The sequence below is a fragment of the Oncorhynchus mykiss genome, chromosome Y, assembly GCF_013265735.2.
Source record: "Oncorhynchus mykiss isolate Arlee chromosome Y, USDA_OmykA_1.1, whole genome shotgun sequence".
Classification (NCBI taxonomy): domain Eukaryota; kingdom Metazoa; phylum Chordata; class Actinopteri; order Salmoniformes; family Salmonidae; genus Oncorhynchus; species Oncorhynchus mykiss.
This window is the reverse complement of record NC_048593.1, coordinates 26497518-26761561: the sequence shown is the minus strand read 5'-3', so window position 1 is coordinate 26761561 and position 264044 is coordinate 26497518. Positions and strand designations below refer to the sequence as shown.

The following is a 264044-nucleotide window of genomic DNA, read 5'->3' as shown; positions in this document are numbered from 1 at the left end:
AAAAGCCAGACTACGGTTTGCAACTGCACATGGAGACAAAGATCGTACTTTTTGGAGAAATGTCCTCTGGTCTGCTGAAACAAAAAAATAACTGTTTGGCTCAATGACTATCATTATGTTTGGAGGTAAAAGGGGGATGCTTGCAAGCCGAAGAACACCATCCCAACCGTGAAGCACGGGGGTGGCAGCATCATGTTGTGGGGGTTCTTTGCTACAGGAGGGACTGGTGCACTTCACAAAATAGATGGCATTATGGGAGGGAAAATTACATGGATATATTGAAGCAATATCACAAGACATCAGTCAGGAACTTAAAGCTTGGTCGCAAATGGGTCTTCCAAATGGACAATGACCCCAAGCATACTTCTAAAGTTGTGGCAAAATGGCTTAAGGACAACAAAGTCAAGGTATTGGAGTGGCCATCACAAAGCCCTGACCTCAAGCCTATAGAAAATGTGTTGGCAGAACTGAAAGAGTGTGTGCGATCAAGGAGGCCTACAAACCTGACTCAGTTACACCAGCTTTGTCAGGAGGAATGGGCCAAAATTCACCCAACTTATAGTGGGAAGCTTGTGGAAGCCTACCCGAAACATTTAACCTAAGTTAAACCATTTAAAGGCAATGCTACCAAGTACTAACTGAGTATGTATGTAAACTTCTGACCCACTGGGAATGTGATAAAAGACATAAAGCTGAAATAAATCATTCTCTCTACTATTATTCTGACAGTTCACATTCTTAAAATAAAGTGGTGATCCTAACTGACCTAAGACAGGGAATGTTAACTAGGATTAAATGTCAGGAATTGTGAAAAACTGAGTTGAAATGTATTTGGCTTAGGTGTATGTAAACTTCTGACTTCAACTGTATACAGAATTGTTTTAAGATGGTCATACCATGGATCATTTAGCTATTTGATTTAGAAATGTAGGACCTCTGTAGGTAATTTTCAATTTTCAGGATGTCTCCTGTTCTGACAAACAGTGCTGGAACTCTGCCACTTTTAAATACAGATGCAGACATAGGCGGATGTTGTGGATTGAGACGGAGCCATGCAAAGAAACAGATATCTCCAGCTGATGAATTTTGATGAGGATTTTTAAGGCCCACAACATCAAAGATCCACCACAATATTTTACAGTTGGTATGAGGTTATTTTCTGTATTTGCATCCTTTTTTGACACCAATCCCACTGCTGGTGTGTGTACCCAAATATATATATTTTAATGTCTTCCAACAAATGTAAATGCCTGGCGTTTGCTAAACAGTACTGGTAATTGGATTGGAACCGGTGCGATGGTCAGATGACATGAAAATAGGGCTCTTTGGCCACGCACACCAGTGGTGGGTTTAGTGTCGTTACTCTAAAATATGATGGTGGATCTTTGATGTTTTGGGTTTATTTTGCTTCCTCTGAACCTGGGGCCCTTGATAAGGTCAATGGCATCATGCACTGACACAAATCACTGATGATTGGCTGAAATAAATGAATAATAATAAGATTGTGGGAGCTGTTTTGTAAGACTTCAGTGTAGCTTTTGACATTGTCGATAATAGTCTGCTACTGTTATGGCTTTACATCCTCTGCCATATTTTGGATTGGGAGTTACCTATCTAACAGAACACAGAGGGTCTTCTTTAATGGATGCCTCTCTAATGTAAACCAGGTCAAGTTTCACATACCTCAAGGTCTTGGCCCCTTGTTTTTTCTATTTTTTACTCACAACGCGGACTGTGAAGAGACATACACACACATAACAAACACACACTCTATACACACATTATAATGTTGTATTTTTGTAATATTGTACATTTTATACTGTACATTTGTAGTAATGGAGAAATGTACATATGTATATTGCATTATGTCTAGTTGATGGACTGTTTTGTTTACGATGTAGGCTATTTTTTTTACTATGATATGTTTGTAACATTCTTGTTTGGATCCCAGGAATAGTAGCTTCTGCCTTGTCAGCAGCTAATGGCAATTCTCATAAATACTCAACTTTACCAAGTACCAGGACATTTTAACCCAAAACCTGGTTGCCTCTGCTAGGAGGCTGAAACTTGGCCGCAAGACATTAACCCCAAGCACACATCAAAATCCACAAAGAAATTGTTAATGGACCTGTATGCTCTCGTTAGCTGATCCTCGTTTCATATTCGTTGCCAAACCCACTGGCTCCAGGTCACCTATAAGTCTTTGCTAGGTGAAGCCCCGCCTTATCTCAACTCACTGGTCACCATAGCAACACCCACCGTAGCACTCGCTCCAGCAGATGTATTTCACTGGTCATCCCCAAAGTTAACACCTCCTTTGGCCGCCTTTCCTTCCAGTTCTCTGCTGCCAATGACTAACGAATTGCAAAAATCACTGAAGCTGGAGACTTATATCTCCCTCACTAACTTCAAGCATCAGCTGTCAGAGCAGCTTACCGATCACTGTACCTGTACACAGCCCATCACACCGAACTACCTCATCCACATATTGTATTTTTTTTCTTCTCTTTTGCACCTCAGTATCTCTACTTGCACATCATCATCTGCACATCTATCACTCCAGAGTTAATGCTAAATTGTAATTGTTTCGCCTCTATGGCCTATTTACTGCCTTACCTCCCTAATCGTACTACATTTGCACACACTGTACATAGATTTTTCTATTGTGTTATTGACTGTACGTTTGTTTATCCCATGTGTAACTCTGTTGTTGTTTTTGTCGCACTGCTTTGCTTAATCTTGGACTGGTCGCAGTTGTAAATGAGAACTTGTTCTCAACTGGCCTACCTGGTTAAATAAAGGTTAAATATAATTTTTTATTTGACCACAACTTCAAGGGGGTGCTGGAGAACTAAAGACAAGGGTGCCAGTAATTTTGACTCCTATCCTCTTGACTACAAAAAAATATTACTTGTTAATAATGTAGGGGGCAGGATTTTGATGTTTGGATGAAAAATGTACCCAAATGAAACGGCCTATTTCTCAGGCCCAGAATCTAGAATATGCATATATTTATTTATATATTTTCTATGATAGAAAACACTCTAAAGTTTCCAAAACTGTCAAAATATTGTCTGTGCGTATAACAGAACTGATATTGCAGGCGAAAACCTGAGGAAAATCCAACCAGGAAGTGCTGTTTTTCCTGAAAGCTCTCTGTTCCATTGCCTGCCTTCGCTCCATTTAAAGGGATATAAACCAGATTACTTTTCCTATGGCTTCCCCATGGTGTGAACAGTCTTTAGACATAGTTTCAGGCTTTTATTTTGAAAAATGAGCGAGAAAGATCACATCTTGTCATTGTATGGCTGGGTGCCAGGAGCGTTTTGCATGCGCAACAGCTTGGAGCAGACATATTCTTTCTCTCTCCTATTGAAGAAGCTACAGTCCCGGTTGAAATATGATCAATTATATATTGTAAAAACAACCTGAGGATTGATTATAGTTTTTTTTTTTAACATGTTTCTACAAACTTTACGGATACTATTTGGAATTTTCGTCTGCGATGTCGTGACCGCTCGAGCCTGTAGATTTCTGAACATAACGCGCCAACCAAATGGAGGTATTTTGGATATAAAAACAATCTTTATGGAACAAAAGGAACATTTATTGTGTAACTGGGAGTCTCGTGAGTGCAAACATCCAAAGATCCTCAAAGGTAAGTGATTCCTTTTATTGCTTTTCTGACTTTCGTGACCAATCTACTTGGCTGCTAGCTGTTTGTAATGTTTTGTCTACTGAGAGAGATGTCCTTACATAAACGCTTGGATGCTTTCGCCGAAAAGCTTTTTTGAAATATGACACGCCAGGTGGATTACCAACAAGCTTAGCTGTGTTTTGCTATATTGCACTTGTGATTTCATGAAAATTTAATATTTGTAGTAATTTAATTTGAATTTGGCGCTCTGCAATTCAGCAGATGTTGACGAAAATGATCCCGCTAACGGGATGGGTGCATCAAGAGGCTTTAAACAAAATATTATTCTTTAAGCAATTATATTAGTATAAAATAATAATGAATAAAAAATGAGCAGACAACAGAGATCAGTATGTGTTATTTATTTAATATAGTCTTCTTTGCTCCTCTTTATCAAGGTTGCCAATCATTTTGACTACGTCATACATTATTATCTCAATTTCTCTACCGTTTATGTTGTGTCATAACTCTTTAGTTTTTTTTCATCATAACAACAAAATGATGGTATCTTAATGTTTGTGTAAAAAGACACGGATAATCCTCTTTCACAGCCAAAGTATAAAGAATCAAGCAACTTTAATGACACGTTCTCTCAATGTGTGCCTTATATGAAAGCACAATTATTCTTTATACTTCATGTGTGTTGTGTTAAATATGAGGGATTTGTTTTGTGCGATAGCTTACATAAGATATTCTACATTTGAATGAATTTGTTTTTCAATTTCAGATGTGCTGTACTCTGCAGATTAAATCTATTTGTTAGCAGCTTCCTGTATTTCCTGTGTGCCTGTCCTGTGCCGGGGGATGTGTGGTGTGTGTGTGTGTGTTTGATGGATTAATATTGTATATGGAGTATGATTCATATGATATCTGCACATAGCCTTTGTCTTTCAGTAGGTTGTGTGGGTGAGTGAATGAGTGTGAGTGTGTGTGTGTGCAGGGGAGAAGGGGGTGGATTTTGTCAGGGCCCACATTGGCTAAAATATTTTCACTGGCGACTAGAAAACGTGATCCGGCTTGCAGAGGCACTGCAGCGGAGACTGCAGAGAGAAAGGCAGGGAGGGAGGGAGAGAGAGAGAGAGAGAGAGAGAGAGAGAGAGAGAGAGAGAGAGAGAGAGAGAGAGAGAGAGAGAGAGAGAGAGAGAGAGAGCAAGAGCAAGAGGGGGAGGAGAAAGCATCAAGACATTTTCAGGTTGAGAGAGAGAGAGAGAGAGACATATAAGTTACATACGGTGAGAGAGACGTAAACAGAGTATCCGTGAGCCCGTGTGTGTGAGTGTATGCACAGAGGCACATTGACAGAAGCTGAGAAGGAGAACGGGAGCACAGACGGCACTGAGGGAAAGACAACAACAGAGGAGAATAAAAGAAGAAAGGAAGGAAGAAAGACAGCAGTAAATACCTGAAGACCCGAGGCTCCTATTGAGACCAAATAGGAAGATAGAAAGAGAGAAACAGAGAAGAGAGGAGGAGAGGAAGATACTCAGAGAGACATCACAGGAGCTCAAGTAATTACACAACCTCTTTGGCAGACTGACAGACCGAGAGAAAGGAGGAGGGATGAAGAGAGAGCCGTTAGCAACCGCTGGGCCACACCACAGAGGAAAGGGAGAGAGGGAGGGAGTGTGAAGGACGAAGGGAACAGAGGAGGAGAAGAAGAGGGCTCCACCGCCAGCCTCTGTCCTCCATCATTGTTGCTGAAGGAAGGAGTGATGCACCCACCCTCTGACAGCTCAGGCTCCATCTTACCTTCCCTTCTTTCATCTTTACCTTCCTCCCTCCACCTCTATCATCTATCCTCTCAGGGTCTCAGACAGGAATGAGCACCTTGTCTCCTTTGCTCCTCTCCTCCTCCTCCTCCTCTTCTTCTTCTTCCTCCTCCTCCCTTATGGCAAAACATCATCTGTTCTGCTTTCAGATGCATGGGCCATTACATGCACAGTGAAGCTCTACCCTGTAACAAGACTACTGTCATTTCACAACACAGGACAGACAGTATGTCCAGGACAGTAATCTCCAAAATCAGCAACACACAGCAAGAAGCAGGCTTGGCAAGGTGGTTGGAGAACTGGGAGGACCATATGACAGGACTGACCAGCAACACAGGTAAAAGGATTGATCTAGGATCCATCAATGTGTGAGTGTACACTGAGGGAGGTCTGTGCATGATGTTTGTGTCTGTGCACGTGCGTTTTTTATTGCGGTTTGTGCATTTCAGGTTGGTTGAGAGAGTCGTTGCATCACAAGGACACATGCACGGGCTTAGACATACAAATACACACCCGCTATGCACACGCACACAACTGGTGGGGGGTCAGATTCAGTCTACTATATTCCATTGTGTGTTGACTGCAGGGGAAAGGGTATCTTTGGGGTATCTCAGATCTCTCTGGAGAGGGATGGGAGAGAGAGGGGAGTAAGGGGACCTGTCTGGAACTTCCTGTTGTGTAGCAGTCAGCAGCACTGAGGGATCTCCATATTGACCATGCACTGGGCTGGCGCTGCTGACTGCAGTCAGAGTGCAGAGCTGCGTACTGCTGCCATGCTGCGATTGCATAACTGCTGCTGGTGCACCACTCCCACACGCTGCTGCCGCGCCAAACCTGCTCCTTCCTTACTTACTAACTGAGCCACCAAACCAAGCTCCCCAGATACACAATGTAGCCTCCATCACTCAGCTCATACTCATCTCTGTTACTTGTCTCCCTCTCCATCCTTATCACAGCAACAGTGTCGGTCTGCATGCCGCAAAACTCTATTTGCCCAATCAATATGGCCACTGGAATATTGATTGACCATATGTTGCTCTACACGTCCCTCATAAATCCTTCATGCGGCTGTGTGTCAGGAGGGCATAGCCGCAGGAAGTAGGAGTGCTGCACCTGATAAATCAATATTTATACAGTGCCAGTCAAAGGTTTGGACACACCTACTCATTCAAGGGCTTTTCTTAATTTTTTACGATTTTCTTCATTGTAAAAAAAATAGTAAAGACATCAAAACAATGAAACAACACATGGAATCATGTAATAACCAAAAAAGTGTTAAACAAATCAAAATATATTTTATATTTGAGTTTCTTCAAAGTAGCCACCCATTGCCTTGATGACAACTTTGCACACTCTTGGCATTCTCTCAACCAGCTTTACCTGGAATGATTTTCCAACAGTCTTGAAGGAGTTCCCACATATGCTGAGCATTTGTTATCTGCTTTTCCTTCACTCTGCGGTCCAACTCATCCCAAATCATCTCAATTGGGATAAGGTCGGGTGATTGTGGAGGCCAGGTCATCTGATGCAGCACACTATCACTCCTTCTTGGTCAAATAGCCCTTACACAGCCTGGAGGTGTGTTTTGGGTCATTGTCCTGTTGAAAACCAATTGATAGTCCCACTCAGCGCTATTTCAGATGGGATGGCTCATCGCTGCAGAATGCTGTGGTAGCGATGCTGGTTAATTGTACCTTGGATTCTAAATAAATCACGGACAGTGTCACCAGCAAAGCACCCCCACACCATCATACCTACTCCTCCATGTGTCACGGTGGGAACCACACATGCGGAGATCATCCGTTCACCTACTCTGCATCTCACAAAGACACAGCGGTTGGAACCAAAAATCTCAAATTTGGACTCATCAGACCAAAGGACAGATTTCCACAGGTCTGATGTCCATTGCTCGTGTTTCTTGGTCCAAGCAAGTCTCTACTTCTTATTGGTGTCGCAGTTTCCTCTGAAAAGTTGATGTTGTAAAGCATTTTTTTTGGCCTGCAATTTCTGAGGCTGGCAATTCAAATTAACTTATCCTCTGCAGCAGAGGTAACTCTGGGTCTTCCTTTCCTGTGGTGAATGACAGTTCCATCATAGCGCTTGATGGGTTTTGTGACTGCACTTGAAGAAACTTTCAAAGCTCCAGACTGACTGACCTTCATGTCTTAAAGTAATGATGGAATGTTGTTTCTCTTTGCTTATTTGAGCTGTTCTTGCAATAATATGGACTTGGTCTTTCACCAAATAGGAGTATCTTCTGTATACCACCCCTACCTTGTCACAACACAACTGATTGGCTCAAACACATTAAGATGGAAATAAATTCAAAAAATTAACAAGGCACACCTGTTAATTGAAATGCATTCCAGGTGACTACCTTGAAGCTGGTTGAGAGAATGCCAAGTGTGCAAAGCTGTCATCAAGGCAAAGGGTGGCTACTTTGAAGAATCTAAAATATATTTAGATTTTTCGGTTACGACATGATTCCATATGTGTTATTTCATAGTTTTGATGTCTTCACTATTATTCTACAATGTAGAAAATAGTAAAAATAAAGAAAAACCCTTGAAAGAACAAGCGTCCATCTTTTGAGTAGTATTATATATAATAATCTATATGTAATAATAGTAATGACCACCGCCCCTCCGTCGACAGCTCAAAACATCTTCCCGCGGCCATGCAGGAGGATCTATTATTGTTCTGCTGGAGTTGACACTGTCGAGCTCTGACAGACAGAGACAGAGACAGAGACAGAGACAGAGACAGAGACAGAGAGAGAGAGAGAGAGAGAGAGAGAGAGAGAGAGAGAGAGAGAGAGGTAGGGAGAGAGTTAGAGAGAGCAAATAGTTATCATCAACATGATATAGGCTTATACTAATCAACAACGGCATATGCAGTAAAGCAGTGCTTTATGGAATTCACAGTCAATTTAAATGCAACATTTTATTCAGATGTGCATCAGTCAACAGGGATAAATCTGGGGATTTGTCCACAGCGAGCTCTAAGGTCATCATACCATTTACATAATCATAATACATCATAACCCCCACAGGGTAGAGCAGAGATATGCTGATGCCTTTATCAGCAAGACAGACCTGTGGACACTAAACAGAACATAGCCAGCATTATCTGTGTAGTAGTGCTGTGTGTGTTATAGGGGAACAGGCACCGTTCAACAAGTTATTTGGCCCAGTCCAGTTCAGGTCACCTGGGTGAGGCGTGTGTTATGGAGATGCAGAGGTACAGTAGAGGATAGAGGCAGGGACAGCCAGCTGATAGTGTCTGACTCATTCTGAACATGGTACCCTTCTCCTGCTCTCTTCACCACACAAGTGGAATACATCAAGGAGGTCGTGTGAGGGAGACAGCTGGACTGGGCAGTGCGTGTGTGTGTGTGGAGGCAAATGGAGGGAGGAGGAACGGGGGAGTGGAAGATGGTAGTAATGTTCAGGCTGTTTTGTTGTTGTTGTGTTAACGTGCACATTAGATGTGAATAACACAGTGTATTTATAGTCCTGCATCTTTAATGCGTCCATGAAATATGAGACTAGAAGTAGTCTGGCTTATTAGCGTTTAATAGCATTTTTGCACGCATGTTTGTCAATTCAATGTGTGTATCCTGGAATATCATGGGTGGTGTTTGTGTACAGAATGAAGGTGAAAATGTTATTGGTGTTCTGTGTGTGTGTGGGTATGTGTACTTATGTAGGAATGTATGTGTTGTGCGTGTTGGTTGAAAGAGATGCGTGTTGTTTGCTGAGATGACCTGTCAGATCTCTCCTCTAGCTTGAGCTCTGCTATCTCCTTCCCTCCCTTGTTTGTTTTTGCTGACAGGAACAAATATGCAGCACATGATTTCATTAGTTTAATTCTTGGGTGGGCGGACTGACTAGCTGACTGTACTGGGCTGGGCTGGCCCGGCCTGAGACAGCCAGCCAGACAGAGGGCCTTGGTATCTTAACAACATAGGCCTGACTGACTGATGTAGGGCTGGTACAGTTATAACCCTCCTCTATGCGTGTTAATACTGAGTCTGGTTCTGAGATGAGCCTCTTACATAATTCTATCCCAAGGTACTAACGTCGCACCTCAGCACGAGGCCTCCTTCCTCATCAGCTTCCATTTATATATCACTGTCGCCAAATGAGATGTTAATTTTAGATTATTAATTTTCAAGGCTGTGATGCTGTGAGGATCCTTGGCCTGAATGTTTCTGGTCCATTACCTCAATCATAAGACAGCTCCCTCTGACTGACCTGTTATGAATAATATCAAAGTGACTTACAGTCATGCATACATTTTACATATGGACTCCCGAGTGGCGCAGGGGTCTAAAGCACTGCATCTCAGTGCTAGAGGCGTCACTACAGACCCTGGTTTGATTCCAGGACGTATCACAACCGGCCGTGATTGGGAGCCCATAGGGCGGCACACAATTGGCAAAAAAAAAATATATACATATGGATGGTCTTAGGAGTTGAACCCACTACCATGGTGTTTCAATTACCAGGCTCTACCACCTGAGCTACAAAGGACCATATGATTATACATACATACATCAGGTGTGTTGTTTGTGTCTGCAACCATGAGAGCAGGCTGGTGTGTGGGGGTATGGCTGGATGAATGGACACTGAAGGGAATTATTGAATAATATTCTACCTCAATTATAAAACATATGCCCTGAACACAAATTTACTTGAATTAGCTACATATCATAAAGTGATAATACGTGGTCGGGAAATGTGTTGTATGGCACATATTGGCCTTGCCCTGGCAGATGCTAGTGTGAAATGGAGTGAGAGCATGCATGGCTGTGTACAGTGTGTGGGTTTGTGAACGAATGTGTGTGAGAGAGAAAGGGCGAGAAAGCTGTTATTTAAGAAGAAGCATTGCGGCACTGCAGTGCCGGTGGAACGCATTGAGAGAAATTGTGAGTGACACTGGCTAACGGCCCTCTCTGTCACTGAATGGGGTCAGATACAAGAGCACAATCAGAGACAACATAATGTTTTCATCAGCGAGATACAGGAGAATTTACACATGCCTGCTCAGCTTAGATGCTCTATTGGAACACAGTGGGGTAGTGTAGCTGATGTTTTAAGTGTCTGTATGGGAATGTGAATATAGGGAGAGAGAAAAGAGAGAGTGTGTTTGAGTGTTGGGGTTTGAGGGTTAATTCGCTAGGGTATTTCCGCCTGTAAAGGTATAGCTCTTTCACTCTGTGTGAACCTTCAGAGGAGGTTGGGGGCAGGAAACCACAGTGAAAGATAAAGACGCCATAAATAGAAACCTGGACCAATGTTGCACTCCCTTTTATTCTCTCTCACTCTCTCTCTCCTTCTCGCTCTTTCGCAGCATGTAGGTCAACTCCCTCACTCTCCTTCCATCTTCATGCATCACGTCTACTGAGAGCCTTGTGTGGAAGAGAAAATATGTGTAATTTTCCTCCATTGTTGTGTTAACTTGGAAACAGACATAGTACTACAAACAATCGTACATTTACGCCACCTACATAATGCACATTACCACTCGAAATGAAACCTACCCACACACTGATGATTGCCAATTGTTTTGCTCATTTGCCTCTGACCAAACATGAATCTTTTTCATGTGTCATATAGTAGGATGATAATAAGGGTAGACAGGATGCTAGAGGCATGAGGAGACCAGAAACACAGACTCATAATTCTTTCAGAAAACTAGCGTTCTATAACCCCAGTATACTTTGACAAATAGAGCGCCTTCTCCACAGTTAAGGATTTCAAAGGAGGGTGTTCTATTCTTAATATTTCTTAAAATAGAGAGAGTATCCACATCTGTCCACATCCATCATACAGTGTTGCAATAACGTACGTTAACAATTATACATAGTCATAAGGTTTTGTCCTATTTTTTAAATGTATAATAGAATTAATTTTGCTGGACCCGAGGAAGAGTAGCTGCTACCTTGGCAGCAGCTAATGGGGATCACAAATAGCATATTAATGTGTGATTTACTTTGATGGATGGTGTTTAATCAAACTCTCCTCTCCTTCCTCAGGTAACTGAGCCAAAGAGGATAACAGTCACACCATCTGACAGTCTGAGGTCACTGCTGTCACTCTGAACCTCTGAGGGACAGACACACAGACCGTGACGAAGAAAGGACCTCCCTGGAGACCTTCATCTGTCGACTAGTGGGAGCACCCCTTCACTCCCTCCTTAGAGAAATTCAGGAGGGGTGTGTTTAAGGGCAGGGGAGTCATTCCAAGAGCCTTCCATTGTCTCTGATACACCTCCCAAAAAATAACTCCGCCTTATGAGACCCCAACCAAGGGGGCCAAAGGTCACAAAACCATATTCAACCAAAAGCACAGGCAGAGAGAGGAAGAGTGGAGGTTCTAGTCTGAGTGTATACAGGTCGTTCACACACACATTCACACACTAGGCTGTTCCACAGCCTCAGCTAGAAACAGGAACAAAGTACTGGTTTCAGCAGCAACCACCTAGAAACAAGCTAGCCCCAAGCCCTGTTTGTGTCAGTTTCCCCTGACAAGCCACAGGATGCTGTAAGACAGTAGACTGAACTACTACTGAACAGCCCCTGCTGCTTGAGCTCTCCATTTTGAGAGAGTATAATTCTTCACAACCCTGTAGTGTTATGTGAGCATCTATATATATGTACATATAAGATTATTTATTGAGTGTTATCACTGAAAACATATCATTTGTGCTGATGTGTTGAGACCTGTCTGTTGTTCAGCTGCTATTGTGGTTGAATATTCAGTAAATATCTTTATTGTATATCTAAGACTGCACAGAGTAGTTTTAAGCTGACTAACTACCAGGCACGGACTGTTATCCCTGTCTATCAGTAGTGTTATTAAAGGACAGTATTTCTGTCTAATAGGGACGTCTTCTTCACTGCTCCAGGTTTGAGGGCTCTGGCTTTAGTCCTCAGTCCTTCTGTCCCACATAAAGACTCAGGGTAACAGCACAACAGACGTGGGAAAAATGGACAGAATCATACGCCCCCACGTCCCCTCTAATGGCTGACTTTGACACACCCAGGTCACTTCAGAGCGCCGACCTACTCCCAGCCCAAGCCAGGGGCATCGCCCGCTAAACCAGCCATAGCATCCTCTCTTAAAAAAAGACAGACACCCAAATACGCTTAATGTCCATGTCCTGCCTCAGGCGACAGCCTGTGACCATCCCCATGGATACCGTCAAGATCATCCAGTCAGAGAAGTTCCCCCGAGAATGCCCGGTGCCTGTCACCCAACCTCGCTTTGCCCCTCCCCCACGGGTGGCATGGGACGGAGGGGGAGAGGGAGAGATCATAGTCAATCAGGCATGCAGTGACCTAGCCCTGGACATGACCTGCAGGGATCTTGCAATGGAGGTGACCTGCACTGACCTGGCCCCCACCAGACCCATGGTCTCATCTCCCCCAGCCCCCATGGGCCGCAAGGAGAGCTACCTGGCCCAGCGCAAAGCCAGCTCCGCAGAGATCTGCTACCACCAGTTCCACTACAAGATGGAGGATGTCATAGTCAACCAGTACGTGCTGCGTTCTTCTTCAACGTCCTCCTCCACCTCCTCTTCCTCCTCGGGTCCCGTGATGCCCTGTGAACCCCTAGACTGCCCCACCTGCGGCCACACCTACAACTTTACTGGCAAGCGTCCTCGCATCCTCTCCTGCCTACACTCGGTGTGTGAGGAGTGCCTGCAGATCCTCTACGAGTCCTGCCCCAAGTACAAGTTCATCTCGTGCCCCACATGCAGGCGTGAGACGGTGCTGTTCACAGACTATGGGCTGGCTGCCCTGGCCATTAACACCAGCATCCTGAGCCGGCTGCCCTCTGACCCCAACGGCCCGGTGCAGTGGGGAGGGGAGGCCGACCGGAGTTGCTACCAGACGGTGCGCCAGTACTGCCAGTCAGCCTGCACCTGCCAGATCGCCAACCCCCTGTCCTCCTGTGGCATCATGTAGAGACCTAGGCAGGGGCCAAACTGGCATGACTTAACCCTGCCTCTTCTCTTCCACCTACCCTCCTCCTCTCTATCTCGCCTACATACAACCCCACACAGATGTATCTCTAGATTTAATATTACAGATGGATGCTGTCTGGGTCAAATGGATCGTGAAGGACACCGCTTGCAGACGAAAGCAGGGAAATGGCAAATAAATGTATTTTATGTATGAACTGTGAATCTTATTCCCCCTCTCTTGTTCGGATGTGTTTGTGTTGACATCTCTTTACATGGGAATGCTATAGGGGAGGCCTATCCCCTCAACCTAGGTAAATAAAAAAAATAAAAAAATAATAATAATAAAAAAAACACATTGCTGTTTGGTCTGAACTGGCTATGGATGTTCAGTCATTTATAGACAGGATGATAAAAAGTCAATGGTTGATGATTTAATATGTTTCTACATTTCTTTAAAGTCACACCATCTCTCTGCCTTGTGGTGCAGGGAGTAAAATCCCTATGGCTCAGTTCATCTGACTAACTCCTTTACATGGGATTAACAATGTACTGTTTACTGTCAACAATAAGCGGTACATTGTTGATCATCTGTATTTCTATTTGTATTTATTATGGATCCCCATTAGCTGCTGCCAAGACAGCAGATACTTTTCCTGTGTTCCAGCAAAATGAAGGCAGTTATACAGTTTTAAAAACATTACAATACATTCATAACAGAATTCACAACACACTAAGTGTGTGCCCTCAAGCCCATACTCCACTACCACATCTCTACAACACAAAATCCATGTGTTTGTGTGTCTAGTGCGTATGTATGCATGTGTCTGTGTCTATGTTTGTGTTGCTTCACAGTCCCTGCTGTTCCATAAGGTGTATTTTTATCTGTTTTTAAAATCTGATTCTACTGCTGCATCAGTTACCTGATGTGGAATAGAGTTCCATGTAGTCGTGGCTCTATGTAGTAATGTGCACCTCCCATAGTCTGTTCTGGACTTTGGGACTGTGAAGAAACCTCTGGTGGCATGTCTTGTGGGGTATGCATGGGTGTCTGAGCTGTGTGCTAGTTGTTTAAACATGTCAAGTAGTGATATAGTCAATCTCTCCTCTACTATGATATTGTTATGCATATTATTGTTTGCTCTCTGTGTACATCCAAGGGCCAGCCGTGCAGCCCTGTTCTGAGCCAATTGCAATTTTCCTAAGCCCCTCTGAGGCACCTGACCACAGGTGCGACACAACTAGAGCCTGTAGGACCTGCCTTGTTGATAGTGCTGTTAAGAAGGTAGAGCAGCGCTTTATTATGGACAGACTTCTCCCCATTTTAGCTACTGTTGAATCAATATGTTTGGACCATGACAGTTTACAATCCAGGGTTACTTCAAGCAGTTTAGTTACCTCAACTTGCTCAATTTCCACATTATTTATTACAATATTTAGTTGAGATTTAGGGTTTAGTGAACGATTTGTCCCAAATACAACGCTTTCAGTTTTTGAAAGATTTAGGACTAACTTATTTCTTGCCACACCTTCTGAAACTAACTGCAGCCAGTGACATGTCTTTAGTAAAGATTGAAAAAAGTAAGGGTCCTAGACAGCTGCCCTGGGGAAAGGGAAAGAGGGATACCTAGTCAGTTGTACAACTGAATTACTTCAACAAAAAACTCCTGATTCTACCTGGATTATGTTGGAGAGGCTTCCATTAAATAACACCCGCTGTGTTCTGTTAGACAGGTAACTATTTATCCACAATATAGCAGGGGGCGTAAAGCCATGACACATGCATTTTTCCAGCAGCAGAATATGATCGAAAATGTCAAAAGCCGCACTGAAGTCTAACAAAACAGCTCCAACAGTCTTTTTATCATCAATTTCTCAGCCAATCATCAGTCATTTGTGAACTGTAAGTGCCGTTGCATGTTGAATGCTCTTCCCTATAAGCGTGCTGAACATCTGTTGTCACTTTGTTTACTGTAAAAAAAGCATTTTATCTGGTCAAACACCATTTTTAACAAAACTTTACTAAGGGTTAGTAACAGGCTGATTGGGGGCTTTACTATTCTTAGGTAGCGGAATGACTTTCACTTCCCTCCAGGGCACACACGTTCTAGTAAGGTTAAATTGAAGACATGGCAAATAGGAGTGTCAATATCGTCCACTATTATCCTCAGTAATTTTCCATCAAAGTTGTCAGACCCCAGTGGCTTGTCATTGTTGATAGACAATATTTATTTCAACTCTTCCACACACTTTACGGATTTCAAAACTACAATTATTGTCTTTCATCATTTGGTCAGATATACTTGGATGTGTAGTGTCAACGTTTGTTGCTGTTATGTCATGCCTAAGTTTGCTAATCTTGCCAATGAAAAAAATCTAAGTAGTTTGCAATATCAGTCGGTTTTGTAATGAATGAGCCATCTGATTCAATGAATGATGGAGCCGAGTTTGCCTTTTTCACCACAACTTCATTGAAGGTGAACCAAAGCTTTTTACTATCATTCTTTGTCCTTTATCTTTGTTTCATAGTGTAGTTTCATCTCTTTATTCAGTTTAGTCAAATTATTTCTCAATTTTCAGTACGTTCGCCAATCGGTTGTGCAGCCAGACTTACTTACCGATCCATTGCCTTCATCCCTCTCAAACATACACATTTTCAACTCCTCATCAATCCATCAGCCTTGGGAACTTTGGTTTTCCTAGATATGACTACTATATCACTATATCAGATGGATCTGGATACTGCTTTCAAGCACATTTCTGCAGCATTAGTAAAGATGTGATCAATACATGTTGATGATTTCATTCCTGTGCTGTTTGTAACTACACCGGTAGGTTGACTGATAACCTGAACCAGGTTGCAGGCACTGGTTACAGTTTGAAGCTTTTTCTTGAGTGGGCAGCTTGATTAAAGCCAGACCATTTTTAATTCACCCAGAACATGTATGTCTATCTTGATATCACATACATTATCAGGCATTCCACACGTTATTCAGAAACTGACTGTTCACTCTTGGTCGTCTATAGCAGCTTCCCACAACAATGGGCTTTAGGTGAGGCAGATGAACCTGTAGCCATATTACTTCAACAGTATTTAACATGAGATCCTCTCTAATCTTAACAGGAATGGGGTTCTGAATATTAACAGAAACACCTCCACCACTGGCAGTTGTCTTTTCTGTAAATGTTATAACCTTGTATTGCTACCACTGTATCATCAAAGGTACTGTCTAAGTGACTTTTAGAGATAGTCAGAATATGATTGTCATCTGTTACTAGCAAGTCATTAACTTCACAAACCTTATTTCTTAAGCTATATACAGTACCAGTCAAACGTTTGGACACAGTCACTCATTCAATGGTTTTACTTTATTTTTACTATTTTCTACATTGTAGAATATTAATGAAGACATCAAAACTATTAAATAACACATATGGAATCATGTAGTAACCACAAAAGTGTAAACAAATCCAAAAATATTTTAGATTCTTCAAAGAAGCCACCCATTGCCTAGACAGCTTTGCACACTCTTGACAATCTCTTAACCAGCTTCCCCTGGCATGCTTTTCCAACAGTCTTGAAGGGTTCTCTCATATGCTGAGCACTTATACTGCTTTTCCTTCACTCTGCGGTCCAACTCATCCCAAACCATCTCAATTGGGTTGAGGTCGGGTGATTGTGGAGGCCAGGTCATCTGATGCAGCACGTCATCTTCTTGGTCAAATAGCCCTTACACAGCCTGGAGGTGTGTTGGGTCATTGTCCTGTTGAAAAACAAGTGATAGTCCCACTAAGTGCATACCAGATGGAGTGGCGTATCGCTGCAGAATGCTGTGGTAGCGATGCTGTTTAATTGTGCCTTGAATTCTAAATAAATCACTGACAGTGTCATCAGCAAAGCACCCCCACACTATCACATCTCCTCTATGCTTCACGGTGGGAACCACACATGGAGAGGTCATCCGTTCACCTACTCTGCATCTCACAAAGACACGCGGTTGGAACCCAAAATCTCACATTTGGACTCATCAGACCAAAATACAGTTTTTCACCAGTCTAATGTCCATTGTTCATGTATCTGGGCCAAGCAAGTCTCTTCTTATTATTGGTGTCCTTTAGTTGTGGTTTCTTTGCAGAAATTCAACCATGAAGACCTGATTCACACAGTCTCTTCTGAACAGTTGATGTTGAGAGGTGTTTGTTACTTGAACTCTGAAGCATTTATTTGGGCTGCAAATTCTGAGACTGGTAACTCTAATTAACTTATCCTCTGCAGGAGAGGTAACTCTGGGTCTTCCTTTTCTGTGGCTGTCCTCTTGAGAGCCAGTTTCATCATAGCGCTAAATGATTTTTGCGACTGCACTTGAAGAAACTTTCAAAGTTCCAGACTGACCTTCATGTCTTAAAGTAATGATGGACTATACTATTTCTTTGCTTATTTGAGCTGTTCTTGTCATAATATGGGCTTGGTCTTTTACCAAACAGGGCTATCTTCTGTATACCACCTCCACCTTGTCACAACACAACTGATTGGCTCAAATGCATGAAGGAAAGAAATTCCACAAATGAACTTTTAACAAGGCACACCTGTTAATTGAAATCAAATCAAATCAAATCAAATGTTTTATATAGCCCTTCGTACATCAGCTGATATCTCAAAGTGCTGTACAGAAACCCAGCCTAAAACCCCAAACAGCAAGCAATGCAGGTGTAGAAGCACGGTGGCTAGGAAAAACTCCCTAGAAAGGCCAAAATCTAGGAAGAAACCTAGAGAGGAACCAGGCTATTTGGGGTGGCCAGTCCTCTTCTGGCTGTGCCGGGTGGAGATTATAACAAAACATGGTCAAGATGTTAAAATGTTCATAAATGACCAGCATGGTCGAATAATAATAAGGCAGAACAGTTGAAACTGGAGCAGCAGCACAGTCAGGTGGACTGGGGACAGCAAGGAGTCATCATGTCAGGTATTCCTGGGGCATGGTCCTAGGGCTCAGGTCCTCCGAGAGAGAGAAAGAGAGAAGGAGAGAATTAGAGAACGCACACCTACATTCACACAGGACACCGAATAGGACAGGAGAAGTACTCCAGATATAACAAACTGACCCTAGCCCCCCGACACATAAACTACTACTGCAGCATAAATACTGGAGGCTGAGACAGGAGGGGTCAATACATTCCAGGTGACCTCATGAAGCTGGTTGAGAGAATGCCAAGACTGTACTACATGATTTCATGTGTCATTTCATAGTTTTGAAAAAATTTAAAATAAAGAAAAACCCTTTAATGAGGAGGTGTGTCCAAACTATTGATTGGTACTGTATGTTCACATGAGGTGTTTTGAGCACTTTTCTGGGATGCTTGACTGTTTTCATTGCTCTACTGGGAAGCTTAGTAGAAGTAAATATTCTCATGTTAGTTATGTTAGATCAGGGTGAGCTGGACACAATGGACTTCCTACTAGGGCACACCACCTCGGTGCTAACAGCATAAATCTGGTTCATCAACATGATTGCTGCATACAATAGCTGTAGGATCAGCCGAGGCATTCAGGGCAGTTAGAGAGACACAAATTAGGTTACTTACATTGTGTCTTCCAACGCCCCTGGTATAATACATTTGCTAAAGCATTATGATAACTCAGCAACACATTGGTGTGGATTAACTGAGCTGGGTTTGGGTCATTGATAAGTCATTGTCTCAACGCAGCCTTATAGTGCTGTGAACCCAAAGGAACCCAAATTATTTGGGTGGATCCCATCCTCCTTATAAAATGTGTTTTGTTTCCAAAAGGTAACGAAATTGTCAACCAAATTTGTAGGAGTAATTGTTATGAACTGGTTATACATTTTCCCACACAGTTGTTTGGAGTGCAGATGACCTGACCTGTCTCAGTTACTGTAAATAAATTGGTCCTTTTCTTGTGGAAGAAAACCAGCTTTTCCTGGAAGACTGATAAAGTGCACAACAATTGGGGTAGTTATGGAGTGGAAATCCAATAAGAGGAGCACAAATTCAATCATGGCTTCAATCAAGATTCTGTAAGGATGAAGAAATCTCTGTTATGGTTACATTCATAAATGGCTCATGAATCTAAAAAAAAAAAATGGGTCTAGATATTGGTTGTTGCAGGGGCATAGGCATGGGTGGGCCTGGGTGGAAACAGGCCCACCCACTGGGGAGCCAGGCCCTGCTAGGCTCACCCAATCAGATTGAGCAAAAACAAATACATTATTATTACAAAAATACTCCTCAGCAGGTCACTTTTAGATGACTTTCCCCTTGAAAAATAGGTGCAGGTTTAGTTGGCACAGTCACAAAATCAGATTTAAACCCAACCCCACTGCTAACTCTGATGCCTAACCTAACACATATTAAAAGCAAATGTTTTATTTTATACATTTCGACAAAATAGCACATTTGACTTTGATGCTGGCCCATCCAGCGGAAATCACTCAGTTCTGCCTAAATGACAAGACTCATCCCATTATATGTCAACCTGCAAATGAAGAGGCATTATAATAATACAAGAATGTACATTAACAATTGAACATCTATTGCAGGATAAATCATAGCTGGCCATAAATGGATGTTGCATTTTACTTTATGGGTTGGTTATGTGGGCTTTTTCTAATCAATTGCTTTCTACTACATTTCATAAAGTAAAGTTTCATAAAGCTATAATTTAATTGTTTTTGTTGTACAGAGTCTGCCAAATTTCCAGTCATTCCAATTAATTGTACACCCCTTGATCTTCAAAAATAGGAATTGAAAATATGGAAATATATACTGAACAAAAACATGAACGTAACATGGAGATTTATGAACCATAAGCTGAAATAAAAGATCCCAGAAATGTTCCATACACAGAAAAATGTTCATTTTCTAAAATGTTGTACACAAATTTCTTTACATCCCTGTTGGTGAGTATTTATCCTTTGCCAAGATAATAAATCCATTTGACAGGTCAAGAAGCTGATATCATGATCATTAGATAGGTGCACCTTGTGCTGGGGACAATAAAATGCCACAAAAAAATGTGCAGTTTTGTCACCAAACAAAATGCCACAGATGTCAAGTTTTGAAGAAGCGTGCAATTGGCATGCTGACAGCAGGAATGTCCACCAGAGCTGTTGCCAGAGAATTGAATGTTCATTTCTCTACCATCCCTCCAACATCATTTTAGAGAATTTGGCAGTACATCCAACTGGCCTCACAACCGCAGACCACGTGTAACCACACCAGCCCAGGACCTACATATCTGGCTTTTTCACTTGCAGGATCATCTGAGACCAGCCACCCAGACAGGTGATAAAACTGAGGACAGAATTTCTGTCTGTAATAAAGTCCTTTTGTAGGGAAAAACTCATGATTGGCTGGGCCTGGCTCCGAAGTAGGTGGGCTTATGCCCTCCCAGGCCCACCTATGACTGCACCCCTGCCCAGTCATGTGAAATCCATACATTAGGATCTCATTAATTTATTTCAATTGACTGATTACCTTATATTAACTGTAACTCAGTAAAATAGTTGAAATTGTTGCATGTTGTGTTTATATTTTTGTTAAAATTGTTTTACCTGAGCTTACACCAAGCACTAATTAACCTACTCTGTTGTTTATGATTTTGTTGTCATGGAGGACTGATTGGGCTCATTACTTCGAGTTGAAAAATAAATGCTGCTCTCAGAATGGCGTGCTTTGAGTTATTTGCATATAGTGCTGTACTTATATACACACACATACATATATACATATACATACATATACATACATACATACATACATACATACACATATACACATACACACACATATATATACACATATATATACATATGTGTATATGTATGTGTATATATATATATACACATATACAGTGCCTTGCGAAAGTATTCGGCCCCCTTGAACTTTGCGACCTTTTGCCACATTTCAGGCTTCAAACATAAAGATATAAAACTGTATTTTTTTGTGAAGAATCAACAACAAGTGGAACACAATCATGAAGTGGAACGACATTTATTGGATATTTCAAACTTTTTTAACAAATCAAAAACTGAAAAATTGGGCGTGCAAAATTATTCAGCCCCCTTAAGTTAATACTTTGTAGCGCCACCTTTTGCTGCGATTACAGCTGTAAGTCGCTTGGGGTATGTCTCTATCAGTTTTGCACATCGAGAGACTGACATTTTTTCCCATTCCTCCTTGCAAAACAGCTCGAGCTCAGTGAGGTTGGATGGAGAGCATTTGTGAACAGCAGTTTTCAGTTCTTTCCACAGATTCTTGATTGGATTCAGGTCTGGACTTTGACTTGGCCATTCTAACACCTGGATATGTTTATTTTTGAACCATTCCATTGTAGATTTTGCTTTATGTTTTGGATCATTGTCTTGTTGGAAGAGAAATCTCCGTCCCAGTCTCAGGTCTTTTGCAGACTCCATCAGGTTTTCTTCCAGAATGGTCTTGTATTTGGCTCCATCCATCTTCCCATCAATTTTAACCATCTTCCCTGTCCCTGCTGAAGAAAAGCAGGCCCAAACCATGATGCTGCCACCACCATGTTTGACAGTGGGGATGGTGTGTTCAGCTGTGTTGCTTTTACGCCAAACATAACGTTTTGCATCGTTGCCAAAAAGTTCCATTTTGGTTTCATCTGACCAGAGCACCTTCTTCCACATGTTTGTTGTGTCTCCCAGGTGGCTTGTGGCAAACTTTAAACAACACTTTTTATGGATATCTTTAAGAAATGGCTTTCTTCTTGCCACTCTTCCGTAAAGGCCATATTTGTGCAATATACGACTGATTGTTGTCCTATTGACAGAGTCTCCCACCTCAGCTGTAGATCTCTGCAGTTCATCCAGAGTGATCATTGGCCTCTTGGCTGCATCTCTGATCAGTCTTCTCCTTGTATGAGCTGAAAGTTTAGAGGGACGGCCAGGTCTTGGTAGATTTGCAGTGGTCTGATACTCCTTACATTTCAATATTATCACTTGCACAGTGCTCCTTGGGATGTTTAAAGCTTGGGAAATCTTTTTGTATCCAAATCCGGCTTTAAACTTCTTCACAACAGTATCTCGGACCTGCCTGGTGTGTTCCTTGTTCTTCATGATGCTCTCTGCGCTTTTAACGAACCTCTGAGACTATCACAGTGCAGGTGCATTTATACGGAGACTTGATTACACACAGGTGGATTGTAATTATCATCATTTGTCATTTAGGTCAACATTGGATCATTCAGAGATCCTCACTGAACTTCTGGAGAGAGTTTGCTGCACTGAAAGTAAAGGGGCTGAATAATTTTGCGCGCCCAATTTTTCAGTTTTTGATTTGTTAAAAAAGTTTGAAATATCCAATAAATGTCGTTCCACTTTATGATTGTGTCCCACTTGTTGTTGATTCTTCACAAAAAAATACAGTTTTATATCTTTATGTTTGAAGCCTAAATTGTGGCAAAAGGTCGCAAAGTTCAAGGGGGCCGAATACTTTCTCAAGGCACTGTATATATACACACACACATATACACACACATATATATATTTTCCTGAAAAGACTGTATAAACCAAAAGTGAAAAATAAATATCCTGTTGCAGACGTGGGGATACAGACAGACATGGGCAAGTGATGAAATATATATACATTGCACTGGCTTTACCTATTTTAAAACATGATATGATCATATCCTATAGCTAATGTACTTGGACATCAACAAAACATAAAAACACATTGGTTATTGGCTGTATAAACTTGCAATATAAAAATATATATGCTACCTGAGTATAAATAACTATACATGTAGCAGCAGACAAACACCAATATCCATATATTGAGATGACTAAATAGATTGGCGTCCTGTGAATCCACAGCTTTGTGGAAAAAGTGTTACAGTATGTGTCCTCATTCTCCAAGTCTTAACAGAGGAATGTTACTTAGAACCAATGACTGTAATGTTGGAATATTCTGCTCTTCTCATTCTGGCACAGTTTTCCTTCTCTTGAAAAGCTGTCTCAACCGACGCCCGCTCACCTTCTCCACGGATGAATTAATCGGTTTGCTTTATGTGGAAGAAAAATCATCCACCAGAACTATTAAAGATTGCACGGATGGAATATGTAGCTCTTAAAACATAATTCCTCAATGCACAGTGAGTCATTGTAAACAGAGGCCATATGGGATGGGTCCAAGTGAATTTTCATGAACAGATGCCTAGGCTAAGTATGTGCACTTCCCAGCTCCTCTGAGCACACTGTGCATTATTTATGCAACAGTGAATCATTCCCATTTGGCTGCCACGTTAGAGCAGCCATGGATATTTTTTCATAAGAGCATCACATAGCATGACACCACACACACTTTCGTCCATGTGTCGCTGTCGTCTCACCTGGTTTTCTCTGTGGTCTCCTCCCTCCTCAGAGAGCCAATCTTCAGCTTCCAGGTCTTAATCCTACTTCCCTGCTCTTTCTTTCCTACCTCTTCTTTCTGCTGGAGAGACACATAGATAGTTGTCAATAGAGACATATATCCAGACTCATGCAAAAAAACATTTACAGATAGGCACAAGCATACTTTCACACAGACATACACTACACACACAAATACGAAAATACAGCGTAAATATTTGTGTCTATTTGAGTGTGTGTACAATTTGAGCTAGTGTGTGTGCAAGTGTGTCCATGCATACCTGCATGCTTGTGTGCGTGCACGCATGCATACGCGCGTGTGTGTACATGCAAGAGTTTAGTTTACATAATTTTACCTGCTTTTTGTCATCCTTGGGCTGTTCAAGCAGGTCCTCTATACTCAGGTACCGCCGTCCAGACTCTTCCTTCACCTTCCCTAAAACACACACAATTCACAACCCTCAGTTTCAACCCAAATAACCAGTGATGACTCCGTATTTCCCAGTGTACACTGTGGGAAGTAAAATTGGAGGATCACTCACTCAGATATCCCATCATGAGTCTTGTGTCCGATGCTGACCTCCGTCGAAAATGCTGATGCACGTTACTATTATTTTTAAATGATTGGCAGGGTAAGTCCTCAACATAATCTTTAGCATTAAGTCGTCTTTCATTGGCAGAGCGGCCACCATCCTCAGCAGCCTTGCAGTCACACTGACTGTGTTGTGAATTCTATACGGATAGAAACAGCAGGTCAAATGGTGATGAATTATTTCCTGTTATGCTGACTGTGTTAATTCTCACAGCAAATCAACTCAAATACTGACTTATTAGAAGCTTTATCCACATGATTCTCTATTTAGACGTGGCCCAGAGATCAAATGTCAACATATCCCCTTACCCTGCTCTCCTGCTGCTCCCGGAGAGCCTCCATCTCCACCTGTAACCTCTGGTTATGCATCTGTAGCCTAGCAATCTCCTCCAGCATCCGGCACACATGCTCCAGGTACCCCAGCCCTGGGGTGAGCCCCTCATACGCTCTCTCACACACATCATTCTCCCAGATCTGTAAAGAAAGGTAACAGTGCACATGGGAAAGTACAGTAAATTAACTCTGGCGTATTACTTCACAAAACATGTATTGTTCTGAATGGAATAGAAATCTAACGTTATGACTTCTGGGGCAGCATACTTTATATTTTCATTGCTGATTAGTGACTAAATAAAGTGCAGTCACTAGGAGCATGAAATACTGTATATTTCTTCCTCAAAGAGAGCTGAGCTAATGAGGTGGCCTTTAACTGGCTTTTGCCTGCCTGATGAACACACAGCACCCTGTCTGAGTCCTACAGAGAGCAAAGACCTCCAAGTACATTGACTAATATCCCCATTTGAGACATAATGTTCCTGTATTACCTCATTCATTTCACCAACCAGTGTCAACACTCTACATGACCTTTGGATAATAACATTACAAAAGAGGAATCCTTGGGGCGGAAGACTAACAATTTGTATAAGGATTCAAAATTATCTTGGCCAAAATCTTTAAATAAAGGATTTATTGAAATAAAGGACCCAATGGGACTGCCCTCACTTCGCCATCTGACACAGAACTGTGACGGACAACACAGCAGACTGCTCAACACAACACCCTCATAATCCATCTGCCTAGGCAGCACTGCACCAGGTTGGCTCCATTCCACTCATGCTAGTGGCTGACTGCTCACCTGGACAGACTGGTTCACAGTATGACACACTACAATATGAACAATAACAACCCACAGGCATCAAAGGGATTCAGACAATGTAATTAAGTGTTTGTCTTCCTGTCTAGCTTTGTGTCTGTTTGTGTGTGTGTTGCAACTGTTAACTGTGATAAAGGGTAAAGGCTAATTTACACCTTCCTGACTTTCCTTCAGTCCACTGTAAAAACAGACATGGAACATGACAATTTATGGACGAAACACTGCTTGAAAATGACAATGGACTTCCGTCCGGCATAGTGCGTAATATTTTTTGCCGTACTAACATGTCGGAACAATCCGATTTGAATGTTTGTTCAATACATTTGGGAATAATATTTCAAATGACTACTGAAGATGTCCCATGTACAAAACATGAAGATGACAAAATTGCCAAACAATCAGCTGGTTGAGATTTGGGGGAAAAACTTGGCACTATAGATCACTCTGTCTCAAACTAGATTGCTTTGAAGGAAAACAGTCAGAGAATCATAAGATTGAAGTAAACAACTCCTTTCAATATACACCCACCTCTGTCTCTGTCTGAGGAGGCAGAGTGTTGTGCTGTGGGGAGAGGCCTCCTCTGTGCTGCAGCAGCTCTGTTGAGGCCTGTTCATCCACAACTGACAGACTGACTGTCCTCCTCAGACCAGCACTCCCTGACCTGTGACCTGCCCTCTGGTTAGGGGTCACTGAGTGCGTTGAGGGTAGTGAAGCCATGTGACACTGCCGTCGTGACACGGCGTCTCTGCCTCCATGCCTCAGGACCTGCCGCCTGCCACTTGTGTCTGTCCTCCGCAGTGCCTGCTCCACTTTTCGGTGCATGACCACAGCAAGCTCCCTGTGCCCCTGAGCCCTGGTCCTGAGGCAGAGCGACAGGGAGGAAGAGGAGCAGAAGGATGGTGGAGAGAGGACAGGAGAGCATGGAGGAGAGGTAGAGGGGAGTCCATCCTCATCCCTGATTGAAGTTGAGACAGCATCAATAGCGGTATTACACATGGACACAGACTGAGAGGAGGAAGGGAGAAAAGCCTCAGAGCTGGTTATCTCCACCCCAGAATCCTCTGTACCCACGTCAGATTTAGACATGGAAGTAGTTCCTGAAAGGGTGAGGGAATCTCCAGAATCACCCCCTTCCCACTGGCCCTCCAAAGCTACCCCTTCCTGGGGGTCTGAGATGATGTTGGGGGGTCCACCCTCAGTCACCCAGATCTCCAGAAGATTGCTAAAGCTCATGTACAAATTCATCACAAAATCCCAAAACTTGTCCTCTTCCTTTTTACTCTTCTTCTCCCCAAAATGGTAGCAGCACGAGGAGGACAAAGAAAAGTATCTGGCTTAGAGAAGCCCACACAGTCTGAAGTGAGTTTGTGAGATAGAATTTAAAACATCCCTGAAGTTCCGCCTATATCCTCATGACATGCCTCGTCATCTATCATCCATCCTGTCACAGCGGTGATGCTGCATGCAGTCTGAGTCTGGGAACTATGACTCCCTCTCACCTGAGACCACAACTCCTCCCACCAAACACCATCAAACCCAGGTATGACAGAAACAAGTCATGACAAAGCCAAAGTGATAGCAACACCATGTGTCAGTTAGCTGCTGATGAAACATCCATGTTTTTCCTGAAAAATGATGATACTTATGACATTTACAATAATACCTTACACAAGAGGTTTGGCATGTACTGTTGGTGAGTGGGTAGGTGTGACGTACTGTACACTGTAAAAAATAAAAAATCTAAAAACTTTTCAGTGTTACCTGAACTTTGCTCCAACATGAGAAAACGTAGACAAATTCAAAATTCAACTTCAAATAATGTTTTTGTCTCAAATGTTCATTCAACTAGAAATTATTATTTGGGCAACTTACCTAAGAAAAGGCTGTGGAACTAGTTAAACACACAGTGCTTTAAACATTGAGTTTGTACATAGATTACAACTCCAGAGGCTGTGACCTATCTGAGCTTAAGCATGGTTTAAGCATAGCCTCTTTACTTATTTTAAATTAGGATTTTCACTATTTGTTTTGTGTCAGTGTACAGGCAGAATCAGTACCCGTAAACCATGATGTGAAATGGAATTTTCACTTTGGAATATGATGTTAAAAAAGAGGAGTACAAATGAGAAGTTTGACCTTTTAGCTATTACTATTTTATTCTACACAAGGAAATATCCCAGCCAATGCTGCAATACTGCTGTAATTCACCAGGTGTCGCTATAGACCAGTATACTTTCATGCCACAAACTTGATAACCTTTCAGATATCTAATTTTATTTCAAAATGAATTACTAATTCATAATTTCATGTATTTATCCATTTTCCCATAGGCAAATTTAAGATCTGATAATAAAGTGGGTGTAACATGTGAGAAAAACAAAACCAGGAGGGTTTGTGTAAAAAAACAACAACAACTGGCTATAGTATCGAATAAGAGAAAAATAATACAATAAGCCTATTGAATATGTGAAATAACATTTAGAAAGGATAGACTGGGTTGTTTATTCAAATGACACGTGACACCTGTTTGACCATAAGGTGCATGGGAATGTGTGAGGGCGGTGCGTATTTGCCACTGCGGAATGAAGCAACAAGCTGTAGCCTACAGTACAGTACACAACAACAACAAGCTTTAAAATGTTGAGGGCAAAAGGCGAGCAGATAACCTTCACAATGGCAACAATGAAATGACGGAATAATGGATCCTTGACCTGGTCTAGACGTTGTCGACATATCTCTGCGCGCAGTCCACATCCTGACAACCATCCGCAAACACTACAAAGTGCGTTACTGTCAGCCCCCCGGCCCCAGATCTCGAGTCCGGTTCTGAGGTACAGTATGGTCAACATGGAGGAATTCCCCCCAAAATTCAGTAAGGTGCTGGTGACACCTGATCCGCACTACATACCGGGGTAGGTAATTCACACTGCTGCTTTGCTTTTGTATTTTAGCAAATCAATTAAATACTCTAATTAGATGTGTGCAATATTAAGCTTTATTTCTATTACATACATGGTGTGCTATGTATAGGGAAATTACTGCATTCTAGCCTTTTCAATTATGCATTAATGAGTAGGCTATTCGTGCGTAATTCCATAGATTTTATGCTTGCGCGCAAGTTTTTACTTGATTATTTCGCCCTTTCTCTCATTACACATAACATACATTCGGCCTACTATAGGCCTAAGGAATTAACATACACATTTTCACAAACCTACACGAAATTTCCTTGAGGAAGAAAGAGCAAGTCAGTGCTCTAGGCCATCACCCATGGCAACGGTACCCAGGAAGGTTCAACTCAGAGGCTGAACTTGCTGACATGAAGGAACACAACACAGCTCAAACTAACTACCTGAGATCCATAGTCACCTTTCATTTCAATAAAGCCTGACTTTGATATGGACATGGTAATAGGTTTCAATTATTTATACTACTGTCAACATGACAGAGAATAAATCCAGAAAGCCTTGTTTAAAATCTAGTCAGAATCCTCACCACCTCTGTCCACAGGTATGCAGGGTACTGCCCCCAGCTGAAGTACCACCTGGGGAAGACCTACGGCCAGCTGACCGCCAAGTTGCTGTCCTCTCCAGAGGTGTCACGCTCGCGTCGCCTGGTCCTCCACACGGGCCGCTTCCCCTCCACAGAGACAGACACGGGCCCACGGGACGAGATCTGGAGGAGCCACCATGGAGAACGCAGGAATCTGGAGAGGATGATACCGGGCTACACTGGTAAACACACTGTTGCTCAGCTTTCATATCTTAAGCAGAACTCCTCTTCTGTAAAGGATGTTTTGCATTGTGTTGAATCTGGTGTCTTTTACAGGCTTTGTTCCCAAAAGCCAGAACTACTTCTCCCGTACGTATGCCGAGACGTGTCGCGAGGCCCTGTCTGAGTTTGACCGGGACCAGCAGAGGGTTCGCCTGGCATCAGCAATACCGCTTGTCAGCAACACCATCTCAAAGTTTAAAGTAACAAGCTCTAATCTTTCGCTCACTTATGCATGCATGCTCGCCCCACCCACACACACACAGGGTCATCCCTGTTTAATAATCCATGCTGAGATCCTGTGTCAGTGTCATGTATAACTTGTCTAAACGAGGCCAGGTGCACAACCTGGAGAGCACTCCAATCATAGACCACCCACAGATTCAGATCAGTCATGGGCTAGATTCAATCAGATTGACAATCATATAACGTTGTTTTGGTGGTGTCGGAGGTGGAACTGCGTTAGAGCTGTCAAATCCACAAGGGGCTCATTGCATTACTGTATCGCAGACACTGCCATTGGATGCAACGAAACCACACCAACTATAATCCAACATATCCCATGCACCCGCATTAGAAGTTGATTGAATGATAAAAAATGTCACAATACCATGGGAGAAAATCTCCTTTTATAATCAAAGGTCTATAGTCTGGGATAGGGCCTTGGGTAGGAGCCAGAAGCTCGAATAACTTCTCTGTCTCAACCATAGTGTCTGTCATTCTATCCCCTCCAGCCTCGGAGACTGAGCACCCCTCTGACGGCCATCTCTAAAGAGCCAGCCCCCTACAAGACCATGGACCCCTGGAAGCCCAAAGGCTCTCCGTACTTCATGGCAGACAGCAGTCCACACAAGTACTTCATCTCAGGTAGGTACAGTATGCCAGAGGTACCATTTGAAATACCTCATGTGATAGTGTTTGCTTTAGTGTGCAGCACAATCAACTGTATAGGAGTCCCGTTGTATTGACTAGATCTTCCATTTGGGCATGTATTCAGGTTTCACAGGGTACGTGCCCAAATCTCGCTTCTTGATTGGGACGGGCTACCCCATCACCACCAACAAGGCTCTGGTTCAGTTTGGGAAGGAGATGAGGAGGGACCCTACCTCCCTGCAACTCCCTGGGGAGGAATCAGGAGCCCTGCCCCCCATCCCCACTGTCTACCCCTCCCACCGGGGACTTCTGCCCTCCTACACCGGCCATGTTCCAGGTGGGCCTTAACTTCTTCAAAACACTAGAGTACCAAGCCTCACACGCATCTCTGAAATCTCCATATCTACCATCTTGATTATTATAATTGATCATATTATATTATCACATCAAGATCAAGTTTTAATCAAGTCACCTTCAATCTGCCCACAGGATACAAGTTCAGGTACGGCCAGACCTTTGAGAAGCTTACCCACAATGCCCTGGGCCTGAGCGGCACTCAGAGGAAGATTGAGGCCAGAGCCCAGTAATGGAGGAACAATTCACCAGACAATCACAAGGACCAGGGTTGAGAACTGAGTGAAGGAATCCTCGGACTTTGAAATAACAGCGTCTGTGAAACAGCAAAACTTTGGTCTGTGGACTATGTACATCCCAGGGTGATAAATAATAATGGCCCAATTTTTTTTGTATGAGCAGAACAACAAGTGAATGTGAAGTACAAGTCACAAGATAACTTATTGATTTATCTTTATTTGCAAAGGTTGATTGTCACAAGGAACTTCCACTCAGAGGGTGCATTCTTCTAAGGTTGTAGGGTTAAGTACAGTTAGGTTGGGGAGGAAAGATGAGAGGGGTTTGATAAACTCACCTTCACATTATTGCAGAGGTTATAATAACCAAGTCATTCCTGTCACGCAATTTCAAACTTGATTTTACTCCTTAGCTTAGAACTACTGGCCTATCAAAACAGTGTACACCTGAAACACACCATGATAGCTTAATATTGTGAAAACAACACACTCGATTTGGAGACTAACGGTTCCACAATTCTAGAATTTGATTACCTAAATATTTACAAAACTACTTCTCTCTCATAAAAAACAATATATTAGGATATTGATGTAGGTAGAAGAACCACACAAAGTAGTAGGATTAAATTAGCACCTAATGACTCCTTGAACGTACATATATCATTTTTTATACACATGCACAGAAATCTTACCTTGCTAGTCTGGATTACCTCACAAACATGTATTGACTTTGTCTAGTTGAATATGAAGGCAACCTCATTTTGGAAGATAAGCCACTGTACAAGGCTGCTGAGTGGCATAATATTTGGCACTAGTTAACATGGCTAGTAAAGATTGCCTTTCTGCATTTTTTTTTTGTTGACATTCCATTCGCACATAGAATAGACAGGGCATAGGGTTGGAAGGTAGAGGACAGATGGATACTATTAGGATAATAGGATGCTACTGTATGGTATGCATGCAGCTCCATTAAATACTAATTGGTTTCTTATGGAGAGTCTGGAATGGTCCACAAGGCTTTCAGATCCTAAGGCAAGACTGTAGCATAGGTGGAGCCTCTCACTGACCACAGTTTGATTGACAGGTGCACAGGGAGAATCTATTGCATGAATCCCAATTCATGACAGATGAACAGAAGCACTTGTAAATATAACTAAACATCGTAGAGTTGTTATTGCCTTAAAATGACATTTGGGTAAATGTATCACCCATGCTCAGACAACAACAAATGGTCTACTGTGCTTTTCTGACCAGTGTGCGTGTGTTCTAGCTGAGGTGTCTGTGTGCAACACTTTGCACTATAAGACTGACTCAGGATCATGCAGTTGACATTTTTGGTAGTGTATCTTTTCTTCTCCTGGGGCACTAGGTCTATGTTTGGTGTTTCCGGTCAGGCTGTTTCCCTGACCATACTGTATGGGCCAATAGGCCCAGCTGAGAACTGTCCAACTGCAGCCACTGTGAAGGTCTCCTGTAAGACAAGAGACATACAGTTATTAAGGAGCAACTGTAATAACAACATAGGAACAGGTTAGCCATAGTTCAGTCATAAATGTTGACCTTTTCTTGGTCTGTGTCCCATTGGGGTTTTGGGGTGCCCTCTGTGTCCTGGCAGGGTGGTCCCTTCCTGATCCAAAGAGCTTGGCCCAGCGTAGCCCACCCTGGGAAGGGTTATCATCCTGGAAGTCTGCCGTCATCCTGGGGGTCTCTGGACCCCTTCCCTCCCTCCTGCCCTCCTGTGAAGTCACCTCTTCTCTCCTCCCCTCCATCCTCTGCTGAGGCTCAGGGTGGATGACATGCTTGTAAATCTGTCCACATTCCCCCCTCTCTGCGTGGGAAGGTTGTCTCTGCCAACACCCTGGAATAGCGGCTGACCACAGGCTCCTACTAGACTCACCTACAGGCCTCACCCTCTTCTCCTGACCCATGGCCTTTGAAACCTGCGAGGACCCCTGAAGATGCTGTACCAGCTGGTGTGGTTCACCTGTTGGCCTGCTGTTTTCCCTGGGTCCATCCATAGAGCTATACGCCCCCTGTCTGTCTTCTCTGTCTCCTTTCAACAGTGGAGATTGTTCCTCAGAGCAGAGCTGTCTGTTGTGTAGCAGGCGGGGCTCCAGCAGCAGGTTGAGATCAAAGGGTAACATGGAGAGAGGCTGCAGCAGGAGGAGGAGCTCCTGGAACAGAGGCTGACACTGCCCCTGCGACATGGCGAGGAAACCCCATGGATGGTAGTGATCTTTCACCACCTCTGGGGAGAGGAGAGTTTGAAAGCGTATGAGAGAGGTAAGTTTCAAGAACATCATTTTTTCTAATAACAATTTGGAGAAAAGGAAAAAATAACCTGTCCTTTAATCTAAACACCTTTTTGGTTGTAGAGGTGATTCAGCCAGAATTCCAAGGTCCTCAGGCTAAAAGAGAGAATATAAGTCCTTCATTTTACAATCATAACATTTCAAAAATCAATACACAACATTAGTACACAATGTGATATTCTACAAAAAAAAGACCGTCGGAGACTTGACAGGGACTCACTTGAGCAGGCCCATGATGAAGGCTCGTAGTTTCATACAGTGGCTGGTCAGCAGGGAGCACTGCCTCACCTTGGACAGCAAGCTGTGGAGCACCCGGGTGGTAGGGCCTGAGACAGGAATAGAGACCATCAAACTACAACCCCCATGTGCAACTCTAGCCATACCACCATCAGCATCAAACCTACCATAACCCCCCACATAATCATTATCATCATCACCACCATGCAATTCTGACCTGTGTGAGTGGAGGCCTCCACCACGTTCCAGGCATGGTTGCGTCGCTGACCGATGATCAGGTCCAGTTTGTGGTCCCTGAGACCATCCTGCAGAATGTTCTGGATGGTGGGACACAGATGCTCCAGAACAAGACCACCAATGGTGGTACCTAGCCACATCTGGAGAGAGTGGTACATTATCATATCATGATCAATATTTACACCGTAATTCTAAAATAATAACATATCTTCGTGGGGGTTGATTCATCCTATCAGGACTACTGTCAGCTTTTGTGATTTGTCCGGTTATTCTAGTTCCTTTCAGATTGCTTTTAGCTCAGATGCACTGCACCTTTTCCCCAGGATCTCGACTGGTCCCAAAATGAGCCATGATCAAATCCACTGCCAAGCTCACAGATTTCAGCAGACCTGGAGAAACATGAAAAGGGAAGAAGCCCATCAAGAGTTGTCTCATTTCCTATTCTGCACCATGCAGTTATCAACATACCTGAGGGGACTGACATAAAAGACTATCACATTTTGATTCATTAACCAGAAACATCACACTGAATAAAAAGGTGTGTGGCTATATGGAGAACCACCAGGAACTATATCAATGTGTTCAGGTTTTATTTGTCACACGCACAAGTACAGTTTAATGCTTAACTTACAAGCCCTACCCAACAGTAGGGCTTGCAATTCAATATATTAAGAAAGTACAACTAATTAAAAAAAACTGAAATACAAGAGGAAGCTATACAGCAGTGTTTCCCAACCCTGGTCCTCCAGTACCCCAACCCTGGTCCTCCAGTACCCCCAACCCTGGTCCTCCAGTACCCCCAACCCTGGTCCTCCAGTACCCCCAACCCTGGTCCTCCAGTACCCCCAACCCTGGTCCTCCAGTACCCCCAACCCTGGTCCTCCAGTACCCCAACCCTGGTCCTCCAGTACCCCCAACCCTGGTCCTCCAGTACCCCCAACCCTGGTCCTCCAGTACCCCCAACCCTGGTCCTCCAGTACCCCCAACCCTGGTCCTCCAGTACCCCCAACCCTGGTCCTCCAGTACCCCCAACCCTGGTCCTCCAGTACCCCCAACCCTGGTCCTCCAGTACCCCCAACCCTGGTCCTCCAGTACCCCCAACCCTGGTCCTCCAGTACCCCAACCCTGGTCCTCCAGTACCCCCAACCCTGGTCCTCCAGTACCCCCAACAGCACACATTTTCATTGTAGCCCTGATCAAACACACCTCATTCAACTCATTGAGGGCTTGATGATTAGTTGACAAGTTGAATCAGGTGTGCTTGTCCAGGGTTACAATACAATGTGTAATGTTGGGGGTACTGGAGGACCAGAGTTGGGAAACACTGGTATACATGGTACAATTACAATGTGCAGGGATACTGGACATGATTCATGATTGTGAGGCAGTAAGGGTGGGTCTGGAGAGGACACCAGCAGGTCTGGATGATGGGTGTGACTACGTGATTCATGATTGTGAGGCAGTAAGGGTGGGTCTGGAGAGGACACCAGCAGGTCTGGATGATGGGTGTGACTACAGGATTCAGGAGGAAGGGAGAGTAAGAGATAGAATGCTCTATTGCTATTCTCACCCATTCTCTCCTTTCCTCTCCCTTCCTCTCTCATTTTCTCTCCCTTCCTCCATCTTGTCTGGCTCTCTCTAAAATGTCAGGGTACAAATCTTCATGCATATTAAATCTGCCTACAGTGCTCTCCCCTGCCAAGCGGACAGTGCATCACCGTGCAAGCTTTGCTTTCACAAGACAATGTGCATACAAGCATGTGATTAACATTTACATTGTTTGGTTATAAAAATGTGTGTTTATTGTGGCACAAAAAAATTAAACATAATTCTGTGAATCATATATCCAGGGTATCAACAACACTGCACCCACTGTAACACACTCACTGGAGCTTGCACACTCTCACACACTAGATGTCTCAGCCAATCCTGTGCAGGGAAAGATAAAAATAGGTCATGTTTGAAAGAAACCCCCTTCAGGGTATTGAAGGCACTGCTACAGCAAGCTCTGCAGAGTAACAGACAATGTAGGATTCCAGTTTCCCATAATGACTGTTCAGAAGAGTCTAACTACTCTTCATCTTCAGATTACTGACACTGGTCTGCCTACCACACATCCTCTTCATACGTTGACATCACATCCCACAATCCACATGAGATACTCTCAGCTCAAAACACCCTCAACCCCATACATGCTCACCTACATATAGACTACCTCACCAATCTACAGTATATATGAGATCTTCCATGCTCTATCCCCTATACACAGATCAGGCCCCTTCCTCCCCCTCACCTCTCCTCTGCAGATGGCTGATGGACAGAGACTCGTAGGAGGCTTCAGGTGACAGGCAGAACTCCACAGGTGGCCAACTGTCACTCAGGCTGAAGGAGTCGCAGTGCTGTTGTTGATGCTGCTTCACACTGGGCCCTGCTAACACCAGGGGCTGCAGGAGGGTGCTCTGAGAGGACATATGGGCCACTGAGGAGAGAGCAGCTGTCAGACTATAGTGAGAAGCTGCAGACCCAGCCTTAGGTATTGAGGTTAGTGGGGTTCTCTTCTGGGGCGGTAAGGGTGTGTCTGGAGAGAAGGACACCAGCAGGTCTGGATGAGGGGTGTGACTGGCAGAGGAGGACATGGTTGCTACATGGGAGTCAATGGGGAAGTCAGGGCTGTGGGTCAGGAGGACTGGTCTGGGGCTCTGCTGCTCTGGAAACCGGCGAATGAGATCTTGGCAGATCTGAGCCATACCTTGGCTACGTTTGGTTGAATCTTTACATTGAGACTGGTTTGGGCTACTGTGGGCCTGACCTGGGCTGGGATAGCTTTGGTCTAGGTCTGCAAAGAGCTGGTCCTGGCATGAATGAACCTGGGTTAGTTCGGTATTAGATTGTATTGTGCTTATGTGAGCTTGTTTTGGACTGGTAAAAGTACAGCCATGGCTACTGTAGGGACTGGAGTGTGTCCAGTTGCATTTGGAGTGGAAGTGTTCTGGACTGGGGGTGCAGGTGGAGCAGGTATCAGAGCTAGAGGGTCCCTCCAGGAGGATGGCTCCATAGCTGCCCAGCGGTGAAGGACGCAGGTGGGTCAGGAGTCTGTTGCCTTTGCACTTGAACCCTGGCTGGGAGCTGGGCTTGGTGTTCTTGTGGCTGATGTACTGGTCCAGCAGGGAGCCCAGGGGCTGGCTCTGAGGTTTACCTGCTGGGGGAAGCAGGTCAAAGGGCTGGATGGGCAGGGAGCTGGGCCTCTGAGCCTTACTGTACCGCACCACAGGAGTTGCCCATGAACACGCCCCTACGAGTAGGAGGGGAAAGAGGGAAGACAGGGGATTGAATGTTTGCAAAATAGGAAAAAACAAGGGTTAGCTTCAGCTTAATCACAATTACTCATGTAAAAATACAGACGGGCTTGTTTTCATACCCTCCTCCTCCGCCTCATGGTCTGGTGACACAGAAGGGTGGTTGGACACAGTGCTACTGCCTTGGTTGGGACTCAGGAGTAGGGGGGAGTGGCTGCTATTCTGGCCCAGGGAAACTGCCTCCTGGATGGGACACAGGTCCTGAGAGGTGTGGGAGTGGCTTGAGCTCTGACAGCTGTCTGTATGTCTCTTACAGTGTGCAATCTCAGCGAAGGAGGTGACATGTTGGGAGTCCCAGCTCATACAGCGAGGACGGTGCAATGGGGCAGCTCTCCCCCCTTCTTTGTCTGATCCTTCTTCCTCCTGGCCATGGAGAAACGGAGAAAACTTTGTTTAGGAAAGTCAACCGTTATGAAAGTAATTCTGCTCATCATACATCTTACAAATTAGTTAAAACACGAAGGACATTTTTAAACATACTGTACGTTATTGTGGTAAGCCTACCTGTTTGTTCCCCCGGCCCTGATCTCCCCGGGCCTTATTGAAGAGGACGTAGTGGCCCTCTGAAGTGACACTGGTGGTGCTGGACAAGGCCGGGCTAGGCGAGGCTGACTGGGATGAGAGGTCACAAGTCACCAGCTTGTAGTACTTCTGGGTGGTCCCTGTGGGCAGCAGCCTGGCCTGGCTCTGGAAACAGGAAGTGAGGTCAGAGACCTCCAGAGAGGACAGGAGGCTCTGGGCATCGGGAAGGTAGATGTTACAGTTGGAGTCCAGCGCCTGCGGTGACCAGCAGGGGGCAGAAGTCCCCCTGTCATGAGGAGAGGAGGTTGTTCGGCTCCCCTGACTGGGTCCAGCAGCCTGAGGCCCCTGGGACTCCTGGGAGAATGGGTGCAGGTTTAGGAAGACAGAGCCCTCTACTGGCTGGGAGGACTGCACTGCAGGGCAGCTGAGGTCATTTGGGGTGGCAGGGTTGTTACTCTTGTTGTAGATGGCGCTGAAGTTGACGAGAACCCCATCAGAGCTGTTGCAGGAGGAGTCTGTGACATACTCTAAATGACCCTCAGAGAAAGACTCAGGGAAACATTTTGGTTGGCCATAGCTGAAGCAGTAGCCCTCATTACCACATGTGAACATATTATCTTCAATATCCACTACTCTATTCTGCTCCCCACAGTCCAACAACACAGTACTACCCTTGTTGTCATTGTTCTGCTGACTGGCTGATTGGCTAGAAGGTTTGGAGAACCGCCTCCCAGCATTACTCAGGGCCCAGTTAGAGTTCCCATGCAGCTGCAGCACAAAAAAAGGGTCCTCGTGGTATCTGTGCAAGTTATCTCCATCACTATCCTCATCCTCTTCTTCCACCCCTTCATTCGGGAGGAAGGAGTTGTGTGACCGTAAAGAACCTTTAACTATAGGGTGTTCTTTATGTCTTTGGGAGATGGTCATCTGTGACGCGTCCTCTGGTGAGGATCCAGAGTCACACCTCCCACTGCTATCGCTGCCCCCCTCCCCATCCCCCTCCTCCTCGCTCCGGTCCTCCTTGAGGCTCCAGTAGCTGGAGGAGATGTGTCTGAGGCTGCTGTGGAAGGGCTCTCTGTGGAGGTTGTCCTGCTCGGGGAGGGAGGCGGCACGGGTCAGACCTACGGAGCTGGAGCACAGCCGACCAGGCTGCTTGGCAGAGCTGGCAGAGCCACTGCACAGAGCTGCCTGCACAGGAAGCTGCCAGGGGGGAAGCTGCACCAGGGGGAAGTGACACGCAATCAGGGTATCCCTTGATAGGCTAGCCGTCCTGTTCATTCTCTCAGCTCATGAGGTGATGTTATTACTGCAAGAGTCTCCATTCTCTGAAGAAAACACCTGAAACAGGAGGTGAGCATTAAATGGGCTATGATACTATGAAGCCTCGTGATAATTCTGGAGCCTATAGTCAGTCAAACTACTACATCCTCTGCCTCTGGGCTAGAGCTCCATGATTCACTCAGTCAGCCGTGGAGGAGAAAGCACACAGCAGACTATCACATACTGTTCACACGAGCCCAACTCTCATCCCCTAAACCCTCAGCTAGCGCTTCCTCCCTGTAAAGACAGAAGGCTGAGGCTCAGAACTATGACAAGAGTGTCATGGATTACAGTGAGCAGGCTCACAGAGTCATTTTAAGAGATTTGAAGAGGGTGGGCTCTACTCTACTCCTGGCTCTTTTGGAGAATTTAAAACCCCTGTCATTTTCTGAATTATGTTAAATCATCCAAATAGTCTCATCTTGAGCTTTGAAGCTTATTTTCGTATTGAGGTCAAGTCACTATAAAAACTTTTAAGCGATTTTAAATGCAAAATGTTTGTTTGCTACATTTTTTGGGGTACAGAGTGTTGTTTATGAGAGGTGTTATCCTACGCAGCCTACCGTTCACACCCCATCTGGGTGTAATCTGTAAATCCCAGCAACATCTGGTACCAGGGACCAGGGAAAGGCTGAAAAAAACATCCTCTTTATCCTCAAAAGGTTTTCGAACAAAAACATGTCAACAAATACCTCCACCATCAAAATCTATCCATAACCGAACTAATATCCATTACAGACACATTCATAAAAACCTCATATTTTAACTAGGCCTAAGTGTCTCTGTGTTTCAGTTCATCTGTTTACTATGGAAATACACATCACTTGTCAACAAGCTGTTCCTGATTTGGCATAGAAGAATAGTTGGAAGTTCCTCTCTAATCTCATACAGTAGGCATGGTATCCATGGGAACTGGAATTCATGCACTGACATTTCCTTGGAGCCTCTCATCTTTAAATAAGATCATTAAGTTTAATACCAGGAGAGAATTTCATGTGGAAAGTGGGCCATGCAGGCTGACAGGGTGTTGTTGCAGATGACTAACCACGGCACTGCATATTTGATATGCCCCCCCCCCCGCGTCCCAGTCAGCACCCTGCCTGCCTGGCTGGCTACTAATCTGTGGTAGAGTGGAACACAGATCAAGACAACAAAATTGATGTTGTTTGTTTCTGTACTGTTTGTTTTCATGTAATGAACAGTTAAAGGGGTGTACAAAAGACATCCTTATGTTGCTCAGATTAGTTTATCCTATATTCTGTGGAAATGATTGTTGTAAGCACGGGTAATACAGAATTGGAAAGGTCATTTTAAACAAACTACATTCAGTCATTTCAGCAGAAGATTTATCCCAACACAGTACATCAGACAGAGCTTGGTCTCCTTGGTCACCGCCTCCTCTGCTTAAAGGTTAAGGGTTAACAAACAGTGGAAGGAAAACTGTGGATGTGTGTGTCCAGTGCACTAGACTGAATAGTGAGTTAGTTACAATGTCTCAGAATGCCTTTGAGGTTGTCATTCTAGGTCGCACAGCACACCTGAAAGACATCACATGAGTTACAATGTGACATAGGGTCTGCATGAAAGATGGGGAGGGCGTGTGAAATGGGGCGAGTGTAAACAGCGCATCATGAGAGTAGGCTACCAAAACACACACATGACCAACATTTGACAGTAGCACTACGATGTCCTGAAGACGTTTACATTAAACAAAATTCTAAACATACACACAATTCATCTGAGCATCATGGAATAGGCTATGCAAGCATCTCTTAACCTACATTTCTTTCTAACAGGGTAAAAACTTGCACTGTAATCCTCTCCCAATTTTACAATTTAAAGTTACAATGGATGCATAATATTAATATTATATAATTGAGAAGAGTAGGGCTAACGATATATTTTTCCTTCAAAATCTTCAACATGATGTAGTTGAATGATTAATAAGACATGCGCCACTCGAATACTGATGTATTAAATTACGTAAAACAAACAACATTAAACATACATACGGTCGGTGTTGCGGGTAGTTTGAAGGCTTCGATCGGTTATTATATTGCAAATTGTGACTGCCAATAGTCCCAACTGCTGCAGGTCGGTTCCTTCTTTCCAACTGTCCGTGCGTCGCGCTTCCAGTGCCGGTGAAACAGAGGCCAGACCAGGTCAGCGGTATATTTGCGTCACAACGTCTCTAGCCAATGCGCAGAGCGCATGACATGTCACTCAAGCCGTTTCCAACAATAGCGAATAGAAATGTAGGCCATGTACTCATAAAAAATGACCAACGATTACAAAAAACTAAAACAACAAAAGGAATACAAAAATATCAAACATTTATTATGGCAGTACAATGCTCAAAAAGTAGGGTACATAATTCAAATCACAGAGAGTCTATGATTAGTGTTTCAATGATTGAGAGAAGAAAATATAACATCTTTATGTAGGTCCAACAAATATTACACAAATATGTCTACTAAGGTATACTAACATAAATCAGGCAAAGTCATAACATAATGCACTCAAATAATAATATATCATAACTCAATGCAACACCCTGAGTACAGACACTACAATGTATGTGGAACAATATGTAAAGAAGGTTTGCATAAAAGTTTCAAATTAAGTTATTTAAGGCCCTTTTAGTCTCACTAAATTGTATAATAACACAGTAATAACTCAATAATAACTACAATTCATTAAAGCTATAATAAAACAGGGGATGACCATCCTCCTCAGTGAATTTCATTTTAATTTTTTTGGGTGAAACATCAAAAAAGTGATCATTTTTTTAGATAAAACTATACTAAATATACTAAATTAAAATGCACTGTTTTGCAATGAGGGTCTACAGTAGCCTCAACAACACACTCTGGGGTAGCACCATGTTGTAACCGGAGGACAGCTATTTTCCATCCTCGTCTGTTTACAATGACTTCAATACAAAACCTAGGAGGCTCATGGTTCTCACCCCCTACCAAAGACCTGCACAGTAATTATGATGGCTTACGGAGGACGTCCTCCAACCAATCAGAGCTCTTGCAACATGAACTGACATGTTGCCCATCCAATCAATGGATCAGAGAATGAATCTAGTAGTGAAAACATAAGCTAGCCCTGTAGTGCATAAAATGTGGTGAGTAGTTGACTCAAAGAGAAAGACAATAGTTGAACAGTTAAAAAAAATAAAAAATCTAAAAAAAATAAGGGGAAGTAGCAGAGAGAGCTGCATTTTGTTCACTTTCTTAGCTAGATAATGCAGCTATTTAATTTAGCCTGGCTCAAACAGAGAGGAATGTTACTTATGTTAGCTAGCTGGCTAAGGCTATCCAACACTGAAACTCTTCCAAGTCTAGGTAAGCTTTCGTTTTTTTTATATTGTCACCGGGGCCCACCGGTGTAACTGCTAAACTGCTTGCTGTACACTGTACTGAGTGAGTGTAGCGGGTTTACTAACACGTTATTTCTAGTAGCTATGTTGACTATGATGTAAGCTAATATGGTGACAACGATGTAGGCTATGTGAAGCGGTTTAGTGGTTATGGTATGAAGCTTTGGCTTGGAAAGTTTGTTTTGACTGGTCACTGACAACTTGTGTTGTGCACTGAAGTCCACAAGCGAAGGGAAAAGGTGAGAGGAGGAGAGCGCATAGAAGCGAGAAAGATTTATACAACGAGCAAAGTGATGATGCTGTTTGTATGTGGCTGCTATGAAAGTGATCTGTGTGTGCGGGTGATCAGGGGTGTATTAATTCTGCTAATTCTGTTGAAAAACGTATCTTAAAACAGAAGCAAACGGAACGGGAATAAACCTACCTGAATTTGTCCAATAGAAATTCTCGTTTGCAACGGTTTGAACTAATGATTACACCCTAGATCAGCTAGATGCAGGCACTGTCTGTCACCTTGATTACTCCCATTTGTATTTTGACATGTGCACCTAGGCTAGGTTGTAGCAGCCTCATGATGGGTATAGGGAAAATTAGAGTATGATGTAGCAGCCTAAACCTATAGATGTTACATTGAGCTGGGTTAATGGAATATGAATGACAGTCATCCAATATTATGCTGTAATAGAAATAAGGCCCCCAAAAAAATTATTCTCCCTAATCATAAACGGCACCAACCGCCACTGACCATTGTACCATAATGATCATTTTGGACTTATGCCGAGCATGATTTTGTTGCTGTACCACCAATACTTTTTTCTTTACAGTTACAAGTACAGTACTTCCACATACATACATCTTGAAACTAAGCCTGGCTGAATTTAGGCTTGGGGTTGTCCTTGTACTTTTCATCCAGAAGAATATTACACATCCTCGCATCAGTGGAAGTGTTTCACAGAAACATGGCTGATTGACATTTGATATTTCTTTTAGGAATAGATTGAGGATTTTCAGACTGAATGGCCAGAACACTATGTGCTCTGTTAGGTCATCACTCCTAGGGACTCAGTGGTGGCTCCCCCCCCTCATTGATGGTGCGGTAGAACTGATGCTGGGTCTGGGCCAATGGCGAGTCTGTCTGGGAGAAAAGGGCTGGCCGGCTCTTCGGGGTCCACCGCAGGAATCTGCCTGAGGTCACCAGGTCACCGTAGCCCTGGGCGTGGGAGAAGGCGTAGCCTGACCGGCGGGTACTGGCGCGGCGGGCTTGGACACGGCGAGGTGCAGGGGGTAACACCTTGTCCTGTCTCACCTTGTACCTCACCTAGAGGGAGGAGGAGGAATGAGAGAGAGTGAGGGAGAAGTAATAATTTGTGAATCTTCAATGCCAATTACAAAGGAGTTAACCCTCGAAATCTGACCTTGTCGTTGACAGTGGGCCACAGCAGGATGCGGAGGAAGCGATATGCCACCACGGGAAGCACACAGAGGATGGAGGTGAGTAGCATAGTCAGCCACACATTGGGCTGGTTCAGGGAGTTCCTGGCTGTGCCTGTTACATAGAGTATAGCATCACAACATGTATTCAGATGATGATTGCTGTGAGACACTCACCTACATAGTCACAGATACTGTAACAAACAGTTACAGATAGTGTCACTGACCAAATGTTCAGATAGAAAGACATGAATGATGAAGGGAGAGGAGGTGGATGGATGGGTGCTGAGTGGTACTACTCACCAATGAAGGGGAAGGAGGAGGTGAAGATGAGAAACATGCCATTGCTGTACATGGTGAATATGACAGCAAAGTACACACAGAGACTGCCCCACAGGAAGAACTGGTTCACTGATGTCCAATAGTGGGTGTCCAGACCCAGCTTTAACAAAGACACATGCAGCTACCTCAGACTCTGTTACTGTGTGTGTGTGTTTAGAGAGATGCCTTCTACATTAGTCCAGAGTGTTTATGTATGTACAGTTGAAGTCGGAAGTTTACATACACCTTAGCCAGATACACTTAAAATCAGTTTTTCACATTCCTGACATTTAATCCTAGTAAGAATTAGGTCAGTTAGGATCACCACTTTATTTTAAGAAAGTAAAATGTCAGAATAATAGAAGTGAGAATTATTTATTTCAGCTTTTACAACTTTCATCACATTCCCAGTGGGTCAAAATTTTACATACACTCAATTAGTATTTGGTAGCATTGCTTTTAAATAGTTTAACTTGGGTCAAATGTTTCTGACTTCAAAGAAAACAGATGTCAACACAAAAAATTAGGAAAGTAAAATTGATTTCTGGACATCACTCATTCTTAAAATATTTCCACAAACCTCCCACAATAAGTTGGATGAATTTTGGCCAACTTTGGAAGTATGCTTGGGGACATTGTCCATTTGGAAGACCCATTTGCGACCAAGCTTTAACTTTTTGACTGATGTCTTGAGATGCTGCTTCAATATATCCACATAATTTTCTTTCCCATTGGTGCCATTTATTTTGTGAAGTGCACCAGTCCCTCCTGCAGCAAAGCACCCCCACAACATGATGCTGCCACTCCCGTGCTTCACGGTTGGGATGGTGTACTTCGGCTTGCAAGCCTCCCACTTTTTCCTTCAAACATAATGATGGTCATTATGGCCAAGCAGTTGGATTTTTGTTTCATCAGACCAGAGGTCAATTCTTCAAAAAGTATGATCTTTGTCCCCATGTGCAGTTGCAAACCATAGTCTGGCTTTTCTTTGGCGGTTTTGGAGCAGTGGCTTCTTTTTTGCTGAGTGGCCTTTCAGGTTGTGTCGATATAGGACTCGTTTTACTGTCGATATAGATACTTTTGTACCCGTTTCCTCCAGCATCTTCACAAGGTCCTTTGCTGTTGTTCTGGGATAGATTTGCATTTCTCGCACCAAAGTTTGTTCATCTCTAGGAGACAGAACGCGTCTCCTTCCAGAGCGGTATGACGACTGCGTGGTCCCATGGTGTTTATACTTGCGTACTATTGTTTGTACAGATGAACATGGTACCTTCAGGCATTTGGAAATTGCTCCCAAGGATGAACCAGACTTGTGGAGGTCTACATTTTTCTTTATGAGGTCTTGGCTGATTTCTTTTGATTTTCCCATGATCTCATGCAAAGAGGCACTGAGTTTGATGGTAGGCCTTGAAATACATACACAGGTACACCTCCAATTGCTCAAATGATGTCAATTAGCCATCAGAAGCTTCTAAAGCCATCATTTTCTGGAATTTTCCAAGCTGTTTAAAGGCACAGTCAACTTAGTGTATGTAAACGTCTGACCCACTGGAATTGTGATACAGTGAATTATAAGTGAAATAATCTGTCTGTAAACAATTGTTGGAAAAATTACTTGTGTCATGCACAAAGTAGATGTCCTAACTGACTTGCCAAAACTATAGTTTGTTAACAAGAAATGTGTGGAGTGGTTGAAAAACAAGGTTTAATGACTCCAACCTAAGTGTATGTAAACTCCCGACTTCAACTGTAGGTTTGAAAATATGGTTTAAGCCTCAGTTGAAACATTCATATACCACCACACATGCCCCAATTTGATAACTAAAGTACACATGTTATTTCCCTTCTTCTCCCTTCTCCTTACCTGTATACTGACGGCGATGAGCAGGCAGGTCTGGGCCAGCAGGGCGAAGGACTGATAGTCCACAATGTCTTTGCCGTCGTCTCGGACCGTGTCGTACATGGCTGCCCAGGGAATGAAGAAGAGGACCAGGGAGCTGTAGCCACTGTGTAACACTGTGTAGACAAAGGCCCTCTTACTGAAGTACTGGTTGAGCTGGCCTGGGGCGTAGAGCTTGGGGTACTGGAAACTCCACCGATCATTTACATCCTAAACACACATATATACACTGAACAGTGGTGTAAAGTACTTAAGCAAAAATACTTTAAAGTACTATTTAAGTAGTTTGGTGTATCTGTACTTTACTATTTATATTTTTGCCAACTTTTACTTCACTACATTCCTGAAGAAAATAATATAATATTACTCCATACACTTTCCTTGATACCCAAAAGTACTTTTTACATTTTGACAGGAAAATTGTCAAATTCACACACATATCAAGAGAACATCCCAGGTCATCCCTACTGCCTCTGATCTGGCTGACTCACTAAACACAAATGTTTAGTTTGTAAATTATGTCTGGAATGTGCTCCTGGCTATCCATCAATAAAAAAAAAAAAAATTTGTGCCATCTGATTTGTTTAATATTAGGAATTTTAAATGGTTTATTCTTTCACTTTTGATACTTAAGTACATTTGAGCAATTCCATTTATTTTTGATACTTAAGTACTGTATTTTTAAAACCAAATACTTTTAGACTTTTACTGAAGTAGAAATTTACTAGAGTAGAATTTTACTAGGTGACTTTCAATTGAGTAATTTTCTATTAAGGTATCTTTACTTTTACTCAAGTATGACAATTTAGTAATTTTTCCACCACGGACACTGAATATACCAAACATTAGGAACATCTTCCTAATATTGAGTTGCACTCCCCTCCCTTTGCCCTCAGAACAGACTCAATTCGTCAGGGTATGGATTATACAAGGGTCGAAAGCGTTCCACAGGGATGCTGGCCCATGTTGACTCCAATGCTTCCCACAGTTGTGTGAAGTTGGCTGGACCATTCTTGATACACACAGGAAACTGTTCAGCATGAACAACCCAGTAGTGTTGCAGTTCTTGACACAAAATGCCAGGTTCACCTGAGAGATGCATCTTCTTTAACCAGTCTCCTCCCCTTCATCTACACTGATTGAAGTGGATTTAACAAGTGACATCAATAAGGGATCATAGCTTTCACCTGGATTCACCTGGTCAGTCTATGTCATGGAAAGAGAGTTCTTAATGTTTTGTATACTCAGTGTATGTGATTACATACATACATACATACATACATACATACTACTTACTTGCATCGGCATACATAATTGGCTGATGTACATTACTGACATACTAACATAAGAGACCTGATTACCTGGTCAAAGAGACTCAACGCCAGCACAGGTAGAGCTGTGTAAACCAGGTTATACAGGGTGATGAACCACTCGTCATACACAGTCTGTTAGGGGGAACAACAACTAATACACATTAGATACATGACTGTTGCTTAGTCCATTAGAGCCCAGTATGCTTCCTGGTCAGGAACTACTTCTGCCACTAGTTATAAAGGGAATTAACATGTCATACTCGAAACAAACTAAAGCATGACTTTTCTGCTCGTCTCTGTGCATGCACCTCTGTCTGTGTCTCACCTGTGCTGAGAAACCGCAGAAGAAGCCGTACCAGAAGTGGACGAAGGTGAAGGTGAAATTCTTGTAGAAGAAGTAACGCAGGAATTTGCACATCCTCAGGTAGGACCAGCGGCCGTGCACCAGCAGGAGGCGCTGCAGGTAGCGGAACTGAGCGAAGGAGAAGTCACTGGAGAGCACCGCCTGCATTCCCTCCTGACCTGATATACCTACTCCTATATGAGCAGCTAGAGGGGGGAGAGAGGAAGGGAGGGCAAGAGAGAGGGAGAGGTGGTGGGAGAGAGAGGGAGAGGGGTGGTGGGAGAGAGATGGATGTGTGTGTGTATGAGTTGATTAGAGGAATCATAACAGCAGTCAAACATTTAGCATCAAGAATCAGGATCCTTCAACACCTTCACAGTGATCAAGCAGCTCATAATCGGACCCTTGATCAAGCAGCCCTACCCTTGATCATGCTGACGTCGTTGGCGCCGTCGCCGATGGCCAGAGTGATAGCCTGCTTGTACTTCTTCACCAGCTCCACCACCTGGGCTTTCTGCAGTGGAGTCACCCTGCAGCAGATCACCGTCTGACACATACACGCTGTCCGCAGCAGCTCCATCTCCATGTCCTTCTCCAGGGCAAAGGCCTGGGTGGAGAGGGAGGGAAGGGGAGATGGAGGGAGGGAGGGAGGAGAGGAGGAGGTAGGGGTGAGGGGAGGGAGAGGGAGGGAGGAGAGGGGGACGTAGGGGTGAGTGGAGAGAGAGGGAGGGAGGAGAGGGGGAGGTAGGGGTGAGGGGAGAGGGAGTAGTGGAAAGAGAGATAAATGAATGAAACAGAGATTGGAACAGAGATTCTGAAAAGTGATTACAACATATGTCAAATCAGAATATAAGTTTTATGTTTCCAGTAACTTGTCCTGTGACCCACCAGAGTCCTTGTCCTTACCAGACTGTGTCCGTTAATCACCATAGCGTACTCTCCATCCACTGGTTCATCTGCCACCGTCTCTGTCTTTAAAAGACAAAACAGGCCACTTCTACTCTTCGTGACTGTAGGCTCCTCTGGTCCATCAGGTCTCATCTTCCTCCTTGCGGTCCTGGTCAGGGAGAGAGAGATCCGTTTACATGTCCCCTTACTGTGGTGCGTCAAGCTACGAAAGTGATTGACAATAGTCTGTCTGTGGACTCACTGGAGCTCCTTTCTGACTTCCTCTGCTGTGTTTGCCGACACGATGAACACTTCGGTCATCTCCTCTCGCAACATGTTGCAGGAGTAGCCAATGTTCTCTGCCGTTTCTGTTCCGACAGAGAGAAAAGAGAATCAAGGTGTGCCAGAGAAAACTATTGATAGTATATTCTAAGGAAGATAACCCACCTTGCTTGTCTCCAGTGAGCACCCAGATCTTGATGTCGGCTTTGGAGAGCTGCTCAATGGTCTGAGGCACTCCATCCTGTAGCTTATCCTCTACTGCAGTGGATCCTAACAGCTACACACACATACCGGTACAAACATGAAAGATTCAGTTGATATTGTGCTAGTGGATTGTCTTGTAGGACATTGTAATGATACTTTTGTCTGTAGTACCCACCAGCAGGCCTTTCTCGATCTCCTCATACAGCGCATCCAACTTCTCCTCCCTCTCGTCCATGGCAGTGCTGGCCTCATGGTGGCGCAGTTTCCACTCCTCCATATACTTTGGGTCTATGTCCTTGTAGGCCAGAGCCAGCGTACGCAGACCATCCCCAGCATACTCCTGTCAATGGAACAGTTACTTTAGAGTTAGGATCTAACACACGGGTACAGAGTTGGACATACAGGATGTAGTTCATCTTGTGTAAGATTTTACATATATTCGCACGCTCCACAAAAAATACAGAATTCTAAACACGGACACACAGAAGCTGGTTACTCACGTTGAGGTGTTCGGTGGTGACCTCCTTTAGTTTGCTGCAAGAAGGGTTCAGTCTCTCAAAGATGATGGTGTCTGCTCCCTTACAGTAAAGAGTCAGCTTGCCCTCCGGACTGCGGACTAGGGGCCACACAACACATAATCAGGTTTTGTTAACTTAAATCTCAATGTCAATCGGTTACAATAAAGCCATCAATGTTTGAACAAACTTCACATATCATTCAGATCATTCCAAATAGCTACAGTTCCAGAACATATTCCCCTATAATTCTAAAGGCGTAACGGTTAGTGTTTGTTGGACTCACCGATGACCGACATCCTCTTGCGGACGTTGTTGAAGTCCAGTACAGCCAGCAGCTCGTAGGTGACCAGCTCTCCCATCTCCACTACAGTGATGCTCTCTGGCGTACGAGAGCGGAACACAAAGCCAAAGTTCCTGGCTGCTGTGACCAGAGCTCCCTCGTCTGGTGACTGGGCCTGGTAGTACAATTCACCTAGAAGATCACAATAATTGGAAGATATTTACTAGTCGCCTTGTCTAGTTTATGGAGTAGGTAGAAGTTGTCCTCCCAACCACTGTGCAACTTCTACCTCAAGCCGCAGTCCAGAGTCACCCACATCAATGCAATAACATATGAATCCAGCAGGAGTTGCTTTCTCACCCTCCTTCTTCTCCTCGGGCATGACGGTGTGGCACAACGCAAGCAGGCGGAAGAAGGCCTGCACCTCGGGGTTGCCCTCCCTCACCACCTCCACTAGGCTGTGGTCATGGAAACAGAACTTTGGGTCGGCCAGGTTGTTCCAAGAGAAGTCCACCTTCTCGGTTTTCTACCAGAGAGTGAGTGAGGGTTAGGAATGTTAGTGCCACGGAATGTAAGGATTTATTGCAAAAGAAAGGGCCTTAGAGATTTTCTTTCATACATTTAAATCCATAAACCCAACACACCCTTTTCCTCCTCTCACCTCATTAATCTCCACTCTTTGTCCAGAAAAGTCCAACAACTCCCCTGGAGAACAGAAACACATTTAGTCAGTTATATGGTACAGTGAATGATTGCCACCTATGTGTATTAATGTATGCCTTACCGTGTGTGTAAACACATGATACGTGCTTATAGTGCTAGACTTGACCTTTTTCTTCATCTACCGCTATTACCATCCATCCCTGCACATTGATATGGCAATGGTACTCATGGTATATAGGTTCATTCTTGTGTGTTTTATTTCTCATGTGTTTATATGTACAGTACCAGTCAAAAGTTTGGACATACCTGCTCATTGAAGGGTTTTTCTTTATTTCATTTTTTTTTTTACATTGTAGAATAATAGTGACGACATCAAAACTATGAATATATATGAATAAATGTAAAAAAATATATACAGTATTTTTAACTTTTCACGGTAAGGTCTACACCGGTTTTATTCGGCACATGTTACAAATACAGTTTGATTTGATTTGATATAAGTGTGTGTATTTCAGCGCCAGGCCTCACCATAGGACTTCCCGTTGATGGAACACTTGTTGAAGGTCATGATGTTCTGTGTGAGTGTTCCAGTCTTGTCAGAGAAGATGTATTTGATCTGGCCCAGCTCCTCGTTGAGCGTGGTGGTCCTGGCCTCGGCAGGCGTGTCACTTTTGGGATAGTACATCTTCCTGTCCCAGTCTATGTAGAAACTGTTCCCCAGGCGAATGATCTCCACACTGCACCCAAAACACAGGAGAAAGAGAAAGAGAGAGAGGGAGAGAGAAATGCAATTGTAGTGAAACGCAACATGGATCTCCCTCCTGCCCCCCCTCCCACTGCCACTACCCTATGTACCACCAGTACAGTTAGACATGAGCAGGTCTGATGAGCTACCAGAGTGGTCACGGTCACCAGGAGAGGGCGTCAGTCAACCACCCACCTCAACAACATGGTACCAGGAAGAACGGCCTCCACCATCTGACGCAGCTGCAGAATGGGAGAAACTGCTTGAAGCACTGCTAATAGAGTAAACGGCACCGCCTTAAGGGGAAGACCATATATGTACTGTCTTGCTGCGGTTAGAGGATGCCTATGAGGCACAGTAGTGCAGAAACCACAAGTGGGACTTGAGCGGTGATCAAAAGGTATATAAAGAGACATTTGCCATTACTTTGGCGTCTGACTTCTTGAATTCTGAATTCATTTAGACAACCATTTGACTTCGGGTAATTGCCACCTGACTCAAATTACTTAAAGATTCTAACTTACTGGATACCAGGGTAAGAGTCCGTTTACCTATCGACCAGTTGACCCTGTGTGCAGCATACGTTTGGACCGAGTGTACCGTTGTGACAAAGTCTTAATTGACCGAGGAACACTGTAGCACCGGCCGGGTTGCTTGCCCCAGACACTGCGGTAGATCAACGGCAGAATTACCACCTGCTGAGAACGGTTGGAAAATTGGTCGAATCGACTCTGTCTCCGACTGACCCAGTGACACGTGTACTGTTGTAACACAGTGCCTTGCCCTGGAATCGGGGTTTCAGGTTATTTGACAATACTATCCAACCTGAGGGCAGGTTAGAGAACTCAGTCTAACTTGAATCTCGAAATTTAGTTGAACCAACGATTCCTCATAGGAGAGATCGATACATAAACTAAATTCTCAGCACTCTGACCAATTGAAACACCGCTCCTGATCTCGTGGGTCTCCCTGTCATCTTTTAAAGGTAATTAAGTTGAAGTATTATATTTGATTAGAGATAAGTGTTATCATTGCACCAGGCATTTAGAGCATTAAGGCATTTGCATGTTTTTGATTAACGCTGTGTGTGACCAAGGAACAATTTGTGTATTTTGAAGTATGTTTGATTGTAAAAGACAAAAAACAGAGTGTTTCAAAAATAAACGGTAGTCTTGCTTTGTCGCGAGTACACGCCCTCCCAAGACAGTTAACGGCAAGGGAGATAACAACTTTGACACTCCCCTCTACCGGGACACTGGAAACGGAGACCAATACTCTGTGATTGAGCGAGTTACCATGAAAAGACAAAGAGGAAGGTGTGTCCAGTAGTGATTCATTAATTGTCTTATCGATCTATCTAAGTTGTATTTTCCAAGCGTTACATAGCCGACGGGCAGAGTAGTGAGACTAAGTTGACTAAAGGTCTTCACACTTTAAACTAGATACATCACAGAAGGGAAATACTCAACCACAGGGAAATCATATAGAGACTGGTACGACTAGTGCTTAATAACAACTCAAGGATCAATTAGTGGTGAAACAAAGAGTCTAGAGGATAAACGTGGGGTTCACACCTCCCAGCTAGAGCTAGACCGTTGAGCGTGACAAGGCAAAAGACCTCTCTACGCGGACAACGTATCGATATAGAAAGAGAGGCAGGGCTACGCAAGCGGTCCTGGTTATACCGAGATAACCTGAAGTATCTATAGTGCCCTGTCCAATCCAGGGAACGGGACGCTAACCACCTCTAGCACCCCGCTGCCGGCCAAGGGGCGGGGCTGAAGGTTTCGTATCGCGACACAATCAATTCACATTGATGATTCATGGTGATGTAGTCCTGTCAAAGGCACAGTAGAAGTAACACATTTGGACACAGAGATGCAATTGCAGTGAATGACTGGATAATATGTGAAGTGCACTGACCTGACATAGAGGGATATAGGCACCACAGTGTTGAGGATGATGACGTAGGACCAGAAGGTGAGGAAGGCTGAAAAGGGAGCGTTAACCCCCTCTTGCTTGGGTAGGAATGCAGCAAATTTAGAGCCCTCCTGGTACTCCCAGATTCCATTCCCAACAGCCAGGATTAAACACATAACCGCCAGGAAACCAAAGATCTGGAAGACCAAACACGACAGTTAAGAAGTGTGTGTGTGTGTGATGACTGTGTGTGTATGTATAGTCATACTCACACTCAGCACCAGAACATTCATGAGGCGATCAATGCTGGTCCGTTTCAATGTAGTCTTTCCACAGTTCTGCATCAGCTTGGTGTCTGGACCTAGAAGAGGAAATAGATTGATCATCAGTTGTGGATATATTTTTTTAAGTCTTAGGTAATTTCTCTGACATTATGTGGACCGGTGAGACTCACCTCCAAAGACGACCAGGCCGAAGCACCACTGGGTGTTCCTCAGAGTACAGCCTCTCAGCAGGACCTTCTCGTTGTCCAGGGAGTACATCTCTTCCTTCAGAGTCAGGGTGCCAGTGAACTTATCTAGGCGGTTGTTGGGTGGCTCACAGCGCACCTCGCCTACACAGGGACAGAGAGGTTCAGGGACTGTACAACAGTTAAGAATATTCTGATTCATAAGATCTAGACTTTTAAGCCATGATAATCTAAACGTTTTTCCAGTTTTACCGTTGAAATTGGCCAGTTTCTCTATGCAATCCTCCAGTTCCCCTGTTACAGTCAGGGCCTGCTTCACCTTCAAGTTAGTTTCTCTAAAGGAGGAGGAGGGCAGGATGAGAAACACAGAGAAAGAGGAAGAGCTCATACAATTAAGAAAGGCAGTGAAATATCTTTGGTGTCAAAGGTAAACACAAACACATGCATGAACGCAACAGAGACACACCCATCTAGTTCAGCTGTTTCTATGTAGACGAGGTTGAGAGGCTCACTGCTGGACAGCAACAGGAGATCGGCCTGGAGAAAGAGAGTGATAAAGACAAGAGAGAGAGCTATAGAATGTTAATGTGAAACCCCATAAATTATTACTTACTTGAAATATAAATTAGTCCGATTTTCTATTCTGTAGAATGACTGGTGACCTACACTGGCTGATTGTATTTCTGTGGTACATCTGCCCTTTGACCCTCAGCAGACACCTCCAACCTTACCGTGACAAACTGATTATTCTCCAGCTTGATGATGTCCCCAACTTGAACATCCATCCACTTTTCACTCCTTAGTCTGAAAAGAGCAAGATTGTAATGATACTGCGCTAAAGCAAGCCTAGAGTGACATCTGGTGTTTGAGAATGCTAACACTGACTAACAAATCACCACCTGATGCATACACAACAAATATACAGACCTCTTGAGAGCTAATCTGTGACATTCAAGCACTTTCCAAGCACTGAGAAACAAGCTAAGACAAAGGGAAGAGAGACTCACTCTCCATCGATGAGGACCTCCACCTTCCGGTTGTTCACCTGTCTGTCACATCTGTGTCTGTTCTACACAGGCGAAGGAGAGGGAATATTAGGATCTGGAGACCAGAAAAAAACAGGTCTATGTAGAAACCATGTTCTTTATCTGGTCTTAATACTGTAATTAGTAGACGTTGAGCTCACTATGTCGTCGCTGCCATCCTTAGCCATGGTCATGGAGAGCACCAGGACCAGGGGGACCACGGTGGTGAACCAGGACAGGGATGATATCTCTGGGATGAGCTGAGAGTAGCCAGGAGAGACAAAACATCACCAGCAGGGACTTAACTTTCTGCTTTCAATTAGTACTGCTACTACCTACAATATAGTATAAGCCTACAGCCAGCTCCAGGCCATGAGGGAGCTTATGTGGATACTATGAAGAAATATACATTTGCACTCAGATTCTACATTTTGGTATATTTACAGCTTCAAATCTTCTTGGGTATGAAGCTACAAGCTTGGTACACCAGTATTTGGGGGGTTTCTCCCATTATTCTCTGTGGATCCTCTCAAGCTCTGTCAGGTTTGGTGGGGAGTGTCGTTGCACAGCTATTTTCAGGTCGCTCCAGAGATGTTTGATCGGTTCAATCCGGGCTCTGGCTGGGCCACTCAAGAATATTCAGAGACTTGTCCCGAAGCCACTCCTGCGTTGTCTTGTCTGTGTGCTTAGTGTCGTTGTCCTGTTGGAAGGTAAACCCCAGTCTGAGATCTTGAGTGCTCTGGAGCAGCTTTTCATCAAGGATCTATCTGTACTTTACTCCATTCATCTTCCCTTGATCCCGACTAGTCTCCAAGTCCCTGCTGCTGAAAAACATCCCTGCAGCATGATGCTGCCACCCCCATGCTTCAGCATAGGGACGGTGCCAGGTTTCTTCCAGACATGACACTTGGCATTCAGGCCAAAGAGTTCAATCTTGGTTTCGTCAGACCAGATAATCATGTTCCTTTAGGTGCCTTTTGGCAAACTCCAAGCAGGCTGTCATGTGCCTTTTACTGAGGAGTGATTTCCGTCTGGCTACTGAGGAGTGGTTTCCGTCTCTACTATAAACGCCTGATTGGTGGAATGCTGCAGAGATGGTTGTCCTTCTGGAAGGTTCTCCAATCTCCACCTAGGAAGTCTGGGGTTCTGTCTGAGTGACCATATGGTCCTTGGTAACCTCCCTGACCAAGGCCCTTCTCCCCTGATTGCTCAGTTTGGCTGGGAGGCCAGCTCTAGGAAGAGACTTAGTGGTTCCAAAGTTGTTCCATTTAAGAATGATGGAGGCCACTGTGTTCTTGGGGACCTTCAATTCTGCAGGCATTTTTTGTGCCTCGACACAATCCTGTCTCACTCTACGGACAATTCCTTCGACCTCATGGCTTGGTTTTTGCTCTGACATGCACTGTCAAATGTGGGACCTTATATAGACAGGTGTGCCTTTCCAAATCATGTCCAATCAATTGAATTTACCACAGGTGGACTTCAATCAAGTCGTAGAAACATCTCAAGGATGATCAATGGAAACAGGATGCACCTGAGCTCAATTTCGAGTCTCATAGCAAAAGGTCTGAATACTTACGGTATCTGTTTAAACATTTTAATACATTTGCAAATATTTCAAATCTGTTTTCGCTGTCATTATGGGGTAGTGTGTGTAGATTGATGAGGACATTTATTTATTTATTTAATACATTTTAGAATAAGGCTGTAACGTAACAAAATGTGGAAAAAGTCAAGGGGTCTGAGTACTTTCCGAATACACTATATCTACAGGCATCAGCCCTGTGCAGCATTGACAGAATAAGGCTTAGAGTGGCTGCATTAAAGGCTGTGTAAAGGTTACCTGGAGACAGAGGAGGAAGAGGAAGTAGGCATTGGCCAGCCTTTGGAACTGCTCAAACAGATTGAGCGGGAGAAAGGTGAAGATATTGTATTTGGAGGTTTTAATGGCATTGTCCTGCATGGGAAGCAAGAGGGGAATGTGTTACTGTGACAAATACACATGAAAACATAACATGCAGACACACAATGTAAACAATGGCTTGGAATGAGTAATCGACAGCAGTACTTACAGCATACTCGTAAGACAAGTTGAATTCTCTGTCATTTGCTCGCAGGTGTCTTTCTTCCTCTGTAGGGGGAAACACAACATCAATTATATATCACAGGTGTGGCAATAAACTGCTCAACTCTTCCACAAGTAAATGTTGGCTTTAGCCCCTTAAGGGCTGGGACACAGATAGCCAGATCACAGGCGTGGCAGTAAAATAATAAACTCTGGGGATGCTCTCCACATCAGAGCTGGGGCTAGACTACAGCAGGTCAGCTAACTCACCTTTTACTTCCTTCCTCCCACACTCCAGACCCAATTGTGACAGTAGCGACCCCATGTTCAGCTCATCACTCCCATATCACACCTGGGAGAAGAAACAGATGGCTGATGTGGAATAATAGCTTGAATCATAATGGAATCACAAAGTGAAACTCATTATATAAAATGATGAGAAGCAAGGTTTGGAAACTTCCTGACCATGATGATTTCTCCATACTTGTGGTACAGCTACAGTATATTGTAACCGTGTTATGACAGAGCGAAGGGAGCGGAACGGTCTCATTTACAGCAGGTCTATACACTCTAACCAGTGTGTGGAACAGCAAGTGTGGAACAGCTATAATCATTTTATGACAAGTTCATGGTGAGCCTTGCAGGGTTGTACTAACTTAGGCCTATGTGTAGTATCCTTGGCAACGACCACTTCACATCAGTTTTACACTATTGGTGAGAGTGAGAATTCTTTAATCACTGGACCCGCCTCCACACATATCCGCATGCACACACAGACACACAAGCCTGTTCCCTACGCAAATGAGCTTCCTGATATCTAAATGAACACCAAGAATCATTAACTTTCAAGTGAACATTTTGTGAAAATGGCATTGATGTGATCTAATGAGCTTTATACAGAAATGATCGAATTGACTTTATAGGGATAATCTGTTGAGTTATGGACGTTGCACTGGTTTTTATGAACAGGTTTCACAGACACAGGTTAAATTAGTCATGGAGTAGGCCTGATAAAAATAAAAAATAAATGAAATTTGAATTTCATAAATATAATTTATGTTTGGGTTTTATTCTTCTAGATTACTGTGGCTGGAGCTTTTTAAATGAAGATCAACCATAATCTGGGAATATTTTAGGCCATGTCCATGAAGATAAACTATGAATCCTCTTTATTACAGTGTAAATTGTTCCATGAGGAGGCTTTGAATTTTGTTTGAAATATAAAAAATACAGATCTGATCAAGGCAAGTCTGGGGTGGCAGGTAGCCTAGTGGTTAGAGTGTAGGGCCAGTAACCAAAAGGTGGATCGAATCCCCAACCGGATAAGGTAAAAATCTGTCGTTCTGCCCCTGAACATGGCACTGTTCCTCGGTAGGGTGTCATTGTAAATAAGAATTTGTTCTTAACTGACTTACTTAGTTAAATAAAGATATATATATATATATATATATATATATATATATATAAAAAATATATATTTTTAAATGTATTTTAAGTCCAGTATAAAGAGGAGTCAAATGTATAGTTTCTGATATTAAGGATGAAGCTCTTGTAAAAGCTCATGTACATTAACCTGCTATGTCGTACATTTCCCCTCTATGATCACTAGTAGAGTAAATGCCATGTTGAGATGTAGTAGAGCCACTCCTTATCAACCATTTGTACCAGAGCAAAATAGACTTGATAATCCATACTCAGTCACTACACTTGAGATCGCTAATAACCCTGAACATTAGACCTGGTATTCCCCACATTATGTTTGCCTGCCTGAAGTCACAAAGTTCTCTTATCAGTCTCCTTATCAGTCTTCTAGCTCCTCTGTGATGGCCGCCACCAGCTCAAAAACCTCATACACAGCTCACACACACACCTTATACATTCAAGTAAATAGAAAGCCTTAGAAGTACAGAAACTATTATATGTAAACTTGTCAGAGGAAGATACTATAAAGAAGATATTAATAATATATATATAATATTTATAGTATCTTCCTCTGACAAGTTTTTCACCATGAAATTGTACAGTTCAATGACCATCTGTTTTGGCAGAAACTCACAAATAAACAGCCGAAATTCACTCCAAACCACAGGTCAAAAAATAATCTCACCCTCTCACGCCCACCACAACACCAAAAGCCAAAACTTCTTCCCATTTCCATGCTTTCCCACACCCATATTTCTTTCATTTTTGTTTTAGTTTAAACTTTCACATTGGGAATATTGTCTCCCTGCATTGTACCAGAACACACACACTTTGATACAAAGTACCCACTGGGCACACACACTGGTTGAATCAACGTTGTTTCCACGTAGGGCTGTGGTGGTCACGAAATTTCATCAGCCAGTGATTGCCAAGCAAATAACTGTCGGTCTCACGGTAATTGACCGTTAATTAACATAAACACATTTAACATTTCCTGGCTTCCACACATAGCCTACAAGCAGACATTTGGAACATCTACATTTTAAAAAGTCTAATAAATCCATGTAATACAGCCTACACCTTTACAATAAATCCCTTATTGTAAAGACAGGTCTATGATATGCAGAACATGAGTCTATTTCAGAAGAACAGAATAGCATAATGAGTTGTCCTTATGTTAGGTCCTGATCTGGCTATGCCAAGTGGCTGTGGGCTACACTAGTTCTTTTAGCAGACAAGATTTGCATAGACTTCAGTGGCATTATTTTATAGTATGAAAAATATAATTGAACAAAGCTAAATAAAATAGAAAGAATATTTTCTCCAAACGATTGGTGTGCGCACATGCAGCTATTCTGTGTTGAGCGGTTAACAAAGAAATATGAATATCTATATTTTTTATTTAGAGTTATTAATGTAACTTTAGTTGTTCTACAAACCTTGGGCTATATGTTTTGATTTTTAATACATTGTAAGGCTGCATGATGAGACTAATGATAATTTGAAAAAAAGTTGCTGGAAAGTTGCTTGAAAGGCATGAGCTCGGCTGTACACACTACATCAGTCTCTCATTCACAATTTGACAAGCACTTGATGATCAATTCCTAGAATTTCACGGCTGCATCCCCTTTGTGTGGCCGTATACACCCTAAAAAAACCCATGCCTTTTTTTGGGCCAGTGGCCGCTGTGCCCTTCTCCCTAGGTGCTGTGCACTCCATCACATGATCAGGTTTTTCTTACTGGCTACAAGTGAAGACAGTCACATCGGGGATGCAACTGCGTGGTTCCTTATCCAATTCCAAGCTGCATATTGAAGATATTGGAAGAACTGTCCACATTTACTTTTCATCAGCCAACAAGGTGAGTAGGCCTTATGAACAGCAAAATCACTAGCCTCTGTCAATCTATTCCAAACCTTGCCTGGGACAGTTGTGGGATGCGATAGATCCAAAATGAATACAACCACTACCATTAAAATAAACCGGTTTACACAATGTGGCTGACACAGCAGATCAGAACGTTTAGCTTAAAATGTTAAACTATTAGGCTATTTCTTTACATTATAAGCGCAAAAATGTGCACATGGTAGTAAGCTATAGGCGCAAATGTTCCATTAGCGTAAAATACCATTATCAAATTAAGCAATTATGCATGTAATGCTTCAATTTAAGAAGTTATTTGGCCACTTCAGTTGTGATACAAACTTAACAAAACATATAGGCCTATGGTTAGGCTACATGAGGTGTTTATTTTAATTTAACCTTCATTTAACTAAGCAAGTCAGTTAAGAACAAATTCTTATTTTCAATGACAGCCTAGGAACAGTGCGTTAACTGTCTTGTTCAGGGGCAGAACGACAGATTTTTACCTTGTCAGCCCAGCGATTCGATCTCGCAACCTTTTGGTTACTAGTCCAACTCTCTAACCACTAGGCTACCTGCTGCCCCAGTGTGCGACTGATTAGAAAAAGTTGCAAAAAAGGCATTGTTTCTTGGGCTGGGCATGATTCACAAATGATAATATATCATTCACAAGTGATAGGCTAATATTGTCACCCATCAGACTTAATCTTGTCTTTACATATACTAAATAACATATGTGTGAAATTTGTTTTGATTTAGAATGGACCATTATCATGCACCTGTATCGAAACAGGGACAGCTGGAAAAAATACATGTCATCTATGTACTTAAAAAGCGAATGAAGGACTCTTTTCCTGTGGTTCATTCATTTGCTATACTCCTGTTTAAATATAAGCAATGTGCGTAGCATTAGGAAAGTTGAAAAATAAATATAGTAGGCCTAGCCTATAGAAAGCTGATTCTCTTCTTTTTAGTAGAGGCCATCACTCTGTTTTCTCGCGCAATTGCATAGCCGATTGAAATGTTGCACAACATGAGCTCATGCGCTCTCATGAACTGTTTGATTAGATTTTCTAATACATTTGCATTGATGTCAGAGTGATTAGAAGGGCAATAGAGTGCCGAGTACCAGGCAGTTAGCAAGTTTGGTAGGCTACTAATGACCATCAGCAGCATCAGAGCTTGGAGCAGCCTAATTACTGTGACTAAACGGTCACGTGGAATTTTAATGTTTTCATGACCTGTGACCGCCGGTGTGGTGGTAATACGGTCACTGCAACAGGTCATTTAAATTAAATTATGTTAAACCAACGTTGATCAGACATTGAATTGACTGACATCTGTGCCCAGTGGTTTTATGTTCAAATTCATTAGGATACTGTATGTCAGTTTGATTAACTGATCAGCTTTTCCTTATTAGCCAAATACTGCATCTCTGAAGTCTCTGAACTTGTCGACAGACCCGTTCTAGACAGACCCCAGGCACATGTTCACTTAATTGTTAGCAGCAGTATCATTGGAGAAAAGCAAATAATGTCCAGTCACTTACCTGTGAGAAGAATGATATCGGAGTCCCTCAGGAAAGTCAAGGTCCTTCAACAGAACACAGACAGGTACAACAAAGACGGGCAGGAAGTAGGCCTAAGGATGTCTCCAATGACACCCGCTTCTCTCACTCAACACACCCTCCCTTTCAGTTGAACTAGAGTAAATCCAGGAGACGGAACTGCGCTTCAGTCTGGGCAAACACACTTACACCAAGACGCAGACCCAGAGGGGCTCCTGAGACTCCTAGGTAGAAGGCAGGAGTGGAGCAGAGCAGGTGGAGTCCCAGAGGTGGGGTGTGAGGAGGTGGGGGAGGCAAAGTCATGGGCAGCTACAGGAAACAGAACGGGATCCCCCTAAGGGTAATGGCACAGAGCTAGAGTAAACACTCCAGCCAGCGATCTTTGGACCTGGATGTTGAGACACAAGCAGAGGCAGGTGCTGAGCAGCAGTAAAACTGAGGTGAGGGACAGACACTGGCCAATCAGAACAAACAATGGGGCAATGACCTGGAAGATCAGAGGATACCAGGCATGTCACACACACACACACCCTGAGGTGGGGACGCATGCGCAGACACACTATTTTCCACTTCCTATTTATGAATTCATATCAAAACAGTCATACTGCACGTTACAATATATTCTATATTTTGATTAAAGTCTATGAGTGTTACCTTTTAGAACGCGGCATTGCTCGTATGTGGACTAGAAGTGTTAATACCATCGTATGTGGACTAGAAGTGTTAATAGTGGGGGGAGGATGTTGAACAGAATCTCAGAGCTTCAGAGCCACAGGTGAAATCCAAAACCTGGACACGAGTACAAAAGGGTCCTCTGTAGTCCCCAGGACTTCATTATGAGCCAATGGGCAAATGGATGCACAGCCACAGAAGCACGGTCACACACACGAATACACACACGCACATGATACCAAGGAATGTTGAAGAGACACTGTCATTATTACTGAGTGCATGTCTTACATTGTGGTGATAGACATCTTCATGACCCTTATTCAAGGGCACAGTGGTCTTTTCAGGGCACAGTGGTCTTTTCAGGGCACGTGTTTATTATAAAACAAGGCTCTACCAAGCTCAACACTGGCAGCTTGGAGAGAAATGGCAAGGTACCCTCCAGACATTTACGAAATACCAAATGGAAAAGGATATTTGTGAACATCTAACATTCTTTAGTTTTATGCAATGGTTTGTATTTTACCACTTACAAATAACATCGCTGCAACATGAAATAATGCGGATTATCAAACAAAATATTAATGGCAAAAAACAGCAGGAAAAAAACACGTCATGTAAAAATTCATGAATAACTATCACATCTGGAGATGAGAATCATGTTTTTTGTAAAGGAAAACACACTAAATTTGCCAGACACATCAACAGATATTTCTTAAATACTTTATACAAAATTCATAAATTGGAATGTACACATTGTAAATGATCAATACCAAATGTTATCCAGTAGCAATAATACAAATACAACTTCACAATAGTACTTTGACTGATATACTATACGTGCTAACTATTGTAGTGATTTAATAGTAGTGCAGAAGTTCAAAGTTCACAAGTTTAAAAAAACAATGTATTAAAAACAGAATGAAATTATAAAAAGTGAACACTTGGGGACAGCTTGGCACAAGGAACATGTAATGTTAAGAGTGGCAGTGCCTTCCTTAAAGGTAGACATTTTTCCCTAAATCAACAGCCCAAAAGATGTAGGACTTCACGTTGGTACAGTAGATACTGTATATAATGCCCAGATATAACTTCTGCAGTGTGTGATTTTGCAGTGGTTTCCTATTCAACAAACAGACTATAATTGTATGGACAATGGCAGTGTTACTTGACAAATACAAATATATTTTCAGTATGAGTGTGATTTTTTTCTCCCCTCATTTCTATGAGGAAGTTGACTGGCATGCATCACACCTTAAGCGAATTGATACAGTACTGAACAGCTCCACCATCATTCCATGTTTCCAAAAAAGGTTTACACACATTTTCAATGTCAACTTTAAAAAAAGACTAAAATAATAACTACAACTCAACAAATATTAAACAAATATAAATCCTTCAAAATGATTAAATACAGTTGATTTCGGGCAAATTGACCAATCCTCTATTGTTGTTCAACAAAAGAAATACACAGAAAATAAGGGGTAAAACAGGTATTAAATAGACAGCTTCTATTATCATCACAGTAGCAAGGCCACTCAGAGATACAAGGAAACATAGCTGGAAAATAATTGTTTTTCCTCAACGGAGACAAAAAAAACTGTTTAAACTCCTCTGGTCCCAAAATATCCTCTAGGTCCAGGTAGTATCTGTAGGGTACTGCAGCACAAAGCCATTCAAAACAACCACTGCAAACAATACTCAAATGCTATCTAGTAGCCCTCTTTGTTTGCAATAGTAGACCCGTCATTCGTCATCTGGAATAAATACATTTAAAAAAACGATAAATAAAATGTGTGTCATAGAGGGTTGGCAAGATTAGCCAAATGTTTGTAAAGCATGTTTTAAATGTCTTCGCCAGGGTTATTTCCTAGTGAATACAAAGTATAAGACAGGGCCCTCCATACACCACTGCACTTTGATGTACTGTAATAAGCGATTAAAAATGCTCACATCTCGATCTATCCTTAATGGAAGTTTCTCTCTCTATTGAAGGCAGCCCTTGGGTTGACAATGTTGATGTCAATTTATCTCCACCCAGCACAGCCAGAAGAGGACTGGCCACCCCTCATAGCTTGGTTCCTCTAGGTTTCTTCCTAGGTTCTGGCCTTTCTAGGGAGTTTTTCCAAGCCACCGTGCTCCTACACCTGCATTGCTTGCTGTTTGGGGTTTTAGGCCGGGTTTCTGTACAGCACTTTGTGACATCAGCTTATGTAAGAAGGGCTTTATAAATCAATTTGATTGAATTTAGACTCAAAAGCATTTTAGAAAATACTAATTCAAAGTGCATTGTCAACACTGTACACTTACGGGATTAATGGGCCAGGAATGAGAGCCCAATTCCTGGCAGGGCACACATAACTTACAACCCCTTTACATTGAGTGCTGTTGGCATTACAGTACCTCAAGGCAGAAAACAGGTGGATGACTCAAATGTAAAATCACTTCAGAAACACCACAAGGCACCACTTTCAATACAAAAAAAACCCCACTTTCCTTTTCTACAGCAGAAACCAATGTATTTGTACACTATATTTAGGAGCAGGGTACTTGACATGTGGTAGAAGTCAAAAGGATAGAAACCAGGTGAATCTACCTTGACCGATGCACCAACATTAACAAGACATCCCGTGTTTGGACCCTTAAAGTAGCATCGATGAGACTTTAACACGGATCCTGAAGAACACTAAAGTGAGATTGAGGAAGATAAATAAACAGTTTTGTACTATAGGTTACAGTTTAAACTTCACACATTCACAGCTTCCAAAGTGTAAGGCATCAATCGTACGGCCACAGTTGGGGGGGTATTGCACATGACAAACATTTGTGGGATGAGGGGGAGACCCTGTACTGAAGTAAATACAGGCTGGCAGGGAGGTGACTGGCACATAATGCCCATGGCATGTCCATAGTGCAAGACTGGCAGACCCACAGGAAGTACAGTATCGTGTGAGTGTGTGTAATAACCACTTAGTGAGAGAGAAACTATGTGTGTGAATGATATAGTGAGTGAGAGATTCATAAGGTGAGTGTGATAAATAGTGACCGTATGTTGGTGAACCAGTGTCCATCAAACAGCCAGTAGCAGCCAGGAAACATTATTAGTCCAAAGTCGAGCGGCTTTCCTTCTGTGACAAAGGTTCTCCCATCCCTCTCCACTTGTCTTTACTAGAGGCCCTTCACACTCCTCCCCTCCTTTAGGGAGACCTCATCTGCCCTCCTCCGCAGAACGTATCTCAGACTTGAGTTTGACAAACTCCTTGGCCACCTCGTCGTTTGAACGCTGGGAGAGGATGCGCATGGCGGTGAGGCCTGTCTCATCCATGGTGACACTCTGGCCCAGAGGGCACCAGCACGCCACGCTGCCTTTCTCTGCCACGTCCCTCAGCTGCATCACAGCCATGCCCACCACCCGGTCAGCACGACCAAAGCAGTAGTCCTTCACACACATCTGAAGTTCGTAGCACTCAAAGCCATCCTCGTTGCCCAGGACACTGAGGAGACATTGAGGGGAGGGAGAGTTTTCTTTTTTACGATGAGCATTGGCTATTTCAAGGGGCTACTATTGGTTATTGTAGGTAACAGGCTGTACTATTGCTTGGCTCTGCACTCACAAGTGGAAGGTCTCGTTGAACTTGGGCGCCCAGCTGTTGTTCTTGGACTTGGTTTGGAACTTGCGCTTCTTGTCACTGAGGTGGGGTCCGATCATGGTGATCTCCACGAAGGGCCGGAACATCCCAGACGTCTGCCACTTCAGATCATTGGCTCCCACCACTGATACACAATGAGGAAGGAGATTGTTAGTTTGTTGGGACCGGGAGAGACAGAGATAATGGTTCATTATAGTCATGTTCCCTTAAACCTTTAGAAATCCCTATAAGAACCTTTGACAGTGACTTTGTGCTCCCCAGTCCCAGGATGGGTGAATAGATCAATCTGTATGGATATCTCTCCAACTGGCTTCTCCACTCCTGAGCCTAGCATACACACAGATAGAAACACAAGACATGATCTTCCAGTGGTGGTCAGTGGTTATAGATACCAGGAGTAGTATCCGTTAGGGAGGAGGAGGAGGAGAGGGCATGGGTAGTGTCATACAACCAGGAGGAGGAGCAGTCAGGGTTGATGTTTAGGGCAAACTCACCCACAGGGGCAGGGGCAGATGGGAAGGGGTTTATGTACAGTCACAGAGTAAAGGAGGGAGGGGTTGTTGGCACATGCTATCCATTGTTGGCACAACCTACCCCTGGAGGGTTGTATTTTTTCATTGGGAGTTAACCTAATACCCTTCCCATTGTGCACTGGTGAGGAGGCAGCAGAGGAGATAACAAGAGAGAAGACAAACAGCAAAGAAAACACGTCAAATGGCAGCAGAGTCATGTTAGACTTCAACTCACAGAACAGTCACACAGCCAGATAAAGTTAGTTAATAGGTAAGTAATAGAGACACACAATATTTAGCTGATAGATCAACTTCAAGCCCTTTACTGGAATACAACAGTACTCAAGACCCCTGGTGACCCCTGGTGGCAAGGCAGGGGAGAAACAAAAGTTATTTCAGGACTGTGTTGTGTACAGTTTTTATTTAGAAACAATGGAACGCAGACTGATGCTATTGTGTGTGCGCGCGTCTTACCTTGTGCGTGTTGTGTTGTGACAAAGGTCTTGATGAGTGCGTCTGTGGTCTGTGTGTAGAGGGACAGAGCGTGGCGTAGTGAGGTCAACTCCGAACTCTTCTCCAGGAAAGCCTTCTTCAGACCGTTTCCTCCAGCATGGAAGTATTGCTGCAGAAGAAAGGGAAAAGATGGGAAAAGAGAGGGAGACTGAAGGATTGTTTTCCTCCTACGCAATGAATGAGGACGGTAATTAAATGCTCAGCAACCAAGTCATCTTCAGCAACTACTGTAAGTAGTAACTTTATCACAGGTGTCACTATGAACTTAAACATAACACAAACCTTGATCGTGTCCAGTGCTATATCGATGACAGCACACTGTTTAGGTGTCAGGCTTTTGGCCTCTCCTGCCATGTGATCCTTGAGCTTGGAGAGCTGTCCCAGTTCCTTGGCTGCAGACAGGATCTGAGCCCCCTGACCCACACAAAAAAATAGATATATTTTTTATGTATTTGTAGAATTTTTCTTTTAGGATACATGTGAAATAGGTAGAAAAGGCCAAATAAAAAATACAATAATAATAATAATAATAATAATAATAATATATATTTAATGCAATTGAAATGCATTCCAACATATATCAAGGAATGTATTTCAAATGTCTATCACAATGAGTGCAGAAAACATTATAAACAACTGCTCTTTCCATGACAGACTGACCAGGTGAACCCTGGTGAAGAAACACTTGAAATAAGAGATGTGTTTCATGTAGGCTTACCCTGGTGTGACGCTTTGAGAACCATGTAAATCTCTAGGACAGTGGTTCCCAAACTTTTTATAGTCCCGTACCCCTTCAAACATTCAACCTCCAGCTGCGTACCTCCTCTGGCGCCAGGGTCATCGCACTCTCAAATGTTGTTTTAAGCCATCATTGTAAGCCACCAATCATTGTACCCCCCCACCCACACACACACACACTATACAATACATTTATTAAACATAAGAATGAGTGTGAGTTTTGTCACAACCCAGCTCATGGGAAGTGACAAATAGCTCTTATAGGATCAGGGCACAAATCATAATATTATAATAATAAATCATTTTGCTCTTTATTTAACCATCTTACATATAAAACCTTATTAGGTCATCGAAAATTGTGAATAACTCACCACAGGTTACTGAGAAGGGTGTGCTTGAAAGGATGCACATATAGTTGGAAGTTTACATACACTGAGGTTGGAGTCATTAAAACTCATTTTTCAACCACTCCACACATATCTTGTTAACAAACTATAGTTTTGGCAAGGTGGTTAGGACATCTACTTTGTGCATGACAGGTCATTTTTCCAACAATTGTTTATAGACAGATTATTTCATTTATAATTCACTGTATCACAATTCCAGTGGGTCAGAAGTTTACATACACTAAGTTGACTGTGCCTTTAAACAGCTTGGAAAATTCCAGAAAATGATGTCATGGCTTTATAAGCTTTTGATGGGCTAATTGACATAATTTGAGTCAATTGGAGGTGTACCTGTGGATTTATTTCAAGGCCTACATTCAAAATCAGCCAAGACCTCAGGTTAAAGAATTGGAGACCTCCACAAGTCTGGTTCATCCTTGGGAGAAATTTCCAAACATCTGAAGGTACCACGTTCATCTGTACAAACAATAGTACACAAGTATAAACACCATTGGACCACACAGCAGTCATACCACTCAGGAAGGAGACGCGTTCTGTCTCCTAGAGATGAACGTACTTTGGTGTGAAAAGTGCAAATAAATCACAGAACAGCAGCAAATGACCTGGTGAAGATGATGGAAGAAACAGGTAAAAAAGTATCTATATCCACAGTAAAATTAGTCCTATATCAACATATCCTGAAAGGCCGCTCAGCATGGAAGAAGCCACTGCTCCAAAACTGCCATAAAAAAAGTCAGACTACAGTTTGCAACTGCACATGGGGACAAAAAGATTGTTCATTTTGGAGAAATGTCCTCTGGTCTGATGAAACAAAAATAGAACTGTTTGGCCATATTGACCATCTGTTACGGTGCGTGAATGAGGACCCAAAAGCGAATCAACTTAAACAGAGCTTCTTTAATTACCACACACAGGTAGGCTCAGATGGACCGGCAGATTCCGACAGGACAGGACAAGGTTACAGCAAACATGACGACAGTCTGGTTTAGGCATGAATGACACAAACAAACAAACAAGAATCCGACAAGGACAGGAGCAGAAACAGAGACAGATATAGGGACCTAATCAGAGGGAAAAAGGGAACAGGTGGGGAACGGGGTGAATGGGTAATTAGGAGGAGACAAGGCACAGCTGGGGAAAAGAGGGGGAGAAAAGGTAACATAACAACGACCAGCAGAGGGAGACAGGGTGAAGGGAAAGGACAGAGACAAGACAACATGACAGTACCCCCCCACTCACCGAGCGCCTCCTGGCGCACTCGAGGAGGAAGCCTGGCGGCAACGGAGGAAATCATCGATCAGCGCACGGTCCAGCACGTCCCGAGAGGGAACCCAACTCCTCTCCTCAGGACCGTACCCCTCCCAATCTACTAGGTACTGATGACCACGGCCCCGAGGACGCATGTCCAAAATCCTACGGACCCTGTAGATGGGTGCGCCCTCGACAAGGATGGGGGGGGGGGGGGGGAAGACGAGCGGGGGCGCGAAGAACGGGCTTGACACAGGAGACATGGAAGACCGGGTGGACGCGACGAAGATATCGCGGCAGAAGAAGTCGCACTGCGACAGGGTTAATGATTTGAGAGATACGGAATGGACCAATGAACCGCGGGGTCAACTTGCGAGAAGCCGTCTTAAGGGGAAGGTTCTGAGTGGAGAGCCAAACTCTCTGACCGCGACAATATCTAGGGCTCTTCGTTCTACGCTTATTAGCAGCTCTCACAGTCTGCGCCCTATAACGGCAAAGTGCAGACCTGACCCTCTTCCAGGTGCGCTCGCAACGTTGGACAAAAGCCTGAGCGGAGGGGACGCTGGACTCGGCGAACTGAGATGAGAACAACGGAGGCTGGTACCCGAGGCTACTCTGAAAAGGAGATAGCCCGGTCGCAGACGAAGGAAGCGAGTTGTGGGCGTATTCTGCCCAGGGGAGCTGTTCTGACCAAGACGCAGGGTTGCGAAAAGAAAGACTGCGTAAGATGCGACCAATAGTCTGATTGGCCCGTTCTGCTTGACCGTTAGACTGGGGGTGAAAGCCGGAAGAGAGACTGACGGAAGCCCCAATCAAACGGCAAAACTCCCTCCAAAATTGAGACGTGAATTGCGGACCTCTGTCCGAAACGACGTCTGACGGAAGGCCATGAATTCTGAAAACATTCTCGATGATGATTTGTGCCGTCTCTTTAGCAGAAGGAAGCTTAGCAAGGGGAATGAAATGAGCCGCCTTAGAGAACCTATCGACAACCGTAAGAATAACAGTCTTCCCCGCTGACGAAGGCAGTCCGGTGACAAAATCTAAGGCGATGTGAGACCACGGTCGAGAGGGAATAGGAAGCGGCCTGAGACGGCCGGCAGGAGGAGAGTTACCGGACTTAGTCTGCGCGCAGACCGAACAAGCAGCCACGAAACGACGCGTGTCATGCTCCCGGGTGGGCCACCAGAAACGCTGGCGAATGGAAGCAAGCGTACCCCGAACGCCAGGGTGACCGGCTAACTTGGCAGAGTGAGCCCACTGAAGAACGGCCAGACGAGTAGGAACGGGAACGAAAAGAAGGTTCCTAGGACAAGCGCGCGGCGACGGAGTTTGAGTGAGTGCTTGCTTTACCTGCCTCTCAATTCCCCAGACAGTCAACCCGACAACACGCCCCTCAGGGAGAATCCCCTCGGGGTCAGTGGAGGCTACTGAAGAACTGAAGAGACGAGACAAAGCATCAGGCTTGGTGTTCTTAGAGCCCGGACGATAAGAAATCACGAACTCGAAACGAGCGAAAAACAGCGCCCAACGCGCCTGACGCGCATTAAGTCGTTTGGCAGAACGGATGTACTCAAGGTTCCTATGGTCAGTCCAAACGACAAAAGGAACGGTCGCCCCCTCCAACCACTGTCGCCATTCGCCTAGGGCTAACCGGATGGCGAGCAGTTCGCGGTTACCCACATCATAGTTACGTTCCGACGGCGACAGGCGATGAGAAAAATACGCGCATGGGTGGACCTTGTCGTCAGAGAGGGAGCGCTGAGAAAGGATGGCTCCCACTCCCACCTCTGACGCGTCAACCTCGACAACGAACTGTCTAGAGACGTCAGGTGTAACAAGGATAGGAGCGGATGTAAAACGATTCTTGAGGAGATCAAAAGCTCCCTGGGCGGAAACGGACCACTTAAAGCACGTCTTGACAGAAGTAAGGGCTGTGAGAGGAGCTGCCACCTGACCGAAATTACGGATGAAACGACGATAGAAGTTCGCGAAGCCGAGAAAGCGCTGCAGCTCGACGCGTGACTTAGGGACGGGCCAATCAATGACAGCTTGGACCTTAGCGGGATCCATCTTAATGCCTTCAGCGGAAATAACAGAACCGAGAAATGTGACGGAGGAGGCATGAAAAGTGCACTTCTCAGCCTTCACGAAAAGACAATTCTCTAAAAGGCGCTGGAGGACACGTCGAACGTGCTGAACATGAATCTGGAGTGACGGTGAAAAAATCAGGATATCGTCAAGGTAAACGAAAACAAAGATGTTCAGCATGTCTCTCAGGACATCATTGACTAATGCCTGAAAGACAGCTGGAGCGTTAGCGAGGCCGAAAGGAAGAACCCGGTATTCAAAGTGCCCTAACGGAGTGTTAAACGCCGTCTTCCACTCGTCCCCCTCCCTGATGCGCACGAGATGGTAAGCGTTACGAAGGTCCAACTTAGTGAAAAACCTGGCTCCCTGCAGGATCTCGAAGGCTGAAGACATAAGAGGAAGCGGATAACGATTCTTCACTGTTATGTCATTCAGCCCTCGATAATCTATGCAGGGGCGCAGAGACCCGTCCTTCTTCTTGACAAAAAAAAACCCCGCTCCGGCGGGAGAGGAGGAGGGGACTATGGTACCGGCGTCAAGAGCTACAGACAAATAATCTTCGAGAGCCTTACGTTCGGGAGCCGACAGAGAGTATAGTCTACCCCGGGGGGGGGTGGTTCCCGGAAGGAGATCAATACTACAATCATACGACCGGTGTGGAGGAAGAGAGGTGGCCCTGGACCGACTGAACACCGTGCGCAGATCGTGATATTCCTCCGGCACCCCTGTCAAATCACCAGGCTCCTCCTGTGAAGAAGAGACAGAGGAAACAGGAGGGATAGCAGACATTAAACATTTCACATGACAAGAGACGTTCCAGGAGAGGATAGAATTACTAGACCAATTAATGGAAGGATTATGACAAACTAGCCAGGGATGGCCCAAAACAACAGGTGTAAAAGGTGAACGAAAAATTAAAAAAGAAATGGTTTCACTATGATTACCAGAAACAGTGAGGGTTAAAGGTAGCGTCTCACGCTGAATCCTGGGGAGAGGACTACCATCCAGGGCGAACAAGGCCGTGGGCTCCTTTAACTGTCTGAGAGGAATGTCATGTTCCCGAGCCCAGGTCTCGTCCATAAAACAGCCCTCCGCCCCAGAGTCTATTAAGGCACTGCAGGAAGCTGACGAACCGGTCCAGCGTAGATGGACCGACAAGGTAGTGCAGGATCTTGAAGGAGAGACAGGAGTAGTAGCGCTCACCAGTAGCCCTCCGCTTACTGACGAGCTCTGGCCTTTTACTGGACATGAAGTGGCAAAATGACCAGCGGAACCGCAATAGAGACAGAGGCGGTTGGTGATTCTCCGTTCCCTCTCCTTAGTCGAGATGCGGATACCTCCCAGCTGCATGGGCTCAGCACCCGAGCCGGCAGAGGAAGATGGTAGTGATGCGGAGAGGGAGGCGACGGAGAGCGCGAGCTCCTTTCCACGAGCTCGGTGACGAAGATCAACCCGTCGCTCAATGCGAATAGCGAGTTCAATCAAGGAATCCACGCTGGAAGGAACCTCCCGGGAGAGAATCTCATCCTTTACCTCTGCGCGGAGACCCTCCAGAAGACGAGCGAGCAAGGCCGGCTCGTTCCAGCCACTGGAGACAGCAAGAGTGCGAAACTCAATAGAGTAGTCTGTTATGGATCGATTGCCTTGGCATAGGGAAGACAGGGCCCTGGAAGCCTCCTCCCCAAAAACAGATCGATCAAAAACCCGTATCATCTCCTCCTTAAAGTCTTGATACTGGTTAATACACTCAGCCCTTGCCTCCCAGATTGCCGTGCCCCACTCACGAGCCCGTCCAATAAGGAGAGATATGACGTAGGCGACACGAGCAGTGCTCCTGGAGTAAGTGTTGGGCTGGAGAGAAAACACAATATCACACTGGGTGAGGAACGAGCGGCATTCAGTGGGCTCCCCAGAGTAACACGGCGGGTTATTGATTCTGGGCTCCGGAGATTCGAAAGCCCTGGAAGTGGCCGGTGGATCGAGGCGGAGATGGTGAACCTGTTCTGTGAGGTTGGAGACTTGGGTGGCCAGGGTCTCAACGGCATGTCGAGCAGCAGACAATTCCTGCTTGTGTCTGCCTAGCATCGCTCCCTGGATCTCGACGGCTGAGTGGAGAGGATCCGAAGTCGCTGGGTCCATTCTTGGTCGGATTCTTCTGTTACGGTGCGTGAATGAGGACCCAAAAGCGAATCAACTTAAACAGAGCTTCTTTAATTACCACACACAGGTAGGCTCAGATGGACCGGCAGATTCCGACAGGACAGGACAAGGTTACAGCAAACATGACGACAGTCTGGTTTAGGCATGAATGACACAAACAAACAAACAAGAATCCGACAAGGACAGGAGCAGAAACAGAGACAGATATAGGGACCTAATCAGAGGGAAAAAGGGAACAGGTGGGGAACGGGGTGAATGGGTAATTAGGAGGAGACAAGGCACAGCTGGGGAAAAGAGGGGGAGAAAAGGTAACATAACAACGACCAGCAGAGGGAGACAGGGTGAAGGGAAAGGACAGAGACAAGACAACATGACACCATCGTTATTTTTGGAGGAAAAAGAGCCGAAGAACACCATCCCAACCGTGAAGCACGTGGGTGGCAGCATCATGTTGTGGGGGTGCTTTTCTGCAGGAGGGACTGGTGCACTTCACAAAATAGATGGCATCATCATGAAAGAAAATGTGGATATATTGAAGCAAAATCTCAAGACATCAGTCAGGAAGTTAAAGCTTGGTCACAAATGGGTCTTCCAAATGGACAATGGCCCCAAGCATACCTCCAAAGTTGTGGCAAAATGGATTAAGGACATCAAACTCAAGGAATTGGAGTGGCCATCACTAAGTCCTGACCTCAAACCTATTGAAATTTTGTGGGCAGAACTGAAAAAGCGTGTGCGAGCAAGGTCTACAAACCTGACTCAGTTACACCTGCTCTGTCAGGAGGAATGGGCCAAAATTCACCCAACTTATTGTTGGAAGCTTGTGAAAGGCTACCCGAAACGTTTGACCCAAGTTAAACAATTTAAAGGCAATGCTACCAAATACTAATTGAGTTTACGTAAACTTCTGACCCATTGGGAATGTGATGAAAGAAAGAAATGCTGAAATAAATAATTCTCTACTATTATTCTGACATTTCACCTTCTTAAAATAAAGTGGTGATCCTAACTGACCTAAGACAGGGAATTTTTACTAGGATTAAATGTCAGGAATTGTGAAAACTGAGTTTAAATGTATTTGGCTAAGGTGTATGTAAACTTCAACTGTAACTCTGCCATCTTGGGTTGTATTGGAGTGAGTCTCAGTCTTAAATTATTTTCCACACACATTCTGAGCCTGTATTTAGTGCCGAGAATCAACTCTCACATAGGTACGTGGTTGCAAAGGGCATCAGGGTCTTAAAAGTTAGATTTGCCAAGGCTGAGAGCAGCCAATCCAGAAATCTGGCAGTGGCTTCTGATTTAAATTCAATTTTAACAAAAGCGCTTGCGGCAATTTCGATGAGGCTCTCTTGTTCAGGCTCTCTTGTATCGGTAAGTGGCAGGGCATGAAAGGGACAACGAATCCATTTGTTTGTGTCATCCATTTCAGGAAAGTACATGTGTAATTGCTCACCCAACTCACTCAGGTGCTTTGCTATATCACATTTGACATTGTCCGTAAGCTTTAGCTCATTTGCAAACAAAAAAATCATACAATGATGGAAAGATCTGTTTGTTGTCCTTGTTAATGCAGCAAGAGAAGAGCTCCAACTGCTTAGTCATAGCCTCAATTTTGACCCGCACATTGAATATAGTTGCAGAGTCCCTGTAATCCTAGATTCAGACCATTCAGACGAGAAAAAACTTCACATGTCAATACTTTGCTCCCTGATAACCAGCACATTTCTGTATTTTGTAAAAGCGTTACATGGTGGCTGCCCATATCATTGCATAGTGCAGATTATACACGAGAGTTCAGGGGCCTTCCTTAAACAAAGTTAATAGTTTTCACTGTAGTGTCCAAAACATCTTTCAAGCTGTCAGGCATTCCCTTGGCAGCAAGAGCCTCTCGGTGGATGCTGCAGTGTACCCAAGTGGCGTCGGGAGCAACTGCTTGCACGCGTGTTACCACTGCACTATGTCTCCGTCATGGCTTTTGCGCCATCAGTACAGACACCAACACATATTGACCACCAAAGTCCATTTGATGTCACAAAGCTTTCCGGTACTTAATATATGCATATTATTATTAGTATTGGATAGTAAACACTCTGAAGTTTCTAAAACTGTTTGAATGATGTCTGTGAGTATAACACAACTCATATGGCAGGCAACAACCTGAGAAAAAATCCAAACAGGAAGTGGGAAATCTGAGGTTTGTAGTTTTTAAACTCAGCCCCTATTAAAGTTACAGTGGGATATTGGTTGTTGCACTTCCTAAGTCTTCCACTAGATGTCAACCGTCTTTAGAAACTTGTTTGATGCTTCTACTATGAAGGGGGACTGAATGAGAGGGGAATGAATCAGAGGTCTGCCAGCAGTCACAAGCTCAGTCACGCGCATTCACGAGAGGTAGCTCTCTTTCCATTGCTTTTCTACAGGAATTCTCAATTTGGAACATTATTGAACATTTATGATAGTAAAAAAAACAGTAATATAACTTTTTGGAATTTTCGTCCGACCATTCCGCTGGAAGTTGCACGCGCGTTTCAATTTGTTTACCAAACGCCCTAACAAAAGGAGGTATATGGACATAAATTATGAACTTTATCGAACAAATCAAACATTTATTGTGGAACTGGGATTCCTGGGAGTGCATTCTGATGAAGATCATCAAAGGTAAGTTAATATTTATAATGCTATTTCTGACTAATATTGACTGCGCAACATGGCGGATATTTCTTTTGGCTGGTTTGGGCTCTGAGCTCCGTACTCAGATTATTGCATGGTATGCTTTTTCCGTAAAGTTTTTTGGAAATCTGATACAGAGGTAAAAGAGAAGATTATCTAAAGTTCCATGCATAACACTTGAATTTTCAAGTGATGTGGCTCTCTGCAAAATCACTGCATGTTTTGGAATCAAAACATTACTGAACGTAACGTGCCAATGTAAAATTTGACTTTTGGATATAAATATGCACTTTATCGAACAAAACATACATGTATTGTGTAACATGAAGTCCTATGAGTGTCATCTGATGAAGAGCATCAAAGGTTATTGATTACATTTTTCTATTTGTGCTTTTTGTGATTCCTCTCTTTGGCTGAAAAAATGGCTGGGTTTTTCTGTGACTTGGTGGTGACCTAACATAATTGTTTGTGGAGCTTTCGCTGTTAAGCATTTTTAAAATCAGACACTGTGGCTGGATTAATGAGAATTGTATCTTTAAAATGGTGCCTAATACTTTACTACCGATTTGATTTATGAGATTTCTAGCGGAACCCCGTTCCCAGACAGGTTAATTGACCCCCCCATAAACATAACAGACATTTACCAGGAGCTGTGCCAGGCCCGCCACGTCTGTTGACTCATCCAGCTGTAACACACATAATTCACTGGCTTGTACGCGAAGCAGTAATTGTTTCAAAACATCTTCTGCCACGTCACTGATGCGTTGTGAAACAGTGTTGTTTGATGAAGGCATTGTCTGTAGTTATTTTGGCCTTTTCCCCCAGCATTGTCCCAGCCATATCCACGGCAGCAGGAAGAATTAAGTCCTCCACAATAGTATGGGGCTTGCCTGTCCTAGCCACTCGGTAGCTCACCATATAATACACTTCTAGACCCTTCTTATTAATGGTATCTCTTGCTTTTATACATGTCTTACTACTTGAAAGTTGTCTTAATTCTCGCTCAAAAAACTACCCTGGCTTCTTTTTCAAAATGCCCACTGGCTCCAGGTCATCTACAAGTCCATGCTAGGTAAAGCTCCGCCTTATCTCAGTTCACTGGTCACGATGGCAACACCCACCCGTAGCACGCGCTCCAGCAGGTGTATCTCACTGATCATCCCTAAAGCCAACACCTCATTTGGCCGCCTTTCATTCCAGTTCTCTGCTGCCGGTGACTGGAATGAATTCGCTGAAGTTGGAGACTTTTATCTCCCTCACCAACTTTAAACATCTGCTATCTGAGCAGCTAACCGATCGCTGCAGCTGTACATAGTCTATCGGTAAATAGCCCACCCAATTTGACCTACCTCATCCCCATACTGTTTATATTTATTTACTTTTCTGCTCTTTTGCACACCAATACATCTGTACATGACCATCTGATCATTTATCACTCCAGTGTTAATCTGCAAAATTGTAATTATTCACCTACCTCCTCATGCCTTTTGCACACAATGTATATAGACTCTTTTTTTTCTACTGTGTTATTGACTTGTTAATTGTTTACTCCATGTGTAACTCTGTGTTGTTGTCTGTTCACACTGCTATGCTTTATCTTGGCCAGGTCGCAGTTGCAAATGAGAACTTGTTCTCAACTAGCCTACCTGGTTAAACAAAAGTGGAAAAAAAATAAATGGCATGTTTTGTTTCTAAATGTCTCCACAGGAGTGAAGGTTTAATTGAGTTGTAGTTTTGCACATATAACACACTTGCTGAGGAAAGGCACTACTCCCAATACAAGTGAACCCCAACTCAATGCAGTTCTCATCATATTTGCACCTCTTTGATGGTCCAACGTCCCGGTCTGTTGTTCGGTGCTTTCCCGGGTAAAAGGGGCAGTAGCTCTTCGGCTGCATCAGATACACAACTGTCAGTGTCCATGCTAGCTGGGCTAACAACACATGTAGAATTACTGATGCTAGCATTGGATGTGCTCGTGGAAGCAGAAAAACTTGTGTTGTCGACAGAATTGAACCATTATTGAGCAAACGGAATGAGCAGCAGCTACATTTGGCTACACAAGGACCGTTAGTGGAATTCCCGCAATAGAGTAACGGTTAATGTGATTGGATGTTAATTATTTGACTAGGCTACCTGTATTTGACATTGTGTTGTTATTTCGCTGAACACTAGATGGTTTAATTTTATTTTTGGCAGTGAAACGAAGCTACTCAGGCGAGAAAAGAACCTCACCCAAACATATAGCCCAGTTGGAAAATAGAAATGGACTATTTAAACATGTCCTAGAGCAGATATTTTCGAACACAAGGTAACTTTTATCAACATATTCGCCTGTATTTAGCCCCCCAAAAATGAAATGCTAATGATCTGCTAACGTGGCTATCATAAATAACTACAAATGCCATGATGATCTGGACGAGACTGACAAATTGAGGCAAAGGTAAGAATCTCTGGATTAATTATCGAATGTTAGCTAAATGTAGTAATTCTGTGAACTTTCTGGTGCAAGTTTAAAATGGACAATACCTTTTAGCAAAGGTGTCAGCTAGAGATGACGTGTAGAAGCTTGCAGGGATTTGTAGTTTTGCATGATGTCTACTTTGATGCTAATTAAATCAAATCAAAGTTTATTTGTCACGTGCGCAGAATACCTTACAGTGAAATGCTTACTTACAGGCTCTAACCAACAGTGCAATTTAAAAAAAAAGGTATTAGGTGAACAATAGGTAAGTAAAGAAATAAAATCAACAGTAAAACGACAGTGAAAAAAATAACAGTAGCGAGGCAATATACAGTAGCGAGGCTATAAAAGTAGCGAGGCAATATACAGTTGCAAGGCTATATACAGGCACCAGTTAGTCAGGCTGATTGAGGTAGTATGTACATGTCGATAATGTTAAAGTGACTATGCATATACGATTAAAAGAGAGTAGCAGTAGCATAAAAGAGGGGTTGGCGGGTGGTGGGACACAAGACAGACAGCCTGGTTAGCCAATGTGCACTGGTTGGTCGGGTTCATTGAGGTAGTATGTACATGAATGTATAGTTAAAGTGACTATACATATATGATAAACAGAGTAGCAGCAGCGTAAAAGAGGGGTTAGGGGGGGTACACAATGCAAATAGTCCGGGTAGCCATTTGATTACATGTTCAGGAGTCTTATGGCTTGGGGGTATAAATGAATTAAGAATTTTTGAATCTGAGAGTGAATAGAGACAAATATATTGATAAAAGTCACCTTGTCCGAAAGAGACTTACATGGTTTTCAAAATGTCATGCCAGGGTAAGTCTACTTGAAACACAGCCCTTATTTTAAGTGTTTCATCAATACCAATGGGAAAAACTAACGGTGGGAAAACTATTGGAACCAAAACATTGTAGAATATAATGCCTCTCATTGGAGGACCTAGACCTACACTTTGACACATTGTGGAGCATTGTACGATGTATAGTTTTTTTTTGTTGATTAAAACGAAATCCCTTAATATAGTAAAAAAAAATAGATGGGATTTTATTTTATGAAGTTGAACATGTGCTCTTTATGACAGAACGAACAATTAAAATGATATCACTGCCAGTTTTGGCTTTGTGGCCAAAAAAAGTATCTCCATTAACCAATACGTAAAGAGTAATATTAGGAGATGAATTTGGAAGCACTTTGGCCACCCTGAAGACTAGATGTCATACCCAAGCATTTCTGGAATATTGTCAGGCATTACATTCATTTGAGCAAATACGCAAATGTATGTACAGTACCAGTCAGAAGTTTGGACACACCTACCCTTTCCAGGGTTTTTCTTAATTTTACTATTTTACATTGTAGAGTAATAGTGAAGACATCAAAACTATGAAATAACACATATGGAATCATATTTTACATTTGAGATTCTTCAAATTAGCCACCTTTTGCCTTGATGACAGCTTTGCACACTCTTGGCATTCTCTCCACCAGCATCATGAGGTAGTCACCTGGAATACATTTCAATTAACAGGTGTGCCTTGTTAAAAGTTAATTTGTGGAATTTCTTTCCTTCTTAATGTATTTGAGCCAATCAATCAGTTGTGTTTTGACAAGGTAGGGGTGGTATACAGAAGATAGCCCTATTTGGTAAAAGACCCAAGTACATATTATTGTAAGAACAGCTCAAATAAGCAGAGAAACGACAGTCCATCATTACTTTAAAACATGAAGGTCAATCAATCCACAAAATGTCAAGAACTTTGAAAGTTTATTCAAGTGCAGTCGCAAAAACCATCAAGTGCTATGATGAAACTGGCTCTCATGAGGACTGCCACAGGAAAGGAAGACCCAGAGTTAACTCTGCGGCAGAGGATCTCATTAGAGTTCATTAGAGTTACTAGCCTCAGATATTGCAGCCCAAATAAATGCATCAGAGTTCAAGTAACAGACATCTCAACATCAACTGTTCGGAGGAGATTGCTTGAATCAGGTCTTCATGATCGATTTGTTGAAAAGAAACCACTACTAAAGGACACCAATAATAAGAAGAGACTTGCTTGGGCCAAGAAACACAAGCAATGGACATGAGACCAGTGGAAATCCAAATGAGTCCAAATTTGAGATATTTGGTTCCAACTGCTGTGTCTTTGTGAGACGCAGAGTAGGTGAACGGATGATCTCCGCACGTGTGATTCCCACCGTGAAGCATGAAGGAGGAGGTGTGGGGGTGCTCTTCTGGTGACATGGTCTGTGATTTATTTAGAATTCCAGGCACACTTAACCAGCATGGCTACCACAACGATATGCCATCCCTTCTGGTTTGTGTTTAGTGGGACTATCATTTGTTTTTTAACGAGAATGACCCAACACACCTCCAGGCTGTGTAAGGGCTATTTGACCAAGAAGGAGAGTGATGGAGTGCTGCATCAGATGACCTGGCCTCCACAATCACCCGACCTCAACCCAACTGAGATGGTTTGGGATGAATTGGACCGCAGATTGAAGGAAAAGAAGCCAACAAGTGCTCAGCATATGTGGAAACTGCTTCAAGACTGTTGGAAAAGCATTCCAGGTGAAGCTGGTTGAGAGAATGCCAAGAGTGTGCAAAGCTGTCATAATTTTGAAGTATTCACTATTAGAAAATAGTAAAAAATAAAGAAAAACCCTTGAATGAGTAGGTGTGTCCAAACGTCTGACTGATACTGCACATGCATCTCTGGAGTACATTTTAAGGCATTACATGCATTTTAGCAAAGGTGCAAATGTATCTACATGTATTTGACATAAATATTTAACCTCCACGTAAAATGTGTTTTTTTTTCCAAATGGGGAGGAAAAGAACATGTATAACATTAGGAGAGTGTTTGGAGTAGAGAGCCATGAGAAAAAGGCCACATTTTAAAAGGTGAATGTTGAGGGTGTTAGGTCTTACAAAGGTGCCATTTCCTTGCGGAAGGACAATGGTCTTCTCCAGGCTGCTCATCACAATCCTCCATAGCTCCTTCAGAACCCGCTTCAGAACCGTCTTCTCACACGCCGAGGCAAACAGCGTCAACCTGCATACATACACACACTCAATGTATGTTGTGCCATGCAACATACTGACAATAACACCTTTGACTTCATAGAGAAGGCCCTAAAATGTACGCCACCAAAACAGTGACCATAGCAAAGCAGGAGAGAATCAAGGGATCCACTCACTTTGAATCCAAGAAGTCCATGAGTGGCCGCAGCATGTTGTCGGAGTCGGCCTCCACCACGTTGTGGCTGTTGGCGTTGACTGGGCCCTTAATCTGATAGAGCAGAGAGGCCATCTGTCTCATACAGTCATCAATATGGACCTGGAAACTATAGGAGAGAAAGGAGCCACAGAGGTTATGGGTCAGAGCAAAAAATGTACTACAGAGTCTGTGTGCAAGAGACTACAGTACAAACATTAGGAATGAGTGAGTTGTAGAGTATGGGGAGAGTGTACATGTTTGAATCTTGGGACTGCGTTGTGTGTGTGTGGGTGTGTGTACCTGTTTCCAAATGTGGTACTCAGCTCATCCAGCACATTGTTCAGCTTGACCTGAAGCTCGTTCAGGAGGTCACTAGCGTCTGTGTCCAGCTGCAGATGGACAGACAGGCAGAAAGAGAAAGGCATAAAGATAGACGTTAAGGCAGACAGACGCAGAGAAGACAGTCTGATAAGTATGAGTACGGCACGTTTTACTTTACCATGTAACATGTTATATCAGCATGATTCTCACAAACCAGAGAACACACATACTGTAAAGTGTGCATATTGCAAGCCAAAGTAGAGCACATGATAATCCATCATCAATGGAGGAAAAGTTATTTTCGCCAGTAAGTTAACAAGCACGGCAAGAAAAGGCATCAAACATTTTCATAGAAAGTGAAAATAGGACATGTTTGACTGAAGTAGTGAGATTCCCTATAATTGCAATGCACAACATGTCACTGCTACTTCTTTTCTATTTAATTACAGTCACTCTGTTTTATTAGACACACACTCCTGCAGAATAATCCACCTTTTTGCATGTAATAAATCACCACCTTCAAAGAAATATGATTCAAGAAAATGAAGTTTTATTATGACAGCAGATTCATGATATTGACTCAGAAGTATACACTATTAGAGGAGCCACCAGGTGTCACGTGTCCCAGATCTACAACCACAGCATTGGTCTGACAGAAACCATCTCACAGAGGCCTAAAGCAACCCCAGCCAGACAGATGACAACATGTGGCCCATTAAGCTAATACTCCAATAAGCCAGCTGATACATGGACTGCCAGGGACTAGACTACATGTCTAGGGTGTAGACCAGGGTACAGTATAGGACAGCTGTGGGGGAGACTACTTAATGAGTTCTGCACCAGTGGATACAAGGAAGGCTTACAGGGGCTATAGGTAGAGACAGAGTATGTTTTTCATGAGCATCCTGTGCGTGTGTATACTGCTGAGTAAGTGACTGTTAGTGACTGTGATGCACGAGTGTGTTAGTGTGGATCGCCACTCACTGAGGATGTCACATCCTCACTACACTCACCTTTACCTCCTCTTTCTTTTCAGGCTATCCGAGAGCGGTAGGGAAGAAAAGATGTACATGTACTGCCATCTCTTATGAAGAGATAGCATTGAGTAAAAACAACCCACACTGCTAGCAATATATGGCAAATACCTGAAGACCAAGTAAATCTTTTGACCAATGAACCAGTGTCATTTTTTTGTGAGCAGCATAGCTACCCCTCAACTACACAACGCAGGGAGAAAGACACACACTAACCCACCTTTTCCTTTTCTATGGTTTCACGATGGGGATTCCTAAAGGCTCTATAGAGGGTGAACCATACAATTAGGAATTAGAGTAATTTAATAGGATCTCTGTGGGGTTAACTATATTCCACGGACTCCATGTGCAGTCTTCTAATGATAACATAAACCAACCAGAGTCTTTCTATCCACATAATCAGTTACGACCTGCTGGTCATGTGGAAGGTGAGTTACATACTCTATCTACAACACCACTTTGGTAACTATCAAACTGCCCCCAATCAAAAGGGAATGCACAACCACCTTATCTTCCTCATTATCCTCCTGCTTGTCAATATTTAGCAGTGAAGGAAATATCTATTTACACTCAAGTTATCAAACTTTTGTGCTACAATTCAATCATGGGTGTGTAAACCAAAAACTAAGGGATTACTAAACCAAACTACTTTACTCAACATCCAATAACTCAGTTACAACTCAGTAAGAATGGGACAATAATTCAGAATGAAGCCGGTCCTCTTCATACCTAACATACCGTACCAGTCAAAAATTTTTGACACACCTACTCATTCAAGTGCTTTTCTTTACTTTCAATATTTTCTACATTGTAGAATAATAGTGAAGACATCAAAACTATGAAATAACACATTTAGAATCATGTAGTTACCAAAAAAAGTGTTAAACAAATCAAAATATATTTTATATTTGAGATTCTTCAAAGTAGCCACCCTTTGCCTTGATGACAGCTTTGCACATTCTTGGCATTCTCTCATCCAGCTTCATGAGGTAGTCACCTGGAATGCATTTCAATTAACAGGTGTGCCTTGCTAAAAGTTACATTTGTGGAATTTCTTTCCTTCCTAATGCGTTTGAGCGAGTCAGTTGCGATGTGACAAGGTAGGGATGGTATACAGAAGATAGCCCTAATTGGTAAAAGACCACGTCCATATTATGGCAAGAACAGCTCAAATAAGCAAAGAAAAACGACAGGCCATCATTACTTTCAGTCAATGTGGGAAATCTCAAAAACCATCAAGCGCTATGATGAGGACCGCCACAGGAAAGGAAGACCCAGAGTTAACTCTGCTGCAGAGGATAAGTTCATTAGAGTTACCAGCCTTAGATATTGCAGCCCAAATAAATGCATCACAGAGTTCAAATAACAGACACATATCAACATCAACTGTTCAGAGGAGACTGCGTGAATCAGGCCTTCATGGTCGATTTGCTGCAAAGCAACCACTACTAAAGGACACCAATAAGAAGAAGAGACTTGCTTGGGCCAAAAAACACAAGCAATGGACATTAGACAGGTGGAAATCTGTCCTTTGGTCTGATGAGTCCAAATTTGAGATTTTTGCTTCCAACCGCTGTGTCTTTGTGAGACGCAGAGTAGGTAAACTGATGATCTCCGTATGTGTGGTTCCCATCGTGAAGCATGGAGGAGGAGGGGTGATGGTGTGCTTTGCTGGTGACACTGTCTGTGATTGATTTAGAATTCAAGGCACACCTAACCAGCATGGCTACCACACCATTCTGTGGGACTATAATTTGTTTTTCAACAGGAGAATGATCCAGCACACCTCCAGGCTGTGTAAGGACTATTTGACCAAGAAGGAGAGTGATGAGTGCTGCATCAGATGACCTGTTCTCCACAATCACCCAATCTCAACCCAATTGACATGGTTTGGGATGAGTTGGACCGCAGAGTGAAGGAAAAGGAGCCAACAAGTGCTCAGCATATGTGGGAACTGCTTCAAGACTGTTGTAAAAGCATTACAGGTGAAGCTGGTTGAGAGAATGCCATAGTTTATTTAATAGTTTTAATGTCTTCACTATTATTCTACAATGTAGAAAATCATAAAAATAAAGAAAAACCCTTGAATGAGTAGGTGTGTCCAAACTTTTGACTGGCACTGTACATATAACTACATTGTGCTCTTAAAGTAGGGATGCTAAACATAGGGAAGGTCAGACCATACATAGCTTTTTGCCCTCTAGGAAGTTGATGTAGGGAAATAATATAAATCACCAAGGGCATATGTTAATGTAACAGTCTAGTCTACACAATAAGAAGTGGCTTATACAGTACAGTATGCTATTTATCTAATGCTCTATTCTTCATGACAGGATGACAACGAGCAACGATACTCTAAATCAGCGATTCTCAACTGCTGAGTCACAGTTGAGAAAAGTTTGTTGACATGAACTTACATTTTTAAATTAACTTGATCTCTAAAATGAAATCTTCAATCTTAACAATATTTTCAATATAGAGCTATTTAGCGGATTTGGTTGATTTTCTGGTCTCAAATCAGTGAGCTTAACATTCTTCATCAAGAATATGGGAAAAATTGACTTATTGACAATGAAAAAGGTGGGACTGCTGTTCCCTTGTCATATTACTGCTACATTTACTATCAAATTTGCGTTGCAAATATTGGGTTGCGACAGACAACCTGGTTCAATTTAGGTCCTGAGGCAAAATCAGTTGAGAACCGCTGCTCTAAATCATGTGGACCATCTCCATACCATTGCTTCCTTGTTTGCTAACTGGTACAGATACCAGATACAAATACCATGTTCATGACCTTGTCTATGAAGAGCAGTTTCAACATCATTGAACCATATGTTCACAACTTCACACATAACAAATAATTGAGATTCTTTATTTCTCTAGGTGTGATGCCAGAGTAGCACATCATTCACTCCTTTAAATCCAAACCTGCTAACACCAAAGTCTGCTCAACTAGCTGCATGAGCCCAGACACACACTGAGCCTGTAGACTTCTCCAGCAGGTTCCTGGTGGTCCGTTGCACAGTGAGGAAGAACACTGTTCACCCCCACCCGCCACCCCAGCTCCATCTTACCCATCTGTGGAAGAAGCCATTTGTTATTATCTCTTCCTATACATAGTGTCGCTGCTTACCCGTTTGGCACCCATGGACTCAAACATCTTCTCCAGCTGGATCCGCAACTGCTGCACATTATTCATCAGTACGCACGTCTACACAGGGGGGGAGAGAGGTACAGAGACCCGTTTAAAACTCTGCAAAAACCCCCCATATGTTGTGTAAGGCAGGATATAAAGACTTACAATCTTCTCTTTGTCAGAGTAGGAAGGGAAGCTCTTGGTCAGAATGGCACTGTACTGCAGAAGAACTTTGGCAATAGTCTGTGGGGAGGAAAACAAGTAATTAAACTGTCCAACTAAATATGGGTGTCATGTCCTTGGAAATATATTTCATCAAACCACTAAATGACCGTCATCCTTTTCTGTGAATGCGAAGTGGTCTTTTTACACATGCTAGAGGCTAGTGTGGTTATTCTGTAAAGTTAAAGTAAGGATATGTATGTGAGGTTACTGCCAAAAGGCCTCTGAAAGTATGAATGTATTCCCTGGATGTATTCTTTGTGATGCAGAACCACAGTCTCTCTATAAGCTGTGCCAGGCCAGGCTAGCCCCAGGGATCTAGCCCCAGGGAGAAGGAGAGAGGGTATATTAAAGGATGTTGTCCCATTAGTCATTTTGATTTAATGAGAACATATCATATCCAATTCCTTTTAGACAAATGCGAAAGTCCCTCAGTCCCTCAAAAGTCCCTCCGGCTACTTTTATTGAAATGTGATTTACTGGGGCTCATATCTGTAATAAGCGTACACTACTCTCAAATAAGAAAAGCAATGGTAAGGATTTCTCTGAAGGGCAGAGTTGGCTGTTTTCAGGCCTAGATAATGCTCTGGGCGGTCATGAATAACTTTAATAAGATTTGGGGATGTTTCAAAGGTTTGAGCCAGTGTTGTCGTACTTGAGACCGGTCTCAGTCCCAAGACCACATATTGAGTGTCTGGGTGTGGAACACATTTTTATTCAGTCTTGACTTGGCCTCGGACAGTGAGTACTCATAATTTCTTCCTGAGACCAGCAGAGTAAAAAACTCCATATATCAGCTTCCATTCAGCCAGGCAAAAATATATACACTAATTTCATGAAACATACAGTGCATTTTGAAAGTATTCAGACCCCATGACTTTTTCCACATTATGTTACAGCCTCATTCTAAAATTGATTAATTATTTTTCAATCTACACACAACACCCCATAATGACAAAGCAAAAGCAAGTTTAGACATTTTTGCAAGTTTATAAAACATGTAAAAACAGAAATACCTTATTTCCGTAAGTATTCAGACCCTTTACTCAGTACTTTGTTGAAGCACCAACACTCCCTACCGAGTTCCAAACTGCCTCTGGAAACAATGTCAGCACAAGAACTGTTTCGGTAGCTTCATGAAATGGGATTCCATGGCCAAGCAGCCGCACACAAGCCTAAGATCACCATGCGCAATGCCAAGCGTCAGGTGGAGTGGAGTAAAGCTTGCCACCGTTGGACTCTGGAGCAGTGGAAACACATTCTCTGGAGTGATGAATCACGTTTCACCATCTGACAGTCCAACGGACGAAACTTGGTTTGGTGGATGCCAGGAAAACACTACCTGACCCAATGTATAGTGCCGACTGTAAAGTTTGGTGGAGGAAGAACAATGGTCTGAGGCTGTTTTTCGTGGTTCGTCCTCAGTTCCAGTGAAGAGAAAACTTAATGCTACAGCATACAATGGGAAGGCAGCATAGCCTAGTGGTTAGAGCGTTGGCCTAGTAACCGAAAGGTTGCAAGATCAAATCCCTTAGCTGACAAGGTACAAATCTGTCGTTCTGCCCCTGAACAAGGCAGGTAAACCCACTGTTCCTAGGCCATCATTGAAAATAAGAATTTGTTCTTAACCGACTTGCCTAGTAAAATAAAGGTAAAATAAAAAATAAAATAAAAATGACATTCTAGACGATTCTGTGCTTCCAGCTTTGTGGCAACAGTTTGGGGAAGGCCCTTTCCTGCTTCAGCATGACAATATACCCTGTGCATAAAGCGAGGTCCATACAGAAATACTTTTTTGAGATCGGTGTGGAAGCCCTGACCTCAACCCCATCTAACACCTTTGGGATAAATTGGAACGCTGACTGAGAGCCAGGCCTAATCGCCAAACATCAGTGCCCGACCTCACTAATGGAAAATTACTGCTCCCTATTGCACAGTGACCCGTTGGCCTTCAAAAAGTCCCAATGGCTGACTTAGCTAGCTAGATTTATCTCCCCAGAGACCACCAAAGACAAATCCTGATTATAACTTTTTTCCTCTTTAGTTTTAACCCTTTCCTTTCTAACAAACACTGAAGAGCTTAAATTAGAACATCATTGAAAAGATTAATATAATAATAATTATTGTTGTAATTTTATAAATCCTTAGCATTTCACTGAAAGCGTAGAAGGCCACACTATATTTGGGTTAGTAATCATTTGTAGAGTGGCTCTATCTTCCTTCAGCATGCATTTATTCTGAATGTCTAAAGAATCTACATGTTATTCTGAAACATGAACACAGAAATACTGGACATTTTGTCATGGTGCCAATTTGACAGAATTGCAGTCATGGTCTTTAAATGGATTCAAATTTCTCGCCCCCCCCCCGGTCTTGGTCTTGACTCTGACTCGATTTGCTCCGGTCTTGGTCTTAAATCGCTCTCGCTTTAGGTGGTCTCGAACACAACACTAGTTTGAGCAAATGCCAAACTCTGCCTCCCATTGTTTGAAAAACATTTCAAGCCAAAACTACAAATAAAGCATGACCCAGGACGAGGCTCCCTAACATGAATCTCACAGAGGGTGGAGATATGAGAGAGCAATCTATCCCTCCAGGCATTGATCTACAGTACACACAGTTCTGACAGGTAGGTAGGTACGATGCGGAGGATAAGGTTACCTTGGCGAATCGTCGGCTGTAGTGAGCCATGACCTTGGGGTCAGGACAGTCCAGTTTCTTGATGATCTCAAAGCTCTGGTTGAGCTGGGTGAAGACGTCCACCACCGAGCAGGAGAAAAGAGCATGCTCAGATGTCTGCTGGAACTGGGAGGAGAAGGGGATGAAGACAAAGGTAACTATATAGTTTATAGTGAATAACTGACAAAGATGTAAGGGACAATCAACGAGGGGCTATGCATATTATCGAAAATAATGAACAATGTGGAAGGTGCGTTCCATGACACCTTCCACAGTGGAAGGAGTGGAACTGACCTTCCTTGCACGGAGTTGCATTATTTTCCAGAGAACGCATAGAGCCCCGAGTTGATTATCCATTTTATAATTCAACACATTTGCCACTAGAAATGTGTTCATTTGTTGGTAGAAACGAGTTCAACATCCACTGAAGTAGTTAAAGTTTACTAGATAGCTACAGTAGTTGCATTGGTAACTAAACAGTTAAAATAGTTTAGCTAACCAAACCATCAGTCCTAGCTTGCTATTATGAAAATCGAAATCAACTATGCCAATAAATGTTTTTAATTCCACTTTTGCTTTCAAAAGCAGCACAAACAGAGCATGTAAGACTGAACTAAGAGCCATTGAATTCTACCATGCGAATATACCATGCACTATAGGGAATTATAAACTGGGTGGTTTCGAGCACTGAATGCTGATTGTCTGAAAGCCGTGGTATATCAGACTATATACCATGGGTATGACAAAACATTTATTTTTACTGTTCTATTTACATTGGTAACTAGTTTATAATAGCAATAAGGCACCTCAGGGTTTGTAGTATATGGCTAAGGGCTGTTTCCAGGCACTTCGTGTTGCGTTGTGCCTGAGAACAGCCCTGGGTCGTGGTATATAGGCAATATACCACATCCCCTTGTGCCTTATTGCTTAAATAACTACTACCAGTTACTCACTCCATCTTTCTTGTCTCTCTCCAGAGCTCCATGCATGAACTCCATGGAAACGTACTCATTCTCATCCAGCCACTGCAGCACAAACTGTAAGAACCACCTGAAAGAATGAAGTAAGGGGTAAAAAAGGGTGAACCTATTTTTAGACATTTCTGTTAAGTTTAGAAAACTCATGGTTAACTCACGATGGGTAGTCGGGGACAACGCTATTGAAGTTTGGCAGGTCTTTCACATACTCGTTGTACAGCCACTTGACCTTGAAGTGCAGGTTCATGTAGTCAGCACTCTTACACAGCCGGTGTTTCTCATGCTCTGTGGCGACAAACACACCAGTGGGAGTTTGTGTCTCTAAGTGTGTGTTTGTGTGTGTGCGCATGTCTGAGTGTGTACAGTCGTGGCCAAAAGTTTTGAGAATAACACATTCATTTCCACAAAGTTTGCTGCTTCAGTGTCGTTAGATTGTTCTTCTGGCGCTGACAGAGATGGCCGCGTTGCGTTCCTAGGAAACTGTTTTTTTACATGTTATTTCTTACATTGGTACCACAGGTAATCTTAGGTTTCGCCCACCACCCAGGACAATGGATCAGATCCCAACCTGCAAACCAAAACAACGAAGCCGTAAAAGGGGCAGACGAAGCAGTCTTCTGGTCAGGCTCCAGAGACAGGCACATTGCGCACCACTCCCGAGCATACTACTCGCCAATGTACAGTCTCTTGACAACAAGGTTGATGAAATCCGAGCAAGGGTAGCATTCTAGAGACACGCTATCGGAGTCGGTACAGCAAGGTGGTTTCTTCACGCATCGAGCCGACAGAAACATGCATCTTTCTGGTAAGAAGAGGGGCGGGCGGGGGGGGGGGGGGGGGGGGGGGGTATGCCATATGATTAACGAGACTTGGTGTGATCACAACATACAAGTCCTCAAGTCCTTCTGTTCACCTGACTTAGAATTCCTCACAATCAAATGTTGATCACATTATCTAGCAAGAGAATTCTCTTCGATTATAATCACAGCTGCTATATTCCCCCGCAAGCAGACACATCGACGGCCCTGAACAAACTTTATTTGACTCTATGTAAACTGGAAACCACATATCTCGAGGCTGCATTCATTGTAGCTGGGGATTTTAACAAGGCTAATCTGAAAACAAGACTCCCTAAATTCTATCAGCATATCGATTGTGCTACCAGGGCTGGTAAAACCCTGGATCATTGTTATTCTAACTTCCGCGACACACATAAGGACCTCCCCCGCCCTGACCACGCCTCCATTTTGTTGCTTCCTGCCTATAGACAGAGACTAAAACAGGAAGCTCCCATGATCAGGTCTGTTCAACACTGGTCAGACCAATCTGATTCCACGCTGCAAGATTGCTTCGATCATGTGGATTGGGATATGTTCCGCATTGCGTCAAACAACAACATTGACGAATACGCTGATTCGGTGAGCGAGTTCATTAGCAAGTGCATCGGCGATTTCGTACCCACAGCAACTATTAAAACATTCCTAAACCAGAAACCGTGGAATGATGGCAGCATTCGCGCGAAACTGAAAGTGCGAACCACTGCTTTTAACCAGGGCAAGGTGACCGGAAACATGATCGAATACAAACAGTGTAGCTATTAACCTCAGCAAGGCAATCAAACAAGCTAAGCGTCAGTGTAGAGACAAAGTAGTCGCAATTCAACGGCTCAGACACAAGAGGTATGTGGCAGGTTCTACAGTCAATCACGGATTACAAAAAGAAAACCAGCCCCGTCCCGGACCAGGATGTCTTGGACACAGACTAAATCAAATCAAATTTATTTATATAGCCCTTCGTACATCAGCTGATATCTCAAAGTGCTGTACAGAAACCCAGCCTAAAACCCCAAACAGCAAGCAATGCAGGTGTAGAAGCACGGTTGCTAGGAAAAACTCCCTAGAAAGGCCAAAACCTAGGAAGAAACCTAGAGAGGAACCAGGCTATGTGGGGTGGCCAGTCCTCTTCTGGCTGTGCCGGGTGGAGATTATAACAGAACATGGCCAAGATGTTCAAATGTTCATAAATGACCAGCATGGTCGAATAATAATAAGGCAGAACAGTTGAAACTGGAGCAGCAGCACGGTCAGGTGGACTGGGGACAGCAAGGAGTCATCATGTCAGGTAGTCCTGGGGCATGGTCCTAGGGCTCAGGTCAGTTGAAACTGGAGCAGCAGCACGGCCAGGTGGACAGCAAGGAGTCATCATGTCAGGTAGTCCTGGGGCATGGTCCTAGGGCTCAGGTCCTCCGAGAGAGAGAGAGAGAAGGAGAGAATTAGAGAATGCACACTTAGATTCACACAGGACACGGAATAGGACAGGAGAAGTACTCCAGATATAACAAACTGACCCTAGCCCCCCCGACACAAACTACTGCAGCATAAATACTGGAGGCTGAGACAGGAGGGGTCAGGAGACACTGTGGCCCCATCCGAGGACACCCCCGGACAGGGCCAAACAGGAAGGAAACAAAGAGATCTTCTGTTGAATCTGACAATTAATCTTAATGGTTGTACAGTCGTCTCAAATAAAACTGTGAAGGACCTCGGCGTTACTCTGGACCCTGATCTCTCTTTTGAAGAACATATCAAGACCATTTCAAGGACAGCTTTTTTCCATCTACGTAACATTGCAAAAATCAGAAACTTTCTGTACAAAAATGATGCAGAAAAATGAATCCATGCTTTTGTCACTTCTAGGTTAGACTACTGCAATGCTCTACTTTCCGGCTACCCGGATAAAGCACTAAATAAACTTCAGTTAGTGCTAAATACGGCTGCTAGAATCCTGACTAGAACCAAAAAAATTGATCATATTACTCCAGTGCTAGCCTCTCTACACTGGCTTCCTGTCAAAGCAAGGGCTGATTTCAAGGTTTTACTGCTAACCTACAAAGCATTACATGGGCTTGCTCCTACCTATCTCTCTGATTTGGTCCTGCCGTACATACCTACACGTACGCTACGGTCACAAGACGCAGGCCTCCTAATTGTCCCTAGAATTTCTAAGCAAACAGCTGGAGGCAGGGCTTTCTCCTATAGAGCTCCATTTTTATGGAACGGTCAGCCTACCCATGTCAGAGACGCAAACTCGGTCTCAACCTTTAAGTCTTTACTGAAGACTCATCTCTTCAGTGGGTCATATGATTGAGTGTAGTCTGGCCCAGGAGTGGGAAGGTGAACGGAAAGGCTCTGGAGCAACGAACAGCCCTTGCTGTCTCTGCCTGGCCGGTTCCCCTCTTTCCACTGGGATTCTCTGCCTCTAACCCTATTACAGGGGCTGAGTCACTGGCTTACTGGGTCTCTCTCATGCCGCCCCTGGAGGGGGTGCGTCACCTGAGTGGGTTGATTCACTGATGTGGTCATCCTGTCTGGGTTGGTCATCCTGTCTGGGTTTTATTTGTCCACCCACCTCTTGAGGATTGACCACAAGTTCTCAATGGGATTAAGGTCTGGGGAGTTTCCTGGCCATGGACCCAAAATATAGATGTTTTGTTCCCCAAGCCACTTCGTTATCACTTTTGCCTTATGGCAAGGTGCTCCATCATGCTGGAAAATGCATTGTTCGTCAGCAAACTGTTCCTGGATGGATGGGAGAAGTTGCTCTCAGAGGATGTGTTGGTACCATTCTTTATTCATGACTGTGTTCTTAGGCAAAATTGTGAGTGAGCCCACTCCCTTGGTTGAGAAGCAACCCCACACATGAATGGCCTCAGGATTCTTTACTGTTGGCATGACACAGGACTGATGGTAGCGCTCACTTTGTCTTCTCCAGACAAGCTTTTTTCCAGATGCCCCAAACAATCGGAAAGGGGATTCATCAGAGAAAATGACTTGACCCCAGTCCTCAGCAGTCCAATCCCTGTACCTTCTGCAGAATATCAGTCTGTCCCTGATGTTTTTCCTGGAGAGAAGAGGCTTCTTTGCTGCCCTTCGTGACACCAGGCCATCCTCCAAAAGTATTCACCTCACTGTGCGTGCAGATGCACTCACACCTGCCTGCTGCCATTCCTGAGCAAGCTCTGTACTGGTGGTGCCCCGATCCCGCAGCTGAATCAACATTAGGAGACGGTCCTGGCGCTTGCTGGACTTTCTTGGGTGCTCTGAAGCCTTCTTCACAACAATTGAACCGCTCTCCTTGAAGTTCTTGATGATCCGATAAATGGTTGATTTAGGTGCAATCTCACTGGCAGCAATATCCTTGCCTGTGAAGACCTTTTTGTGCAAAGCAATGAGGACGGCACGTGTTTCCTTGCAGGTAACCATGCTTGTCAGAGGAAGAACAATGACTCCAAGCACCACCCTCCTTAAGAAGCTTCCAGGCTGTTATTTGAAATCAATCAGCATGACAGAATGATCTCCAGCCTTGTCCTCGTCAACACTCACACCTGTGTTAACGAGAGAATCACTGACATGACGTCAGCTGGTCCTTTTGTGGCAGGGCTGAAATGCAGTGGAAATGTTTTTGGGGGATTCAGTTCATTTGCATGGCAAATATGGACTTTGCAATTAATTGCAATTCAACTGATCACTCTTCATAACATTCTGGAGTATATGTAAATTGCCATCATACAACCTGAGGCAGAAGAATTTGTGAAAATTAATATTTGTGTCATTCTCAAAACTTTTGGCCACGACTGTACAAGTATGCATAAATATGCACCCATGTACAGTGCCATCAGAAAGTATTCACACTCCTTGAGTTTTTCAAAATGTTGTGTTATACCCTCAAATTTAAATGGATGAAATTGAGATTTAGTTTCACTGGCCTACACACAATATCCCATAATGTCAATGTGGAATTATGCTAATTACACATTTTTACAAATGAATAAAAAATGAAAGGCTGACATGTCTTGAGTCAAAAGTACTCAACCCCTTTGTTATGGCAAGCATAAATAAGTTCAGGAGAAAAATGTGCTTAACAAATCACATAAAAAGTTGCATGGACTCACTGTGTGCAATAATAGTGTTTAACATGATTTTTGAATGACTACCCGAGTATGGAGAGAGGAAGGAGGGCGTGAGGAATAAAGAGAGCTGTATCCCAGGGGATGCACCCCACACATACAATTATCTGTATGAAATTCACTGCTCAACTGAGGAACCAAACACAGATTCAACCACAAAGACCAGGGAAGCTTTCCAATGCCTTGCAAATGGCACCTATTGGTAGATGGGTAAAAAAAGCAGACACTGAATATCCCTTTGAGCATGGTGATGTTATTAATTACACTTTAGATGGTGTATCAATACACCCAGTCACTACAAAGATACAGGTATCCTTCCTAACTAAGCTGCTGGAGAGGAAGAAAATCACTCAGGGATTTCACCATGAGGCCATTGGTGACTTTAAAACAGTAACAGAGTTTAATGGCTGTGATAGGAGAAAATTGAGGATGGATCAACAACATTGTAGTTACTCCACAACACTAACCTAAACGACAGAGTGAAAAGGATGCATCCTGTTTGCAATCAGGCACTAAAGTAAAACTGCAAAACAATTGGCAAAGACATTTACTTTATGTATACAAATACAAAGTGTTATGTTTGGAGCAAATCCAATACTACACATTACAGAGTACAACTTCATACTTTCAAGCATGGTGGTGGCTGCATCATGTAATGGGTATGCTTGTTATCTGCAAGGACTAGGTAGTTTTCTTTTATAAGAAGAAACAGAATAGAGCTAAGCACATTCAAAATCCTAGAGTAAAACCTCTTCTTTGCAACAGACACTGGGAGACAAATTCTAATTTCAGCGGGACAATAACCTAAAACACAAGGTCTAATATACACAGGAGCTGCTTACCAAGACGACCATTAATGTTCCTGAGTGGTCTAGTTACAGTTTTCACTTAACATAAATTTACTTGAAAATCGATGGGAAGACCTGAAAATGGCTGTCTAGCAATGATCAACAACCAACTTGACAGAGCTTGAAGAATTTTTAAAAGAATAATGTGCAGATATTGTACAGTCCAGGTGAGCAAAGTTCTTAGAGACTTACCCAGAAAGACACAGCTGTAATCGCTGAGAGATCTGTCATTGGGAGAGTGTGTGTCACGTTCTGACCTTTATTTCCGTTGTTTTGTATTTATTTAGTATGGTCAGGGCGTGAGTTGGGTGGGCAGTCTATGTTTGTTTTTCTATGTTTTGGGGCATTTCTATGTTTTCGGCCTAGTATGGTTCTCAATCAGAGGCAGGTGTCATTAGTTGTCTCTGATTGAGAATCATACTTAGGTAGCCTGGGTTGCACTGTTTGTTTGTGGGTGATTGTCTATGTTAGTGGCTTGTGTCAGCACAGGTCTCATTTTGTAGCTTCACGGTTGTATTTGGTTTATTGTTTTCGTTACTCTTTTGCATAGTGTTCAGTCGTTCTTTATTAAAGATTCACCATGGACACTTACCACGCTGCGTATTGGTCCTCAGATCCATCTCGCCTCTCCTCTTCAGATGAAGAGGAGGACGGCCGTGACAGAATCACCCACCAACCAAGGACCAAGCGGCGTGGTAGAAAACAGCGACGACAGCAGCAGCAGCAGCAACAACAACAGCGGCCGGTATCACAGGACTCCTGGACATGGGAGGAGATACTGAACGGAGAGGGACCCTGGGCACAGGCTGGGGAATATCGCCGCCCCAAAGCAGAGCTGGAGGCAGCGAAAGCTGAGCGGCGGCGATATGAGGAGGCAGCACGGCAGTGCGACAGGTACGAGAGACAGCCCCAAACATTTTTTTGGGGGGGCACACGAGGGGTGGAGCTAAGCCAGGTAGCAGACCTGCGCTCACCCCTCGTGCTTATTATAAGCAGCGCGATACTGGGCAGGCACCGTGTTATGCGGTTAAGCGCACGGTGTCGCCAGTACGTGTCCATAGCCCGGTGCGCTATAGGACAGCCCCCCGAGAGTGTCATGCGAGTGCGGGCATCGAGCCAGGGCGTATGGTGCCTGCTCAGCGGGTCTGGTCGCCGGTACGCAGTTTTGGTCCAGGGTATCCTGCGCCGGCTCTGCGTGCTGTGTCTCCGGGGCGCTGGGAGGGTGCAGTGCGTCCTCTGCCTGCGCTCCGCTCGTGCCGGGCGAATGTGGGAATGGAGCCGAAGGGAGAGGTGCGTGTAGTAAGCACTAGATCTCCCGTGCTTACCCACAGCCCGGTTCAACCTGTGCCTGCACTCTGGACGGTCCGGGCTAGAGTGGTTATCCAGCCTGGGGAGGTGGTGCCAAGGTTGCGCACCAGAGCTCCAGTGCTCCCCCACAGCCCGGTCCTTCAGGTGCCTCCTCCTAACCCCAAGCCTCCTGAAGGGCTCCCCAGCCTGGTGGTACCTGTGGCAGCCCCACGCACCAGGCTGTCTCTCTGTCTCCTCCCTGCAGGTGGTCCTGTCTGTCCGGCGCCGCTGCCGGAGTCTCCCGCCTGTCCGGCGCCTCTGCCGGAGCCTCCCGCCTGTCCGGCGCCGCTGCCGGAGCCTCCCGCCTGTCCGGCGCCTCTGCCGGAGCCTCCCGCCTGTCCGGCGCCTCTGCCGGAGCCTCCCGCCTGTCCGGCGCCTCTGCCGGAGCCTCCCGCCTGTCCGGCGCCTCTGCCGGAGCCTCCCGCCTGTCCGGCGCCTCTGCCGGAGCCTCCCGCCTGTCCGGCGCCTCTGCCGGAGCCTCCCGCCTGTCCGGCGCCTCTGCCGGAGCCTCCCGCCTGTCCGGCGCCTCTGCCGGAGCCTCCCGCCTGTCCGGCGCCGCTGCCGGAGCCCCTCTGCCCAGAGCAGCTGTGTCTCTGTCCCGAGCAGCTGTCTCTCTGTCCCGAGCAGCTGTCTCTCTGTCCCGAGCAGCTGTCTCTCTGTCCCGAGCAGCTGTCTCTCTGTCCCGAGCAGCTGTCTCTCTGTCCCGAGCAGCTGTCTCTCTGTCCCGAGCAGCTGTCTCTCTGTCCCGAGCAGCTGTCTCTCTGTCCCGAGCAGCTGTCCCTCTGTCCCGAGCTGCCCCTCTGTCCAGTGGGGTCATTGAGAGGGGTGGTCATGCTGAGAAAGCCACGGAGGCGGACAATAAGGCGGACTAAGACAATGATGAGGTGGGGTCCGCGTCCCGCGCCAGAGCCGCCACCGCGGACAGACGCCCACCCAGACCCTCCCCTATAGGTCAAGGTTTTGCGGCCGGAGTCCGCACCTTTGGGGGGGGGTACTGTCACGTTCTGACCTTTATTTCCGTTGTTTTGTATTTATTTAGTATGGTCAGGGCGTGAGTTGGGTGGGCAGTCTATGTTTGTTTTTCTATGTTTTGGGGCATTTCTATGTTTTCGGCCTAGTATGGTTCTCAATCAGAGGCAGGTGTCATTAGTTGTCTCTGATTGAGAATCATACTTAGGTAGCCTGGGTTGCACTGTTTGTTTGTGGGTGATTGTCTATGTTAGTGGCTTGTGTCAGCACAGGTCTCATTTTGTAGCTTCACGGTTGTATTTGGTTTATTGTTTTCGTTACTCTTTTGCATAGTGTTCAGTCGTTCTTTATTAAAGATTCACCATGGACACTTACCACGCTGCGTATTGGTCCTCAGATCCATCTCGCCTCTCCTCTTCAGATGAAGAGGAGGACGGCCGTGACAGTGTGAACATTTTCATGTGGACAGGGGGAAGTGGAGATACTACTTAGAGATATACAGAGAGGAGTTATAGAGAGGTCCTGGAAGACATAAGCAGCTTTCACACCCAGCACATAGCGCTCTCTCGCTCTGCACCGCATGGGGCTCTACTGTATCACACATCCCCAGAACTCCTCCATCCTCCCCTGGGATACCCTCTTTATTCCTCATGCCCTCTTTCCTCTCTCCATACTCGGCTTCAGTGTAGCTTGCTCCCTATTCTTCTCCAAGCATGACAAATTATTCTCTAACCTCAGCAATGAAATGAGAGAACAGGCGGAATATGTAAAACATAGTCAGGAACTCTGACCACAGTGAAAGAAGTGGAGGAGATTCAGCAACACAGGACAATTTAATTAATTAAAAATGTGTCTTTATCACTAAAAGTAGAACCTATGTAGGTTTTTAAAATTTGTTTTATTGAATTGTCCTCCAAGTGTGGCTGAATTTTATCTCTTCAGTTTGCTCCTCAATTCATGCACCTTGGTTGGAAAGCGAGGTAGTGGCAGTGATCCCTCCTTTTACCACAGTGAAAGAAACAAACAATGGCCTTCCCTAGATAATTAACTCGCCATCTCCATTGGAAATGGCAGTTTTCCCTGGAAACACAGATCTAACTGTCGGGGATTGTGGGGTTCTGGGAGGAGAACAGGACTAGGGGAGTAATGGGGGGGTTGAAGCTCTTACCAGCATAAAACATCTGCCTAAAGACAGTGGAATTCAGATGTGAATATAATACAGAGAAATGAGCAAGGACGAAGGAAGGAAATGAAAGAGAAGAAGAAGTAGAAAGAAATATAGCAAGATAGAAGTGAAAAGATGGAGATGAGCCATACAGAACTGATGAATACAAATGGCTTGCCAGACTATGAATAAAGCCAATAGAATTAACGATCATGGGAAATAGTGTTTTTTCTGTAATAGGGAATTATTTATCAATGGGTCAGAGACATGGGAGGAATTTGTCTATACGGTGAGCCTGAAATAGGATACTCAATATTTGGCCATTGGCCCAGTTGTACTGCAAGGACTTCTAATTGGTCACCACAGGCTGGGTTATAAAACTAGATCCTGTCTCTTTGTTCTGGGGAGAAAATCACAGGAAAGAACCACAGCAGAGAGTCTCAGGAGAGCTTCACTGAGGACAGGGGAGAATGATCATCTACTTCAAAGCATAATTTGTCCTATTTGAATAAACCTATTTTCCGCACCTGATTTGCTTTGGAGTCGGTGTGGTAAAAGTCAAATTATATTCAACACTAAAATACATGATTACTAATGGCTAAGAGAAAACTGTCACCTACTGTAGCATAGCATAATAAGAGGGTCTACTCTATCGTCTCACTTGTCAGTCTTACCCTGAAGCCACTGGTAATGATCAACATTATCCATTACTGAAAGACAGACAAAGGAGAAAAGACAGACAAGGCTGAGACAGAGAAAGAGTCACAGACAGCGAGTGGAGCCGGCATAGACTGGGGAGATGTATTTTCCTTTTACTGTTGCTTAGGGTCTACAGTACAATCCACAGGTATCCTCTTGGGCTCATTCTTTCACCATATAGCTACAAAATGTGCAAACACACCCAGAAAAAGGGCCCAAGTAGGGCCAACAAAGTCTAGGATATAGTAGCAGTGGTTTAGGACCTTGACCCCAAAATGACCCAGATAGGGGACATGTCTGCATGGCTCCTGAGAGGGAATCTGTGGAGACTCACCCTCCATGGCATACTTCATGTCCTGGGAGAACAGCATCCACATTACCTCAGCACACACCTTCCCCACATTCAGCTCCTGAGGGAACCTGGAGGAGAAATGGCACAGAGCAGCATTAGATACTGGAAATAGAACATTAAAACAGAAATCATTAGTACATTAGTTAGGTAATAGTAATTTAATACTAACTGGCTGAGGACGGGTGTGTAGGAGTTCCTGTCCTCCTCTACGATGGAGACGATGAGGGTGATCAGTTTGGGCCAGAAGTCCAGGTTCTTGATGCTGGGGCCCTGCTCCTCCAGGGGAAGATCCTCTTTGTGCTGGACAAGAACACAACCACACAGTCAAACTAACACAGCTTGTTCTGAGCCAGAACACAACCATAACCACACTCCAAGTCAGACAAAACACTGCATGAAACACAACACTGCTGGATTAAAGTAATATCCCTTGTCATATGAATAACCTGCATTTAGTCCGTTTGTGTAAAAAAAAATTAAGGGGCCTAGACAGCTGCCCTGGGGAATTCCTGATTCTCCCTGGATTATGTTGGAGAGATTTCCATTTTATTTATTTTATTTTTATTTCATCTTTATTTAACCAGGAAGGCAAGTTGAGAACAAGTTCTCATTTACAATTGCGAACTGGCATTAAAGAACACCCTCTGTTCTGTTAGACAGGTAACTCTTTATCCACAATATAGCAGGGGGTGTAAAGCCATAACACATATGTTTTTCCATCAGCAGACTATGATCGATAATGTCAAAAGCCACTGAAGTCCAACAAAACAGCATCTTTTATCATACATTTCTCTCAGCCAATCATAAGCAATTTGTGTAAGTGCTGTGCTTGTTGAATGTCTTTCAATTCCTCAACAATCCACAGGGATTTAACAGTGTTTACAGTCACTTTCTTAATGGGTGCATGCTTATTAGTAACTGGAATAAGCAATTTTGTAAATGTGTCAAGTGCAGCATCTGGCTGCTCCTCATTACACACCACAGACCAACAAATATCACAATATAGGAATCACTACAAAACTTATTGTATGACCCCTTATACACTATTTTCGGCCCAGGATTTGACATTTTTGTTTTCCTAGATATGGCTACTATTGTGATCACTACATCCGATGGATTTGGATACTGCTTTAAACAATTCCTGTGCCGTTTGTAACTACCCTGGTAGGTTGACTGATAACCTGTACCAGATTACAGACACTGAAGCTTTTTCTTGAGTGGGCAGCTTGAAAGCCAGTCAATACTTACATCTCGCAGAAAAAATACCTGTCTGTTGATATCACATACATTATCAAGCATTTCACACGTTATTGAGATACTGACTGTTAGCACTTGGTGGTCTATAGCAGCTTCCCACCAGAATGGGCTTTAGGTGAGGCAGATGAACCTGTAACCATATTACTTCAGCATTATTTAACAAGAGATCCTCTCTAAGCTTTACATGAATGTGGTTCTCACCCAGAAAATATACTTCTGTCGATATCACATACATGGCACTGCAGTAGAAAGTGAGTAGAACCTGAGTGGGTCTGAGTGACTCACTGTGTCCAGCAGCTGGTACTGGCGGCTGTACAGCTCCTGGCAGTTGTTGAAGATGTAGTCGTAGGTGGAGTTGAGACAGGCCTTGACACAGTCCCTCACCACCTGACTGGCTCTGGGGGGACTCTGCAGTTCCTGGACCTGGACGCCAGAGGGAAATGGTGAGCATTTTCATTGAGAGGAGAGAGAGAGACAGAGACACAGAGAGAGACACAGAGAGAGACATAGACAGAGAGAGACAGAGAGACAGAGAGACAGAGAGACAGAGAGACAGAGAGAGACAGAGAGAGGGCTTGCATAGCACTATCAACAGTCATTATTTTAGGTGGGGAGTTACTGTCATAACACACTGATTACAGATATCTGTACTAAGGAAGATAACAGAGCTATCTGTTCTACCAGAGATAGGAGTACATCTGGATTGTTTTATACTGAGAACCGAACCCTGAGTCTGTGTGTTTCATTTCCTTCTGAACCCTGGTGTAAGACTACCTTCATCCTGAAGAAGGTGATGCTAGTCAGGAGGTCTACAGTGGACTTGAGGTCTTGGAGACGGTCCTTACTGCTCGCAGGAAAGTTGTTCTGGATGAGAAGAAAAGGGGACCATTAGGAACACAGAGATAAAAGGGGGAAGATGTAGTTCAACCAACAAGTGCATTTTGAGGTTCAGGTGAAATATGTGTAACTCACCCTGTATGTGGAGAGGTCAATGCGTAAGGAGTTGTGGAGTTGATCCAAGAGCTTGACAAAGCGCTCTTTCTGTTGGAGAGAAAGAAAAATAGAAGTAAAAACAGAGCCTGTAATCTGGACCTATAGAGGATAGAGACATTTGTACATGATAGAGAGATGGGGAAACAAAAACATACATTCAGAAAAAGGCATCCTGTGTTATAAAACAGGGTAGAAGCCAAGATGGTGTAATTGTGGAGAGGGATGTCAGTCAGGCAATACTCACTCCAAAGTTGGAGGCGGAAAAGCGGTCAGAGGCGGAGACGTTGGTGGAAGCGGTAGTGTGGGCGTAGAAGGCATTGATGTTGGCGAGCAGGGTGCTCATCACAGCGGGAACACCAGGACACATGTACTTAGAGGAGAGGCAGGCAAAGTTTCTAAACACACCAGCAGAGGGCACTACTGTCAGGGAGGGCTCAGAGACAGCAGCTCAATGGGACATGATGCTGTTTGTTGATGGATTCTATTCATTCATGTATTTATTATGTCTCTTGTACACAAATCATAATGACTGATGTAATGTTCAGGTCAAAATGTTAATGGAATCAATTTGTTTATGTAATTTGAACCAATTTACACAAGATGGACATGTTCTTTCATTGTGGGACAAAATAATCTACAGTATAGAATATTATGGGACGTTATGCATGTTATAACAACATAACAATCTATGTTTAGCTACCTAGCACCCTCACTGGGATCAGGCTTACACCGAATGAATCCTCCCTATGCGGGACGGCTGTTTCATTTCTCCCATCAAGCCCCTGCCCCATTCTAGCTGAGGGATGGCCACCTGAGTGTGCTTTATGTGAATGATGGACCCAGTTAACAGGCATCTGTATGGAGAATGGCACCTCATGGAGACAGATCCATTCTAAGACCATTTATAATTGACTTTCCTTAATTTGGAGGCAGCCAGAGAATGACAACAGCACCAAATGGTTATTTCATAGTAGAGAGAGGGGGGAGAAGGGGAGACAGACAGAGAGCAAGATGGAGAGTGTGCGAGAGAGACAGTGCACGAGAGAGTGGTCTGCTCCCTCTGACTCACGTCATGGCCTGGTAGATGGACTCGATCCCGTAGCGCATGGCGAACTCATCCACTATCTCCTGTGACACCTCGTCAAAGTACACCTTCCAGGCATCGTCTCCTTTAGCATCGGGGATCCTTACTATCCCCTGGCCCAGAATGTCTGTTGAGTGGTGGAACAGGTTCTAGAAGGCAGACAGACATAATGTCAGTGTGATAGAGACCCACAAGTAGCTGTGCTTTTAGGGCTGGTTTAGGACTAGTTTTAATGTGATGTCTGCAGTAATCATACTGTATGAACAGATGTACTGAGTGTTGTACCTCGTGTAGACAGGTGTATTGGACGTGGTAGGGAGCTACTTTCTCCTCTCCCTTGATCTCCACGCTGATCTGGAGACGGATGGCCCCAGACACGGCTGACTTGTCTGTCCTCTTCTCTGTAACAATAGGCACACACGTCAGTGACTCAATTACTTCAATCTAGATCTGCTAAGACAGACCAGACCAGACAGACAGAGAGTATTTAGTCAGCCACCAATTGTGCAAGTTCTCCCACTTAAAAAGATGAGGCCTGTAATTTTCATCATAGGTACACTTCAACTATGACAGACAAAATTAGAAGAAAAAAAATCCAGAAAATCACATTGTAGTATTTTTTATTAATTAATTTGCAAATTATGGTGGAAAATAAGTATTTGGTCAATAACAAAAGTTTCTCAATAGTTTGTTATATACCCTTTGTTGGCAATGACAGAGGTCAAATGTTTTCTGTAAGTTTTCACACACTGTTGCTGGTATTTTGTCCCATTCCTCCATGCAGATCTCCTCTAGAGCAGTGATGTTTTGGGGCTGTTGCTGGGCAACACAGACTTTCAACTCCCTCCAAAGATTTTCTATGGGGTTGAGATCTGGAGACTGGCTAGGCCACTCCAGGACCTTGAAATGCTTCTTACGAAGCCACTCCTTCGTTGCCCGGGCGGTGTGTTTGGGATCATTGTCATGCTGAAAGACCCAGCCACGTTTCATCTTCAATGCCCTTGCTGATGGAAGGAGGTTTTCACTCAAAATCTCACGATACATGGCCCCATTCATTCTTTCCTTTACACGGATCAGTCGTCCTGGTCCCTTTGCAGAAAAACAGCCCCAAAGCATGATGTTTCCACCCCCATGCTTCACAGTAGGTATGGTGTTCTTTGGATGCAACTCAGCATTCTTTGTCCTCCAAACACGACGAGTTGAGTTTTTACCAAAAAGTTATATTTTGGTTTCATCTGACCATATGACATTCTCCCAATCTTCTTCTGGATCATCCAAATGCTCTCTAGCAAACTTCAGACGGGCCTGGACATGCACTGGCTTAAGCAGTGGGACAAGGATTTGAGTCCCTGGCGGCTTTGTTACTTTGGTCCCAGCTCTCTGCAGGTCATTCACTAGGTCCCCCTGTGTGGTTCTGGGATTTTTGCTCACCGTTCTTGTGATCAGTTTGAGATCTTGCGTGGAGCCCCAGATCGAGGGAGATTATCAGTGGTCTTGTATGTCTTCCATTTCCTAATAATTGCTCCCACAGTTGATTTCTTCAAACCAAGCTGCTTACCTATTGCAGATTGTCTTCCCAGCCTGGTGCAGGTCTACAATTTTGTTTCTGGTGTCCTTTGACAGCGCTTTGGTCTTGGCCATAGTGGAGTTTGGAGTGTGACTGTTTGAGGTTGTGGACAGGTGTCTTTTATACTGATAACAAGTTCAAACAGGTGCCCTTAATACAGGTAATGAGTGCAGGACAGAGGAGCCTCTTAAAGAAGAAGTTACAGGTCTGTGAGAGCCAGAAATCTTGCTTGTTTGTAGGTGACCAAATACTTATTTTCCACCATAATTTGCAAATAAATTCATAAAAAATCCTACAATGTGATTTTCTGGATTTTTTTTCTCAGTCATAGTTGAAGTGTACCTATGATGCAAATTACAGGCCTCTCTCATCTTTTTAAGTGGGAGAACTTGCACAATTGGTTGACTAAATACTTTTTTGCCCCACTGTACACACACACACACACACACATTCAATGGTTTTTCTTTATTTGTACTATTTTCTACATTGTATATTAATAGTGAAGACATCAAAACTATGAAATAATACATATGGAATCATGTGGAATCTACTGCTTCCGGCGCCGACAGAGATGGCCGCCTCGCTTCGCGTTCCTAGGAAACTATGCAGTTTTTTGTTTTTTTTACGTGTTATTTCTTACATTAGTACCCCAGGTCATCTTAGGTTTCATTACATACAGTTGAGAAGAACTACTGAATATAAGAGCAGCGTCAACTCACCATCAGTACGACCAAGAATATGACTTTCGTGAAGCGGATCCTGTGTTCTGCCTTTCACCCAGGACAATGGAATGGATCCCAGCCGGCGACCCAAAAAAACGACTTCGTAAAAGAGGGAAACGTAGCGGTCTTCTGGTCAGACTCCGGAGACGGGCACATCGTGCACCACTCCCCAGTATACTTCTCGCCAATGTCCAGTCTCTTGACAACAAGGTTGATGAAATCCGAGCAAGGGTAGCATTCCAGAGGGACATCAGAGACTGTAACGTTCTTTGCTTCACGGAAACATGGCTCACTGGAGAGACGCTATCGGAGTCAGTGCAGCCAGCTGGTTTCTCAACGCATCGCGCCGACAGAAACAAACATCTTTCTGGTAAGAAGAGGGGCGGGGGCGTATGCCTTATGGCTAACGAGACGTGGTGTGGTCACAAAAGCATACAGGAACTCAAGTCCTTCTGTTCACCTGATTTAGAATTCCTCACAATCAAATGTTGACCGCATTATCTACCAAGGGAATTCTCTGCGATTATAATCACAGCCGTATATATTCCCCCCCAAGCAGACACATCGATGGCTCTGAACAAACTTTATTTGACTCTTTGCAAACTGGAATCCATACATCCTGAGGCTGCATTCATTGTAGCTGGGGATTTTAACAAGGCTAATCTGAAAACAAGACTCCCTAAATTGTATCAGCATATCGATTGCGCAACCATCGCTGGCAAAACCTTGGATCACTGCTATTCTAACTTCCGCGACGCATATAAGGCCCTGCCCCGCCCTCCTTTCAGAAAAGCTGAACACGACTCCTTTTTGTTGATCCCTGCCTACAGACAGAAACTAAAACAAGAAGCTCCCACGCTGAGGTCTGTTCAACGCTGGTCCGACCAATCTGATTCCACACTCCAAGACTGCTTCCATCACGTGGACTTGGATATGTTTCGTATTGCGTCAGACAACAACATTGACGAATACGCTGATTCGGTGTGCGAGTTCATTAGAACATGCGTTGAAGATGTCGTTCCCATAGCAACGATTAAAACATTCCCAAACCAGAAACCGTGGATTGATGGCAGCATTCGCGTGAAACTGAAAGCGTGAACCACTGCTTTTAATCAGGGCAAGGTGACCGGAAACATGACCGAATACAAACAGTGCAGCTATTCCCTCCGCAAGGCAATCAAACAAGCTAAGCGTCAGTATAGAGACAAAGTAGAATCTCAATTCAACGGCTCAGACACAAGAGGTATGTGGCAGGGTCTACAGTCAATCACGGATTACAAAAAGAAAACCTGCCCTGTCACGGACCAGGATGTCTTGCTCCCAGGCAGACTAAATAACTTTTTTGCCCGCTTTGAGGACAATACAGTGCCACTGACACGGCAAGCAACCAAAACATGCGGCCTCTCCTTCACTGCAGCCGAGGTGAGTAAAACATTTAAACGTGTTAACCCTCGCAAGGCTGCAGGCCCAGACAGCATCCCCAGCCGCGCCCTCAGAGCATGCGCAGACCAGCTGGCTGGTGCTTACGGACAAATTCAATCAATCCCTATCCCAGTCTGCTGTTCCCACATGCTTCAAGAGGGCCACCATTGTTCCTGTTCCCAAGAAAGCTAAGGTAACTGAGCTAAACGACTTCCGTCATCATGAAGTGCTTTGAGAGACTAGTCAAGGACCATATCACCTCCACCCTACCTGACACCCTAGACCCACTCCAATTTGCTTACCGCCCAAATTAGGTCCACAGACGATGCAATCTCAAGCACAATGCTGCACACTGCCCTAACCCATCTGGACAAGAGGAATACCTATGTGAGAATGCTGTTCATCGACTACAGCTCGGCATTTAACTTCTTCGAGATAGGGGGCGCTCTTTTAATTTTTGGATAAAAAACGTTCCCGTTTTAAACAAGATATTTTGTCACGAAAAGATGCTAGACTATGCATGTAATTGACAGCTTTGGAAAGAAAAAATTCTGACGTTTCCAAAACTGCAAAGATATTATCTGTGAGTGCCCCAGAACTAATGCTACAGGCGAAACCAAGATTAAGTTTCATACAGGAAATGCCCCAGATTCTGAAGGCGCTGTGTTCCAATGTCTCCTTATATGGCTGTGAATGCGCCAGGAATGAGCCTGCCCTTTCTGTAGTTTCTCCAAGGTGTCTGCAGCATTGTGATGTATTTGTAGGCCTATCATTGGAAGATTGACCATAAGAGACTACATTTACCAGGTGTTCGCCCGGTGTCCTGGGTCGAAATTATTGCGTAATCTCTAGGTCCATGCGCGTTCCATTTCTTCAGAAGAGAAAGTCAACTGCCACGAAGGATTTATCATCGATAGATATGTGAAAAACACCTTGAGGATTGATTCTAAACATCGTTTGCCATGTTTCTGTCGATATTATGGAGTTAATTTGGAAAAAAGTTTGCGTTTTAATGACTTAATTTATTTATTTTTTTTCTTACCCAAACGTGATGAAGAAAACAGAGCGATTTGTCAACACAAATAATATTTTTGTAAAAACTGAACATTTGCTATCTAACAGAGTCTCCTCCTTGAAAACATCTGAAGTTCTTCAAAGGTAAATGATTTTATTTGAATGCTTTTCTGGTTTTTGTGAAAATGTTGCATGCTGAATGCCAGGGATAATCCTATGCTAGGCTATCAATACTGTTACACAAATGCTTGTTTAGCTATGGTTCAAAAGCATATTTTGAAAATCTGAGACGACAGTGTTGTTAACAAAAGGCTAAGCTTGAGAGCAAATAGATTTATTTCATTTCATTTGCGATTTTCATGAATAGTTAACGTTGCGTTATGCTAATGAGCTTGCGGATAGATTTACACAATCCTGGATGCAGGTTTTTTTCGTAGCTAAACGTGACGCAGAAAACGGAGCGATTTGTCCTAAACAAATAATCTTTCAGGAAAAACTGAACATTTGCTATCTAACTGAGTCTCCTCATTGAAAACATCTGAAGTTCTTCAAAGGTAAAGTATTTTATTTGAATGCTTTTCTGTTTTTTGTGAAAATGTTGCCTGCTGAATGCTAACGCTAAATGCTACGCTAGCTATCAATACTGTTACACAAATGCTTGTTTTGCTATGGTTGAGAAGCATATTTTGAAAATCTGAGATGACAGTGTTGTTAACAAAAGGCTAAGCTTGAGAGCTAGCATATTGATTTAATTTCATTTGCGATTTTCATGAATAGTTAACGTTGCGTTATGGTAATGGGCTTGAGGCTGTAGTCACGATCCCGGATCCGGGATGGCTCGACGCAAGAAGTTAATTATCACCATAGTACCCTCCAAGCTCGTCATCAAGCACGAGACCCTGGGTCTCGACCCCGCCCTGTGCAACTGGGTACTGGACTTCCTGACGGGACGCCCCCAGGTGGTGAGGGTAGGCAACAACATCTCCACCCCGCTGATCCTCAACACTGGGGCCCCACAAGGGTGCGTTCTGAGCCCTCTCCTGTACTCCCTGTTCACCCACGACTGCGTGGCCACGCACGCCTCCAACTCAATCATCAAGTTTGCGGACGACACAACAGTGGTAGGCTTGATTACCAACAACGACGAGACGGCCTACAGGGAGGAGGTGAGGGCCCTCGGAGTGTGGTGTCAGGAAAATAACCTCACACTCAACGTCAACAAAACTAAGGAGATGATTGTAGACTTCAGGAAACAGCAGACGGAACACCCCTCTATCCACATCGATGGGACAGTAGTGGAGAGGGTAGCAAGTTAAGTTCCTCAGCATACACATCAGACAAACTGAATTGGTCCGCCCACACAGACAGCATCGTGAAGAAGGCTCAGCAGCGCCTCTTCAACCTCAGGAGGCTGAAGAAATTCGGCTTGTCACCAAAAGCACTCAAACTTCTACAGATGCACAATCGAGAGCATCCTGTCGGGCTGTATCACCGCCTGGTACGGCAACTGCTCCGCCCACAACCGTAAGGCTCTCCAGAGGGTAGTGAGGTCTGCCTCCTAATATAATGTTTACATACCCTACATTATTCATCTCATATGTATACGTATATACTGTACTCTATATCATCTACTGCATCTTTATGTAATACATGTATCACTAGCCACTTTAACTATGCCACTTTGTTTACATGCTCATCTCATATGTATATACTGTACTCGATACCATCTACTGTATCTTGCCTATGCCGCTCTGTACCATCACTCATTCATATATCTTTATGTACATATTCTTTATCCCCTTACACTTGTGTGTATAAGACAGTAGTTTTGGAATTGTTAGTTAGATTACTTGTTGGTTATTACTGCATTGTCGGATCTAGAAGCACAAGCATTTCGCTACACTCGCATTAACATCTGTTAACCATGTGTATGTGACAAATAAAACATTTAATTTGATTTGATGTTGTAAAAAAAATATATATATTAGATACTTCAAAGTAGCCACCCTTTGCCTTGATGACAGCTTGGCATTCTCTCAACCAGCTTCATGAGGAATGCTTTTCCAACCGTCTTGAAGGAGTTCCCTCATATGCTAAGCACTTGTTGGCTGCTTTTCCTTCTCTCTGCCATTCGACTCATCCCAAACCATCTCAATTTGACTCTGTGAAGCATTTATTTGGGCTGCAGTTTCTGAGGCTGGTAACTCTGATTAACTTATCCTCTGCAGCAGAGTTAACTCTGGGTCTTCCTTTCCTGTGGCGGTCCTCATGAGAGCCAGTTTCATCACAGCACTTGAGGGTTTTTGTGACTACACTTGAAGAAACTTTCAGCATTCTTGAAGTTTTCTGGATTGGTTGACCTTCAAGTCTCAAATTAATGATGGGCTGTAATTTCCCTTTGCTAATTTGTGCTGTTCTTGCCATAATATGGATTTTAACGAATAGGGCTATCTTCTGTACACCACCCCTACAGCACCTTGCCACAAAACAACTGATTGGCTCTAACGCATTAGGAAGGAAAGAAATTCCACACATTTAACTTAACAAAGCACACCTGTTAATTGAAATGCATTCCCGGTGACTACCCTCATGATGCTGGGTGAAAGAATGCCAAGAGTGTACAAAGCTGTCATCAAGGCAAAGGGTGGCTACTTTGAAGAATCTCAAATATAAAATATATTTTGACTTTTTTGTTACTACATGATTCCATATGTGTTATGTCATTGTTTTGATGTCTTCACTATTATTCTACAATGTAGAAAATAGTACAATAAATAAAAATACTGGAATGAGGTGGTGTTATTTATATATATAAATAAAGGGATGTGGACACCCCTTTCAGTCACACCGGTTGCTGATAGGTATAGAAAAATCGGGCACACAGCCATGCAATCTCCAAAGACAAACACCGGCAGTAAAATGGCCTTACTGAAGAGCTCAGTGACTTTCAACTTGGCACTGTCATAGGATGCCACCTTTCCAACAAGTCAGTTTGTCAAATTTCTGCCCTGCTAAAGCCTTCCCAGAAGAGGCTGTTATAGCAGCAAAGGGGGGGACCAACTCCATATTAATGCCCAAATAAATGCTTCACAGCCGGTCTTATTCTGGAAGTGCCGTGTTCGGCAGCTCAACCCGGCTATTTCCCTTGACAGCCACATTATTAGGCTAATTTGTACGTGTCGTCGGAGCGGTCGACTTCCTGGAGTGTGCTACATAATAATCAAGGAGGATCTCTCCCCTGAGAGGATGGAGGGGAGAGAGAGGGGGACAGTGGGGTATTTCAATCTCTTCTTTTACTGTGTGGTATCGAACACATTCAATGAGAAACCTTAGCTAAAATGTATGTTTCAGATAATCTAGGGAAATGTACATACATTTTCCCTTTTCATAGGGCTAACATACTTCACAACCACTCCACAACCACTAACATTCAAGACCTTTGAAGGCTCGTTTCAGTATCATGGTGGAGTCCTTTTTAAAAAGTCAAGTAGGCAAATGAGGCCTGCAGCTTCAGAACGGCACAGTTAATCACACACACACCAACACCATGAGTTACTGGTGTGGTGAATCTCATCTGCAGAGATACGAAGTCCATGACAGACTGTGATGCATCCCTGAAAGGTTGACTATCATTATGAGGAGAAAGAAAAGAAACGCACCAAGGGCAATGAAACAATTAACTTTTGGAAAGTGTTTGGAGCTAGACCTTGGAGTTTTCTCTATTAAAGAGCTTTTTAAACATGCCACCCTCCTCCTGAGTCACTAACCATCCCATTCCGAAAGGGATAGAAAAGCAAGAAAAAACAGATGAAGAAAGTAGCCATGTGGACAAAGGAAGAAAGAGAGGGCATATTCTACAGAGATGCAGAGGAAGCACAAGTGAGGGTAAGCCCAGGGGAAAGTAAAGACCATTGTGGGGACAGACAATATTTTCATCCAGTGCAAGTAGGAGCCTTTGGGCCAGTCCTCGCCTGGGTAATTTGTCGAGAAAAATGCTGCTGGCCAAGGGAGAAGTGGGTAATGAGGTACAAGCACAACACAGACTGGACTAGAGAAGAGGGCTGGGATTTAGAACAGAGCTGGTGACATGAGAGGCAGATTGTGTCCCACCACCCGCCCCTCTATTTACGCTTCAGCTACTCTCTGTTCATCATATATGCATAGTCACTTTAACGATACCTACATGTACATACTACCTCCATAAACCTGACTAACAGGTGTCTGTATATAGCCATGCTACTCTTTTTTAAAATGTCTTTTTACTATTGTTTTATTTCTTTACTTACCCACACACACACACCTTTGTTTTTCCCGCACCATTGGTTAGAGCCTGTAAGTAAGCATTTCACTGTAAGGTGAAACACCTGTTGTATTCGGCACACGTGACAAATAAACTTTGATTTGATTTGAGATGCGCTATGATGCTAGCTAACCCACTTTGTTACTGTAAGATGTCCTAGACTTTCTACCCATCATTAACTAGCCCTCTGACAGATAGTCCATTAAGACAAAACACTGTGCAGGAACTAACAATCTGTTAGTTTAAAGGGTTGATTTCAGCCCTCCTATAGAGAAAACTAATGATAGAGTATGACTAAAAAAACAAACATTTGAGGGGGGTTGGCAGATGCAAGGAGGAAGCTAACAGAATATGCATTCGGCGAAACTTCGAAGAGTGGATTTATGAGAACTGAAGAACTGACGAGTCCAGCATGAAAAAAAGCACCAAAAAAGAAAACATAACCTGCCTCCTTTTGATAATCTCAAACGTTTGACTCTCACACCAGGCCCATCAGATGAGTAGAAGGGAATATTCCTTCAAAGTGACTGCTGAATCAAAGCACTTACACGTGGATCCCAACAAAGACCCACACACACAACAAAAATTGCCTCTCGGACACAATGAGGAGGCATGTGAGAACTGAGGAGAGGCTGTGAAAGGGAGAGGGATGCTATGTCAAGTTATATAGAGGAGAGACCGGAACTGCCCTGGCTATAAAGAACAGAGACTTCCCTGTTCCACAGCCTCAGTTGGCCTGCTACTGGAATATTTGAATGGCTTTCGCAACCACTGTGATTATCATTTGACCCTGCTGGACATCTATGAACTATCTGGCCTTAATGGCTATGTACTTTTATAATCTCTACTCGGAACAGCCAGAAGAGGACTGGCCACCCCTCAGAGCCTGGTTCCTCTCTAGGTTTCTTCCTAGGTTCCTGCCTTTCTAGGGAGTTCTCCTTGCTACAGTGCTTCTACATCTGCAATGCTTGCGGTTTTATGCTGGTTTTCTGTATAGATTGATTGATTGGCTTCAGAGATTAAGCAATAAGGACTGAGGAGGTGTGGTATATGGCCAATATACCACAACTAAGGGCTGTTCTTATGTATGATGCAAAACGGAGTGCCTGGATATAATGGCCATATACAACAACACCAGAGGTGCCTTATTGCTTATATAAAATGGTTACCAACATAATTAAAGTAGCAAAAATAAATATTTCGTCATACCCGTGGTATATGGTCTGATATACCACGGCAGTCAGCCAATCAGCATTCAGGGCTTGAAAAGAATGGATGTTTCCTTTGAATCAACAGTTCTAAATAAAAACATGTCCATTGTGTCCAGACTACTGTGTCTCAGGGCTGTGATGTGGTGTAGTGATGTGGTGTAGTGACTCATCTTTACCTTTACTTAACATAATAATCACGGGTCTCCAACACAGGCAGGAACCTTCCTCTCACATACAGCACACAATATATTGTAGCAGAGAGAGGACTTGTGACGTACCCAGGTTGTACCAGACGTCCATCTCTCCGCTGAGTGTGCGGACCTCGATGATGCTCTGACCCAGGAAGTCATCTGACTCTCTCTTCAGACGCTGTTTCACCCGGGACTTGATGTCATCGTCCTCGTCCCACACACGCACCTTGATACGGTCTGACGAGTTATGACACTCGCTGGGGGGAAAAAAATGGTAAGATAGTGTAAATATGAAGATTTGATACCATGAAAAGATATGCATGGTAATTACATTGCTTTTATGTACACATTGCAGTTCCTTCTTCCATAATTCAACTGAACTTGGTTTGGCCTAATGCCATTTAAGGCAAACGAGGATAGAGTTAATTACCCATGTGTGCCACTACCCTGAATAAATGAGTGTCTGACAATGTCAGAAGGCTCCAGACAGCGTGTGACAATTAGGACGTGGGTTCTTAAGACCACACACGCATTTGGGTGAGGAAACCTAGACAGCCTGAGGCTTACTCATGCCATGGCCTGCTTACACAGAAACCCACTTTACTACGCACAGGGACCCACTTTACAACGCACAGGGACCCACTTTACAACGCACAGGGACCCACTTTACAACGCACAGGGACCCACTTTACAACGCACAGGGACCCACTTTACTACGCACAGGGACCCACTTTACTACGCACAGGGACCCACTTTACTACGCACAGGGACCCACTTTACTACGCACAGGGACCCACTTTACTACCCACAGGGACCCACAGGGACCCACTTTACTACGCACAGGGACCCACTTTACTACGCACAGGGACCCACTTTACTACGCACAGGGACCCACTTTACAACGCACAGGGACCCACTTTACTACACACAGGGACCCACTTTACTACGCACAGGGACCCACTTTACTACGCACAGGGACCCACTTTATTACGCACAGGGACCCACTTTACTACGCACAGGGACCCACTTTACAACGCACAGGGACCCACTTTACAACGCACAGGGACCCACTTTACTACCCACAGGGACCCACTTTACTACCCACAGGGACCCACTTTACTACCCACAGGGACCCACTTTACTACACACAGGGACCCACTTTACTACGCACAGGGACCCACTTTACTACGCACAGGGACCCACTTTACAACGCACAGGGACCCACTTTACAACGCACAGGGACCCACTTTACTACGCACAGGGACCCACTTTACAACGCACAGGGACCCACTTTACAACGCACAGGGACCCACTTTACAACGCACAGGGACCCACTTTACAACGCACAGGGACCCACTTTACTACGCACAGGGACTCACTTTACTACCCACAGGGACCCACAGTTTTACAAGAGAATACTACAGACTACACACAAGATCCCAGACATTAACAGGGCCAGGTTAAATAGACTCACAAGTGGAAGTTCTCCTCCCAGACAGGGTTGAGGTTACCGTAGATGGTCTTGGTCCTCTTCTTGGTCTTGCCCACCTGGACCGTGACATAGGGGTCGCTGGAACCTGTCTTATCTTTGGCCTGCAGTCCCTGGGCACACAGCACTGCAGACAGGCAGATGACGTGGGACAGGAGGCAGGTTGATATCAATAGAGAGACATGGACAAAGTCAGATTGGAAGAGAAAGATACTATTTACAGTAGAACAGAACAGTTTGTGGAACATGTCTGTGCACCTGTGATGGTGATCTTGGCCGACCACTTGGAGGTTCCGTCCAGTACACTCTGTTTGATGGTCTTCATCTGCTGAGCGTGGATCGCCTTGCTGACGACAAACACATCCCGGATCACGTCAAAGATCTCCGGCTTGTTCCTCTCCCTGATCTTCATGCGGTCCTTCATGGCCATGATGATGTTCTGGGTACGATCCTCAGCCCCATGCTTTGAACTCTTCTCCGCAGCACCTAGAAAATCAGAAACCACACACTTAAAGTAAATTGACTGTCTTTTTGGCACCGTGTGTGAATATTGGAATGTAAATTGGCAAATCTGTTTATATGTATCCAGTTGTTTAAAGCTATTTATTTTCCGGTCCAAAATCAGGTGGATGTATAATTACGTCTTCACTGAAACATCAATCATAACCAATGATGGTACACCATAATTACACAGTACTTTACATATCACTGACAGCTGTATTCTGGGATGGAGATGAAGCAAAAGTAATTTAACAGGAAAGTTTGAGCCAGAAACTCTGTAGACAAATTCTGGAAAAAAGTGTCAACCTTGTCAATCAGAAGAAAAATTGTAAAGTACAAACCCATTACAAATGGACATTTACGTTTCATACACTGTCAATTATGTGATTGCCTGCATTAGGCAACTAAGCTCAGTCATCGCGAAAGGACCTTAAACAAACCTCCTCTTAGTCCAACTTCCACTGTGCTGTACTTACGCTGCAGGCAGTCAGCATTCAGTAGCTCCTGGCACTTCTCGTGACACTTGACCCCGCACTCGGAGCACCTCATGCCCTGGCGGGCGATGCCCCACAGCAGCCCCTCACACTCATAGCAGTAGGTGGGTGTCGTGGCCGTCCACACCTCAAAGTTATGGGGCGTGGTGCAGGAGATGGGGTAAATCAGAGCCTGTAAGGTCTTCTTATAAACGTGGTTCTTCTACAGAGGGGAGAGGAGAGAGCAGAGAGTGAGGATACTGAGATATGACATTGGTGAGTTTTGAAAAGAGTCTTGATTATCTCAGTAGAGTAATATGTATCCCATGATGTACTCACCAGCTCCTCGTCTTTGACGGAGGAGCGTGCGGCCATGGAAGAGGTGATTCCAGCCTTCCTGGCCTGGACCAGTGACTTGGATGACAGGGGAAAATAGTGTTAGTTGCCATGGTAACACACCAACAACCCTTCAACTAACCCCAAACGGTTGGTGTAGTATTGTAAGTGTTCGAATACATTTTAAATTAGTTGTTAGGCCCTTTACCCAGGGAGTGTACTACCCAGGTGAGTAATCCAAGGCCCATAGAGCTTTAACACCCCAACCAAACCAAAGCGGATGAAGGAAAAAACTAATGTAAGGATTGTTACAACACAGGTCATATAAGAGGTGACAACATGGGCAGAACTGAACCATCACTGACCAGTCGAAGAAACAGACACTTAACCCAGGTGCGTGTGTTACCAATGGTGACTTGGGTTAAAACCCTGGTAGTGATGGTATGTTCATGGTTCAGCATGTAAGGGTGGAGAATAAAACCCCCACAGAAAAAAAATCAATCATATGAATGAAGGGGAGAGGTAGAATAAGAGGAAGGGAATATTGTTTTAAGTTATTATATCAAGTAGGAACACCACAGTGCAGTTGCACGGTGACATATGGTTACTTATTTGCACCATAAAACCCTTGTTGCACATTAGTACACATTTTTTGCAGGACAGCTGCATACTGTACAATTTCTTTGCACAAGCAGTGCAATTTGTCCTACTTGATATACAGTTTTGCCTTTACATTTCTGACTACACATGGGAGGGGCAATTGGGTTATTTCCACTTACCATAGCCTGATCAAGGAAAATGATTGCATTCAAGCAAGTTGATAATTAAAGGTTTAAGAGAGGGGGAGAGAGAGATTATAAGACTGGTTTCACATGTGCCTCATTGGGTGATATCTTGGTGATTCCTCATGCGATCACTTTTTTTTTTAACAGATCGACTTAAGCAAACACTGAAATTATAAATGTAATCCTTAATTATCAAGATGCTTCTCTTGTGCTGGTATTACAGGATAGAAAAACATGTACTGACAGATAGAACAGCACTGAGATTTTAAGCAGTGACAATGATGGGAGGCAACACTTACGACATCGCTGACCAGGGGTATAGGCTTCCTCTTACGAAGGTCTGGCATGCTGTCAATCCCAAACAAACCACTTCCACCGCTGTGGACACGGAACAGAATGATATGCTGGTCCTCATACAGAAACAGATGCATGACTTTTTTTCCAACACATTAAAAAAGATGGCAAATCTAAATCAACAGAAATTATTTGGGTGTCATCATATACCCTGGCTTGATCCAAGCTTGTCTGGAGTTGGATTCATCATCTTGTCCCTGCAAGATTTAAAACACATTAGGTTTTCAGATTCAGCTATTAGACCACAGCAAAAGACTTAATCTTATAGGTTAAAAAAGGTACACAGAGGATAGAGAATGGAAAGACACACAGATGGTTGAGTTTCACCTCTTCGATGGTACATGCAGAACAGAACACATTCAGAACATCATTTTACACATTTGATCCATACATGGCATCTAATGATTGTTGGCAAACTGAAAAGCCGAAAATAGAAGAAAAATATATAAATCAATAGCAAAAGGGAGGTACTTGCAAAATGAGCGCGGGAAAGAGATGAACACATTAAATGACCAGTTTTCTGTTCGATATCACTAACAATGTACAGATGCAAATAAAACAAGGAACAACTTGTTTTGTTGCGCAGATGTTCAAAGTACAACTGGGAGAACTTTTGGGGGGGGGGGGGGGGTACTTCAGAGAACCTTTTTGGAGTTGTGCAATAACATGGGGAAAAAAACGACAGACGTATTTCATCTCTCTTCCTCTGAGGTAAAGTGTTTCATCAGCTCCTGAGCACCTCCTCCTCTCAGATGTATGTGGCTAGAGTTGGGTAGCTGGGCTCTCTAGGGCTCCTCTCCCTCTGCCTCTCCTAGTACTAGGAGGTTCTGACAGCGTTTGAAACAATTCTGAGCTGGTGCATCTACAAAACAACTTCACAACAGTGTTTCTACTGATCTGATGCTGCCAAGAACATACTTATTTTACCTTATTCAGATTTTGAATTACAGAAATAGGATATTTTATTTCAATCAAAACATAATCGTAAAGCCATTTGAAAATGCATTCATTAGGAGCAAACCTCAACAATAAATTACAAGCTGTTAAACACCTCTGCTAAAGGTATGCCAAAAGGAAAACATGGGGACCGTGCATAGGATATGAAAACACCCAACGGCAAATGTCACATCAAAACTCAAAATATATCTGTGTGAATGAAAACAACAAAACATAAACTAAAAAGGGAGCTCATTTAAAAAGCATGAGAGTAACCTGGTCATCTTCCCTGCTGCCGTCTGGAAGGAAGAAAAATCCACGAAAAAAGAAAACATTAGGGTTCATGGATATAAATAGCTAAGAAAAGAACATAAAATAACCAGATCAACTACACTAGCAATCAATAGTGGCAAGTTTTAACCCAAGGTGGCAGGATCAATCATAATCGTGTAATGCTACATTCATTAGTATAAATCATGGGCTAGTTTAGGTACATAAGGAATACGAGTGTTAGATTACTTATTTTTTGCTGGGCTTGCAAATACCGTAGTGCACAGCTACCTGGATTGAGCTCCTCCTCAGAGAAAGTGGACTGGGATCCTTGGGAAGATTTGGAGAGTTTGCGTCTCTGTCTCTTTTCTTTTAGGATGTGCTGCAGATTAGCAAGGCGTTCCTTAGGGCTGACAACATCCTGTTCACTAAACTCATCCTGATCAGCTCCATCATGGAGCTCTCCTATTGGACTTAACCCTATCCCCCTTGGGCTGAGGTTAGACTCTCCTGGGCTATGCCCAGCCCCTCCAGGAGGACTGTGGTCTGGTGTCAGCTCTGGGTTGGACAGTTCTCCATCAGTCTGATACGCTTCTCGGCTCTCTAAATGCTCCATGGAGTGATATTCAGTAGGGGTGCAGGGGGAGTGAGTACTTTCCTTTGTGGATGCTGCTTGTAGGGAGCACAGCAGGTTCTCTTGGGCTGGGCTGCAGTCCACATACATTGAAGCCTCACTGTATTCTTCCAGTGGAGACCCAGAATGGACGTGATCAGTTGGCAGAGTGATCTCTCCCTCAGGAGGTTCAGGGGAGCAGGGTCTGACAGGAGAGGGAGCTGCTTCAGACTCACTGTCATCTCTACCATGCTCCAGGCTGGACCTCTCCAGCTTCCTCAGAGCCCCTTTCAGAGCTGACCTGAAATTGAGCACAGCCTTCTCAATGCTCTTCACATCAAATCCCACATTGAGGGGCTGGGTGTTCTCAGGCTCAGGGCTAGGCAGGTCCCCCGACTCCCACTCTCCTGCATCATCTCCTGGGACAGACTGTTCAGTCCACTCCCTGTCAAGGCTCCTAGCAGATCCCATGTCCAGGGCATCAAATGAGGATGGACGGTGGTCACAGGAAGAGTGCGGCTCCAGGTAGCCATCATCACAGTCTGTGAGCAGCACAGTAGAGTGACTTATGCTCCTGGACGGCCCACAGCTCCCCACATCATCAGCGTAGGCGTCTACAGTGTGGTAGCCGGAGCTCCGGGAGTATGGGCAGTTGGCTGAACAGTCACACTCCAAGTGTCCATTGCTGCCCTGCTGTCTGGGGGGCCGCCAGTCCACTACACTGGACGAGGTGGAGGGGGAGTTTTTGTGGCAGCTGAACAGCAGGGACAGGTGCTCTGAGCTGCTGTGGGAGGACTGGCCTGGGGTGCTGCTGGTCTCTCCCGTGGTGTACCTGGCCCAGCCACCGGGCCCTCCACAGTGTTCCTCCACCTCCTCTCCACTGTTCAGACAGGAGCAGACGTCCTCTTCGCTCCATCCGTTCTCCCCACTCCACCCCCCATCACCACTCACACTATGCTGCATGTCCGCCGATGCCCAACCGCTCTGCCACACCCCGAACTTACCAGAGCGGTACCTGGTGTCCCGGTCCAGAGTGTTGGAGCTTTGGCCAGAGGACAGGGAGCTGGTGCTGGGGCAATCATGGGCATACCCCCTCTCCAGGTTGGAGAGGCTGGACCCTGAACAGGGCACATCTGAGCTATGGTCTGAGTTCTCCTGGTCGGGTAGTTCAGGTTGGAAAGGAGGTAACCTTTCTCTCCATCTCTTAGGTGACCCCTGGGGTGGCATCATCATCACTGGGTCTATGTCCCAAGACTTGTGCCGGCGCTCCAGTAAAGGACTGGTGTCCCTCCTGTGGAAAGCTGTGACAGCATTTTGCCTGCCAAGGCTGCCGCGTCTGACGCTGAGCCTCTGAGGTGTCTGGGGATAGAGCTGGGTCTGGGGTCCTGGTGCTGAGGCTCCATAGGAGCAGAGCTCCCCTATCTCATTCAGCACTGCATCCACACAGCAGGAGACCTCATCCACAGAGCCCCTCACAGAGGTCAGGTAATGCCGCAGGTCTGATATTTCCTCCTGGATCTTGTTGATCCCTCGCAGTTCTTTCAATATGTGCTCGACGATGTCACTGGTGCCTTTTTCTCCCTCCTCATCTTTCTCCTCTTCTTCTTCTTTGCCTTCACTAGGAGAAGGCCTGTGTGTGTCCTCCACAACCCCAATCCCATCCTGACATTCAGAGCTGCTGTTCTCTCCAGAGGGAGAGGTGGGGAGACTAGTGGTGGGGCCGTTAGTGCGTACAGTACAGGGGGCGTTGATGAAGCCCTCCCTGTTCAGCTCCATCTCCCCAGCCACAGGTGGGTTTAGTCTCACTGTGTGACTGCGACAGTTGTGCAGGCAGGAGTGGAGTCCAGGGAATTCCCCACTGGAGGAGTTTCTCTGCAGGCCACAGATGAACATGTCCTGCTGCATCTCCACAGGGATGTGCTGGTCCTGGGGCTGGTGGATGGAGGGCTCCACAGGACCCTCCGATCCCTGCAGGTACTTCTGGAGCTTCCTCTGCACGCTGAGACTCACCTTGGGGCTCTGAGTCCTCTCCCGCCCTCCCGGCTCCCTCCTCTTGGACCACTTGTGTGGACTCTGAGGTGGCTCTGTCCCTTTTGGTTCATCTCCTCCACTGACACCCCTCTCGTGACCCCTAGAGAACATCCCTGAGGACTGTATGGGGACCTGGCTTCACTGGTCTCTGTCCTCAGAGGCCGACCAGCACCCTGGGGATTGAATCTCTGTGTGACCACACAACATCCTGACGATATAGAAGACACTGATCTGCTTACAGAGCCTTGTTCATGACTGGCGAGACAGAGAAGACAAAGACAAATAATGTGCAGAAAAAACATTTTGGGGGGGAAATGCTTGTTTTCTATCATGAACCTTCCCTTATGCATTCTTCTAAGCCATTTCATCCTTTACATTTCAGTCATTGGCATACAGCACACAAACCCCTCAGAGAATCAATACAATTTATACAAATTCGCATAATTCCACATCTTCATTTTGAGAGCTTGCCAGTATTCTAATTTTTCAGTCCAACAGACCAGAAAGCAGAGAGAGAGAAAAACAAGAACATATTCCTGCTGCTATAATGGCTCGTGAGATCATGATGAAAAAACAAAGTAAATAAGTGGCTCTATAGCCAAGATAAGTTTAATTGCAATGGATGACTGATTTGGTTTGCAAACAACCTACATAACCATCTTACTAGCTCATGCCAATGCATTTCTATGTACATTGCAGGCAGAATTCTATAAAAATACACAGACAACACACACAGACACTCAGGCATGGGAGAGTGGGAGTAGACAGCTTTAATCTCTGCAACGCCAGAGAGATAGACTATGGAGGCAAAGCAGAGTGTGGAATTGTGATTAAAAAAACACATTGATATTGGGGGTCATTGTGAGTCAGGCCAGTGTTCTGTATATCAGTGGGTTGGCCACTCACCCGCTCTCTTCACTCACAGAGAAGGAAGGATCAGGGAAATGATCGGACCATACAGCTGGCCTAAACTCTATAATTAGGACGTGATCAGAAGACAGCCTTGTACTTAACTGACGGCTCAATTCTATCCTCCGAGTCAGTGTCATTAGTGTGCACACACCAGCTGCAATAGAGGAGGTAGATAACTGTGACCCCCCCCCCCTGCTAGACACAGTGTGTGGGCTGGTTGAGTGACACAGGGATAACTAGGGAATCTGTTGGGTGACATGACCATACTATCGGACTTGAGTGACTAGTACTTAAATATATGCAAGGTATTGTAGAAAGATGCATGTAATTTAAAATCAAGGCATGTACAGTGCCTTGCGAAAGTATTCGGCCCCCTTGAACTTTGCGACCTTTTGCCACATTTCAGGCTTCAAACATAAAGATATAAAACTGTATTTTTTTGTGAAGAATCAACAACAAGTGGGACACAATCATGAGGTGGAACGACATTTATTGGATATTTCAAACTTTTTTAACAAATCAAAAACTGAAAAATTGGGCGTGCAAAATTATTCAGCCCCTTTACTTTCAGTGCAGCAAACTCTCTCCAGAAGTTCAGTGAGGATCTCTGAATGATCCAATGTTGACCTAAATGACTAATGATGATAAATACAATCCACCTGTGTGTAATCAAGTCTCCGTATAAATGCACCTGCACTGTGATAGTCTCAGAGGTCCGTTAAAAGCGCAGAGAGCATCATGAAGAACAAGGAACACACCAGGCAGGTCCGAGATACTGTTGTGAAGAAGTTTAAAGCCGGATTTGGATACAAAAAGATTTCCCAAGCTTTAAACATCCCAAGGAGCACTGTGCAAGCGATAATATTGAAATGGAAGGAGTATCAGACCACTGCAAATCTACCAAGACCTGGCCTTCCCTCTAAACTTTCAGCTCATACAAGGAGAAGACTGATCAGAGATGCAGCCAAGAGGCCCATGATCACTCTGGATGAACTGCAGAGATCTACAGCTGAGGTGGGAGACTCTGTCCATAGGACAACAATCAGTCGTATATTGCACAAATCTGGCCTTTATGGAAGAGTGGCAAGAAGAAAGCCATTTCTTAAAGATATCCATAAAAAGTGTCGTTTAAAGTTTGCCACAAGCCACCTCGGAGACACACCAAACATGTGGAAGAAGGTGCTCTGGTCAGATGAAACCAAAATTGAACTTTTTGGCAACAATGCAAAACGTTATGTTTGGCGTAAAAGCAACACCCTGAACACACCATCCCCACTGTCAAACATGGTGGTGGCAGCATCATGGTTTGGGCCTGCTTTTCTTCAGCAGGGACAGGGAAGATGGTTAAAATTGATGGGAAGATGGATGGAGCCAAATACAGGACCATTCTGGAAGAAAACCTGATGGAGTCTGCAAAAGACCTGAGACTGGGACGGAGATTTGTCTTCCAACAAGACAATGATCCAAAACATAAAGCAAAATCTACAATGGAATGGTTCAAAAATAAACATATCCAGGTGTTAGAATGGCCAAGTCAAAGTCCAGACCTGAATCCAATCGAGAATCTGTGGAAAGAACTGAAAACTGCTGTTCACAAATGCTCTCCATCCAACCTCACTGAGCTCGAGCTGTTTTGCAAGGAGGAATGGGAAAAAAATTCAGTCTCTCGATGTGCAAAACTGATAGAGACATACCCCAAGCGACTTACAGCTGTAATCGCAGCAAAAGGTGGCGCTACAAAGTATTAACTTAAGGGGGCTGAATAATTTTGCACGCCCAATTTTTCAGTTTTTGATTTGTTAAAAAAGTTTGAAATATCCAATAAATGTCGTTCCACTTCATGATTGTGTCCCACTTGTTGTTGATTCTTCACAAAAAAATACAGTTTTATATCTTTATGTTTGAAGCCTGAAATGTGGCAAAATGTCGCAAAGTTCAAGGGGGCCGAATACTTTCGCAAGGCACTGTACCTGTACATGGAAATCCATGATTTTACCTACACTGTAGTGAGACAATAAGTTAGTAAGCACTTATGCAACAGCCAACTAACACTCAAGGATTATTTGCTGGTCTTAACCTATTAATCTGCCTCTTATCCCCACTGATCCTGGGTGTTGGAAGACGGCTCAGGCAGGAGCAGCCCAACCCTATGCACTTGCTATGTAGCATTATGCTGTTAAGCAACAACCCGCTGAGGGGAATCAGTGCTGCACAATTTTCCTCCCTGTGCTGTTGTCTCTGCATCAGACAGAGTGACAGACAGACTGGTCAGTTTAACCACCATATTTCTGTGTGCTTCTGTGGCCATTTGCCCAGACCGAGAAGTCTGTTTCAGACAGAGCACAGCGTTAGCTGAACTTTTTCCCCATCAGCTTTTCAGGCAGTTTTCACCAAGGTCTAACTGGACTGGCGTTTCTGATGCATATAACTAGATACAGTGGGGCAAAAAAGTATTTAGTCAGCCAACAATTGTGCAAGTTCTCCCACTTAAAAAGATGAGAGAGGTACATCATAGGTACACTTCAACTATGACAGACAAAATTAGAAAAAAAATCCAGAAAAATCACATTGTAGGATTTTTTATGAATTTATTTGCAAATTATAGTGGAAAACAAGTATTTCGTCACCTACAAACAAGCAAGATTTCTGGCTCTCACAGACCTGTAACTTCTTCTTTAAGAGGCTCCTCTGTCCTCCACTCGTTACCTGTATTAAGGGCACCTGTTTGAACTTGTTATCAGTATAAAAGACACCTGTCCACAACCTCAAACAGTCACACTCCAAACTCCACTATGGCCAAGACCAAAGAGCTGTCAAAGGACACCAGAAACAAAATTGTAGATCTGCACCAGGCTGGGAAGACTGAATCTGCAATAGGTAAGCAAGCAGCTTGGTTTGAAGAAATCAACTGTGGGAGCAATTATTAGGAAATGGAAGACAAACAAGACCACTGATAATCTCCCTCGATCTGGGGCTCCACACAAGATCTCAACCCGTGGGGTCAAAATGATCACAAGAACGATGAGCAAAAATCCCAGAACCACACGGGGGGACCTAGTGAATGACCTGCAGAGAGCTGGGACCAAAGTAACAAAGCCTACCATCAGTAACATACTACGCCGCCAGGGACTCAAATCCTGCAGTGCCAGACGTGTCCCCCTGCTTAAGCCAGTACATGTCCAGGCCGGTCTGAAGTTTGCTAGAGAGTATTTGGATGATCCAGAAGAAGATTGCGAGAATGTCATATGGTCAGATGAAACCAAAATATAACTTTTTGGTAAAAACTCAACTCGTCGTGTTTGGAGGACAAATAATGCTGAGTTGCATCCAAAGAACACCATACCTACTGTGAAGCATGGGGGTGGAAACGTCATGCTTTGGGGCTGTTTTTCTGCAAAGGGACCAGGACGACTGATCCGTGTAAAGGAAAGAATGAATGGGGCCATGTATCGTGAGAATTTGAGTGAAAACCTCCTTCCATCAGCAAGGGCAATGAAGATGAAACGTGGCTGGGTCTTTCAGCATGACAATGATCCCAAACACACCGCCCGGGGCTTCGTAAGAAGCATTTCAAGGTCCTGGAGTGGCCTAGCCAGTCTCCAGATCTCAACCCCATAGAAAATCTTTGGAGGGAGTTGAAAGTTTGTGTTGCCCAGCAACAGCCCCAAAACATCACTGCTCTAGAGGAGATCTGCATGGAGGAATGGGCCAAAATACCAGCAACAGTGTGTGAAAACCTTGTGAAGACTTACAGAAAACGTTTGACCTCTGTCATTGCTAACAAAGGGCATATAACAAAGTATTGAGATAAACTTTTGTTTTTGACCAAATACCTTTTTTCCAGCATAATTTGCAAATAAATTCATAAAAAATCCTACAATGTGATTTTCTGGATTTTTCCCCCGCATTTTGTCTGTCATAGTTGAAGTGTACCTATGATGAAAATTACAGGCCTCTCTCATCTTTTTAAGTGGGAGATCTTGCACAATTGGTGGCTGACTAAATACTTTTTTGCCCCACTGTACATACCAAACATGAAAATGACCAATAAGAAGGGCAAGTGCAGTCAAAAACATGATTTTTCGGTGTTTTATATATATTTCCACACTATGAGGTTGGAATAATGCTGTGAAATTGTAAAGATTATGATAATGCCCTTTTAGTCTATGAGCTGTTTGAAAAGACCACCTGAAAACTCTGTCCGTTTTGGTGGGATGGAGCTTTAGGCCTTTCCATGGTAACATTACCATGCAGTAAATTAGTTAGACTGATAAGAGAGTTCCAAACCTCTCTGCCAATAACAGCTAGTTTTCAGTTTTCCCCTCCCCACTCAGACCTTTCCCAGACAATGCTAGCAAAATTCTTGATTGAGAAATTGCTCTTTGCTAAGAAGCAATTTTTGTTTATTGTTGGCCATTTAATTGAAAACAATCACAGTAAGGTAGTGAATCGTTAGCCAGACATGATTTGATATTGAGATAATAATGGTTGCATTGGACCTTTAATACATTCAGTCACTAACAAAGTGATTGACTCTATCAGTCTATTTTCTGTTAGTTGAAGAGATCTGTGGTGAGTCGTGACATTTGCATTACAGCACCCTTGTGGAGCAGCAGCATGTTAAAAGTAATCGACCGTACCAAGGGGAATATATTTACTCGTAATGTAGAGAGGGTCTTGTGTTGAGCGCAGCTAATGTTGATTACTCTACAACAAGAGATGCCAGCCATCATTGGAATTCATTGAAATTCCACGACTGCCTCTGTCTGTTGTTACTCACTCAAATGGATTCAGGGAGACATTGGCTCCACTGTGACTGTGAAACAGCGGATAGATAGAGCATTGGCATTTGTTATGGCAGATGGCCTAAAGTTTGTAATAAACAGTGATGGATGTGGATAGAATTTCTATATCACGTTATGTTTCGAACTTAATAGAAATGTATAGTCAGAGTAGAAACCAGCCCAAATGATCAGACAAATTCACCTTGGCTGGGGCAAACAAGGTCAATGTTTCCTTGCCAACCTTGAAAGCAAATGTATTTATTCTATAGCCCTAGTACTATAATAGACATAAAAGTTTCAAATGTAACACATTATAACATAAAAGTACTGCAATAATGACTTTGCTCCCATCTGAATTGATAGGGGAGTAATTCTATGGCTGTTAAGACGGAACAACTAAGAAAATGTAAAAGCATGAGAGGTGTTAAAGTCCATCTCCAGCTTGCGCACAGGACTCCCTGGTGGGAAACATTCGTAACCCTCTCCTCCACCAGAAGTTTAACCTCTGTCCAATACCACTCAAGTACTGGAGGTGTGCATTAGCATGATAAGAGCACAGTTGACGGGAAGGCATTATCATGAATAGCACTAAGACAGCTAGCTGCCAGACCAACGGTGCTGTTGTTAGTGATGCACATTTATAAAAGCTGCCCAGGACTGTCAGGAATCACATATCAAGCCAATAATGTTATTAGCAATATAAGTACAGGATAGGTTTAAAAGACTGTTAGGAATCAGATATCCTCATGGTGGACATGGACTTTCCATTTAAATTGCATTTTATTTAAATAATCCATTAACTATCTTTTTATTTGTACCTTTATTTAACTAGGCAAGTCAGTTAAGAACAAATTCTTCTTTTCAATGACGGCCTAGGAACAGTGGGTTAACTGCCTTGTTCAGAGGCAGAACGACAGATTTGTGCCTTGTCAGCTCAGAGATTTGAACTTGCAACCTTTTGGTTACTAGTCCAATGCTCTAACCACTAGGCTACCTGCTGCCCCAACTATGACAATCTGGAAATAAACAGGGACAAAATGAACAGACATTCCCAGGTAAAATATACATTGTTTATCTAAAATCACTTTCACAGCAGTTCTTAGCTGGGCTCCTGAAGACAACTCCTGGCCCATTTAATGTATGCAGCCAGTAGCCCATATAATCTGAATGGCCAGCGGCTCAGCCTCAGCAGTAAGCTGTCCAGACCATGGAGAGGGGGAGCCGGCTGGTATGTCTGGGTAACTCTGACTGAGTCACTGGAGTGCCCCAGAGCAATGTCTTTTCTCTCTTTCCTTCATGTTCTGTGGCCTAGAAAAAAAGTCTGGCTTGGTTTGCTCGTGTTCAACTGATCAATTGGCCGCTCATTCTATTCCTATTCATGCAACAGGAGCAACGTTGACATTTTCAGAATTATATTGGACTATATCACAATGTCAAACCTGGGTTCAAATACTTGTTCAAATATCTACATTACTTTCACATATACTGAACACAAATATAAATGCAACATGTAAAGTGTTGGTCTCATTTTTCATGAGCTGAAATAAAAGATCCCAGAAATCTTCTATAAGCACAAAAAGCGTATTTATCTTATTTCTGTAATTAAAGCCCTTCAGTGGGGAAAACTCATTCTAATTGGCTGGGCCTGGCTCCCCAGTGGGTGGACCTATGACCTCCCAGGCCCACCCATGGCTGCACCCCTGCCCAGTCATGGGAAATCCATAGATTAAGGCCTAATTAATTAATTTAAATTGACTGATTTCCTTCTATGAAGTGTCAATCTACGAAATTGTTGCATGTTGCATTAATATTTTTTTCAGTATAAATTCGAAGAAAGTACAGATATATTTCATTTGAAAAGACAAGTAGTTTAATTATTTTATGAATTTGGAAAAACACTTGCAAAGTATTTTAAAATACTCAGATACACTCTCATGCATTTAACCCAGTTATTTGAAAATATAATTATCAATAAGTATTTGACAATTCAATTTTAAATAATTATTTGAAAATACTCTCAAATGCAATTTGGTAGACTATTTGGTTTTTACAAATAACCATTCTATACTAAAATAAAAGTACTTGTTTTGGACTGTGTATTTGAAAATACTCAAATACAAAGAAAAAAGTATTTTAAAAACCAGATAATTTAATACACATAAATCCGCACAATATTACTCATTGTTATGGAAACATTTTTCTATTAGCCATACATTTCATGAATAAAAGTCAGAGTAGTCGAGAGCAAACATTCTCTTAAGTTTATGTAGCGCAATTTTAAATGCAAACTTTATGCAATAATACCATTTCTAATGATGCATAAAATTCAATAAACCTTACCTCATGAAGGCAGAAAAAGGTAATAGTATACTGTAAGAATCTTTGAAGGCGAGAGAAGTCACTTAGTGGGGACCGTTGACTCCATGTGGAAAACCACTCAATAGAAGACAAGCGCCAAATCTTAAAAGTCATTTTTCCCCCTTTTGTTAAATATCCCCAGGTGCTTATAATTCCATGAGCTACATTCAAAGCACATTGGACTGCTCGTCTTCACCCAGATTGACAGACGCAGGAGAAGTGTTGACTCTCTCATTCCAGATGTACAAACCCAGGAAGGGCAAGCGCGAGGAATCTAGGCTCACATGACAGTTCAGTCCCAGTTAAGTACCCCTCCCTCCCGCTCTTCGTGCATTCCCTCTCTCGTTCCGTCCCCTTTCTCTCTGTCCTCTGGCGATGTATTCCAGTACAAAGCTAATCTGAAGCTGTGAAAATGCCAGCTCTGTCTCCCTCTCTCCATATCCCCCCTCTCTCTCCACCTCTATCTGTACCATCCTGCTGTCCTCACTCTCTTTCCATTTGACCCTTATACCGGCCCTATAGCAATCAGTATAATGGAAACAGCACCATTCCAACCCCTTCCTCATAATCTAGAAGAAAAAGAAACGCACACCTACTTAGGCGAGGTGCTGGCTAGCGGAGCAGAAAACTTGAAAATAAAAGAGAGCCGCACACTCTAGGAGCTCAGATGCAAAAATGGAATTACCAATGTTTCGACAGCCAAGCTGTCTTCATCAGGGTATAATCATAAACACTGTGGAATGACTCATCAATATAGTGTCAAAAGACACAGATAATCATGGCCAAGAGTGGCCTAATATCATTGGTTAATTCTCAAATATTAAAATGGCATACAAAGAACAGCATACAAACAACAAATGGATAGCATACGATCGTAGATTAATTTTAGACTACACAAGCTTACAAACAATTACAATGGCAAAGTAACAAAAATCACAAGAATGGCTTCAGATCAAAGTCTATGTTGAGACCGAAGGGAGCAAGGGTGTTTAAGTTAAAGATCCAGGCAGCCTCTCGTTTTAACAATAAATGATCAAGGTCACCCCCTCTCCTAGGGAGGGTGACATGTTCGATGCCAATATAACTCAGAGACGAAATCGAGTGGCCTGCCTCCAAAAAGTGGGCCGCAACTGGGTAAGTCAAGTTTTTACACCTAATGGTGCTACGATGCTCTGAGATACGTACTTTTAATTTGCGCTTTGTTTTACCCACATCATTTTTACCACAAGGACAAGTTATGAGATAAATAACTGCCTTAGTGGAGCACGTAATAACACCTTTGATTGGGATCAATTTCCCTGTTTGTGGGTGTTTGAAGGATCTACATTTATAAGTGCCATTGCATTGAGCACAGCCACTTGTACAGCCACTTGAGCACTTGTCATTTCCATCCAGTAGGGGCGCAAATAGACGTTGTTCAGGAATATCTTGGGGTGGTAAATCAGAGTGTACCAACTGATCTCTGAGATTTCTGCCCCGCGAGAATACGACCAAGGGAAGGTTCGAAAACACATTACCGAGACTATCATTGGATTTTAGAATGTGCCAATGTTAGTGAACGATTCCCTTCATTTGTTCAGAACGCTTTGAATAGCAGGTAGTTAGAACACAAGAATGCGTATTTTTGCGAGACTGACCTTGAAAAAGGTAATGTCTCGGTTTGTTTTGAATTTTCTCAATGGCAATAATAATCTGATAGTTTTTGTAGCCCCTCTCCTTGAACTTTCTTTGCGTCTCAGCCAACTTTCTTTGCGTCTCAACCCCTTCCTCATAACCAGGCTGTATGGCTTAATTAATGGAATGCATCGCAAGACACCGCACTACTATAACTGTAACCTGTTCATTACGACCAGCACTGGTTTCTAACCGCGGATCAATTGGTTTAATGGAGTGCATGACTACAAACAACATTCTGTGCTACAGCTGAAACCAGTCCTTCTAGTCTTCTACACATTCCTCATACTGTATATGAACCAGACCTGGGTTCAAATACATGTGTATTTTAGTATTTAAAAAAATTATAATAATGTGTATTTGAGTATTTCCAAATACACAGCCCAAAACAAGTACTTTTATTTCAAGACATGCTCCAGAACTTTGGCGACTACAAAATCTTTCTTAAACCTCCTGTTGTGGGCTGAATGTGTCAATGTGTAGTTCATACATGCATAATCTATGAACATAATTACTGTGTTACCTCAGTTAGCTACAAAATCCCTAGTTTGAAAACAACTGTTTTTCTGGAAGCTGTGCTGCGCCATGTTCCCTACATTTCCCTCCATGTGGGCCAGCCCCCTAGCAATTAGAGTTCTAGCCAACGATCTTCAGCCCCTTGCCATTTGAGTGACAGCTAGCAAGATGCACACACTTCAGAGCGAGAGAGTGCAATGACGTGGTGCACATATTTGACATAGTACGCTATTTTCTGGGGGTTGTGAGCACTACTTTCAGAACTACTACCTAAAAGATATACAGAAGTACAAGAGAATCTAAGTATTTGAATTGTTATTAAATCAAGCAAATTGCATTTGAAAGTACTTATTTCAAATTCCTGGGTTAAATGCATGCATTTCCAAATACATTCCCATATTCAACTACTTGTTTTAATTTCAAATAAAGGTTCTGAATACTTGTTTTGAAATTTATTGAAAAGTAATTGAAATACCTGCAATAGTATTTGAACCCAGGTCTGATATGAACAGTCTCTGAACAACAGATAGACTGACGATATCTGACCATTCTTTTGCAGTTTAAACCTTAAAAAGGTAGTGATGGAGAAACAAAGCATCCAGAAGCATTGATGCTTTCCAGTCAATTGTATCAGAAATAGGTTCATTACTCACAGCTTTGATCCACACAGTGTACACTAGTGGCACATGCTGGTCAAAATAATTTAAAAGCAGCCAAATTATTATAGATGACGTCCCACACGGTGTAGCGCATGCGCGGAGTAGCCTTTTTGTCTTATACCGTAACCAATACCAAACCAATCAGGTGATTGTTTGACGAAATTAAACTTCGGACGTCATTGATCACGTGCTTCTGATACAGGCATCGGCACACTGTTTCGAAGTAAACTGCTTAGCGATTTCGACGCATGCCTTGGAGCTCCGGTATAACTACTTAAAAAAGGTCCACTATGCAAGAAATCGCTCTGTCATTTCCTGGTGGCTAAAATTAAAATAGTTTGCCTAATTTCAGTTCATGTGACAAAATAAGCAAGTAGTGTTGAGAATCATTGAACAATCTACACTGCTGTGAAATATATTTTCCATAACCAAAAATATAGTATTTTTCAACTATTTGAAGCTGGTATACAACACCAAAAGTAAGGCGCAACAACACAACCTAAGACCGGGGAGCATAGAAATAGTGCACATAGAACAGATCTTCCACTTCTTAAGACTTGCTTTCAATAAGAAAGGCAGAACTATAACTCACATTTCTATGTGAATTTGGTCAAGTCACCCAAAAAGTTACATATTGCAGCTTTAAGGCAGCTCCACCTAGCCATCTACATCACAGAGAATCAGGATAAATTGAGGTTGACAGAGATGTCATTCCTTTTTTGATGTATTCAGTTTGGAGATTCAGGTTTTTCCGCCCTCTTAACTCAATCAAATGCACTTGTGTAGTAAGCGCCGAGTCTACAATGTAAAATCAGCATGGTTTCTCACAGCACTTTTCTGCAAATATCCCAGCCCATCCAATTATTTAGTACAATTTATTTAAAAAAATCTGTATGTGCAAAACATTTTCACTATCCTTATACTCCCCAAAGTGAGCATCACAGGATAAAGCAAGGCCTAAATTTGCTCGGCAAAATGCACAAAATAACAATGTGATAAACATTGAAGCTGTACTTCTTTATTCCCATCACACTTGTTCCCTATATTCCTGCACACTTGTTACCTATATTCCTGCATCTTTCCCTCACTCTCCCATTTAGTTGTTCAGTCTCTCTCCTAGGCGCAATTCACCACTCCATTAGTGAAGTGGCTACAGAGGGAGAATGAGTCAGAGATGGGAAGTATTTCTGAATTTAAAATACGCATTTCAATAACCTTTTAGTATTTTGTATTTCACTGGTCTGCTCTACAATCCAATGTATTTTGTAAGAAGATACTTTAGAAACTTGACATTTGTATTATCAAAATACAAAATCATTGTATACACAATTTTTTTTATAGCAGTTCACAATTTTGTGACCAACTTTCACCCTGCATTGGTATCAGAAGTCTGATGGCACTATGGTGAGATAAGAGTGTCTGCTAAATGACCAAAATGTTAAATGTAAAATAAAAACTTAATGCATGATGGGTATTATTCTAATGAGCTCTGCCCCCGAAACATGGCCAATAAAAATACCATGTGTGCTTTGCAATTGTTTATTTTTACATTTAGGTAATTTAGCAGACAAGGTAGATAAACAACTAGTACTGCACCTCAGTCACTGGCTTCATCAATAAGTGCATCGACGACGTCGTCCCAACAGTGACCATACATACAGGTCCCAACCGGAAACCATGGATTACAGCCAACATCCACACCGAGCTAAAGGAGCTAGACACCAAGCCGGATGCTTATAAGAAATCCCGCTATGCCCTCAGACAAACAATCAAACAGGCAAAGCGTAAATATGGGACTAAGATTGAATCATACTACACCGGCTCTGACGCTCGTCTGATGGAAGGCTTGAACAATATTAGACTACAAAGGGAAACCCAGCCGCAAGCTGCCCAGTGACGTGAGCCTAAAAGACGAGCTAAATGCCCGTTATGCTCGTTTTGAGGAAAGCAACACTGAAGCATGCATGAGAGCACCAGCTGTTCCGGACAACTGTATGATCACGCTCTCCGTAGCCGATGTAAGCAAGACCTTTAAACAGGTGAACATTCACAAAGCCGCGGGCCAGACGGATTAACAGGACGTGTACTCAAAGCATGCACAGACAAACTGGCAAGCGTCTTCACTGACATTTTCCATCTCTCCCTAACCGAGTCTGTAATACCTATATATGTTTCAAACAGACCACCATAGTCCCTGTGACAAAGAAAACTAAGGTAACCTGCCTAAATGATTACCGCCGCATAGCACTCACGTCGGTAGCCATGAAGTGCTTTGAAAGGCTGGTCATGGCTCACATCAAGACCAACATGCTGGAAACCCTAGACCCACTCCAATTCGCATACCGCCCCAACAGATGACGTAATATCAATCATGCTACACACTGTCCTTTCCCACCTGGACAAAAGGAACACCTATGTGAGAATGCTGTTCATTGACTAGAGCTCAGCGTTCAAAACCATAATGCCCACAAAGCTCATCACTAAGCTAAGGACCCTGGGACTAAACACCTCCCTCTGCAACTGGATCCTGGACGTCCTGACGGGCCACCCCCAGGTGGTAAGGGTAAGCAACAACACATCTGCCACGCTGATCCTCAACACTCAGATCTGAGGTAGCACGAGAAGAGGAGAGGCTGCAATTGAGAGGTCCTTTGTGGTGTATGTGAGAGTAATTCATTTCTGAGTTAACAATCCATCAATGATAATTTTCCACCTCTGAAGCGCAGAGCCACTAGGGTCACATCTAACTCAAGAACAGTGAACCGCTGTTTGATATTCACACTCAACCAGCAAACATACACATAAGTAAACGCATCTTGATGAATACTTGGAATAAGCAATTTAGATTGCCGATTTCGAACTACCAGAGGTGAAGCTCAACCAAGCAGATGGGGAAAAAATACAAATGGGGAGCAGGATAATAAACGTGTGGTTGTGAATGTGTAGAGTGGGTAAGATGATTAGAAGGTAATATATGAGAGGAAAGGGGACATAAGATTAACATGGGAAAAAAACCTACCTCCTGAAGCTGATCCCTGACTTTGTTGATGGCCTTCAACCAGTGTATTCTGTATGAAGAGAAGGGAAAGGGAGACTCATTGTCGTGTAAACTGAGATGTGTGGATTGAGAGATCAAGTGAGAGAATCACCAAGAATGTACTTGTACTATTCAGTGGAGGTTCAAAATTCACAACTCTTTCTTTCTCTTATAAATGACTCACCTTTGCAAATGTTTGTTGGATCTTTTCTCTACTGAGTGGTCTAATTTCTTCAACGAGCCATTTAAGCTTTTCCCCACATCCAGGCAGGGTCTGCCCAACTTCTTCCCCAAAACATTGCTGGGGATGTGTCCATTGGTAGGTTGCTGGACATTGATGGAGGGGTGGAAGCCGGTACTGTGATAGGAGTGTAAGGACTCTTCCAGCCCTGAGCCTGGAGCACTCTCCTGGCCTGTCTCACTAATCTGGGAGCTGGTCTGGCTCAGGTTCCCAGAGGACCCAAAGCGACTACTTTCTACCGGACTGGAGTGGTGAGGGAAGAGACTTAATATTAGAATAATCATTGTTGTGATGAAGAAAAACTAGGTTCATTAATTGGATATAGACATTATTCTTTAGTTTCTACTGAATTGTACAACATTTTAAAAATACATCCAACCTCACAGAGAAAATAACTACCTGTTGGCAAATTAGAATGAATACACCAATTGCCTGAAATGAATTTTAATGTACCAGATTATCCCAATAAATGTTTGTCTGTACTGGTTTTCTTGTATTACTATTTCTGGGAGACCATGAGTGATTGAAATCTCTAACTTGATCAAACTGAATGGCAACAGGGAATTCTGTAAGGTTATATATATATTCTTAGAATTATAATTGCAATGTATGTACAACTTGAATTAATCGTACACTAGGAGTTTAAGAGTAAGAAATATTTAGCTTATTGTCAATATCACAACAGGTATAAAACACTTCCCAATCAACCACCAACACAGTAGCACAACTGCTTAAAACAAACACGGTTAAAAGGAAAGAGACAGAACACAGTACTCAGTGGGTTGGATTGCGGAGCTGGACCCTGGTTACGCTCCCCAAAATATCAATGCATTATAAAGGGTGTATGCCTCTACTGGCCTTTTAGCACTCAATAGGTCCTTCTTGAACTGGTCGTCCAGATGCATTCCAGAGGTGGGATCTGCAGAGAGGGGTGGTTCTACAAGGCTTTCCTTCTCCTTTTGGGAAAGGGATGCTGAAGGATCTACCTCAGGTGTGGAGATGAAAATCTGGGGTTTGGCTAAGTCACCAGGGGGACCTACCGAACTTTGATCGCTTGTCTCCTTGATTGGCTTATCATTAGTTTTAGGCTGAGTGGTAACAACTGGGGGAGCTTGTAGTTTGGGAGGTTTGGCAGCCCCCCAGAAACCTCAGAGGGAGTGGATGGTTCTTGCTTTGCTACACTTATCTTGTCCTCCTGAAACAGGCCTGCAGATATTGTTTTGAATCCTGAGAACACACCACCACCTGCTTCTGCATGAGGAATTATGGGAAGGGCTTGGGGAATTGTTGGTGTAGATCAAAACATGGATCCAAAAGACTTTCCAGCGTCATCAGTTCCTGAAATAAAACCACCAAACAGGGACATGAGGGCTGGCTCTTTAGTCTTAGGCAACTGGTCGGCTGGGGTAATCTTCTGGCCACTTACCACTGGTGGGCCTGATTTAGTCAATTTCCTTACTTTCAGGCTCTCCCACAAAATTACCCTGTGCTTCTCATGTATTACTGCTCCTTTCACAGCCTTTTGTTTTCCAGACGAACTGGACTGATCCTTCGTTGGAGGTAGTTCTGCTTTTGAGGGCTGTTCTGTTTTAGCAGGTTGCCCTGATGCTGTCGGGATATCAGCTTCTTTTGATTGACAGTTGACAACTGAAGCAGGAGGTTTTTCAATGCCTTGGCCTTGGGCTACTTTAACAGCCTTAGGATCAGGTTTGAGGGAATTTGACTCGAGGTTGAGTTTTGGCGTCAGGTTGTCCAGGTGACTCAATTGTGAATCTTTGTGCAACGTAACTGTCTGCCTCCCGGGTCTTTTATTTTGGCACTGCTATCAGCTGGGGTGGTGTCAGGTATAACTGTTGCTATTTTCTTCTCTGCGGGCATTGTTGGTGCCGTTTGAGGAGTAGTTGTAGCTGGTAGGGGACTAGACCCTCCCAACAAACCCCCAAACCTAGAACCTGCAGTTTGAGGGGGAGCTGTGCCAGGCTGGGGAGTAGACCCTCCAAACATGGAAAGAAATCCAGTAGCTTGGGTCTGTTTGAGGAGTAGTTGCAGTGGGCTGGGGACTAGATCCTACAAACAACCCTCCCAGCATAGAACATGCAGTTTGAGGAGAGTCTGTAGGTGGTGGCTCTTTAAGGGCTTCTGGTTCTTTAGTTGTGGCAGGTTCCTGAGGTGCACACTCTGGGATGGATTCCTTTTGGGTAGTGGCACACTCAGAAGTAGGTACTGTGGTTGCCGATTCATCAAAGCTAGCTTGTGGGGGTGACAAAGGGCCACTTAACATGGAAAATACACTTCCGTGTGTGGTTCTTTAGGCACTGTAGATCCTGGAACGGAGGACCCTGAAACGGACAGAGCTGCTGCTGAAGGATGTGGGGCACTGGGGCCACCAAACATGGAAAACAATAATTTTGCTGGGCTTTCATTGGCAGTTGAACCAGAAAGGAGTCTTCCAAGAATCGAGTTAGCCTCTGGTTGAGGCACCTGAGAGGTGGACCCAGATTGAGATGTTGCCTGTAGTGGACTTGGTCCACTGAACATTGAGAATAAACTTTTACCAGGTGGTTTTGGGGGAGGTGCTTGTGATGAGGACCCAGTTTGGGTTGAGGCCTGCTGTGGACTAGACCCACCAAACACGGACAATAATCCAATACCAGGAGTTTCCTCTTTAATAGTCAAATCAAATCAAATGTTATTTGTCACATACACATGGTTAGCAGATGTTAATGCGAGTGTAGCGAAATGCTCGTGGTGACAGTTGTTGGTGGTTGTGGTGTTCCAGAGACCATGTCTCCAATTTCTCCCATAAAGCCAAACAGTCTGCCTGATGGTTTTGGGGGTGGTTCCTATTTGGTTTGTCCGGTTGGTGGAATAGTCTGTGATCGGCCCAGGGTGGGGCCAGTGATTGTATTAGGAGGAAATACTTGTGACATGCTTTTACCTGATTGCTGACCAAGAGCTGGCTGTTGGACCCCACTTTGCCCAGAACCATCCATTGTTTGTTGTTTCTGAAGTGAAGGTATGCATGGTGTCAACTGAGAACCTTGTTTTGTGAGTCTGTTTGGCTAATTTCTAACTACAGGTTTTTAGTTGCAGTTGCTGTGATGGAGGAGGCTCTGCACTAAAGAAACTGCCTATTGACCCAAATGGACACAGAATATTCTAGTCTTCCTGTTTATGTGGGTCTGTGATCCCAGGTAAGCTAGCAGTGCAACCAGTCCCATCTTGTTATGACAAAGCCTCTGAGGGTTTAATGGGCTCTGGCATCAGCTCCTCAATCAGTAAGGCAGACTTGAAAAAGCTCATAAATCCCCCCTGTGGTGGTTCAGCTTGTTTTTCAGCAGTTTTTTCCAGCTGGTCTATCTGTGGTGTGCTGTGCTGAGCTTGTGGCTGTAGGGAAGAGGCAGGTTTATTGAGTGAGCTCATGGAAATGGTTAGGACTGTGGGCTGTGTTGGTGGAGCAGCTTGCTGAGACATGATGGCTTGTCGTGAAAGTCTAGGTATCTGAGTAACAGTCTGATCACTATATTGCCAATTAGCTGAATAAGATAGATTCTCCTCATAGTATCCCCATGATATGAAATGCTATTAAGACTATAACAGCTGCTATTATCAAAGGAGTTCCATTTGCCAAACTTAGCTTTATTCCTTTTGGTGGTCAAGTTCAATGCACCCTCTTCTTCAGTCCAGTACTGTTTCTGTTCAATCATTCGATTAGAATGCGTGAGGTGAGGTTACACGTGGTGGTGAGGTTACACGTGGTGGTGAGGTTACACGTGGTGGTGAGGTTACACGTGGTGGTGAGGTTACACGTGGTGGTGAGGTTACACATGGTGGTGAGGTTACATGTTGCTGCCTTTCTTGGCTGAGGCACATTGTCTGTGAAATATTTTTTTAAATAGCCCAGAGAGCAGAACTCTGGATTGACAAGGCTGCTAGTTAGTTGATTTTGACTTTGCACCTGTTGACTAGGCTGTTGAGTTGGTTGATTTTGTCTTTGCAACTGCACATCCTGCATGTTTGGGTACTGCTGGCTAGGGGGATTGAGAGGAGTTGCAGAAAGTGTCTGAGGGATTAGGGACTGATTGGTACGGTACAGTCGTGGCAAAGTGTTTTGAGAATGACACAAAATAATAATTTTCAAAGTCTGCTGCCTCAGTGCTTTTAGATATTTTTGTCAGATGTTACTATGGAATACTGAAGTATAATTACAAGCATTTCCTAAGTGTCAAAGGCTTTTACTGACAATTACATGAAGTTGATGCAGAGTGTCAATATTTGCAGTGTTGACCCTTCTTTTTCAAGACCTCTGCAATCCGCCCTGGCATGCTGTCAATTAATTTCTGGGCCACATGCTGACTGATGGCAGCCCATTCTTGCATAATCAATACTTGGAGTTTGTCAGAATTTGTGGATTTTTGTTTGTCCACCCGCCTCTTGAGGATTGACCACAAGTTCTCAATGGGATTAAGGTCTGGGGAGTTTCCTGGCCATGGACCCAAAATATCAATGTTTTGTTCCCCGAGCCAATTAGTTATCACTTTTGCCTTATGGCAAGGTGCTCCATCATGATGTAAAAGGCATTGTTCATCACCAAACTGTTCCTGGATGGTTGAGAGAAGTTGCTCTCAGAGGATGTGTTGGTACCATTCTTTATTTCATGGCTGTGTTCTTAGGCAAAATTGGGAGTGAGCCCACTCCCTTGGCTGAGAAGCAACCCCACACATGAATGGTCTCAGGATGCTTCACTGTTGGCATGAAACAGGACTGATGGTTGCGCTCACTTTGTCTTCTCTGGACAAGCTTTTTTTCCGGATGCCCCAAACAATCGGAAAGGGGATTCATCAGAGAAAATGACTTGACCCCAGTCCTCAGCAGTCCAATCCCTGTACCTTTTGCAGAATATCAGTCAGTCCCTGATGTTTTTCCTGGAGAGAAGTGGCTTCTTTGCTGCTCTTCTTGACACCAGGCCATCCTCCAAAAGTCTTTGCCTCACTGTGCGTGCAGATGCACTCACACCTGCCTGCTGCCATTCCTGAGCAAGCTCTGTACTGGTGGTGCCCAGATCCCGCAGCTGAATCAACTTTAGGAGACGGTCCTGGCACTTGCTGGACTTTCTTGGATGCCCTGAAGCCTTCTTCACAACAATTGAACCGCTCTCCTTGAAGTTCTTGATATTCCGATAAATGGTTGATTTAGGTGTAATCTTACTGGCAGCAATATTCTTGCCTGTGAAGCCCTTTTTGTGCAAAGCAATGATGATGGCACGTGTTTATTGCAGGTAACCATGGCTGACAGAGGAAGAACAATGATTCCAAGCACCACCCTCCTTTTGAAGCTTACAGTCTGTTATTCGAACTCAATTAGCATGACAGAGTGATCTCCAGCCTTGTCCTTGTCAACACTCACACCTGTGTTAACGAGAGAATCCCTGACATGTCCACTGGTCCTTTTGTGGCAGGGCTGAAATGCAGTGGAATGTTTTGGGGGGGATTCAGTTCATTTGCATGGCAAATAGGGACTTTGCAATTAATTGCAATTCATCTGATCACTCTTCATAACATTCTGGAGTTTATGCAAATTGCCATCATACAAACTGAGGCAGCAGACTTTGTGAAAATTAATATTTGTGTCATTCTTAACGTTTGGCCACGACTGTAGATACTTTGCTTGCAGAAGCAAATTCAAAAATTCCAGAAAGGAGACCACCTTGTTGAGCAGGTTCTGGAACTGTATGTTATCTAGAAAAGCCTGGATGTTGTCTAGAAAAGGCTGGTTTCTCAGTGGACCACGGTTTGTTCCTGGCATATTCTGTTGGTTGAAGTTCTGTTGATTACGAGTTGTTTGGTTGCTCAAAACATTAGCAGAACACAATTTAAACAACCCAGATAAAATGCCTACTTGTTGAGGGGGTGCTTGATGAGATGGGTTTGGTGCTTGTTGCTGACTTGGATGATTGCTTGGAAAAGCACCTTGCTGTTGGGCCTGGGGAGGTTGTACACCTAAGTGATAGGCTTTCTGCAGATGAAAACCTCAGAAACCCTGAGAGAATACCCCCCGGCTGAGAATGAGGACTTGCACTTGTGTGGGAGGTTGCAAGGGAACTGTTGAGGATTACTGGATCAGGGGGTTGACTGTTTGGGGGAACTTGCTATGGTGGTGGGTTCCCAGATAAGTCACCCGCAGAGCCAAATCTAAGAAGTCCTGTTAAAAAATCTTGAGGTTCAGGTTGAGGAGGAGCATGCCCAAGAGGCATTGGAGGTGGTCTCTGATGTTGCTGCATATGCTACTGATGTGGATCTGGAGTCAATTGGTGATGCTGGGCCTGTTGTTGACTGGGATTTTCTGGGGGTTTGGAGGCATGGACATCCTCACCAGAACCAAATTTCATGATTCCAAAGAACATTCCTCTTTCTGGGTATGAAGGCTGTTGGGAAGAGACAGCATCAGAGGAAAGAAACAGACATTTTAGCTTACTGCCTAAAGATGGCTCCTCCATAGGGTTATCTAAGCTAATATCTGGTTCTGACTCAAATACAGGATACATTGCAATAGGGAGGGCCCTGCGAGAAAACAGGGTTAACTGGTACAATTAATGAGCTGAAATATTTATTGAAAGGGATAAAGAACCCTGAACTCATCACTGGTTCTAGTTGGCTAATGGGCTTCCCACCCACTGTAGGCACATATTGCTGAGAGGCAGTCAGTCATGTCTCCCATGTACAACTTTTCCTTGTGCATTAACACATTGTTTATTCTGGGGTGTATTTCTTGAATTATCAAGGATTCTGTCTCCTATCACAGCCCTTGACTGTTCACCTAGTTGGATACATTTCTCATCCCAGTTTGCAAGATTTTGAGAGTCCTCTCTTGAGCCACTTCTCCCTCTGTGGAGTTCACTACCTCTTCACCTGAAAAAAGTTTCCCAAAACAAATTTTCTCAAAAGCGAAAGTGACTGCTGGTGTTTGTGGCATCGTTGCAGAGTCCTGAACTTTATCACTTGTACTATTTAGAATCTCTGTTCTAATGACTGGTGTATCTTGATTGTGGACTTGTGTCTTGGCATCAGACTGGGAAGGTAAATTGAAGGAAATGTTCTGCTGGGGTGAACTGTAGGAGATACAACAGATACAGGAGCAGGGTTGGTGGATTTTGGAATGAAAGAAAACAGTGTGGATATACCAGATTGAGAAGATGGTGCAGGTGATACTTCTTTAGTTTCTGCAGAACCTGATCTGGGCTGCTTGGGGCTGAGCTAACCTTGTCAGTGAAGGAACTGAGTAATGAACTCATTGCATTTTTCACTCCAGATATTCCTGGTTTAGGTGAAGCCTCTGTCTGGGTCTCCTCCTTGACATCTCTAGGGGTCCTTGGGTCCTCTCCAGTAGATTCTATACTTACACTGCCCTGAGAAAATAACCTTGATATGGATGACTTGGACCCATACCTGCTTATTTCCTAATATTTTTCAGCCAGGTAATCTGATATTGTTTCAACTAGGCACTGGAGCTCATCCATGGGATCCATATACTTGTCACGTGGTTCCTCCACTGGAGACAGCATTGCTTCAGGAGCCCATCCTCCCATTTCCACCTTTCCCCTCTTCTTAACCAGATAACTCTGATGCTTGTCTATGTAACTTCCATGGGATGAAGCATGTCTGCCTTGGCCATGGCCCCTCCCATTCTCAGAATGAATGGTCTTTGCTAAGGAGGGAATTTCCTCTAGCTCCTCCTCCGATCACTTGGAGTAGTGCAGCTCCTCCTCTGAATCGTACCCTAAACCTGTCTTCATTCTGGCAGCTTCGTCCTCCTGATACACTATGTAGTTCTGCAAGGTGTCCCTCAGCATGTTTTTGGCGCACATCCTAGTCTTGTAAAGAAGTCTGTTCTTGTATGGCTTGAGACACGTGTCATCTGCTCCTCCTCGATCTTTAACACCTGGCGCAGCACCAGCTCCCCTCTCTTCTGGCGGAGGAGTGCAAGATTAGGGGGGAAAGGCTCATCTGTGAGTTTCTCTGACTCCAAGTCGGCCAGCCCTCCTGGATTCCAAATATTTTTCGTCCACTGCCGATCGATAGTGTCATAGCCCGCTGGGTAGATGGCAGGTAGGATGCCACTGCGTTGTGTGCTTTGGGAGAGTGAGCTGCCTGAGGGCTCAGTGAGAGCTCTCCCCATGCGGAGGATAACATCGTCCTCAGGCCAATGATTCTCTTCCTTGTCCAGTAACTCGCTCAGCTAATTTCTCCCCTGCACTTTGTACTTGCTCTCCTAATCCTCCGCACCCATACCATAATCTACAGGGATGATCCTGACCCTCACTTTATGGTTTATGGCTCTAGGGTAGCTAAATTTATTAAGGTAGAGGTACAATGGGATGTGAGAGGAAACAATAGCAGAAAAGAAAACAATAGCAGAAAACAATACAAAGATTGCATATTATAACAGGACAAAAAAAGTAAGATAAAGACAATGTGACAGAGACAATAAGCATTAAATACATACATATGATAAAAATGTGGTGAATTTGTGTTTATGTGTATGTGAGTCTATTGGTAACAGTGTTATTAAGATTGTTTGATATAAGTGCGTTGTGTTCGTGAGGACCGAAATTCACCTCCTCATTCTGGGGGATTATCAACAACAACATAAAATCCAAGCTGAATCATCTCTGTCCAAAGTAGTATTACAGACCACATAGAGACATGGTCGAGGAGGGCAATCTCTATTACTAAACCAACACCAGGGTCCCAAAAACCCATATGTGACCACAGCAGGCTAAACTAAGCTCAGTTTCATTAAAACTACCAAAATAAGTTTTGTAAAAGAATACGTCTGAAGGAAAAAAAATTCCTGGCTGTAATCCCACTTTTCTTTTCAGATGTTATGGAATTATCCGGATCAGCTTTCTATCTGTCCACACAGACTGACATTTACCACAATCTCATTGAGCCACATGTTTTACAAAGCAAGTCACACATGTAAGAGTGCAAATAACCATTCTACACTGGATACATGACTGGAGTTAGCAAATTATTTGTGTTTCATTCTGGAAAACTTCCAAGCAGTTGGACAATTTTGACAATTTGACCATTTTGGTATAAGACCAAATGTGTTCCTTCTTAACTACAGTGCCTTCAGAAAGTATTCACACCCCACAACTTTATCCACATTTTGTTATTTTACAGCCTGAATTTATAATAGATGAAATTGAGATTTCTTGCCACTGGCCTACACACAACATAGGGAAAGAGGGATACCTAGTCAGTTAACCAACAATGTATTCAACTGAAATTTTTCTTCCACAATTAACCCAACTGAATCAGAGAGGTGTGGGGGGCTGCCTTAATCAACACCTATCAACACCTCTTCGGCGCCCGGGGAACAGGGGGTTAACTACCTTGCTCAGGGGCAGAATGACAGATTTTGTAGCTTTTTCCTTAATACAAAGTGTTACAGTGCATTCATAAAGTACTCAGACCCCTTCTCTTTGTCCACATTTTGTTACGTTACAGCATTTTCCTAAAATGTATTAAAACAATTAATACATTTTGCAAATTTATATTAAAAAAACTAATATCATATTTACGTAAGTATTCAGACTCTTCACTATGGGACTCGAAATTGAGCTCAGGTGCATCCTGTTTCCATCACCTTTGGTTAGAAAGGTAATCCAACTTTGGCAAAAACCAAGCTTTGAGGTTGAAGGAATTGTCCATAGAGCCCCGAGATAGGATTGTGTTGAGGCACAGATCTGGGGAAGGGTACCAAAAACATTCTGCAGCATTAAAAGGTCCAAAAGAACACAGGGGCTGCCATCACTCTTAAATGAAAGAAGTTTGGAACTACCAAGACTCTTCCTATAGCTGGCCGCCCAGCCAAACTTAACAATCAGGGGAGAAGGGCCTTGGTCAGGGAGGTGACCAAGAACCCGATGGTCACTCTGACAGAGCTCCAGAGTTCCTCTGTAGAGATGGGAGAACCTTCCAGAAGGACAGCCATCTCTGCAGCACTCTACCAAAATCAGGCCTTTATGGTAGAGTGTCCAGACAGAATCCACTCCTCAGTAAAAGGCACATGACAGCCTGCTTGGAGTTAGCCAAAAGGCACCTAAAGGACTCTCAGACCATGAGAAACAAGATTCTCTAGTCTGACGAAACCAAGATTGAACTCTTTGGCCTGAATGCCAAGCGTCACGTCTGGAAGGAACCTGGCACCATCCCTACGGTGAAGCATGGTGGTGGCAGCATCATGCTGTGGGGATGTTTTTCAGCGGCAGGGACTGAGAGACTAGTCAGGATCGAGGGAAAGATGAACAGAGCAAAGTACAGAGAGATCCTTGATCAAATCTGCTCAAGAGCGCTCAGGACCTCAGACTGGGGCGAAGGTTCACCTTTTAACAGCACAACAACCTTAAGCACACAGCCAAGATAACGCAGGAGTGGCTTCGGGACAAGTCTCAATGTCCTTGAGTGGCCCAGCCAGAGCCCGGACATGAACCCAATCGAACATTTCTGGAGAGACGTGAAAATAACTGTGCAGATATTGCTTCAACAGGTTGCTTCAACAGGTTGCTTGTCATTATGTCGTATTGTCTGTAGATTGATGAGGGAAAAAAACTATTTAATCCATTTTAGAATAAGGCTGTAATGTAACACATGGGGAAAAAGTCAAGGGGTCTGAATACTTTCTGAATGCACAGTATGTTTGGGGCAAATCCAATAAAACACATTACTGAGTATCACTCTCCATATTTTCAAGCATAGTCGTGGCTGCATCATGTTATGGGCATGGTTGTAATTGTTAAGGACTGGGGAGTTTTTCAGGACAAAAAAGAAGTGTAATGGAGCAAAGCACAGTCAAAATCCTAGAGGAAAATCAGTCTTCTGTCTAACAGACACTAGGAGATAAATTCACCTTTCAGCAAGACAACCTAAAACACAAGGCCAAATCTACACTGGAGCTGCTTACCAAGAAGACAGTGAATGTTTCTGAGTGGCCAAGTTAGAGTTTGGACTTAAATCTGCTTGAAAATCTATGGCAATACTTGAAAATGGCTGTCTAGCAATGATCAACAACCAATTCAACAGAGCTTGAAGAATTTTGAAAAGAATAATGTGCAAATATTGTACAATCCAGGTGTGCAAAGCACTTAGAGACCCAAAAAGCCTCACAGCTATAATCGCTGCCATAGGTGATTCCAGCATGTTTTAACACAGGGTTGTGTATACTTATGTAAATGAGATATATACCTCTATACTTAATTTTCAATAAATTTGCAAACATTTCAAAAAACTTTTTCACTTTGTCATTATGTATTATTGGTGTAGATGGATGAGAAAAAAAATCAATGTAATCCATTTTGAATTGAGGCTGAAACAACACATTGTGGAATAAGTCAAGGGGTATACTTTCTGAAGGCACTGCATGTTAATAACAAATATATATTCTATTAACTAGATAAAAATTCTATACAAATTCTATACTAGATCCAATTATATACATAATTCAATATCTATTGGGTTAACTTGCACTGTTGCCCACAACATTATTAGATTGAAGAATCACTCCTTCGGGGGAACTATTTATATTATTCAAGCAGGTGACATTGTTAACCTCCTTCTTATGCTGTGTTAAAGGATGTGTCAGCAACAAATAAACATAACCTGACTAGATTTAAAGCTGCCAACCTTACTTGAGAAATGTGCTTGTATTCTGATGCTTGATTCTGTCATTCTGTACCAGGAGGGTGGATGTCCCCAAATCATCTGAAAGAGGGACACCCTCCAAGAAACAAAAGAGCTAAGCCTCAGGCCCTCAGTTAACTGGGTTTATTTGCAATATAATCATTTAATAGTTTTCTACGTGAAAATCAAGCCATCAGAACAAACCAACAGAAAATAAATGACTGCACTTCAAAAACTCTATTCATGTCTTAACTCTTCTTCACTGTGTGTCAATATGTATGACTGTAGTATACGTGAGGTGTGCCATCTTTAATGGCTGAATTTGTATTTTGCATGTGTCTTTGTTTTCTGTGTAGGGGCATGTCCTGTATGTTTGTGTGTGTTATTCAGAACCTCTACCTGCTCCCGCGGTGGTCTCTGTAGTCCATGTCAAAGCTGTGCATGGAGTCTGTGCAGGAGTCCAGGTGGTTCTGGAGCTGGGGGCCCATGGGGTACTGGTGCATGGAGGAGTTGGGCTGGGCCGTAGTATGGTAGCGCGGGGGCAAGCTGTTGCTGGTCTCACTGCGGTAGTCACTGTCCCGGTCGTCCACTGCACTGTCATGGTCATCCAGGGCTGTAGAGGGACAACAGGACAAGCTCCACAACACAGAACATCTAGAGACCTCTACATCCTCAAACTGCTAAAATGACTACAGAATCTCCATTCTATACACTGAGGTCAGGAATGATCAGGTAAGAGGGAGGTAAGGAGGGCAAGGGTCATGCACTTTTGAATGCAAAAAAACTTCAGTGAGAAGGGGAAAGTGATGCATGTGAATATATAGGCCATTAAAGGTAGAACCCTTAGTTGCTACATCCATTTTTAATTTTTAAGGAAAGTATTCTGAACCCTTGACTTTTTCCACATTTTGTTACATTACAGCCTTATTCTAAAAATCATTACATTGATAGGGGGGGGGGGGGGGGGGGGGGGACTAAGTACAAACAGTTAAAAAAAAAAGTTTGCTAATTTATTTAGCTAAACACTGAAATATTACATTTACATGAGTATTCAGACCTTGTACTTTGTTGAAGCACCTTTGGCAGCGATTACAGCCTCGAATCTTCTTGGGTATGACGATACAAGCTTGGCACACCTGTATTTGGGGAGTTTCTCCCATTCTTCTCTGCAGATCCTCTCAAGCTCTGTCAGGTTGGATGGGGAGCGTTGCTGCACAGCTATTTTCAGGTCTCTCCAGAGATGTTCGATCGCGTTCAACTCCGGGCTCTGACTGGGCCACTCAAGGACATTCAGACTTGTCCAGAAGCCACTCCTGCGGTGTCTTGGCAGTGTGCTTAGGGTCATTGTCTTGTTGGAAGGTGAACCTTCAACCCCAGTCTGAGGTCCTAAGAACAAATTTTCATCAAGGATCTCTCTGTACTTTGCTCTGTTCATCTTTCCCTCAATCCTGACTAGACTCCCAGTCCCTGCCGCTGAAAAACATCCCCACAACATGATGCTGCCACCACCATGCTTCACCGTAGGGATGGTGCCAAGTTTCCTCCGGATGTGACGCTTGGCATTCAGGCCAAAGAGTTCATTCAAAGAGACCATTCTCATGGTCTGAGAGTCCTTTAGGTGCCTTTTGGCAAACTCCAAGCAGGCTGTCATGTGCCTTTTACTGAGGAGTGGCTTCCTTCTGGCCCCTCTACCATAAATTCATGATTGGTGGAGTGCTGCAGAGATGGTTTTCCTTCTGGAAGGTTCTCCAATCTCCACAGAGGAACTCCAGAGCTCTGTCAGAGTGACCATCAGGATCTTGGTCACCTCCCTGACCAAGGCCCTTCTCCCCTGATTGCTCAGTTTGCCTGGGTTGCCAGATCTAGGAAGACTCTTGATGGTTCCAAACTTCTTCCATTTAAGAATGATGGAAGCTACCGGGTGGGGTGTGGGGGGGGGGGGGGGGGCATGAAATGCTGCAAAAAAAAATTGGTACCCTTCCCCAGATCTGTGCCTCGACACAATCCAGTCTCGGCGCTCTACGGACAACTCCTTCGACTTCATGGTTTGTTTTTGCCCTGACATGCACTGTCAACTGTGGGACATTATATAGTCAGGTGTGCCTTTCCAAATCATGTCCAATCAATTGAATTCACCACAGGTGGCCTCTAATCGAGATGTAGAAACATCAAGGATGATCAATGGAAACAGAATACACTTGAGCTCAATTTTGAGTCTCATAGCAAAGGGCCTGAATATTTATGTTGTTGATAAATTTGCAAAAATTCCAAAAAACTGTTTTCGCTTTGTCATTATGGGGTATTGTGTGTCGATTGCTGAGGATTATTTTCTATTTTTTCTAATTTAAAACAAGGCTGTAACAAAATGTGGAAAAAGTCAAGAGGTCTGAATACTTTCTGAAGGCACAGTAATTTATAAATGCCACCTGAGCTTAGATTAACTGTCATACCACATCAGAACCCAAAATATAAGCTTGTTATACTCAAATGTTTGTAAACAAACAAAGCATATCCTCAAAACATGGTTAAAACTATCAATTTGACATCATGGACTGTCAGTCCTTGCATATGTCATTGTAAATAAGATTTTGTTCCTGACTTGGCTAGTTAAATAAAGGTTACCGTTTTCATTTTTTTTTTTTTTAAATACATAACTCTGTCTATGAATTTGAGTGGTTACATTTCTCTAGCCCCATTCCTCAGCTTTTTACCAAAAACACAGGCGGGTGACAGCTTTGTTTCAATTAAGGATTCCTGCTTTAAATACAGCCAAAAATGGACACTCCAGTCAAAAAGTGATATTCCAAAATGACTGCGTTAAGTAACTCAATTGCAATGTTGACATAAGGGAATTCTCTCTCCTTAGTGACCCAGACTCAATTTTGGCATCAGACAGGTCCTGACAGGTCCTGAGACAGTTCCTGAGTGGCCTGCTTAAGGGGACATAGGCCTTATCGCTCCAGACGTATATGTGAGATAAATAGATAGCTCAGGACAAACTGATGTATTGTTAGCATCTCTAAAAATCAGAGGGGAAAACAAGTTGTCAAGGTGACACCTGAACACAGGCTGGCAAACCGTGCGGTTGCATCTCACAGACATCTGTTCAGGAAGTCAACTGCCACTATGCTTTATCAAGGTCACCCGCTGACTACAAAAACATAGATCTAGGCCTAACTGCTATTGTCCAGTTATGTTTCCATAGAAGTAGTAATAATAACCAGATTTGTGTTTCCATGTCCTGTGGGGAAATTGATATAGATGATGAAACTCAGATGGCATGAGGTGTAGTGCGATGAGGTGGGGCTGGGGGATATTTCCCCTGGCTGTAGCGACTATTGTTGGTGCTGGAAAACATGCACAAAGCATTGAGGATTGGCCAAGGTGAAGCTTTGGGAAGGTTTAGAATTCATCAGAAAAAGACTGTGTATTACATACTCAGTGTGTCAGTCCATCCAAAATAGTTGCCTGGTGAGGGTGTTGGCGGAGAAGTGAGAGGTAGTGGAGAGTATGCAAAAACAGTGCCTGACGTGGGAGGGGGAATTATGACCATAACATACACAGTGGACAAACAGAGACACCACTAGCAGACATGCATGAACGTGGCATCCCTGTGTTGACATTCTTCATAACTTTGGATAAGTAGTGACTGTTCTGGAAAATTAAGATTGGATAAAAGGCTTACTTGATGTCAACTCTGAGCTAGGAGATTTACACATAACTCAGGAATAGGACAAGGAAATAAATAACATAAAAAGGCCAAACTAATGGAAGACAGAGGGAGCCAAGGCTGATGAGAGAGCTCCATCTAGTGGGATATTATGGAGTGGAAGTCAGTCCCACTCACAGCATTGGGAGGCAGCGGGAGGCATGAGGCGTCTCTGGACCTCATCCTGCAGAGGGTACCAGAGAGAGGAAAGGAGACAACAAGAATTGTGACCTCTGACCATCATAATACACAAAAACAAAATCATCATCCTCAACACCAAACTCAAACTCCTGCATTTGTCATAATATTGTCATCACCACCATGACTTCAATGCCACTGCATGCAATAGTTCGACCTACCATCTACGTTATCACTTCAGAGCACACAGTGATAAACACACGCTCATGTCAATACAGTACCTAACCAGAGTTTTCTGTGACATGCAAAAGCGAGGTGTGGAAAATGTCAAATGACAACAGGGTTAGTCGCATCTTCCATTTCCATGTATTTTACCGTGTGCTAGTGAATGCAGAGAGCCAAGTGTAATCTGGAGATAAGGTTACAAAATATTCAACCGCATTGTACTGGGAACTTTACAATTTGTAAACATAGAGAGGGTATTTTCGAAAATACTTCACCTCTGTAACTGCTTGAAATATAAATAGGTAGAATTTGTTGCTACATTTTTGACATACATGTTCCTGGTGAAATAGCGCCTTAGCATGTAGGGTAGGCCTTACCTCATCATAGATCCTCATAGTGTTGATGCGATCCAGCTTGCCGGTCCAGTACTGCGCCTCGTCATCTGGGATGTCTGATAGAGAGGGGAGTACACACACAGAGTGGGATGACTGGTGAGCTGCATCCTTCCCTACCCCATACCATCCTAAACCATCCACTCTCCAACATGCTGCTATTATATATTCATGGTCCTTTTAAATATATAATGAGCCACTTAGGAAAGAGACATTAAAAATAGTTGGCTATGCCCTGAAACTGTACTGTTGGGGGACAGGGACCATGAATGACAGGGCTCCACTGTAGTAATGTTTGTCATGACAGATGCAAATGATTGCACAGAAGAGCACAAGACAATGACGTTAGTACTGACAGGGATAGAACTTCACAGTGACATAAGCGCAGAGAAATAGACTTCTAGAGACTGCAAAACTGTGCAAACCTTAACTTGATGACATTACCAGCCTAACAACTGACAAAAATGTGCAGACAGGTAAATTATACATTGATGCCTCCTACCAAACCACTGGTCTGTTAGAGCAGACCCCCTCTCCCTCCCTGTGACCTGATGTCCCATGATCCTTTACAGAGAGACACTGGACATTAAAGTGTTTCCCCTATATTAATTCAACATTTAGCCTATATTAATTTATCATTCCCCTATATTCATTTACAGCAATAGATTTTTTTTAAACAATTCTAGGGGAAATCCTGGACTTTAAAGAGAGCTGAACACAAATACGCCAGAGGTTCAAAGGCAGATGAAACCAAACCCCTGTCCTGGTGAAAGAATGGGATCAGTGGTACACAGAACCCAGACAAACACACAGCCTCCCTTCCCTACCGCTACCTTCAAAGGCCTGCCCTTAAATACCTGAAAGCTGCTCTAGTCCCTCTCATAGACAAACACTTTTAACTTATTGATCTTGTTTAGTCCCCTCCTGTACTCCCTGTTCACCCATGACTGTGTGGCCAAGCACAGTTTTTGATTGATTGATTTATTTGACATAAAAAGTAACAATTTTTCTCCCCAATTGGTAGTTACAGTCTTGTTCCATCGCTACAACTCCCGTACTGACTCGGGAGAGGCGAAGGTCGAGAGCCGTGCATCCTCCAAAACACAACCCTGCCAAGCTGCAGTGCTTCTTTAAAAAATGCACGCTTAACCTGGAAGCCAGTGTGTCGGAGAAAACCCAGTACACCTGGCGACCGTGTCAGCATGCATGCGACCCGGCCCACCACAGGAGTTGCTAGTGCATGATGGGACAAGGCTGGCACACAGCTGGAATCGAACCAGGATCTGTAGTAACGCAGCTAGAACTGAGATGCAGTGCCTTAGACCACAGCACCACTCAGGAGGCCTTTTTTTATGTTTTACTTTCGTTTATTTAGTAAATATTTTCTTAAACTGCATTTTTGGTTAAGGGCATGTAAGTAAGCATTTCACGGTAAGGTCTACACCTGCTGTATTCAGCGCATGTGACAAAAAACATGTGATTTTATGCACACCGACACCAATACTGGCAAAGTTAAGGGACAGCGATGTAGAAAGTGATCCGTAAATTACATAACTGTTCGCTACGCAACCTGCTGGGATTTCAACCAATCCCTATCAGGTGTGGTGGCATATGTTAAAGCACAGGTCACTGGAGAAGGCTACTACTGTATAATCATTACTGTATTGTGCCCTATACATGTTCCATCTACAAAAACAGACCTATAACATTTCAGCATCATACACCATACCAACTGTAGCTACTGTAACTGTAGACACAGTTTGATGGACAATGGACCCTGGTACACAGTACAGAATCAACAAAAACATTTAAAGAGATAACATATGATATAAAATAGATATCCTATGGGAAGCTAAGTGCCCAACAGAAACATTGTGATCAATATAACATTTTACCAAAGGGCAGCTCAAAGTGGGAGTCCAGAAGAACCTGGTGGTGTGTTGGGTTCTTGGTGCCGTAGATCTCATCAGCCTTCATCAAAACCTCAGCATCCAGGAAGGTCCAGTCCCCTGAGCCCTCCTGAGGGAAGAGAAAGGGCTAGGTCCGAGGTCATAGACAGAGAGACCAGAAACTAACTGGGAGGTGAACCAGTGCCCAAACTACTCTGTACATGTTTTATATAACATTTGAACTGTGTGTTGTAAATGTTGGTTTTCAACATCGGAGCTGGATGTGTGTTCTCTAAATGTTTTGGCCAGTTGTGTTGGTGGTGTGTAACGTTGTATGAGTGCATCATCTGCCCCTCTCACCTCCTCTGACTGGCGGATGCTCTTGAGGGGGATCCAGGCAGTCCCCAGCATGGTGTCCCAGATAAGGCCTTTGTTCCACACCTCCACAATGAGGCCCAGGTCCAAACAGTTGATCTCACTGGAAAAACAGGAGAGAGAGGCAATAAAGGAGAGGGGGTCATAATCAACTCTCATTCAATACAGACACACAGTTTAATAGAGCGACAGATCAGTAGAAAGAAAGCGACACAGTGATTGTCTAACAAATGTATAATGGTTTCATTCACTATGTGTTGAGTCACCTCCATGACATTGAAATAATTATTACAGAAACTATGGCTAAGCGCCGTCTGGCTGTTCACTGATCCCTTGGTCTTTGATTAGGCCTATGCATCATGTCAGATGTCGTGATGCCTTCCATCCTTAATTTGCCATTTGAAAAGGATGCAAATACAGCTTGCTGACAACAAAAGAGCATCTCACTTGAAAGCGACCACTGCTCATAATTTCTTCATCTCATTTGCGGCACTTCAAAAGGAAGATGAGAGAAGAGATACTTATCAAAAGTGCACTGCCCTCAGTAAAGGTGGCAGTAAGAGCGAGCCCAGGTGCAAACAAAAATATTCTAAACAACTAACACTAAAGGCGATGTACCAAATGAAGACAACACTATTACTGTAATGAGCAGACCAATCACCTTCACATCTCTTTGGCTCTTACGTGGCCACAGTGAATGTAAACATGTACTTGTATAAACTGCTTACAGTCATATAGTACTTTTATAAAACAAATATAAAAAGAATGAGTAAACCATTTTTAACATTTCCTAAAAAATATTAAACCAAGACTCTTTTTGATCAATCACACACACCGACTTCACTTTGAGCTCTCTCTATCGTTCCGCATCATGGAAACACAAATTAAAGAACCCATAGACCCACTCCACCATGAAAACAGCATTCAAAAATCCATTAATAGAGAGATAGAGATCAGTAGAAAGACAGCGACACAGTGATTGTCTAATAAATGTATAATGGTTTCATTCACTATGTATTGAGCTACCTTATCCCAGACCTGCTTTTTTGGACTCTCTCTCTACCGCACCTGCTGTCTATTACTCTGAATGATCGGCTATGAAAAGCCAACTGACATTTTCTCCTGAGGTACTGTACTGACCTGTTGCACCCTCTACAACCACAGTGATTATTATTATCTGACCCTGCTGGTCATCTATGAACGTTTGAACATCTATAATCTCCACACGGCACAGCCAGAAGAGGACTGGCCACCCCTCAGAGCCTGGTTCCTCTCTATGTTTCTTCCTAGGTTCCAGCCTTTCTAGGGAGTTTTTCCTAGCCACCATGCTTCTACATCTGCATTGCTTGCTGTTTGGGTTTTAGGCTGGGTTTCTGTACAGCACTTTGTGACATTGGCTGATGTAAAAAGGGTTTTATAAATACATTTGATTGATTGATTAAATAATGTTCCATTTGAGCTCCCCATTGTTTGTGGAGTGAGATGGGAATGAACAGGCTCCTGCAGCACAGGGACACAAAGGCTTTGGAAAACGCTTGAAAATAAGCACTACACAGAACACCTTGTATTCTACTGCATTTATTATTTTTCCCATTACTTTCTAAAAGACACTCAAAAAGCAGGGGTAGGATGGAGTAATGCCTAACTGATTGTCTCCATGGCAACCAGATGAGTGTTTTGAGGCTTCATTCAACCATTTTTCTATGGCTGGCCATGCTTTCCACCTGGCTACCCCTACCCCGGTCAACAGCTCTGCAACCCCACAGCATCTTGCCCAAGCCTCCTCCATTTCTCCTTCACCCAAATACAGATAGCTGATGTTCTGAAAGAGCTGCAAAATCTGGACCCCTACAAATCAGCTGGGTTAGACAATCTGGACCCTCTAAAATTATCCGCCGCAATTGTTGCAACCCCTATTACTAGTCTGTTCAACCTCTCTTTCGTATCGTCCGAGATCCCTAAAGACTGGAAAGCTGCCGCAGTCATCCCCCTCTTCAAAGGGGGAGACACTCTAGACCCAAACTGTTACAGACCTATATCTATCCTACCCTGCCTTTCTAATGTCTTCCAAAGACAAGTTAAACAGATCACCGACCATTTCGAAACCAACTGTACCTTCTCCGCCATGCAATCTGGTTTCCGAGCGGGTCATGGGTGTACCTCAGCCACGCTCAAGGTCCTAAGCGATATCATAACCGCCATCGATAAAAGACAATACTGTGCAGCCGTCTTCAACGACCTGGCCAAGGCTTTCGACTCTGTCAATCACTGCATTCTTATCGACAAGACTCAACAGCCTTAGTTTCACAAATTACTGCCTCGCCTGGTTCACTAACTACTTATCAGATAGAGTTCAGTGTGTCAAATCGGAGGGCCTGTTGTCCGGACCTCTGGCAGTCTCTATGGGGGTGCTACAGGGTTCAATTCTCGGGCCGACTCTTTTCTCTGTATACATCCATGATGTCGCTCTTGCTGCTGGTGATTCTCTGATCCATCTCTATGCAGACGACACCATTCTGTATTCTTCTGGCCCTTCTTTGGACACTGTGTTAACAAACCTCCAGACAAGCTTCAATGCCATACAATACTCCTTCAGTGGCCTCCAACTGCTCTTAAATGCAAGTAAAACTAAATGTATGCTCTTCAACCAATCGCTGCCCGCACCCGCCCGCCCGTCTAGCATCACTACTCTGGACAGTTTCTGACTTAGAATATGTGGACAACTACAAATACTTAGGTGTCTGGTTAGACTGTAAACTCTCCTTCCAGACTCACATTAAGCATCTCCAATACAAAATTAAATATAGAAACAAAGCATCATTTCACAACAAAGCATCCTTCACTCATGCTGCCTAGCATACCCTCGTAAAACTGACTATCCTCCCGATCCTTGACTTCGGCGATGTCATTTACAAAATAGCCTCCAACACGCTACTCAGCAAATTGGATGTAGTCTATCGCAGTGCCATCCATTTTGTCACCAAAACCACATGTACTACCCACCACTGCGACCTGTATACTCTCGTTGGCTGGCCCTCGCTTCATATTCATCGCCAAACCCACTGGCTACAGGTCATCTATAAGTCTTTGCTAGGTAAAACTCCACCTTATCTCAGCTCACTGGTCACCATAGCAGCACCCACCCGTAGCATGCGCTCCAGCAGGTATATTTCACTTGTCATCCCCAAAGCCAACTCCTCCTTTGGCCGCCTTTCATTCCAGTTCTCTGCTGCCAATGACTGGAACGAATTGCAAAAATCACTGAAGCTGGAGTCATATCTCCCACACTAACTTTAAGCGTCAGCTGTCAGAGCAGCTTAGCGATCATTACACCTTTACACAGCCCATTCGTACATAGCCCACCCAACTACCTCATCCCCATGTTGTCATTTATTTTTTTGCTCCTTTGCACCCCAGTATCCCTACTTGCACATTCATCTTCTGCACATCTATCACTCCAGTGTTTAATTGCTAAATTGTAATTATTTCGCCACCATGGCCTTACCTCCCTAATCTTACCACATTTGCACAGACTGTATATAGATTTTTCTATTGTGTTTTTGACTGTACGGTTGTTTATACCATGTATAACTCTGTGTTGTTGTTTGTGTCGCACTGCTTTGCTTTATCTTGGCCAGGTCGCTGTTGTAAATGAGAACTTGTTCTCAACTGGCCTACCTGGTTAAATAAAGGTGAAATATATATATCTATTTTTAAATTCAAGCACAGAAACATTAAGGCTCTCCTCTATGTCACTTCCTGGAGCACCCTGTTGCGGAAACAGTGAGAGACAACACAATCAAAGACAACACCATCACATTCAGTGTAAACATAAGCCATCAGTTCAATGAGACAATCTCATGAAGGCTCTTAAACATTACATAGGCTAAGCTCTAGCAGTGAACACAAAACACCCCCAGCGTTGTATTTGTATCCCTAAAGAACAATATCCTGTCTCTAATGACTGAGCAGCATAGCACAGGAGCTATGGAAACAGCTCTAGAAATAAGGTGAGCTGGGGTGTACGGTGTATATATTGATCCATAGCTTTCGCTACATTCCCGTTTTCTGTCAGCCCTGGTGGCCTGAGCCGGTCTCTTGGTGGGGATGGCCATTATCTCACAAGGAAATTGTAGTCTGGACTGGACTCTAGTCTCCAAGGCCCTCTGGCTAGCATAGAAACAGAAGCCTGGCCTGACAAACCAAAATACCATTTGGCAATCTGCTATCTCATTAAGAGGAGAAAGGTGCATCCATCCACTTAAGTACTCTGTGAGTCAATTACATAGTATGCAATCAAAATCAATTATGTGAATCTGTTACATAAAAGGTTGACCCACAGAACCAACAGGCTACAGCTTTCTGGCAAGGAAACACGTCATTGGAGAAGAAAGAAATCCAGCAGAGCCAGTTTCAAGTTAACAGTAAACTTCAGACTCGCTGACAAGTGCTAATGCATTGTGTTTCATGAACAGTACTACAGAACCAAGCATTTACACTCAGAAACATCCTTGAAACAGATGTGGAAAAATATCATAAAAATTGCATACACAGATGCGCACACACAGGAGTAAGCCTAGAGCTAAAAACTGCCCAGCCTACATACGGAACACTGAAAAGAGGAAATTAGATGAGTAACCATGAGGAAGTGAATAGTTGTGAGAAAAGGTAAGCTAATTTTCCCGAAACAACAACCCACCTGGCAGGCAACAACGGGGACAAAACATTCCTGGAAATCCCCGACTGTGGCCTGCTCTCACATATTACTGTCTGAAAATCATAAACCTGAACTGTAGCTACATAGCATTAGCACCAGAGGCAGACTAGCTGCCCTGCTCTCACCTGTCTGAGTGGAAGAGTACTCAGGTGGTTGCGTCTGCTGCATAATTCCAAAAGACAGTCAGCCTTAATCAAATAAAGGTGTTAGTGGCTGAGCATGGAGGATATACTGTACTGTTACAATAAGTCTGTTGAGCTCAGAGCCATAGACCCTCCCTTCATCGTTCCTCTCTGATCATCATTTAAACAAAACAAACCTGATGTTACCTGATTCTATGTTGACACTGTATGAAAATGTGACACTTGACACTTACAGAGCCTCCAGACAGACTACTGGTATTCTATCCGCCACACACAGCAAGTATGTTGTGGCTTATACGACATACACTACATGACCAAAAGTATGTGGACACCTGCTTGTTGAACATCTCATTCCAAAATTATGGGCATTAATATGGAGTTGGTCCCCACTTTGCTGCTATAACAGCAGGGAAGGCTCTCCACTAGATGTTGGAACATTGCTGAGGAGACTTGCTTCAATTCAGCCGCAAGAGCATTAGTGAGGTCGGGTACTGATGTTGGGCGATTAGGCCTGGTTCGCAGTCTGCGTTCCAATTCATCCCAAAGGTGTTTGATGGGATTGAGGTCAGGGCTCTGTACAGCCCAGTCAAGTTCTTCCACACCGATCTCGAAAAAAACATTTGTGTGGACTTCGCCTTATGCACGGGGGCTTTGTCATGCTGAAACAGGAAAGGGCCTTCCCCAAACTGTCGCCGCAAAGTTTGAAGCACAGAATCGTCTAGAATGTCATTGTATGTTGTAGCGTTAAGATTTCCATTCACTGGAACTAAGGGGCCTAGCCCGAAACATGAAAAACAGCCCCAGACCATTATTCCTCCTCTACTAAACTTTAAAGTTGGCACTATGCATTGGGGCAGGAAGCATTCTCACAGGATCCGCCAAACCCAGATTCATCCATCGGACTGCCAGATGGTTAAGCATGATTCATCACTCCAGAGTACACATTTCCACCGATCCATAGTCCTATGGTGGCGACCTTTACACCACCCCAGCCGACGCTTGGTATTGCGCATGGTAATCATAGGCTTGTGTGCGGCTGCTCGGCCATGGAAACACATTTCAGGAAGCTCCCGAACAGTTATTGTGCTGATGTTGCTTCCAGCGGCAGTTTGGAACTCAGTAGTGAGTGTTGCAACTGAGGACAGACGATTTTTACGCATTATACGCTTCAGCACTCAGCAATCCTGTTCTGTGAGCTTGTGGGGCCTATCACTTCGTATTAAAAATGTGTGTGACTGTCCTGTGTATCAGTGTATCAGTGTTCCGTTACTTGTCGTGTTTTGTGGATGTCTGGAAGAGAAGCTACTGCAAAATTATTTGGGGATCCAAATAAACAAAGACTGAGTGCATAGGACAGGAATAGAGAGGTCTAAGAAGTGTGTGGTTACTGGTCACTTACAACATGAAGTCCTGCTCCCAGCATGGCTGGTCCCCTCTCACGGTAATGGAGGTGCTCTTGACATTCTGCACCTTCAGCGTCACATAGCTATTGAACTTACCTGCAACACAGAAAGGAGGGGAAAAGAGGTGAAAAGCATGCATATAATGAAATGAAGTAATGGTGGGAAGAGGTACTGATATTTAATATTCGTACTAACAGTACTTATGCTCACCACATTACAAAGATAGATTGTCATGTTGAAAGGAAAAAAAGAGTAGATTACTGTGTACACGTAGGAGACCAAGTCTCCATACTACTTTGTCTTTATAGGACATGAGCAGTAATCTGCATGACGTCAAATGATTTGCCAGGTGGAGAGCTTCTGTGTACAGGTAAGAAAGACAATTGTGGTGGCAGACGTAGCAATGATGGGATAGTAACAGTAGATAATGCTAGATTGGCCAACTGCTTCACTTTGACTTTGTGTGACTGAAGGACAGTCGGCGACGTAGGTGAGAGTGAAAGCAGATAAGTCAGTTTCCCCATCCCTTCCCCCCACCGCCCTGCACCCAGACCAATTCACTGACCCTGGTAATCTCACTACAGAGGAGTGCCACACAGCCAGGCAGGCAGCAGATATAGCCTAGCCATCCATCCTCTCTCCTGGCTGATGTGATTCACTCACTGCAGAGCAGCCACCCTAAAATAGCTCTGGGCATGATCACCATTTCACCTCTGACACTGAGACATAGGCCAGTACAGTAGGACTACGTGATGCAGAGACAGGCGAGACCAGCTTCTACAGCAGAAAAGGTCTCTGTCATCTCTCATACCATCAATTTAAAGACCAAGGTTAAAAGACCTTGTTTGATTTATAAACATATTTAAAAGTCATCACTGTGAAGCAGGTAGTGGCAAATCATTTCATATTTATTGTAGGGGCAGATGTGGTGGCACCACAGGTCACAAAGAGGTGGGGCCAACTTCTTTCTCATGATCATGACCAGTTAAAACTGCACTCTTGTTGTCCCATTAGGTCTTCTTTTTTTGCCTTTCCAGTAGCCCAACATAGCTACACTGGGGTGTTGCAAAATCTATAGTTTTTTTTTCTGCTACAATGAAAGCGTACATTTTGGTCAGGGTGAGCAGAGCGCAAGTCACTTTATCCTATTGCTCTCATAGCAGAAGTCCATCTAGCACGCTGGGGGTGATGAAACAACAGAACTCCATTCATTTTCAATAAGGGGAAGCGAAGTGGGCGGGGGACCGTTGGTTGATGCGAGCATGGGTGAGGGAACATGAACAGGTTGGGACCAAAGTTGGGAAAAGCTGAACTTTTGTTGCGTGCGCTGTGGTGCTATTGACCAATCGAAGCTCACAGGATTGGCTGTAGATACCTAGCACTACCCATCTTGTTAGAACCGACATGAGGGTGAAGCTTGCGTGGCTATCCATGTAGTGGATCATTGGCTGTCAGGCCTGCTGTCAAGCATGAGTTGCACGTCAAAAAAACTTGAAAACAGAACTAGAATGGAATTTTAAGCTTGAACAGCGCAAGCCTCTGCTCCATGCCCAGGTTTCTGATTATTCTGGCATGAGACCAAGTCCATATTATGGCAAGAACAACTCAAATAAGCAAAGAGAAACAACAGTCCATCAATATTTTAAGACATGAAGATCAGTCAATCCGGAACATTTCAAGAACATTGAAAGTTTCCTCAATTGCATTCGCAAAAACCATCAAGTGCTACGATGAAACTGTCTCTCATGAGGACCGCCACAGGAAAGGAAGACCCAAAGTTACCTCTGCTGCAGAGGATAAATTCATTGGAATTATCAGCCTCAGAAATTGCAGCCAAAATAAATGCTTCACAGAGTTAAAGTAACAGACCAATCTGAACATCAACTGTTCAGAGGAGACTGGGTGAGTCAGGCCTTCATGGTCGAATTGCTGCAACAACAAAAAACACAACTAAAGGACACCAATAAGCAGACACTTGCTTATGCCAAGAAACACGAGCAATGGACATTAGACCAGTGGAAATGAGTCCATATTTGAGATTTTTGGTTCCAACCGCCGTATCTTTGTGAGACGCAGAGTAGGTGAACGGAAGATCTCCACATGTGTGGTTCCCAACGTGAAGCATGGAGTAGGTATGATGGTGCCTTGCTTGTGACAGTGTCAGTGATTAATTTTGAATTCAAGGCACACTTAACCAGCATGGCTACCACAGCATTCTGCAGCGATACGCCATCCCAGCTGGTTTGTACTTAGTGGGACTATCATTTGTTTTTCAACAGAACAATGACCCAACACACCTCCAGGCTGTGTAAGGACTATTTGACTAAGGAGAGTGATGGAGTGCTGCATCAGATGACCCGGCCTCCACAATCACCCGACCTCATCCCAATTGAGATGATTTGGAATAAGTTGGATGCAGAGTGAAGGAAAATGCTTAGCATATGTGGGAACTCTTTCAAGACTGTTGGAAAAGCATTCCAGGTGAAGCTGGTTGAGAGAATGCCAAGAGTGTGCAAAGCTGTCATCAAGGCAAAGGGTGGCTACTTTGAAGAGTCTAAAATATATTTTGATTTTTTTTAACACATTTTTGGTTACTACATTATTCTGTGTGTGTTATTTCATAGTTGATGTCTTCACTATTCTACAATGTGTAAAAATAAAGAAAAACCCTTGAATGAGTAGGTGTGTCCAAACTTTTGACTGGTACTGTATATTATTTAGTATATGTAAAGTCAAGATTAAATCAATAAATAGTCTGATGGGTGACAATATTAGCCTATCATTTGTGAATGATATATTATCACATGTGAATTATGACCCGCATAAGAAACAATGCCTTTTTTTGTGACTTTTTCTAATCATAGTTGCACACCTCATGTAGCCTAGCCCATAGGCATATGTGTTTTAATAAGGTTTGTATCACAACTGAAGTGGCCAAATAACTAATTAAAATTAAGCACATTAATCCGCTTTACAAGTGGTGTAGAGCCTAACTGGCATACATTAGCAGCGTGAGTTTCTAGTTTTGGGAAGATAATTTTCACCATAAAAAAGCACCTTTATAATAAAAGCATTACATGCATAATTGCATTTGCGGTCACTTTTGATAATGGTGTTTTCCGTTAAAGGAACATTTGCGCTTATAGCTGCACTTATAATGTGAAGAAATAGCCTAAGAGTTTAACATTTTAAGCTAAACGTTCTGATCTGTTGCGTCAGCCACATTGCATAAAAAGTATTTTTTGATGGTAGTCGTTGTATTAATTTGGGATCAATCACATCCCACAACTGTCCCAGACTATGTTTGGAATATTTATTTCTTGCACAGAATAGGTCGACTGTTGTACTATGAAGGATAGGTTGACATAGGTTAGTGCTTTTGATGTTCGTTAGGCCTACTCATCTTGTTGGCTGACGTAAAGTAAAATGTGGACAGTTCTTCAATATGCACACAGTGGCGTCCCCGATGTGTGTCTTCACTTATAGTCGGTTAGAAAGACCCTATCACCTGACTGAGAGCCATGTGAGTGGGAGGTGGTTCGAATTGCGCAGCACACTCAGGGAGAAGGGCACAATGCTGCACTCCAGGCCACAAAAGGCCTGGATTTTTTTAGGGTGCATTACAGCCACAATGAGGATGCTGCCATGATATTCGAGGCATTATCAAGTGCTTGTCAAATTGTGAATAAGTGACTGATGTAGTGTGTACAGCCTGCGCAAAAAACAAAGCAGAGCTCATGACTTTCAAGTAACTTTTTTCAAATCATCATTAGTCTCATCATTCCGCTTTACAATGTATTAAAAATCAAAACATAAAGTTACTAAACTAAAGTTGCATTAATAACTATAAATTAAGCATATAGGAGTACATATTTCTTTGTTAACCGGTCAATACTGAATCGCCGCATGTGAGCATTCCCTCAAATCATTTGGAGAAAATATTTCCATTTTTTTCAGCTTTGTTCAATTGTATTCTTCATACAAAAAAAATAGATTTAAAAAAAATAATGCCACAGAATTATGAGCAAATCTTGTCTGCTAAATTAACTAGTGTAGCCCACAGCCATTTGGCATAGCCACATCAGGACAACTCAGAGGATGCTATTCTTTTCTTCTGAAATAGACTACATTTTCTTCATATCATGCTTCTTTAGACCGGTCTAAATAATGGATTTATTGTGAAGGTGTAGGCTATATTACATGGATTTATTAGACTTTTTTAAATGGCTTGTAGATTATGTGTTGAAGCCAGGAGATACTAAATGTGTTTATATTAATTTAACGGTCATTTACCGAGAGACTGACAATTATTTCCTTGACAATCACCGGCTGACAAAATTTTGTGACCGTCACAGCCCCAGTGCAACCCAATAATAGGAATGTTAATGTTTTGACTTACAGGGGAATTCTGTTATAGACAGAGACAACTGCGATGAGACAATAGGACTAACAGGGTGGAGCAGGGGCTGCGTCATGTAGGCCTATATAGGCTACATCTGTAATTCAAAAGTTACAGGTGCACATTAACACAGTCCAGTCTATGTCATCACTATTTGTTGATGTGATTAATTCCAGTCAATCATTTTGTATTAAAAAAGGCCTAGTTAGCCTACCAACCAAAGTTAGAATATAAACCAAATTTGATCACATTCACATTCTATTAACACAAATAAATTGGCTTTGGCTATAAATATATAACGTTACCGCTTCGTTTCCCCTGACCAAATTGGACAGATCGCTAATGTTTAGGTGTAGGCTGCTACAACATTTCTGTAAGGAGTTTTTGCTTGTTCTTTTCCCATTAACCAGTAGCATACCACCCTGCATACCACTGCTGGCTTGCTTCTGAAGCTAAGCAGGGTTGGTCCTGGTCAGTTCCTGGATGGGAGACCAGATGCTGCTGGAAGTGGTGTTGGAGGGCCAGTAGGAGGCACTCTTTCCTCTGGTCTAAAAAAATATCCCAATGCCCCAGGGCAGTGATGGGGGATGTTAAACGGGTGTCCTGACTCTCTGATGTCATTAAAGATCCCACGACTCTTATCGTAAGAGTAGGGGTATTAACCCTGGTGTCCTGGCTAAATTATCAATCTGGACCTCAAACCATCACAGTCACTTAATAATCCCCAGTTTACAATTGGCTCATTTCTCCCCTTTCTCCCCAAGTTGTTGCTGCAAATGAGAATGTGTTCTCAGTTAACTTACCTGATAAATAGTTGGCTAAAATAATACCAGTTGAAAGTGTGCTCTGTTTTCTATATATGTGCGCCATGCGCAACCTGAGATTTCCGTGGATCTGAATAGTCAACACACACACCTTTATGTAGGACTATCTACCTGGGAAAAGATACATGGTCACTTGACTTCCCAATGCCTCTCCACAGTGGCAAAAAAACATTTATTTTGCCATGGACACAAAGCTTCAGTTCAGTCAACAGAGCTGGTACACAATGAGAATGTGTGTAAAAAACGATACCCGATGTTTTCAATTTTAGCGGTCTTTTAAGCATTGTAGTACATTGTAGTACAGCGCGGCTTGGAACGGAACATACCGGATTTCGGCCGCTGGCTCTGGACATCCATACCTGGATCTCACAGCTAGCTAGCTGCTATCCGTGTGACTATCGGCTTTCGTCGATTCCGGAGCTAACATCAATTGTTCCGGAGCTAGCCAGCTGAAGAGTTCCATCAATCACTCCTGGGCTGCAGTCACCTATCCGGACCCGTTTTGCTGCCTACGCGGAGCCCCACCGGGCCTTCACAGCTGGACTGCCGACGTTGTCTACCCGAGGGAATTGTCCGGCTGGCTCCTCCGGCGCAACGTTGCCTGGGCGCCCATCTGCGGCCTGCTAGCCGTTGGCTATCTTATCGGCTGCTCTCTGAATAGACAATCTGACAAAAAAAAAATTATTTTTATTTTTTATTTTTTTTTATGTATTTATTTTTCTTCTTGGGCCTCTATAACTATATCTATTGTTTTTATTTTTGTTGTTGTTGTGTGATTTGGATTAATCCCCTCTACCACAGGGAAACCCACTAATCTACTGACGGAACGCAAGAGTTGGCTAATAACAGACCTCCATCCTATGCTAGCTTGCTCCTATGCTAGCTTGCTACCGATTTAGCTGTCTAAATCGCCGTGACCCCCAACCAACCTCTCCACTCACTGGACCCTTTTGATCACTCGACTGAGCATGCCTTTCCTTAATGTCAATATGCCTTGTCCATTGCTGTTCTGGTTAGTGTTTATTGGCTTATTTCACTGTAGAGCCTCTAGTCCTGCTCGTTATACCTTATCCAACCTATTAGTTCCACCACCCACACATGCAATGACATCTCCTGGTTTCAATGATGTTTCTAGAGACAATATCTCTCTCTTCATCACTCAATACCTAGGTTTACCTCCACTGTATTCACATCCTACCTTACCTTTGTCTGTACATTATACCTTGATGCTATTTTATCGCCCCCAGAAACCTCCTTTTACTCTCTGTTCCAGACATTCTAAACGACCAATTCTTATTGCTTTTAGCCGCACCCGTATTCTACTCCTACTCTGTTCCTCTGGCGATGTAGAGGTGAATCCAGGCCCAGCCTAGCTCCACTCCTATTCCCCAGGCGCTCTCTTTTGACGACTTCTGTAACCGTAATAGCCTTGGTTTCATGCATGTTAACATTAGAAGCCTCCTCCCTAAGTTTGTTCTATTCACTGCTTTAGCACACTCTGCCAACCCGGATGTTCTAGCTGTGTCTGAATCCTGGCTTAGGAAGACCACCAAAAATTCAGACATTTTAATTCCAAACTACAACATTTTCAGACAAGATAGAACTGCCAAAGGGGGCGGTGTTGCAATCTACTGCAAAGATAGCCTGCAGAGTTCTGTCCTACTATCCAGGTCTGTACCCAAACAATTTGAACTTCTACTTTTGAAAATCCACCTCTCTAAAAACAAGTCTCTCACCGTTGCCGCCTGCTATAGACCACCCTCTGCCCCCAGCTGTGCTCTGGACACCATATGTGAACTGATTGCCCCCCATCTATCTTCAGAGCTTGTGCTGCTAGGCGACCTAAACTGGAACATGCTTAACACCCCAGCCATCCTACAATCTAAACTTGATGCCCTCAACCTCACACAAATTATCAATGAACCTACCAGGTACCTCCCCAAAGCCTTAAACACGGGCACCCTCATAGATATCATCCTAACCATCCATCCTAACTTCTCCCCAGACCTGACTGCCCTTAACCAACACAAAAACATCCTATGGCGTTCTGCATTAGCATCGAACAGCCCCCGTGATATGCAGCTGTTCAGGGAAGCTAGAAACCATTATACACAGGCAGTTAGAAAAGCCAAGGCTAGCTTTTTCAAGCAGAAATTTGCTTCCTGCAACACTAACTCAAAAAAGTTCTGGGACACTGTAAAGTCAATGGAGAATAAGAACACCTCCTCCCAGCTGCCCACTCCACTGAAGATAGGAAACACTGTCACCACTGATAAATCCACCATAATTGAGAATTTCAATAAGCATTGTTCTACGGCTAGCCATGCTTTCCACCTGGCTACTCCTAACCCGGTCAACAGCACTGCACCCCCCACAACAACTCGCCCAAGCCTTCCCCATTTCTCCTTCTCCCAAATCTGCTCAGCTGATGTTCTGAATGAGCTGCAAAATCTGGACCCCTACAAATCAGCCGGGCTAGACAATCTGGACCCTTTCTTTCTAAAATTATCTGCCAAAATTGTTGCCACCCCTATTACTAGCCTGTTCAACCTCTCTTTCGTGTCGTCTGAGATTCCCAAAGATTGGAAAGCAGCTGCGGTCATCCCCCTCTTCAAAGGGGGTGACGCTCTTGACCCAAACTGCTACAGACCTATATCTATCCTACCATGCCTTTGTAAGGTCTTCAAAAGCCAAGTCAACAAACAGATTACCGACCATTTCGAATCTCACCATACCTTCTCTGCTATGCAATCTGGTTTCAGAGCTGGTCATGGGTGCACCTCAGCCACGCTCAAGGTCCTAAATGATATCTTAACCGCCATCGATAAGAAACATTACTGTGCAGCCGTATTCATTGATCTGGCCAAGGCTTTCGACTCTGTCAATCATCCGTTTTGTCACCAAAGCCCCATATACTACCCACCATTGCGACCTGTACGCTCTCGTTGGCTGGCCCTCGCTTCATACTCGTCGCCAAACCCACTGGCTCCATGTCATCTACAAGACCCTGCTAGGTAAAGTCCCCCTTTATCTCAGGTCGCTGGTCACCATTGCATCTCCCACCTGTTGCACACGCTCCAGCAGGTATATCTCTCTAGTCACCCCCAAAACCAATTCTTTCTTTGGCCGCCTCTCCTTCCAGTTCTCTGCTGCCAATGACTGGAACGAACTACAAAAATCTCTGAAACTGGAAACACTTATCTCCCTCACTAGCTTTAAGCACCAACTGTCAGAGCAGCTCACAGATTACTGCACCTGTACATAGCCCACCTATAATTTAGCCCAAACAACTACCTCTTTCCCTACTGTATTTAATTTATTTATTTTGCTCCTTTGCACCCCATTATTTTTATTTCTACTTTGCACATTCTCCCATTGCAAAACTACCATTCCAGTGTTTTACTTGCTATATTGTATTTACTTTGCCACCATGGCCTTTTTGCCTTTACCTCCCTTATCTCACCTCATTTGCTCACATCGTATATAGTATTGTTTATACTGTATTATTGACTGTATGTTTGTTTTACTCCATGTGTAACTCTGTGTCGTTGTATGTGTCGAACTGCTTTGCTTTATCTTGGCCAGGTCGCAATTGTAAATGAGAACTTGTTCTCAACTTGCCTACCTGGTTAAATAAAGGTGAAATACAAATAAAAATAAATCAAAATAGTAAACACACATACACGTTGCGGTCTAAGGCACTGCATCTCAGTGCAAGAGGTGTCACTACAGTCCCTGGTTTGAACCCAGGCTGTATCACATCAGGACGTGATTGGGATTCCCATAGTGCGACAAAGTCATTGTAAATAAGAATGTGTTCTTACCTGACTTGCCTAGTTAAATAAAGGTTACACACACACACACACACACACACACACACACACAAACACACACAAAAGACCAACAAGTTATTTTGTTGGCATTTACATACAGTGGGGCAAAAAAGTATTTAGTCAGCCACCAATTGTGTACCTATGATGAAAATTACAGGCCTCTCATCTTTTTAAGTGGGAGAACTTGCACAATTGGCGGCTGACTACATACTTTTTTGCCCCACTGTATACTTTTCGTAGCTGTTTATTTACCAACACAGACAGATGCTGGCACTAAGACTGCACTCAGTCAGCTGTATAAGGAAATAAGCAAACAGGAAACCACTCACCCAGAGGCGCCGCTCCTAGTGGCCGGAGATTTTAATGCAGGGACACTTAAATCAGTTCTACCAATTTCCATCAACATGTTAAATGTGCAACCAGAGGGAAAAAAATTCTAGATCACCTGTACTCCACACACAGAGATGCGTACAAAGTGCTCCCTCGCCCTCCATTTGGTAAATCCGACCACAACTATATCCTCTTGACTCCTGTTTACAAGCAAAAATTAAAGCAGGAAAGACCAGTGACTCGGTCTACAAAAAAGTGGTCAGATGAAGCATGTGCTAAACTACAGGACTGTTTTGCTATAACAGACTGGAATATGTTCCGGGATTCTTCCGATGGCATTGAGGAGTACAACACATCAGTCACTGGATTTATCAATAAGTGCATCAAGGATGTCGTCCCCACAGTGACTGTACGTACAGTGCCTTGCGAAAGTATTCGGCCCCCTTGAACTTTGCGACCTTTTGTCACATTTCAGGCTTCAAACATAAAGATATAAAACTGTATTTTTTTGTGAAGAATCAACAACAAGTGGGACACAATCATGAAGTGGAACGACATTTATTGGATATTTCAAACTTTTTTAACAAATCAAAAACTGAAAAATTGGGCGTGCAAAATTATTCAGCCCCCTTAAGTTAATACTTTGTAGCGCCACCTTTTGCTGCGATTACAGCTGTAAGTCGCTTGGGGTATGTCTCTATCAGTTTTGCACATCGAGAGACTGACATTTTTTCCCATTCCTCCTTGCAAAACAGCTCGAGCTCAGTGAGGTTGGATGGAGAGCATTTGTGAACAGCAGTTTTCAGTTCTTTCCACAGATTCTCGATTGGATTCAGGTCTGGACTTTGACTTGGCCATTCTAACTTCTAACACCTGGATATGTTTATTTTTGAACCATTCCAATGTAGATTTTGCTTTATGTTTTGGATCATTGTCTTGTTGGAAGACAAATCTCCGTCCCAGTCTCAGGTCTTTTGCAGACTCCATCAGGTTTTCTTGCACAGTGCTCCTTGTGATGTTTAAAGCTTGGGAAATATTTTTGTATCCAAATCCGGCTTTAAACTTCTTCACAACAGTATCTCGGACCTGCCTGGTGTGTTCCTTGTTCTTCATGATGCTCTCTGCGCTTTTAACGGACCTCTGAGACTATCACAGTGCAGGTGCATTTATACGGAGACTTGATTACACACAGGTGGATTGTATTTATCATCATTAGTCATTTAGGTCAACATTGGATCATTCAGAGATCCTCACTGAACTTCTGGAGAGAGTTTGCTGCACTGAAAGTAAAGGGGCTGAATAATTTTGCACACCCAATTTTTCAGTTTTTGATTTGTTAAAAAAGTTTGAAATATCCAATAAATGTCGTTCCACTTCATGATTGTGTCCCACTTGTTGTTGATTCTTCACAAAAAAATACAGTTTTATATCTTTATGTTTGAAGCCTGAAATGTGGCAAAAGGTCGCAAAGTTCAAGGGGGCCGAATACTTTCGCAAGGCACTGTACATACCCCAACCAGAAGCCATGGATTACAGGCAAAATTCGCACTGAGCTAAAGGGTAGAGCTGCTGCTTTCAAAGTGCGGGACTCTAACCCGGAAGCTTACAAGAAATCATGCTATGCCCTGCGACGAACCATCAAACAGGAAAAGCATCAATATAGGGCTAAGATTGAATCATACTACACAGGCTCCGACGCTCGTCTTATCTGGCAGGGCTTGCAAACTATTACAGAATACAAAGTAGTCTACAAATCACTTCTATGCTCGCTTCGAGGCAAGCAACACTGAGGCAGGCATGAGAGCATCAGCTGTTCCGGATGACTGTGTGATCACGCTCTCCGTAGCCAACGTGAGTAAGACCTTAAACAGGTCAACATTCACAAGGCTGCGGGACCAAACAGATTACCAGGACGTGCGCTTCAAGCATGTGCTGACCGACTGGCAGGTGTCTTCACTGACATTTTCAACATGTCCCTGTAATACCGACATGTTTCAAGCAGACCACCATAGTCCCTGTGCCCAAGAACACAAAGGCAACCTGCCTAAATGACTACAGACCCGTAGCACTCACGTCCGTAGCCATGAAGTGCTTTGAAATGCTGGTAATGGCTCACATCAACACCATTATCCCAGAAACCCTAGACCCACTCCAAGTTGCATACCGCCCAAACAGATCCACAAATGATGTAATCTCTATTGCACTCCACACTGCCCTTTCCCACCTAGACAAAAGGACCACTTATGTGAGAATGCTATTCATTGACTACAGCTCAGCATTAAACACCATAGTACCCTCAAAGCTCATCACTAAGCTAAGGATCCTGGGACGAAACACCTCCCCCTGCAACTGGATCCTGGACTTCCTGACGGGCCGCCCCCAGGTAGTGAGGGAAGGTAGCAACACATCTGCCCCCCAGGGGTGCGTGCTCAGTCCCCTCCTGTACTCCCTGTTCACCCACGATTGCATGGCAAGACTCCAACACCCTCATTAAGTTTGTAGACTACAACAGTGGTAGGCCTGATCACCGGCAACAACGAGACAGCCTACAGGGAGGAGGTCAGAGACCTGACCGGGTGGTGCCAGAATAACAACCTGTCCCTCAACGTAACCAAGACTAAGGAGATGATTGTGGACTACAAGAAAAGGTGGACCGAGCACGCCCCCATTCTCATCTATGGGGCTGTAGTGGAGCAGGTTGAGAGCGTCAAGTTCATTGGAGTCCACATCACCAACAAACTAGAATGGTCCAACCACACCAAGACATTCGTGAAAAGGGCACGACAAAGCCTATTCCCCCCCAGGAAACTAAAAAGATTTGGCATAGGTCCTGAGATCCTCAAAAGGTTCTACAGCTGCAACATCGAGAGCATTCTGACTAGTTGCATTACTCCCTTTTATGCAATTGCTCGGCTTTCGACTGCAAGGCACTAGAGGGTAGTGTGCACGGCCCAGTACATCACTGGGTCTAAGCTGCCTGCCATCCAGGACCTCTACACCAGGCGATATCAGAGGAACCCTAACAATTGTCAAAGACCCCAGCCACCCCAGTCATAGACTATTCTCTCTACTACCGCATGGCAAGCGGTACCGGAGTGCCAGGTCTAGGACAAAAAGGCTTCAACAGTTTTTACCCCTAAGCCATAAGACTCCTGAACAGGTAATCAAATGGCTACCCAGACTATTTGCTTTGTGTGCCACCCACCCAAACTCTCTTTTACACTATTGCTACTCTCTGTTTACCATATATGCATAGTCACTTTAACTATACATTCATGTACATACTACCTCAATTGGTCCGACCAATCAGTGCTCCCGCACATTGGCTAATCTGGCTATCTGCATTGTGTCCCGCCACCCACCAACCCCTCTTTCACGCTACTGCTACTCTCTGTTCATCATATATGCATAGTCACTTTAACCATATCTACATGTACATACTACCTCAAATCAGCCTGACTAACCGGTGTCTGTATGTAGCCTCGCTACTTTTATAGCCTCACTACTGTTTTTCACTGTCTTTTTACTGTTGTTTTATTTCTTTACTTACCTATTGTTCATCTAATACTTTTTTTCCACTATTGGTTAGAGCCTGTAAGTAAGCATTTCCTTGTAAGGTTGCATTTCCTTGTACCTGTTGTATTCGGCACACATGACGAATAAACTTTGATTTGATAGCTAATACTTACAAGGATTCCTAAATCATTGTTTACCTGTTTGGGGTAGGGGGCAGCATTTTCACTTTTGGATAAATAGCATGCCCAAACTGAACTGCCTCCTACTATGTCCCATATCCTAATATATGCATATTATTATTAGTATTGGATAGAAAACATTCTGAAGTTTCTAAAACTTTTTGAATCATGTCTGTGAGTATATCAGAACTTATTTAGCAGGCGAAACCCTGAGGACAAACTATTCAGATTTGTTTTTTTGAAGTCACTGTCTTTTCAATATGTTTTCATGGGGAATCCAGAATTCTAATCGACTTTCCTGCAGTTCCTACCGCTTCCACTGGATGTCACCAGTTTGTATAAATTGGTTGAGGTTTTTCTTTTGTGTAAAGAAGAAGTACCATAGCTCAGAACGAACGTCACTTCATGTGTACCTTTTGATAGAGGCGTGTAACCAGAAAAGTAGCGTCAGTTTGTTTTGCTCCTGTATTGAACACAGATCATCCCGTCTTCAATTTGATCGATTATATACATTTAGAAATGTGTAAAGTTGTATTACAAAAGTAGTTTGAAATATTTTGGCAAAGTTTACAGGTAACTTTTGAGATATTTTGTAGCGACGTTGCGTAAGTTGGAAGCGGTGTTTTTCTGGATCAAACGCGCCAAATAAATTGACATTTTGGATATATATCGACTGAATTAATCGAACAAAATGGACCATTTGTGATGTTTATGGGACATATAGGAGTGCCAACAAAAGAAGCTCGTCAAAGGTAAGGCATGATTTTCATTTTATTTCTGCGTTTTGTGTCGCGCCTGCAGAGTTGAAATATGCTACTCTTGTTATTTACGGTTGTGCTATCATCAGATAATAGCATCTTATGCTTTCGCTGAAAAGCCTTTTTGAAATCTGACACGTTGGCTGGATTCACAACGAGTGTAGCTTTAATTTGCTATCTTACATGTGTAATTTAATGAAAGTTTGATTTTTATAGAAATGTATTTGAATTTGGAGCTCTGCATTTTCCCTGGCTATTGGCCATATGGGACGCAAGCGTCCCGCCTACCCCAGTGAGGCTAAGAATAATGAAAATGACTGCAGGTTCTACTGGTCATTGTTTTCAGGCTCGTTGTATTGGTGCTAGCTAGGTACCAACGATATATCGTACATCCCTGATACACACCACATTTCACAGAGACAGAAACAATTCATTGATTGACACTAAATGAGGTAATGCAGTATGTTGTTAGTCCCAGAGGTCTAGTTATATTGACACCTGCTGTAAGCTATACACCGAGTGTACAAAACATTAGGAACACCTGCACTTTCCATGACAGACTGACCAGGTGAAAGCTGTGATCCCTTATTTATGTCACTCATCTACACTTTCAATTAGTGTAGATGAAGGGGACGAGACAGGTTAATGAATGATTTTTAAGCCTTATGACAATTGAGAAATTGATTGTGTATGTGTGTCATTCAGAGGGTGAATGGGCAAGATAAAATATTTAAGCGTCTTTGAACAGGGTATGGTAGTAGGTGCCAGGAGCACCGGTTTGAGTGTGTCAAGAACGGTAACGCTGCAGGGTTTTGTGTATCAAGAATGGTCCACCACCCAAAGGACATCCAGCCAACTTGACACAACTGTGGGAAGCATTGGAGTAAACATGGGCCAGTATCCCTGTGCAATGCTTTCGACACCTTGTAGAGTCCATGCACCTAGGGCACAAGGGTGTGAAACGCAATATTAGGAAGGTGTTCTTAATGTTTTGTACACTCAGTACAGGTCTCCAGTGGGGACATCAGGTAAACAGCCAGGCCTAGGGCTCTGGTTTGAGAAGAAACAGGTCTAATTAGAGTATCAGGAGGCCAGTCAGCAATACAGACATTATGACCATGATCTGGAGACACTCCCCATCTCCCCCTTACTAATTAGATGCCCCATGCCTCGTCTTGGACCACACTTGCTGCTTCTCATGAATACAAGTTCAAAGATAAGAGGAGGAGGCGGCCTGGATTAGATTAGAGCTACTTAGTGATTGTGGTCTCTATCTGAAAGAGCTCTTTCACCTTGCACAAAGGACTGATAGCATCTTACCAGAAAGAAACGGCCACCCTCTGTCATAACACACACCCGCACATGCACGCACACAGAGAGCACACTTGGATTGTCGTGTGGACCGACCATCAAACAGCAGACTTTGATAAGTACCCACACTCTGAAAGTAGACAGAAGATCTGTCCAGGTTACTGAGTCATACGAGCGACAGAACCCCTCGGTCTTTCGCTCCAACTCACCACACATGCCTTAGTCAAGTGTCTTCATTCATTATTGACACATCATCAGTTTTCCAATAAATTAGTTAGAAAAACACGGATGGTTGGAAGGCTGACATTTACTATTTGGACCTCTCATCAATGTTGTATGTCATAGAATACATACTCCTCTGTCACAGGGCACACCTGGGTAGTTGTGTTTTATGAATAGTGGTAGGTAAGTATTTGCAAATAGCACTAACAATCAAATGTATGTGTATATTTGTATTCTGGGCCAATTCATGTCAAGCCCAACCAGTCAGTTTTTCCACTGCAAATTAATCTATCCAAGTCAAAATATTTAGCTGTAGTTGGGTTAAAATCGGATTCCATAATCATGTGTATCCAAATGCAATACGGCCTGTGCGTCTCTGATGGCTCTTCCAGGTCACTAACCGTGGCATCACCAAAGTAAGGCTATTGTACATGTGTCTATCTTGCACCGTCATGCAATTATTAAGAGACTAGAGACAATGAGCTAATCCTAAACAACTAGTGTTCTCGTATTAACTAATTGAGTCAAGTAAAAGCAAGGATGTAAAGGTGGAACACAAAAGCATATGATGTGTGTGCAAATTTAAATGAGGATTTACCAATACAAAATGATGAATGTAAAGTCAAATCAAAGAGTTACTCTAAGTTAGGACTGCATTTACTCAAACAACTAATTGGTTTATTAGTCCCGAATGAATTAACACTCAAACAATAGCAGTTAACATGGAATATATAATACAAAATAAAACAGAGTAAATGTCTATCACAATAACACAGTCATAGGGTTTATGAGATAGGTAAATCCCTATACTGTTTGCCCTCACTTTTAAGTGGAGTGCGTGGGGATTTGGATTTTGCCAGCACTGATCTGACCAGTAGTGGCATGTAGCCACATGAAGCCAGGCTTCCCCAAAATATTGGCAAAAAAAATAAAAATAGTATCCGTTTCCAAATTTGAATTCAATTTGCAAGAGGCTGAATGTACGGTCTCCCCCCCGGAGAAAGGATCAGAGCAAACGAAACAGCACCCGAAACAGCACCCCTTTGTCTCTGTATGTGTAGCCCATCTATCTATCGATAGATCTATCTGATGCTGTCTGGTCAAAAAGTGTATGACATTGTTGCCGCCCGTAGGATTGAATGCAAGGGATGCCAGCGGTCATTTGGCCTACCCTGATGAAAAGGTATAAAATAATATTAAAATCAGCAGTGAGCTAAACTGAGTGAGCTCATATATGAATGGTTCAGTTGCACCCTAAAAAAATAAGCGCCATACCAATCACATCAATTGAAAAATGTCATTGACAGAAAAAACTTGTATTGTTGCATCTCCCTGTGTTGTTGTCCTCCGGTGGCTAGCTAGTTAGCTAGCATTTAAAAAAATATATAATTTTAACCTTTATTTTGATAGGGGAGACATTGAGACCTAGGTCCCTTTTCCAATTGTGATTACACACACACACACACACACAGAGATAAATCAGAACCATGGCGAGCCAAATCATATTTAGCTTACGTATATAGGACTAAATTGTTATTGGTATCTTTTAGTTGTCACTGTATTAGATTAAGCAGAGGTGATTTGATAAAGTTGAAATGGTGCTGGTATAGTGGAGGCAACTCCTGTTTGTTTGAGACTTGCAGTAACTCTCCGTGGTTCTAAATCAATAGTTGTTTAGTGGTCCGAAAATGTCAGAAACATGAACTTGCTTAACCGTGCTGTAGGTTATGTAACTGTTTGTTACATGCAATATGCTTTGTGGACTTCACCAGACAGAGGTTGCTCTCCGGTTTTGTGATGAAAGAAAGGTGTGGTTGAATTTATTCTGCCACTTCTTATTGTCTCAGCCTTAGGCATATATACCAGTGTCAAGGCATATGAACTAACAGGTTATAGAGCAAACAACGCAATTATCAAAACACATAGGCTGCAATATGCCAGTAGCTTCCCCAGTGATTTTACACACACACGACTACTGCTGAGCAGCTCACCTGCACATGGGATAGAGCTAGGAGGGAAGCAGGGACAGAAAGCCCCATTGGATTACGCTAATACAAAAGTCAACCAACCACTGCCATACAGGAGAAGTAGGTGCAAATTACTTCCTGCTATGAAGGCTTTTTAAAAAGGTTCACAAACAGTCCTAGTTTCGGTCAACATAACTCCTAAATAAAAAGGTAGTTTAAGGACTTACCTGGAGATCCTTGGAGTTTGGCTTTCTTTACTGAAATAGAAAGAGAAAAAACAACTGTTAGAAACAAAGACATAAAACTGTGTTTTTAATAAAACCTAGACAGCAAGTCGTTATGCCTGCTCATGATTTACTTCAAGGATATCATACGGACTCTGATAAGGCTGATTGCTGTAGGCTAGCCCTACATTGTGTACAATTCATGTGATCGGGTGTTCACTTCACGTCACTTCGGTGTCCCCCTAAGAGGCCACAGTCAGAGCCAGGATATCCGTCATGCTGAGAGTGTAACCGGATCAGTGAATCATGGAACAGAAAGAAGTCACACGGACACCAATCAGCCACGTGTTATCAACCACAACGACAGAAAAACAAGGGCACATGACATTTGTCGGTGAGTTCTGACATTCATTGATATGCAGACCGACAGATGGGGCACATGTTGATGAGGCATGGAGTAGGATTGTGTTAGACGTGGCCAGACGTGTCTGAGTGAGCATCACAATATTCTCTCAATCTATCAGCAGAAAACACCAGCCTATCACATTTTTGAGAAGCACCAAATACTAACAAAAAAAAGTGGCATGGGGGAATAGAATCCACCACTGTTAATAATTGACCACGTTTACATGCGCACAGTATACCAGATAAGGTCTTAAGCTGTTTACATGCAACTTTTAAATCCCGCTAACGAATAGCCCTGTATCCATGAATACACCAAATACTCCTAATGGAAGTTCATATGGGTTAAATGGAATAGTAACTGAAGTCAGTACACTGACTGTAGACCTATAACCTCTCATATGTAGCATGATATTAACTCCTGCTGAATTAGGCATTTCTTGCAGAAAAATGATACAACAAGTGTGCGTGTAATGTGTCATCTTTGAAACTTATGCAAGAAGACAGTATTTCAACCACATAAAATATGCACCCAAGACAAACTGTAATCTATTCATAAACATTAATTCTAAAACATTCATTCAGAAGTTATGACAGAAGAGAAGCTGCATGTACAGCACATTCGGAAAGTATTCAGACCCCTTGACTTTATCCACATTGTTACGTTACAGCCTCATTATAAAATTGATTAAATAAATAATTTCCCTAATCAATCTACACACAATGGCCCATAATGAAAAAGCGAAAACAGGTTTTAAGAAATGTTTGCACATTTAATACTTTATTTTTATTCAGACCCTTTGCTATAAGACTCAAAATTGAGCTCAGGTGCATCCTGTTTCCAACTTGATATAAGTCCATCTGTCATAAATTAAATTGATTGGACATGTTTTGGAAAGGCACACACCGGTCTATATAAAGGTCCCACAGTTGACAGTGCATGTCAGAGGAAAAACCAAGCCATGAGGTTGAAGGAATTGTCCTTAGAGCAGCAAGACAGGATTGAGTCGAGGCACAGATCTGGGGAAGGGTACCAAAACATATCTGCAGCATTGAAGGTCGCCAAGAACACAGTGGCCTCCATCATTCTAAAATGGAAGAAGTTTGGAACCATCGAGACTCTTCGTAGAACTGGCTGGCCGCCCGGCTAAACTGGGCAATAGGGGGAGAAAGTTCTTGGTCAGGGAGGTGACCAAGAACCCGATGGTCACTGACAGAGCTCCAGAGTTCCTCTGTGGAAATGGGAGAACCTTCCAGAAGGACAACACTCTCTGCATCACTCTAGCAATCAGGTATTTTTTATTTTATTTAACTAGGCAAGTAAGGCCTTTATTGGTGGAGTGGCCAGGCGGAAGCCACTCCTCAGTAAAGGGTACATGACAGTGTCGTGGCAGAATCAGAATTAGTTGGGTAACATAGATAAGATGTTTTATTTTCATAATATGCTTGTGAGATACTTGTCATTTAGAATGTATTTTGTGTACTATATTGTTGGCCGGTTGCAGTTATCGGTTCTCTGTCAGGGTTCAGTTACTTGGGCCACAGAAAGGGGAGAGGTCAAGCTTGTCTTCATATGTAAATGTATCTTTTAAACTATGTGAAGGGATGATTGAGGGGGAACCAATTATCTCTTGGCTCCACAATGTCTGTGTGCCAGTCACTGTCTCTCTGTGATCTTGTCCAGGAGGGGGTGTATTTGATATATGCCATTGGGTGAGGTAATGGTGTTGGTCCTGAGTGGTACCAAGAGCGAGATAAGAACATAGTTTAGGAGACCAAAGCTGAACGATAATTTATAGCCAATGCTGTCTGGCTATGTGTGTCTTCGCTATAAAGGATCTCAGTTGCAATGTGTAAGCACTCTCAGAGAATTCATTTATAGACACTGAATTGATCTGAGAGTCACAGGGTTGTGATGGAGCTCATAATAATTAAAGATGGACTTTATGATAACTCTGACTTGTGTGGTGGTTTGCTCTCATGATTTGGTAAATACAGGAAATTTCCACTACTACGACAGCCCGCTTGGAGTTTGCCAAAGGGCACCTAAATGACTCTTAGACCATGTAAAACAAGATTCTCTGGTCTGATGAAACCAAGATTGAACTATCTGGCCTGAATGCCAAGCATCCCATCTGGAGGAAACCTACAGCAAAGTACAGAGAGATCCTTGATGAAAACCTGCTCCAAAGCGCTGAGGATCTCAGACTGGGGTGAAGGTTTGTATTTGCTATGGATCCCCATCAGTTGCTGCCAATCGGGATCTTCCTTAGGTCCAACAAAATTAAGGTAGTTACAAATATATTGTAAAGATACATTTTTTTTTTTTTACAACAGATTTCACAACACACCAAGTGTGTGCCCTCAGGCCCCTACACCACATATCGACAACACAAAATCCATGTGTATGTTATCATGTGTGTCGTGTCTTTGGCTTTACCGGATTAAGTGATATGAGGTGTAAACCCATAACACACACGTTTTTCCAGCAGCAGACTATGATCGATAATGTCAGAAGCTGCACTGAAGTCCAACAAAAAAGCTCCCAATCTTTTTATCATCAATTTCTCTCAGCCAATCATCATTTGTGTAAGTGCTGTGCTTGTTGAATGTCCTTCCCTAGAAGCTTGCTGAACGTCTGTCAATTTGTTTACTGTAAAATAGCATTGTATCTGGGCAAACACAATTTTTTCACAAAGGTTGGTAACAGGCTGATTGGTCGGCTATTTGAGCCAGTAAAGTGGGCTTTACTATTCTTAGGTAGCGGAATTACTTTTGCTTCCCTCTAGGCCTGAGGGAACACACTTTCTAGTAGGTTTAAATTGAAGATATAGCAAATAAGAGTGGCAATAACGTTCACTATTATCCTCAGTAATTTTCTATACAAGATGTCAGACCCCGGTGGCTTGTCATTGTTGATAGACAATTTTTTAACCTCTTCCACACTAAATTTACGGAATTCAAAACTACAATTGTCTTTTATAATTTGGTCAGATATAATTGGATGTGTAGTGACAGTGTTTGTAGTTGGCATGTCATGCCTAGATTTGCTTATCTGGCCAATTAAAAAAATAATTAAAAGTAGTTTGCAATATCAGGCGGTTTTCTGATGAATGAGCCATCGGTTTCAAAAAATTATGGGTTGAGTTTACCTTTTTTCCAATAATGTCATTGAAGGTGCTCCAAAGCTATTTACTATATTTCTTTATGTCATTTATCTTTGTTTCATAGTGTAGTTTCTTCTTCTTTTTATTCAGTTTAGTCACATGATTTCTCAATTTGCAGTACGTTTGCCAATCGGCTGTGCAGCCAGACTTATTTGCCATTCCTTTTGCGTCATCCCTCTCAACCACACAATTTTTCAAATCCTCGTCAATCCACAGGATTTAACAGTTTTTACAGTCATTTTCTTAAAATGGTTGCATGCTTATTAGTAACTGGGATAAGCAATTTCATTAACCTCTTGAAGCTGTGTGTTGCAATATTGCTCCTGTGATTTCATGAATATGAATATTTGTATTAATATTATTTGACTGTTGCGCTATGCTATTCACTGGTTGCTGACGAAAATAATCCCATGACAGGGATGGGTAGCGTCAAGAAGTTAAAGTGTCAAGTGCAACGTTTTTTTGCTCCTCATTACACACCACCGACCAACAAATATTCTTCACATCAACAACATAGGAATCACTCCAAAACGTATTTTATGTGTTAAGGCCCGTCCTTTGGTTTTCCTAGATATGGCTAGTATATTGTGATCACTACCTCCGATGGATCTGGAAACTACTTTCAAGCTATTTTCTGCAGCATCAGTAAAAATGTGATAAATATATGTTGATGATTTCATTCCTGTGCTGTTTGTAACTACCCTGGTAGGTTGACTGATAACCTGAACCAGGTTGCAGGCACTGGTTACAGTTTGAAGCTTTTTCTTGAGTGGGCAGCTTGATGAAAACCAGTCAATATTTATATAATCCAGAAAATATACATCTCTGTTGAAATCACATACATTATCAAGCATTTCACACATATTATCCAGATACTGACTGTTAAGCTACATATGTTAACCTTTCTAGCGCAGGCATTCCGCTAGCGGAATATTCCTCTGAAAAGGCAGCGCACGAAATTGAAAAATGTTTTTTAGAAATATGTAACTTTCAGACATTAACAAGTCCAACACAGGAAATTAAAGAAACTTCTTGTTAATCTACCCATCGTGTCCGATTTCAAAAACGCTTTACAGCGAAAGCACAACATATTATGTTAGATCACCACCAAGTCAAAAAAAACACAGCCATTTTTCCAGCCAAAGATATGATTCACAAAAAGCAGAAATATAGATAAAATGAATCACTAACCTTTGATGATCTTCATCAGATGACACTCATAGGGCATCATGTTACACAATACATGTATGTTTTGTTCGATAATGTGCATATTTATATCCAAATATCTCAGTTTACATTGGCGCGTTACGTGCAGTAATGTTTTGATTCCAAACATCCGGTGATTTTGCAGAAATACTCATAATAAATGATACAAGTGTTATTCACAGAATTAAAGATAGATTTCTCCTTAATGCAACCCCTGTGTCAGATTTTTTTTTAACTTTACGGAAAAAGCATAATCTGAGAACGACGCACAGAGCCCAATCCAGCCAGAGAAATATGCGCCATATTAAAGTCAACAGAAGTTAGAAATAACACTATAAATATTCACTTACCTTTGATGATCTTCATCAGAAGGCACTCCCAGGAATCCCAGTTGGACAATAAATGACTGATTTGTTCCATAAAGTCCATAATTTATGTCCAAATAGTCACTTGTTGTTAGCGTGTTCAGCCCAGTAATCCAACTTCATGAGGCGCGAGCTCTTCGTCCAGACAAAAACTCGAAAAGTTCCGTTACAGGTCGTAGAAACATGTCAAACGATGTATGGAATCAATCTTTAGGATGTTAACATAAAAATTCAATAATTCTCTGTATTCTCTGACCACCACACTCATCGCAGTCTGTGATCACGCCTACCACCGTCGTGTCGTCAGCAAACTTGGTGTTGGAGTCGTGCGTGGCCACAGTCACACGAAGGGACTAAGCACAAACCACTGATGGGCCTCTGTGTAGAGGGTTAGTGTGGAGGAGGTGTTATTGCCTACCCTCACCACCTGGGGCCGGCCTGTTAGGAAGGCCAGGACACAGTTGCAGAAGGAGGTGTTCAGTCCCAGGGTCCCCAGCTTGGTGATGAGATATGGAGGGGACTATAGTGTTGAATGCTGAGCTGTAGTCTATGAACAGCATTCTCACATACTGTAGTTATTTTTCTTGTCCAAGTGGGAGAGGGCAGTGTGAAGTGCATTTGAAATTATGTCATCTGTGGATCTGTTTGGGAAGTATGCAAATTGGAGTGGTCCAGGGTGTCTTGGATGATGGTGTGTATGTGTGTCATGACAAGCCTTTCAAAAGCACTTTGTATTTACAGATGTGAGTGCTATACGTCGATAGTCACAGCTGAATCTGTGCCAAAGTCAACATGGCCCATTTCATGAGTGGTAGCTATAGCCTTCAGCCCAGAGCCGATATTGCCTGTAATCCATGGTTTTTAGTTTGGATACGTTTGCATAGTCACTGTGGGTGCTACGTCATCTATGCACTTATTGATGAAGCCCGTGACTGTTCTGGTAAACTCCTCAATGGTATCGGATGAATCCCGGCACATATTGCAGGAAATTAGCTTCAAAACAACATTTTCCTCGGTCGCTCAAATTAAATAAAATCAAGCTGGTGGTGTATTTAATATAGGCTCAGTAAACAATAAAAACATGTGAAAAGGGGGGGCCCTAGGGGGAAAAAGGTTGGGAACCCCTGCTCTGCACAGACACTCATTTCCTCTCCCTCACACTGGGAAATTCTCAATTGGGCAAAGGTCTGTACACTCCTCGACTCCTCCATCCCCCACTCCTTCATGAAACCAATAAGTGGTCGCAATATGTAGGAGACAGTGGAGGCTCCTGAAGGGGAATAGGTTTGTCGTGCCCTCTTCACGACTGTCTTGGTGTGCTTGGACCATTCTAGTTTGTTGGTGATGTGGCACCACATGGCCAGGTCTCTGATCTCCTCCCTATAGGCTGTCTCACCATTGTTGGTGATCAGGCCTACCACTGCTGTGTCATCAGCAAACTTAATGATGGTGGAGGATGTTCAGGATCATCCTACCATGGAAGAGGTTTGAAATCCCTTACACTCCCATTGAAACAACTGTTTTCTCAGATGAGAAAAGCATGCACACATTTAAAAATGATAAGCTACTTATCCTTGTAACTATACTGAACATTTATTTAATTTTTTCATCCCAGCCCCCGTCCCCGCAGGAGGTCTTTTGCCTTTTGGTAGGCCACCATTGTAAATAAGAATGTTCTTAATTAACTGACTTGCCTAGTTAAATAAAGGTTCAATAAAAATGAATTTAAAAAAATTAACACAACATGCAACAATTTGAAAGATTTTACTGAGTTACATTTCAAAAGGAAATCAGTGAATTTAAATAAATAAATAAGGCCCTAATCTATGGATTTCATATGACTGGGCAGGGGTGCTGCCATGGGTAGGCCTGGGAGGGGGGGCATAGGCCCACCCACTTGGCAGCAAGGCTCACTCACTCGGGCGCAAGGCCCAGCCAATCAGAATGAGTTTTTCCCCACAAAAGGGCATTGTTACAGAGAGAAATACTCATCAGCACCAGAAATAAGCTTTGTGTGCATATGGAACATTTCTGCCAAGAGTGTGCAAAGCTGTCATCAAGGCAAAGCATGGCTACTTTGAAGAATCTAAAGTATATTTTGATTTATTTAACCATTTTTGGTTACTACATGATTCCATATGTGTTATTTCATAGTTTGGATGTCTTCACTATTATTCTACAATGTAGAAAATAGTAAAAAAAAGAAAAACCCTTGAATGAGTAAGTGTGTCCAAACTTTTGACTGGTACTGTAAGTGTTTCCAGACAGGCTCTTCTAGGCCACCAGGCTGTGACTCTGGCCTGTGAGTTGGCACGATGGCATGATGTCCCAATCAAGCTGATGCCTTGTTAGCAGAGGAAAACAGAGCAGAGAGCCATAAAGTGAGGGGCCATTATGATGGAAACTGATGCTCATCTCTCCTCTGCTCAGCCCTCCATCTTTGTGGAAGCGGCTGTGTGAAGCCATCAGTGTTTGGCCAGGGGCAGTTACTCAGTTACCCCATCAACATACTGTTTTCTAATCTGCTCTACGGTGTGCTCAACTAATGTCTAGCCATATTGGTTTCTTTACTAAATAAGCTGACAAGAGGGACATATTTGATATTGGCAACCACAAAATATCACTAAGCAGTAAAAGTTATAATAATTTGAGCCAGGGTGTATTAGTTTTAGTAGATTAAAAACACAGCATAGCAAAGAAAATATGGGATAGAAAAAAGCTAACAGCAGTTCCACAAAACAATACTACATACCAACATAATTTATTACATCCACTCAAACTTTAACTGCCAGCAGCCCAGCACGAGGCGCATTTTAATATTGACTCGCTTGCGACTGTTACTTAACTCAGAGGATTAGTACTGGTAACACTTAAATTGGCACTCCAGTCTCCTTTTCACCTCATTGTTAAATATTACTGAACTGTCAGAGCTAGAAGCACAAGCATTTCACTACACCTGCAATAACATCAGTTAAACATGCGTATGTGACCAATACATTTGATTTGATAACACCTGGTTTACTTAACAAAAGTCACATCTCAATAGGAGGTCCAGGTAAGTCATGACATAGCACAAGTGTGCTCATCTATTATCCCTCAAGCAAGGGGGGAAGCCGATGACATCACAGATTCCCATCAGACCATCTCCTTGAATGCCCTACTCGCTGAAGTTTGCAGTTATGTCTAAAAATATTTTTCTCAAAACATAGTTTTCTTACCTTTTAGTACTGTGTTCTTTACTGTATTTATAAGTGAGATAAAGGTAAAACAGTAAAAGTTTTTTTTTAAATAGCTGGAGGACATCTTTAAGTTGGGGACAGAGGAGGCACATCATGTGAAAACATGGTGGATGGGAGGGACAGAAACTCCTGACTCTGGCCCTGCATGCCTGGAGTGCTGTGGCTAGAGAGCGTCGTCAGGCGGGCCCAGGGAGACAGGAAGCAGGAAGATAAATTCAGCAAGTTGGGTCAAAGGCTCTGCTGCGGCTGGTATTGTTCTGTATTTACACATTGCACTGAGCATATGAAGTGGAGGCTATGGGCGGGTGGGCGAGCAGGCGAGAGAGAGAAACAGATGTCTATAGGATTACTTTTGCAATCTCTCAGCGCTCTCCCCCTCTCTGCTCTCACAATTTTGCTACTGTACTCACAATCTCTGTCTGTTCTATTGGACTTGTTCTTGTTTCTCCCTTTCAACATGACATCTTTCCCATGTCATTCCCCTCTCACACGATCTTCATGATTTAAAGGCCTAGTCCATACACCTTCGAGCTGTCTGTCTGTCGCTTTATCTATATATCAGATTATTGACACAGCTGAATCTGTGCCAAAGTCAACATTGCCCATTTCACGACATTGTTTGCTTTCATTTCATGAAGACTGTCACGAACACTGTTTTTCTATAGCACTAAGAGACACACATCACTGTTTTTTCAGAGGAGCCACAGACTAAATCCCAGTCCATGTCAATGGCACACTTAGCATATGAAAAGGCTTGGTGGTACTCCAAAAATATTCTGTCTGCAAAAATGATCTACCAAATCAGGATGTCTATCCAGGATCCACACATTACAATCCCTAGGTTTTCTGGAGAATATTATTAATGGTCCCTGTGTACTGTCCACCTAGCCACGCTCCACACACAGCAGGGGTCTCTGTGACTGTCCCTTGTCCACCCTATCCTGTTTCACACACAGCAGGGGTCTCATGACTGTCCCTGTCACACGTGGGCACTTGGAGGGGAGACCACTTATCTGTTGTGTAGACATCACCATGGAGAGGGGCCTTTCTAAAGGTAATAAATAAACCAAAAACCATGGCGCTGCTGTACGGGGGAATGGGTGAGTCACAGCAGCCAATCACATACAGGCCGACCAGACGGTTTAGTGGGGACTCAATGGAGTGGCAGGTAGCCTAGCATTTAAAATCTGTAATTTTGAGTGTTCATTAGGCTACTTGTCTCTGGATATGCTGTGTCAACCCATCCAGACTCCTTATGACCCATTCACTGCCACACGCTCTCATCTCTTCTGGCCTGTGACAGGCCCAGATAGAGACTTGGCTATAAGAGGTGTCAAACAAGATTGCTCTGGATGAGGATAATTAAGGTTAGCCCATGGACAGATGCCAAGAGAAGACAGATACCATTTATACTGTTTTGTTACCTGACCAAGTCTGGACGTGACAACAATAGCCGCGGACTGAATTAGGTAAACTGAAAATTTTTAAGACTCACTTGCATGGTGTGATGAGCCTGACAACTGAATTTGTAGTTGGTTAGAACTGTGATCACAGACAGACCTAGGTGGCAAGACACACAAGCTCCTATAATAAGTACCTCTGCCAACTGGTCACAATCACACATCTGTGCCATAATGTACCTGCCAAAATATAATGATTGTAGAGATATGAAAATAATACCTCAGAGCGTGGTTGACACTGGCATGTCTGCTATGTACACTTGCATGAAATGGACAAAAACATGTTTTGAACATTATTAGTCTTGATGGAGATAGGCCTGAAGGACTAGACTTGACACTCAACACCTGCCTGTTTTATTTTCTCTCAGTGTCAAAAAGAGAAAGAGTGACCGTACCAGCCACAGAGGTATTGACGACAGGGGGAGATAATAAAACTAATCAGATACTAGTAATCATTTTTCTATTTGGGTATTATTTTGTAACATTTTAGTATTTTTCCCAAAATGGCCGATTAATTAGGGCCAATTTCAAGTTTTCATAACAATGGTAATCGGCATTTTTGGACACTGAAAATGGCCAATTACATTGCACTCCATGAGGAGACTGCGTGGCAGGCTGACAACCTGTTATGCAGTGCAGCAAGGAGCCAAGGTAAGGTGCTAACTAGCATTTAACGTATCTTATAAAAAAACAATCAATCTTAACATAATCACTAGTTAACTACACATGGTTGATGATAGAGGTCGATCGATTCATCGGAATGGCCGATTAATTAGGACCGATTTCAAGTTTTCATAAGAATCGGAAATCGGTAATTTTGGACCGATTTTGCCATCTTTTTTTTACACCTTTATTTAATCTTTATTTAACTAGGCAAGTCAGTTAAGAACACATTCTTATTTTCAATGACGGCCTAGGAACGGTGGGTTAACTGCCTTGTTCAGGGGCAGAACGACAGATTTTTACCTTGTCAGCATAGGGATTCAATCTTGCAACCTTACGGTTAACTAGTCCAATGCTCTAACCACCTGCCTCACGAGGAGCCCGCCTGTTACGCGAATGCAGTAAGAAGCTAGGGTGAGTTGCTAGCTAGCATTAAACTTAATCAATCATAATCACTAGTTATTACTACACATGGTTGATGATATTACTAGTCTATCTAGCGTGCCCTGCGTTGCATATAATCGATGCAGTGCGCATTCACGAAAAAAGACTGTCGTTGCTCCATTGTGTACCTAACCATAAACACCAATGCCTTTCTTAAAATCAATACACAGAAGTATATATTTTAAACCTGCATATTTAGCTAAAAGTAATCCGGGTTAGCAGGCCATATTAACCAGGTGAAATTATGTCACTTCTCTTGCGTTCATTGCACGCAGAGTCAGGGTATATGCAACAGTTTGGGCCGCCTGGCTCATTGTGAACTAATTTACCAGAATTTTACGTAATTATGACATAACATTGAAGGTTGTGCAATGTAACAGGAATATTTAGACTGATGGATGCCACACGTTAGATAAAATACGGAACGGTTCCGTATTTCACTGAAAGAATAAAAGTCTCGTTTTCGAGATGATAGTTTCCGGATTCGACCATATTAATGACCTATGGCTCGCATTTCTGTGTGTTATTATGTTATAATTAAGTCTATGATTTGATAGAGCAGTCTGACTGAGCGATGGTAGGCACCAGCAGGCTCATAAGCACTCATTCAAACAGCACTTTTGTGGGTTTTGCCAGCAGCTCTGCTGTTTATGACTTCAAGCCTATCAACTCCCGAGATTAGGCTGGTGTAATGATGTGATGTGAAATGGCTAGCTAGTTAGCGGGGTGCACGCTAATAGCGTTTCAAACGTCACTCGCTCTGAGACTTGGAGTAGTTGTTCCCCTTGCTCTATGGGTAACGCTGCTTCGAGGGTGGCTGTTGTCGTTGTGTTCCTGGTTCGAGCCCAGGTAGGAGCGAGGAGAGGTACGGAAGCTATACTGTTACATTGGCAATACTAAAGTGCCTATAAGAACATCCAATAGTCAAAGGTATATGAAATACAAATGGTATAGAGAGAAATAGACCTATAATTCCTATAATAACTACAACCTAAAACTTCTTACCTGGGAATATTGAAGACTCGGTAAAAGGAACCACCAGCTTTCATATGTTCTCATGTTCTGAGCAAGGAACTTAAACGTTAGCTTTTTTACATGGCACATATTGCACTTTTACTTTCTTCTCCAACACTTTGTTTTTGCATTTTTTAAACCAAATTGAACATGTTTCATTATTTATTTGAGGCTAAATTGATTTTATTGATGTATTATATTAAGTTAAAATAAGTGTTCATTTAGTATTGTTGTAATTGTTATTATTACAAATAAATTAATAAATAAATAATAATAAAAAATAATATATAAAAAAGAAATAAAATACATCAATAAATGTAAAAAAAAATAATACAAATAAAACAAAAATAGTCTGATTAAGCGGTATCGGCTTTTTTTGGTCCTCCAATAAATCGGTATCGGCGTTGAAAAATCATAATCGGTCCACCTCTACTCCAGACAGCATTCTAAAAAAAATTATAACATGTGCTTTACCTGATATGTAATAGGACTATACTATCTTAAAGTAAGTGTCCAGTGTTTCCAGATATCTATGAAATATGACCTATAATGAATTACAATATGAGTGAAATTGTTTAATCATGTTAAAAAGCAGCTTTTCTCTGTTGAAATGGGGTGGGCGTACCTCAATAACAGAATTGTGAGGGCGAATACTGGTCATTAAAAATATTCATGTGATAGACCAATGATTGGCAAGCTCATCCTCCTCAAAAAGATGACATCATCCTCTCCGAGGCAATAGCAAGCATTTCTGAAACATCTTTTTAAGATACAAGTTTGAGGTGAGGATTTTGATTTTCCTCCAATTTACACTTTGGACACAAATACGGGTACAGGATGAGTCAACAACATTATATGGGTATGAGTTAACAGAATATGAACAGAACAGTTAGATTTAATGGATAGTTACTTCAAGACAGTTTAGGATGTTAAACAGAGACACTGCCAAACATGTCTAGTAAATTAGATATTTAGAGGAAATGGACATGGTGATCTAAGACATCCACAATCTAAAGATAAAAGGCTGTCTAGTATCTAGAATCACACACACCTCGTTAAGATGGCATTGGTTTACATGATATTAAAATCAAACAAGTTATAAATATACTTTGATATCCAATTACACTATTACACCTGCTAAAAATATTTATCTAGTGAAACTGCTTTTTACTACATATTCCAATGTAGTAATTTGGAAAACTGTTGACAAATGTCAAAACATTGACAAATGTTGAGTCACAGCTGACAGAGAAGAAAACACTGGGAAACAGCTGGTGAATAATTACGTAATGTAGACATGCAGTCTCCAAATCCAAATAAAATAAACTATTTTATTATAATATCTGAGCTTCATGAGTTTCTCCTCCCTATCTGTATAAGGGAGACAAAAACGTAAATAACTCGGCTTCAACAAGGGAAAAAAACGTAAACAATCACGGTCGCATAAGTTCAATTCGTTCAGTTTGGTCCATCCTGCTGTCAAAACCGTTACATATAATGTTTGCGAATAACACTCTGCTTTACTTGAGACAATTGTATTTCTTTCGCTTTAAGAAGTCAACATAAATGAAAATGTATTAAAGAAAAATGTAATAACTCACCTCTTACACAAAGTAGAGACATGGCAAAAGTTTATCTGACAATTCCTCTAGTTCAAAAATGCGCTCGGCACGGCAACATTACAAACAATGCCTCCAATCACTTTTTAAATTCTTCGCAGAATTTCCAGAGTTAGAGGTGGGCTTGAGATGCTGGAAATGGAAACATAAATGTTCGGCAGTGAGCAATAGGTGCCTGCCAAAGGCACGCCATGGAAAAAATCATTAGACTAACCTGACAGCACCGCGATAAGAGGGCGGTGCCGAAGTACTCTGTAATGACATCTAGCCCATCCATTGAGGGAGCATAATCTCTGAAAAGGGCGGACCGTACAGAAGGTTCTGACCAATCGATGAAGAGAGACTGAAAACCACAGTTGAGGGAACAGGTGGTGACGCAGACTCCTAGATAGTGTCCTGCGCTGTAGTTTTTTTGTTTGTAATTTTTGCAGACTCTCTTATCTAGAGAGCAATTAGGGTTAAGTGCCTTGCTCAAAGCCTGGAGTTGTTTTGTCCGCTGCATTGCCAGTTGGTCTTCTTTGGTTATCATCCTTTACAATCAGATTCAGATCCCTTGTAGTTTTATATTGTTTCCTTGGAATTCTAACATGTTGCCATGACATAGAAAGCTTTTGCATGTAGACCTATATTAAAACACTATTGAATAGCCTTTCACTGAAAAATGTCATTTAATTGCAAATTCAATCAATACTATTACTATTTATGTCTACACAAGCAGCCCAATTCTGATATTTTTTACACTTGTTGGTCTTTTGACCAATCACATCAGATCTTTCACATCAGATATTTTTCAGACTTGGGCTGCCTGTGTAAATGCAGCCTTAGAGTCGAACTGGTACCCCCTGTATATATTCTCGCTATTGTTATTTTACTGCTGGTCTTTAATTATTTGTTACTTTTATTTATTTTTTAGGTATTTTGCACAAAACTACATTGTTGGTTAAGGGCTTGTAAGTAAGCAATTCACTGTAAGGTCTACACCTGGTGTATTCGGCACGTGTGATAAATAACATTTGATTTGAAATAGTACTGGTAATTGAAAAAAGTAATTTATGCTCGATTTTTTTTTCCAGACATTTGATTTTCTACATAGATATACAGTGCCTTGCGAAAGTATTCGGCCCCCTTGAACTTTGCGACCTTTTGCCACATTTCAGGCTTCAAACATAAAGATATAAAACTGTATTTTTTTGTGAAGAATCAACAACAAGTGGGACACAATCATGAAGTGGAACGACATTTATTGGATATTTCAAACTTTTTTAACAAATCAAAAACTGAAAAATTGGCAGTGCAAAATTATTCAGCCCCCTTAAGTTAATAGTTTGTAGCGCCACCTTTTGCTACGATTACAGCTGCGATTCAGCCCCTTTACTTTCAGTGCAGCAAACTCTCTCCAGAAGTTCAGTGAGGATCTCTGAATGATCCAATGTTGACCTAAATGACTAATGATGATAAATACAATCCACCTGTGTGTAATCAAGTCTCCGTATAAATGCACCTGCACTGTGATAGTCTCAGAGGTCCGTTAAAAGCGCAGAGAGCATCATGAAGAACAAGGAACACACCAGGCAGGTCCGAGATACTGTTGTGAAGAAGTTTAAAGCCGGATTTGGATACAAAAATATTTCCCAAGCTTTAAACATCCCAAGGAGCACTGTGCAAGCGATAATATTGAAATAGAAGGAGTATCAGACCACTGCAAATCTACCAAGACCTGGCCGTCCCTCTAAACTTTCAGCTCGATCAGAGATGCAGCCAAGAGGCCAGTGATCACTCTGGATGAACTGCAGAGATCTACAGCTGAGGTGGGAGACTCTGTCCATAGGACAACAATCAGTCGTATATTGCACAAAACTGGCCTTTATGGAAGAGTGGCAAGAAGAAAGCAATTTCTTAAAGATATCCATAAAAAGTGTTGGTTAAAGTTTGCCACAAGCCACCTGGGAGACACACCAAACATGTGGAAGAAGGTGCTCTGGTCAGATGAAACCAAAATTGAACTTTTTGGCAACAATGCAAAACGTTATGTTTGGCGTAAAAGGTTAAAATTGATGGGAAGATGGATGGAGCCAAATACAGGACCATTCTGGAAGAAAACCTGATGGAGTCTGCAAAAGACCTGAGACTGGGACGGAGATTTGTCTTCCAACAAGACAATGATCCAAAACACAAAGCAAAATCTACAATGGAATGGTTCAAAAATAAATATATCCAGGTGTTAGAATGGCCAAGTCAGAGTCCAGACCTGAATCCAATCGAGAATCTGTGGAAAGAACTGAAAACTGCTGTTCACAAATGCTCTCCATCCAACCTCACTGAGCTCGAGCTGTTTTGCAAGGAGGAATGGGAAAAAAATTCAGTCTCTCGATGTGCAAAACTGATAGAGACATACCCCAAGCGACTTACAGCTGTAATCGCAGCAAAAGGTGGCGCTACAAAGTATTAACTTAAGGGGGCTGAAAAATTTTGCACTGCCAATTTTTCAGTTTTTGATTTGTTAAAAAAGTTTGAAATATCCAATAAATGTCGTTCCACTTCATGATTGTGTCCCACTTGTTGTTGATTCTTCACAAAAAAATAGTTTTATATCTTTATGTTTGAAGCCTGAAATGTGGCAAAAGGTCGCAAAGTTCAAGGGGGCCGAATACTTTCGCAAGGCACTGTAAATGGATAGAATCAGCACCATTTCTGTTATTCGGTTAAATGTGTCGAGCAAGCATATGATAGACAACAACCCATGCTGAAATAATAGTTAAATAACTATAAACTACTACGGATTGGAGTAATTTTGATTATGTCACAAGTAAATTCTACAATATCACTGATGCATATTGTTAGACCTTTATTGTCCATTGACATGGAAATGATGAACCATTGTATACCAAACAAAAATATAAATGCAACATGCAACAATTTTACTAAATTACAATTAATATAAGGAAATCAGTCAATTGAAATAATTTCATTAGGCTCTAATCTATGGATTTCACTGGGGAGCCAGGCCCAGTTCATCAGAATTAGTTTTTCCCCACAAAAGGGCTTTATTACAAACAGCTGTCCGGGTGGCTGGTCTGACGATCCCACAGATGAAGAAGCCGGATTTGGATGTTCTGGGCTTGCGTGTTTACAGTTGGATGTACTGCCAAATTCTCTAAAACGACATTGGAGGCAGTTTATGCTAGAGAAATGAACATTAAATTATCTGGCAACAGCTCTGGTGGACATTCCTACAGTCAGCATGCTAATTGCACGATCCCTCAAAACTTGAGACATGTGGCATTGTGTTGTGTGACAAAACTGCACATTTTAGAGTGGTGTTTAATTAGCTTACTGATATACCATACCTGTCAGGTGGATGGATTATCATGGCAAAGAAGAAATGCTCACTAATGGGAATGTAAACAAATTTGTGCTCAACATTTGAGACAAATAAGCTTTTTGTGTATGAAACATTTCTGGGATCTTTCATTTCAGCTCATGAAACATGGAACCAACACTTTACATGTTGCGTTTATATTTCTGTTCAGTATATTTTTCCCTTACATTAAAATACATACTTTACATCCCTAGGTGGCCAACACCTTTTCATTGTTGAGTCTGAATGATGTCATTATACCTAATGCAGCCATTAGGATCACCTACAGCTTTGGTTGGGGTGGTTCATATAATTGGTGATATTGTAGCAGCTGTGGTGGAACAGCAAGAGTAGGGGCTAGTGTGACATCGCTGGCAACAGGCGCCTTGACTGATCCACAAATCACCTTGCCACATAAATAACTACTCATTATTTGTAGATCAGTCAGTCACCAGAAATGGTTTAGAAAAGCTGTAAGTGGCTTGGCTGGTACTAGTAGACAAAATATCCCTAAATAACTCAACAGCCCCTCCCTGAGGCTTCTATGTGTAACATGCATACTGTGGTGGAAATCATGATAAATGATTTTTTTTTTTACTGAGATTTAATTTTCAAACTTTCAGTGACTGAATTTTGTATGTATATTTACTACAATGAACAATATGGAAAAATAAAAAAATATGAAATCCCTGCTGTGTACACTTCCAAATCATTCAAACCGATAATTTCCCCAAGATTTATTATGATGAGATGTTACAATCTTCCCTAAAGCCAGTCACAAATCCTTTAATAGTGACAGCATCATCATTAAAATTGTACATGGAAGGCCATTTATTGGTATTTTGGTTAGGATAGTGTATTGTCATTGAATGTATACACATTTCCTATGTTATGTCAAACATTCCTCATTCACAGATTACCCTTTTGATCTGGTATTGATGTGAAATAAAACATTGCACTTCCATAATGTATTTTTGATCTGAGGTAATTTTTGAAACTTTTTTGGTTACTACATGATTCCATATGTGGTATTTCATAGTTTTGATGTCTTCACTGCTAATCTACAATGTAGAAAATAGTGAAAATAAAGAAAAACTCATGAATGAGTAGGTGTGTCCAAACTTTTGACCGACACTATATATTTAAATCTGACCTTTGTTCCCTTCTCTGCTTGCTCTGAACCAGGGAGGATCTTAATGTCAGGGCACAAGCTCTCACTTACATGAACTAAAACATTCATGAGACTATGAAATTAAAACATATGAAGGACAAATAATTGGACATGAAGAAGACAGGAGATTATCATTGCAACAGTACATCACATAAAATAGATCATATCCTATTCCCCGGGAGCTAATTCAGAACGCCCTAAACCAGTCTAGCAGTTTACTATCATACCTACCACTGCAGTCCTTTGATCTGTTGATGCAAGAGAAGAGTATCAATACGACAGCTCGTGGATTTGCAATTGGAACGTGTGTACGTACTGTGTACAATACCACTCATTCAAAATAAAACAGTGTAAGTGACATGTATTGTCTCAAATGGGTTGATGTTTCCAGGCTGTTAAGCATTCCCAAAGTTTTTACGTTCTTATCCTGCCCTTCTGTTTCTATGTCCTGCAGCGTGTCCTTTGGGCCAGACAGAGGTGCTGAACAGGCACTCGTGGTTGTTCTGTGCCTGACTCTGAGTGGTCTTGACATCATTCACTACTGGGCTGGTGGTGCAGGGTCCTCACTCTTCTCCATCGCCCACTCTGGGGTCACTGGGGTCACACATTCTATATTTTTTGAGCTTTGCTTGGCCAGGCTGCCATAAATAGCCATAGCCTAAAGAGAAGGGAAAAATAGATACTGTTACTGTTCTGAAATAGGAAGAAGAGCGAGAGACAGGGAAGATGGCCTGTGCAATCACACATAATTAAATAGCTTAAGAAACAGAGACAGACCTGTGTGACCATGCCACTGATGTCACCAGAGTTGGAGGGCAGCAGGATAGTGTTGGACTCTTTGGCTAGCTTGGAGAAAGCTGAGACGTACTGCTCAGCCACACTGAGGGAGGCTGCCGCGTTTCCATTCTGTCCAAAACACAATGACAGTTGGGTCAAGTGCCATTTAGACACAATAGATCAACATGTACACACTTACATGAACACGATGAAGCCATCACAGCTACTTTACCTGCTCAGCTAGAGCCTCTGACAACAACCGGATAGCCTTAGCCTTGGCCTCTGCTTTGGCTAAGACAGCATTGGCCTCACCTAGGTGAAGATAAAGATAAGAGTCATTCATCAGAAATGGTGACAGAGACTAGAGTCCTGTCCAGAGGGTGTACTTGTACATCAAGCTTCCTTACATTACAGAAACATTTGTCATTTACCCAGAGTGACTTACAGTCAGTGCATTCAACTAAGTTTGATGAAGCAAACAGGAGCCGTTCGGGGCCTCCCGGGTGGTACAGTGGTCTAAGGGTTCGAGCCCAGGCTCTGTCGCAGCCGGCCGCGACCGGGAGGTCCATGGGGCGACGCACAATTGGCCTAGCGTCATCTGGGTTAGGGAAGGTTTGGCCGGTAGGGATATCCTTGTCTCATCGCGCACTAGCGTCTCCTGTGGCGGGCCGGGCGCAGTGCGCGCTGACCAGGTCGCTAGGTGTACGGTGTTTCCTCCGACACATTGGTGCGGCTGGCTTCCGGGTTGGATGCGCGCTGTGTTAAGAAGCAGTGCGGCTTGGTTGGGTTGTGTTTCGCAGGACGCATGACTCTCGACCTTCGTCTCTCCCGAGCCCGTACGGGAGATGTAGCGATGAGGCAAGACAGTAACTACTAACAATTGTATTTTGAGAGTTTCTCCCATTCTTCTCTGCAGATCTTCTCAAGCTCTGTCAGGTTGGAAGGGGAGCGTGGCTGCACAGCTTTTTTCAGGTCTCTCCAGAGATGTTTGATCGGGTTCAAGTCCGGTCTCTGGCTGGGCCACTCAAGGAATTGTCAAGAAGCCACTCCCTGTGGTGTCTTGGCTGTGTGCTTAAGGTCGTTGTTCTGTTGGAAGGTGAACCTTCACCCCAGTCTGAGGTCCTGAGCACTCTGGAGCAGTTTTTCATCAAGGCTCTCTCTGTACTTTGCTCTGTTCAGCTTTCCCTTGATCCTGACTAGTCTCCCAGTCCCTGTCGCTGAAAAACATCCCCACAGCATGATGCTGCCACTACCATGCTTCAACGTAGGGATGGTGCCAGGTTTCCTCCAGATGTGACGCTTGGCATTCTGGCTAAAGAGTTCAATATTGGTTTCATCAGACCAGAGAATCTTGTTTCTCATGGTCAGAGTCCTTTACGTGCCTTTTGACAAACTCCAAGCGAGCTGTCATGTGCCTTTTACTGAGGAGTGGCGTTCGTCTGGCCACTCTACCATAAAGGCCTGATTGGTGGAGTGCTGCTGAGATGGGAGTACCTTCCAGAAAGACAACCATCTCCACCTAGGAACTCTGGAGCTCTGTCAGAGCGACCATCGGGTTCTTGGTCACCTCCCTAACCAAGGCCCTTTCCCCCCCAATTGCTCAGTTTGGCCAGTCCGCCGGGCTCTAGGAAGAGTCTTGGTGGTTTCAAACTTCTTCCATTTAAGAATGGAGGCCACTGTCTTCTTGGGAACTTTCTATACTGCAGACATTTTTTGGTACCTTTCCCCAGATCTGTGCTTTGACACAATTCTGTCTCAGAGCGATACAGACAATTCCTTCAGCCTCATGGCTTGGTTTTTGTCAACTGTGGGAGCTTATATCAGCAGGTGTGTGCCTTTCCAAATCATGTCCAATCAATTGAATTTACCACAGGTGGACTCCAATGAAGTTGTAGAAACATCTCAAGGATGATCTATGGAAACAAGGATGACCCTGAGTTCAATATCGAGTCTCATAGCAAAGGGTCTGAATACTTGAGTAAATAAGGCTTCTGTTTTTTATTTGTTATAGGTTTTCAAAAATGACTTCAAACCTGTTTTCGCTTCGTCATTATGGGAAATTGTGTTGATGGGTTCTGACTACTAAACTTGAACAAAAAAAATTCAGAGAGAGAGGGGAATGTAGAACGCTTACATTCTGTCAATATGTTATTGTTGGACATCAGGGATCCTATGGGGAGGAGTAAGGAATTTGGGGCCGAGGTCAGGTCAGAGGAAGAACAGATATCCCTAAGGTTCTGGATAGCAACAGAGGTGTATTTGTGAATGTGAATATGTTTGTCATTTGCAGCTGTATGACACAGTGGGTGAATAAACTTGGTTTGAGCTTTACTAAGCGTCCATGAGTTTTCTTTACTCTGTTTATTTGGAACCTAACAGTGTATAGATTTACATGTTTTTATTTAATCTATTTTATAATAAGGCTGTAACGTATCAAAATGTGGAAAAAGTAAAGTGGTCTGAATACTTTCTGAATGCACTGTATGTGTATCAACCTACCAGCTGCATTATTGATCTGTTCTGCTTTCTGTCCTTCCGAGGCCAGGATCTGAGCTTGCTTGCGACCCTCAGCAACATTGATGGCTGCTTCCTTGTGCCCTTCCGACTCCAGCACAGTGGCTCTCTTCTTACGCTCTGCCTCCACCTACACAATGAAAGGCAGTCAGAAAGAGTGTATAGATGTTCTATTTTAATTTGACCAGTTTCTCACAGCAGGAAAACAATCCTGTAGCAACAGGAAATGCAAATTATTATGTGGATTATAATTAATGGACATTTTTGTGGGTTGATATTTTTTCGTAAGGGCAAATCAAGTCTGAAATTTGAAAGTTTAAAATTAAGATGTCCTTCAGCGATGTTTTTATACTTTTGCTGATGAAAAGCGATATCCCAAGCATAAATACAGTAAAGTACACACACTAAAATAGTAATAAAATAGGTTTTGAGCAAAATAGTGTTCTATATTGCTCCTCTATTGTCACTCAAGAAAGGAGAGGCCGATGACATCATGAATCCCTAGCTGACCAACCCCTTGTATGCCGTACTTCTTGAAGTTTGCAGTTGTCTAAAAAACAACCCCCCCCCCCCCATTGTGCTGTGTCATGATTTACCTGGACCACCTATTGAAATGTGATAAATGAGCTGAAAAGGAGACTCGAGTAGGACTTCAAAATACACTACAAGTTTGCATTTTCTGCAACAACAGAGTGATCAAATTAAGAGAGTACATCTGTACACATACAAAACTGATAGGCTAAGATTAAGCTCATGTTCAGCGATAATTTCAGGTTGAAGATCTGTCTCCCAGTTTGTTGGCAGCAGGGCCAGCCCCTCTCACCTGCATCTGCATGGACTCTTTGACACGAGGTGGAACATGTATATCCTTGATTTCATAACGAAGGCAACGGATTCCCCAGTCATCTGATGCCTGGTTTATGGAGTGGACTATGTTGGTATTTAGGGTCTCTCTTTCCTGAAGAAAGAAATATATAAAACAATAAGGTAATGAGATAAATAAATACAAATTCACTCTGAAACACAATTTTGAGTCTCACCCTGAATACTTTGTCCAGGGTCAGTTTTCCTAACTCTGAGCGCATGGTGGTCTGAGCAAGTTGGGTGACAGCATACTCTGGGTCCTCAACTCCATAGCTGGCCTGGAAGGAAGTACATCTTGTTATCAACATCTAAAAACAAAGCAAAAACATTCAATAAACAATAACATCAAGACATCATGGTTTTCACCAACCTACCTTAAAAGGATCCAATATCCTAAGATAGAGGACTCCATCTATCTGTAGTGTCACATTATCTGTGGATGTAATCAGACATCAGTTAATCCAGAGCCGAGGACCAACTGACTACATTGCAGTGAAAATGACAGTGACAAACACAGTGATGTCACTCACCTAAAGAGACCGCAGACTGCTCTGGGACATCAATAACAATCTCTTTAAGACTTTGAACATAACGAATTTTGTCCAGGATTGGGATAAGGATATTCAAGCCCTACAGAATATACAAAAGAGGACAAGATGCATAAAAATGATCAATTTGAGATATATATATATATAAATATATTCAGGATTTATACTTTGATATAGTGTGATAATATAATTAAGGGTGCAGATCACTGGCTAATTGCAGATCAATGGGTAAGTTACCGGCTCCAAGATGCGATGGAAGCGGCCCATCCTTTCCACAACCCAGGATTCTTGTTGTGGTACAAACAGAACCACAGTGTTCATGGGTAGACTGGATGCCCATCGCTGCTGGGCTTGTGTCGCCCACAACACTGGCACTGTGGGCACTGTCCTCTGGGAATGCTGGAGGGAAACAATAACAAACACCATCAGAGTGACACATTGTTGCATCATGACCAGAAAATTACTCCATGAGCGTTGGAACTTGAAAAGCTACATAATGATGGAGCTTGAAACCTCAGTGATTAGCTATGACCCAAAACATGATAGAAATTAGATATCTAAATAGTTATTCATTCCTTGCTTGTTATTCACCGGTAGTTTCAACAATAGCCAGCTAGCTATCTACTGGTACTCTTTCTGGTTTCAATGCTAGTTAACATGATGGATATGAGTTGAATACCCAGGGTGCGTTCAGCAGGACACAACGTTTTGCAACATTCAGATACAAATATGCTATGTAGAACAAACATGCCGCTCTGACATGTTGAATAAGGAATAACGTCAGCTCTATTAATTCATGAAACGGAGGGCTGAGCACACCCCCATCCACATCAACTGGGCTGTAGTGCAGCAGGTCGAGAGCTTCAAGTTCATCGTTGCCCACATCACTAAGGAATTATCATGGTTCACACACACTAACAGTCGTGAAGAGGCCACGACAATGCTTCATCCCCCTCAGGAGGCTGAAAAGATTTGGCATGTGCCCTCATATCCTCAAAAAAATACTAGAGCTGCATCATTGAGAGCATTTTGACTGACTGCATCACCGCTTGGTATGGCAAATGCTTGATTCCACCACAAGGCGCTACAGAGGGTAGTGCATATGGCCCAGTATATCTCAGAAAATGGTACCGATGCACCAAGTCTGGAACCAACAGGACCCTGAACAGCTTCTACCACCAAGCCATAAGATTGCTAAATAGTTAGTTCGGGTAGCTATTGGTTAACTATCTGCTTTGATCCTTTTTCCACAAAATGCCAATTTATGCTTAATACGAAAATGTGGTTGGAGGTTCCGTGTGGAAGGTGTGACGCAATTGCGAAGCTTCCAGAATCATACAGAGGCCAAATTGAGCTCCTTACCCCATCGCCTCCCAAATTTTGTAACAATGTGGTGGGCTCCATAAAGCTCCGCAGTGACCTGATTGATTGGCGGGAGGTGCTATATAAACACAAATGCACATCCTTGACAGCACTGCTCCGTGAAGCAGTATGAATGCCCAGACTTCTGCAGAGGCTGTGTCACCGTAAATGCTGCCAATACAGACGTCAGATTGCCCACCTGTGTGTAAACTGAAGATGGATGCCACAAACGTGTTTGTGTGTAAAATATTGTTGGCTGCAACTGTTAAAACCAGTTAAAACAGTGTACAGCAGTGACGGTGGGTGCCTTTTGAGGACAATTTTTATAGTTTATGATGAGGGAGGGCGATTTTCTTTTCATGAGCATGGACTTATTTCTAGTACAGCATTTTGGATGAAAGATTTGAGGTGACACATGGACAGACAATGACACATTCAATACCGCCTTGCACACTCTTGCCTGTATCTAGCTAAACTAATGTGTAATCATTAGTACAAGAGTTGTAAACAAGTTTCTATTGGACAAATGCAGTTTTGTTTATCCCTGTTTCGTTCTGTTTAAAAAACATTTTAACAGAATCAGCTGAATAAATACTCCCCTAATCACACAAAAACAGTTAACTTTCCTAGCCATATACAAACAGCTTGTTGCATTCCATCATGCATCTACACACTCTCATCCTCTGAACCTTTTCCCTTCCCTTGTGGACTTCAATGCACAACACATCAGCTGTCTGTGACCAGGTGAAAAAACCTTTCCAAGCCAAACCTTCATATCATAACTGCTACACACAGGCTACATCCCTGTCACCATATAACATAAGGTAACGTCATAGTCAACATAGCTACTAGAACTAAGGTGTTTGTAAACTCACTACAATCATGCAGTACAGTCAGTAAGCAGTTTCACCAGTGGGCCCTGGTGGCAATACATTAGTAAAACCAAAAGCTTACCTTGACTAGGAATTGTTCCACTGTTGGATAGTAAAAGCCAGCTAGCTAACAAAGCCTCCCTATACTTGAGCTGTGTGTGAGTAAGCTAAACTAGAGCTATATTTCATTTAAAAAAGCAAATGCAGCTCTGTCCTCCTCCTTTATTTTTGGGGGTTCAAAATTGTTGTCTATCTTTTTGAGTAAACTACTCAACACATTTTATGCACAGCAGTGCTAGCTTGGTGTAGCTTGTGCTTTCAGTACTAGATTCATTCTCTGATCCTTTGATAGGGTGGACAACATGTCAGTTCATGCTGCAATAACTCTGGAAGTTGTCATTATTACTGTGTAAGTCAATGGAAGGGGGTGAGAACCATGAGCCTCAGTTTTGTATTGAAGTCAATGTACGGAAGCTAGCAGTCCTCTGGTTACACCATGGTGCTATCCTACAGAGGGCTGTTTTTTAAAATGGTTTTATTTCACCTTTATTTAACCAGGTAAGCTAGTTGAGAACAAGTTCTCATTTACAACTATGTTGAGGCTACTGTAGACCTTCATTGCAAAACATTGTCATTTAATCAATTATTTGGTGACATGTGAATCGATTTTGTATAGTTGTATCTAAAAAGGATACATTTTTAAACGTTTAAATATTTGTATGAAATTCACTGATGTGGTTGGTCCTCCGCTTCCTCCTCTGGTGCACAGCAAGTGTGTATTTTGAATTTCTAAAATGATTTTGACATATGAAAGTTGATGGATTGATGTTTCTAGAACTGTACTGCAATTGAGAATCGATTCACATTTAAATAGAGTATTTGGCTGTTTTGGATTCCAGAGCCAATTTGCCCTGGTCTAATATCGGGCTAGTAGCTAGCTAACTGGTTTGGCAAGCTAGCAAACTAACTGCATTGAAATACCCTGCATTTTACCTTTAAAACAGCACCACCGGTCCGGCACAATGTTTGGAGCATTTTCTTAGCGTGGTTGTTGGCTGATATGTATGTGGCTTAGTTTAAAATAAAAATGAATATCCTCTCGTATATGACACTCGGCCGACCCAGGAAACGAAAGTTACAACTTGAGGTGGTGCACTGGTTAAACACGTCCCCTTGTTGATATGGGAAACGGAACTCTGGCGATTATCTGTCCAGGTGATGCGTATCTTACTGCAACAAATACATTATTCTACCTTTAAAACATATACATTGTGAATGTTTAATAAGTTAAAAACTTTCTGATGTCTTTAAGCATGGTTGTGTAGGTTGACAACAACCTGAGTTCAAATTTCCCGCACTTTTCATATGTTGTAGTCGTTGATTTATATAAACATTGGTTGCAGTGCGCATGCCGGCATAGATCGGATGTGGGGGTTACAGCGAGACCTGACCGTGTGGCGACATGCACTTCCCGCGTGGCAATGTAATCAATAGCTGGAGTCCCAATGAAAATAAGAGGGGAGTATTATCGGATTGTGTGTACCCGAGGCTCCTGTCTCGATGCTGGCTGGCCGGCCCTGGCAGAGAGAATAAAAAACGGAACGCTAAAACAAGGTCAGAAGTTAGTATAGCCAGGTAGCTACAGTAGCTAGCACCTGCAACTGATCAGCGGTAGTTATGGTAGCACCGATGAGGCCAATCATTTTTACATTGTGCTGGGCTCTAAGTTACATCAGAACAAAAGCTGATGACCGAGGTAAAATTTGTTTATATTGGATATTCGGTTTTCTCACTTCAATATCTATTGAACCAAGCATGCCATGACTATGAAGCTGTTATATTCTGAATCAGGGGTGGATAGTGGAAAATCTACTGCTTCTTTTGTTGTTGAAAATATGTATATATTTTCCACCGTTCAATCTTCAATAGCTCTTAGACAAAGTGTGCCATGACTATGAAAATGAAATATTCTGAATCGGAGGGTGATGGACTAACATTATTATAATAACATTTTTTTTAAATGTATCTGTCACATGTGCCGAATACAACTTTACTGTGAAATGCTTACTTACAAGCCGATAACCAACAATGAAGTTCAAGAAAGAGTTAAGAAAATATTTACTACATAAACTAAGGTGAGAAAAATGTAATTAAATCGAAAAGTAACACAAGAAAATTACATAACAACGAGGCTATATACAGGGGCGACCAGTACTGAGTCAATGTGCGCGTGGGTACAGGTTAGTTGAGTTGGTTTGTAAAGTGACTATGCATAGATAATAAACAGCGAGTAGCAGCAGTGTAAAAACAGGAACACCTATTTGACAATGCTTTTCATTGACTACAGTTCAGCGTTCAACACCATAGTGCCCACAAAGCTCTTCACTGAGCTAAGGACCCTGGGACTAAACACCTCCCTCTGCTACTGGATCCTGGAATTTCTGACGGTCTGCCCCCAGGTGGTACAGCTGCACCATCGAGAGCATCCTGACTGTTTGCATCAACACCTGGTATGGCAACTGCTCGGCATCCGACCGTAAGGTGCTACAGAGGTTAGTGCGTATGGCCCAATACATCACTGGGGCCAAGCTTCCTGCCATCCAGGAGCTATATACTAGGCGGTGTCAGTGGAAGGCTAAAAAAAATTATCAAAGACCACAGTCACCCAAGTCATAGACTGTTCTCTCTGCTAACGGACGGCAAGGGGTACCGGAGCGCCAAGTCTAGGTCCATGAGGCTCCTTAACAGCTTCTACCCCCCCAGGCCATAAGACTGCCGAACAATTAGTCAAATTGCCACCCGGACTATTTACATTGACACCCCCCTTAATTTTGTTCACTGCTGCTACTCGCAGTTTATTATCTATGCATAGTCACTTTACCCCTTCCTACATGTACAATTACCTTGACTAACCTGTACCCCTGCACATTGACTCGGTACTGGTGCCCCCTTGTATGTAGCCTCGTTATTTTATTGTTTCATTTTATTTCATTTTTTACTTTAGTTTATTTAGTAAATATTTTCTTAACTATATTTCTTGAACTGCATTGTTGGTTAAGGGCTTGTAAGTAAGCATTTCACAGTAAGGTAACGACCATCAGTCCTAATGGCCTGGTACTTGGGGCTCAATTGTCTCTATAACCACTCTGGCATCAATGCAAATGGGATGGAAATCACATCAAACACTTATCATCAAAACAGTATGTGCTTTTAAAATTCACATCACTGTGATTGATCAATTTGAAGAAAGAAGTTCAACAAAAGGTTGATACTGAGTGGAGAACATGGTCGTTGTGGATGTTGTTTCGAAGCCTAGCACAACGAAATGGACAGCTCTTTCTAAAGTGATGATGAATTCAAAACACCCATATACTTAGTAAAGCTTATGCATAAGCATAGCCCTAATATAAAACTCACCAAAAAAAGAAACGGCCCTTTTTCAGGACCCTGTCTTTCAATGATAATTTGTAAAAATACTAACTTCACAGATCTTCATTGTAAAGGGTTTAAACACTGTTTCCCATTCTTGTTCAATGAACCATAAACAATTAATGAACATGCAGTTGCAGACTGTAGGCAATTAAGGTCACAGTTATGAAAACTTAGGACAATAAAGAGGCCTTTCTACTGACTCTGAAAAACACCTAAAGATGGATGCTCCGGGTCCCTGCTCATCTGCGTGAACGTGCCTTAGGTATGCTGCAAGGAGGCATGAGGACTGCAGATGTGGCCAGGGCAATAAATTGTAATGTCCGTACTGTGAGACGCCTAAGACAGTGCTACAGGGAGACATGACGGACAGCTGATCGTCCTCGCAGTGGCAGACCACGTGTAACAACACCTGCACAGTGTGCAAATCAGGTGCAGTCCATGAGGAGGAGATGCACTGCAGTACTTAATGCAGCTGGTGGCCACACCAGATACTGACTGTTACTTTTGATTTTGACCCCCCTTTGTTCAGGGACACATTATTCAATTTCTGTTAGTCACATGTCTGTGGAACTTGTTCAGTTAATGTCTCAGTTGTTGAATCTCGCTTTGTTCATACAAATATTTTCACATTTAAAGTTTGCTGAAAATAAACGCAGTTGACAGTGAGAGGAAGATTCTTTTTTTGCTGAGTTTATAAGTCCAAGCCCTAAATAAAAACAATTAAAATACCTGAATTTGACACATTCAAATTTAGCCTACATTTATATTGCATTAGTAATTGATTTTGAATAGTCGAGGAATAGGGAATTTTAAATGATAGGCTCACATATTACCTTTAGCTACAGAATATCTCCCACTGTGAGTTTCCATCTCCATTCCTTTTTCCACTGTGCAGAGAGAGGGTCTGTCAGCAGTTTAATTAAATATGTTTCTTTGTGAAAACATATTACTATCGATGTTCTTGAACAGATTTCACTTTGCTTCCCAAATTAAGCACTGGGTAGTTGCAGGAACAGTGTTGGAGAGCCCATGGCATACAGAGATTGGGCGGAATATCACCTGTCGGTGAGTAGCCTTACACGACATGAGTGAACAATGTAATGGCGGGAAAGTGATCTCCATTCGCTATTCCAGTGCATACGGATGACATGTCTTTTTTGTCTTGCCCCTTTACTTGCCCATTTGATAATGGCTCATTCTAGATCCCCAAAATATTAAATGGTGGAAAAAGTACTAAGTTGTCATACTTGAGTAAAAGTAAATATACCTTTTTTAAATATACTACTTGAGTAAAAGTCTAAAAGTATTTGGTTTTAAATATACTTAAGTATCAAAAATAAAAGTAGAAACCATTTCAAAGTCCTTAATAAGCAAACCAGACTGAAGAATTTGTATTTATTTTTTATTGCTCGACAGCCAGGGGCACACTCCAACACTCAGACATAATTTACAAAAGAAGCATTGGTGTTTACTGAGTCTGCTAGATCAGAGGCAGTAGGGATGGCCAGGGATGTTTTCTTGATAAGTGTGTGAATTGGACCATTTTCCTGTCAAAATGTAGCAAGTACTTTTGGGTGTCAAGTAGTAAAGTACAGATGCCCCAAAAACAACTTAACTAGTACTTTTGGCTTAAATACTTTACACCTTTGCTAATTTTAGATATTAGTAAAGACAGGATTCAATTGAGAATAGTCTGATGGGTGAAAATATGATCACTTGATGAGAGAACAGTGTGTGCAGCCTAAAGCAAGGTAGAGAGCAAGCTTTTTCCTTTTTTTATGACTTTCTAAATTCATCATTGGCCTAAAGTCGCATCTTGCAGACCATATATATATATATATATATTTTAATTTCTAAAATGTGTGTCTTTCACAACTAAAATTGTTACATAACTCAATCTAGGATATACAGTGGCAAGAAAAAGTATGTGAACCGTTTGGAATTATCTGAATTTCTGCATAAATTGATCATCAAATTTGATATGATCTTCATCTAAGTCACAACAATAGACAAACATTGGGTGCTTAAACTAATAAGACACAAATTATTGTATTTTCTTGTCTATATTGTATATATCATTTAAACATTCACAGTGTAGGTTGGGGAAAGTATGTGAACCCAAAGGCTAATTGGAGTCGGCTAACCAGGAGTCGAACCATTGAGACGAGATTAGAGATGTTGGTTAGAGCTGCCTTGCCCTATAAAAAACACTCGCAAAATATGAGTTTGCTATTCACAAGAAGCATTGCCTGATGTGAACCACGCCTTGAACAAAAGAGATCTCAGAAGACCTAAGATTACGAATGGTTGACCTGCATAACGCTAGAACGGGTTACAAAAGTATCTCTAAAAGCCTTGATGTTGATCAAGACAAATGGTCTATAAATGGAGAAAGTTCAGCATTGTTGCTACTCTCCCTAGGAGTGGCCGTCCTGCAAAGATGACTGCAAGAGCACAGCGCAGAATGCTCAATGAGGTTAAGAAGAATCCTAGAGTGTCAGCTAAAGACTTACAGAAATCTCTGGAACATGTTAACATCTCTGTTGACCAGTCTACGATACATAAAACACTAAACAAGAATGGTGTTCATGGGAGGACACCATGGAAGGAGCCACTGCTGTCCAAATAAACCCAGTGCTGCACGTCTGAAGTTTGTAAAAGTGCACCTGGATGTTCCAAAGCGCTACTGACAAAATATTCTGTGGACAAAGGAAACTAAAGTTGTGTTGTTTGGAAGCAGTTATTAAATCCAAGGGTTCACATACTTTTCCCACCCCGCAAGTGTAATGTTTGTTATTTGTTTGTTATTAGTTTAAGCAGACTGTCTATTGTTGTGACTTAAAATATGATCTGATCTTCATTTATGACCAATTTATGCAGAAATCCAGGTAATTCCAAAGGGTTCACATACTTTTTCTTGCCACTGTAGTACCTGTTTAAATTGATCACTTTTACACAGCCACTTTTATTTTATACAGCGAAGTTCAATTATAATATAAAATAATGTCATGGGACTTAAGCATATCTTGTCTAATAAATGAACAACTCTACAGCCTTATGGCAGGGTGCATAGCCAGATAACATACAGTACATTTGGCTAACTCATATTCTGTTCTTCTGAAATACATTTTCTTAAATAAATAATGAATTTATTGTGATGGTGTATATTAAATAGATGTATTATACTTTTCCAAATGTAAATGTTCCAAAGGCACACATCAGTGGCCTGGAGATGCTAAATGTGTTTGTTAATTAGTCTACCTGTCAATTACCTTGAGACCAGCAGTCTTTTGCATGACAATAACCAGCTGACAAAATGTAATGTCTGGCATTGATTTTTCCACATTGAATGACCTTTGTCTTGTCTCTATCTCCCTGTAGAGTGATTCTAAGGTGGTGCCCCAGACAGATCTGGTACCTACCCTTGCCTTGCTCCTGGGCATCCCCATCCCCTACAGCAGTGTGGGCAGGTCCTGCTGCCTCGGTTCCCTGCAGACAGCCAGATAGGGGGTGCACCAGCAGGTCTCAGCCAGGCGGAGGCCAAACAGGTAATCACAGAGCTGTAATCATGCCAGATACATTCATGTGCTGTATATTGAATATTACAGTTTACTGCACGTCTCTGCACATATTTGAACCATGAATAGCCAAAGACATCCAGAGTGTCTGTCTCTCAGCTGCATGCAGACTTCTCCCGCCGCCTCCTCTGAGTACCTCACCACTGTCAATGATGGCCACTCTCCCACCCCAGAGCTAGTGACCTCCCTGCAACTGTACCTGACCTCTTTTCGGGACACCTGCCGAGCCACATGGGCATGCTTCGACCCAGCCAAGATGGCTGCCGGCATAGCTTTCCTGGCATGTACCTGCGTGGTATGATGTCCTCTGTGCTGGTGAGGGAGAGTGGTCTGCTGAGGGTCCCTTTGGTGGCAGCCACTGGGGTAGGGGTGTGTATAGCTGCAGGTCAGCTGTTTACACAGGGCTATGCTGAGGGGTCCTGGTGCCTAGCGGCTGTAGCCCTCTCCTCTGAGGTACTGCTGCTCTGGAGAGCCTGACTGGGCCAGCAAGACTGCTGAGGGTGGAGAGGTAGCCCCAAGGAGTGACTGACTGACCCTGCCTCGCTTCTTATTTACCCCTCCCCTCTTGGTGCTCCTCCTGCGCTGTGACTCCCTGCTCTCTGACAGCTATGTAATAGCAGAGGGCTGTGTGGTCACCTTTCTGCTTTTCTCCTTGAGCCTCTGTCTCCTTCCATCTCACCTGGGACGGCCATGACCCCCTGGCATGCCTGGGGGTGTTTTTAGGCTCTCTCTCCCACTCCTTTCATGGCTGTCAGGAGGAGCCATCCCTTCCTGCCATCCCTTCCTGTTCCCCTCCCGCCTGTCACAGGTGCAGGACAGCTGTCTGAAGAACCTGATCTACATCCTGTCTCTGGCCTCCTGGATCTACAGTAACTGCTGTGGCGCTGCAGCAACCTGAATAGTCCTGGTGGTACGGTGTTCACGGCCTGCTGGATCCTGCCCCGGCTGTCGGTCTGTTTTGGGCTTCAGTGGGCTATGGCTGAAACCCCGGAGGACAGCTTTAGGAACCTGGTTGAGCTGATCAGCCTGGTCCAGCGGGCCCTCCTCAGGGCTGCCTTCTCTCTGCTGGGCTTAGGGCTAGCCCTGCTCTGGCTGCCCAGGCAGAGCTGCACCACCTCCTCTCCCCCGCTCTACCAGCACATGCACTGCTCTCTGGAGGAACCAGCCAGGCAGGCCAAATATATTTTATATTTGAGATTCTTGAAATAGCCACCCTTTGCCTTGATGACAGCTTTGCACACTCCTGGCATTCTCGAAGGAGTTCCCACATATGCTGAGCACTTGTTGGCTGCTTTTCCTTCACTCTGGGGTCCGACTCATCCCAAACCATATCAATTGGGTTGAGGTCGGGGGATTGTGGAGGCCACGTCATCTGATGCAGCACTCCATCACTCTCTTTCTTAGTCAAATAGCCCCTAACAAGCCCAGAGGTGTGTTGGGTCATTGTCCTGTTGAAAAACAAATTATACTCCCACTAAGCTGCAGAATGCTGTGGTAGCCATGCTGGTTAAGTGTAGATTGAATTCTAAATAAATCACATACATATATTGATCATGAATATGAAGCTCAGTTTCTGCTGACGTGTCTGTATGTTTGCGCGTGTGCAGTGGCTTGGCCGCTGGTGTGTGCGGGGGACGAGGAGGAAGAGGAGGCAGTGGGGAGGAAGGCAAGGACAATGCTATCATGGAGATGAGACTGACAGAGAGTCCCCAGCAGTTCAGCTCTGCCCTTCTTCAGCTAGCAACACGCTACCTATTCATTAATGGGGCACATATAAACAAACACAGACACACCCCTGCGATTGACTCAGGAGCTCCTCTCTTCTCTGATCTTTGCATCAGTCTGTGCAACTGGTATCCTCAGGAGACATCTAATGGTGTGGAAGATTTTTGCACTCAAGTGCCAATTCACATGAACCACAGTATATGTTTTTAGTGTCCTTCCTTCCTGCTCTGTGTGATAGATCATGCTCTCAAAAGGAGTTATGCGTATTCTATACCATGTTATTAATCATCACGTCTTCTCTGCCATTTTATTAAGCATGATTTATTTTCTAAAAATCTCTAAATTTGCAGGTTGATGTTCGAGGCCTAAGGGTTCCCGGAGCAGTGTCTTTGTTCTGGTGGAGGTGACCCTCGTGATGAGAGTCGACATGGCAGTGGGCCGTTGGTTTAAGAGACTCTTCCTTGACACGTCTAGGTAGCGCTGCTCATGCTCCTGCTCTGTTGCAACTGACCAGGGCTCACTCTAAGGTTCTCTACTCTGTACATCCCTATCTGGTTCTAGGGGCGAGGCAAGGGGAGACACGAGGATGGACATAAGTGATCTGGGGAAGTCTCCATAAGGACAGCCATAAAGATCTGGAGAACGCGAGATGTTATGTTTGGGTGACTCCATCCTCAAAATGATGAACTCTAAAACTATTGAACTACATCTGTAAAATTGGGAAAGGTCCAAACTTTACTTGCCAATGTATTGCATATCGGGAGAACCGATATCGAGGATGTTTGCAGAGTGGATGGGAAAGGGACCTATGAGACCCACACTCTTGCACATACTCAGTTAGGTGAGATGTGTCAAAAGGAAATGAGTGGATAATGTGCAAAAGCAATGATTGAATCCATCCGTGCAACGTGCATTATGTCTGTCATCTCAATTGTCTGCTGAAGGAAATGATCTATTCTTATCTTGTGTTTCTATAATTGTCTAGTTTTTTTAAACAATCGATGTGCAGCACCAAAGATAATAGGACAATGTTTTAATGCAACAGCAATAACTTTCTTAATTCATCTCTAATAAACAGTTTAATTCATAACAATGTTTTCTAATCACAAATATACAGTAGTCTTACATGGGCCAGTAATACACCTTTCCCTGGGACAGGTGTCCAGCTTTGATGAATGCCTTGTGTGAGGTGTTGGATGAAAACATTTAAATAATAATGATCCAGGACATAAGCATTGAATGTTTATTTATTTCTCTGTGGTAGATGCAGTGTGCTCTAGGTTACTGGACAAAGACATGTTACATTTCTCAGCTGTAGTCTAAAATGCATGAAAATGAAAGCTGAGCTAAGGTTGAATTAGCCCTATGCAATAGAGCTGCCTTGCTCAAGTGAATGATTTATGTCTACTTCTCATGGTGGCAGGTAGTGGGTACTATATACAGTTGAAGTCGGAAGTTTACATACACCTTAGCCAAATATATTTAAATTCAGTTTTTCACAATTCCTGACATTTAATCTTAGGAAAAATTCCCTGTCTCAGGTCGGTTAGGATCACTATTTTAAAAATGTGAAATGTCAGAATAATAGTAGAGAATTATTTCCGCTTTTATTTCTTTCATCACATTCCCAGTCGGTCAGAAGTTTACATGCACTCAATTAGTATTTGGTAGCATTGCCTTTAAATTGTTTATCTTGGGTCAAACATTTTGGGTAGCCTTCCAAAAGCCTCCAACAGTAAGTTGGGTGAATTTTGGCCCATTCCTCCTGACAGAGCTGGTGTAACTGAGTCAGGTTTCTAGGCCTCCTTGCTCGCACACTCGTTTTCAATAGGGTTGAGGTCACGGCTTTGTGATGGTCACACCAATACCTTGACTTTGCTGTCCTTAAACCATTTTGCCACAACTTTGGAAGTATGCTTGGGGTCATTGTCCATTTGGAAGACCCATTTGTGACCAAGCTTTAACTTCCTGACTGATGTTGCTTCAATATATCCACATAATTTTCTTTCCTGATGATGCCATCTATTTTGTAATTTGCACCAGTCCCTCCTGCATCAAAGCACCCCCACAACATGATGCTGCCACCCCTGTGCTTCATGGTTGGGATGGTGTTCGTTGGCTTGCAAGCCTCCCCCTTTTTCCTCCACAAACATAACGATGGTCATTATGGACAAACAGTTCTATATTTGTTTCATCAGACCAGAGGACATTTCTCCAAAAAGTACAATATTTGTCCCCATGTGCAGTTGCAAACCGTAGTCTGGCTTTTTTTATGGCGGTTTTGGAGCAGTGGCTTCTTCCTTGCTGAGCGGCCTTTCAGGTTATGTCGATATAGGACTAATTTTACTGTGGATATAGATACTTTTGTACCTGTTCCCTCCAGCATCTTCACAAGGTCCTTTGTTGTTCTGGGATTGATTTGTAGTTTTTGCACCGAAGTACGTTCATCTCTAGGAGACGGAACGCGTCTCCTTCCTGAGCGATATGACGGCTGCTTGGTCCCTTGGTGTTTACACTTGCGTACTATTGTTTGTACAGATGAACGTGGCGTTTGGAAATTGCTCCCAAGGATGAACCAGACTTCGGGGTCTAAAATTATTTTTCTGAGGTCTGGGCTGATTTCTTTTGATTTTCCCATAATGTCAAGCAAAGAGGCACTGAGTTTGAAGGTAGGCATTGAAATACATCCACAGGTATACCTCCAATTGACTCAAATTATGTCAATTATCAGAAGCTTCTAAAGCCATGTCATCATTTTCTGTAATTTGACAGCTGTTTAAAGGCACAGTCAACTTAGTGTATGTTAACTTCTGACCCACTGGAATTGTGACACTGAATTATAAGTGAAATAATTGTCTGTAAACAATTGTTGGAAAAATGACTTGTGTCATGCACACAGTAGATGTCCTAACCGACTTGCCAAAACTATAGTTTGTTAACAAGAAATGTGTGGAGTGGTTGAAAAACAAGTTTTAATGCCTCCAACCTAAGTGTATGTCAACTTCCGACTTCAACTTTGTGTGTGTGTGTGTATACTGCTCAAATCCTAGATCTGAATGAATTAAATCGTTTTTTCTTTACATAGTTGAATGTGCTGACAACAAAATCACGCAAAAATTATCAATGGAAATCAAATTTATCAACCCATGGAGGTCTGGATTTGGAGTCACACTCAAAATTAAAGTGGAAAACCACACTACAGGCTGATCCAAATTTGATGTACTGTAATTGCTGGACTATTAAGCGCACCTGAATATAAACCGCACCCACTGAATTCAAAAAATATGTATTTTGTACAAACCGGTCATGTCTATAAGCCACAGGTGCCTACCGGTACATTGAAACAAATGAACTTTACACAGCCTTTAAACGAAACACGGCTTGTAACAAAAATAAATAGGCTTTAACGAAACACGGCTTGTAACAAAAATTAAAACAGTAGCCTACCAAGAAAGTCATTGGTCACTATCTTCCTCCTCCTGTGCACTGAAACCACTGAAGTCATCTCCTTCGGTGTCGGAGTTGAATAGCCTCAGAATTGCTTCATCCGATGTTGGATCGATTTCATTGTCGCTCTCGTCACTTTCATCCGGAGGCAAATACCCCGCTGAGCGCATGCTGCCCCTTCAACACGCAGCAGTCCAGCCTTTCGAAACCCGTTGATGATAGTGGATTTTTTGACAATGCTCCACGCTGTCAGGACCCACTGGCAGACTTGACCATAAGATGCTCTTTTAGTGAAGGATTTCTCCCCACTTGTCATCCAAGCCTCCCACTGAACAAGGAGCGCCACCTTAAATGCACGATTTACACTGATGTCGAGTGGATGCAAATACTTTGGGCCATCTGCTTTTCTTCCGTCTGAAAGCTTTTGTTGTCTTTTTGCACTGAGTCAGTTCCTCACGCTGCTGTTTCCAACGTCTTATCATCGACTCATTAAGGCCAAGCTCCCATGCAGCAGCTCTATTTCCTTTTCCAACAGCCAGATCGATCGCCTTCAACTTGAAAGCTGCATCATATGCATTTCTCCGTGTCTTTGCCATGATGAGGGTGACAAAATGACTACCGTAATCAGAATGATGGGAAGTTTGAGCGCGCTCGATTTACGTCACATTATGTGACGGTGCTCAGTTTTTTGGCGGCATGAATCTTGTGAAAGCGGGAAAAATCCATAAATTAGCCGCGTCATTGTATAAACCGCGAGGTTCAAAGAGTGGGAAAAAAGTAGCGGCTTATAGTCCGGAAATTACGGTAATGTCCTTAAAACAAGTCAAAATGAGGCTCAGTAGTGTGTGTGTGTGGCCTCCACGTGCCTCCCTACAACGCCTGGGCATGCTCCTGATGAGGTGGCGGATGGTCTCCTGAGGGATCTCCTCCCAGACCTGGACTAAAGCATCCGCCAACTCCTGGACAGTGTGGTGCAACGTGGCGTTGGTGGATGGAACGAGACATGATGTCCCAGATGTGCTCAATTGGATTCAGGTCTGGGGAACGGGCAGGCCAGTCCATAGCATCAATGCCTTCCTCTTGCAGGAACTGCTGACACACTCCAGCCACATGAGGTCGAGGAATGTCTTGCATTAGGAGGAACCCAGGGCCAACCGCACCAGCATATGGTCTCACAAGGGGTCTGAGGATCTCATCTCGGTACCTAATGGCAGTCAAGCTACCTCTGGTGAGCACATGGAGGGCAGTGCGGCCCCCCAAAGAAATGCCACCCCACACCATGACTGACCTACCGCCAAACCGGTCATGCTGGAGGATGTTGCAGGTAGCAGAACGTTCTCCACGGCGTCTCCAGACTCTGTCACGTCTGTCACATATGCTCAGTGTGAACCTGCTTTCATCTGTGGAGAGCACAGGGCGCCAGTGGCGAATTTGCCAATCTTGGTGTGCTCTGGCAAATGCCAAACGTCCTGCATGGTGTTGGGCTGTAAGCACAACCCCCACCTGTGGACGTCGGGCCCTCATACCACCCTCATGGAGTCTGTTTCTGACCCGTTTGAGCAGACACATGCACATTTGTGGCCTGCTGGAGGTCATTTTGCAGGGCTCTGGCAGTGCTCCTCCTGCTCCTCCTTGCACAAAGGCGGAGGTAGCGGTCCTGCTGCTGGGTTGTTGCCCTCCTACGGCCTCCTCCACGTCTCCTGATGTACTGGCCTGTCTCCTGGTAGCGCCTCCATGCTCTGGACACTACGCTGACAGACACAGCAAACCTTTGCATTGATGTGCCATCCTGGATGAGCTGCACTCCCTGAGCCACTTGTGTGGGTGGTAGACTCTGTCTCATGCTACCACTAGAGTGAAAGCACTGCCAGCATTCAAAAGTGACCAAACATCAGCCAGGAAGCATAGGAACTGAGAAGTGGTCTGTGGTCACCACCTGCAGAACCACTCCTTTATTGGGGGTGTCTTGCTAATTGCCTATAATTTCCACCTGTTGTCTATTCCATTTGCACAACAGCATGTGAAATTTATTGTCAATCAGTGTTGCTTCCTAAGTGGACCGTTTGATTTCACAGAAGTGTGATTGACTTTATTTTTGTCAGATGTTAATATGGAATACTGAAGTATAATTTCAAGCATGTCATAGTGTCAAAGGCTTTTATTGACAATTACATGAAGTTGATGCAAAGAGTCAATATTTGCAGTGTTGACCCTTCTTTTTCAAGACCTCTACAATCCACCTTGGCATGCTGTTAATTACTTCTGGGCCACATCCTGACTGATGGCAGCCCATTATTGCATAATCAATGCTTGGAGTTTATGAATTTGTGTGTTTTTATTTTTCCACCTGCCTCTTGAGGATTGACCACAAGTTCTCAATGTGATTAAGGTCTGGGGAGTTTCCTGGCCATGGACCCAAAATATCGAAGTTTTGTTCCCCGAGCCACTTAGTTATCACTTTTGCCTTATGGCAAGGTCCATCATGCTGGAAAAGGCATTGTTCGTCACCAAACTGTTCCTGGATCGTTGGGAGAAGTTGCTCTCAGAGGATGTGGCTTATTCATGGCTGTGTTCTTAGGCAAAATTGTGAGTGAGCCCACTCCCTTGGCTGATAAGCAACCCCACACATGAATGGCCTCAGGATTCTTTACTGTTGGCATGACACAGGACTGATGGTAGCGCTCACCTTGTCTTCTCCGGACAAGCTTTTTTCCGGATGCCCCAAACAATCGGAACGGGGATTCATCAGAGAAAATGACTTTACCCAAGTCCTCAGCAGTCCAATCCCTGTACCTTTTGTAGAATATCATTCTGTCCCTGATGGTTTTCCTTGTTGAGAAGTGGCTTCTTTGCTGCCCTTCTTGACACCAGGCCATCCTCCAAAAGTCTTTGCCTCACTGTGCGTGCAGATGCACTCACACCTACCTGCTGCCATTCCTGAGCAAGCTCTGTACTGGTGGTGCCCCGATTCCGCAGCTGAATCAACTTTAGGAGACGGTCCTGGTGCTTGCTGGTCTTTCTTGGGCGCCCTGAAGCCTTTTCACAACAATTGAACCGCTCTCCTTGAAGTTGTTGATGATCCAATAAATGGTTGATTTAGGTGCAATCTCACTGGCAGCAAATTCCAAATGCAGTGGAAATGTTATTTTGGGATTCAGTTAATTTGCATGGCAAAGAGGGACTTTGCAATTCATCTGATCACTTCAGAATATTCTGGAGGATATGCAAATTTCCATCATACAAACTGAGGCAGCAGACTTTGAAAATTTATATTTGTGTCATTTTAAAAACTTTTGGCCACGTGTGTGTGTGTATAATATATAGAGTGATATTGGCACACCTTGTTATTAGTATTGATGAGTGAAAATAGGTTCAGTTGGCACAGATTTTGTTTGTTAAAAATATTTTTTTATATAACCTTTTGTTTAATATAACCAATTGATCTTATTGTGAAAATCAAATATTTTGTACATTTTGAAGTGTTAGTAGATTTTCTGTCTTTTCTCCAGAGGTAGGTAATTCCCAGAATACCAAAGGAAGACTTCCTGACAGTCAGGCTGATGCATGTAACATGTCAAGGTACTATACTATTCCTGCAATCACACAACTCCTGAACAGAATAGCTCTGCTCGAATGCTTGAAATGTGTCGCTGACTAACACATGAAACACTGTCCAGTTTTTCTTAAACAAATTGTAGCTGAAAAGGCACAGTTACACTTAAAACAATTATAAAAATGGGGCAGTCTCCTGTCTCAATTCTATAGAAGGGGCCACATGCACTCCCAGCCAAATAGAAGAGTCCAATGTGCAGCCCATTTTCACAGCTTGGTTGAGGCTGTGAGGCAGGTATTTATATGTTTTGTTGATTCAAGGTTAGATCAGCAGTTTCCATGGCTCTGAGAAAGTGGGAAACCTCCGCTGTGCCTGGGGAATTCTGGGAATTGTAGCCATTGACCACTAGCCAGTGTGACACTCCCCTCTGGTCAAACAGCCTTATCTTTGATTGTTGCAGAGTGAACTCAGGCTTTCCACAACTCCCTGATTCTTCATTATCACCCAGTTGAAGATTAACCTCATAATCATGTACAAATATACAGTGCTACTACCACAGCCTTTCCTTGAACACAATGCGAATAACTAGAAATCACATGACTAACACTGTCAGAGTATGAAGGAATAGTTGTGCAAGACAAGTATACAGTACAGTACATTGTTAAACAATAATGCTTTTTGTGAGGCTTATTTCAGAAGCTAGGATTGTTTTCGTATGGTATTGCTTTCTTGTGAAATGAGGTGTACATAGCGTGTCATTGTTGTTCTTACGGTATCTGGCTGGGATACTGGCGAGATGACTTCCCAAAATCCAAGGATTCTTGAAACTGTTACAGGAATTTTCTGCTTGGACTGCTGGCCAAAAACAAGCCAGAGTCTGTAGTCTACTATCATACATACAGCCCTGTTAGTACTGGCTAATTGTTTAATGATTGGACAACTACATTACTCTGTAATGACAGTGACACGTGTGTATGACAATACACTGAGCACAGCATCAGCAGGCCTGCTTAAACATAGGTCTGACATGAGGTGAGCATGGGGTGAGCACCTTTTATTGATAACCACCAAGGTCTATTAGGGTTTGACATGGGTTTGTTACTGGTTACGGTATTAAACATGCATGGCCTGTGAAACAGAAGAACATGAGAACAGACATTAGCACCGTCATCCTCCATTTGGCATCGTCATCCAGTCTCGGTAACTCAGAGCCGTTGGTTATGCACGTCACTGTTGCAGCAGAACAAAGCACTGACTGACAGTCCCCTTACCTCCACTGGATGGCTGCCATCTACTGTGCAAAGCCTTACCTGCATATCCTGTACCTCTCATGCTAATACAGTGGCAGGAGCTCTATTTCCCGTAATATATTTACACAACAACAATGCCAGCAGAGACCTGGCAGGCGTTGAATAGTTATAAGAAGCGGGTGAGAGTTGACAGACAATGGGGTGATTATGTACCATGTCACTTTTTAAAGAGCTGTCACAATGACGGATAATTCCTCGAAACCCATCTGAACAAATATTACGAGATACAAGTTTGAACAGGCAAGTTCATCAGAAATGTGGTGGGGTTAGTTAAGTATGAGATAACAATCATTGGTCTATCACATTAATATTTTTAATGACCAGTATTCGCCCTCACAATTCTGTTATTGAGGTACGCCCACCCCATTTCAACAGAGAAAAGCTGCTTTTTAACATGATTAAACAATTTCACTCATATTGTAATTCATTATAGGTCATATTTCATAGATATCTGGAAACACTGGACACTTACTTTAAGATAGTATAGTCCTATTACATATCAGGTAAAGCACATGTTCTATTTTTTTTTATAATGCTGTCTGGAGTAGAGGTGGACCGATTTATGATTTTTCAACGCCGATACCAAAATGGGAAAACGGCTGTGCCAGTCGTTATAAGCCATGCAAATTTTGAGTGCAAAGATTTTTGAACCAACGGAGGATATTTATTAATAAGTACTTTGTATTTATCTGCCATACTGTGTACCCCTTTGATAAAACACATTGTAAAAGGAGCTGCTGTAATCACTGCGTTTTGGAGTAATAGGCTACCTCTCTCTGGCTGGATCCATCATAAAGACCCCATTAATAGCAAAATGAGCTGGAAGGGAGACAGATTTGTCTTGATACAGGACCAAAGTAAACACTAAGCCTTCGCCTCTCACTTCATGCCTCATCAGGCTTCATAAACCCACTGGATCACATTGCAGAAGGAAAAGGTTTGTATACCACTGTTGAGTTTCAGCCTAGACCTGACAGGTTTAGGTTAGATAAACAACCACTGGAATGGACAGGTAACTGCCAAAATAATGTAAACACTTGAGGAAATGAGGGATACAAATTGTATTGAAAGAGTTAATTCAGCAATTAACATCACATCATGCTTAGGGTCATGTATAAAAATGCTGGGTAGACCATTATTTTGACTACCGTGGCTATGCCTCCATAGGATGACAATGCCCCCATCCACAGAGCTTGATAAGGTCACTAAATGGTTTGATGAGCATGAAAACAATGTAAACCATGCTATGACCGCCTCAGTTACCAGATCTCAACCCAAGTGAACACAGATTCTACCACCATCAACAAAACAGCAAATTCTGAAATTTCTTGCGGAAGAATCCCTCCAATAGAGTTCCAGACACCTGTAGAACGTATGCCAAGCTGCATTGAAGCTGTTCTGGCTCGTGGTGGCCCAACGCCCTATTAAGACGCTTTATGTTGGTGTTTTCTTTATTTTGGCAGTTACCTGTATAGTTCATGCTACAGTGCATTTGAGATGTTCTTTCATGATGATGTGATTGCAGGGTATGGTCGAAAGATACAACATAAAGGTACACTATATTACCAAAATGATGTGGACACCTGCTTGTCTAACATCTCATTCCAAAATTATGGGCATTAATATGGAGTTGGTCCCACCTTTGCTGCTATAACAGCCTCTACTCTTCTAGGAAGGATATCCACTAGATGTTGGAACATTGCTGCGGGGGCTTCCATTCAGCCACAAGAGCATTAGTGAGGTTGGGCAATGATGTTGGGGGATTAGGCCTGGCTTGCAGTCGGCGTTCCAATTCATCCCAAAGGTACTTGATGGGGTTGAGGTCAGGGCTCTGTGCAGGCCAATCAAGTTCTTCCACACTGATCTCAACAAACCATTTCCATATGGACCTCACTTTGTGCACGGGGGCATTGTCATGCTGAAACAGGAAAGGGCCTTCCCCAAACTGTTGCCACAAAGTTGGAAGCACAGTATTGCCAGGAATGTCATTGTATGCTGCAGCGTTAAGAATTCCCTTCAATGGAACTAAGGAGCCTGGCCCGAAACATGAAAAACATCCGCAGACCATTATTCCTCCTCCACCAAACTTTACAGTTGGCACTATGCATTGGAGCAGGTAGCATTCTCCTGGCATCCGCCAAACCAAGATTCATCCATCGGACTGCCAGATGGTGAAGAGTGATTCATCACTCCAGAGAACACGTTTCCGCTGCTCCAGAGTCCAATGGCGGAGAGCTTTTCACCACTCCAGCCGACGCTTGGCATTGTGCATGGTGATCTTAGGTTTGTGTTTAGCTACTTGGACATGGAAACCCATTTCATAAAGCTTCCAACGAACAGTTCTTGTGCTGACGTTGCTTCCAAAGGCAGGTTGGAACTCAGCACTCGGTGGTCCCGCTCTGTGCGCTTGTGTGGCCTACTATTTTGCGGCTGAGACGTTGTTGCTCCAAGACGTATCCACTTCACAATAACAGCACTTACAGTTGACTGGGGCAGCTCTAGCAGGGCAGAAATTTGACGAACTTACTTGTTGGGAAGGTGACATCTTATGTTGAAAGTCACTGAGCTCTTCAGTAAGGCCATTCCACTGTCAATGTTTGTCTATGGAGATTGCATGGCTGTGTGCTCAATTGGATACACCTGTCAGCAACAGGTGTGGCTGAAATAGCTAAATCTACTAATTTGAAGGGGTGTCCATGTTCTTTTGTATATACTGTATAGTGTACCTCAGATCTGTGTTCCGTCTGTCACACAGTAATAAACACATACATAAAAGAAAGAGCACTGACTGACAATAACAGCCCCCCTCTTCCATACACACAAACACACACACATCCAGATGCACACAGACACACAGGAATGTGGCCATCCTAATTCTGGGATATCAGTAATTATAGATGAGGTACAGCTGAAGCCGGAAGTTTACATACACTTAGGTTGGAGTCATTTAAACTCGTTTTTTAACCACTCCACAAATTTCTTGTTAACAAACTATAGTTTTGGCAAGTCTGTTAGGACATCTACTTTGTGCATGACACAAGTCATTTTTACAACAATTGTTTACAGACATATTATTTCACTTACATATCACTGTATCACAATTCCAGTGGGTCAGAAGTTTACATACACTAAGTTGACTGTGCCTTTAAACAGCTTGGAAAATTCCAGAAAATTATGTCATGGCTTTAGAAGCTTCTGATAGGCTAATTGACATCATTTGAGTCAATTGGAGGTGTACCTGTGGATGTATTTCAAGGCCTACCTTCACACCCAGTGCCTCCTCTTCTGTCTCCAAGAGATGAACGTACTTTGGTGTGAAAAGTACAAATCAATCCCAGAACAACAACAAAGGACCTTGTGAAGATGCTGGAGGAAACAGGTGCAAAATAATCTATATACACTAAAACTAGTCCTTTATCGACATAACCTGAAAGGCCAAGGAAGAAGCCACTGCTCCAAAACGTCCATTAAAAAGCCAGAATATGATTTGCAACTGCACATGTAGAAATGTCCTCTGGTCTGATGAAACAAATATAGAACTCTTTGGCCATAATGACCATCGTTATGTTCGGAGGAAAAAGGGGAGGCTTCAAAGTCGAAGAACACCATCCCAACCATGAAGCACGGGGGTGGCAGCATCATGTTGTGGGGTTGCTTTTCTGCAGGAGGGACTAGCGCACTTCACAAAATAGATGGCATCATGAGGAAAGAAAATTATGCGGATTTATTGAAGCAACATCTCAAGACATCAGTTAAAGCTTGGTCACAAATGGGTCTTCCAAATGGACAATGACCCCAAGCATACTTCCAAAGTTGTGGCAAAATGGCTTAAGGACAACAAAGTCAAGGTATTGGAGTGGCCATCACAAAGCCCTGACCTCAATCCTATAGAAAATGTGTGTGCAGAACTGAAAAGGTGTGTATGAGCAAGAAGGCCTACAAACCTGACTCAGTTACACCAGCTCTGTCAGGAGTAATGGGCCAAAATTCACCCAACTTATTGTGGGAAGCTTGTGGAAGGCTACCTGAAACATTTGACCCAAGTTAAACATTTTATAGGCAATGCTACCAAATACTAATTGAGTGGATGTGAACTTCTGACCCACTGGGAATGTGATGAAAGAAATAAAAGCTAAAATAAATAATTATCTCTACTTATTTGACTTATTCTGACATTTCACATTATTAAAATGAAGTGGTGATCCTAACTGACCTAAGACAGGGATTTTAAATATATTTGGCTAAGGTGTATGTAAATTTCCGACTTCAACTGTAAGTATTCCTCTTGTCCAGATGGGATAGAGCACTGTAATGGTGATTGCATTGTCTGTGGACCTGTTGGGGCGGTATTCAAACTGAAGTGGGTCTAGGGTGGCAGGTAAGGCGGAGGTGATATGATCCTTGACTAGTCTCTCAAAGCACTTCATGATGACAGAAGTGGGTGCTACGGGTTGGTAGTCATTTATTTAAGTTATCTTTCCTTTCTTGGGTACAGGAACAATGGTGTCCAACTTGAATCAGTGGGGACAGCAGACTGGGATAGGGAGCGATTGAATATGTCCGTAAACACCAGCCAGCTGGTCTGCACATGCTCTTAGGACGCGGCAAGGGATGCCGTCTGGGCCAGCAGCCTTGCGAGGGTTAACACGTTTAAATGTTTTACTCATGTCGGCCACGGAGAAAGGAGGGTGGGGAGCAGTCCTTGTAAGCGGGGGGCCACGACAGTGGCACTGTATTATCCTCAAAGCAGGCAAAGAAGATTTTTAGTTTGTCTGGAAGCGCAATGTCGGTGTCCGTGACGTGGCTGGTTTTCTTTTTGTAGTCAGTGATTTCCTGTACACCCTGCCACATATGTTTCGTGTCTGAGCCTTTGAATTGTGACTCCACTTTGTCCCTGGCATTTCGCTTGTTTGATTGCCTTACAGAGGGAATACACTGTTTAAATTCAGCTATATTCCCAGACCTCTTTCTGTGGTTAAATGCGGTGGTTTGCGCATTCAGTTTTGCATGAATGCTGCCATTCATCCACGGTTTCAGATTAGGGTAGGTTTTAATAGTCACAGTGGGTGTCACGAACACCCCCTCCAAAGGTGCGGACTCCGGCTGCAAAACCTTGAACCAAATGGGAGGGTTAGGGGGGATGACTAGTGTTGGTGGGGGCTCCGGTGCGGGTCGTAGCCCCCGCCCAGACTCCGGATCCGGCCACCGCGCCGGGCTGAACGCCGTGCCTGGACTGGGCATCGGTGCAAAAGATCCCTTCCCATCCAATATCTCCTCCCAAGTCCAGGATACCTTCTCCTGCTGGGCACGCTGCTTGGTCGTGTTGTGGTGGGATATTCTGTCACGAACGTCGTTGAAAGCATACTCGAACTAACGTGCAGCGTGATCTGGGTTCCACATCTTTTTTATTGAAGTAAGTGAACCGCACAACAAAACAACAAAGAAACAACGAAATGTGACTAAATGGTGCACATGCACAAAACACAAAATATTATCCCACACAGATTGGAAAAATGCTACCTAAATATGATCCCCAATTAGAGACAACGATTACCAGCTGCCTCTAATTGGGAATCATACAAATCACCAACATAGAAAAATTAAACTAGAACCCCACATAGAAATATTAAACTAGACTACCCCCTAGTCACACCCTGACCTACTCCACCATAGAGAAACAAGGGCTCTCTATGGTCAGGACGTGACAGTGGGTACAACATCTCCAATGCACTTCCTTATAAACTCACTCACTGAGTCAGCTCATAGATCGATGTTGTTCTCTGAGGCTGACCGGAACATATTTTCTACAGGTTTTTGGGTCTGCGTGATCAAAACAATCTTGAAACGTGGATTCCGATTGGTCAAACCAGCGTTGAATGGTTCTCGTCACTGGTACATCCTTGAGTTTCTGCCTATAAGACAGCAGGAGCAAGATGGCGTCGTGGTCGGATTTGCCGAAGGGAGGGTGGGGTAGGGCTTTGTATTCATCGCGGGAGTTAGAGTAGCAGTGATCGAGTGTATTACCACCGTGAGTACTGCAATCAATATGCTGATAGAATTTAGGTAGCCTTGTTCTCAAATTTGCTTTGTTAAAATCCCCAGCTACAATAAATGCATCCTCAGGATATATGGTTTCCAGTTTACATAGAATCCAGTGAAGTTCCTTGATGTCCGTTGTGGTGTCTGCTTGGGGGGAATGTACTGTACATAGCTAACATGGCCGGCATTTGATTTGGTAAGAATTCTAGGTCGGGTGAGCAGAAGGACTTGTGTTCCTGTATGTTGTTTTGATTACACCATGAGTCGTTAATCATGAAGCATCCACCCCCACCCTTCATCTTCCCAGAGAGGTGTTTATCTCTGTCGGCGCGATGCATGGAGAAGCCCGGTGGCATGTATGTATCCCGAGAGAGCCATGTTTCCGTGAAACAGAGAATGTTGCAATCTCTGATGTCTCTCTGGAAGGCAACCCTTGCTTGAACTTCGTCTACCTTGTTGTCAAGAGACTGGAGTAGTTTATTCGGGAGCGGTGGGCAATGTGCACCTCTACAGAGCCTGACCAGGAGACTGCTCCGTCTGCGCCTTCTGCGGCGCTGTTGTTTTGGGTCGGCTTGTGGGATTAGATCCATTGTCCTGGGTGGTGGTTCAAACAGAGGATCCTCTTTGGGAAAGTTGTATTCCTGGTCGTAATGTTGGTAAGTTGACATCTCTCTTATATCCAATAGTTTTTCCCGGCTGTATGTAATAAGACTTAAGATTTCCTGGGGTAACAATGTAAGAAATTATACATAAAAAAACAAAATACTGCATAGTTTCCTAAGGACTCGAAGCGAGGCGACCATGTCTGTCGGTGCCATTGACGATTTCATTAAGGTGTGTGTGTTTGTATGTGCTTGAGTGCCTGTTTGGTTGTTAAGGGTTAATGTAATGTGTCCTTAAATACTGCATCTGTGTGTGTGTATTGGGGAAATGTGGGTGGTGGTGGTGTTTTTATAACACCCCACCACCCACATGTATGGCTTTCAGAGGGGCTCTTCAATATTTCATAAAATTAGCTCTTAAAAACGTAGCCAGGTGCCCTGGAGCCAGACGACTTTATTGGGCTCACATCAAGTTCAGTAGACTGACTGGAAGGAAGCTGAGTGAGGTGGGAGGTGTAGTGTTGTGTTTGTGTGGGCGGGTGTTAAAATGGATGGTTTGGGGAGATGGGCGGAATGCGTGGGATGTTTTAGTTATGGCCGATTTGTAGGAAAGTGGTTAGCTTGGGAACTGTGTAAATGTACAGAGCATGCTATCACTACAGGTTTTTGGGAGAGTATAGAACTGAATACCAATCACACACACACACACAAATCACCTCTTGTTGTCTCGGTGGAACTCCCAGGGTGGGTCTTCTTGATAAGTCTGCTGTGACGTAACTGATGCCTTGACCTTTCGGCGTGGCTCCATTAGGGCGGGCGGACAGATGGCCAGGCCCGGCTGTTCTCTCCCCCCTCCTGCTCTGGTGATGACTGCACTGCTTCTGTTTACCACTGGGAGCAGGATGGTGGTGATTGTCCAGCATCCCTGTGGTGCCCTGTCTGTCAATAACACAGCACACCCCTAGAAGCTGGGTCAGTCAGCAATCCTCCCCCTGAGCTTAGTGGGACGCTGGCTAACCTTTACACTGAGCTTCATTCAGTCACACAAGAGACTTTGCATAGACACACTCAGGGCTTTAATGGGCCCTGAACCTGCTGTCACTCTAAGTGAATCATTGCTGTGGAAAATAATAGTATTGCTGTGAGCAAAATGTTATAAGGCCTTTTACGCTCACTTGGAGCCAGCATCAAATCAAATCAAATGTTATTTAAGTGTTAATGTAATCCGTTATGAAATACTGTGTCTGTGTGTATTGGAGAAACTTAGAGGGTTTTCATTGAGCCTCTCCACTCCGCTCTGCCCTCAACACTTCCTGGGCATGCTCCTTTATTTGTCCAGTTAGCTGCTTAGGGTAAAATGGTTAGTCACTACTACCTACAGTGCTGTTGGCGTTTATTTATTTACTGTTTTGAACTGTTTTATTTATCTTGATAGAGCAGATGTCACCTAGTAAAAACACTAAAAACTCTCAACGACCATTTCAACTTTGGATGCTTTAGGGAAATGGTCAGATAATGGTTTTGATGGTGTGTTAAAATGAATTATTTATCTAAAGCCATTATTTTTGTTCCTTGGGAATTGGACACTTAGCATAGAAATACGTAGTACAGAGAGTGATTTAGGAGGGTTAATGCCATTCATTTATTTCAGCACTGTCACATAATTCCAAAGCCTTTACCCTCTTAGGATTCAAGTAATGAGCTACTTCAGGCCAGGATACCAGACAAGTGGACCTTCATTACATAAGCATACACATGACATACTGCAGCACCTTGGAAAAGGTATCAACATGTTACCCTAACTAAGGCAAACTGTTATGTCCACAAAGCCAGGTCTGAAGCAATGCTTATGCAAGTATCATGAAGGCCTAATGCGTGGGCTTCAACCTTCATCCTAAGGAGATATTACTTTCCAATGCATGATTTAAACTCCAACAAATAATCCTCAAAGCCGTACAAATCTAAATGGCAGTGTTCAAATACAAGATTGGAATGGCAGCAGCAGCAGATAATTCTACTTTGTCATAGCATACATACGCAGGGGTTGGACTACTACATTACAAGAGAAAATGTACTTATGGCTGAATGTACAGGCCAGATACTGGGTTAGTGTCCATTACAATATCAGAATCATCAAAAATATATGGATCTTGAACAAGTGAGTGGAAAAACTGAAAATAGCTTAGAGGGTACAGGAATAAATGCAGCTTTTTAATGCATAATAATATGTCATTATACTTGTATGTATGGCATGTCTTAATATATAATATTATGTATGCGGATAGCTGTTATTCCTGTTTGGTACATGTGCTGATCTGGAGCAGTTGCACGGTCAGTCCTATACACTCATTGACCAAGATTTGAAGGGGCTTCAAAATCTCCCTAAATGACAGATACTATTTTATGATCAACAAGTATGATGCCAAGTGATACAAAACAGTGTTACAATACAGAAGCTGATCCAAATATGATGCTTTACCCAATAGCAGGATATGTGATAGCATAAGACAGCCTATCATTGTCCTTCTAATCCAATTGAATTGATCATATAGAGGTTTGTAAGACTGTAGCATGACAAATTGACTATATATAGTAGTTATCGTTTAGGGGAATGTGTGCCTACCAGGATACCCCGAGTCTTCAAAGCATCAGTGAATTGTTGGCTTGTGTTGAAAATGGGCTGTTGCTTTTTATCCTGTGTTTCAGGAGTATCTATAACCAGTGGATTGTCAGCTTGTGTTGTCAGGTTGTTTATCATTTTACCCTCAGTAAGTACTTGTAGGTCATTGATTGTTGTTGTCAGTGGGTCGTTGACTGTTGGTGTTAGTTGGTCATTGATCTATGGTGTGAAGCAGGAGATCTGTGGATGGCTTATTCTGTCCAGTCTCTGCGTGGTACAGTATTCCCCTACAGTGCAAAGGTACCGGCTCTCCACCTGTCCTACACAGGGACTTCCAGGGGTGGCCTTCTCTCTATGGTGGGGCCCGGCCCAGGCAAGGTGAGATCACTGGGGCTATAGGGGCAGGCGGATATGCATTGCCGAGCTGTTGGGCCGGGCAGCGAGGATGTAGATGGCACTCTCCCTCAGGAAGTCATCCCAGCTCACTGGTCTGGTGATGGGAACAGAGAAGCGGTTAGGGAGCCATATCCTCTAAACTGAGGTCAACTAAGGACAGACACACACACACACACACACACACACACACTCAAGCATGCATAGGCCTGCAAACACACAATTATATTTATTACATACCTGTCATCTTTCTGAGTGCTTCTCTCACTGCTGGAGCTGGCTGGGCTGCTGTCAGATATTGGGCCAACATGGCTAATACTGCAGCAGGAAAATAACACACAAGACAGACAGATTCACTATACGCTACAACAGGTGGCATTGAGTTTCCAACATGTCTGCCAAGGACAAGACACCCTTTAGCTTTGAAACGCAATTTGTTTAATCTGTGAAGAGGTCAGGTAGAAATCTAATGCAAAACCACATTGAAAATATCTCAGTGGGTTATTGAGACCAAATGGCTTTATTCCAGGCCACAGCCCAACTCATGAATTATTAAAGATAGAGCAAGAGACAGGCTCACGGTTTGCTCTGCATGTAAACCTCTTCTATGAAAGATGAATACTTGAACACTTTCTGCTACATCCTCAGTCTTGTTGCACTCTCTGGCTTAATATTATGTATATATTATACACTGTGAGTAATCTCTATGAGCACCTTGTTGTCTTGTCTGACCTAAGAGGTGAATTAGAATGCATGCTCGGTCCTTGGCGTAGGGACCAGACTCTTTCACATCCACTTGGCCCCCCGTGTCTTCTTAAAGCTTACGAGGGAAGCCTTCTAGAGCTTCTCACAGTAGAACAAAAGTTTGCCTTTTGAACCCTCTAATGAGAGGACTGGATATGTCTTATCCACAGCTCAAACCAACAGGGAGTCATCATATGAAGGGCTCTTTGTGTATAAGCAAGACATCTCAATTGTTCTTGGACTTTTATAGATCCCACCTGTAGTGTTTTCTCTATGATTCCAGTATTCCTCAGATGGACTTTATCCTGGCCTTGGTGAGAGGGTGAGTGAAATTATGGGTGGAACTTCAAAAAGGAATAGGTCGTGTGAGATTACTTGTGGATTGAGGGCTTGGAGAAGCTAAAGAGAAGACAAAATACTGATAACCCATGCAGTGCTTTGTCACTTACCCACAATTCACAGGAGAACACAATCCAATGAGTCTGAAGGATGGGACATAAGGTGATAAGGCGGATGGAATGGTATGACATGACATATAACAATGGAGGCCAGTACAGGGTAGTCCATTCACACAGTCACATGCACACACACACACACACTGACTCAATCAGTGAATGATTGTGAATGAATCAGTACCTGAGAGAAAGTCTCCAATCACAGACAGTGCAATTATCCACACTGAGATGAGGAGCGGTGAGATGAAGAGAGGTGAGCGATAGAAATAAACCTAGCTAAAGTTAATTGTTCCATTCAGCTCAGAGCAGCCAAGAACTAATGGAGTCAATGGGACTCCAAGATCTGGGTCTGACACCAATGATAAACATAAGTATTCTACTCAAGGAGGGTTCACTGTTTAATGAATTAGAATCAACTTTGTGCAGGTTGGCATTTATTGTCATGAATCTTGAACTGAAGGCAGCTCTGCAGAGTGGTCACTAGCTAGCACAGCCACAAAGTCATACAAATCTGATTTTAAACTTAACCTTAACCCTGACATTAACCACACTGCTAACCCTAATGCCTAACCCTAACCTTAAACTAATACCAAACACTCAGTTCTGCCTCCATGCGTATGCATGACTCTCTCCATCAGAATTGTCATCAAACCCTCTATTTCAAAGATGTATTTTCCCTAACCGTGCACCTGCATGCAAAGCAGAAAAGTAAATTCATCGGCTGCAACAGGGGAAATGAAACTGATGAAACCCCAGTAGTAAGCTTTAGTTCACACCTCTCAGGCACAGTCAATGACGTTTCTGCATCTCATGCCACGTTAAATTGAACATCTCTTTGTTAAGTGTTATTAGTTCTAGAGTATGAAGCGGATTAAAGAGGCTTGAGGAATTTTTCACATTACCTTGTACTGATTGAGTTCTATTTTCCCCTTGAGTAGAAGCTCCTGACTGTGAGTCTGTGACAGACATTTAATTAACTTCTCAACCTCTTTAATTAACTTCTCAACCTCTGTGGATGGATGTTTATGGGCTCAACAGTGTTGTGCTCACCTCACATTGCAGGACTGGGACTCCATGCTGAGCTTCTGAAACCAGGACTGCTGGGCCCAGCGGGTCTCTGCTCCTGTGACCACACTGTCTTTATCCAGGTCCAAACCCATGAACACTGACCGCACATGGTCCCGCTCCTTAGCACTCAACAGCCGCACCAAGGAGTTCTGGGAACAAAGGCATCCAGAGGATGAGATTTTGTGTGTGTGTGTGTGTGTATGTGTCTATATGCACGTGTGTCAATGTGTAACACACCACACTTGAATGCCACAGACTTAGTGGGTTCTGATGGATTCTGGTACCTCTGTGCGGAACTTCTTGAGCACTTCCAGGGACTCGTGGTAGAGGAAGTCAGACCACTCGATCTGGCCCCTCTTCTCCGGGTCCAGGGCAGCGAATTGGGCCAACACCTCCTCCTCCTGTTCATCAGAGAGGTCCTTCTCAAACAGTTGCTTGGACACAAAGTGTCGGTACTGCAGCAGCTCATCTGACACCAGGCACGACTCTATACAGCAAGAGCAGTTCATCACAACACCCACAAATTAATCTCCACAAGCAGTGATCCAGATGCAATTAGTTTATGATTATTATTAATTTCACAAATTCCGAGAACGCCTGTCATTTATATCACACGGAAACCAGGCTGAAGCACAATGTGCAGTTTTATAGAAACCTGTAACAGACAATTGCTAAGAAATACATACAGTAACGAGAAGCTACAGAGGCATATTGATTAGTTACTATGAACCTGTTGTCATGACGTTTCCCTGTTGGGTGAGGCTTATGCCCCCCCCCATAAATACCTTTCCCCCTATTCTCTCCACTCTACAGAATGGATTCTTGGAAAGGCCTTTGTAAACATAGAGATTGTATGGTAACATCTACAAGTTGGGGAATGGAACAATATTTCTGTAATCCAACCAGTTGACAGTGTCCGTTCGTACTTAAAGCATATGATGTCAGAACAATTGTTGTCTGGAACATTATTACCGATGACAGGACAACATAAATTGTATCTTAGAAAGTCTACACATTCTAGTTATCAGATTCACATGGAATTGTTGTGAAATTTAAATGTTTAAATATGAAACTATTTGTGAAAAGTTTAAATTTTAGCCTTCTAAATGAGAGAATTGTTTTCATAAGTAAACTATGCTCACACAGTGGCCACACCCAAGTGAACAGACATTGGTTGGATAGGGATGAAACACGCCTTTCTCTTCTCCAGTATAAAAGCCCCCGTGACCCAATTCACATCAGACTAAGAAAACCCCAGCGTGAGCTGTGGTTGCGAATGGTTGAATATCCACTCTACATAATGAAATTTCTATAAGATTTACATCGCGTGGAAGGGACAATCACCACGCTGGAAGGATGAATTTCTACTAGACCATCCAGAATACAGCGCAAGCTGATTATGGTAATTTGGTATGAACTTTAAACTCTTATTTACTAAAGAAGTGATACATCCTACACGTCAAGTTATCAGCTGCAGCTGTAAATGTACGTGGCCTAGGAAAGGACAGACAATCTCCTGAGAACAACAGGGTACTTCAACGTATCCGCTCTACAACACTATGACCAGAAAGATTCTTCAAAGGACAATGGCAATCTCTACTGGGCAAACCAGTCTTCCATCTTCGACCCATCTATCGAAGCGCAGCTCAGAGTAAATATAATCATGCATTTTCCTTTTCCGAAAAGGCAGTAATTAGAAAGCATAAGATTCTGTATTTACAGTAGCATAGCTTCTCAAGGTCTGATAGAGACCCAATCCCCTTTGTCCCTCAGTCTTCCCGCTCTTTCATTCAAACCCAACCCCCTTTCTTTGTGTAACCAGCTGTCATATCGGTTTTGTCCGCTCAGGACTTTTTCTTTTATGACATCATTAGTAATCGATGTATGATCTATCCTGTGTATATGTCATTCTGTGTGATTATTTAGGTTTTTAGTAAATAAATAATTAAGCCAATTTTTGTATTGCTGATTCAACTTGTTAGCCAGGGTTCGTGCAGATAACCAAGAATTTTACGACATTCAGATGAGACTGAATAAGGTGATGATTAATAATTAACTGCTATTGATATAAAAGATCTTCAGATCTTTAAGAGTTTATTCGGGAAGACAACTGCTCTATAAACACTGTTCCGTGGTGCCCCAGGTTATTAACAAGTTAACTGTTGCATAGTTTAATTCGATCATGTAATCAATCAAACATTTGGTAATCGATTTGATAAAATAGCCTGTCATATAATTTAATCGGTCAGAGACACGACATTGTGCATTACAAAAACAGAGAGCTTTTGGCACCATTCTGTTCTCAGCAACCTTTTGCTTATGTGCTTAGAGGGTTGGCTCAGAGATGCTTGAAGTGAATGAGAACAACCTGTATACACAATGTACTGGGGGTATTGATCTATTAATCACTGTCTACAGTGCTATACCCAATAAAGCCTACTTGTCCCAGATAATGCAGATCTGTCGGCTGTGTAATGTATTGTTTTCTAGAGGTGCAGCAGAAGCACCATGACATTATGACTGACCAGGGATGATCTTGCACTGCTTGAAGGTTTCCATCAGGCTGTACATCTCCTCTTCAGTCAGGAGCAGGTTCACGTTGTCCTATGGGAGAAAGGGGCGAAGGTCACTATTAATGGGGAGAGATCTGATACAAACTCATGTCTGAAGCTAATTAAGTATGGGTCAGCCCAAAGTGTGCCCCGCTGCCCTCATATGCTCTATAATGGAGCAAACCCTAATGGATTCATGTGCTGTGTGTCTAAATTCAGTTCAGGGTGCATCAGAAATGATCCAGAATGCCTTTGTTAGCTTATTATGCAGTTTCTCAGAAGCTATTTTTATAGACAAGTGTGTCAAGTGTGTACTAGATGGTTTGGAATAAACGACCATGGTAATAGGAAAATGTAAGCCCAGCAGCCATTTTACTACACTCCTTGGCAAGGGTGCAGTTCAGGTCAAACACACATTAAACCTTCTATTAAGTTAATTATCTGCAGCAGGTGTGTGGAGGTTGCTAAGTCTCTCTACGCTGTTTATCTCTGATGAGCAAGTTGAGGGGAGGGAGTTGGAGGATGAGAATGACAGACTGTAATACTTGGGGTGGATAATTGGCCATGGTATGTGAAATCTCTGGATAGCCCAGGGTTATGGAAATCAGGCCGTTTGATTTCCAGTAGCATCACCTCCGAAAATGTATTTTGATTAAAGATTTTATGCACTAATATGGAGCTCAAAACAGGATATGAGTCCAAAACGAAGGCTTTGGGTGTGCTCTTTGCATTCTTGCTAACCCCTTAAAGGAATCAAATAAACAATAGTTCCAGGAAAGACAGGCGTATCCCTTAAATAATGTATTCCTCACATGTATGCTAAAGAGTCCAAACTCTGCCTGCCAGATATCATACAATAAACTCTTCCTATGTGCCACTGATTTGGAACTGTGGTGCTGGGTTGTCAGAACAGGAGCACACCAGAAGAGGAGGGCGTGCAGGAGTGGTGAATCAAATCTGGGGGCTGCTGAAAATGGCCTGCTGGGTGACATTTTTACTTTTCCAGGATTTGCGTAAACACACTGCGTTCAATACAGGTCTGCAAATAAACCCATAAATGCGAGTGCATTGATCAGCTGTGTACCATAGTCTCTCACTCGATATCCACAGTGCTCAATCTCCTCAGCACGGGGATACTGCTGACTTCATGTTTAAAAGAGAGAAAGCTTTTCTGTATCTGTACGTAGTGGGATGTGTTGAGCTGGGTGTCTAGTTAAACACCACAACCCACTTTCTTGGTGTGTGTTTGTGTATTCTCTGGCAGGTTTGTTAAACTATTGCTCAAGATCAGTTCATGGTGAAAAAAAACCCCTTTTGAAATCCTCAGGGAGAATAACTAATCATAAGTGTCAACAATAGAAATCAATTGGATGACGCGCACTAGATGTTTCCGATTTATATTTTAATCTCCCGAGTAATGCTTAAAGTTTTTTTTAAATGTATTTGTTCATCCACAATCCAAACAAGTTTAAATACAGTAGGTTACTCTATCCTGAGCACTAGGGGGAGTTATAAATGATTATAAATGATTACAAGCAATTAATTATTATGTTGCAAAGACCCTTAAGCAACCACAATAAAATAATAGGGACACGAGGGTGACTTTTTGGTCCCCTCGATAGTGGAAAAGTCTAGTCAGTGGTGACGGCAGCACCAGCTCTCACCACCTCAGGCAAATCCCCAAGCCCCATGACTGTGGATGAGAGGAGATGTGAGAATGACACAACACCAAAGCTGTGAAATTACATTTCAAAGGGGTCATTTTGGATGACTTTCCCAGGCGATAAAATAAATAGTGTTTGTTTCTGAAGCTTCGACGACAGTTCTTAGAGCTCAACTCTTCATAGATGAAAAGGTGTATTTTTCTCACTGTCACTTTCATCTTCTTCCACTATCACGCTTCTCTTCACTTTCTGCCTCACACTCATACTGATTATGGGCCAGCGAGGAAGAAGTCAATTGGCCCTATCGATGTCCCTTCTCAAACTGCCTTAAAATTGTACTCATCAAAGTCTCTCAATCAGCTTCAACTCTCACAGTCTGCAAAAATACAGATGTAGGATCCTAATTTGAGCCAGTTCACACCAGCAGGAAAATAATCCGTCAGCAACAGGAAATGTTCATTATCATGTGGATTATAATTATTTGACATTTTTTGTAGGATTTTATTACATTTTGCGTAAGGGAAAATCAAGTCTGAAATTTCTAAGTGGAAATTACAAACTTCAGAAGGCTTTTTTAATTCTCAAATACACCATAAGTAAATTCTCCTGCAACAGACGGATCAAATTAATATCCTACATCAGTAAGATAAGCCCTCTACTTTAGTCTGAAGAGCACTTTAGGAAATGCACCCTTATGCTGTCTACACTTTAATTGTACCATATTGCACATTGATTCTCCAAAGATTAGTGGAGTGTCCTTCATGTTGAAGACAAAGCTATTTAATTCATTATGAGATTAAAAATCTTGGCACGCATTCAACATTTCCTCCAAATGATGTATTACTGTCTTTTTTATAAACATACACTTGGGAAAGAGGATCTGTCTGGAAGTATAATAAGAGAATACACTTATATACAGATGTGTGTGTGGGTGCAAGGTGTGTTCAGGTTCATAAAGTGTGTGTTGTTTAAAGTTGTGTCTGTTATAGTAACAGTAGTGGGTATGCATCATACAAAGGTGAAATAGCAGTCTTTGTGGAGTGTGGTTTGTCTTTGTGAATAGCCAATAGGAGGTGATTATTGACTGAGTGACTGACACAGTAGTAACAGCTCCAGCCTGTCGCGGTGTGAGCTGTCTCCCTCATCTCCTGCAGGAGTTCGGGACGCAGGTAGCCCATTTCACTCAGACAGCCATCATGGAAGACCCGTGTGCAGGTCCTGCAGGGAAACAGGTCGTCGGCCGTCCACACCTCACACACCTCACACATCTCATCGTTCACCGGCTGGGGAAAAGGCAAATCAGGTCATTGGGTTAAAGACCATACTCCTAAAGCATGAGGTGGGGGTTGAATCCTAAATAGGAGACTTGTAAGTTCTGTTCCAAATCCACTTGCTGAAAGATCCATCTACTGTATATGTCTGAGAATCATATGAAGTCACTGACTTATCCAAATGACTAAGTAGTATGGGCTGAAAAGAGGATTTTGAACCTATAACGGTAAATTCATATCTACTTCACCATAGAAAGATGAACTCGTGAATACCATTTTTATGTCTCTGAGTGCAGTATGAAGGAAGTTGCTAACTAGCGCTAGCATGCTTGCAGATAAGACTTCCATAGACTTCCAGTCATTGCGCTAAAGCTAGTTAGCATTGACTCGCAAAACTACCTCTAACTTCCTTCATATTGGAAACAGAGACCATACAAATGGTATCCATAAGTTCATCTAAGTAGGAAAGTATATAAAGGGTTTCATTGCCCAAGTCCCAAAGCATCCATTTAACATATTTTCATAATCAAACTTTTCATACCCACTCCATTAAGCTTTTCCATTAGGGTTTTAAATATAGAAATAATCCCCTGTGACACACCTCTCTCTCACAAAGACTGTCAGAAAGACGAGCTTTGAATCACATGTCACCATGTTGAAGGCTAGCTCTTCTCTCCTGAATGTTACAGTCTAGACAGGTTATTGGATTGATCAAACAGTGAATGCAAAGAATGATGTGTCAATACCGCCATACACTCAAACAAATATGATTCAAGTTTAGATTCAAAGCTTAGAGTGCACTGTTTTATTTCATAGTATTGTATCATTTTAGAGTCATCAGTTTAGTGTCTCTCTTTCAGGTGATTTCAGGTCCATCCCTCAGGACTCCATTCACAGGCAGAAGACGTATGACTGTTTACACAGTCAATATTATTATAGTGGGAACTTATACCATAGCGCAGTCAGTCAGTCTCTTAGTATTAACCTCTAATACTGCTTTGACCTCAGGATGAAAAACATTACTATCGTCACAGTCTTATGGACTGACCTCATTAAACCTGGTCCCTTACAGGTGACTATAGCCAGGAGGAATCATACCTCCCCCATGCTCTATAATCAAACCTATTCCTAGAGACATAGTGGTCTATACTCGCATCACATTATGAAACAGATGTAACTCAACAACAGTTTCTAGCTATCTTGTCTGGTATCATTATGTGTGAGTCATCCTGTGTGAGGATTCTAACTACAGTTATCTGTAGAGAGCCTGATAGGAAAGGAGAAGTTTCTCTATTGATTTTACCCAATCATGAAGGAGGCTGAAATTGCCTGCCAATATCATAATTATATCTGATTCCACCAAGACTTTGAGTACTTCCTTGATGACTAATCTACGAAAAACACAGTACTGCTCATTTTCCTCTCTTATGTGAAGTATCCTACAGCTCCAAACATGAACATTTGAATTTAAGGCTGATATCTGATATCTATTATCTTTTGTAACAAGTGTTATGTTCATCTTTATAACTACAGCGACTGAAAAGACTGCAACACTTAACAAAGAGCTGCAGTTAGTTTCAGAAGGTGTGGCAAGGAATAAGATAGTCCTAAATCTTTCAAAAACTGAAAGCGTTGTATTTGGGACAAATCGTTCACTAAACCCTAAACCTCAACTAAAACTTGTAATGAATCATGTGGAAATTGAGCAAGTTGAGGTGACTAAACGCTGGATTGTAAACTGTTAAACATATACAGTGCCTTGCGAAAGTATTCGGCCCCCTTGAACTTTGCGACCTTTTGCCACATTTCAGGCTTCAAACATAAAGATATAAAACTGTATTTTTTTGTGAAGAATCAACAACAAGTGGGACACAATCATGAAGTGGAACGACATTTATTGGATATTTCAAACTTTTTTAACAAATCAAAAACTGAAAAATTGGGCGTGCAAAATTATTCAGCCTTAAATTAATACTTTGTAGCGCCACCTTTTGCTGCGATTACAGCTGTAAGTCACTTGGGGTATGTCTCTATCAGTTTTGCACATCGAGAGACTGACATTTTTTCTGGACTTTGACTTGGCCATTCTAACACCTGGATATGTTTATTTTTGAACCATTCCATTGTACATTTTGCTTTATGTTTTGGATCATTGTCTTGTTGGAAGACAAATCTCCGTCCCAGTCTCAGGTCTTTTGCAGACTCCATCAGGTTTTCTTCCAGAATGGTCCTGTATTTGGCTCCATCCATCTTCCCATCAATTTGAACCATCTTCCCTGTCCCTGCTGAAGAAAAGCAGGCCCAAACCATGATGCTGCCACCACCATGTTTGACAGTGGGGATGGTGTGTTCAGGGTGATGAGCTGTGTTGCTTTTACGCCAAACATAACGTTTTGCATTGTTGCCAAAAAGTTCCATTTTGGTTTCATCTGACCAGAGCACCTTCTTCCACATGTTTGGTGTGTCTCCCAGGTGGCTTGTGGCAAACTTTAAACAACACTTTTTATGAATATCTTTAAGAAATGGCTTTCTTCTTGCCACTCTTCCATAAAGGCCAGATTTGTGCAATATACGACTGATTGTTGTCCTATGGACAGAGTCTCCCACCTCAGCTGTAGATCTCTGCAGTTCATCCAGAGTGATCATGGGCCTCTTGGCTGCATCTCTGATCAGTCTTCTCCTTGTATGAGCTGAAAGTTTAGAGGGACGGCCAGGTCTTGGTAGATTTGCAGTGGTCTGATACTCCTTCCATTTCAATATTATCGCTTGCACAGTGCTCCTTGGGATGTTTAAAGCTTGGGAATTTTTTTTGTATCCAAATCCGGCTTTAAACTTCTTCACAACAGTATCTCGGACCTGCCTGGTGTGTTCCTTATTCTTCATGAAGCTCTCTGCGCTTTTGACGGACCTCTGAGACTATCACAGTGCAGGTGCATTTATACGGAGACTTGATTACACACATGTGGATTGTATTTATCATCATTAGTCATTTAGGTCAACATTGGATCATTCAGAGATCCTCACTGAACTTCTGGAGAGAGTTTGCTGCACTGAAAGTAAAGGGGCTGAATAATTTTGCACGCCCAATTTTTCAGTTTTTGATTTGTTAAAAAAGTTTGAAATATCCAATAAATGTCGTTCCACTTCATGATTGTGTCCCACTTGTTGTTGATTCTTCACAAAAAAATACAGTTTTATATCTTTATGTTTGAAGCCTGAAATGTGGCAAAAGGTCGCAAAGTTCAAGGGGGCCGAATACTTTCGCAAGGCACTGTATATTGGGCAAAACATATTGATACAAGAGTTACTAAGATGGGGAGAAGTCCATTATCAACAAGGCAGGTCCTACAGGTCCTAGTTTTGTCGCACCTGAACTACTGTTCAGTTGTGTGGTCAGGTGCCACAAAGAGGGGCTTAGGAAAATTGCAATTGGCTCAGAACAGGGCAGCACGGCTGGCACTTAAATGTACAAGGAGAGCTAAAAATGAATGATATGTCAATCTCTATTGGCTCAAAGTGGAGGAGAGACTGACTTCATCACTGCTTGTTTTTGTAAGAAGTGTTGACATGCTGAATGCACCGAGGTGTCTGTTTAAACTACTAGCACACAGCTCAGACAGCCATGCATACCCCACAAGACATGCCACCAGAGGTCTCTTCACAGTCCCCAAGTCCAGAACAGACTATGGGAGGCACACAGTACTACATAGAGCCATGACTACATGGAACTCTTTTCCACATCAGGTAACTGATGCAAGCAGTAGATAAAAATATAACTTATGGAACAGCATGGACTGTGAAGAGACACACACAAAGGTACAGACACACGCATACGCACACAAGCGCTAGCACACACACTACACACACGCACACTGTAATATTGTTGTAAGGTGGTATTATACATTTTGTATTGTAGATATGTAGTGGTGTAATAATGTTATATGATGTACTGTTTTATATTTTGTTTTATATGTACTGTAAGTGCCTTAATGGGTTTGGACCTCAGGAAGAGTAGCTGCTGCCTTGGCAACAGCTAATGGGGATCCTTAATAAATACAAATTCAAATAACAATATTCTGTTGCTTCTACACTTTGGCCATCCGTTTCAATAACGCAGTCTACTTCCGGCGCCGACAGAGATGGCCGCTTCGCGTTCCTAGGAAACTATGCAGTATTTTGTTTTTTTACGTGTTATTTCTTACATTGGTACCCCAGGTAATCTTAGGTTTCATTATATACAGTTGTGAGGAACTACTGAATATAAGAGCAACTTCAACTCACCATCATTACGACCAGGAATATGACTTTCCCGAAGCGGATCCTGTGTTCTGCCTTCCACCCAGGACAATGGATCGGATCCCAGCCGGCGACCCAAAACAATGACGTTGTAAAAGGGGCAAACGAAGCGGTCTTCTGGTCAGGCTCTGGAGACGGGCACATCGCGCACCACTACCTAGCATACTACTCGCCAATTTCCAGTCTCTTGACAACAAGGTTGATGAAATCCGAGCAAGGGTAGCATTCCAGAGAGACATCAGAGACTGTAACATTCTTTGCTTCACGGAAACATGGCTCACTCGAGAGACTCTATCGGAGTCGGTGCAGACAGCTGGTTTCTTCACGCATTACGCTGACAGAAACAAGCATCTTTCTGGTAAGAAGAGGGCGGGGGGGTATGCCTTATGATTAACGAGACGTGGTGTGATCATAACAACATACAGGAACTCAAGTCCTTCTGTTCACCTGACTTAGAATTCCTCACAATCAGTTGTTGACCGCATTATCTACCAAGGGAATTCTCTCCGATTATAATCACAGCCGTATATATTCCCCCCCAAGCAGACACATCGATGGCCCTGAACAAACTTCATTTGACTCTATGTAAACTGGAAACCACATATCCTGAGGATGCATTAATTGGAGCTGGGGATTTTAACAAGGCTAATCTGAAAACAAGACTCCCTAAATTCTATCAGCATATCGATTGCGCAACCAGGGCTGGTAAAACCCTCGATCATTGTTATTCTAACTTCCGCGACACATAGAAGGCCCTCCCCTGCCCTCCTTTCGGAAAAGCTGACCACGACTCCATTTTGTTGCTTCCAGCCTACAGACAGAGACTAAAACAAGAAGCTCCCGCGCTCAGGTCTGTTCAACACTGGTCCGACCAATCTGATTCCACGCTTCAAGACTGCTTCGATCACGTGGATTGGGATATGTTCCGCATTGCATCCAACAACAACATTGACGAATACGCTGATTCGGTGAGCGTTCATTAGAAAGTGTATTGACGATGTTATACCCACAGCAACAATTAAAACATTCCCAAAACAGAAACCGTGGATTGATGGCAGCATTCGCGCGAAACAGAAAGCGCGAACCACTGCTTTTAACCAGGGCAAGGTGACCGGAAACATGACGGAATACAAACAGTGTAGCTATTCCCTCTGCAAGGCAATCAAACAAGTGTCAGTATAGAGACAAAGTAGAGTCGCAATTCAACGGCTCAGACACAAGAGGTATGTGGCAGGGTCTACAGTCAATCACGGATTACAAAAAGAAAACCAGCCCCGTCGCGGACCAGGGTGTCTTGCTCCCAGACAGACTAAATAACTTTTTTGCTCGCTTTGAGGACAATACAGTGCCACTGACACGGCCCGCTACCAAAACCTGTGGACTCTCCTTCACTGCAGCCGACATGAGTAAAACATTTAAACGTGTTAACCCTCGCAGGGCTGCAGGCCCAGACGGCATCCCCAGCCGCATCCTCAGAGCATGCGCAAACCAGCTGGCTGGTGTGTTTACGGACATATTCAATCAATCTTTATCCCAGTCTGCTGTTCCCACATGCTTCAAGAGGGCCACCACTGTTCCTGTTCCCAAGAAAGCTAAGGTAACTGAGCTAAACGACTACCGCCACGTAGCACTCACTTCTGTCATCATGAAGTGCTTTGAGAGACTAGTCATGGACCATATCACCTCCACCCTACCTGACACCCTAGACCCACTCCAATTTGCTTACCACCCCAATAGGTCCACAGACGACGCAATCGCAAACACACTGCATACTGCCCTAACCCATCTGTACAAGAGGAATACCTATGTGAGAATGCTGTTCATCGACTACAGCTCAGCATTTAACACCATAGTACCCTCCAAACTCGTCATCAAGCTCGAGACCCTGAGTCTCGACCCCGTCCTGTGCATCTGGGTACTGGACTTCCTGACGGGCCGTCCCCAGGTGGTGAGGGTAGGTAACAACATCTCCACCCCGCTGATCCTCAACATTGGGGTCCCACAAGGGTGCGTTCTGAGCCCTCTCCTGTACTCCCTGGTCACCCACGACTGCGTGGCCATGCACGCCTCCAACTCAATCATCAAGTTTGCAGACGACACTACAGTGGTAGGCTTGATTACCAACAAAGACGAGACGGCCTACAGGGAGGAGGTGAGGGCCCTCGGTGTGTGGTGTCAGGAAAATAACCTCACACCCAATGTCAACAAAACAAAGGAGATGATTGTGGACTTCAGGAAACAGCAGAGGGAGCACCCCCCTATCCACATCGACGGGACAGTCGTGGAGAGGGTAGTAAGTTTTAAGTTCCTCGGCGTACACATCACGGACAAACTGAATTGGTCCACCCACACAGACAGCATTGTGAAGAAGGCGCAGCAGCGCCTCTTCAAACTCAGGAGGCTGAAGAAATTTGGCTTTTCACCAAAAGCACTCACAAACTTCTACAGATGCACAATCGAGAGCATCCTGTGGGGCTGTATCACCGCCTGGTACGGCAACTGCTCCGCCCACAACCGTAAGGCTCTCCAGAGGGTAGTGAGGTTTGCACAACGCATCACCGGGGGCAAACTACCTGCCCTCCAGGACACCTACACCACCCGATGTCACAGGAAGGCCATAAAGATCATCAAGGACAACAACCACCCGAGCCACTGCCTGTTTACCCCGCTATCATCCAGAAGGCGAGGTCAGTACAGGTGCATCAAAGCAGGGACCGAGAGACTGAAAAACAGCTTCTATCTCAAGGACATCAAACATAACATTGAGTGGCTGCTGCCAACATATTGACTCAACTCCAGCCACTTTAATAATGGAAATTGATGTAAAAATGTATCACTAGCACTTTAAACAATGCCACTTAATATAATATAATGTTTACATACCCTACATTACTCTTCTCATATGTATATACTGTACTCGATACCATCCACTGCATCTTGCCTATGCCGTTCTGTACCATCACTCATTCATATATCTTTATGTACATATTCTTTATCCCCTTACACTTGTGTGTATAAGGTAGTCGTTGTGGAATTGTTAGGTTAGATTACTCGTTGGTTATTACTGCATTGTCGGAACTAGAAGCACAAGCATTTCGCTACATTCGCATTAACATCTGTTAACCATGTGAATGTGACAAATAAAATTTGATTTGATTTGATGTGATAACGTCTTAATCTTAAAGAAAGGAGGACCAAGGCACTCTTCATATAATTAATTAAAATGCCTTTATTAGTATGGCATGTTCAATAGAAACAAAGATTTTTTTTAAACCGACGCGTTTCGGCTGCATGGCCTTCGTCAGGGAGTCCCAAAGAACACCTTCTATCTACCAAAATGGACTATTGTGTACCTTAGTAGCGCTTCCCTTCCTCCTCTTTATACGTCTCAATCTTAATGTTTTGTCTGCTCCTCTCTAGTCTGTCCCTGCAGATGTAACATATTATTCCTCATTACTGAAAATAGTCCACTCTGTTCTACCTTTTGTTTCTGATGAGCACCATTAGAGTGATTTAAAGCATAAAAACAATCTCAATCCTCTCTGAGAGTCCTATTATAAAAGTCTGCTCTTCCTAATAGCCACAAGCGACAAATTGGTCATCTGGTCCAGTCCTGAACCCCGCCCCCGTCTCTGACCACTTCAGGACCCCTATTAGTCATGGTGACCCTGGGATGTGAGGCAGAGGCCAAGGCCTCCTCACAGAGACAGCTTGAGCACCTGCCCACACAACAGCATTCTCTCTATGAAGAGCACTTAGACGCCAACACAAAGGCTCTACCGTAGAGTAGAGGGAAAATAGCTGGTGTGACAAAAGCATACATCAAACACACATTATCTCACCTATGGGGGGAAATACTAAAGACTCAGCATACTTAACAGATGTTTAGGTCTCTTTTCAGTCGAAACATCCTAACTCAACTGGAGTTCATGGAGATAAGTCTGCTGTTGCCATGGTAATTCCTTCTCACACATATCTTAAAAATTCAGGGGTTTAAAGAACAAAGCAAACCCTTTATTGTACTGTATCCCACACTATCTTACCTGCTCTCTCTGTCCCAGTGCTATCTCCATAGGCTGGTCAACGTTGGCATCTCTCTTGGGACGTACAAAGGCAGTTGGGGTGAGCTGATGGCCGGTCTTGTCCAGATCCTCAGGCTCCACCCCCTTCCCGTCCCGTAACCTATTCCAGGCCTCCTGGTTGACCTTACACTCGTCCTTGGTGGGGGCTGGAGTTGCAGCCTGCTGGGAGGTCCCTGAGGGCCCCGCTTTGCTGTCTGCCTCTCTGTGCTCTGTCTCCTCCTTCTCCTCCAGGTTGGGTGGTGGCGAGGCTTCAGTCGGCCCCTCTCTTTCCTCTTTGGATCCTTCCTCCTGGTTTGTTGTGGATGGGGCGCGTTCCTTTACCCCTTCCTGAAAGGCGGAGACGACCGAGGTGCATTTCTGCACCTTCTCCACCTGATGCTTCTTAGACATGAGCACTCCCATGACTACATAGAGAGAGAGAGAGAGAGAGAGAGAGAGAGAGAGAGAGAGAGAGAGAGAGAGAGAGAGAGAGAGAGAGATGGGTACTCATTACTGTGTGCATGGCATACCTTTTGTTTGAGAGATATGGCTAATTGGACTTGCCATTTTATCAAGCGTTATGATTAATGTGATATGTTGACCAACTTTGTGTGCGTGTGCATAATGGTTCCATTCTCAGGTACAGTTACACACCCCCCTGGACTGGTTGAACTAAAGTTGTTTCCATGTCATTTCAACATGGACTAGACGTTGAATTGACGTCTGTGCCTTGTCGGATCATGATCTATCACCAGACTGAGCTCAGCCATTCCTGGTCCTGGATTGCCACCATTAATGCTCATCAATCACATTAAATTACTTTAGATATGAGCATTAAACATAAATCAACAAATAAAATGAACGGGAAGAGTAGAACAAAACACAGTAGTCTTCAGTGGCTCCTGTAACAAACAAAGAACTACTTTCACTTATTCCACTCGGCTCATTCGAGACCATGAATTCCGTTATTGAAAAGGGGGCTGTTGGGGATTCAAGTTGATTACATGGTACTTAGAGGACACATGTCGCGATCTGAAATGCAATCTCATCCAGCCACGCTCCAGATAAGTGGTTGTGTGAAATCCAATCCCATTCATCTAGAGTACCATCGGAGTGCTTCCCTGCCTCTGTCCTGTCCTCTCTTTCTCAGTTAGCTCTAATATGACTACAGTTTTGAGACTTCTGTGCGTGGGCCTTCTTGGTATATTATTGAATCTTGCTCAATGACAGGATTTGGAGGATAGGACACTCTTCCCAAACACCCATCGGCCTTTACTGCCTTTGCTGGTACAGCCTCTTTCTGTGGACCTCCTGAAACTAGCAGCTCAGACAGATGGACGGGTGGACAGTCAGACTGACAGACAGGGAGCAGGGGGACACAGTGTGAACACAAGCTCATCAAAGTCTTTTGAGTGCCAGGAGGAGATGATTATGCTGCTGTAATTAATCTCAGCCAGTGATGTGTCCATCCTCCTCCAGAGTGTTGAGGTGACGGGGGACGGGTGACACATCAGACAGACAGACACAGTAATGAGGCTCTATGATAGACTATCTAACAGGGCATCCGAGGAGAACCACAGGAAGGTCACAGTCAAGCTCCACTAGAGGCCATCCCTGGTTGACCAGACCTGGCACAAACACACTTCCATATCCTGACTAAAAGGGCCTGGAACCCCCTGATAGACATAAGACATTGTCCACCTTTCATTACGTAGCATCCTCCCACGGAGATGGAGCTGGAGCCTCCGCTGCTCACAGAGAGACTGAGCAGTGTAGGAGACCTCACCGTTTTGAGGTTAACTTGTGAATTTTAAACGAGGGCCTTATTTATTGTTCTTCTGTGGTCAAGTCAAAGCTGACACACGTGGGTCAGTGCTTTGCACACTGATGTAATAAAGGGAATTTAGAAATCTGCCACTGGTTATCTAGCAGGTCTACTAACCCAAAGCCTTGGCCATGAAACTGTCAAAAATGCATAACATTTGAACATTATACTTCCCCTCACACTTGACTGGTGTTCTCATTAGAGTATCTTACACTAATCTTACCTCAGAAGACACTCAGAATGTGAGAATTCATAGATGTGAAAACTGTATTTATTTACAAACGGGACTAAAGACTGAAAATGTCTGGAGGGTGGCAAACAACTATCTTTTGGCCCACATACTACAACGCAGGCTAAATCCATAGAAATGAGGAGGAGTGCTGTGGTTCCCTCGGGCTGTGTGTTCACTAGCTTCCTACAGGAGCAGCTGCCTGTGCTGCTCTGCACAGAAGGTTGAACCACTCTGAATGATTTAAATGCCCCTGGATAAAAATAAGAAGTAGATGGGGAGGAAAACATGGCCACTCCTTGGGACAGGACTTGTATATACTGCACACTCAATACCATCTACTGTATCTTGCCTATGCCGCTCTGTACCATCACTCATTCATATATCTTTATGTACATATTTATCCCCTTACACTTGTAGTAGTTTTGGAATTGTTAGCTAGATTACTTGTTGGTTATTACTGCATTGTCGGAACTAGAAGCACAAGCATTTCGCTACACTCGCATTAACATCTGCTAACCATGTGTATGTGACAAATAACATTTGATTTGATTTTGATTTGATGCATGGCAGGACTTGATGCAATCCCATTCTGAACAAGCTCCACCGCAACAGTCTGGATATTCTCCCACTAGGTCTCGAGATACTGTATGGGCGGAATTCTAGGCACTTTTATGGGCACTTGTATCTTTCATATTGTTGCATATAACAAGACTCGTAAAGCCTATGGTGAACTGGGTACATAGTGTTACACAGCAGGAATAATGATTGTGCAGTGTTTTTGGCAGAGCTACAGCAAATAGAATTTGCACAAGCTAAATAAGAGCACTTTCTCATAGAGTGTTTTTTTATTTTTATTTATTTCACCTTTATTTAACCAGGTAGGCAAGTTGAGAACAAGTTCTCATTTACAATTGCGACCTGGCCAAGATAAAGCAAAGCAGTTCGACAGATACAACGACACAGAGTTACACATGGAGTAAAACAAACATACAGTCAATAATACAGTAAAACAAGTCTATATACAATGTGAGCAAATGAGGTGAGAAGGGAGGTAAAGGCAAAAAAGGCCATGGTGGCAAGGTAAATACAATATAGCAAGTAAAACACTGGAATGGTAGTTTTGCAATGGAAGAATGTACAAAGTAGAAATAAAAATAATGGGGTGCAAAGGAGCAAAATAAATAAATTAATTAAATACAGTTGGGAAAGAGGTAGTTGGTTGGGCTAAATTATAGGTGGGCTATGTACAGGTGCAGTAATCTGTGAGCTGCTCTGACAGTTGGTGCTTAAAGCTAGTGAGGGAGATAAGTGTTTCCAGTTTCAGAGATTTTTGTAGCTCGTTCCAGTCATTGGCAGCAGAGAACTGGAAAGAGAGGCGGCCAAAGAAAGAATTGGTTTTGGGGGTGACTAGAGAGATATACCTGCTGGAGCGTGTGCTACAGGTGGGAGATGCTATGGTGACCAGCGAGCTGAGATAAGGGGGGACTTTACCTAGCAGGGTCTTGTAGATGACATGGAGCCAGTGGGTTTGGCGACGAGTATGAAGCGAGGGCCAGCCAACGAGAGCGTACAGGTCGCAATGGTGGGTAGTATATGGGGCTTTGGTGACAAAACGGATTGCACTGTGATAAACTGCATCCAATTTGTTGAGTAGGGTATTGGAGGCTATTTTGTAAATGACATTGCCAAAGTCGAGGATTGGTAGGATGGTCAGTTTTACAAGGGTATGTTTGGCAGCATGAGTGAAGGATGCTTTGTTGCGAAATAGGAAGCCAATTCTAGATTTAACTTTGGATTGGAGATGTTTGATATGGTTCTGGAAGGAGAGTTTACAGTCTAACCAGACACCTAAGTATTTGTAGTTGTCCACATATTCTAAGTCAGAGCCGTCCAGAGTAGTGATGTTGGACAGGCGGGTAGGTGCAGGTAGCGATCGGTTGAAGAGCATGCATTTAGTTTTACTTGTATTTAAGAGCAATTGGAGGCCACGGAAGGAGAGTTGTATGGCAGTGAAGCTTGCCTGGAGGGTTGTTAACACAGTGTCCAAAGAAGGGCCGGAAGTATACAGAATGGTGTCGTCTGCGTAGAGGTGGATCAGGGACTCACCAGCAGCAAGAACGACCTCATTGATGTATACAGAGAAGAGAGTCGGTCCAAGAATTGAACCCTGTGGCACCCCCATTGAGACTGCCAGAGGTCCGGACAACAGACCCTCCGATTTGACACACTGAACTCTATCAGAGAAGTAGTTGGTGAACCAGGCGAGGCAATCATTTGAGAAACCAAGGCTGTTGAGTCTGCCGATGAGGATGTGGTGATTGACAGAGTCGAAAGCCTTGGCCAGATCAATGAATACGGCTGCACAGTAATGTTTCTTATCGATGGCGGTTAAGATATCGTTTAGGACCTTGAGCGTGGCTGAGGTGCACCCATGACCAGCTCTGAAACCAGATTGCATAGCAGAGAAGGTATGGTGAGATTCTAAATGGTCGGTAATCTGTTTGTTGACTTGGCTTTTGAAGACCTTAGAAAGGCATGGTAGGATAGATATAGGTCTGTAGCAGTTTGGGTCAAGAGTGTCCCCCCCTTTGAAGAGGGGGATGACCGCAGCTGCTTTTCAATCTTTGGGAATCTCAGACGACACGAAAGAGAGGTTGAACAGGCTAGTAATAGGGGTGGCAACAATTTTGGCAGATAATTTTAGAAAGAAAGGGTCCAGATTGTCTAGCCCGGCTGATTTGTAGGGGTCCAGATTTTGCAGCTCTTTCAGAACATCAGCTGAATGGATTTGAGAGAAGAAGAAATGGGGAAGGCTTGGGCGAGTTGCTGTTGGGGGTGCAGTGCTGTTGACAGGGGTAGGAGTAGCCAGGTGGAAAGCATGGCCAGCAGTAGAAAAATGCTTATTGAAATTTTCAATTATGGTGGATTTATCAGTGGTGACAGTGTTTCCTATCTTCAGTGCAGTGGGCAGCTGGGAGGAGGTGTTCTTATTCTCCATGGACTTTACAGTGTCCCAGAACTTTTTTGAGTTAGTGTTGCAAGAAGCAAATTTCTGCTTGAAAAAGCTAGCCTTGGCTTTTCTAACTGCCTGTGTATAATGGTTTCTAGCTTCCCTGAACAGCTGCATATCACGGGGCTGTTCGATGCTAATGCAGAACGCCATAGGATGTTTTTGTGTTGGTTAAGGGCAGTCAGGTCTGGGGAGAACCAAGGGCTATATCTGTTCCTGGTTCTACATTTCTTGAATGGGGCATGTTTATTTAAGATGGTTAGGAAGGCATTTTTAAAAAATATCCAGGCATCCTCTACTGACGGGATGAGGTCAATATCCTTCCAGGATACCCCGGCCAGGTGGATTAGAAACGCCTGCTCGCTGAAGTGTTTCAGGGAGCGTTTTACAGTGATGAGAGGAGGTCATTTGACCGCTGACCCATTACGGATGCAGGCAATGAGGCAGTGATCGCTGAGATCTTGGTTGAAGACAGCAGAGGTGTATTTAGAGGGGAAGTTGGTTAGGATGATATCTATGAGGGTGCCCGTGTTTAAGGCTTTGGGGAGGTACCTGGTAGGTTCATTGATAATTTGTGTGAGATTGAGGGCATCAAGTTTAGATTGTAGGATGGCTGGGGTGTTAAGCATGTTCCAGTTTATGTCGCCTAGCAGCACGAGCTCTGAAGATAGATGGGGGGCAATCAGTTCACATATGGTGTCCAGAGCACAGCTGGGGGCAGAGGGTGGTCTATAGCAGGCGGCAACGGTGAGAGACTTGTTTTTAGAGAGGTGGATTTTTAAAAGTAGAAGTTCAAATTGTTTGGGTACAGACCTGGATAGTAGGACAGAACTCTGCAGGCTATCTTTGCAGTAGATTGCAACACCGCCCCCTTTGGCAGTTCTATCTTGTCTGAAAATGTTGAAGTTTGGAATTAAAATGTCTGAATTTTTGGTGGTCTTCCTAAGCCAGGATTCAGACACAGCTAGAACATCCGGGTTGGCAGAGTGTGCTAAAGCAGTGAATAGAACAAACTTAGGGAGGAAGCTTCTAATGTTAACATGCATGAAACCAAGGCTATTACGGTTACAGAAGTCGTCAAAAGAGAGCGCCTGGGGAATAGGAGTGGAGCTAGGCACTGCAGGGCCTGGATTCACCTCTACATCGCCAGAGGAACATAGGAGGAGTAGAATAAGGGTGCGGCTAAAAGCAATAAGAATTGGTCGTCTAGAACGTCTGGAACAGAGAGTAAAAGGAGGTTTCTGGGGGCGATAAAATAGCATCAAGGTATAATGTACAGACAAAGGTAAGGTAGGATGTGAATACAGTGGAGGTAAACCTAGGTATTGAGTGATGAAGAGAGAGATATTGTCTCTAGAAACATCATTGAAACCAGGAGATGTCATTGCATGTGTGGGTGGTGGAACTAATAGGTTGGATAAGGTATAGTGAGCAGGACTAGAGGCTCTACAGTGAAATAAGCCAATAAACACTAACCAGAACAGCAATGGACAAGAAATATTGACATTAAGGAGAGGCATGCTTAGTCGAGTGATCAAAAGGGTCCAGTGAGTCGAGAGGTTGGTTGAGGGTCACGGCGATTTAGACAGCTAGCCAGGCCATCGGTAGCAAGCTAGCAGAGGATGGAGGTATGTTGTTAGCCACCTCTTGCGTTCGGTCAGTTGATTAGTGGGGTTCCGTGTGGTAGAGGGGATTAATCCAAATCACACAACAACAAAGATAAGAACAATAGATATAGTTATAGAGGCCCGAGAAGAAAACATAATAATAATAAAAATAAATAAATTGTCCGATTGTCTATTCAGATAGCAGCCGGTAAGACAGCTAACGGTTAGCGGGCCGCAGATGGGCGTTCAGGTAACGTCGCGACGGAGGAGCCAGCCGGATCTCCTTCAGGTAGATAACGTCGGCAGTCCAGTTGTGAAGGCCCGGTGGGGCTCCGTGTAGGCAGTAAAACGGGTCCGGATAGGTGACTGCAGCCCAGGAGTGAATGATGGAACTCAGGAGTGATTGACGGAGCTGGCTAGCACCGGAACAATCGATGTTTGCTCCGGAATCGACGAAAGCCGACTGTCACACGGATAGCAGCTAGCTAGCTGTGAGATCCGGGTATGAATGTCCAGAGAGCAGTTGAAATCCAGGGACATGGAGAGAAAAATTGGTCCGGTATGTTCCGTTCCGAGCCGCGCTGCGCCGTACAAAACTGGCGATAGATTTTCGATAGATTTTCGAGCTAAAGGATAGCTGATGACCACATACTGTGGTTAGCTGAATACTAACGATTTGCCAGTAAAGAAGCTAACTAGCTTCTGATTAGCTTCTGGATTAGCTTCTGGGCTAGCTCCTGGCTAGCTTCTGGCTAGTTTCTGGCTAGCTTCTTGAAGTTTCTGGCTAGCTTCTTGGAGGATTACAGATCTGAGGTAAATAATACTTTTTTATAAATATAAATTGGTGAGGCTGGTTGCAGGAAAGTGTTTTGAAGATGAGTTGATGGAAAATAAAAATAAAATGTATGTGAAAAAAGTTGTAAATATATATATATACAGGACACGACAAGACGAGGACAAAAGACGTCTGAACTGCTATGCGATCTTGGAGTGATAAAGTCTGAATATATTTGTGTTGCCTATAGAAACATTTAAATCAGTTTTATCAGCTTGTCAGCTTTAACAAAGACATCTGGGTTTGCTCTATGAAGCAAAGCACCCAATTGTGGTGAACAGGATGGCTGGAGCTCACAGCACTGTCTTGGTGTAATGAAATATTGATACTTTTGGAGGAAGATGGCGCCATGGTGCTCTTTAAATCCCTCTGATCTAGCTCTTGCTCCCAGTAATCCCTTTTGTAGGCTCTCTACACTCCACTGGTCAGACATGATTTATGAGATGAGACCATGTCTGGCATTGCCAGCCCTGCTCAGAGCCCACTGAAGGGAAGTGATACAATGAACAGTACCATAATTCACCAACACAACACGGTGCACTGATGAAAGCCAGTCAATTTGATTTGACATTTATTTTGTACGTTTCATGGATAATACCCCCCAAAATACTTGAAGTCCTTGGTGTAATAGAGAATCTATTTTTGTCCCGCGGAGACGACATTTTGGCAAAGGCAGAGCGTATGCAAAACAGGACATTAATCTTGGGTTGGAATTAGAATGGGTTGGCTCCTGTGAGCCTTGCAAAACAGTGTATTAGGACACCTTGGTTGTCCATTAGTATTCTGTCAGACACCTCGTCTGCACAGGTGTCCCTGAGGAATGTCATCCACGTTAAGCTCCTACAATAGCAATCTTTTATCCTAGATTATGCAAACTGGTGGATTTAAGAGAATATGTTTGATATAGACTATTTGTACAGGCTTTTCCCAACAGACAGTTTATGATCATAAAGAACAGCTCTAGTTTCTGTATTGAACCCAGTTTGACAGTAGGGGTTAAGGTGCTGGGTCTGATTACAGAGTTGGTTGTCCATGTGACAGTAGTGACATGTTTTTCTTCACAGGTCCATTCTCGGTATGTGCAGATTAGAATCCCAACCAGTCCTCCTTTTCATGCCAGGATTGTGGGGGGATATTAATTGAATGGGGGCGCCACATAGCATTCCTGTTCATGGGAATGAATCCCATTTAGCCAAGGATCTCATCCACGGACCAGCAAACCAAAGACCTGGAACTAATTACACTAACAAGTTCCACCAGGCCAGGCCTTCACCAGTGAGCAGAATTGTAAACACAAATACAAGCACACACAAAATAACCATACACACACAAAACAACCACACACACACAAAACAACCACACACACACACACACAAAACCACCCACACACATACAAGACAACCATACACACACAAAACAACCACACACACACAAAACAACCACACACACACACACACACACACAAAAACCACCCATACACACACAAAACAACCATACACACACAAAATAACCACACACACACACTGGTAAACATACACAAAAATACCTGAGACAAAATCTCCCTGACCTGCTGGGATTCCATATCTCTGGTACACCGAGAACACAGAAGCGCCTGGAAGTGGAGGATGGAGGAATTTAATTCTAAATGCATCCTTAGAGAGGAGTCCCCATGTTGGCATTCACAGGCTGCCAGGCAAACTGAGAGGCTGTGCCAGTGCCAGCCAATACACTGAGGCTGAGAGAAGCTGACAATGGGCACTGTGCAAAAGGCAGGAGATCTGTCACAGGCTGGGGAGCAGGACTCAGTCCAGGGCACTAGGATTCCCCAGGCACAGGGCCTGTGTTTACCAAAGGATTAGCCCAGGATGGGACACACAGGCTGTAGTAGTACTGAACCAAAGGTAGGTTGAACCACCCAACGAGAGGTTATAATGCATGACATAATCATGTGTGGCTAGCATCCGCACCCGTCTGAGAGCTGACCTTGATCGGCTGCAAAACGGTCTGATGCCAAGCCTTCATTACACACCAGCAAATGTGCGTTTCACCCTGGTTGCACATAAAGAGATGCGAGGAACTTCATGACACTAGATCACTAAATCCCGCCTATGAATGTTCATTTTAAAACACAGCCATCAATCATTGTCTGGTAAGGAAAAATTCTATAGCTGCTGCAATAACCCCAGATTCGATTCGAGCCTTGTCATCCTTGACGCATCAATCAAAAAGTATTTGGAAATGCATCTGTGAAACGTTGTGTTATCTAACAATATTGCTGTTAATCTCTGTCATATTGAAAATATAAATAAACGGAATTTACCTGAGATAAAAATCGGACAACTCTCCACCGTGACTTGAGAATTCCTTTTTTCTTGTGCCTCACGCACGGCCACCCAGCATTTCCAGGCTTCGATTGAATGAAAAGTAGGCGATGTGCGGGTTTAGCTTACTCGTGTTTCTTTACCACAATGCATTGAATGGTATTTTATGTATGCGTGACACTCACTCAAATAGCCTCACTTACAAATCTATAGTGCAAATGTGATCGAAATAACCTATAGCATAGGTGATAAGAGTGATGCGAGTCCGTCAAAAAGATTGCTTGGACAGCTCCAGTGCTGAAATCTCTTTCTTGTCACTTGCGCGCGTGGAGAGCTACAGGGCAACTCTGTCGAAAATGCAGCCGTATGTATGCACAGCACAGTTACACCGAGACCGAAGTTGAACCATGAAGCAATGCTATTCACTATTCGGACCCACACTAACAACGAGCCTTGCTAGTCAGTCAATCGACATTTTTGAGGAACTATATAACTTGCAGGCTACTCAATCTAAAATGTTACCTTCTTGATTGGCCGGGGACCAGATAAAAAAAAAACCTGCTTGTGCCAGAATACACTAATAACCAATAACCTCCCAGAAAGGTTGAAACGTCATATATGGGAGTGTTGAGGCTTTTACAGCCCCACTCAAACCTCTCATGAATCAATATCATCATCTCAGACAGCATCATGATTCAATATAGAGATTTTAATGGGAGCCTATGGTAAAATTTAAGTCAGGCATCTTGCAAATGCATTGAAAATTATACTTTGATATATTACATTACAGCCATGCACATTTAAACTGAGAGGTGAGAGAGGCGATTGAAAATAAATGGGAGTATGGCAAAATATCATATCTAATTTGATTTTGCCTGCATAACCTTACAAACATTGACTTTGTAAACATTGACTTTACAAACATTGCCCTTTCTATCTTTTCAAATATGTTTAATCTGTACTCTGTACTATAGAGGGGGATATAGTCTCTAGCACCTCCCAGGGTGTGGTTCCAGTGCATGGTGGGTTAAATGTAGGCAGAGCCATACATTATTGATGTAGAGGTGAATGCATAGTGACCCATAGGTGTCTGGGGGCTGGCCCTCTCCAGACAGAGCCAGGAGAAGGGAGGAATACTCCGCTTAGTGTAACACACAAAACTTGACCCCTCAGCTAACTCCCCAGTGTCTCTTTGTCCCTTACGTCCATCTCGGGATTTGTCATGAATAAGATATATCTATTTATTGTATTTTGAATTCCTTACCTGTTTCCATTGTTGTTGCAGACTCTCCACCAGTAAAATAGCAAACACCCTTTCTAAAATATCAAAAGGTAGAGTTCTCTTGAAGGTGGGACACAAAAATTGTGCAATGTTGAAGTTTTGCTTATAACAATAACAATGTTGTTTTCTGCATATCCGAGTTCCAGATTAGGTCTTGTTACACAGTAAACGTTATGTACTGATGTTCAATTCACTGTCTTAGACTGTCTGTAATATTTATGCCTGTGCACTTTGAGGTCAAAGTAAAATGACTCATCATCTTGCAGAGGAGAGACGGCGGAGGAGTTTGAAAGTTCATCAATTATTCTATTGGTCTCACATGAATGTGGTCTTTTAATGAAGATAAACTGAACAGGTCGCGCTAGGTTTGAAGACAGGTGAGAAATCAAAACCCTTTACATGGACTTTTCTACAAAGAGGCAGGGTGTGTCACAATATCCTCTCTGCTTCCCTTTGCACCCATACCCTCCATGTGAATGGTAATGGTTGCAGTGCCTTATGGTCAAGCCAGGATTGATCTCTCTCTCTGTGTGTGTGTGTGTGTGTGTGTGTGTGTGTGTGTGTGTGTGTGTGTGTGTGTGTGTGTGTGTGTGTGTGTGTGTGTGTGTGTGTGTTTCCCTTTTCTTATACAGACCCTCAACTAAAGTATGAACCTTTAAAATACCTTACATTTTTTTCAGAGTCCTTGCCTTCTGTGATCCTTGTGACCTTGTCATTGTCCCAATGTAGACTACATTTCCTGAATGACTGACTGCTCAGGATTCAAACCAACAGAATGACAAGCACATCAGCAGGCATTCTGTGCTTTGACATGAAACTCTCTCTCTCTGTCTCTCTCTCTCTTTCTCTCTGTCTCTCTCTCTCTGTCTCTCTTGCTAGCTCCCTCTCTCACACGCCCCCCCCCCCCCCTCTCTCAAAACACATCAATATATAAAGCCTAGTCCAAAATATCTTACATATCAAACAACCAGAAAATAGTCTAGGGGATAAATACAGGGTATCTTAGTCTACAGATTAACCAAATGGAAATGTGAGAAGAAAAAGGTTGAGAGCTGCTTGAGGATATGAAGTAATTCAAGGCTTTTCTTCTGTAGTATACCATGTAATAAATAGCAAATAACTAGAGCGCAAAGACAGTCGGACATATTACACTGTAGCCTGAAGCCTCACACTAAATTCTTCAGCAGCTCAGTCATCCGTTACAGACCTTGCAGAGAAAAAACTAACATCTGTCGGTGTGGCATAGAGTTTGAACAGAGCAAGGAGTCTGGGTAGCCAGGCAAATTACACTGTCCCTAAGGTGATCATTTAGTATCCCCTTTTTTGTTCAACCTAGGCTGTTGAATTAGTGTAACTGATATGCCCACAGTCTCTCCTCATTACAAGAGCAGTCTTGCTGTATCTGTATTTTCTATTTAGTCGCGCCCATAACAGATGACAGAACGCTATCTATCAGGTGAGCCGAAGTATTTCTTCTTTGTTTCATCATTCAGAAAAGTTTCACACAGTGTATTCTTCATCAATTCCGGTCACACTGCCAAACACAGTGCCTGTCATAAAATTCTATGGAATGTTTATTTTAATATTGATAATTATTTTTTTTTTTAATTCAGAGAATATGGAAAAAATGACTTTACAGTTTATTGGTATTCAATGCAGCTCCCATCAGTGGCCTATCAAAACGCACTAATAGACTGAACAGTGAGGGTAGAACTTATTTAGATTTGACCGCCCAGCATGATCTCATTTAGCCTTACTTGATTCAATCACTTAACCTGATGCTGTACAGTGTAATGGTTTATAAAGACTTGAAGTGTAATGCTTCACTGTGCAGAGAGATTTACAGTCTAGTGCTGCTGAGGAGGAGCTCTCTTCTATTTAAAAAAAATCTTCAAATAGCTACAATTGAATATTCAGGTAGAGCAGGGGTTTACACAAAGAGATATATCTTTATGGGTTAACACCCCTCCAAAAATAATCTCACCCAGAATTTGTAGCATCCTTGACCTACGCATGATTGACCCTGGAATGTCTCTCATTCTCTATGAGATGACCCAGATTAGAATGGAGTAGGCTAAATGTTAAACTGTCCCTCATTGTTAGATGGGGTTTCATTTATAAACTTAAAGGGAAAATCCACTCAAAAACTATATATTGTTTTTATTAGCCCACTGTTGATACAGTCCCAAAATGATTTACATGTCAGTAGTCAAGTTTTCAAGATATTGGACTTTCAATAAGCAAAGTGATGATGCAAAAAGTCCAATAACTTGAAAACTTGACTGCTGACATGCAACATTTTTTGGGACTGTATCAACAGTGGACTAAAAAAAAAAAAAAAATTTTTTGAGTGGATGTTCCCTTTAAGTAAACATAGCTGTGCACATAGCGATCCTATTAAATTACTAGCGGGCTATGTTATAGACCCTCGATGTTCCAGAATGGGGTGAAAATGATAGCCATAGTGGTCAGGGAAAAATCCAAACCCGTCTAATTGGAATGAATGGCAGTAAGAGGCATAATCCACATTTTAATTATACAGGAAAATTAAAGTAAGGTATGTGATATACCAGAAATTGTGTAGTAGAATTATTGTCAACCTAAAATATTGTCATATAATGATAAATACAGTTTAAAAGGGTTTTTATGCACATTTCCTGTATAAATAACCTCTAAAATATACATAAACATACCATAAATGTAAAACAAGCTGAGAGTGCTATTATATGATACAATATCAATACTTGTTGCATTTAAACTTGTTAACGTCCTATTATCAACTGATTTCAGCCAGTGTATAGCTGTGGATTGACCTCATTGCTTGAATGGAATATTGGCATGTTGGCAGTTAATTAGAAAAATGTATGGAGTCACTCCTCTAAAACTGGCTTGCAAGCTACCAAACAAACAAACATACAGTAAAGATACATTTTTCTAATTCATTATTTTACACAATATCTTATCACAGCACTGGCAAACCATAGTTCACCAACCCCCTGACTAAAATGTCTGACCTTTATACCATCATAAGAAGGTTCATGTCCATTCTAATATTCCAATTCCCAATTATATGGCTGCACATCCATCCCCTAAACATAGCTTGAATAGGTGTGGGTTGTACAAATATTGTGAGGGACAATGATGCCAATACTGTTGCCTAGCAACTGAAAGGCTCCCCTTACTGATTTAGAATTGCCACAATTTGTGAATTGTTCAAAAGTGTCAAACATAGTCTCTGCCTTGGGAAGCAGCCCATATTACATCCTCATTATTATCACACCTGACATAATAGAATGTAATGGTAACTGGATTAGGGTCCTAATGCCGAAACGTGATAGAGACTACTGCAGTTAATGGACTCCTTCATTCAGGTGTCAATCTCCATTACAGAACCTCACTACATTGCTGTAAGCACACACACTGCATCTGGAAACTATTCAGACCCTTTCACCTTTTCCACATTTTGTTACTTTACAGCCTTATTCTAAAGTAGATTAAATAGCTTTTTTTCTCATCGGTCTACACAAAATACCCCACAATGACAAAGCAAAAATAGGTTATTAGAAATGTTTGCTTTATTTATAAATAAAAAACCCGGAAATATCACATTTACATAAGTATTCAGACCCTTTAGTCAGTAGTTTGTTGAAGCAACTTTAGCAGCAATTACAGCCTTGAGTCTTCTTGGCTTTGACGCCACAAGCTTGGCACACCTTTATTTTCGGAGTTGCTTCCTTTTTTCTCTGCCGATCCTCTCAAGTTCTGTCAGGTTGGATGGGTAGCGTCGCTGCACAGCTATTTTCAGGTCTCTCCAGAGATGTTAGATCGGATTCAAGTCCAGACTCTGGCTGGGACACTCAAGGACATTCAGAGACTTGTCCTGAAACCACTCCTGCCTTGTCTTGGCGGTGTGCTTAGGGTCGTTGTCCTGTCCTATTGTTATTTAACTGCTTCTTTTTAATTATTTGTTACTTTTGTTTTCTATTTTTTACTTAGGATTTTTTTTACTTAACACTTCTTTTTCTTAAAATTGCAATGTTGGTTAAGGGCTTGTGAGTAAGCATTTCACTGTAAGGTCTACAACTGTTGTATTTGACGCATGTGACGAATAACATTTTATTTGATTTCATTTGTTGGAAGGTGAACCTTCACCCCAGTCTGAGGTCCTGAGCGCTCTGGAGCAGGTTTTCATCGAGTATGTATTATTATTATTTTTTACTTTTATTTAACTGGGCAAGTCAGTTAAGAACAAATTCTTATTTTCAATAACGGCCTAGGAACAGTGGGTTAACTGCCTTGTTCAGGGGCAGAATGACAGATGTTGACCTTGTCAGCTCAGGGATTTGATCTTGCAACCATTTGGTTACAAGTCCAGCGCTCTAACCACTGCCGCCCGTATCTCTCTGTACTTTGCTCCGTTCATCTTTCCCTCAAACCTGACTAGTCTCCTAGTCCCTGCTGCTGAAAAACATCCCAACAGCATGATGCTTCCACCACCATGCTTCACCGTAGGGATGGTATTGGCCAGGTGATGAGCGGTGCCAGGTTTCCTCCAGATGTGACGCTTGGCATTCAGGCTAAAGAGTTCAATCTTGGTTTTATCAGGCCAGAGAATATTGTTTCTCATGGTCTGAGAGTCCTTTAAGTGCCTTTTGGCAAACTCCAAGCGGGCTGTCATGTGGACAGGAGTGGCTTTAGTCTGTCCACTCTACCATAAAGGCCTTATTGGTGGAGTGCTGCAGAGATGGTTGTCATTCTGGAAGGAACTCTGGAGCTCTGTCAGCATGACCATCGGGTTCTTGGTCACCTCTCTGACCAAGGCCCTTCTCCCCCGATTGCTCAGTTTGGCCAGGCGGCCAGCTCTAGGAATAGTCTTGGTGGTTCCAAACTTCTTCCATTTAAGAATGATAGAGGCCACTGTTCTTGTGGACCTTCAATGCTGCAGGCATTTTTTGGTACTTTTCCCCAAATCTGTGCCTCGACACAATCCTGTCTCTGAGCTCTACGGGCAGTTCCTTCAACCTCATGGCTTGATTTTTGCTTTAACATGAACTGTCAACTGTGGGACCTTGTATGCCTTACCAAATCATATCCAATCAATTGAATTTACCACAGGTGGACTCCAATCAAGTTGTAGAAACATCTCACGGATGATCAATGGAAACAGGATGCACCTGAGCTCAATTTCAAGTCTCATAAGAAAGGGTCTGAAAACGTATGTAAATAAGGTATTTCAGTTTTTATTTTGTATTAATTTGTAAACATTTCTAAAAACCTGTTTTTGCTTTGTCATTATGGGTTATTGTGTGTAGATTGATGAGGGAGTGTTTTATTTAATACATTTTAGAATAAGGCTGTAACATAACAAAATGGGGAAAAAGTTCAAGGGTTTGAATATTTTCAGAATGCACTGTATAGGTTACCCACTGAAACAAGCATTCTCCACTGGTCAGAGCCTAGGATCTTAGTACTGGTAAATTAGTCTGTGGCTTAACATTCAAAGTCATGCAACATACTCTAACTTGACTGATAAGATGAGAGATGTTGCTTCTTGTAGATTTGATAGGGTCAGGGTTAAGACCAGTTATCCTACACAACACATAGATACCAAACAATAATTTATACGTATACACTAGATCACTAACAGGGGGCACTGTTTTTAAGCCACCGCACCTCCATCTTGGCACTCACCCACCATTGTAAAAATATTTTGGGAGCTATATAAATGCATTTATTAACGTCTACATTTGTTTTGTCACATTTATTCTATTACATACACTGATTATACCAAACATTTGGAACACCTTCCACATGGATGCTGGCCCATGTTGACGCCAGTGCTTCCCACAGTTATGTTAAGTTGGCTGGATGTCAGAGTTCCGGTTTAGCATGTGATTGGAGAAGAAGCTCATGGACGAGGCTCCAACGCATTAGTTAATTTGCCAAATTTATACTTTGCATTACACTTTCGTACATATCATATTTGATTGATTAGTACATAAGTTACCTTATTGATTCAAATGTCACACAACCTGAGGAGCAGAAGACCTGTAACTAACGTGAATGGTAATGGCGCCGACTCCAGTCCAACTGTTACAGAGCCTCATGCGGTCACACTCCCCACAGATTTTCAGAACCTCCGTACGATTCTGGTCTCAGAAATTACAGCAACCATTGCCACTCAGCTCAAAAACTGCCATTGATGCTGCACTGGCCCCCTTCTCCGCTGTCCTAGATGGTATCCGAGCTGCTGCGGATGAAAAAGTCCATCAAATTGACGGCTTTGAACATGACCTGTGTGACAACAGTCACCGCATAGTAGCACTTGAGAAAACGATCGCCCGTCTGAGCTCCGAAAACCAAAAGCTGATTGACAAGACCGATGACCTGGAATCCCGTTCTCGCCACTGCAATCTTCGTGTTGTTGGTATACCAGAGAAACGTGAAGGAGGGGACTCATTTAAGTTCATTTCAGAATTCTTTGCAGATGTGCTGGGTACGGCCATCGTTCCATCACCCCCGAAGCTGGATAGAGCCCACCACATTGGCCCCTCCCCAGCGGGCGGAGACGACAACTCCAAGCCTAGTGTTTATTGACCGTTTTCACTACTAGCGTGACAAGGAGCGCATCCTCCAGAGGCAGGGCAGA

The 264044-nt window shown here is 43.2% G+C and overlaps 8 protein-coding genes across 20 annotated transcripts; 3 read left to right on the top strand and 5 right to left on the bottom strand.

Annotated features, from left to right (window-relative positions):
* Nucleotides 1–4875: 4875 nt before the first annotated feature.
* Nucleotides 4876–13812, top strand: LOC110509884 (RING finger protein 208). Its single transcript, XM_021591065.2, has 2 exons — nt 4876–5803; nt 11507–13812. The coding sequence occupies exon 2, from the start codon at nt 12623–12625 to the stop codon at nt 13439–13441; it is 819 nt and encodes a 272-aa protein (XP_021446740.2). The 5' UTR covers nt 4876–5803; nt 11507–12622; the 3' UTR covers nt 13442–13812.
* Nucleotides 13813–28154: 14342 nt separating this feature from the next.
* Nucleotides 28155–31800, top strand: LOC110509882 (protein FAM166B-like). Its single transcript, XM_021591064.2, has 6 exons — nt 28155–28485; nt 29084–29307; nt 29402–29547; nt 30079–30211; nt 30342–30554; nt 30707–31800. Exons 1-6 carry the CDS (start codon nt 28412–28414, stop codon nt 30802–30804), a joined length of 888 nt encoding a protein of 295 aa, XP_021446739.2. The 5' UTR covers nt 28155–28411; the 3' UTR covers nt 30805–31800.
* LOC110509880 (iporin) lies at nt 31008–40989 on the bottom strand. The gene is made up of 10 exons (XM_021591062.2): nt 40804–40989; nt 37454–38809; nt 37012–37312; nt 35887–36885; nt 33906–33982; nt 33574–33733; nt 33340–33445; nt 33169–33215; nt 32368–33055; nt 31008–32278 (listed from the first exon to the last, which is right to left on the bottom strand). The coding sequence occupies exons 2-10, from the start codon at nt 38747–38749 to the stop codon at nt 32179–32181; spliced, it is 3774 nt and encodes a 1257-aa protein (XP_021446737.2). The 5' UTR covers nt 38750–38809; nt 40804–40989; the 3' UTR covers nt 31008–32178.
* Nucleotides 40990–41107: 118 nt separating this feature from the next.
* Nucleotides 41108–61789, bottom strand: LOC110509881 (phospholipid-transporting ATPase ID). The gene is made up of 28 exons (XM_021591063.2): nt 61381–61789; nt 56817–56898; nt 56554–56612; nt 56325–56438; nt 54643–54741; nt 54464–54525; nt 54188–54260; nt 53923–53993; nt 53709–53791; nt 53442–53600; nt 53260–53348; nt 52991–53184; nt 50851–51059; nt 50321–50364; nt 50020–50185; nt 49663–49851; nt 49362–49477; nt 49037–49201; nt 48823–48934; nt 48638–48743; nt 48394–48544; nt 47911–48094; nt 47470–47693; nt 47193–47276; nt 45796–46041; nt 43914–44052; nt 43595–43725; nt 41108–43497 (listed from the first exon to the last, which is right to left on the bottom strand). The coding sequence occupies exons 2-28, from the start codon at nt 56869–56871 to the stop codon at nt 43234–43236; spliced, it is 3588 nt and encodes a 1195-aa protein (XP_021446738.2). The 5' UTR covers nt 56872–56898; nt 61381–61789; the 3' UTR covers nt 41108–43233.
* A 635-nt stretch (nt 61790–62424) lies between these two features.
* LOC110509879 (protein unc-13 homolog B) lies at nt 62425–192215 on the bottom strand. 4 transcript variants are annotated; one of them, XM_036967423.1, is made up of 40 exons: nt 191990–192215; nt 178432–178461; nt 160862–160961; nt 154588–154705; nt 154234–154357; nt 152324–152397; nt 151722–151767; nt 148274–148487; nt 136134–136433; nt 135932–135980; nt 118310–118356; nt 118105–118183; nt 117800–117805; nt 117024–117098; nt 116688–116907; nt 115969–116196; nt 115696–115837; nt 114309–114478; nt 104080–104195; nt 103780–103943; nt 102955–103105; nt 102690–102758; nt 102492–102581; nt 102003–102140; nt 100630–100760; nt 100443–100528; nt 90273–90399; nt 90091–90187; nt 89120–89263; nt 86402–86479; nt 86234–86311; nt 82046–82134; nt 81726–81872; nt 81457–81580; nt 67025–67156; nt 66704–66851; nt 66312–66368; nt 65952–66044; nt 65682–65841; nt 62425–65561 (listed from the first exon to the last, which is right to left on the bottom strand). In XM_036967423.1, exons 1-40 carry the CDS (start codon nt 192009–192011, stop codon nt 65276–65278), a joined length of 4749 nt encoding a protein of 1582 aa, XP_036823318.1. In that variant the 5' UTR covers nt 192012–192215; the 3' UTR covers nt 62425–65275. The 4 variants fall into 4 exon arrangements, with proteins under 4 accessions (XP_036823318.1, XP_036823319.1, XP_021446734.2 ...); XM_036967424.1 differs by lacking the exon at nt 66312–66368 and having other exon boundaries at nt 191990–192214; XM_021591059.2 differs by lacking the exon at nt 117800–117805 and having other exon boundaries at nt 191990–192214.
* A 2620-nt stretch (nt 192216–194835) lies between these two features.
* LOC110509878 (stomatin-like protein 2, mitochondrial) lies at nt 194836–204758 on the bottom strand. The gene is made up of 10 exons (XM_021591057.2): nt 204467–204758; nt 201477–201638; nt 201222–201321; nt 201066–201124; nt 200868–200969; nt 200651–200785; nt 199813–199957; nt 197546–197625; nt 197314–197442; nt 194836–197194 (listed from the first exon to the last, which is right to left on the bottom strand). The coding sequence occupies exons 1-10, from the start codon at nt 204506–204508 to the stop codon at nt 197075–197077; spliced, it is 1074 nt and encodes a 357-aa protein (XP_021446732.2). The 5' UTR covers nt 204509–204758; the 3' UTR covers nt 194836–197074.
* Nucleotides 204759–204855: 97 nt separating this feature from the next.
* On the top strand, nt 204856–213435 carry LOC118945277. Of its 10 annotated transcripts, none has more exons than XR_005040389.1 (4): nt 204856–205229; nt 210287–210453; nt 212559–212682; nt 212770–213435. XR_005040389.1 is itself a non-coding variant. In XM_036967503.1 (4 exons), the coding sequence occupies exons 1-4, from the start codon at nt 205221–205223 to the stop codon at nt 212561–212563; spliced, it is 252 nt and encodes an 83-aa protein (XP_036823398.1). In that variant the 5' UTR covers nt 204876–205220; the 3' UTR covers nt 212564–213435. The 10 variants fall into 10 exon arrangements, 3 of the variants coding, with proteins under 3 accessions (XP_036823398.1, XP_036823397.1, XP_036823396.1); XR_005040392.1 differs by adding an exon at nt 205821–206025 and having other exon boundaries at nt 204876–205087; nt 212559–213435; XM_036967503.1 differs by adding an exon at nt 207900–207970 and having other exon boundaries at nt 204876–205229; nt 212559–213435.
* A 15329-nt stretch (nt 213436–228764) lies between these two features.
* LOC110509877 (PHD finger protein 24) lies at nt 228765–256643 on the bottom strand. Its single transcript, XM_021591056.2, has 8 exons — nt 256113–256643; nt 246266–246708; nt 237753–237938; nt 234965–235043; nt 232724–232926; nt 232422–232588; nt 230413–230490; nt 228765–230269 (listed from the first exon to the last, which is right to left on the bottom strand). The coding sequence occupies exons 2-8, from the start codon at nt 246704–246706 to the stop codon at nt 230173–230175; spliced, it is 1251 nt and encodes a 416-aa protein (XP_021446731.2). The 5' UTR covers nt 246707–246708; nt 256113–256643; the 3' UTR covers nt 228765–230172.
* Nucleotides 256644–264044: the final 7401 nt, after the last annotated feature.

Coding starts and splice junctions, on each gene's coding strand:
- LOC110509878 (XM_021591057.2), bottom strand. CDS start 204,508: ATGCTCCAAACATTGTGCCGGACCGGTGGTGCTGTTTTAAAG. Junction 201,125..201,221: donor GCAGTCTGCGGTCTCTTTAG/GTGAGTGACATC, acceptor TTACATCCACAG/ATAATGTGACACTACAGATA. Junction 197,195..197,313: donor TCAGTGGCATGGTCACACAG/GTCTGTCTCTGT, acceptor CCTTCTCTTTAG/GCTATGGCTATTTATGGCAG.
- LOC110509884 (XM_021591065.2), top strand. CDS start 12,623: ATGTCCATGTCCTGCCTCAGGCGACAGCCTGTGACCATCCCCATGGAT.
- LOC118945277 (XM_036967501.1), top strand. CDS start 204,936: ATGCACTTCCCGCGTGGCAATGTAATCAATAGCTGGAGTCCCAATGAA. Junction 205,088..210,286: donor AAACGGAACGCTAAAACAAG/GTCAGAAGTTAG, acceptor ATCTCCCTGTAG/AGTGATTCTAAGGTGGTGCC. Junction 210,454..212,769: donor GCCAGGCGGAGGCCAAACAG/GTAATCACAGAG, acceptor ATCTGGTTCTAG/GGGCGAGGCAAGGGGAGACA.
- LOC110509881 (XM_021591063.2), bottom strand. CDS start 56,871: ATGGGGTCGCTACTGTCACAATTGGGTCTGGAGTGTGGGAGGAAGGAA. Junction 51,060..52,990: donor CCTATATCCCTCTATGTCAG/GTCAGTGCACTT, acceptor TTTTGGGTGCAG/TGTGGAGATCATTCGCCTGG. Junction 48,545..48,637: donor GAAGTCAGAAAGGAGCTCCA/GTGAGTCCACAG, acceptor CTCCCTGACCAG/GACCGCAAGGAGGAAGATGA.
- LOC110509880 (XM_021591062.2), bottom strand. CDS start 38,749: ATGAACAGGACGGCTAGCCTATCAAGGGATACCCTGATTGCGTGTCAC. Junction 33,983..35,886: donor CAGCCATCTGCAGAGGAGAG/GTGAGGGGGAGG, acceptor ATGTTTCTCCAG/GTCTGCTGAAATCTGTGAGC. Junction 33,056..33,168: donor TCACCTCTACAACCAAAAAG/GTGTTTAGATTA, acceptor TCCTCTCCCCAG/AGGTGGTGAAAGATCACTAC.
- LOC110509882 (XM_021591064.2), top strand. CDS start 28,412: ATGGTCAACATGGAGGAATTCCCCCCAAAATTCAGTAAGGTGCTGGTG. Junction 28,486..29,083: donor GATCCGCACTACATACCGGG/GTAGGTAATTCA, acceptor CTCTGTCCACAG/GTATGCAGGGTACTGCCCCC. Junction 29,308..29,401: donor GATGATACCGGGCTACACTG/GTAAACACACTG, acceptor TGTCTTTTACAG/GCTTTGTTCCCAAAAGCCAG.
- LOC110509879 (XM_036967423.1), bottom strand. CDS start 192,011: ATGTCTCTACTTTGTGTAAGAG. Junction 103,106..103,779: donor TCCATCTACCAGGCCATGAC/GTGAGTCAGAGG, acceptor TGGTGTGTTTAG/AAACTTTGCCTGCCTCTCCT. Junction 90,400..100,442: donor CATGAAGTATGCCATGGAGG/GTGAGTCTCCAC, acceptor TTGTCGCCACAG/AGCATGAGAAACACCGGCTG.
- LOC110509877 (XM_021591056.2), bottom strand. CDS start 246,706: ATGGGAGTGCTCATGTCTAAGAAGCATCAGGTGGAGAAGGTGCAGAAA. Junction 235,044..237,752: donor GCTGGAGCTGTTACTACTGT/GTCAGTCACTCA, acceptor TTTCTCCCATAG/GACAACGTGAACCTGCTCCT. Junction 232,589..232,723: donor TCAAGAAGTTCCGCACAGAG/GTACCAGAATCC, acceptor CTTTGTTCCCAG/AACTCCTTGGTGCGGCTGTT.